General features: G+C 41.6%; 2 protein-coding genes, 1 non-coding gene and 1 pseudogene across 3 annotated transcripts; all 4 read right to left on the bottom strand.

Moving 5' to 3' along the window:
* Positions 1-33,876: 33,876 nt before the first annotated feature.
* Positions 33,877-192,521, bottom strand: RNF17 (ring finger protein 17). The gene is made up of 37 exons (XM_066254842.1): positions 192,391-192,521; positions 171,102-171,196; positions 147,258-147,349; positions 137,518-137,614; positions 136,084-136,164; positions 134,388-134,488; positions 131,882-132,053; positions 128,123-128,199; positions 122,777-122,848; positions 119,868-120,172; positions 118,987-119,079; positions 117,003-117,161; positions 105,422-105,605; positions 104,410-104,578; positions 102,899-103,089; positions 100,842-100,980; positions 89,645-89,795; positions 86,442-86,557; positions 84,839-84,959; positions 80,215-80,335; positions 78,158-78,385; positions 77,323-77,473; positions 77,049-77,167; positions 71,718-71,808; positions 69,985-70,100; positions 67,007-67,293; positions 65,307-65,470; positions 62,251-62,370; positions 60,752-60,832; positions 55,569-55,694; positions 50,381-50,437; positions 45,372-45,488; positions 42,792-42,960; positions 39,516-39,651; positions 36,272-36,461; positions 34,481-34,580; positions 33,877-33,990 (listed from the first exon to the last, which is right to left on the bottom strand). Exons 1-36 carry the CDS (start codon positions 192,518-192,520, stop codon positions 34,482-34,484), a joined length of 4,917 nt encoding a protein of 1,638 aa, XP_066110939.1. The 5' UTR covers position 192,521; the 3' UTR covers positions 33,877-33,990; position 34,481.
* Positions 192,522-199,662: 7,141 nt separating this feature from the next.
* On the bottom strand, positions 199,663-227,859 carry ATP12A (ATPase H+/K+ transporting non-gastric alpha2 subunit). Its single transcript, XM_066254841.1, has 23 exons — positions 227,736-227,859; positions 226,940-227,095; positions 224,565-224,624; positions 220,409-220,612; positions 219,494-219,607; positions 218,094-218,228; positions 217,848-217,965; positions 217,333-217,601; positions 215,284-215,482; positions 215,011-215,120; positions 213,126-213,260; positions 209,980-210,172; positions 208,881-209,056; positions 208,033-208,169; positions 204,369-204,519; positions 202,958-203,126; positions 202,716-202,870; positions 202,222-202,345; positions 201,909-202,054; positions 200,894-201,027; positions 200,638-200,739; positions 200,124-200,215; positions 199,663-200,044 (listed from the first exon to the last, which is right to left on the bottom strand). Exons 1-23 carry the CDS (start codon positions 227,742-227,744, stop codon positions 200,016-200,018), a joined length of 3,117 nt encoding a protein of 1,038 aa, XP_066110938.1. The 5' UTR covers positions 227,745-227,859; the 3' UTR covers positions 199,663-200,015.
* Positions 227,860-255,344: 27,485 nt separating this feature from the next.
* On the bottom strand, positions 255,345-255,446 carry LOC136327372 (U6 spliceosomal RNA). Its single transcript, XR_010729607.1, has one exon. It is a non-coding gene; the product is annotated as a U6 spliceosomal RNA (small nuclear RNA).
* A 14,835-nt stretch (positions 255,447-270,281) lies between these two features.
* Positions 270,282-270,348, bottom strand: LOC136327783 (small nucleolar RNA U3; annotated as a pseudogene).
* Between the last annotated feature and the right edge of the window lie 6,828 nt (positions 270,349-277,176).

Below are 277,176 nucleotides of genomic sequence, written 5' to 3'. Positions count from 1 at the left end.
TTCTCATATGTGCCTTGACGGGGGACTCCCGCTGAATCAATGACCTCTTGCTCAAGCCAGTGACCTTAGGCTCAAGCCAGCAACCATGGGGTCATGTTTATGATCCCCCACTCAAGCTGGGGACCTCGAGGTTTCGACCCTGGGTCCTCAGCTTTGCAGGCCGATGCTCTATCCATCCACTGCACCACCACCTGGTCAGGCAGAATGTGCCTTTCAATTCATCATTATTGCCCAGGTATTTTAGAATGCCATGGATATGATAATGCCTCATTATTTACACTCACAGGTTCCCATGATCTTCGGCAGGTCCAATGCACCAACAATAACTTTTTTTTTTTACAGAGTTAGAGAAAGAGTCAGAGAGAGGGACAGAAAGGGGCAGATAGACAGGAAGGGAGAGAGATGAGAAGCATCAATAGTTAGTTGCAGCACCTTAGTTGTTCACTAATTGCTTTCTCATATGTGCCTTGACTGGGGGGCTACAGCAGACTGAGTGACCCCTTGCTCAAGTTAGCAACAATAATTTTATCTATTTGAAATTATGGGATTTAAAAAATGTCTTTTAGCCTTCAAAATTGTTAACAACTTTTGTACTGAGCTAAAATTCTAGAGATCTGAGGTTTGGGGCCTTGGGGAAGAATTCCTTCTCAGCCCTGGCTGGATAGCTCCTTTGATTAGAGTATTGTCCCCATACATCAAGGTTGCAGGTTTGATCCCTGGCCAAAGCACGTACAAAAATTGAACAATGAGTGCATAAATAAGTGGAACAATAAATCAATGTTTCTCTCTCTCCTTTCCTCTCTCTCTAAAATTATTTTTAAAAATTCCTTATTTTCTCTACAGGTGAAGTGGGCTGTGAGTTTTGCTTCCTTTTTCCTAGAGATCGAGGACTTGCATCTCTGAGTGATCTCCCTACCCTGCTAGAGTGAGCCTTTCTAGATGATGATACAGGCATGAGGATTATCCATCTGCAAGGTCTGAATTCTGTCCGTTCTTGACAGAGTAACCACTGATATCACTAGTCCAGCAGTGAACAGCCCTAAACCCTCTGAATAACATCTATACCAGGTTAACGTTTTAAAATAACAACATTACTAAGTAATCTGAGACTAATATCATATTATTTTGTATCTTGCAAAAGCATTTGACATGACCTCTAGAGCTGGGCATTGGCAGACAAAATGAGTTCATCAACAGCTGAAGTCTTGATAAAGATGAAAGCAACTTGATAGGTATGTTTATGGTGTACATTGGTGCTGAGACCAGCTGGGCAATGGGTGTGCATGAAAGGAAGGCGCTGCAGGACTTAAGAAAAACATACACGACACAACCTACAGAAAAGATGAGTACAGGGGACTCCCAGCCTCTACGACTGAGAGCCCAGATCTCTGCAGCCTCATCATATTTATTGGTCTCTGCTCATCAAGCAAATTAGCAGAGCCTGGGTTCAGGTGCAGAGGAGAGTAATTAACTAATACATTTCAGGTATGTAGGGAAAAGGCCATAGGGATCAGCTGTTTGCTTTTTTGTATTTTTCTGAAGCTGGAAACACGGAGGCAGTCATTCAGACTCCCACATGTGCCCGACCGGGATCCACCTGGCATGCCCACCAAGGGGCGATGCTCTGCCCATCTGGGGCGTTGCTCTGTTGCATCCAGAGCCATTCTAGCACCTGAGGCAGAGCCCATAGAGCCATACTCAGCGCCCGGGCCAACTCTGCTCCAATGGAGCCTTGGCTGCGAGAGGGGAAGAGAGAGACAGAGAGGAAGGAGAGGGGGAGGGGTGGAGAAGCAGATGGGCGCTTCTCCTGTGTGCCCTGGCCAGGAATTGAACCTGGGACTCCAACATGCCAGGCCGCTGCTCTACCACTGAGCCAACTGGCCAGGGCCAAGCTGTTTTCTTTCAACAATCTTTTTTTTTTTTTTAGACTTTATTTATTCATTTTAGACAGGAGAGAGAGAGAGAGAGAGAGAGAGAGAGAGAGAGAAAGGGAGGAGCAGGAAGCATCAACTCCCATATGTGCCTTGACCAGACAAGCCCAGGGTTTTGAACCGGTGACCTCAGTATTCCAGGTCGACGCTTTATCCACTGTGCCACCACAGGTCAGGCTTCTTTCAACAATCTTATCAGTGCTTGCAGGGACAGCGTTCTGCCCCCACACGACTTGGCGTTCCAAAGTCCACACCAAAGACTTGTCTCAGGACCACAGTCTAATTCCAGCCCCTTTCCTACAAAAGAATAACTCAGAAGATGGTTTAGCTACCATAGTTTTAGGTCAGCTGATCTAGCACTTCTATAAAATCATCAGAAGGATTAGGTCAGAAGGGAACTTAGGTGTTTGATCCACTTAATTTGGATATTTAAGACTAAATAAAATGACTCATAGTCATCAAAGGTGTGTTAAAAGGGGAATTATTTTGGTGATGAGATTATAAATCGAAATTTGAAAAGTTATTTGGAGTTATGAATTCAAGTACTACATTGGTTAGTATATTCATTTCTTTTTTTTTTTTCATTTTTCTGAAGCTGGAAACAGGGAGAGACAGTCAGACAGACTCCCGCATGCGCCCGACCGGGATCCACCCGGCATGCCCACCAGGGGCGACGCTCTGCCCACCAGGGGGCGATGCTCTGCCCATCCTGGGCGTCGCCATGTTGCGACCAGAGCCACTCTAGCGCCTGGGGCAGAGGCCACAGAGCCATCCCCAGCGCCTGGGCCATCTTTGCTCCAATGGAGCCTTGGCTGCGGGAGGGGAAGAGAGAGACAGAGAGGAAAGCGCGGCAGAGGCGTGGAGAAGCAAATGGGCGCTTCTCCTGTGTGCCCTGGCCGGGAATCGAACCTGGGTCCTCCGCAGTATATTCATTTCTTAGGCCTGCTGTAATTACGTACACACAGGTCCTGGTTGAGGTTGATCAGTGTGTCATTCAATATGCCAGTGTTGTGGGTTTGATTCCCGGTCAGGGCACATACAGAATCAACTAATGATGATTTATGAATGGGTGGAAGAGCAAATCAATATTTCTCTCCCCCTCTCTCTCTCCCCCTTCCCTCTCTCTAAAAATTAATAAATAAAAAACCTTAAAAAGAAAAGTACATACAAACTGGGTGGCTTAAAACAGCACGAATTTATTCTCTCATGGTGTTAGCAGAGCCATGCTTTTTCTCCAATCTTCTAGTGGTTGCTGGCAATTCAGCATTCCTTAGCTTGCAGCTGGCATTTGGGTTGTTTTTACCTTTTGGTTATTGTGAATAATACTGTTATCATTGGTGTACAAATATTTATTCAAGTTTCTGCTTTTAATTCTTTTGAATATATACACAGTATGGAATTGCTGGGTCCTATGGTAATTACTGTTTTGAGGAACGGCATACTGTTTTCCACAGTGGCTACACCAGTTTACATCAGAGAAAATGATTTACATATGTTGAGCCAACCTTGCATTTGAATGATGCATGCCACTTGGTCATCCTATATAATCCTTCTAATGTGCTGATGAATTTGCTTTGCTATTATTTATGGAGAGTTTTTACATCTGTGTTCATCAGGGGTGTTGGCTTGTGTTTTTCCTTTAATGTGGTGTCTTTGGTATTGGTATCAGTGATGTTAGTTTCATTAAATTAGTTTGGAAGTGCTTCTTATTTTTTTTTTTTGTAATAATTGGTATTAGTTCTTTGAATGTTTGGTAGAATTTAACTGTAAAACCAACTGGTCCTAGACTTTTCTTTGTTGGGAGATTTTTACTGATTCAGTATATATATTGTTGGTCAGTTTGGGCTTTCTATTTCTTCTAGATTCAGTTTTGGTTGGTTGTATGTTTCTAGAAATTCATCCTTTCTAGGTTATCCAATTTTTTTGGATTATAATTGTTCATAACATGATCTTTTTTATTTGAGTCATCTGTTGTAGTGTCTCCTTTCATTTATGATATTTATTTGAGTCTTACCTCTTTTTTCTTAGTCTAGCTAAGGGTTTATTTTGTGTGTTGTGTTTTTCCTCCTGAGACTCAACCATTCTTTAGTGTTCCATAAATCCTGTAGGCTTTCTTCATCCTTTATTCCCCTCTGACTCTAACTTCAAATTATCTGTCTTCGGTTTACAGATTTTTTTGTCTTCTCCTTGATTGAGACTTCTGTTGAAGGTTTCTGTTTTTTTGTTTGTTTGTTTGTTTTTTTACTTCATCCATGTATTCTCAGCTCTTGAATTGCTGTTTGGTTCTTTTCTGTGGTTTTTTCTTTGTTGAACTTTTCATTTTGTTTCATCTGTTGTTCTGATTTTGTTGGGTTGTGCATCTGTGTTATGTTGTAGCTTGGTGAGCTTCCTTAAACAATTGTTTTAATTTCTTTCTCATGCAATTTGTAGAGTTCTAATTTTGAGGGGATCGTAACTGGAGCTTTATTAGTTTCTTTTGGTGATGTCATGTTTGCCTGATTTTTCATGATCCGTATAGCCTTGGTTGATGTCCTTGCCTTTAAAAGAGCAAATACCGGCCTGACCTGTGGTGGTGCAGTGGATAAAGAGTCGACCTGGAAATGCTGAGGTCGCCAGTTCGAAACCCTGGGCTTGCCTGGTCAAGGCACATATGGGAGTTGATGCTTCCAGCTCCTCCCCCCCTTCTCTCTCTCTGTCTCTCCCTCTCCTCTATAAAATGAATAAATAAATTAAAAAAAATAAAAAAAAATAAAAGAGCAAATACCTCTTCCTATTTTTTTTTGATTTTTTTTAAATTAAATTTAATGCAGTGACATTGATAAATCAGGGTACATACGTTGAGAGAAAATATCTCTAGATTATTTTGACATTTGATTGTGCTATATACCCCTCCCGCAAAGTTAAATTGTCTTCTGTCACCTTCTATCTGGTTTTCTTTGTGCCCCTCCCCTCCCCTAACCCCTTTCTCCTTCTTCACCCCATCCCCCTCTCCCAACCCCCCGCCCCTGTTGCCATCACATTCTTTTTTTTTTTTTTAATATTAATATTTTTTTATTAAATTTAATGCAGTGACATTGATAAATCAGGGTACATATGTTGAGAGAAAATATCTCTAGATTATTTTGACATTTGATTGTGCTGTATACCCCTCCCGCAAAGTTAAATTGTCTTCTGTCACCTTCTATCTGGTTTTCTTTGTGCCCCTCCCCTCCCCTAACCCCTCTCTCCTTCTTCACCCCCTCCCCCCTCCCCCAACCCCCTCGCCCCTGTTGCCATCACATTCTTGTTCATGTCTCTGAGTCTCATTTTTATGTCCCTTCTATGTATGGATTCATCTTAGTTTTTTTTCTGATTTACATATTTCACTCCGTATAATGTTGTCAAGGTCCATCCATGTTATTGTAAATGATCCGATGTCATCATTTCTTATGGCTGAGTAGTATTCCATAGTATATATGTACCAAAGCTTTTTAATCCACTCGTCCTCTGACGGACACTTGGGCTGTTTCCAGATCTTCGCTATTGTGAACAATGCTGCCACAAACATGCGGGTGCATTTCTCCTTTTCCAGCCGTTCTATGGTGTCCTTGGGGTATATTCCTAAAAGTGGGATAGCTGGGTCAAAAGGCAGTTCGATTTTCAGTTTTTTGAGGAATCTCCATACTGTTTTCCACAGTGGCTGCACCAGTCTGCATTCCCACCAGCAGTGCAGGAGGGTTCCCTTTTCTCCACATCCTCGCCAGCACTTATTCTGTGTTGTTTTGTTGATAAGTGCCATTCTGACTGGTATAAGGTGATATCTCATTGTGGTTTTAATTTGCATTTCTCTAATGATTAGTGATGTTGAGCATTTTTTCATATGCCTATTGGCCATCTGTATGTCCTCTTTGGAGAAGTGTCTATTCATCTCTTTTGCCCATTTTTGGATTGGGTTGTTTGTCTTCCTGGTGTTGAGTTTTACAAGTTCTTTATAAATTTTTGTTATTAACCCCTTATCAGACGTATTGTCAAATATGTTCTCCCATTGTGTAGTTTGTCTTTTTATTCTGTTCTTGTTGTCTTTAGCTGTGCAAAAGCTTTTTAGTTTGATATAGTCCCATTTGTTTATCCTGTCTTTTATTTCACTTCCCCGTGGAGATAAATCAGCAAATATATTGCTCCGAGAGATGTCGGAGAGCTTACTGCCTATGTTTTCTTCTAAGATGCTTATAGTTTCACGGCCTACATTCAAGTCTTTTATCCATTTTGAGTTTATTTTTGTGAGTGGTGTAAGCTGGTGATCTAGTTTCATTTTTTTGCAGGTAGCTGTCCAATTTTCCCAACACCATTTGTTAAAGAGGCTGTCTTTACTCCATTGTATTTCCTTACCTCCTTTGTCAAATATCAGTTGTCCATAGAACTGTGGGTTTATTTCTGGGTTCTCTGTTCTGTTCCATTGATCTATATGCCTGTTCTTATGCCAGTACCAGGCTGTTTTGAGTACAATGGCCTTGTAGTATAACTTGATATCAGGAAGTGTGATACCTCCCACTTTATTCTTCTTTTTTAAGATTGCTGAGGCTATTCCTGTCCTCTTTTGGTTCCATATAAATTTTTGGAATATGTGTTCTATATCTTTGAAGTATGTCATTGGTATTTTAATCGGTATTGCATTGAATTTATAGATTGCTTTGGGTAATATAGACATTTTAATGATGTTTATTCTTCCTAACCATGAGCACGGTATATGCTTCCACTTGTTTGTATCTTCCTTGATTTCTTTTATCAATGTTTTGTAATTTTCCGAGTACAAGTCTTTAGTCTCCTTGGTTAAGTTTACTCCTAGGTACTTTATTTGTTTGGTTGTAATTGTGAAGGGGATTGTTTCCTTAATTTCTCTTTCTGACTGTTCATTGTTGGTGTATAAAAATGCTTCTGATTTCTGAGTATTGATTTTATATCCTGCCACTTTGCTGAATTTATTTATCAGGTCCAGTAGTTTTTTGACTGAGACTTTAGGGTTTTCTATATACAATATCATATCATCTGCAAATAATGATAGTTTTACTTCTTCTTTTCCAACTTGAATGCCTTTTATTTCTTCTTCTTGTCTGATTGCTGTGGCTAGGACTTCCAGGACTATGTTAAATAAGAGTGGTGAAAGGGGGCACCCCTGCCTTGTTCCTGATCTTAAGGGGATTGCTTTTAATTTTTGCCCATTGAGTATGATGTTGGCTGTGGGTTTCTCATAGATGGCTTTTATCATGTTGAGGTATGTTCCCTGTATTCCCACTTTGCTGAGAGTTTTGATCATGAATGGGTGCTGGATTTTATCAAATGCTTTTTCTGCATCTATTGAAATTATCATATGGTTTTTCTCCTTCTTTTTGTTTATGTGATGAATCACATTGATTGATTTACGAATATTGTACCAGCCTTGCCTCCCCAGAATAAATCCCACTTGATCATGGTGTATGATTTTTTTCATATATTGTTGGATCCGGTTTGCTAATATTTTGTTGAGGATTTTAGCATCTATATTCATCAGAGATATTGGCCTATAATTTTCTTTCTTTGTGTTGTCTTTGCCTGGTTTTGGAATCAGAATTATGCTCGCCTCATAAAAGGAGCTTGGAAGTCTTCCTTCCTCTTGAATTTTTTGAAATAGTTTGAGAAGGATAGGAGTTAGTTCTTCTTTGAATATTTGGTAGAATTCCGTTGTGAAGCCATCGGGCCCCGGACTTTTCTTTGTTGGGAGTTTTTTGATAACTGTTTCGATCTCATTTGTTGTAATTGGTCTGTTTAGGTTTTCTGATTCTTCCAGATTGATTTTTGGAAGATTGTATGTTTCAAGGAATTTGTCCATTTCATCTAGGTTGTCTAGTTTTTTGGCATACAGTTCTTCATAGTATTTTCTTACAATATTTTGTATTTCTGTTGTGTCAGTTGTTATTTCTCCTCTCTCATTTCTAATTTTATTTATTTGAGTCCTCTCTCTCTTTTTCTTGGTGAGTCTACTTAAAGGTTCATCAATCTTGTTTACCTTTTCAAAGAACCAGCTCCTAGTTTCATTCATCCTCTGTATTGTTTCTTTAGCCTCTATGTCATTTATTTCTGCTCTGATCTTTATTATTTCCTTCCTTCTACTACATTTGGGCTTTACTTGCTGTTTTTTTTCTAATTCTTTTAGAGGCAGGGTTAAGTTGTTTATTTGATCTTTTTCTAGCTTCTGAAAGTGTGCCTGTAGTGCTATGAACTTCCCTCTCAGCACTGCTTTTGCTGTGTCCCATAAATTTTGAGTTGTTGTATGCTCATTGTCATTCGTTTCTAGGAATTTTTTTATTTCTTCTTTGATCTCATTCTTAATCCATTCATTATTTAACAGCCTGCTATTTAGTTTCCATGTGTTTGAGAATTTTTGAGCTTTTCTGCTGTGATTCATTTCTAGTTTCAGATCGGAGAAAGTGCTTGATATGATTTCAGTCTTCTTAAATTTGTTGAGAGCATTTTTGTGCCCTAACATGTGGTCTATCCTAGAGAATGTACCACGAGCACTTGAAAAGAATGTATATTCTGCTGCTTTAGGGTGAAAGGTTCTGAAGATATCTATTAAATCGAGTTGATCTAGTGTTTCCAATAAGTCTGCTGTTTCTTTGTTAATTTTCTTTCTTGAGGATCTATCTAGTGATGTTAGTGGGGTATTGAAATCCCCTACTATTATAGTATTGCTGTTGATATCGCCCTTTAAATCCATCAAAGTCTGTTTTATATATTTGGGTGCTCCTATATTTGGTGCATAGATATTTATAATAGTTATATCTTCCTGTTGGATTACTCCCTTTATCATTATGTAGTGGCCTTCTTTATCTCTTACTATATCCTTTGGTTTAAAGTCCAATTTGTCTGATATAAGTATTGCTACCCCAGCTTTTTTTTCATTTCCGTTTGCATGAAACGTTTTTTTCCATCCTTTTACCTTCAATCTGTGTGTGTCTTTTGTTCTAAGGTGTGTCTCTTGTAGACAACATATGTATGGGTCCTGTTTTCTTATCCACGCAGCTACCCTATGTCTTTTGATTGGATCATTTAATCCATTTACATTTAAGGTTATTATTGATATGTAGTTGTTTATTGCCGTTTTCTTCTTTAAAGGTGTATTCCTTTTTTTTTTTTTTTCTGTATTCTTTTCCCACTTTATCTGTTTACACCAGGCCCCTTAATATTTCCTGCAGCATTGGTTTGGTTGTAATGAATTCCTTGAGTTGTTTTTTGTCTGGGAAGCTTTTTATTTCTTCTTCGAATTTAAACGATAGCCTTGCTGGATAAAGTAGTCTTGGTTGTAGGTTCTTGTTCTGCATTACTTTGAATATTTCTTGCCATTCCCTTCTGGCCTCAAGTGTTTCTGTTGAGAAGTCAGATGTCATCCTTATGGGGTGATAACTCCTTTGTAGGTGATAACTTTTTTTTCTCTTGCAGCTTTTAATATTTTCTCTTTATCGCTTAGCTTTGGTATTTTAATTATGATGTGTCTTGGTGTAGGTTTCTTTGGGTTTCTCTTTAATGGAGTCCTCTGTGCTTCTTGGATTTGTGAGAGTTTCTCTTGCATTAATTTAGGGAAGTTTTCAGCTATGATATGATTGAACAAAGTCTCTATCCCTTGTTCTTTTTCTTCTTCTTCAGGAACCCCTATGATGCGGATGTTATTTCTCTTCATGTTGTCACAGAGCTCTCTAAGAGTTTCCTCTGACTTTTTGAGTCTTTTTTCTCTTTTCTTCTCTGCTTTCATGCCTTCATTCCAGTTGTCCTCTAACTCGCTGATTCGATCCTCTGCTCTATCTATCCTGTTTTTAATTCCTTCCATTGTGGTCTTTATTTCTGATATTGTATTTGTCGTCTCCAACTGATTCTTTTTTATACTTGCTATTTCTTTGTTTAGGTTTTCAAACTGTCCCTCCATTGTTGTTCTAAGATCCCTAAGCATCCTTACAATCATTATTTTGAACTCCGCATCTGGAAGTTTGATTATTTCCATATCACTCAGTTCATCTCTTGAAGTTGTCTCTTGTGGTTTCATTTGGATTGCACTTCTTTGTCTTCTCATTTTCTTTTTTTTTCTTTTTTATTTTTTTATTTTATTTGTAGAGTTGGTTGAGTCTAGGCTTGGTGTTGTCTGCCTCCTGTTTTCAGTTGTGTTATTTTTAGGTCTTCGTGGGTTGGTATCAGCTATTACTTGTAATCCACTTTCGGATTTGGGCAGCTTTGAAGTCTTGATTTGTTTGTTTTCTTAACAGGTGATAGTCTTGTTAACTGATCTCAGCAGGGGGCTTCCTTGAAACTGTAACCAGGAATGCTGTGGGTGTAACCTGAGACGCTGAAGGTCTCTTCCTCCAACTAATCTCACTGGGGGCAGGGTTTTTTCTCAGCTTCAGTAGGGGGAGGTGTATCTCAGATCTCCATGGAGACCTGAGTTACTGCCCCTCCTCCCCACTTCTTGTTTTCAGCTGTGTCTTGTTGCGCTGATTGGAGCTGGATAGATGTCCGGAGATCTCTGATCCGGAAGCACTTCAGCTCTGTTTTGTGAAAGGTTCAGTCCCTCCCCCAGCTATGGCCGCCTCCAGCATGAATGAGTCAGCTTTTTTATTTCGTTTCTTGCATACCTTAGCCCCTCACAGTCTGTCCCTCTCCCTGTCCTTTCCACTTGGGAGATAAGCTGGTCTTTTCAACCCACCTTGCTCCCTGGTCGCCAGGTAAGTGGCTGTGAGCAGTAGTTTCTGCTCTTTTTCCTCTGTGAAATCCTCTCTGGGCTCTCAGCCTCACCCCCCCCTTCCGTTCCTGTAAGCAGAGGAGATTCAGGCACTCCTTACCAGGATTATTGTGGCTTCCTCTTTGCTCCTTGGTTTTTGAGAGCTGTTCTTGCAGTTCAGTGTTGGTTTTTCATGCTGATTTTTTCTAAATTGATTTGTATTCCAGTTTGGTGTTGAGAGCTGGGCGTCTCTGCGTCCACCTACTCCGCTGCCATCTCCATCCTAAAGCACTTTTCTATGAAAAATAAAAATGCTGGTTCAAAGAGTGATGTACAACTGACTGAGAAGCTCAGCCCCAGCCATGGCATGCAAGCTGCAGTGCAGATGCTGGCCACACCCCTCTTCCTATTTTTACGGATTGGATTTGGCAGGTCTTCACCTTGCCCTGCTGAATCCTTGGACTGATGAGTCTGCCTCCAGGATCATAGTTGAGTGAGGTTATAGCCAGATCATGTGGCTGCTTCTGGGTCCACAGTGGAGTCCACGGTTGAAAGGCCTGTTATCTGGGGTGCAGGGGCCATGATTCCTGCCAGATCTCTGCTTGGACAGGATTGCTTTTGGATCCCCAGTCAAGTGGGGCTGCAGTTTGGTCACGGGGCAACTTCTGAGTCCACTGTTGAGTCTGCAGGCAGGGATCTGTTCCCAGGGGTAAGGATGGGTGTGGCTCCCTCTGGATTTCTGGGTATCTTCCTGCTGGGTCCCTGGGTGGGCAGGACTGCCTCCAGTACCACAGATTGCAGGCTGGCGCCATGCTGCAGGACTATTTCAGGGTCTGTAGCTGGGACTGAAGACTGTGGCCTGTTATTGGGGTGCACAGATAGGTGTGGCTCTTCCTGAGTCCTTTGGCGGATGGAGCTGGGACTGAGTTTAGAGGGCCTAGGCTGATTTCATTCTGGATCAAGGACCATGTTTGGTAAGTCTTCCACTGGGGCATGGGCCTGCCTTCTCTAAGTGGCTCTCCTGATCTTAAGGCTTCACCAGGGTTTCCCAGCCTCCTATCTGAAGCCTATCGCTTCCCCAAACGCACTTGTATTCATGGATGGCTGTCAGATTGGTGTGTTGTGGGATGATGTGACCCAGCGCCTCTATTTTACCATTTTGCTGATGTCCCTCTTCTTCCGTCCTTAACACAGAATGGAGAATGTACCTGGGTTGTGACTGTCCCTCTGATCAGCGTCCTCCACAGCTAAACACCAAAGTCCTCCAGTGGTCTGTAAGACCCTAATTATCTGGCCCTTGGTTTACTTTTCTCTTTCCTGTCTCTTGCTCACTGTTTTAGCCCCACTGGCTGTTCGGTGTTCTGTGAACATATCAGGCATGTTTCTACCTCAGGGTTTTTGCGTGTGGTGTGTTCCCTCTGCCTGAACTGCTTTGTCCAAATATCCTCATGGCTATTCTCTCACTTTCTTCAGGTTTTACTTCAAATATTGTTTAAGCCAGATGACCCCATCCATAATTTATTTCCCTATCCTGATATTCCCTAATCTCATTCCTTGTTAATTTTCTTTCTTAATACATCTAATGTTCCATGTATTTTACTTATTTGTTCTATTATTGCCTGTCCCTCCGATTAGATGTAGGAAGCTTCATGGCAGTAAGGGTGTTTGGTTTTTTATCTGGGGTTCATCTAGTGTAGTGCCTGACTTACAGTAGGTACACAGTGGGTGCTTGTTGAGGAGTGCTTTACTGAATGAACTGGCTCTTACTTCATTGCCATGGATTGAGGACAGACTCACCAAGACTAGCCGCTCCTCAATCTTGGCATATCGGAACGATGTTCTAACCAAGTGAGCTAATCCACCAGGGCCCGCTCCACATTTTAAATACCAGTATTTTTGAGTTCCATCCTTTGCTTTTTTCTTTCTGTAGTATACCATCTTTGAACAATCTCATCTATACCATCGTGGTTCTCAAACTTTTTGAAGTTGGGCACATTTAAAATCCTATAAATAATTGTCGGTGCACTATATACAAATTTCTGAGAAATATGTTATAATAATTAAGTCAGATATTAAAGAAAAAATATAAAGTCCAAGTTGCTTTTATGGTAATTAAACAAAATAAATACAACAACGTTAAATTTATTCTGACATTAAAAATATTTTGTTACATTTTTTTGAGTTATACCTTTTAGAATTCATAAAAAAGAGGGGTTAAAAAATAAAAAAACCAAAAAAAAGTTAACTTTTTATATATAGATCCATTTTTAGTAAGATTTAGTAAATTCGGCAGGTCCTGGCATAAATGTGTTAAGTTTTTTATTCTTGTGTTTATGAGAAACATGAGCCTGATGTGTCCTAGTGATTTCTTCAATGTTTGGGCATATATTTGAAAGGCAAACTCTCATTTCCTCATCAATACATTGAAGAATTCCTCTCTTTTTACTCTTAATTGTGTTGGTGAGAAAAACCCCAATTCACATAAATAGGATGTTGAAAATTGTAGTAAAATGTTCAATACTTTTTTAGATATTGCTACATGTTCTTCTTTTATAGAAATCCAAAATGCTTCAAGAGACAATTCCTTATGTTTAATCATCAATTCAAAACCCCCACCATACATATCATCATAACTTTACACCAAACAAAGGATAGAAGAAACTTGCCTCCAGTCTTTCCAGAGAACATGGTGGGTAGTGTAAACAATTCAGCACCACAGCTTAACAGACTTTTGCAACCTAATCAGGCAAGTGAGGTGGGGAGTTGGGCAGACTGTCAGCTTACAGACAATTCCCCACACCTCTGTCCCCCAAAAATCTAAACTCCAAAAACCCTGTTTATTGTTTTGGTCCCCAACAGGCACATATTTCTCTGGAATGCCACAGGGAGCACCTGGAAATCTTCTAGGGAGCACCAGTGCACCCTCGTGCACACTTTGAGAACCACTGGCTTATGCTATCATATGCTATGTTATTTAGGGCTTTAATTTTTTTTTTATTTACTTTTGTTGGGAGAAACATATTACATGTTTTGGTTTATTAAATCTCTTAGATTTTAACAATCTACTAAAATTTTTATTTCAAAAAGAGAATGTGCGGTAAAATCTCTCCCTGTCACCTCTGCTCTGGTACCCAATTTTCCTCTCTTGTTACAACCAGTGTTGCCAACTCTTGTATCTTTCTGGAGAAATTCTAAATAAATCCATATATAGTCCTAATTTAAAAAAATTAATGATAGTTTACCAAAATCATTACATATCTTAATATAAAGAGCTTCTTTCTTCTTTATTTTACCATTGAATAGAATTGCATTATATACCATTGACATAGAATTTACTGAACTAAACATTTATGTTGTTTCTGTTCTTTTTCTCTCTATAAAGAGTTCTGTCCTGAATAGTCTTGTACAAACATTACTTCACAATCATTCTTCTACATAGTCATTCAACATGTGGTTATCAAATACCTGTGATGTAGCAGGCATGTGCTGAGAGTACAGGAGTGAACAAAACAAATTCATCCTTGTCCCTGTGCAGCTTACATATTCAAGTATATATGTAGGATAAATCCCTGGAATTGAAATTTCTAGGTTGAAGGGGCTGGTATGTACATTCATAGATACTGCCAGATTATCCCTTCATAAATATCATTTCAGTTTTTAATTCTACTAGCAGTTATAATAATGTTTTTGGCTTTTTCCCGGTAAAAGATTAAAAATTGATATTAAACTTAGTTGAATTTCTTATTATAATCTATAATATAAATTTAGCATGACTTTTTTGTGACTACCTCAAATACTTTTAACCGTAGTTAAAATCAAATTCAGCTATAATAAACTTTTCACTAAATTTAAAACCATAACCTATTCTAAAATATCTGAATAATGGGCTTGTCATTTCATTTTTATTGTTCCTGAGTCTCCTAGAAGTAGACCAATACTTGATTTAATACTTTGCTATGTTATGAAAATGTTACAGGCCCTGGCCAGTTGGCTGAGTGGTAGAGTGTTGGCCTAGTGTGTGGATGTCCCAGGTTTGATTCCCGGTCAGGGCACACAGGAGAAACGCCCATCTGTTTCTCTACCCCTCCCCCTCCCACTTCTCTCTTTCTCTCTCTCCGTCTCTCTCCTTCTCTTTCTTCTCCTTCCCTCCTACAGCCATGGCTTGATTAGAGCAAGTTTGCCCTGGGTGCTGAGGATGGCTCCATGGCCTCTGCATCAGGTGGTAAAAAATTGCTCTGGTTGCAACGGAGCAAGGGCCCCAGATGGGACAAGCATCGCCCCCTAGTGGGCTTGCCAGGTGGATCCGGTTGAGGGTCATGCGGGAGTCTTTCTGCCTCCCCTCCTCTCACTACAATAAAATTAAAAAAATATATAAAATAAAACCTTACAGTACCTAGCAGGAAAGAAAACCAACCTTCTTAGATTACCCAAGATTGTAAGTTTGATTTCCCTCACTTTCCTTTCTCTGTCATAGCTGAAATTCTTCCAGTGTGATTTAAACCATAGTAGACCAGCTTTCTTATTGTAGTTCTACTTAACTTTGATGAGTATAACATGTAGATTTACTTGATTGCAACATCTTGTGCCTTTCAAACCGTGTATCTTCTTATTCTCTAAGCCTGTCCTTTCAAGTCAGCTAGTCATTAGCCACGTGTGTCTATTTAAATCTAAGTTAATTGAAATTAAATAAAACAAAAAATTCAGTTTCTCAGTGGCATTAACCACATTTCAAGTGCTCAGTAGCTATTGTGTGACTGGTAGCTGTCACACTGGACAGTGCAGGTCCAGGACACATTTATTGTTGCAGAAAGTTCTAGACAGTGTTGATGCACAGGGCTCATCTCCTGGAGAGTTGATTTTAGCTTTCCTTTTTAGGACTTGAGACTTTCATAATTTTCCAAGTTTTTCTTGAACCCTCTTTCTGTTTTTTTAGTGTTGATTTAGGTATTGGATCCTTTTCTAATTATGTGGTGTTGAGTGTAATCATGGATGTTCATTATTTCTTTCTGTTCTTGGTATAATTCCTTCTCTTTCTTAAATTACATGGCTTATTCATAGTTTCCTGTATTTCCTTCTTTCTACCTCTACTATGCAGATACATACTTTAAAAACAGGTATATATTTAATTGTAAAGAACCTTTTTTTATTTATACACTTCCACTTTTAAAATCATTAAAAGATTGAAGAGATGGCCTGACCAGGTATTGGCACAGCAGTGGAGAGAGCATCGACCTGGGACTTGGAAGACCCAGGTTCGAGAACTCAAGGCCGCTGGGTTGAGTGTGGGCTCACCAACCTGAGCACGGGGGAGGCTGGCTTGACATGAGCCCAAGGTTGCTGGCTTGAGCAAGGGATCACTGGGTCCTCTGCATCCCAGTCAATGCTCTATCCACTGCACCACGCTTGGTCAGGCATCAGCTTTTCTTCCTTTAGTTAAGTAATTCCTATTGATTTTTTTCTTCATAGATATCCCCCATTTATCTCTTCTATTTCAATTAATATCTTAGTTTAAACCTTTATTATCTCATGGCCATGTTATTTCAGTGAACTCCTAAGTGGTGTCTGCCTCCTGCTCCTGATTCTTGGAGTTAGTTTTGCTAATGGTATGAAGGGAGACTCTCACCTGAAGCTCTATTCCCTTTTCTGAAAATCCCATTGTTATCGAAATGTGACTGAGCCTTCCCTTTTTGGTTCGCTGTGCTAGGCTAGCTGTTCTGTCTCCTCCCATTGCATTGTTTTAATTCTAGTAATTTTTTTTTTTTTTTTGGTGGGAGGGCAGGCTTTGAAACAGCAGGTAGCAGATTTACAGGAAGATTTGAAACGAAAGGAAGCAAAATGGTCAAGTACACATGGCCGTCTTAGAAGCCAGATAGAAATGTTGATCAGAGAGAACACAGACCTCCGGGACGAAATAAAAGTGATGGAAAGATTCCGACTCGATGCTTGGAAGAAAGTGGAAGCCGCTGAGGGCAGCACCAAGATGGGTCCCTGTGGGACCACCATGAAGAACGAGGGGCCGCAGTAGGTGTGGAGACCAGTGGCTTTGTCGACTTATGGGGAGATGTTAAATATTTGAGCAGTCAGATTTGTAGAGACAGAAGGTAGAGGGTGGTTGCTAGGGCTGCGGGGAGGGGAGAATGAGAGGTTAGTGTTTAATGGGGATAGAGTTGCTGTTTTGCAAGTTGAAGAAGAGTTCTGTGGATGAATGGTGGTGATGTTTGCATGACAGTATGAATGTACTTAATACTACTGATTTGTGCACTTTAACCTGGTTAAGATGGTAAATGTTGTTTTATATATTTTATCGCAATTAAAAACATTTTTTGAGTATTGCTATACAAAAAGTTTTCAAATGCATCTCTATATTCTTATACAGGGATTACTATAAACAGCAGGCAGATAATCTCAGTTAAAACAGGCTAAGGGAAGTGTTTGCAGAGAGTCGTGTGTGTGACCCATCTGAATTAAGTAATTGGTGTTTCATTCACCTCTGATTACAACTCGGATTAGCCAGGCACTGCTTTTAGGCACTGCAGATAAAGCAATAAACAAAACTGGGAAATGCCCTTAGCCTCTTAGAACTTAATATTCCAAGGATGGGAGAAAGACTATAAATAAGATAGGTAAGTAAAGTTTATGGTGTGTGACACAGTGGTGGAAACTAAGAAACAGCAAGGAGGGGGAAAGTGGGGTGCTGTAGTTTTAGGTAGGATGTCCAGGGAAGGCCTTAACTGAGCAAGTGACATTTGAATAACAGCTGAAGAAGAGAGCTAAGCCAGGCGAGACCTGGGTGAGGAGCAGAGCGGGCACAGGAGCCCTGGGCCTAGAGGCTGTCTGCTTGGAAGGCCTGAGGCTGAACAAGGTCAGGGACTGGTACAGCAGATCCTCGGATACTATAATTTTGTTATAAAGTTGATGCTTAGGAACTTATGTCAATTAGCCTGATAAAATTGCTCTCATCATACATCATTTCACTTAAAGCTGCAGAACTTACCAAGTAGGACTTACTATAAAGCTGGAGCAGAGTGAGTGGGGAGTGCTGTAGGAGATAAAATCAGAGATACGACAAAGGGTGCAGATTTCTTAAGGCTTTAATAGTTTCTGTGAGCGATTGGGCTTTTTTTCTGAGTGCAATGGGGAACCCTTGGGTTGGCCTAATCCTTTGTTTTGGTGAACTTACTCTCTCTTCTGTAGACTTAAGAATAGATTTGAGGCCTGGCCGGATAGCTCAGTTGGTTAGAGTGTCATCTGAAGGACAGAGGTTGCTGGTTTGAACCCTGGTCAGGGCACATAACAGGAATAGATCTGTGTTCCCGACTCTCTCTCCCTCCCTTCCTCTCTCGCTAAAATCAATTTAAAAGAGAAAAATAATAGACGTGAGAGGTAGTATAGGCCCATTCAGAAACACCAGGGGGTATTGTTTCAGTAATTCAGACCACAGATGATAGTGGCTTAGACTGGGGGAGTGGCATTGAGAGGTGAGAAGTAAGGGGGACTTACTGATGAACTAGATAGGGAGTGTGACAGCAAGAAAGGAGTCAGGAATGGCTTCCCAGTTTAGTGCAGGTTTTTTTGCTTAATATGAGAGTTTCCATTTGTTATGAGAGTCCACAAGAAGACACCACATATTGCTCGGGACCATGGGCCTTAGGAGCTCAGGTGCAGACAAGGTGAACTTGAAATGCCTTGACATCAGGTGGAGATGTTCACTGGGCAGTTATGCATATATCAGGAGAAATCAGGTAGGAGCTGGAAGTTTTGGGTCATCAGAATGTGTGGTGATGCCTTGGGGTGGGAGATTTGACCGAGGCTATAAGTGAAGAGGTCCAGCTACTGAGCCAGAGTGTGAGAAGCTGGGGGGCAGGAACAAACAACCAGGGAGTAGGAAGGAATGGAGACCAGCGTGGAGTCCCGAGCGCCACGTTGCGAAAGGACCTCAAGGAGCAGAGTGTGGCCAACAGCATGAAAGGCTGCTGCTAAGTCAGTCGAGGACTGCAGTTGGTTATTGGATTTACCAAGTAGAGACATGTCCAAGATAAAAGCCCAGCTGGAGAAGAGAGAATGGGGAGAAGTTTCAGACAGAATATGAGAGCTCTGTGGAAAAGTTTTGCTGTAAACGTAAAGAGAAGGGAGAATGGCTGTAGAAGTTCTTTTTGTTTTTGAGATGCAAAATTAACAAGTGATAGTATATTGGTAGAATTGATTCAGTCAAGAGGAAAAAGGTCCAGGAGAAAGGGGGAGAGGAGAGATGTTGAATAATTGTTCATAAGTGAGGGGAGGTGGGATTTAGGGAATGAATAGAGGGCTGGCCTTGTCCAGGGCATGAGCAGTTTGAGTCCAACAACAGGTCTGAGGTCTGGACCCAGGCTGAGAGCTAGGTGTGTGGTACCACTTGGTAGGAAGGTCCCCAACCCCTCGACACTTTCACTTTCTCAGGAAAGCAGGAAGCACAGCCCTTGGCTGAGAATGGGGACAGAGAACATGGGCGCAAGCGTGAAATGGTTGTCTGAGAGAGGAAAACCAAGCGACTGGGAAGTGTAGTCTGAGTCCTGGGCTGTGTTGAGGGTCCAGGTAGGTCAAAGAGCATTACTTTCAGTAAGAATGGCTTACATTATTTACATTATTTTGTTCTTGTTTGGCTTTTTGGGTGTCGGTTGGTGGACAGATTGTTTTAGGAGAGGTGTGGTCATCGGTGGGGAATACCACAAAGAGAGTTGGAAGTGGACAAGGTCAGTGACCTATGAACTTAACCTGTTTAAGAAGGGCATAGCCTGCAAGGTTGATCAGGACATAGATCACAGGGATCAATGACTTGGACCCTGTATGCTATAAGCATTGCTGGAGTTAGGGTGTCAGAGGAATGAGTTGAAGGGTAAGGTATGGCAGTCAGAAAGTGGAATCCTCCCCACCTCCTCAAACATTTTATTACAGAAGCTTCTCAGACAGAGGCATTTAAAAGAAGTCTGATGAACATGGGAATACTTGCCTAGATTGAACCATTAACATTTTGTCTATTGAGTGTATGTATTTTGCTGGACCATTTGAAGGTAATCGCAGAAATCATGGCATCTTGTTCCTAATTACTTGCACTACATGCCACTGGCTTTTTGAATAGAGCAGGCTCATTATTTTGTAGAACCTCACATTCTGGATTTAAACATTTTGAAATGGAACAGTTATTGATAGTTGCAGTATGATAACGACTAGCTCTAGAATTTGAGATTGGAGGGAGAGTAGGTCAGGAAGCCGAAGCTATGGCATTGGAGTATCATATGGCAAGGAGGGGTACATGGTGGGTGAGTACAGGCCGTGAGACTCGGAGCTGGGTGGGGTGGGTAGGGAGGAGAGAAAAATTTACTCGGAAGCAGTGATGGGGAGCAAGGAGGACATAATATGCCCTATCTCTAAATGTAGGGTAGTGAACTCTAAGGGTGAGAAACCTCCATCCTTGCAAGGGACATTGGTGGACAGTCTTCCCAGTAGGAGCTAGGGCTTAGTTAGGGCAAGATGTTGAGGGGAAGCGTTCACTGGAGAGACAAGGAAAGGGGTTTTGCTGATAGTGACCATGAGTTTCTGCCCTCTCCTCTGGGTAATCTGGTCATAGTCACAGAAGACTTTTTACATTGTCGGTTATGCCCTTACCTTGAGGAATGAATCTATTTCCAGAGGTAGAGAGAGACAGAGAGAGTGTGTATGTTATTTACTAATCTACAGTGATAAATGAAAAAATCTTAAATGAACAAACTTAAAACATTCTAATTGCAAGCTGAGTTCTGTTAGTTTCATTCGATATACTAATAGGTAGACTAACATTAATTTTATATTTGATTCCTACTATAGAATCCGTTAGTTCGAATTCAAAAGATTCAAAATTCTTCAGGAACCTACATAGAAAAATACAAGAAAAATAATTTGCCCACACAAGGTAAGAACTTGTACAATCTTTTTGCTTTTATTTATTTTGGGCACGCCATTTATTCCTGAAATTGCCAACATCATCAAAAAGGATTCACCGAGGGTGTGTGGGATGGAGGAAGCTCCAACATTGATTGAGGGGCTAGAAGTCGGAGGAGGGGTACTGGGGCACAGGGCACAGCTGACCCTTCCTTTCTAATGCCCAGGAAGGCTCCTCCTCTGGCGGGCAGCCTCCCCTCCCCCACATCCAGTTTCTCCTTGGGAGGCCGTGGGGGAGGTGGGAAGAGGTGCAGTGTGAGTGGCCCCAGGAGGGAGAGTGCTGGGGCCCACTTCACGTGCACTCACAACACTGCTGTCCCTGGGAGCAGAGGGGAACCGGCAGGCCAAGCGCCCTCGCCCCTGGCTGATAAGAGTAAGGGGGTTAGTGTTGGGTGCCAGAGGGCCTGGGGACATCAACAGGAGCAGCTTGGACCCCCACCCAGGGGAGAGATGTATGTTGGTGGCACCCTGGGCCCAGAGGCCCAGAGCTGAGCTGGAGCTCTTTCCAGTTGAGTGTAGCAGGGGTTGTGGGATGGAAAGCGTTGGTGGCAGAGGAGCCAGTGGCCAAGGCTACCTACCCCGAGCAGGAAGGGGTTGGAGGCCTTGGCTCCTGGCAGTGTGGGGTCCAGCCAAGTTAGCAGAGCCCAGGCCAACAAGAGCTGCATTGGTCCCTAGAAATGACTCTGGTGTCTTCTGTGTGGGCAGTGTGGGGTCAGGGCAGCCACAGGCTAGGGGCGTCTCCACAGCATTGGCCAGAGAGCCCTGGACCCTGCTTGCATGACTCTGGTTGTGTGACCCTGCTTATATCGAGTGCCCTGGAGCGTCAGGCAGGCACCTTCCCAGCAAGCAGCTGCAGCTCCCCTGTGGCGCTCCCATGTCAGCAGGGCCATGCACCGTTGGTTACAGTCAGAAAACTCATCAGGCTTTGTGTGATCCCCGACCACTGTGGTGCCATTGGTGTTGGGCTTGGCGGGTGACCCGCCCTACTCCCCAGGGGTCTGAGAAGGCTGAGACCCAGGCCCAGAGATTGGGCTCTGGGGGATTCACTGACTGGGGTCCCATCATCTGAGCTTCCCTGTGGGTCAGGTGTGGGCCCCTCCAGGTGCAGGCGCCTGAGTCCCACGCCAAGGGTCATTTAAAGGCCTTGCAGGGACAGCACCCTTCTTTTTGGTGCTCTCTAATTTGGTGGACTGTCGGGAGCCGATCCACAACTGCTGGCTGACAAGATCACAGCAGAGAAGACCAATGGCTGCGGGTTGATGAAGTCACCCAAAGGAGAGACACAACGATACTTCCCCCTTTGACTTTTTGAATTAATCTGGCCTTATATCCCCCCTTTTCTGGGTGTGTGCTATTATTTATGGCACAGGGATAATAGTACCGTGCTTTCCCTGTAGATTCGTAGTGATTTCTTTGGAAATGAGACAGAGGGTGTGAGTTCCACAGAAAAGCCTGTAAGCCCCTTGAACTGGGCTCATAGACATAAGAGTCTGGCTATGATATCCCTTGTAAAGGGTTAAGTCTGTAGGAGAATTCCTTCTTAATCATGTTAGAAAGAATAGATTGTGACTTGTGAATGGGTAGGAGGCAGTGGCTGTGCACAGAGCACCCTTCGGCCTTCACTTAATTCAACATTTTTCCTCCCTAGCCTTTTCATGTGATAGAGTAGAGAAACATTCCTTTCTTCTTATTTGATCTGCAGATAGTGGTACACTCTGAGAAGAATAGAGTTAGAACTTAACTAGTGTTTAAATATAATAAATAAGTAATATTTGACTAGACAATAGTATCTTAGGTAAGGTATAGTAGAATGGCCCATTGTGTGGCCTAGGATGAGAGCGTAGTCAGCAAGAAAAGAATATTTTACTAAGAGAATTGTCTTTTAACTAAAGGCAATTGCTAGGCTTTCTCAATGAGATGTTCTCATGAGATTTACATACTTTCCAAAATTCTGTAATAATGAGAAAAATGTAGGGAAATCCATGGAAGTAATAACAGTTAATGTCTTGTGTTGCTGCTGGGCTATCTTGCAAGTGCACTCTGCATATCTTTGGGTGAAAGCTATTTTTAATGTTATGTTAATTTCTTTAGAGGCAAGCCTTTTAGAATCTTGTGAGAAAAAATAGGACACTGCATAAACTCAAAGCCATTTACCTGAGCAAGTGGTGGTCCATTGTTAGTCGTCCATTGTTAGTCGTCTGCTAAAACTCTTTCTGCCCCTTAACTCACAACAGCAGTAAAGTTAGTTAACTATTAGTACTAATACTTTAAAAGCTTTTACTGATGTTGTTATCACTATTCAAGTTATTTTGTATTTTGAATGATTTGCTACCTGCTTTGTGATTCATAGATGTAAATTAACTGTTATCTGGAAACATGCAAACATAGTGAAACAAAGGGAGCTATACTAGCATTTGGCAGAGATGCCTGGCAGTAAATGCTAACCAGAGAATAAAGAGAACGAAAAGAACCCGTCTCTCTCTCTCTCTCTCTCTCTCTCTCTCTCTCTCGATTTCGCCGACGCCGTCTCCTCCTGTGGGACCCCTGGATCCCCCCCGGGGCTGGACCCCGGCATTTGGCACCTGAAACAGGGACCTACAGGTAATCCCCCCTCGTTGTCTTGGGATGGCTAGGACTCCACTCAGGGTGCTGCAGACCCCCCTGTAAGAAAGACAGGGTGAGATAGGTGGAGAATTTCAGAACTTAAGATTTTGAGAAGTCATGGGCCATACTGAGTCTAAAGAAAGAAGACTCTTTATAAAAGTCATTAAGTATACACTTTCCCTAAAAGGAATTAGTGTTTCCACTAAACAAGTAGCTCGTTTTATGAAATTCGTACAAAAATGTTCTCCATGGTTTCCAGATGAGGGAACGCTTAGTTTTGAGAAATGGGTTAAAGTTGGAGAAGATTTAAAATGTTATTATGAGCTACACGGACCAGAAAAGGTCCCAGTTGATGCATTTGCTTTATGGAGCTTGATTAAAGATGCCTTAAATCCAGAACATGAGATGCATAAATTCCCTAAGGCAACTGCTCCTCCAAAAGAAGAGACTCCGTTAATTAGAAATAGAAGGCAGTCTCAAGATAGTACAAATCATGCTATGGCCTCTTTAAAATTAAGTAAACATCAGAATGATAGTGAAGATCATTTATCATTTAAAGATGAGGCTGAATTAGAAGATGCTAAATATAATAGGAATAATGAGAATTGGAAGTCAAAAACAGTCTTGCCCATATTATATCCCTCCAAGACTGACAAAAAGGATAAAAATAAGGTTATTAGAATGTCTTTGCCTCTACCAGTATAATCACCAGATGTTAATGAAAAGAAAAAATCATCAGGGTTAACAGGGTTGCAGAAGGCAATTCAAGCTTCTTGCGACCAAGGGGAAACTGATTTGGCATTATGTTTTCCTGTGACTGTGGCTGGTGAATTTGATGATGAGGAGAATCCTACATGGGAGCCGCTTTCTTATAAATTATTGAAAGAGTTGAAAATGGCTTACAGTCAATATGGACCCACCTCTCCTTATACTATGTCTTTAATAGAAACAGTTTCTCATAATTGGATGACTCCTTATGATTGGGAACAAGTGGCTAAAGCTTGTTTATCTGGAGGAAATTATCTCCTTTGGAAAGCTGAATATGAGGAGCAAGCTAAACAACAGGCAGTTAGAAATCAGAGAATGCATAATCCTCTGCCCATCCTGGGCGTCGCCATGTTGCAACCAGAGCCACTCTAGCGCCTGAGGCAGAGGCCACAGAGCCATCCCCAGCACCCGGGCCATCTTTGCTCCAATGGAGCCTTGGCTGCGGGAGGGGAAGAGAGAGACAGAGAGGAAGGCGCGGCGGAGGGGTGGAGAAGCAAATGGGCGCTTCTCCTGTGTGCCCTGGCCGGGAATCGAACCCGGGTCCTCCGCACGCTAGGCCGACGCTCTACCGCTGAGCCAACCGGCCAGGGCTCTTTATATTTTTATATATTCAAATGTATTATAGATGACTCAGGTTTAAATAAAGTAACTTACATAAGTTTCTAATAAGGTTTTTTACTTAGAATTGTATATATCTTTTCTATATAACACCAGACACTAGCCATAGATCCTATACAATAATAGTAGAAACTGTCTATTGAAAGTACATTTCCTCATGTATAAGACGCTCTCATGGATAAGATGCACCTTAATTTTGGGGCCTGAAATTTGAAAAAAATGTATTACATAAAAGTTATTGAATTCAAGTTTTTATTCATAAAATTTATACAACTCATCACTGCCAAAATTCCTAACCATTAGCTTGTCCTTATCTGTGTCTGATGACAAATCACTATCTTCAATGAGTGCAAAAATAAGCACAAAAAAGGATGAAATGTAAGTAAAAAACCCTACAATCACTGTATAAGACGCACCCAGTTATAAATCCCCGAATTTTTCAGAAAAAGTTGCATCTTATACATGGGGAAATATAGTAAGTTTAAATTTTAGTGGCCTGAATGTTATTACATGTCCTTCAGGACAGCTGATACCCCCTTGTCTTTACAGACCGCCTCACCCAGGGAGCACCCTGTATCAGTGGATTTCCCAGATCCTGAATATAAAGAGGAAGATGAAAAAGAGGAAAAAGAAATTCAGGGAGAAAGCAGTCATCCGATGGAAAGGTTAGAATAAAAAATATAAAGAGAACAGTATAAAAAATAAACATGGATTAAAATAGAGTTGAAACAGATTCTAAAATAATTGATCTTTAAGACTGTTGATGGGGCTTAAGAATGTGAGTACTTTGGGGCATAACCTTGGCTTGAATCTTTGAACTCCTCTAAAAATGCTCAATATACAACATGCATTAGTTTCCATTTCTAGTTTAGAGGTGCAGCAAAAGGAAGAATACTGTCCCTTTGTCCAAACCTTTCCTTTTCTTCCATACACAGCTGCAAGCCTCACGTGGTGAGGAAAGCCTTACCCCCCAGCCGCCCGCAGCCTTTCCGAGTACAGGGTCCGGAGCAGGTGCCTGTCCCTGGGTCAGCCTGCAGGGTCTCCCCATCCCTAGGGAAGGCTTTGAGCGTGAAAGCTGCTGCCTGCTGGGTGTTCCAGCTCAAAGGGGGAATTGAGAAGGGCAGGGACATAAATAGGGTTTGTTACTAGGGAGATGATCAGGGAATTTTTTCCTCGGGTTTATAGAAAACTTATTTTTCCAAGTATCCTAATCTCATCCATTTTAATTGAAATTAGAAGGCCATAGTCCATTCTTGAGGAACGAGGAAGGGACAAAGAGAAAGTCAAAAGGAAGTAGTAGGTAGACTTTTCCTATGCAAACTCTGGTTTAGGGAAACATACTGTTGACGAGGAAAGATTTTCTGTTGTGGGACAATTCCAGCTGAGACAGAAAGGGAGTGAGAAAACAAGGACCCATCAGACCGCAGCCTCTAGTGAAGGAAAGGATTTAGGCAGCAGTCATCAGCCCTTGCTGAAACCCTAGGTCAGGGGTTGGGAACCTTTTGACTGAGAGAGCCATGAACACCACATATTTTAAAATGTAGTTCCATGAGAGCCATACAACGACCTGTGTACGTTACACATTATCCAATAAAAATTTGGTGTTGTCCCGGAGGACAGCTGTGATTGGCTCCAGCCACCCTCAACCATGAACATGAGCAGTAGAAAATGAATGGATTGTAATACATGAGAATGTTTTATATTTTTAACATTATTTTTTTTAATTAAAGATTTGTCTGCAAGCCAGATGCAGCCATCAAAAGAGCCACACCTGGCTCGCAAGCCATAGGTTCCTGACCCCAGCCCTAGTTGAAAGGTTGATGGGTTCCTGGTAGAACTGACTGGTGTGAGCCAGTCAGTCCTGTGGCCAGAGGCACTGCATACTGAACTTCTGAACAGGTGGCCATGGGAAGCTCACAGCAGCACCTACAATGTCTTCTTGTCAGAATAACTCAACTGGAAGTTGATCAAGCTTCTAGATCTCACTACTAGTTTTTGTAAGAAATATAGGGGTTATGAGATCTGTTAGATGATATCATCATGGGAAAGCAATCTGCCAGTCCTGGAACATGGTTTTTTTTTATATGGTCAGTGACATAGTTCCTTCAACAGTTGATATTAAAAAGGGGGAACAGGACATGACTGTTAAAAATTGAGATTTAAGAGACATATCAACTAAGTGTGTGTGGACCTGGTTTTGATCCTGATTAAAATGAACTGTAAAAATCCTTTTTTTGTGAATTTAGGGAAAACTGGATGGTTACGATATGATGAAGGAATGATAGGGGTAAGAATGATTTGGTTATGTTAATAAAAATTTTTTAATTATAGATATCTGTTGAAGTGTTGTTTATACATGGTGTCTGCAGTTTGCTTTAAAGAACTCCATCAAAAGGTTTGTTTGGGGGAAAAGTGACAGAAGGATGGTGATGTGTTGATACTTGAAGTTGATTGTTATGTGTTTATTAATTTTCTCTCCTGAGAGAATGTTTTACGTTTATTACAAAAAACTTCAAGGTAGGCAATCAGGAAGAGAAGAGAATGAGGGATATTTTTGTCATGTGGTCTCAGGGAGAGATCTTATATTCTGATATTTTCTTTTTTGTAGATAGAAAAGGTTAATAAGGATGGGTGCTGTGTTATATTGTTTCCAAATGGAACTCAAAAAGAAGTGAGTGCAGATGGGAAGACTGTCACTGTCACATTCTTCAATGGTGATGTGAAGCGGGTCATGCCAGATGAGAGAGTGGTAGGTTTCCTTGGGGCCGGTTTTCTCCGTAGAATAAGCGTCTCTGAAACAAAGCCCCAGTGACTCTGTCTTTACAGATCTACTACTACACAGCTGCCCAGACCACTCACACCACTTACCCCGAGGGACTAGAAGTCCTGCACTTCTCAAGTGGACAGAGAGGTAAAAACTTGCCCCACCCTCTTATTAAATTCTGCCCTTCCTTTAAAAATAAAATAATTTTTAAATAAATTTTTATTAATGGTAATGGGATGACATTAATAAATCAGGGTACATATATTCAAAGAAAACATGTCTAGGTTATTTTGTCATTAAATTATGTTGCATACCCCTCGCCCAAAGTCAGATTGTCCTCCGCCACCCTCTATCTAGTTCTCTGTGCCCCTCCCCTCCCCCTAACCCTCTCCCTCCCTCCCTCCCATGTCCTCCCTCCCCCCACCCCTGGTAACCACCACTCTTGTCCATGTCTCTTAGTCTCGTTTTTATGTTCCACCAATGTATGGAATCATGTAGTTCTTGTTTTTTTCTGATTTACTTATTTCACTCCGTATAATGTTATCAAGATCCCACCATTTTGCTGTAAATGATCTGATGTCATCATTTCTTATGGCTGAGTAGTATTCCATAGTGTATATGTGCCACATCTTCTTTATCCAGTCTTCTATTGAAGGGCTTTTTGGTTGTTTCCATGTCTTGGCCACTGTGAACAGTGCTGCAATGAACATGGGGCTACATGTGTCTTCACGTATCAATGTTTCTGAGGTTTTAGGGTATATACCCAGTAGAGGGATTGCTGGGTCATAAGGTAGTTCTATTTGCAGTTTTTTGAGGAACCACCATACTTTCCTCCATAATGGTTGTACTACTTTACAGTCCCACCAACAGTGAATGAGGGTTCCTTTTTCTCCACAGCCTCTCCAACATTTGCTATTACCCGTCTTGTTGATAATAGCTAATCTAACAGGGGTGAGGTGGTATCTCATTGTAGTTTTGATTTGCATTTCTCTAATAACTAATGAAGCTGAGCATCTTTTCATATATCTGTTGGCCATTTGTATCTCTTCCTGGGAGAAGTGTCTGTTCATGTCCTCTTCCCATTTTTTTATGGGATTGTTTGTTTGTTTGTTGTTGAGTTTTATGAGTTCTTTGTAAATTTTGGATATTAGGCCCTTATCTGAGCTGTTGTTTGAAAATATCATTTCCCATTTAGTTGGCTGTCTGTTTATTTTGATATCAGTTTCTCTTGCTGAGCAAAAACTTTTTATTCTGATGTAGTCCCATTCATTTATCTTTGCCTTCACTTCTCTTGCCATTGGAGTCAAGTTCATAAAATGTTCTTTAAAACCCAGGTCCATGATTTTAGTACCTATGTCTTCTTCTATGTACTTTATTGTTTCAGGTCTTATATTTAGGTCTTTGATCCATTTTGAATTAATTATAGTACACGGGGACAGGCTGTAGTCGAGTTTCATTCTTTTGAATGTGGCTTTCCAGTTTTCCCAACACCATTTGTTGAAGAGGCTTTCTTTTCTCCATTGTGTGTTGTTGGCCCCTTTATCAAAGATTATTTGACCATATATATGTGGTTTTATTTCTGGACTTTCTATTCTGTTCCATTGGTCTGAGTGTCTATTTTTCTGCCAATACCATGCTGTTTTGATTATCGTGGCCCTATAATATAGTTTAAAGTCAGGTATTGTAATGCCCCCAGCTTCATTCTTTTTCCTTAGGATTGTTTTGGCTATTCGGGGTTTTTTATAGTTCCATATAAACCTGATGATTTTTTGTTCCATTTCTTTAAAAAATCTCATAGGAATTTTGATGGGAATTGCATTAAATTTGTATATTGCTTTGGGTAATATGGCCATTTTGATTATATTTATTCTTCCCATCCAAGAACAAGGAATATTTTTCCATCTCATTGTATCTTTTTCGATTTCCCTTAACAATGCTTTGTAATTTTCATTATATAGGTCCTTTACGTTCTTTGTTATGTTTATTCCTAGGTATTTTATTTTTTTTGTTGCAATCGTGAAGGGGATTATTTTTTTGAGTTTTCTAATATTTCATTGTTGGCATATAGAAAGGCTATGGACTTTTGTATGTTAATTTTGTATCCTGCGACCTTACTGTATTGGTTTATTGTTTCTAATAATCTTTTTGTGGAGTCCTTCGGGTTTTCAATGTATAGGATCATATCATCAGCAAAAAGTGATACCTTTACTTCTTCTTTTCCGATATGGATGCCTTTTATTTCTTTGTCTTGTCTGATTGCTCTGGCCAGAACTTCTAGCACCACATTAAATAAGAGTGGAGAGAGTGGACAACCCTGTCTTGTTCCTGATTTAAGGTAGAAAGTCCTCAGTTTTATGCCGTTTAATATGATGTTGGCTGATGGTTTATCATATATGGCCTTTATCATGTTGAGATATAAAAATAAAATATTTATAGTAACCATTTTAAAACAGAAAAACATTTCCCAGATGGAAGGAAAGAAATCACATTTCCTGACCAGACTGTCAAAATTTATTTGCTGATAGACAAGAAGAAAGCATTTTTCCAGACGGCACCATTGTGAGAGTACAACGGTATGACACCTGTTCAATTTGCTTCTAGGTTTTCCAGTTTTCATGGTTCATTATCTGAATTTTTAAAGTCTTAAAATGTTTGCACAAATCACTGAAAATTTCAGTGAGTTTAGAAATGAGCAAAGAAAGAGCAACTGAGAGTGCGCTCAGCATTTTGGAGTTAGAACTATTGGTAGTCTGAGAGAAACAGGTCCTAAAATACAGTCTTTCGCTTTGAGATATGAAAGGAATCTATAGAGCGCTGCAGAAAAGGAGAATGGCAAGGACTTAGAAACTTGGTGAAATTTGAAAATAGTGAATGAGACACAGAAGGAAAAGCTGCCTTGTCACTTTTAAGGATAATCGAACAATGGCCGCTGTGTTTGAGTTGGACTCTCTCTCTTGTTTATGCTTTCATTTTCTTGACCTTCCTGTCTAGCTTGTAAGAACTCTTTGGCCACCCTGACCCCCCTTTAAAATCAACAACCTTCTTTATTCTTGAGTGTCCTTCTTCAAGTGACTTCTTCAGTCCACAGTGATGAGCATCTTCTGTCAACCATTTTAATTCAAACCATGGTGAAGGTCTGTCACCCTTCCTGTCCTAGAGTGATAGTTAAGCACCCAGTAACTTGGCTTCTGTGATATAAACTTGGCCACAATGAATAAGTAGAGACACTAACTCAAATAATGTAGGAACTTCTTATGGCGATGATGATGTTTTCCCCTTAATGTGTCTGGTACTTTATCTGATACTTATTCAATACACAGCATTTTGTTCTCAAACTGGAGAGAAATCTTATGTGTACATTATACTTTGAATGTTTGAAGTTTTCCACAGAAGTAGAGAAAACAAGAATAGGAACTCCATGGATTTCTCTATCTCCAGGTGCTGCTCACTCCTGGCCAGTTTTGCTTCATCTGCACTCACAGCCCTGTGTTTTGGGTCCAGTGTGGATGTCCCAGACACATAAACACTCTTAGTTTATATGGTATTAAATGTTTCTCATATTTGGCTCCTAACTGGCCTCGAGTCTGATCATGCTTTCCCTTCTCCAGCCTGATGCAAATAAGCACTCAGGTGGGTTTTAACTTTATGACAAGAATAACTGAAAGCCATATTTTAATACAGTGACTAAGTTTTTTAGAGGCAGAACACACGTACATTTAGAAAAACAAAGAAACCTGTGCATTTTGTGGTGAAAGCATCAACTTATTTAAAAAAAACAACACTGTTTTATGGGTAAATGTAAGTGCTAATCTGATCATTGGGCTTACCCATCGATAGCAGGAACATTGAGAGAATTTGCAAAGAAGATTTTGTGCAGAGAAAAGGACAGGAAATTAAATTCTATTTTAAATTTACAGAGATGGCAGCAAAATCATCGAGTTTACTAACGGACAGAGAGAACTGCACACTGCGCAGTTCAAGAGACGGGAGTATCCAGATGGCACTGTGAAAACTGTCTATGCAAACGGTCATCAAGAAACAAAATACACATTTGGTCAAGTAAGAGTTAAAGACAAGGATGGCAATGTTCTAATGGATACAAAATTGTAATGATCCTGTATGTGACTAATCATGAAATAACACTAACTTGACTTGATTTTCTTGCTTAAAAAATATACCTTTCTTGTGGATTCTGTGGTTTAATTTATACGTTGTGTGTGTGTCTGTAAATGGACAAGATTATGTTTGGAATATAAAATGAAATTTATAACTTTTTATAATGTTCAAAATACACAAGGACAGCTTTCATTTTTAATTCACCTACTCTGTCTTTTATAGTTAAACACGTAAAGAAAGTATTACTTAAAGACATTAAACTTAAAGACATTAAAAATAAGTGGGTACATTATTGGTTGGAGATCCTTATAAAAAGCAGGATGTCCCAGTTCAATTCCCAGTCTGCACCCCTCTCCCTCCAACCCCCCTCCCCTGCAGCCATGGCTCTATTGGTTTGAGTGAGTTGGCCTCAGGCACTGAGGATGGCTCTGTCGCTTCTGTCTCAGGAGCTAAAAAAGTGGCTGTTGCCGAGCAATGGAGCAACAGCCCCAGATGGGCAGAGCATCACTCCCTACTGGGCTTGCAGGATGGATTGCGGTCGGGGGGCATGTGGAAGTCTGTCTCTGCCTCCCCTCCTCTCACTAAAACAAAAACACCACCAACAAAAAACTAGTATAAGAAATATAATCTGGCATAACTTTTCCATCAGACATCAGCCATAGAACAAGAACTTGCACAGAAATTTTATTCAAGGAGTAAGAATTTTATCAGTCAAAATATTAGTCGGCTTAAGTAGTATTAAAATTAAAGCATTTTGGGCCCTGGCCGGTTAGCTCAGTGGTGGAGCATCGGCCTGGCATGCAGGAGTCCCGGGTTCGATTCCTGGCCAGGGCACACAGGAGAAGCGCCCATCTGCTTCTCCACCCCTCCCCCTCTCCTTCCTCTCTGTCTCTTTCTTCCCCTCCCACAGTCAAGGCTCCATTGGCGCTGAGGATGGCTCTGTGGCCTCTGCCTCAAGTGCTAGAATGGCTCTGGTTGCAACAGAGCAACGCCCCAGATGGGCAGAGCATTGCCCCCTGATGGGCGTGCCGGGTAGATCCCGGTTGGGCGCCTGCGGGAGTCTGTCTGACTGCCTCCATGTTTCCAACTTCAGGAAAAAAAAAATTAAAGCATTTTATCTATTACAGAAGTTCTTTAATTGTAATGGAATGGGAAGGTAAAACAGGTAGAATTCATTCTACGAAGACAGATACTCACAGTGAGAAGATAGCAGTTACAAATTAAGGTGACGCTGTCACCTGGTGAAAATGAGACACTTGAGAATGAAGGGGGCATAGCTGATCAGCCACAGGTACCTGGAGGTTATGACCTAGGAGACGGCCGGCTGACAGAAGCAAGATGTCCTTGAAGGAAGGGCAAGCCACCCATGAGTGTGGCATGACAATAGTGTTGGCAATGACTCCATTTTTTAAAAACTTAAGTTTTAATTTCAGGTGATTTAAGAACTGAGTATAAAGTTTAAAACTTTTTAAAGAAAATAAGGTTATATATATTACCTCAGGATAGAGAAGGATTTTAAAATGAGACATGAAAGCACAGACCTTAAAAGGTTAATAAATGAGTGAAGTTTGTTTGTCTAAAGGTGCCACAAAAATGAGTGATAAGCCACATGCTAGGAAAAGATACATATACCTACAAAGGGTTAATATCTGAACACAGAGTCCTACAAATCAGTAAGATGACTGCAAACAACTGCACAGAGAAATGGAAAGGGATGTGAATAAACAAGTGATTATAACGGGCTACCTTTTTATACCTAGTCGTATATACGGCAAATAATGGTTTGGCCACAAGCAAATACTGGTGATGGAGCAAACTGGTAAAACCCTTTTCAGAAAGGAATGGCCCATCACCTTGTACTACAAGGTATATACACCGGAAAAGCTCTCACATGGACACAAGGGTTCCTACAGAAGAATACTTGTAACTGAGAAAAAATTGTCAACAAGCTAAAAATATCTAGAAATAGAATAAATTACGTGCACAGATGGTGTAACAGTGAAAGTAAAGAAAACAACTGTTTACCAGTACGGGTCAACAGTGGAAATAAGATACGAAAAGTATAATTGTGAACTGCGCACATGAAAAAGTTACACAGAGCAACACTGTCTTGTTTATGGGTGCATCATAGACAGTAAAAATTATTAAGACCTACATAAGAATGGTAAACACCGATTCATGGTAGTGTTCACTTCTACAGGGAAGAGAATGATTGGGGAAGTGATACTAAAGTGCCTATAACTACTGATAATATCTTATTTCTTAAGCTGATATACATTCATTACAAATGAACTAAAATGGTTTTTCCCCCCATGGGTCTAAAATATTTTAAAATTATAGGAAGGCAAAAAAATTTAAAAGCAAATATTTATTAACTATTTTTCAAACAATTTCTAACAGTTCAACATGTAACGGGAAAAGAAAAAAGGACTAGCATTATTGCAGAACAAGTCAAGAAAAACAAGCCTGAAACAGTCGACATACAACAGAAAACTTTCTTCTGGGCAGTAAACCTGAAAAACAAAATGTGTATTAATTAAACCTTAATGTTCAAATCTAATGTAGTTCCTGAATCACTTGTTACAGTATGTGACTGGACAAAGACAGTTAGCTGGATACCCAAGTACGTGGATACCCAAGTTACTGGGACTATTATCCCGCAGTGCAGACGCATCCCATACCGTTGTGTGCTTCAGTTATCTAGAGTGCCTGTTGCTTCTGCTTTCCTTACCCCAGAACTAGCTGGCACGGGGATGGTCGGGGTGGTCGTGCGAGACACTCCGAGCCCTCTTACACTTAGGGAACCCCTGCTGCTGGCACTCAGTGGTGAGCAGGCTTATGAAGAAGAAATCGAGCAGAGATTCTTGTTGAGCTCTGTTGTCATTCTTTTGAGAAACTGAGCAAAGTCCAAAGCTGTTTTTATGGGTGACTTAGCATTAATCTCGGCTATCTTAGTCACCTGCTTTATGCCAACTACACAGGTAAACAAGAAGTCACACTTACATCATTCATCTAGGTCTGCAAGCCCCATTTCTACTAATGACATATGAACTGGATAATGTTCATCTTCATATAATGTCACTGTTTGTTCTGGTGCCCGAGCCTAAAATTAAGATACTGTTGTCAGGAAAATGCAATAATGTCTTTCCTGTCTATATCTGGTGGGACGGAAAAGGCATTCACAAGCTTATTTATAATTTATACTCTACTTTCAAAGGGTATGTGATGGTTTCCTGCTAACCCACATTCTTTACACCCTCCTACTTTAGTTAAAATGAACTCTTCTCCAAAGTTTTCCTGGAGAGAGCCAGCAGGCTTTAAATACTACTATCCCTGTTAAAATTCATTTCCATTCTACACATCAAGCAGAAACTGACTAAATATTGAATGTTTGTTCCTCACAGAGTTGAATAAATGTGTGTCTCTAAGAACACTTATTTGCCCTGTCTGTATTTCCTGTCAGAGGCTTGAGTGAAACTGGGCACAGCTATTTATACCATTCTGCACACACAGGAACCGGCACTTACCCAGGTTTTCAAAAGGCTCTCGTAACAGCACTGTTTTCATTCAAAGCTCATTCTTGTCACAGCCAACACATCAAGAATCCCAAAATCTTGGGCTCCCAAATCAGGACAGGCTGTACTGAGACAGCAGTGTGAGGGTTGGGATAAGCAAAGAGAATTTGTCATCTGAAGGGGCTGCCACACCTCTCCAGCTGACTGCCATTTGGAAGGGAGGGCGAGGGACCTTAGATTTTATAATAATCAGAAGTACAGAATTTTTTTTGGTCAAGTTTCCCAATATTAATTCACTGCACTATATAACGCATGGGTGCAGGCTGGGTTCTGCCTGTGGCTCCCCTTCGTGAGATGCTGAGCTCTGAAGGAGAAAGCACGTTTATATCACAGATCCCTAGTCTTGTTAGGATGTAGGTTCTGCTGCATCACGTATGCTGCACCAAATCAGTATAGCTATGACATTAGTGTCATCGCAGCCTTTCTATGACTGACCTTTCCTACTCATCTGCTAGGGGACAGCACAAAGGCCCCTCTCCTGCCCGTCACTGTAAGTACTGGAGTGCCTACTAAGGGGACCTAACACTGTACCCCCATCATTCCTGCTTCTGGCACTGCTCCAAAGTTACCTATCCCTTTCATAGGACTGACTTCATTCCACCTCACGAATTAGTGGTTGACATGTTTCCCTCATTGACAAAGTTCTCTGATTACAGGAGACTAACTTCATTACTTTTATCTCAGTTGTGACATCACTAAGATGTTTTAACAAGTCTAGAAATTAATCCTCTAGTATTTACAACTTTATATACTTTAGTTAAGGCATTTTTGCACCTGGAGTTGTATAGATAGCACTTTAGAAAGTTAATCGGGACCCTAGCCTGACTGGTGGTTGTGCAGATAGAATGTCAGTTGTGGATAGAACGTCGACTTGGCATGTTGAGGTCCGAGGTTCGAAACCCCGAGGTCACCGGCTTGGGTGCAGGGTCGCTGACTTGAGCATGAGATCACAGACATGACCCCATTGTTGTTGACTTGAAGCCCAAGGTCACTGGCTTGAGCAAGGGGTTGCTGGCTTGGTTGGAGTCCCCAGTCAAGGCACATATGAGAAGCAATCAATGAACAACTAGAGTGATGCAACCATGAGTTGATGCTTTCCATCTCCCTTCCTGACTGACGGGCTGCCTGCCTGTCTCTCTCTCTCGCTTAAAAAAAAAAAAGTTAATAGGGACCCTAGAAATAGCTTCAAACGGATTTTGGCAAATTAAGACATATTTACCATGGAAGAAGCATAGAGTTGTTTTCCTTGAAGACAGTCTATCATAGTCCATAATGCTTCCATGCTCCATTTAGGACAGTATGGTATTCTTGTCTTTCTGGAATCTTTTACGGGAGGTTTAAACCCTGCCAATAGAACCTTTATGGCTTGGGCCGGATACTGCATAAATTGAAGAGGGATCTGACGTAGTCTGTCAAAAAAGAAATCCTTAAATTGTTCTGAATGTTACAATTAAATTTCTCTAGTAACTAGAACTGTAAAATGGGAAATTTGGATTTGGCAATGATTTCTGGGCTATGACACCAAAAGCACGGGCAATGAGAAAAAAATAAACTGAACTACATCAAATTAAAAGCAGCTAAGGACACAAAGGAGTGAAAAGATAACCTACAGAATGAGAAATTACACATTAAAAAGTAGATATTTTGGGCCCTGGCCGATTGGCTCAGTGGTAGAGTGTCGGCCTGGCGTGCAGGAGTCCTGGATTTGATTCCCGGCCAGGGCACACAGGAGAAGCGCCCATCTGCCTCTCCACCCCTCCCCCTCTCCTTCCTCTCTGTCTCTCTCTTCCCCTCCCGCTGCAGCCAAGGCTCCATTGACGCTGAGGATGGCTCTGTGGCTTCTGCCTCAGGCGCTAGAATGGCTCTGGTTGCAACAGAGCAACGCCCCAGATGGGCAGAGCATCGCCCCCTGGTGGGCGTGCTGGGTGGATCTCGGTCGAGCACATGCAGGAGTCTGTTGACTGCCTTCCCGTTTCCAACTTCAGAAAAATACAAAAAAAAAAAAAAAGTAGACATTTCGTTTGATCCCTGGTCAGGGCACAGTTCAATGTGCCTGTGTCTGTCTCTCCCTGCCTCTCTCTCTCTCTAAGAAGATATATGAATGGCCAACAAGCACATGAAAAGATTCCCAGCATCACTAATCAGTAGGGAAATGCAAATCAAAGCCACAATGAGATGCCACCTCACATCCATTAGGATGGCCACTATCACACAGAAAATAAGTGTTGGTGAGGACGTGGAGAGAAACTGGAACCCTTGGACACTTTGGGAGTTTTAAATGATACAGCTCCTCTGGAAACCAGTTTGGTGGGTCCTCCAAATACTAAAAATAGGATGAGCATATGATCCAGCAATTGCACTTCTTGGGTACATACCCAAAAGAACTGAAAGCATGGTCTTAAAGAGATGTCTGTACTGTGCCTGAAGCCTGCATAATTTTTTTTTTTTAATTTCTGAAGCTGGAAACGGGGAGAGACAGTCAGACAGACTCCCGCATGCGCCCGACCGGGATCTACCCAGCACGCCCACCAGGGGCGAAGCTCTGCCCACCAGGGGGCAATGCTCTGCCCCTCCAGGGCGTCGCTCTGCCGCGACCAGAGCCACTCTAGCGCCTGGGGCAGAGGCCAAGGAGCCATCCCCAGCGCCTGGGCCATCTTTGCTCCAATGGAGCCTTGGCTGCGGGAGGGGAAGAGAGAGACAGAGAGGAAGGAGGGGGGGGATGGAGAAGCAAATGGGCGCTTCTCCTATGTGCCCTGGCCAGAAATCGAACCCGGGTCCCCCGCACTCCAGGCCGACGCTCTACCGCTGAGCCAACCGGCCAGGGCCTGAAGCCTGTATAATTTTATTAATCAGTGTCATCCCAATAAAAAAATTTTGTCTAAAAATGTGTTTTCTGTACACCTACAACAGCATTATTAACAACAGCCAAAAGGTGGAATCAACCCAAGTAACCACCTAGTGATGAGTGAATACGTTAACTGTAGTAGTATATATACACTTCAGCCTTTAAAAGGAACAAATTCTGACACATGCTACAACTTGGATGAACCTTGAGAACATGCTCAGTAAAACACGCCAGTTACAAATGTCCAATACTCAGATACCTATGACAGTCAAATTCATAACACGGGAGAATGCTGGCTGTTTGGGGGCTGGATGAAGGAGGGATGGGAATTTTTTTGTAATGGGTACAGAGTTTCAGTTTTGCAAAATAAAAAGATCTCTGGAGATTGGTTGCAGAACAATGGAAGTGAGTTAATACCATGTAACTTCGTTTTTTTTTTTTTTTTTTTACAGAGGCAGAGATAGACAGGGACAGACAGACAGGAATGGAGAGAGATGAGAAGCATCAATCATCAGTTTCTCGTTGCGCATTGCGACTTCTTAGTTGTTCATTGATTGCTTTCTCACATGTGCCTTGACCGCGGGCCTTCAGCAGACCGAGTAACCCCCTGCTGGAGCCAGGAACCTTGGGTCTAAGCTGGTGAGCTCTTTGCTCAAGCCAGATGAGCCCGCACTCAAGCTGGCGACCTCGGGGTCTCGAACCTGGGTCCTTCCGCATCCCAGTCCGACGCTCTATCCACTGCGCCACCGCCTGGTCAGGCTAACTTCGTATTTTAAAATGGTTAAGAGTAAATTTGTGATGCATGTATTTTACTTCAATTTAAAAATATTTTACAAACAACAACAACAACATGCCCTTACACCCCCAAAAAAGCGTTGGCAAGGAAGTGGAGAAACTGGAACCTTGTGCATTTCTGTGGGGATGTAAAATGATGTGTCTGCTAAGGAAGTTTGGCAATCCTCAAAAAGTTAGACAGAATTACCGTATGATGCAGCAGTCCCACTTCTAAGCATACACCTAAAACAACGGAGAGCAGGGACTCCAAGAGCATGTTCAGTGCAGCAGTATTCACAACAGTTAACAGATGAAAATAACCCAAGTGTCCATCAACAGATGAATGAACAAAATGTGGTGTATACACACAATGGCATACTATCCAGAAAAATAATGAAATTCTGATACATGCAACAACTGGATGAACCCTGAAAACATTAAGTAAACTAATTCAGACAATAAAGCACAACTGTCGTATGGTTATGCTAATACGAGCTCGAGTCCTGTGTCAGGAGCTGAGGGATGAGACTGGAATGCTGCTCTTTAATGGGCACAGTTTCTGTTGGGGATTTATGAGAAGTCCTGAAAGTGGACAGTGGCAGTGGTTACACAACACTGTAAATATATTCAATGCCAATTAACTGTATACTTAAAAATGGCTAGAATGGTTAAGCTTTATGTTTAGGTTTGTATATTTTACCACAATAAAAAACCTACATTAAAAAATTCCCAGTATACGAACAGCTTTAAAATATTTTAAGAGGCAAAATCTTCGCATTAATTAGTATAAACCAATCAAAAGAAAACTAAAAATCTTAATTCAAATAAGTTGACTTTTTTGAACCTCTTTGTTGACAGCTTTTTAGTTGATCCGTAATCCACAAACTGAACCAGGATAGCCAGAGGATTAAATTCTTTAATGGAGACAATCTTTGCTCTATACCATAAGCCGTCATCATATTCTGCAAGGCAAGGCATTTCTGGAAAGACAAAAAGGGAAAAATTAATTACTTTTTTTTTTTTAATTTTTTTAAAATTTATATATTTTATTTTATTTATTCATTTTAGAAAGGAGAGAAAGAGAGAGAGAAGAGAGATAGAGAAGGGGGAGGAGCAGGAAGCATCAACTCCCATATGTGCCTTGACCAGGCAAGCCCAGTTTCGAACCGGCGACCTCAGCATTTCCAGGTCAACGCTTTTTCCACTGCGCCACCACAGGTCAGGCTATATTACCTTTTATTTTATTATTTTTTTTTTTTCATTTTTCTGAAGCTGGAAACAGGGAGAGACAGTCAGACAGACTCCCGCATGCGCCCGACCGGGATCCACCCGGCACGCCCACCAGGGGGCGACGCTCTGCCCACCAGGGGGCGATGCTCTGCCCATCCTGGGCGTCGCCATGTTGCGACCCTCCTGGGTGTTGCCATATTGCGACCAGAGCCACTCTAGCACCTGGGGCAGAGGCCACAGAGCCATCCCCAGCGCCCGGGCCATCTTTTGCTCCAATGGAGCCTTGGCTGCGGGAGGGGAAGAGAGAGACAGAGAGGAAGGCGCGGCGGAGGGGTGGAGAAGCAAATGGGCGCTTCTCCTATGTGCCCTGGCCGGGAATCGAACCCGGGTCCTCCGCACGCTAGGCTGACGCTCTACCGCTGAGCCAACCGGCCAGGGCCTATATTACCTTTTAAAGAGAACGTAATCATCGTGTGTCCACTATACAGAATTAAACACTCAACCACATTCTGTATGTTGGCTTGTGCTCTTTTCTGTTTAGAAGTTATACACCTTGCGGAAGGGCCTTCTCCCGTGCCCACGGTTCCAGCCCTGCTGTTGCATAGGGCTTGGGTCACCCTTCCATGGCCCCCACCTCTATATTCCCCAAATCTCTTCTCATTTGGGTCATCATTTTCTGCAATGCATCATAAAACCGTTTCTGATATTCCTGCTTTCAAGTTTGTCCTTCACAAACACAGTCTCTAGAAAATCAACAGAAGTAAATAAAAAATTCAATTACATTGCTTTCTTGTTTAAAATTCTTCAGTGGCGCTTTAATCACGTGCAGTATTGAGTTCTGAGAAGTGTGGTTTCCCACGTCCCTCCCAGCCCACTCCCAGCCCGTCCAACCCAGGTCCTCTATATGCTACCTACGCAGGATCACTTCTGAAGCTCATGGCTATCCCCCTTCCAGACTGTGCCCCTGTGCCCTATTGTTACGATAAACCTCTCTTCTTTCAAAGATCAGCTCCAACACGACTTCATAAAGCAGACTCCCATCATGGTCATTTGACATGATGACATCAGACACACGGCTTTCGTATGAGCTGTTCTCGCAGTGGACTTGCTCACATGTTCTCTCGCAGGCATTCCCACCTTGTCCCTGCACAAGCCTTTGCCCACATGCCAGTCTTGAGCAAAGCTGAGAAACAATGAGTATAATACTACGTGCCTTCAATTCTCCGTACACTTTGGATTTCAGAGCAGACAGAATACACCTTGGTTTCTATCTTGCTCTTCTTCCACCCTCCCTTTCTTTTTCTTTTTAATTTTTTAAAATTCATTTTAGAGAAGAGACAGAGAGGGAGAGAGAGAGATAGAGAAGGTGGGGAGGAGCTGGAAGCATCAACTCCCATATGTGCCTTGACCAAGCAAACCCAGGGTTTTGAACCGGCGACCTCAGCATTTCCAGGTCGACGCTTTATCCACTGCACGACCACAGGTCAGGCTCCACCCTCCCTTTCTTTATCCTACTCTCTTCTTCAAAGTGCCCTCCCCAAGGTAGTTGTGGGCAAGTGGCATTTAAATACTACATGACTCTAATGTTATAATGTTTAAAGAAACTATTTTTCCCATAGTACTATGTAATTTGAGTACAAAGAGACTGTCAATAGAACAGTAAGAATCTCTTCTACGGAGCTGTCTGCACAGTAAAACAACTGACTGAATCATGGTTGTGGTTACAGTCCCCTCCAACCTTTACTATTTCCAGCCTCAAAAACACGGCTGAAGTTGCATCTCAAAATAGCACTGAAAACTCCCCCACTTAGTTGTCACGTTATTTTAAGTCCACAAAGAACTCCTTCAGCATAGATTTCTTACTGAAGTATACGCTTGCCTATGAATGAGGCGACACACGTGCCCTAAAGAACAAAGGACCCACAGAAGAATGCAACAAGGAGGAACAGTTTCTTCCAGACTACAAATCTGAGTTTACAAAAAGAAAAAAATCACAGTGAATTAATTCTTTCATTCAACAGATATTTCTGAGCATCTACTTAGGCCAGGTGACACAGCAGTACCGGAGTCCTTATTTAACAGGAGGGAGTCGAAGGCATGGAGTGTGAAGGGGCAGGAGGATGGCCGGCAGTGCCCCTCAGACAGGGGTCAGGCAAGACCTGTAACAGGGAGAGTTGGGCAGGGACCTAAACTGCTCACAGTCTGGGAGAAGAACATTCCAGGCAGAGGGGACCGCACGGGCTGTTTATCAGCCAAACATGGGTCACAGTTGATGAAAATCTCAATGAGTAAACTAAGGTACGTGAGGCTGACGTTTTCCCTTGCTCTAGCACGTCTTCTCTATATGTAAAAAACACCCAGAATAAACCCATCTCTCTGTTACCACACAGACAGGCCACTCAGGTGCCAGGGTTGTTGACAGCAGTAACCAGGGTACGTCCTCACTGGAGGACCACATGTGCTTCTAAATACAGGTAAGAAGAAATTCTAAAGAGAAAAGAGAGCAGGGTTTGACCTGACCTGAGAGGACAGGACACAATCTGAGCTCCCATGCGCCAACTCTAAAATCATCAGTTTAGGTGGCTTGCAATTAAAATGACTGCCATTTGGGTCTGAATATCAACTCACACAATTTGAGTGAGTGGCAAAACCGCAAGCTTAAACATCTTCATGTGATTTTCCCGATGAGCTCAAGTGCTGGAAAATGAACGTGCCCGAGGCAGTAATTACCTTCCCTAGATCACTTAGAGAACTGGGAAGGTCAGCTACAGCATCTTGGGGATTCCGATGAGCACATCCAGGGAGTGTGGTAACATTAGAAAGCACCCCCCCCCATCAGACAGAACAAGCACCAGGGAAAGCCCCACTGTACTCACAAAGTGTGGGCTACCTGCTCTGAAGTCCGTCAGATGCCGCAACGCCTCCACATTAGCACTGAGCCTCTGCAAAGCTTCCCCGAGGCTCTCAGACTCCGAGTTCCAGCTGACTCCACTGTCACCTGTGTCACTATGTTGGTTACAGAGATGGTAACTGTCTATAGGATCAAGGCAAATATACACCTGAGTGGAGGGAAGGGAAGAAGAAAACTTTCAAATTCTTTAACTTTTTTTTTATATAAATAAATTTTTATTTTAATGGGGTGACATCAATAAATCAGGGTACATATATTCAAAGAAAACATTTCCAGGTTATCTTGTCATTCAGTTCTGCTGTATACCCATCACCAAAAGAGAGATCGTCCTCCGTCACCCTCTATCCAGTTTTTTTTTGTACCCCTCCCCCTTCCCTTCCCCCTCTCCCTCCTTCCCTCCCCCCCCCCCAACCACCACACTCCTGTCCCTGTCTCTTAGTCTCGCTTTTATGTCCCACCAATGTATGGAATCCTGCAAAATTCTTTAACTTTTACTATTCATTTATACAGACAAAACCACCATAGCAGACAGTCTCCAACAATGGCCCCAATGACCCCTTGTACAGTTCCTCACCCATCATATTGGAGTGGACCTCTGTGAGCAAAGGATCATGACAAAAGGGAGGGTGAGTGACTGCCGAGATCAGATTACAAAGGACAGGAGACTTGTCCTGGTGGTGCTCACTGAGTGCTCGCTCAGGGAGGCTTCTGCTGGCAGCCAGCCAACGAAGAGGCCCACGGGCACAGTCACCCCCTCCACCCCTCGCAGCAGCATCACATCTTTTGGGAAGTGAATCCTGTCATGCCCTCCCACACTGCCAACATCTTGATTGTGACCGAGAACTCCTGATTCCTGACTCTCACATGTGCTGTTTTCAGCTGCTCAATTTGGGTTATCTGTTATGCATCAATAAGCAATACAAACCCCCCCATAAAAACCAACAGCAGTTGCCACCCCTATGCTCTCTGATGGGACTGCAGAGCAAGTCCTTTCCTCGCCAGTGAAGAAAGGTTATTGTGTCAACTGGAGGAAGGGACTCTGTGTTACTGCACTGTCTTTGCTTTCTTTTCTGTTGGCCTCCTGTGTATAAGGTAGTAGTGTAGTTTCTGGGGACACACCCTGTCTTTGTGGAGTAACATTCTAGCTGGGACAGCACATTGTAAGAAGGTAGAGAGTGCATCAGAAGGTGATGAATGGCCCTGGCCAGTGACTCAGTGGATAGAGCAATGGCTCGGCATATGGACATCCTGGATTTGATTCCCAGTCAGGGCATAGAGAAGTGACCGTCTGCTTCTCCCCCTTCACTCCCTCTACCCCTCCTGCAGGCAGTGGCTTGATTGGTTCAAGCATGGCTCCAGACACTGAGGATATCTCTGTTTGAGTGCATAAACATTGGGTGCTAAAAATAGCTCAGAACTTGAGCATCGGCCCCTGATGGGGTTGCTGCATGGATTCCAGTCAGGGTGCATGCCGGAATCTGCCTCACTATCTCCCTGCTGTTTACCAAAAAAAATAAAAATAAGGTGATGACTGGTACGAAACATCCAGAACAGCATGAAATGTTTAGATTTCACAAAGGAAGAGGACAGGGGAGTGAGATGTCTAAGATTTCACAGGTGGAAATGGTGCAGTTTAAAACTCTACATATTTGATAAAAAATATAACTACAACAACACAACACTAGGAAAACCAGCCAGTGCTTAAGAAATACTTGCTTTATTAACAAATGTTTGACGAGGAAATTACAGGGCGGGCAAACTAGAGGTCAACAAGTTTTGAGGGTGGGCACACTGGAGGTTAACAAGTTTCCAGGGTGGGCACACACTGGAGGTCAACAAGTTTCTTTTTTTTTTTTTTTTTTTTTTCATTTTTCTGAAGCTGGAAACGGGGAGAGACAGTCAGACAGACTCCCGCATGTGCCCGACCGGGATCCACCCGGCACGCCCACCAGGGGCGACGCTCTGCCCACCAGGGGGCGATGCTCTGCCCATCCTGGGCATCGCCATGTTGTGACCAGAGCCACTCTAGCGCCTGAGGTAGAGGCCACAGAGCCATCCCCAGCGCCCGGGCCATCTTTGCTCCAATGGAGCCTTGGCTGCGGGAGGGGAAGAGAGAGACAGAGAGGAAAGCGTGGTGGAGGGGTGGAGAAGCAAATGGGCGCTTCTCCTGTGTGCCCTGGCCGGGAATCGAACCCGGGTCCTCCGCACGCTAGGCCGACGCTCTACCGCTGAGCCAACCGGCCAGGGCCAACAAGTTTCAATGATTTATTTATTTCTAGAGGGGGGGGGGGAGAATGAGAGAGAGAGAGTGGGGAGAAGAGGGCAGCATCAACTCATAGTAGTTGTTTCCTGTATGTGCCCTGACCAGCCGGCCTGGGGTTTCAAACCAGCGACCTCAGCATTCCAGGTCAATGCTTTATCCACTGTGCCACCACAGGTCAGGCAAGTTTCAACTATTTAAAGTCAGATAGATGGAAACATGAGAATCCTCGAGTTTAAGACCAAGATTACATGATATGTGTTTGACCAACAACTGATCATGTAAATTAAATCACACACCTCATTAGGCGAGACCACGTGCTTGACTTGAACCTCATAGAGTTCTTCTGGGGGAGGCAGAGATGAAGGCAGATATGGTGGTAAAATAGGGGTCTGTGTTTCAGACAAAAGCAAATCCTAAAACATCACAAATAAATTCAGAATCAGAATGACTACTACAGAATCTACAACATCAAAATTCATGACAGTGCATCTTACTTGCAATAGCAGAAAGCAAGACTCTGACACACTGCATACCACAGTTTCCCTGTAGCAGGACCAAAAGGTGATGAGGAAACAAAAGGTTTCAAATTCCCTTACCCACCCCCCCAATTATAAAAACTTTGTGTAAAACAACCCCACATGAATGTTTATTTATACATACATATTTGCACATACACAATGTCTGGAAAAATGGTTAACAGTTAACAGCGCCTGACCTGCGGTGGCACAGTGGGTAAAGTGTCGACCTGGAACACTCAGGTCACCGGTTCAAAACCCGGGGCTTGCCTGGTCATGGCACATATGAGAGTTCATGCTTTCTGCCCCACCCCCCCCTTTTCTCTCTCTGCCTCTCTCTCTGTGTCCCCTTTCACTAAAATGAATAAATAAAATCTAAAAACAAATAAATTAAATTAAATTAAAACAAAACAAACAGTTAACAGCAATGCCACTGCCTAATAGGACTGGGGGGTTTGGACTTTTTCCCTTTTCCCATTTCTATAATATTTATTTTTAGAATGAGTATGTATTTTATAATAAAAACTAAAATAATACAGAAAATCCCAAAAGGTATAACTAAGTTAATTAAAAAAAAAAGGAGTGCTTTCTTTTTTTAGTTCAAAAGTATTATGGAATAATAAACAGTTACATGACACCCAAAGGATCATAGTAGTTAGCAATTGTTAAAAGCAAATATATATGAAAATGTGGGTGGTTTCTCTTTTAGAAAGTTTTAAAACAGCCTGACTGGCGGTTGCGCAGTGGATAGAGCATCAAACTGGGATGCAGAGGACCCAGGTTTGAGACCCCGAGGTTGCCAGCATTGAGCATGGGCTCATCTGGTTTGAGCAAAGCTTACTAGCTTGTACCTAAGGTCGCTGGCTCGAGCAAGGGGTTGCTTGGTCTGCTGAAGGCCCATGGTCAAGGCACATATGAGAAAGCAATCAATGAACAACTATGTAAGGTGTCAAAATAAAAAACTGATGATTGATGCTTCTTAGCTCTCTTTGTTCCTGCCTGTCTGTCCCTATCTGTCTGTGTAAAAAAAAAATATATATATATATATATATATATATATATATATATAAAATTATTTTTTTTAATCTATCCTTCTCTCTGACTCTCTCTCTGTCTCTGTTAAAAAAAAATTTACACAGACAGGGACAGACAGACAGGAATGGAGAGGGATGAGAAGCATCAATCATTAGTTTTTCATTGTGACACCTTAGTTGTTCATTGATTGCTTTCTCATATGTGCCTTGACCGTGGGGCTACAGCAGACCAAGTAACCCCTTGCTCGAGCCAGCGACCTTGGGTACAAGCTGGTGAGCCTTGCTCAAACCAGGTGAGCTGTGCTCAAGCTGGTGACCTCGGCGTCTCGAACCTGGGTCCTCCACATCCCAGTCCGATGCTCCATCCACTGCGCCACCGCCTGGTCAGGCAAAACATTCTTGAATATAGTAATTAGCATAAGAAGTAAAATCATCCCATTAAAATTTGTAGATTAATGTATTACTATTCAACATTTCCAAATTGGTGACAAAACATGTCTGAAGCATTTAGCAGAGCTGAGCAAAAGTGACTCCCTTACTGCTGAATTTTACTGAATTGTTACAAATTACACCAACCACATGATATTTTTATCATAAGGGGATCAAGTTCTACATATAAATGAGAAAACTTTTATTTATTAAAACTCTTTATTTCTTGCACCAAAAAGCACAAGTGACAAACTAAAAAACATAAATTGGACTCATTACAACTAAAAACTCTAGTGTTTCCATAAACACCATCAAGAAAGTGAAAAGACAACCCCAGAATGGGAGAAAATATTTGCAAAGCCCATATCTGTTAAGGAACTTGTATATAGACTATATAGAGAACTCTTACACAATAAAAACACAAGACATTATAGGGTCGACAAACTGGAGGTCACCAGCTAAAATGGCAAGGAGGATGTTCTTTCATTCTTTTTAAATCTCTCCCCCAGTTTTACTGATATAATTGATATTAACCTTGTATTAGTCCAAGGTATATAACATAAGGAATTGATATAGGTGCATACTCTGAAATGCTCACCACAATGTCAACTGCCTCACATAGTTAGAAAAACTATTTTTTCCAGTGAGACATTTAAAATTTATTCCCTTGGCAACTATCAAATATACAAATATAGCATTGTTAACTAGTCACCACGCTGCACATTACAGCCCCAGGAAATTAACTATCTTATGACTGTTTGTACATTTTGACCATCTTCACCAAATTTCCTGACCTCTAACCCCCCATTTCTGGCAACAGCCAATCTTTTCTCCATAGCTATGAGCTCAGTTTCTTTATTTTCCTTTTTTAGTGTGTGCACCCCGAGGGAGAGAGATGGGGGTGGGAGGAGAGAAAGGGAGAGGGAGATGAGAAGCTTCAACTTGTAGTTGTCACTTTAGTTGTTCATTGATTGCTTCTCATACGTGCCTTGACAGCGGTGGAAGAGAGGCTCCAGCCGAGCCAGTGATCCTGGACTCAAGCCAGCGGTCTTGGGCTTCAAGCCGGTGACCTCAGGGTTTTGAACCTGGCACATCAAGCATGCCAGGCCTATGCTCTTCCCACTGCACCACCACTGGTCAGGCTGAACTCAGTTGTTTAGATTCCATGTACAAGTGAGATAGTGTGGTATTTGTCTTCCTCTGACTTATTTCACAGCATAATGACTTCAAGGTCTGTCCATGTTGTCACCAATGGTAGGCTTTCCTTTTTATGTTTGAAGAATATCCCACAGTGTGTATGTGTGTGATATTTTCTATATCCCATTATCTATCAATGGACACTCAAGTTCTTCCCATGTCTTGGTTATTGCCAATAATGCTGTGGTAAACAGTGGTACAGGTATCTTTTCAAGGTAATGATTTTGTTTCCTTTGGATATAGACTCAGAAGGGCAGTTAGTTGCTGGACCATAAGGTAGTTGTATTTGTAATTTTTTGAGGAACCTCCCTACTGGTTTCCATAGTAGCTGTACCAATTTTCAGTCCCATCAACAGTGCATGAGGGTTCCCTTTTCTACACATCCTCACCAACACTTGTCCCTTGTCTTTTTGGTAACAGCCATTCTAACAGGTGTGAGATGATATTTCATTGGGGTTTTGATTTGCATTTTCCTGATGATTAGTACTGCTGAGGGTCTTTTCATATACCTGTGACATACTTTGTATGTCTCTTTTTGAAAAACAGTCTATTCAGGTCCTCTGCCCATTCTTAATTGGAATTTTGTTTTTGGCTATAGAGTTATATGAACTCTTTTATATTTTGGATATTAGCCACTTATCAGACATATGATCTGCAAATATGTTCTCCAATTCAGTAGGCTGCCTTTTAATTTTGTTGTTTTCTTCGGCAGTGCAAAAGTTTTTTAGTTTGACGTAGTCCCTGTTGTTTAATTTTGTTTTTGTTGCCTTTGTTCTTGGTGTTAAATCATAAGCAGAGGATTTGAACAGAAATTTCTCCAAAGAAAATATACAAGTGGCCAAAGAACACATGGAAAGATGCTCACCATTACCTATCATCAGGTAAACAGAGATCAAAGTCACAATGAGACTCCACACTTCGCAGCTACCCTAGGACGACTAGGAAAAAGGCAGGAAACAAAGTGCCGGTAAGGGTATGGAAAGAATGAAACTCTTGTCCATTCCACTCCTGGTAAAAAAGGAAAATGGTACAGCCCCTTTGCAAAAGGGGGAAAAGTCTCATAGAGTTCCTTAAAATGGTAAACAGAGTCACCATATGACTCAGTAATTCCACTCTTAAGTCCATACCCAGAAGAAGTGAAAATAAGACAGACATCCACCAAAAAGCTTGTACACAAATGTTCATAGTAGCTTTATTCACAATTGCAAATACTGTAGGTGGAAACGACCCAAGTGTCCATCAACAGCTTAATGGGAAAACAAAATGTGCCTATGAACACAATGAAATATTATTCAGACATTTGGCACATAGGAGAAGTGCCCATTTTGCTTCTCCACCCCCCCCTCCTTCCTCTCTGTCTCTCTCTTCCCCTCCCGCAGCCAAGGCTCCATTGGAGCCAAGATGGCCTGGGCGCTGGGGATGGCTCCTTGGCCTCTGCCCCAGTCGCTAGAGTGGCTCTGGTCGCTGCAGAGTGACGCCCCGGAGGGGCAGAGCATCGCCCCCTGGTGGGCAGAGCATCAGCCCCTGGTGGGCGTGCCGGGTGGATCCCGGTCGGGCGCATGCGGGAGTCTGTCTGACTGTCTCTCCCCATTTCCAGCTTCAGAAAAATACAAAGAAAAAAAAAATGAATCTTCAAATGAAGATGTTGGTGAGGTTTCTTTTTGGGGTGATGAAATATGGAATTAGTCATGATGACTGCAGAACTCTGTGTATATATTAAAAATTACTGAATTATACACCAGAAGCTGAGTTATGGCCCTGGCCAGTTGGCTCAGAAGATAGAGCATTGGCCTGCCACGCAGACATCCTGGGTTTGATTCCTGGTCAGGGCACACAAGAGAAGTGACTGATTCTCCCCCCTTCTCTCCCTCTTCCCTTCCCACAGTCAGTGACTTGGTTGGTTCAGGCATTGACCCCAGACAAGAATTGCCATGTGGATCCCAGTTGGGGCACATTTGGGAGTCTGTCTCACTATCTCCCTTCCTCTCACCTTAAAAAAGAAGTTGAATTATATATGTAAATTATTTCTCAATGTGGCTGATACTAAAGAAAATACTTCCTAACTTTGTATCATATCCTTTGTATTGATAAAGTGTCTGAAGATTCCAAAATATTTGGATTGAAACTTACCTCAAACCTTATTTCCCATATTTCCTCTTCATACTTTTTACTGTAATCTGTTGGTTTCTGAAATACAGTATTATTAATGAATAAAACCATCTTTAATTATGTATTACCATTTTCAGTCATTTTCATATTTCATTCCCATAAAAACTGGGTGCATGTTCTTGTTGGTATTTACAATAGTTATTTCAGAATAACTATGGGAAAATCTAATGTTCTGAGTAATCTGAATATTGCAACAGTAAAAATCCTCAAGTTATGCTAAAGACATGTCAACTGTAATTAGTTTATCGTAAGAGTGTGGGAGGTCTTACCTTTCCTTTTAAATGTTAACATTGAGGAGCAATACGAGACTAAATAATCTTTATAAAACCTGTTTAGCACATGAAACACCTTTTACACAAACACACAGGGATCACAAACATGCAGTGTAAACACCTGTCTCCTGAGAAAAAGCTGGCAGTGAGGATTACATGTCTAAAGTTAAGCAGGATTACAGTCTGTACATATTTGAGAAGCAGTTTTCTTTATTAAACTGAACATTCGAAAAAACTAATGAGTGAACTCTTAAGTCTAGAAATAAAAATATCTTGCCATATAAAATGTTATTTATGATGAATATCCTATTTCTAGAAAGTACTTAATGGCAGCTTGAATGTGAAACCATATCTATAACAGGCTAATCACTTTTTTTTTTATATATTAAAAACAGAAGCAGCAAGCAACTAGACTGGGCTATTATTGAAGCTAAGCATGAAACTGGCTCTGAGCTTCCTGTAAGCAGGTAAAATGGGGGAAATGGTATGATGCCAAATGAAAGGAAAACATTTTACCTGGGATCCCCTTATAGTAGTGAATTCTATTCAGATTTTATTACTTACATCTGTATCACCAAACAACACTGGCTAACACATGGGCTTCTCACTAGGTGAGAAGGTACAGAAACATTAAATGAATCTTTAAAAAATATTTTATTGATTGATTTTACAGATAGAGGAGGGGGCAGTGAGAAGTATCAACTCATTGTGGCTTCACTTTAGTTGTTCATTGCTTGCTTGTTTTATGTGCCTCGAAAGGGCAAGCCCAGGGTTTTGAACTGGTGACCTCAGAGCTCCAGATCGATGCTCCATCCACTGTACCACCATAGGCCAGTCATATTAACTGAATATTAATGCAATTAGTCTTTTGTAGGACACACATATAAGCATGATAGAGAGCAGTGTTTTCCAACTGCCCTCTGTGGACTGGTGATCTGCCAGAAATTTTGTGCTGGTCCGTGAAAGAATTAACCACCCTGATGTTGTATGAAGATTATAGATCCAATAAACTTAGTCTAATTCTTTTATGCTCAGGGTGACTGCCACTTATCAGCCTGTATCACTGATGAAAACTACTACTGATATTGTCTTATGTATCTTTGGAACTTGTAGGCTTACTGCAACAACCTTTTGCATCATGCAAAGCATTTACAAATCATGCCCAATAGACAGTATTTGGACAAACTTATGTAATATTCAGTACATCATACATATGGAGATTTGGAAATCAACCACCAGCTCGTACCATGCTGCAGTTATGAGCTTCAAGATACAACTTTATTTGTGTGTTTCCATTTCCGGCCAGCTAGGTTATGCACAGGCTCTCACTCCCACACTCTCTCTGTAATTCATTTTTTTCATGCTTGTACAAATAGTGTTTGGACAAACTTACGAAGTGTACTAATGCATCGTATGTGTGGCGTTCGGAAATCAATTATTGGCCTTGGCCCATTGGCTCAGTGGTAGAGCGTTGGCCCGATGTGTGAATGTCCGGTGTTCAATTTCCAGTCAGGGCACACAGCAGAAGTGACCATCTGCTTTTCCACCCCTCCCACTGTCACTTCTCTCTCACTCCCCTCCTCGATTGGAGTGTTGTTGGTCCCAGGCACTGAGGATGGATCCATGGCCTCCGCCTTAGGTGCCAAGAAGAGCTTGTTTGCTAAGAAATGGAGCAAGTCCCGGATGGGCAGAGCATCACCCTCTCATGGGCTTGCTGGGTGGATCCCAGTTGGGGTCTGTGTGGGAATCTGTCTCCGCCTCCCCTCCTCATTGAATAAAAAAAAAAAGAAAATCAAGTACCAGCTTGTACCATAATGCACTATCATGTGCAGTATGATAAAACTTTTATCTGTTGTGTGTTCCCATTTCTGGCCCCATCCCTAGTCAGTAGTACATTTTTATCAATATTTCATACTTGTGCAAATAGTCATGCACGTACTCGCCTGTTCAGAATATGTCCATACTGTTTGCAAGGAAATTATTGTGTGTTTTAGTGTCATTGTACTGTAAATTTTAACCCCTACAAAATGGAAAGAAAAACAAACAAACATTTTTTAATTTTTCAAAAGCAAAAACAATGGTCAAAGGAAAAGTAGTGATGACACTGAAAATAAACCAAGTGTTAGTGCTTCAAGTTTAAAAGAAACAGTGAAAATAAAATGTGCTGATGACTTGGAAGGTGCAACAGAAACCAAAAATAGAAAGGGAAACTTTGTTAGGCAGTACAATAAGGAGTACTTAAAACTTAGTTTCACTATAGCACCTGGTAGTGAATTATTGCCATAGCCCAGTGGTCGGCAAACTCATTAGTCAACAGAGCCAAATATCAACAGTACAACGATTGAAATTTCTTTTGAGAGCCAAATTTTTTAAACTTAAACTATATAGGTAGGTACATTCCTTACTGAGGTGGCGCCTGCACGTGGTATTTTGTGAAAAAGCCATGCTCAAGGGGCCAAAGAACCACATGTAGTTCATTAGCCGTGGTTTGCCAACTACTGCCATAGCCCATGTGTGGAGTGTTATGAAATTCTGTCAAATGATGCAACAAAACCTTCCAATCTTATTGTCATTTGCATTTGAAGCACAGCGATCTTACTGAGAAGCCACTGGTTTTTTTTGAAAGATTACACAACCAAATGAAAAGCCAGAAATTTCAAATGAAGAAAATGATGACTAGTGACAAATCGTTGCTTCCAGTGTCTTATTTAGCTGCCCTTTGAATATAAAAAATGAAAAAAAAATGTTCACTACTGGTAAAGAATTAGTAAAGCTTTGCATCTTAGATGTCACTTGGGAAATTTTGGGTCCTCAAGCCATACAAAAACTTGAGGCTATACTGCTTTTGGACAATACTGTTCAGGAAGAATTGTTGATATGGCCAACGATATTGAAGAGCAAGTTGTAGAGGGGAAATCAAAATGTTCTGTCATTCAACTTGATGAGTCAACTGATGTAACCATGCTATTCTACTTTGCTTTGTGAGGTATATTGATGACAAAGACTTTAGGGAAGAACTACTCTGTTTTCTTGATCTACCTGGTCAGATCACTAGTTCAGAGATATTCAATACTCTTAATGAGTACTTTCAAGCCGAGGGCTCAGATTAGGGAAAGTGCATTGGAGTGTGTGCGGATGGTGCTGTGAGCATGGCTGAACATCACTCAAGGGTTAATTGTGAAAATAAAGGATGGTGCACACCCAGAAATGTCCATACACTGTATGATTTACTGGCAGTATTTAGTTGCAGTCACTTTCCCCTGAATTGAACACAGTGATGAAGGACGCAGTGAAGATTGTTAATGATATTTAGTCGAGGTTAAAACTCCAGACTGTTCACGACACTGTATGAAAGCACAAATTCACAACACCATCTCCTTATCTGTATGGAAATGAGTTGGTTCTCAAGAGGAAGAGTTTTCTCAAGCTGAGAGAAGTGAAACAGTTTGTGCAAGAGCAAAACTCTGCATCAGTAGAGCTTTTGTTGGATGAAGAATGGATGGCTAAACTTGCATATATGGTGAATATATTTAGCCTCTTCAACAAACTAAATTTTTCTCTTCAGGGGTTTAATGCAAATATTTCTACATTAAGAAATAAGGTGGATGGCCTGACCAGGAGGTGGTAAAGTGGATAGAGTGTCGGACTGAGATGTGGAGGACCCAGGTTCAAAACCCCAAGGTCACCAGCTTTGTGCTCATCTGGTTTGAGCAAAGCTCACCAGCTTGAACCCCAGGTTGCTGGCTTGAGCAAGGGGTCACTCAGTCTGCTGTAGCTCACGGTCAAGGCACATATGAGAAAGCAATCAATGAACAACTAAGGTGCTGCAACAAAGAATTGGTGCTTATCTCTCTCCCTTCCTGTCTGTCCCTATCTGTCCCTCTCTCTGTCTCTGACATACACACACACACCAAAAAAGAAATAAGGTAGATGCATTCAAAAGGAAATTTGTTCTTTGGGAAGGTCATATACAGGAAGAAGGTACAGAAATGTTTCCACTTTTCCAAGACTTTTTGAATGTTGCAGACATCAAATGGAAATTGATATTTAATATAATAAATACATTTAAGAGTGTTAGTTCAAAACTTTGACCATTATTACCCTGAAAATGAGGATCTCACAAAGGTAACCTCTGGATTGACCTACTCATGGAAGGTATCAACTCCTGCTCACTTAATCATTCTGATAAAGGAAAATAGATTTATCTTTTGATGTAACTCTGGTGTCCAAACATAAAATGCAATCATTGCCACAGTTTTGAATATCACTGAAGAAGACTGTCCATTTTTTAGTTACAAAGCTATCAAATATTCAGTCATATCTTCTACTGCCTACTTAAGTGAGGAGACTTTCTCAGCCCCATTACTAATAAAAACCAAACAGAGAAATGGGATGGAAGTCACTGCAGCGCTTCGTCTCTCAGAAACAAAACTGCAGGCTCGGGTGCCAAGTGTTGTTGCAAAGAAGCAACAGCGGGTTTCACACTAGCTTTACTTGAATTAAATATTGCTCTCTAGAAATTTCAGTAGTATTGTATTAAAAAAAAAAATATATTTTACTGTTTGGTTATTCTAGAGCCTTTTTATTTTATAGTATTATAATTAAAAGATAATGCACAAAATATTAATAATGGTTTTTATCTCTGCCTTAGTGGTCCCTGAAATAATTCTATTTTTACTGGTCCTCAAGTGTAAAAAAGGTTGAAAGCCACTGATGTACAGTATTACTTTCTCAATAAAAAATTTACAAATTCTCTAATCTCTCAACGTATCATGTAGAACCATACTGAAGACTTGAGGCACAAGACAATAAAGAACATTTTAACCAGAAATTGTTTTTCTATAATTTAGATTTTTATAGAAAAGTAGTTCACTTACTTCTTTCACTATCTCCTCAGAGTGTTCAAAAGTACAATATTTGTGGTGTGCCATAAAATAAGAAAGTGACATTCCATCAAAATAGAGATGAACAGATAATTTTTCCCATGGATTTTCAGGTAATTCCTATTTAAATTCAATAAAAAAGATCGTTACTATAAAAATAAAGTTGGCTGGAAGATTAAAATTTTATAGTCAACAAAAATGAAATTAGATTTCTGAAAATCATAGCATTATCAGTTTGACTAATGACTCATCTCATAAAATTTTCTTCATGGCATTTTGGCAGGTTATGAGGCCGTTAATTATATTATTTTATTTTTTGTAAAATATACTTACATGCCAACAAGGTAAAGAGTTTTATACTTACTAGAAAATAGCTTACTATATATAATTTACTACATCTTATCTTTAGATAACACTAGTAATTATACCAAGCAGAAGAAGAAAGAAAAGTGATTTTTAGGAGTAAAAAAAAATGAAGTTTAGTTAAAAATTCAAGAATGGCAGAAAAGGGCCCTGGCTGGTTGGCTCAGTGGTAAGAGCATTGACCAGCTTGTGGTTGGCTCAGCTTGTGGATGTCCCAGGTTCGATTCCTGGTAAGGGTACACAGGAGAAGTGCCCATTTGCTTTTCCACCCCTCCCCCCCTCGCTTTTCTCTCTCTCTTCCCCTCCTGCAGACATGGCTGGATTGGAGCTAGTTGGCCCCGGGCGCTGAGGATGGATCCATGGCCCCTGCCTTATGTGTTTAAGGAGAGCTCGTTGCTGAGCAATGAAGCAATGCCCCAGATGGGCAGAACATCACCCCATAGTGGGCTTGCTGGGTGGATCCTGGTCTGGGTGCATGTGGGAGTCTGTCTCTCTGCCTCCCCTCCTCTCACTGAATGAAAGAAAAAGAAAAAAGAGTGGCAGAAATGGAAGAGATTAACAGTAGTCTAGAAGGTGTCACGATAGGGGTTCTTCAAGTCCCTGGCTATGACCAGGTACTGAGCACCAGGTTCTGTCTCATCCATTCCCCTTTACTACCCGAGTTGAAACTCAGGTCTCTACCAAGTTTCTGTTACTGCCTGCCAGCAGAGCTCCCTGCTTCTTTTCCTCCTATCCAGTTTCTGTCAGGGCAGAGTGAAAACAGCAGAATGGAAGTTCAGATCATGTCATTCCCTTACTCAAGCCCTCATATGGTCCTCAGGTCAGCCTGGCACCAAAGCTCTCATAAGACTCCTCCTGCTCAAGTCATGAAGGCTCCTTGGCGGCCCTTGAACATTCCAGGTATGCTCCTGCCTTAGAGTCCTTTGCACAATTCATCCAGTGTCTGTATGGTTGTCCTCTCACCATTCTGAAGTTTTTACTGCAATCTTTTCTTTGCAGTGATGTCTTACCTGACCACTACATTTAAAATGTGACTTCCTCCCTGGCCTCAGCCCTCTGTCAGCCTTTCCTGCTTTATTTTTCTTCCCAGTACTGTCACTACCTAACATACCTTTTATTCTACATTTTTGGTTTTGTTTCCCACCACTAAACAGAAACTCCATGAAAGCAGGAATTTCTGACTACTCAGACCATCAATGTATCTCCAGGCCTAGGGAAGGTTTGATAGGCAGTATGTGGTACATAGCAGATCCTTTAGTTAAAACACTGATATGATGCCTATGGCCTTGGCCAGTTGGCTCACAGGATAGATCATTGGCCCAGTATGCAGACATCTGGGATTTGATTCTTGGTCAGGGCACACAAGAGAAGTGATCATCTGCTTTTCTTCCCCTCCATCTCCCCCTTCTTTCCCTCTTCCTCTCCCATAGCCAGTGCTCAACTGGTTTGAGCGTAGCCCCAGGCTCTGAGGATAGCTTGGATGGTCAGAGCTTGTCAGCCTCAGGTGCTAAAAATAGCTTGGTTGACTAAAGCATCGGCCCCAGATGGGGCTTTCTGGGTGGGTCACAGTGGGAGTCTATCTCTCCTCCTTTCACTTAAAAAAAAAACCCAAAAGGTACCACCTGACCAGACAGGGACACAGAGGACCCAGGTTTGAAACCCCGAGGTCACCAGCTTGAGTCCAAGGTTGCTGGCTTGAGCAAGGGGTCACTAAGTCTGCTGTAGCCCGTTGGCCAAGGCACATATGAGAAAGCAATCAATGAACTAACTGCAACAACAAAGAACTGATGTTTCTGATTTCTCTCCCTTCCTGTCTGTCTGTCCCTATCTGTCCCTCTCTCTGTCACAGAAACAAAAAAACAAAAAAACAAAAGGTACCTAAGAAAGTAACTTTTCATTTTGCTTAAAGTTACAGAACTTATCAGTAGTGTGAAGTGAGGAATTACTGTATGTACTACAAGTTGTTCTCCTAGGTTAAGCTAAACAGCAAGGAAAATTACCTTGATAAACTAAACAATCTGAATCTCCATACTTCTTCGCAGACCTTACTTCTGCAACATCCCATAGTGGCTATGAAAAATCAGAGGGGCCCTGGATAGTAACACAAGCAGCATTAAAAGCTTCTCTAGGCCCTGGCCAGTTGGATCAGTGGAGAGAACATTGACCCAGCATGCAGATGTACTCAGAGGTGGATTTAACAGCGGGAGCACCAGGCGCACGCCCTGGGTCCCAACTTCTGAAGGGCTCCGCAAAATCCCAACTTGACATTTTTTTCTAATGACACCAAGTTTTGTTTCATATGTGCAATTTTAACATTAATAGTACATAATATTTTTTATTTATTTAAAAATATGGTTAACATGCATTTTTATTTTCCCTCTTTTCTTGGGGGGCCCAAAATTTTCTTCTGTGCCTGAGGCCTCAATCAACCTTAATCTGCCTCTGGACGTACTGGGTTTGTGCTCCGGTCACAGCACTCATGAGAAGCAACCATCTGCTTCTCTTCCCCTCCCTCTCCCCCTTCTTTCTCTCTTCCCCTCTCGCAGACAGTGAGTAACTCAATTGGTTTAAGCATTGGCCTGGGCACTGATGATAGCTCAGCTGGTCCAAGCAGCCACCTCAGACACTGAGGATAGCTCAGCAGATGTGAGCATAAGCTACAGATGGGGGTTGCTGGGTGGATCCCAGTCAGGGTGCATGTGGGAGTCAGTCTCACTATCTCCCCTTCTTTCACTTAAAAAAAAGTTAAAATAAAAGCTTCTCTACTTTCTCATTCAAGGGAGTTTGTGGCTCTTATTAGGTCTTTATTAGTGTGTTATCACAGCTTTCATACAGAAATACATACTTTCATTCCAGTTTTGTATCTTTCTACTGGAATCCTCAAACACAGCTACAGGTTAATCTTACTTCACTGCTCAGAAACTTCCAATAGGGCTGCACCAACTGACCTCCACCTTTCTTTCTTAAATCCTATTCACCACTACTTTTTCTCACAAAACCTCTATTCTTCTAGCCAAACAATTATATTATTTCTTAAAAATGTGGCATGCCCATTTGTCTCTTGGTGCCTGCCGGTACACGCCATTCCCCTAATCAGGAGAACTTTCCTAAATCTTCCTTAAGAACTACCTCAGCTCTCACAGTCACTAAGTCCCTACATACTGAGCCAGTGAACAGGCGCTGGCTCTCTGCACATGACTCTACAGTTGTGCAGCATTTAGGCTTATGCCCGGCTCTAGAGGTCTTCAAGCATAGGATTTTACCTGCACCCAGCATAGTATTCCATGTGCAGAACCATCCTGGAAACAACCACCAGCATTTTTACCAACTTCTCATTCTTTGATATTGCTCCTTGTTATCAAAATAAGTTGTTGGCCTGACCTGTGGTGGTGCAGTGAATAAAAGTGTCAACTTGGAATGCTGAGGTCGCCGGTTCAAAACCCTGGGGTTGCCTTGTCAAAGCACATATGGGAGTTGATGTTCCTGCTCCTTCCTTCTCTCTCTCTCTCTCTCTCTCTCTTTCTCTCCTCTCTAAAATGAATAAAGTCTTAAAAAAAGTAAGTTGTTAATAAAGAATCTTCCATATTACTCACTTTAATGCTGATAAAAGTTCCTAAAAAGTTGCTCACACTTAGGTTTATTTAAAATAAGCCTATGAACCAAAGTGGTAACTTTATATATATATATGTATGTGTGTGTGTGTATATATATATATATATATTTTTTTTTTCTTTGTGACATAGGCAGAGACAGACAGAGAGAGAGAGAGAGACAGGGACAGACAGAAAGGGAGAGAGATAAGCAGCATCAGGTCTTTGTTGTGGCACTTTAGTTGTTCATTGATTGCTTTCTCGTATATGCAGTGACGCCCTGCTCAAGCCAGTGACCTTGGGCTTAGGCCAGTGACCATGGGGTCATGCCTATGATCCCATCTTCAAGTCAGAGACCCCGCACTGAAGCCGGTGAGCCTGTGCTCAAGCCAGATGAGCTCACGCTCAAGCTGGTGACCTTGGGGTTTTGAACCTGGGCGCTCCATGTCCCAGTCTGACGTTCTATCCACTGCACCACCACCTGGTCAGGCAGTAACTTTACATTAATGAGTAATTTATATTCACAAAGGAACATCCTTCACTATAAAAACTGTCACTTGCGGCCTGACCTGTGGTAGCACAGTGGATAAAGCATCGACCTGGAAATGCTGAGGTCGCTAGTTTGAAACCCTGGGCTTGCCTGGTCAAGGTACATATGGGAGTTGATGCTTCCAGCTCCTCTCTCTCTGTCTCTCTCTGTCCCTCTCTGTCTCCTCTCTAAAATGAATAAATAAAATAAAAAATTAAAAAAAAAAACAACAAAACAAAACAAAAAAAAAACTGTCACTTGCCCTGGCCGGCTGGCTCAGTGGTAGAGTGTTGGCCTGGTGTGCAAGAGTCCTGGGTTCGATTCCCAGCTGGGGCACACAGGAGAAGCGCCCATCTGCTTCTCCACCCTTCCCCCTCTCCTTCCTCTCTGTCTCTCTCTTCCCCTCCCGCAGCCAGGGCTCCATTGGAGCAAAGTTGGCCCGGGCGCTGAGGATGGCTCTGTGGCCTCTGCCTCAGGCGCTAGAATGGCTCTGGTCGCAACAGAGTGATGCCCTAGATGGGCAGAGCATCGCCCCCTGGTGGGCGTGCTGGGTCGGGCGCATGCGGGAGTCTGTCTGACTGCCTCCCCGTTTCCAACTTCAGAAAAATACAAAAACTATCACTCAAATTATGTTACCTTTAACATTTTATGGCAAACAATTTAAATCAACAATATATACTTTAAGTACAAATTACCATAATGTGAATTTCCACCTCTCTCTTTGAAAGCAGTTCCTGAAGGAGTTCTACTGCATCTCGTTGCCAGACATTCCCAACCTATTTGGGAGAAATGAACTCAGATTCTTTCACATTTCACAAAATAATTTAGGAAGCAAATGAAGATACACAAATGTAGCCATTAAACACATGCCATAGAGAGCAGTACAAAATTCACAAGCAGCTTTCAGACACTATCATAGGTATATGATAGAAATGATCTTAAGACACTAGTGCAGGGGTCGGGAACCTTTTTGGCTGAGAGAGCCATGAACGCCACATATTTTAAAATGTAATTCTGTGAGAGCCATACAATGACCCGTGTATGTTACACATTATCCAATAAAAATTTGATGTTGTCCCGGAAGACAGCTGTGATTGGCTCCAGCCACCCACAACTATGAACATGAGTGGTAGAAAATGAATGGATTGTAATACATGAGAAGGTTTTATATTTTTAACATTATTTTTTTATTAAAGATTTGTCTGCAAGCCAGATGCAGCCATCAAAAGAGCCACATCTGGCTCGCGAACCATAGGTTCCCGACCCCTGCACTAGTGTCTGAGCTTCCTGACCTCATACCCTCTTAAAGTACTTTATGCTTTAAAAATAAAGACCTACATTAAAAACAAAGCATCATAACACTTTTTTGAAAAGGTCAATATGCCAATGTGGTGCTTGAACAATATGTATTATAATGCCTACAATGTGTGGTTGTTAGGGAGCAGTGCTTGTTATGTTTCACATGTTAAGAGCAAGGAACTGGGGACTGGGGCCCCTGCTCCCTGCTGAGCCACGCCAGGAAGTCACTGTCCCTGGGACTAATGAACCTCTGGTGGCATCCTGACTGTAGAACTACTGGAAGCCCTGAGCCAAACAACCAAGAAATAGCTCCTAACCCCGGACCACAGAAACTGTATGAGAGTGAAGAAGTTTCGGCTTATTGGTTACTCAGCAGAGATAATTAACATACATTCCTTTACCTTATTCCCAGCTTCACATCTATTACAATTTAATTTGGTGAAAGAATACTATTTTTATAAGCTTATGCCTTCACATCTACGAAGACATGTTTGTTCATTTATTCAGATGTTTTTTATATCCTTCAGTGTAATTCTGTTGTTTTCATCATAAAGGCCCTTCAGCTATTATATTAAACTTATTTCTAAGTATCTTATTATTTTTTTTTTATTTTATTTTTATTTATTCATTTTTAGAGAGGAGAGAGACAGGAGAGAGAAGGGGGAGGAGCTGGAAGCATCAACTCCCATATGTGCCTTGACCAGGCAAGCCCAGGGTTTCGAACCGGCGACCTCAGCATTTCCAGGTCGATGCTTTATCCACTGCGCCACCACAGGTCATCTTATTATTTTTGTTGCAACTGAAAGGGATTTCATTTTGCATTCTAATCCTAAAAAATAATTGTTAATAAAAAGCTATTTAAAATTAATCATTCTACGAATTACTGTTTACTCACAGGTATGGTATGATAGAGCTGACAAGGAATACAAAACTGGGGTGTGTCAGGATACAGCAAAATAGGGTAGAGATGACACTGCAGGATCTCCTCAGTGAGCCCATGATCTAAATATTGTACCTGAAGCAGGACAAATGCAATTTATAATTAAAATTTACTATTAAAAACTAAGGGACTGCATAAAGAAGATGTGGTACATATACACTATGGAATACTACTCAGCCATAAGAAATGATGACATCGGATCATTTACAACATGGATGGACCTTGATAACATTATACTGAGTGGAATAAGTAAATCAGAAAAAACTAAGAACTATATGATTCCATGCATAGGTGGGACATAAAAATGAGACTCAGAGACATGAATAAGAGTGTGGTGGTTACTGAGGGTGGGGGAGGAAGGAGAGAGAGGGGGTTGGGGAGGAGAGAAGCACAAAGAAAACCAGATAGAAGGTGACAGAAGACAATTTGACTTTGGGTGATGGGCATGCAATATAATCAAATGTCAAAATAACCTGGTGATGTTTTCTCTAAACATATGTACCCTGATTTATCAATGTCACCCCATTTAAATTAATAAAAAAAGAAGGCATAATAATAAAAGGAAAAAAACAAACAACCCCCCCCCCCCCCAAATAAACCAACTAAGAGACAAGAAATTCCTGGGTCTCAAAAATAAAAAAGGGGACATCTTTAAAAGATATCTAAATCTGGATTTGAAAGATCTTCAGAATAAAGAAACATCATATTCCCCTATCCTGTAGTGTATTAAACATTGTCAAAAGGTTTTCTTACACATAAACCAGAGCTTTAAAATAACAACAATTGGATCTTATTAGATTTATAAATTTCTTGAGAATAACCCATTTTTAGGATAATTTTAAAATTTTGTTTTGTTTTTTTAAAATATCTTAGGAATACTGATTTACATTAGTACTGGAGTATCTCTCAAACAGTCTCAAAGTCTGGGAACCTCTCTATGCCATGCTTTTTTCCTGGGCTGTCTGGAAACCAGCATTTTAAAAATGGAACAGATCACAGGGATGGCAGTACAGGGAATGTAGTCAATAACACTGTAATAACCGAGTTATTGGTGGGTACTAGGCTTATCAGGAGGAACACTTTGTAGATTATATAAATATCTTGCTACTATGTGGTACATCTGAAACTAATATAATATTGTATGTCAACTGCAATTAAAAATTTTTTGTAAGGATGAAATAGAGTTGAATACCAAATATGAGTATATTACATGCAATAAGGACAATGTGGTGATTGCCGGGGCGGGGGTGCTGGGTAAAGGCGGGGGGGGATTAATGATGATGGAAGGAGACTTGACTTGAGATGGGGAATGCACAATACAGTGTACAGAGATGCGCTGTAGAACTGTGCACCTAATACCTGTATAATTTTGTTAACCAGGGTCACCCCAACAAATTCAATAAAAAGGTTTAAAAAAAGTATGGTTTCATGTAATGTTTATTTCTTAATGTTGATCACAGTATAAACTTTGAAGGTATCAGGTTAAGGAATGAAAAGTTTATTGTGTATACTTGAAATGTAAAATGACCACAGGAAAATAAAAGTGGTGATTAAAGTATTAAAATACTTTGAAATAAATTAAACAAAAATAAAAAAAGAGATAGATATTAGTTCACCACCATTCCATATATGTACAGTTCATGACTTATGATAACCTAGTGAAAGTAAATTTCAGTTCACTTTTGTATTAAAAGGAGGTTGTCTAAATAATTCAAATGTATGTAGAAATTGACTCATTTACATAGAAACACATGAATCTGTAAAGTATCCATATGTGTAAACACTCAGGCTAAATTTGAAACCACTTTACTTCTACTGAAACCCTAAAGCGGTAGTCTAATAGAAAAAGCTCAAGACTGAGATCAGAAATTTAGGAATCAGATGCTAAATTTCAATTTTATTAGTAAAATGGAAATAACCTACATCTATGAAAGTTGGAAACAAGTAGTGAAACATGAATGCACATATGTAAAAAAAAAACCTTAAAAACTAGAAGTGCTATGTAATTGTTAGATATCATCATCAAATAGATAATATACCCTGTGCAAGTAAAACAAAAGGCTTTTTCCTCCTCTCCTAAAATTGAAATTTCCAAGTGCTGAATGGCCTATGATTTAGTTGCTTTATTTAATAAATATATTATTAAAAATGGAGGTATTTTTCTGTGTATTTTTATATGCACATTATTTCAAAGTATACAGCTCTTTCTAAAGATATCACATGAAACTCAAGGACTCTCAGTATTCTGAAGGTAACCATTATCCTCACAGGGCAAATATTAGCTGGGCTATAAAAAAATTTGCTAAGGAAATATGTAATGTACAGGAAAACAAGCTGTTTTTACTTAATATCATGTATACAAACACGGTTTCCAATGATGAATAAGTGGTACCATTAAAGTACCAGTGGCCAATCTCTACCTGGAAATAGTGATTTGGTTATTCAGGTTAGTAAATACACTTAAAAATAAAAACAAAAACTCCTATTACAAAAAATATGTAATTAAATCTGACTGATATTTCTACAGGACTGAATTCATTAAAAGATACATATTTTAGGCCCTGGCCAGTTGGCTCAGCGGTAGAGCGTTGGCCAGTGTGTGGAAGTCCCAGGTTCGATTCCTGGTCAGGGCACACAGGAGAGGCAACCATCTGCTTCTCCATTCATCCCTCTCCCTCCCCTGTTATTCTATCTCCCCGTCTCCCCCCTCCTACAGCCATGGCTCAAATGGTTTGAGCTAAGTTGGCCCCAGGCACTGAGGATGGTTCTATGGCTTCACCTCAGGCGCTAAAATAGCTCAGTTGCTGAGCAATGGAGCAATGGCCTAGACAGACAGAGCATTGCCTGGTAGGGGGCTTGCTGGGTGGATCCCAGTCAGGAGCATGTGGGAGTCTGTCTCTGCCTCTCACTTAAAAAAGTATTTTAATCAAACTTTCATGCATTTAGATTCAAAGACCACTTAATGTTAACACATTTAGTCTTAAAATAGTCACAAAAAATAGGAGACTCACCCTGACGGTGCTGCCAATAACTTCGATTACCTTGCCTCTGTACCACAGAGCATCTGATCCTCTCACTGCACACACATCTCCCCTTTTCCAGGAATAAGGCTCCAAAAGACCAAGGCATTTTAAATTACTTTGAATTTCATTCGTCATTTTTTTTAGCTCTAATTCTGAAATTAATTAAAACAGAAAGTATTTAAGAAAAATTCCCTACCCTTTTCAAATAGTCATCACTAACCTTTAATATCACTTAGATATTATAGAGTTAAAAATCAGCCCTCACATAGAGCATTAATAAAAATGTAATTCAGTCAGAAGCTTCTTCTATATGTTTCAAAATATACAACTGACTAACAGCATGTAAATAATTATTCTGATCTCTAGTTGTAAATGCAGGCATTCTTTTGGGAGTGCAGGCATCATGAAAAGCTCTAATTATGTACCAGATAGCCTAATCTACTACCACTTTAAGCTGTCATTTTGTTAGCACACCTAAGTAAAATAGAACACAAGTAATGTGTTACTTGATGCTTAGATACAGCATTATGCTGGGATGTAAAATTAAAATTCTAATGTTGCTACTTACTGCTAATTGGCCCACTAGTTCCACAGTAAATAAATATCCCCATAACTGGTGGCATAGAACACAAGCTCTGGAGTTAGTTCCCATAATAGTTCTACCACTTTAGTTGAGCAATCTTTAGACCCATAAACCTCAGTTTGTTCCTTCTGTGAAATGGGTATATAACACCAACCCACATGATCAGTATTGCAGTGCATTATTAGTCAGGTGTGTACCACTCTGCCTGGCACATAACAGTCAAGCAGTGTAGCTATGACTATTTATACATGTCTGGATTAAGTACTAGTGCTAGACAAACACTACTCATGTCTTCTGCAGGCGTCCCCAAACTTCTGCGGCCCCCTGAGGCTATTTATCCGCCCCGGCCACACTTCCGGAAGGGGCACCTCCTCATTGATGGTCAATGAGAGGAGCACTGTATGTGGTGGCCCTCCAACCGTCTGAGGGACAGTGAACTGGCCTCCTGTGTAAAAAGTTTGGGGACCCCTGTTAGAGGGTTTCTTAGTTCAGCCAACTACACAAATTTGGTTTTGCAAATTAAAAAATAATATTTAGGAGATCAACAAATGAGACAAAAATTTCAGCAAATTCATAGCTACTATCCCCTCATCCATAGGTGGACCTATTATGGAGCTAAGGGAGCTTAGTTCTCTGAGTACTAGAGCTGCCGGGAGATACAGAATATTCTAGACACACTCAGGTTGCAGAAAGGAAGAATTTGTAAGTCTGATGAGACCTCAGAATATTTTCAAAGGATTCTGGACCTCAGTCATTTGTAGTGATTTCTTTTCTCATTCTAAATAAATATAAACTTTTGTATTCTTTTTTCTTAGAGAGGCTCCCAACTTGTTTAAGTGCCTAATACAAAAGAAGTACTGCCTATAACATGTGGAAACCCCATGCTTATCTTAGGCCTAACGTCTATTTCCAAAGTCTCAATAAATGGTGTTACGTGCTAGGCACTGTGAAAAGCACTTTGCTTGCATTATTTCATTTAACCCTCACAAGGTTGGAAGAGGATAAATATTGTCCAAAGTATTTCAATCCACATCTTATCTTACTGGAGAGTGAGCTGTTAGCTAGGCCTTATACTGACTCATCCTACATACGTAAAAGATCTTACCTGACAATTTAGGCACTACAAATATAGTTCCATCATCACCAATGAAGCTGACTACTGCCTCAAATACTTTCATCTTAGGAATAACTGGTGGTTTATAGCATCCAGGGGTTCTTGGTTCTAGAATTTTCTCCTTAAATTCAGACACCTTGTGTTTACTGATAATAGCAGCTTTTTTGTCAGGGTCAAAGTTAATTTTAATACATTTAGTAAGCAGTGAATCTTCTTGCTTCAGGGGGATTTCCAGAGACTTCTCAGATAACGAATGGCTGTCATCTGACTTATTAATTCTGTAACATCCAAAAAAGAATACATCTAAATATGAGCAATAAAAAATTCTGGAGAAAACAATATAAACAGAATCCTTTTAATATACTTGACATTTAAAATACTTGCTATAGTCTAGGACGGTGTTTTCAACTGTTGGTCTGCGGACCAGTGCCAGTCTGCCAGAAATTTTATGCCTGTCCATGAAAAAGTGAATCACCCAATGTTGTAGGACGATTACAGACCCAATGATCTCAGTCGAATTCATTTAGGCTCAGGATGACTGCCACTTACCAGTCTGTATCATCGATGAAAATACTACTGAGGTTGTCTTAGATTTCCCTAGAACTTGTAGTCTTGTTCGAACAATCTTTTGCATCATGCAGAGCGTTTACAAATCATGTGCAATACACAAAAAGCATTCAAACAAACTATGTTGTATTCAGTCATCTGTGCATCGTACATGTGGAGTTCCGAAATTAAGCACTAGCTTGTACTGTGTTGCACTTGTTATATGCAGTAAGATAAAACTATCTGTTGTGTGCTTCCATTTCTGGCTGGCTAAGTTACCAGTCCTCATGTGTAGAAAGGTTGAAAATCACTGGTTTAGATACACTAATCTAATTTGTTATATGAAAAGGAGCATAATTTAAGTTATAATAAAAATTATTTTAAATTGTGAATGAGCTTGATAAAAAAGGAATATGATTTCAATTAAATGTTTTATAATATCATATTTACATGTGATTCTCTTAAAATCTCATATCTCAAGTATACTACAATCAACTAGATGTCATTGGGAAATACAACACCTTCACATTGATTATAATTTAGTCCACATATACATGTGGCAAGTTATCGCTATTCATGAAATAACACAAAGATACTCCGAGTCCCTTAAAAAATATGGTACTACTCAGATATTAAATGTTAGTAGTAACATGCTATAATCACTCATAATTTTATTTCCTGCCAATTATAAAAAATGTATGCCTACAAAAAAAAAAAAAAAGAAAAAGAAAACTAGAAGGAAATATTAGCATTGCTTATTTTAGCAGAATTACAGCATATTTTTATTTCTTCAATTTTCCTGATTTTCTTTTATTTCTCACCTCCCATGGCTCCCTCATAGTCCCCAGCCTGGAGAACAGCTGGTACTTTCCGTGACATAAAAGCAGTGGTATTAGCTTGCCTGACATTATTCAATTAAACATTTCTTTGCTCAGGAATTGCTCTGACTTTGGGTGATGGGTATGCAACATAATTGAATGACAAGATAACCTGGACATGTTTTCTTTGAACATATGTACTCTGATTTATTTATGTCACCCCATTAAAATTAATAAAAATTAAAGCCAATGAACTGGAAGAGAGACACACAGGGGACTACAGATGCAGATGCAGAGGCAGCAGCAGGCCACTGCCCAGCATTAGCTCAGCACCCACTAGGTCTGGCTAACCAGCTCATGACCCATTTTGTTTCTGATTTCTCATTCTCCTTCTACTTCATCAGGACTGGGGTCCAGGTCCAAATAAAGAAGATATAATAATGTAAGATTTAAAAAAAATAGAGAGAGAGAGAGAGGGAGATATGGCCGCACATGGTAAAAGGTGGCTACTTAAAACCTGTGTCAGTGATGCCCATGGTCCTCTACATCTAGCAGAAGAGAAGGAGGAAGCTAGGGTTACTGCCACATCCTGATCCTTCTCCCTATGGACCAAAAGTACTCAACACCCTGAAAATAGTACCTGAAAGGATCTTAACATGTAAATATCATTCAATTTTGTTTCACAAAAACACATTTTTGGTGTATACCTACCAGAATTGTCAACATAGAGTCAAAACACTTCTGTCTAAGCAAATGAGGCCAAAGGGCACTGATCTGGTACCCACTATACCAACCTCCCCCCATCTCCTTTCCTTTGGTTTGGAGTGTAAATGCTAAAGCAAAAGGAAAAGTAGAGAAGCAAGCATGTCAGTTAGTTTAAAGAGGGGTTTAAATATGCAAGAGCTGATGGGACTGAATAAAGCAGGGGTCCCCAAACTAAGGCCCGGCCCCCGGCCCCCTTGAGGCCATTTATCCGGCTCCCGCCGCACTTCCGGAAGGGGTACCTCTTTCATTGGTGGTCAGTGAGAGACGCAAAGCATGGCATCGCTCACATACAGTACTACTTCCAGTGACGTGGGATGCACGTCTCACGACTCTGGAAGCACGTCATATCACTTGTTACATCTAGCAGTGACAAATATGGAACCTGACATTGACCATCTCATTAGCCAAAAGCAGGCCCGTAGTTCCCATTGAAATACTGGTCAGTTTATTGATTTAAATTTACTTGTTCTTTACTTTAAATATTGTATTTGTTCCTGTTTTGTTTTTTTACTTTAAAATAAGATATGTGCAGTGTGCATAGGGATTTGTTCATAGTTTTTTTTATAGTCTGGCCCTCCAATGGTCTGAGGGACAGTGAACTGGCCCCCTGTGTAAAAAGTTTGGGGACCCCTGGAATAAAGGAATCGGCAACCCTGAAGGAATTTGTTTCTGAGCTGGCTCCTGAGGATTAGTTTGTAAATCATTTTTAAGAGCAAACAAGATGCAATTCAGGTTTGAAAGCACACAGGCAAATAAGAAGCCTCCAACACAAACTAATGTGTGTGTATCTATGTGTGTGTGTACGTGTATACATATAAATATAAATTAGAAAGTCCATACCTCCTTTCTCTCAAAGCCAAACCCTTTTTAATCAAATATTTAGAGACATCAACATGCTCTCCTTTTTCATCTCTGCAGAAAATTTTCACAGGTAATGGCCATGTCGTGTTGTTTTCCTGGTGGTTTAAGAGCAGGGTATATGTGAGACACAAAAATAAAACCTTCTACACCAGTGGTTTTTAACTGCTAGGACTGCTGCCGGTCTGCAAGAGTTAACCACCTTGATGTTGTATGAAGATTATAGAATCTATAATCTCACAATATATGTTTCAAGGGCATTTCCTCCACACATCTCCAAACCAAAAAAAAAAAAAAAAATTCCCAGCCAAGTAATTTTTGGTCTATGACCTTATCAGAGAGAAAACAACCCGGAAGAGAGCCAACAGGGATAGACAGTAGCCTGTGAGATGTGGCAGGGAGGCCTCACTGTCAAGGTGAAACTTACAAAGTAGAGTGGAGTAAGCAGATTTAAAAACTTTTATTTTTCACGCCAGAAAGAGGGGAGGGAGGGATACACCATCAGTTACAAGTTCTCTACTCTTCTAAACTCGGCAAATTATATATCAAAATATATTTTTCCAAGTGTGCCTTTTGTCCTACAAAAATCAAAAGAAAGAACTATGAAACATATTGTTTCATACAAATTATAAAAGTGAAGAAAGTACAAATAGGAAGACAAAAGTAACATGGAAATATTACTTATACAAAAAAAATCCTAATTGGCTCTGGCCAGTTAGCTCAGTTGGTTAAAAGCGTTGTCCCAAAACGACAAGGTTGTGGGTTCAATTCCCCATTAGGGCACACACAGGAAGCAACCAAAGAATGTGTGACTAAGTGGAACAATAGATAGATGCTTTCCTTCCCCCTTCTGTCTTTCTCCCTTCCTCTCTCTGTCTCTGTAAAAATCAATAAAAATTATGTCCTGGCTGGATAGCTTGGTTGGTTTAGAGCATCATCCCGGAGCACAAAGGTTGCCGGTTTGATTCCCTGATCAGGACACATACAGGAACAGCTTGATGTTCCTGTCTCTCTCTCTTTCCCCCAGCCTCTCTCTCTAAAAAAAAAAAAAAAAGAGAGAGAGAGAGAAAATGAAAATTCTAATTATTAATGAGATAAAATATATTATAATGACAAAAGTGGGGAATAAGGGAAGTGGAGAAGGGTGTAAGGGAATAAATGTTGATGGATGGAGACTTAACTTGGGATGGTGAACACACAATACAGTGGACAGATGATGTGTTGTAGAATCGCGCACCTGAAACTTGTATAATTTTGTTAACCAGTGTCAGCAAATTTAATAAATAGAAAAGATTAAGAAATGAAAAAAGGGAAAAAATACTTTTAAATGTTTTGAAAGATATATCCTATATATATTCTCCTCTCAAATCCATACTCACACACACACTTTTATGACACAGTTAATATGACTTCGTTAGAAGCCCAACTAGGGTTCCAGTCTGAAAGATATCAAAAGGCTTCAGAAATGCACCCTAGCATTCATGATTTGTTTTATGCAAATGATCAACTCAAGAATATTACTTCAGAAAGTTTTGATTCATTCCTAAGATTATTTATGTTATTACTGTTATCAAACAGGTGTTATAACTTGAAATAAGACCAAACAAGTTTGCAAAACAATCATTTTGATATTATTTTGTCAACAAGAAAATAATGGAATTGTAAAAAAATCAATGAAAAAATTAGTATATATCTATGAAAACCCCACTGCAAACCTGTAAGACTATAGTTGCTACAGCTCCAGTTAAGTACAATGAAAGACAGTCACAAGCTGTTGCTGTCCATTTGTTACTTCCACCAGTTGGTCTAAAACAAAGACAATGACAATTTGTTTTATAACAAACAGCAAAGGACATGGAAAAATAAAATAATCACCATACACATACATATTTGAATCAACTACATAAAGAGGCTGGATAAACCTATAACTTGAAATGGTTCATTAAGGTTTTTATAATAATGTTGAAGGGGTCTTTTAACTTTATTTGTCAAAAGATTTGTATTATTCCTACTTGTGCTCATATCTGAAAAATGTACATATATATGTGTGTATGTATATATCTTTCAGCCAAATAACAGCACCTGGTTAGATGAATTTACTTCCCACGAGGAAGAAAATATGAGACAATCTCAAACTATAAACTTCTCTGCATGATAGATAACTGCAGGTAGACACCAAAGCAACAGGAAATCATCTACCCACAGGCTTAATTAAAGATGGAGCTGCTTCCCTATGTGAGATTACATTTCATATCCCATGGTGAATAGTAACTAAGACTTAGCTAGCAATACCTAATGATTCTTTTGAACCTCTCAAGGGAAAGTCAATTAGTTTTTGGCAACCCTGTTACTCCAGTGACTACATATTCTGATTTTTGTCAATAGAAGATTTTTGTCAAATGTCTATGTGACACCTAATGGGTTTTAGGAAAACGTTAATGGTTCAAAATTTAAAAAACTTTCTGTAGGCCAGATACATGGTGCATGTTACTTGAATTTGGCCCACAACTGTAAATTACACACTCTGACAGAGACATGCTTCTACATTGCAAAACTGATTAGATGAAATCTAACAGGAATAAATGTAGCATTCTGTATTTTGGTGGGGAAAAAATTCAACGATGTAAGTGTATAAAAAGCTATAGTTGCCTAATAAGTTCCAGCAAAGAAGAGCAAGTGTAACACCTATGGAAGCCCTTCTAAGTGGAAAGCCCATGTAAGGACAGTAAGGCCTGTCCTGTCCTCCAGGTCAGTGCTGGGTCTTTGGCTATAAACTCTGACTTGTTTTAGCAGACACCAGCTCCTTCTTCATGGTAGATGAAGCATAATTCTGATAGAGTCAACAAATGGATAGAGATTGAAGTACCATCATTGTATAGTAAAACAAAGTTGAATGGAATTACAGCTCAGATCACTGGGCTTTTGACTAATCAGAAGCTCAATGCAAATTCAATGAAAACTGCTTAAGAAATTCAACCCAACTCACCTCCACAAAATACAAATATAAACACACAGAAGTAATGAAGAGAATTACATTTATAGTTCTGGTGAGATATGCTCAGACTATAACAAATAATTCTTCCAACTTAAACTGAAAAACATTTAGAGAAGACAAGCAGGGGGGATAAAAGCTAGAAATCATGTTATTTTAGGATTGATAAAACTGTAGTAGCCTAAATAATAAATAAATCCTAGTGGAACGTGATATCGACTTTTCTATACCTGATGGTTAGAAGAGTCGGACGTTTGTGCTGAGGCAAAATGAAGATGTGTGAAACACATGAGACCAACTCAAGGAAGTGTGATGTGATACTAGCCACGGGAGCTACCTAATAGACAAGCTCCCTTGAGGAATATGCTTGACAGCCCCAAGGTTTTCAAGCAGGTCTTAAATATCCATTTACTAGGACTGGTACAAAAGAAATTACTGTCATGATGCCTCTAAGACTTGAATTCCAAGTCTAAGCTTCTATAATTTTTGATACAAATGCACTATGGCTTTATTGCTATGGATTTATCAATGGAGGAAGGTCTCCTAGTATCAGGAATTTGCCACTTCTTTACTTTTCAAAAAGAAGTGTGAGGATAATATAAACCAATGCTAAGTGCTCCTGTGACTCTTTTCTAGCCTGGGAAAATCATATAATGCAGGTCAACATTGAGATGTATGAAGAGCTATAATGAGTTTTATAAAACATTTTCCTCTAAAATTATCTATTCAGAACAGACTCCATTTTTTTGTATTTCTTTAAGCCAAATCTTATTTACAGATTTTTAATAGGTAAAGATTATCTGAATATTTTCTTTAAAATCTGGTGAATTCACCTTAAAAAGTTATTATGGTAATTTTCAAACAAATTTAAAAGCACAGAGACTATAAAAGAAAAAAGCTCTGAAGAGTGTGGTGATTGCAGTGGGGGTGGGTGTATGGGAGACGGTACAAGAGGGTATGGGATGGATAAATGGTGATGGATGGAGATTTGACTTGGAGGAGCGAACACACAACATGGTGAAAGAAAGATGCGTTGTCGAATTGTACACCTGAAACTCATATTTTTTTTTAACCAGGGCCAGTCCAATACATTCAATTAAAAAGACCCCACACCTATAAGTTGAAATACAGATTGTACAGGAAAAGCTAGACAAGAGCTCATTTCCTTTATTCAGCAGTTCTCAGAATAATGAAGTGGTTCCCTAAAATTCTCTAAGAGTAACCAGTGATTTAAAAAAAAAACACAACTTCATAAGCTTAGGGATTTAAACATATCAAACACTTTAACACATTATAATTATCCTACTGATACTCAAATTGTCCCCTCCTTGGTCAGTGGAAGTTTATTCATGTTGGCTGAGTCCTCTTGTCATAATCCCCATAATCTTCTCTACAGCTTTCTTGCTTTTTGCTATGACAAGATATTCTAGGCTCATATTGTACATTTCCTGCCCCAGACCCAGAATCAGACATCTTCCCAAAGAGCACGAATTTATGTTATGGGAAATGGCATTTGGAGGCACAATTTGCACATTAGCATGGCTCACTTCATGTTAAAAGGCTAAAAAAGATTTTTTTTATAGTGAAAATACCTCAAGAGTTTCTATTGATACTTCTCACAATCAGGTGTACACAATAAATTAACTTAATTTTACACCTTTATTATCTGTCTACCACACCACTTCTTAATATGTACATAATTACTATTTGATTTACTCACAATACAGTTCCCACTTTGAGATTAATGAAAACAACTGATGACTGGGGGGAGGGGAGTTACTTTTTTGTCCTTAGGACACATTCTGGTAAGAATGTACAATCACCTTACTGTGTGTTAAGTCTTTTGAAGACATTCGTCTCTGAAAGGCTATGCCACCACTACAAACGAGTAGTGAATTTCATTTTCCTTACCATTTTACTGATTTGTTTATATAAAATATTAATATAGTTCCAATATTATATCAGTATTATCTGCAACCTCTTCTCACTTTTTCCCAACATTTCTTTGAAGTACTTACTCCTAGTTAATACCAAATGAGACAAATAGCAAATTTATTCAAGTTTTCGTATATACTCTCCTTTCTTTCCCCATTTTTGAAATTGTGCCATATCTACTTTGCATGCTATACTGTTTCTCTAATATTGATCATTTAATCATAGTTCTGAGGTAAAATGAATGTCATGCTCACTACCAGTCCTTACTTCAAAACTTCTCATGCCTTGTTATCTAAAGTTTGTTCCCTTACAGATCTCTCAGAAACAATCCTACCTCAGTGGTCACATAAGTTTGTCTGTGGTCTTTATCCTAAAGGTCAGTTTGGCTGGACGTAATACTCATAGCTTGCCATTTTCTTTTAAGTAGTTTAAAAATGTTACTGCATTATCTCCTGGCATAAAGTGTTGGTGATGACTGCGTCATTTGATTCCTCTTAAAAATTAATCATTTTAGTAGATAATCTTTCAGTGTAAACATTCCTTGTTTTCCAATATATGTGCGTGCCCTCTCAATATATAGTTTTAAGTAGACTTTTATTTTAGAAACACTCTCTTGAATTGGGTTTTTAGTATTTAATTCTATGTATTTTATTTTTCTTCTTTGAAATTCCTATTACATGTATGTTGAGTCTTTTTTTGGTCTATTTTAGGTATCTTTTGTTTTCCAATGAATCCTTTGGATTTTTATTTTTTTATTTTAAATATCTGTCCTTATCTTGTATTTCTATTAAGGCACTGTTTATCGTGTATTTGCTTTTGTATTTTTTCTAGTTTAGTCTACATTTCTGATTGGATTTTCTTTTATTTTTAATTCTTTCCTGAGTGTTATTTCTTTTTTCAAATCTTCCTTTTTCTTTAATAAATCTTATTTCTGATTTTTCCTAATTGTGTTATGTTGCTCTTCCAAGTGTCTATCATTTTCAGAAATATTTAGTTTGTTTTGAAATATCATATTCTAGTTTATTGTATTGTGATCATTGTCTTTTTGGTGGGTCTTCACTGTCTCTAGGGATAGTATTTGGTTCCTTATTCTTCTTCTCATTGTAATTTACATGGAATTCAATTATAACCCTTGCTTTTGCTCATGTTTTAAGTGAAATAAAATTTCCTGTGCTTTTAGGAAAAAGGAGTGGATCACATTGCTTTTCTGGCTGTATGGCTCTCTTGTGCTGTTTTCCCAAAATGACAGAATATCGGGCCTCACACTTGATATGCTATTCCTCTCCCCTGCTTTTATCTGTATCTTTTCTTTGCCAAACTATCCGGTTCACATGGGAAAGAGCTGAGATGGCTGAGGGCTTACACGGCTAGAAAAGCAGCAGCACCATAGGACTGGCACATTCCAGTTCTGTCACGTTCAGCCATGATGTTTCCTGCATGACTGCCTTCTCTGTTTGGGTTGCTGTTGTTATGCTGGCCTGTCTGCTCAGTGAGATGCTTTTGCCAAATCCTGTTCTCAGAGCTGTCAGCAGCCCAGTCAGCCCCCCACCCCACCCCACCCCGCTCCCATACAACTGCTGGCAGCATGCTGGTTGGTTGGGTCCTGGGTACCACACCTGCTCTTATTTGGGGACTCACAGGGGTAGCCTGTTGCCTACTTTTGTTGTAGATATGGATTTTACAGTTTTCAGTTTTTCTATCAAAGTTGCTCGGTGTTTAAAGTAGTACTCTAGTAGACTCAAAAACTATGCCATGCCATTTTCTCAGAATCGCAACTCAGTCATTTTGGTAATTTACACATTTTTCGCTTTCCATGCAATCCTAAGCTTATGAAATACATTTTATTTCTATCTGCCTTTGTTCCTCATGTTTTTTTGTGCTTAACACTTTGAATTCTATGTAGATACTTGTCATACTCACCTCTCTCTATTTCCTTAATGCCCCCAAAATTTGTGCTCCAAATATTTATCTTTCCCTCTTCATAAAACCTTAAAATTAACTAGATTTTGTAAAAATTTCAAAATGTTAGCAAAATTAAGACTAACAAGAACCCACACCCAAAATAAAAATATTTAAAATCACATTCAATAATGAGAAAATTTACTCAGCTAAAAACTACCTTATATCAACAAGAGAGCATTCCAAAGATAATCTTCCCATTGTCTTTAGGTTTTCTTGAAGTTTTCTTAAACAGTAAATATTCACTACCAGTTCAACACCCACATCATACAGGAAGACCTATGAGAACAAGAACTATAAGTCTATGGAAAGACAACACTTCAAAATAATATTTTGCAAACTGAAAAGCTTAGTAAAAATTGGATTCCATATAACTCCAGGATAAAAACAGAAAATGCATTCACTTTCATGACTATAACTTTAACTGTATTTACCTCTACCAATGTGTCTGTAACAGTTCTGATGATCTGGCCTCTTCGCCACTGACTGTTATCTGGAACCTTAACAGCACAGTGCATATCATTTTCCCATTTAATAGGTTCCCATTTTGAATTTCCATAAGCAGCTACCATCGTTTCTTCTAAACTATGTAAAGAAAAATTATTTTAACTTTCTAAACCTTTTCTCATAACATAAAATTCTCTAACCACACATGTTCTGCCCTCCCTTACTCATTCTACTCCAGCCCAACTGAATACCCTGTTTTCCTTGACCATCCAGCCTATTTCCACTGTAGGGTCTTCGAAATACCTCTTCCCTCTGTCTGAGATGAACTTTTCCCAGATGTCCTCATGGCTTACTCCCTCCCTCTCCTCCTTCAGGATCCATCTCAAATGTCACTGTCTCTGTTAAGTCTTCCTTGAGCAGCCTAAAACTGTCTTCCTCTCCAGATCCTTTATTTTTCTCTGATGTCCTTATCACTATCTGCTAACACTAAATATTTTATTTGTTCATTGTCTCCCCCTCTACAAGACTTTAAACTCCATAACAGCAAAGACTTGTCTATGTTTTTACTACTGTATCCCAACACCTAGAACACTGAGTGTCAAATAAAAGGTGCTTGATTAGCATCTGTGGAATCAGTGAATTCTAATATAGTAAAAATAACCAGTAAAGATACTATTTGTATACTTTGAACTAGTTAAAAGTAGACTATTTAACAAATAATTTTGCTACTTTTAAAATTCCACATTTATCTAGGTCTTTTAAACAACATACAGAAAAAAGAATAAAACAATTTGCAAAATATATTTTCTTTATATCTTATACCTATTAAGTAAGTTTTCTGTTAATAACCACTGAACATAAATCTTTCCAGGAGATACTACATTACAGATATGCACAGGCAGTTCCTTATTGTAAAGTGACTGAAGATACTCATTAGGTAGAGATTTTGCAGTCACAGAATCTAAACTGTTCACTTCATTTGAAATAATTTCTTCTGGAGAAGGATCCCACACTTCAATATGCTTTTTGGAATTATCTTTGATGGTGCATCTGAAAAATAACAAAACCCATTAGCAACTTAATAATAATAAAAAAATTAAAAACCCCAATTAGCAAAAAGAGTACTTTGAAAAACTATTGTTTTTATTTGTTTGCATTTGCTTAGATCTAGTGAGGAATGAGTTTCAGCTGTGACTCACTGCTTCCCAGTTTTGATAGGAACAGCAACTTGAATCTAGAAGAGTTCTTAGCTACCACCAAAGCAAGCACAAAAATAGAAATCTAAAAGCCAAACTTTTTATCTTAAAAACACAGTTTAAATAACAACTTTGCTCATAATTTCACCATCTCCCACTGATAATTTGTACTAACAAAGGAGAAGAACTATTCAGCTATTTTGGTAACATGAATAATTCTCCTTGGCTCAAAAGTATCAATGTTTGCTGATGAGGATACAGTGGAAAAGTATTGCTATTAAAGGGTGTTTAGGAGCAAAATTATTAAAGAGTTCAGAATATTTAAAAAGTCGTATTAGTTCAGACTTAACCACAGATAATTAGATGTCATTTTCTATTTCTATAATGAAAAAACTTAGTATCTTTTCTCTTAAACTTACCAGGATGACTAATTTTTGCTGTTAAATCTAATGTCTTTACTTGAGGCTAAGCACTAGCCAGCAGCATAACTCAAAGAAATACAAGGTTCCATGGCCTAGAAAGAACTGTATCTCTAACTTTTGGCTACAACAGAAGCAACGAAGTAATTTGATTACCTGACTTACATGTCCATGTAACTATTAATATTGATGAGTAACTGAGGGCATGTTCACAGCTTGATACATAAATGTTATCACCTCCTGTGTGCTAACCATACTTTATGACAAGAAGGACAATTAAAAATTTTTTCAGCTTTTCTGAGGTATAGCTGATAAATGAATTTGTAACACATTTAAAGTATACATGCATGTTTTATCAAAATCCGTAACTGTGGACCTTAAAAGGGGTGAATTTTTATTGTATGTGTTAACATCTCAATAACTTTGACTTAAAAACTCAGTCTAATATATTTGTTTCCTCTCACCTTTCTCTCCCTCACTTAAGACCCACAATGGCCCTCTCTCTTCTGCTGCTACTGGCTCTCTCTTCTGTTAGGGAAGGGAGAGGAAGCAAGACCAGTGCACCACACGTGATTACAGGCTTCTGCTGGTCAGTGCTTCTCTGGCTCACCCTGACTGGTGTTGTGTACGGCTGTTATCAAATACTGGCTTGCTTGAGGGTTATATGTGGGAGTTCTTCAGAAGACCCCTCAAGGTCCCTAGAATGAATGAATTGCTTTGTCTTGAGTCCAGACCCTCCCAACCTCTCCTTATCACCACTCTGCCCTTATGCTTCTGGGGTCATCTCAACCACTGGCCTGTCCTGGGTTTTAGCACAATGGCTCAAGCCTGGTTCTCCTTCTAAGTATGCACTTGAACCCAGGAAAAATTAACATTTCTCCAAATGGGATTGTGGGGTACTCTACCAGTACACTTACTCTGTGTCCTGCCATTTCTCTTCCTAACTCTCTTCTCATGCAGCTACAAGAGGCTGCCTAAGCAGACGTTATGTCTAGAAATAAGATGCCAGAATCCTTTTCTAACATACAGCTTCAATCTCTAAGAGTTATTCTCATGGTTTCTGGGTATCTTAGGGATGGAGGGAAAAGCCACTTTACTCTCCATTAGACTAATGACTTCAATTATTGCTCCCCAACCCATTAAGAGGGAAAATCTCCCACCTATGACCCAAGTGATACCCGAAGAGCAATGACATGCCAGTTCTCCTTCTTGTGAGTAAAACGTTACCTATGAAATATAAATGGAAGTTTACAGGTCTACTTACCCTACTTCATAAGATGCTAGGCCCTCTTTGACTAGCTGATCATTAATACTAGTAGGAGTCATTCCAGCAGCACCAAGAGAATCGAAAAGCTCAACTAAGAGCACATTGTCTTCCAGAATTTCTGTAAAACCATTAAGACTAGTTTGGGAAAAGAAACAGGCCACAAAAGATACTAAATGAGAAATTTAAAAAATTGGAATGGAAACCTAATTTTATTCATTTTGTATACATGAAATTTTTTGCTAAATAATATAGTCTCTCTCTAGGCATAAAAGTAGCATTTTGCAGACATAAAAGAATTGCCCATGTTATCTATTAATCAAATGTTCATTTTAGGTCGTGTGCTATCCTATAATGAACAAAAAGCTTAAAGCTCTTAGATTCAGAATAATATAAATTGACATGATTAATTGAAAAATGCTTCTTTTGTTGTTTTTATACTGTTTGTATCACATTCAAAAGGACAAAAACATCGATAAAAATTAATTCAGGCCAGTGGTTATTTGCAAACGTTTAAGGTTTTTATAAAAATGGCACAAAATTTAAAACAACAAAAACTCAATCTAGAGCCCTTAATCAACTGGATTTAGGACATACCATCTAAATTTCTTTTAGAAAACAAGGTTGGTGGATTGGGCATTAGATCTATTTCTTAAACTAAACTAGGGAGTTGGCTGAGGGTAAAGTTTCCATCTCCTAGGCCTACTTATTTATTTACAGTATATAGCACAGAGAATCTGCTCAATGAGTACCTGAAGAAGTGACAGGCATTTTTTTAGGCAATACATAATTCTATGCACGGAGATCTGTTTATACCTATAGCTTCTACACAGTAGTAGCTGGTACCTGCTAGTCAGAGTAATGATTCCAAATAAAAAAAATAACTGTTACTAGAAGTAACATCCTTTATCATATATTCATAAGAACACATATTAGAAAATGTTTTTCAAGAATTTAAAAATCATTCCTAACTACTTTTCAGTGGATTAGATATATTATCTAAAAACAAAAGGCTGAGAGCCTCAATGAGCTTTGATCTCCTTACTTTCTGCCTCTCTGTTCCCTTTAGTTCTCTGATTTCCTACTTCCCATGCAATGAGTTCTTTATTCCGATAGGCTTTCCCTGTGTTCTGTACCTTCACCACCTCCCTGTTCTGCTCCTAATTAAAATTTAAATGCCTCTTGCTTTATAAGGTAACAATGAATATTAATGGGAGGCTCTCATTCTCATCTGTGGTAGTTCACTTTCTTATGTCTTGAACTTTCAATTTCATCGTTGCCCAAGGTAGTGGGGAAAATTATTCTATTGAGCAAGGCTTTCTGGCACTCTTTAAATCAAAATGATCTAGGTTAGTATATAGTAAACAAGTATTTGGATGCTGTTAGTATAACAAATAATCAAGTGAGAAAGAAAAAGAAGGAGTCAAGAAAGAAATCCAGGGCCTGACCAGGCAGTGGCACAGTGGATAGTGTTGGTCTGGGATGCTGAGGACCCAGGTTCAAAACCCCAAGGTTGCTGGCTTGAGTGCAGGCTCACCAGTTTGAGCATGGGGTCGCTGGCTTTAGGATGAGATCATAGACATGACCCCATAGTCGCAGGCATGAGCCCAAAGGTCACTGGCTTGGAGCCCAAGGTCGTTAGCTTGAGCCCAAGGTCACTGGCTTGAGTAAGGGGTCACTCGCTCTGCTGTAGGTCCACCCCTCCACTAAAGGCACATATGAAAAAGTAATCAATGAACAACTAAGATGCTGTGATGAAGAATTCATCTCTCTTTCTCCAATCTGCCCCTGTCTGTCTGTCTCTCTCACTGGAAGGAAGAAAGGAACGAAGGGAGGGAGGGAGGGAGGGAAGGAGGGAGGGAGGAGGGAGGGAGGGAGGGAGGGAGGGAGGGAGGGAGGAAGGGAGGGAGGGAGGGAGGGAGGAAGGAAGGAAGGAAGGAAGGAAGGAAGGAAGGAAGGAAGGAAGGAAGGGGAAGTAGAAAGGGAAGTGGAAGGGGAAGGAAGGAAAAGAAAGAAGAAACAAACAAACAAACCCAGTAAGTAAGGTCTTGATGGGCTGTCCATGGGAGGAAACATTCATGCAAGGAGCTAAAAATCAAGGGAATAAATACCAAAAGGGAAGATGAGAAGAAGAATCATCTAGTTTAGTCAGCTCAAAATCAGTGGAGGTTACTCAAGGACTAAGAGTCCTTAATTTATTGCTCATATCAGAGAAACCAGATATAAAAATTCTACAGACTAAGTATGCAACTTCTATAATCATATTCCCCTCAACAGAACTATTTCTTCAGGACACTTTCTTATATCAAAGTAAATAAATGATCATATATGCCACCATTTCTAGTCTACGTGACCTTGAGCAGTTGATCTTTATGCTGCAACTGCCTCATTATAAAACAAGCTAATAATCTTATGATGGTTGGGTTCATTTACTGATAGTATGATAAAAGTGAAAAAATGGATATAGAAAAATTTCTCTTAAAAACCCCATAAAATGCCTGACCAGTGGTGGCGCAGTGGATAAAGCGTCAACCTGGAAACGCTGAGGTTGCTGGTTCAAAAAACCCTGGGCTTGCCTAGTCAAGGCACATAGAAGAGTTGATGCTTCCTGCTCCTCCCCCCTTCTCCTTCTCTCTCTCCATTCTATATAATGAATAAATAAAATCTTTTTAAAAAACCCATAAATCAACCTAAGCAAATATGGCCTTGAGTATCTTGCACATTTAAACCAACACAGCCAATGTCAGTCACAACTTTGGAACATATCAAAACCTCAGATAAATAACAGATTCCCAAAGCTCTATATTCCATTCCATTGGCCAGACATGTAGAACTCTTCAAATTAGAAAAGTTGAAGATTTTTAATACCTCCAGCAGATTCTGAGGCAGCATCCTACAAACAGCATTACTATCCTGAAGTGGAAGATACACAGGTCCTCAAATAACATCATTTTATTAAACTCTGAAGAGATGTCATAGGAATTTAACTCTTGTTTATATCAATTAGCCTATGGTAAAATTAGTTTCATTACATGTTCTTTTGCTTAAAGTCTCAGAATCTGTCGATGATATTAAATGAGGACTGACTGTGATTATTCATTGTAAAGGAGACAGATACTATCTATATACCATATAGTATATCTATCTATCTATCTATCTATCTATCTATCTATCTATCTATCTATCATCACAGTGGTAGTCAACCTGGGCATTCCAGCTTTCATGGTGGGCGGTATGCAGAGCAACCAAAGTATAAATAAAAAGATAGATTTAACTACAGTAAGTTGTTTTATAAAGATTTATTCTGCCAAACTTAGCAAAAATTCGACATAAAGTACTTGGTAAGTAGGTATTATTATATGCTTTAACTTGCTGTAACTCTGCTTTATAAATTTTATAAAGTAAAGTTACTTCCCTACTTTATAAAGCACCATTACTGTGGAACTGATGGGCGGTTAGAAAATTTTACTACTAACAGAGATACAAAAGTGGGCGGTAGGTATAAAAAGGTTGACTACTCTTGATCTATCATCTAACTCATGTCAATTCAGACCAAGTTTTGCCATTAAACTTTTGATTTTCACTTGTTGGGTTACAAAATTGTTGGATACTGTCAGCCTATGTCTTGGACCCAAACTACTTAAAAAAAAGTAACTTTTCAAAATATGCAGAAAGGCCTGACCTGTGGTGGCGCAGTGGATAAAGCGTCAACCTGGAAACACTGAGGTTGCTGGTTCAAAACCCTGGGCTTGCCTGGTCAAGGCACATATGGGAGTTGATGTTTCCTGCTCCTCCCCCCTTCTCTCTCTCTCTCTCACTCTCTCTCCTCTCTCTATAATGAATAAAAAAATCTTAAAAAAAATATGCAGAGAGCCTACTGTTCAGTTCACTTAAGTCGAATAAAATAAAAAACAAACAAAAACTATTTACCAGTTATGGCTCATTTCCCCTCACTTTTCTGCAAATTAAATGTTGACAACTATCACTGTGAAATGAGTGTCAAGAGTCCTAGCAAAAAGGCAAACAGAAAGAAGAAAAGCTAATTCCTAGCTTTAGGGCTTTCAAGAGGCCGTGTTAAGGGTGACTTGACCTTTAATGCTAATTTTTGCCTCATGTGCTGATTTAAGACTCTAGAACAGGGGTTGGGAACCTATGGCTCGCGAGCCAGATGTGGCTCTTTTGATGGCTGCATCTGGCTCACAGACAAATCTTTAATAAAAAAATAATAACGTTAAAAATATAAAACATTCTCATGTATTACAATCCATTCATTTCCTACCGCTCATGTTCATGGTTGTGGGTGGCTGGAGCCAATCACAGTTGTCCTCTGGGACAACACCAAATTTTTATTAGATAATACGTAACGTACATGGGTTGTTGTATGGCTCTCATGGAATTACATTTTAAAATATGTGGTGTTCATGGCTCTCTCAGCCAAAAAGGTTCTCGACCCCTCTCTAGAACCTGTAGAAGGTATTACTCCATTTTACTTAATTTCAATAAAAGTTACCTTGCAATACTCCTATTGATAACACACTGAACTTATTATAAGATCTAGTGAATGTTATTCTCATTTAATATATGTATGATCACAGAGCAAAAATTAAAAATAAAAATAGCTTACTAATGACTGAACATGTCATAAATTTATCTTGAGTTTTTTCTTCAAATTTTTCTTTCACTGTTTTGGACCACTGCAACGTCCCTTTACATGGTTCAATATAGGCCAACTTACATTTAATTGCCTGTGTCAAACAAAATTGCACCATTAGGAAAGTAAACTTAATTTCTAGTTATTTTAGAATTAAAGTTTTAATAAAGTGTATTCAAACTAAACTTTTTGTTTGAATTTAATATTCAGAAAATAAATAAATGTGCAAGACATCCATAAATGTATTTTAAAAATGCAAATAATCAGAATCAACAGTTCATGTGGTTGAATGAGTTACTGTACACTCACAACAACAAGCATCCATTAAGAATTACTGATCCTGTCCTGGCCGGTTGGCTCAGTGGTATAGCATCGGCCTGGCGTGCAGAAGTCCCGGGTTCGATTCCGGCCAGGGTACACAGGAGAAGCACCCATCTGCTTCTCCACCCCTCCCCCTCTCCTTCCTCCCTGTCTCTCTTTTCCCCTCCCGCAGCCGAGACTCCATTGGAGCAAAGATGGCCTGGGCACTGGGGATGGCTCCTAGGCCTCTGCCCCAGGCGCTAGAGTGGCTCTGGTCATGGCAGAGCAACGCCCCGGAGGGGCAGAGCATCGCTCCCTGGTGGGCGTGCCGGGTGGATCCCAGTCGGGCGCATGCAAGGAGTCTGTCTGACTGTCTCTCCCTGTTTCCAGCTTCAGAAAAATACAAAAAAAAAAAAAAAAAAAAAAAAGAAAAAAGAATTACTGATCCTTATGTTATGTTGTTAAGTGAGAAAATCAGATGATAGGACTACCTATAGTCTAATCACATAATTGTTAAAAGCATGATAATGCATTTTAGAAGTACTTTTAAAAAAATATTGAATAATTCTAAGTGATTACTTTCATTTTGCTTATTGATATTTTCAAGTTTTTCCTATAGCATTCTACCCATTTTTAAAATGAAAAACATTGCTCAATAGCAATTCAGGGGATTCCAGGAGGAGAAGTTATTTTTCTCATTCTCCTCGACATCTCTCCTCTTAAACATTGGTTATATACACTTAAACATAAATAGGGTCACAATAAAGTACTTCTGTAATGAGCTTTTTGTTTTTTTCACGTAATCTGTCAAGACTCTTACCATGTTTTATAGATATTTCAAAATAACATTAAAAGCTGCACATCAGAAAGGTCTTATTAAGACACAAACATATATACATATATACATTAATAAAAATGTTTATTTGCTAAGATACATATATTATTTCTTTTTTAAACTGTTATGAGAGAGAGAGATACATCCATTTGTTGTTCCATTGATGCTATATGTGCTCTGACCCTTTATATAAAGATTGAACCTGCAAACTTGGTATATTGGGACGATACTCTAACCATCTCAATGGTTATCTGGCCTGGGCCATATGTTATTTCTTAAATAGCAGCTATAGCAACTCTTTTCTATAGTCAATGTAATAGAAATTGTTTATAGACAAAAATAGTAGTTACTAGAATATTTCTATGGTAAAAATGACTTTGAAAAAATACTTTCATATATGTGTTAAAATGCTAACCCACTGATTCAAAATAAGTAGATTACCTTCTCTGGGGGGTTCAGAAACTCATCTTTTATTTTACGCATTTCTTTAAATGTAATTTTTGCAGTGTTGCCAAAGTCCACATATTTAACTTCAACTTCACGATGTCCAGGCAATCCTTTAGAATTTATGAAATTAGAAATCACAAACTTGAAAAAAGAAAACAATCTAGCAAAATTCAGACTGATTTATAGTCAACTAAGTTAGAATACTGCTATGTTCAACATACAATTCTAATATTCTTTAAAATGTAAAAACGTTTTTCTAATATGTGAACTTCAAAAAATCAAACATAATACATAGTTATTCAGACTTGGTGAATGAGAAACTAACAAGATATCGAAAGGACAACCAAAATCAGGATAACAAAATAACTATCAAGTGCTCAGGGTTATGGCCTACATCAGGGGTCGGGAACCTATGGCTTGTGAGCCAGATGTGGCTCTTTTGATGGCTGCATCTGGCTCTCACAGACAAATCTTTAATAAAAAAATAATAACGTTAAAAATATAAAACATTCTCATGTATTACAATCCATTCATTTCCTACCACTCATGTTCATGGTTGCAGGTGGCTGGAGCCAATCACAGCTGTCCTCCAGGACACCACCAAATTTTTATTGGATAATGTGTAATGTACACAGGTCATTGTGAGGTCAGGAAATAAACTTTAATCAAGTAGTCAGCTAGCTAATTGCAGAAACCCTTTTGACGAAGAAGATGGCTAAAAGAAAAAAGGATGAGGAGTATGGTACTTTTCAGCAGGAATGGACAGAGGAATTCACCTTTGTGGAGAGAGCAGGTTTTGCAGTATGTCTAATATGCAATGATAAAATTGAATCTATGAAACAGTAAAAAATAAAGTGGCACTTTGACACATGCCATACTACATTTGCATCAAAATATCCAGCGGGGGACAGCAGGAAGAAAGCATGTCAAGAGCTACTGTGCAGAGTACAAGCTAGTCAGCAGCAACTCTGTGTTTGGATCCAACAAGGTGACTGAAATTCGGCTAGCTTTGCTGGTGCTATGTGACTGAATGCTATGTGACTCTAAGAAAACTAATAACTCCAAGATATTACCCTGAGCAAGTTAATGCTTCTCTCCTACCCTCATTATTTTATCTGTAAAATAGGTACACCAAAAGAATCAAATTTTGTACAAGTATTTTTTGGGGGGAATTTACATATTTAAAATATTTTTACAAAGTACCAGGCACAAAGCAAGTAGTTAAGTGTTGACTATCAACACAGGTGATTGAATAAGATTTAATAATCAAACTAAAGCTTTGTTCATAGAATGATAATTAACTAAAAAATATTTTAAAACTTATTTTAGGGCCCTGGCTGATTGGCTTAGCAGTAGAACTTAGACCCAGTGTGTGGAAGTCCTGGGTTCAATTCCCAGCCAGGGTACACAGGAAAAGTGACCATCTGCTTCTCCACCCCACGTCCTTCCCTCTCTCTTTTCCTCCTACAGCTACGGCTCGAATGATTTGAGCAAGTTGGCCCCAGGTGCTGAGGAAGGCTCTCTGGCCTTGCCTCAGGTGCTGAAATAGCTCAGTTGCTGAGCAACAGAGCAGTGGCCCCAGAGGGGCAGAGCATCACACTTTAGGGGACTTTCCCAGTAGAATCCCGTCGGGGCACATGCAGGAGTCTGTCTCTCTGCCTCCCTGCCTCTCACTTAAAAGTAAATACATAAATAAAAACTTATTTTGGGGGCTATTGTAAAAAAACAAGCAGACGGACCTCTATGTCAATCTAGTCTCTATATTTGGTATAATTTCTATATACAAAAGAAACTTCTGAAAGATGAAAACACCAATAAATTTGAATGAAGACCTAACACAAACTGACCTTTTTTATAAAAACTCAAAATACATAGTTTTAGTTTCTCTCAACACATGTATCCAATGCTTCCAAACTTGTTACCATCATTTTCAAATTTAAGGACTGATACTTTATATACTTTCAATATGGCACAAGTACAGGCACTCTCTGCTCCTTAGGAGAGTAGAAACAGGTGGAACAATATAGGTACTCAAAATGACACTTCAAACTTATGCCCTACAGTAACTGAGGTGACTCAGAGGTTTCTTGTCCCTATAAGGTAAGAAGGTGAGGGAAACTCTTCTTACCTCCATGGACTCTTCATCTAGAAGGATATTCTCAACTGTACCAATACCATTAGAGCTTTATCATTCATTCCTTAAATCTCCGAATGAAGATGCTTTTTTAAACAAAATAAACTAACAGATAAGGGATGAAATTAAAGAGCACTTTTCCACCCAAATTATCAATCACGCATGAATGGGGAGTCAGGAGACATGAAAGGTCTCAAACTTTATTCTCTCTGAGGAACAATCAGAAGATGTTCTACCAAAATGAGAAAACTGAACAGGTAAACACCAGATCCAGAAAACAAGAGATCCCACACAGAGAACAATGAAGTGTATGGCCAAGTGAAATAAATTCCCAGAATAACAAAAGTGTAAGCCTAGAGGACAAGCAGTTCAACTGGAGCAGGAGACAGAAGAATATTTTCACAGTTAAAAAAAAAAAAATCAAACTAATATGACCTGAAAATCTAATCACATGAAAAGTTGTTTTGAAGTATTAAAAAAATGTCAACATAAGTTAAAAGAAAAAAGTGAAAAATTGATGCAATTATTAACTCAGAATTAAACAAAGTATACTTTATGGCTTACCAGTGAAAATATTTACATAGAATATTAATGTAACCAAAAACTGTCAAATAACTATAGGGGCTAAGAAGGGGACAAAAGAGCTATAAGAGATCTAAAACTTATCTAACAAAATAGATAATGCCTAAGACTGAAGTATCAACAAAGTATTATATATTATTTAGAAGAAATAACACAGGGAAATGTCAAAAGAAATTGCGAAAAGAATTAAAAGTATTTGCTTTTTAGGAGGACAGTGAAGTATAAGTTGTTTAGCACTATTTAACTTTTTTAAAAAAGTAAACAAAGCAGACTTTAGAAAACAAAAAAATGGTCAAATTAAATAAAATGTAAGGAGCCAGAGATTCATTCCCCAACATTATCACTAGCTTTCTAAAGATACATGACAGAGAAAAATGATAAGATCAAATAATATCATGCCCAAGATTCAATTTGTACCAACTCAATGGGATCAGTTTTTAAGCATAACAATTCACTGTAGAAATAGTGTGCAATTGCCTACCAATGACTTTTGCTCGGTACCAAATTCCATCTTCAAATTTGGCTATACAAGCTTGATCTTGAACTGGACAGAGGATTTTCAGATCTTCCCCATCTTCGCTGTTATAGAAATCTTCAACTGTTTTCAGAAATAAAAATTCCAGGTCCTCTAGCTAAGAAATAGAGAGATTAAAACACTCTGGCTTCACAGAAACTTAAAATTTGAATGCTGCATGTATTACAGGCACTGCTCATAAAATTATGAAATGTTAGAATTCAAATTAGATATAAATTGTTATCTAATTTAAATTTGAAATAATTTATTTCAGAAGAAGCATATAATATTAGCATAGGCCAAAAATTTTAATATCACATTCCTCCAGATATCTTATTTGTATATCCTTCTAGATATTTTCTACACTTCCCATACTTTTACTTTAATAAAAAATGAGACCATACCATGATATGATAACCTGCATTTTTTTTATCAATTCCCACCTTTTCTACTTCAGTAAGTGTTCCTACTAGTTCTTTTTTAGTTCAATAAGTGTACTTCCAGACTGTATTTAGATGTACCAAACTGACCAAAACAAGTATCTAATACAAGACTATGCCCTGTATCTGTTTATCTCAGTAAGTCTCATGTAGTAGTGTTCCTTTTTTTTTTTTTTTTTTTTTTTTTTTTACAGGGACAGAGAGAGAGTCAGAGAGAGGGATAGATAGGGACAGACAGACAGGAACGGAGAGAGATGAGAAGCATCAATCATCAGTTTTTCGTTGTGACATCTTAGTTGTTCATTGATTACTTTCTCATATATGCCTTGACCGCGGGCCTTCAGCAGACCGAGTAACCCCTTGCTCTAGCCAGAGACCTTGGGTCCAAGCTGGCAAGCTTTTTGCTCAAGCCAGATGAGCCCGAACTCAAGCTGGCGACCTTGGGGTCTTGAACCTGGATCTTTGGCATCCCAGTCCGATGCTCTATCCACTGCGCCACCGCCTGGTCAGGCAGCAGTAGTGTTCCTTTTTAAATGACCCTGTCATACTGAAGAGTCTGCTATTTTTCTGTAGAATATCCTAACTTTTGGATCTACATAGTTATGTCTTTATGCTTTTATTTGGCTTATTGCTTTACTGAATTAGAGCTATCCCCTGAACTTCCCAAAAGCTGAAAGTTAAATCTACAGGTGTGATGGATTTAACCCAACCCTTTTTGGCTAGTATATATAACTAAAACCATTGCTACATCAAAACACATATTGTTACTGAACCACTATGACTGTGCTAACTTGCATCTATGGATTGGAATGATGATACTGACTCCTCCATTGCAGTTACGTTCCCCTGTTGGCCACCAAGTCAGTCACGCAGTGCTACTTTGGCATCATGTCCAGTTTTCTATCAACCATCCATCTACTGGTTTTCAAGTAAACTGATAAAATATTTAAGTCAATAATTTTAGTAGGGTTTACAAAATTACCACTTTATTGAATAAAATGAGCTTTCTATTATTAAATGAAACTATTTAGTTATTTTATTTTGAGAGAGAGGAAGGAAGGGATGGGGGGGACCAGATAAATGGCCTCAGGGGGGCCGCATGTGGCCGCGGGCCATAGTTTGGGGATGCCTGCCCTATCCACTGTGTCACTGGCCATGGCCTATTTGACTACTTTAAATCTTAGTTCCTAAAGTTCATATAGTACCTAAAACATAGTTCTTGAAACAAAACAAAGTCAAAGATAAATGTTTGATTACTTCTCCAAATACCAATTCTTTATTATTATTATTATTATATAATTATTAAGTGAGAGTCAGGGAGGCAGAGACAAACTCCCACATGAACTCTGACCAGTATCCATCTGGCAAGCCCCCTATGGGGTGATGCTCTGCCCATCTGAGGCTGCTGCATGTGAGAAGAGACCATGGAGCCATCCTCAGAGCCTGGGACCAACTTGCTCAAACTGTTTGAACTATGGGTGTGGGAGGGGAGGAGAGAGAAAGAGGAGAGAGAGAAAGAGAGAGTGGAGAAGCAGATGGTCACTTCTCCTGTGTGCCCTGACCAGGAGTTGAACCTGGGACTTGCACACGTTGGGCTGATGCTCTATGGCTGATTTAACCACTGAGGACCTCCAAATACCAATTCTTAAGGTTAAAAAATCCATCTCAACTGGCAAAAATATTAGATTTTTCTCTTTTGTGAGTATAATAATGCTGTTGGAAATTTTCTGAATCTTTCATTTTCTGTCTTATTTAAAACTACTTTAAAAACTACTTTAAATGTTCTTATCTTTTATTTTGAAATACTTATTATTCATATTCTTCCATTAACAGGTTATCCAAAGTGAACACTGAAATATTCAACAGAGGATGGCAATCAACTGAAATAATAAACCATGAAGCTCCAAGCTATCATTCTCCCACAGAGACACTGAAAATTCTAGAAATCATTTGAACAAACTTTGTCAGAGTCTGGAAAACAGCCAAAGGTCTACAGCAACCAAGCAAACACTCAATCAAGCTCTTGGCATTCAAGGAAATCTCCATAAAACATTTGCTGAACACAAGCTAAAGGAACAGAGTCTGATCATACACAGGAATAGTCTTTGCAAAAACAGTCTGGAAAAGTCTCAAAACAAACCAACAACCATAGTCTTCAACAATTTAAAAAAATCCAGCAAACCTGCGGGAAATCTGATTTTCAGAAAACACAAAATAAACGAACAAAAACTGCCCCTAAGGAAGCCCAGATAGTGGACTTACTAGATCAAGACTTAAGAACAGATGTCTTAAATGTGCTCAAAGAGCTAGAGGAAAACATGAGCAAATAACTAGAAGAAACTAGGAAAATTATTAACAAAGGACCAAAATGAAAATATCAACAGAGACAGATATTATAAAAAGGAATCAAATTGTGGAGTACAATAGCCAAAATAAAAAGTATAATAGAAGATTCAAGAACAGAGTTGAACAGGCATAAGAAAGAATCAATGACTATGAAGACAGGGCAATTGAAATCATTCAGAAGGGAACAGAAAGAAAATTAAATGAAGTGAACAAGAGATTAGGATACTTGGGGTACACTAGTAAACACACTGATATCTACATTATAGGAGTCCCAGAAGGAGAAGAGAGAAATATTATTTGAAGAAATAATGCCCCAAACTTCTCAAATTTGATTAAAGACATGAATCTATACAGTGGTCCCTTATCTATCACAGGGGTTAGGTTCCAGACCCCCCGTGATAGGCAAAAATCTACAAAGTAGCAACCTTATATTTTATTTCATTTTAATATTCTTTTAATATGTTAGTATTTTTATATTGTTTTCAATTCTTTAGGCTAGAATTTATTTTACCACAAAATAATTAAAATATTAAATATATAAAAAATACCTATATACTGCAAAATCCACGATATAGCAAAAAATCTGTGATACAAAATTAGATATATACAATTTAAAAATCCACGACACAGTGAGACCGTGAAAAGTGGACTGTGATACAGCAAGAGACAACGGTAAATCCAAGAATTTCAATATGCTTTAATCATGCCACTCCAAAGAATATATGTTGAAGTCATAACCCCATAGCTCAGAATGTGGCCTTATTTAGATAGGGTCTTAACAGAGATAATCTAGTCAAAATGAGGTGATGGGATAGGTCTTAATCCAATACAATTGGTGTCCTTATTAAAAGGATTAAATTTTGGTGGCAAAGAGACAAAAACACAGGAAAATGCATGTGAAGATGAAGGCAGAGACTAAGGTGAAACAGATGCCATGGAGCACCAAAAATTTTCTGCTAAACACCATAAGCTAATACAAAGGCATGGAATAGATTCTCGCACACAGCCCTCAGAAGGAACCAACCTTACTGATAACTTGATCCTGAACTTGTAGATCCAGAACTGTGAGACAGTAAACTTATGTTTAAGTCACTTAATTTGTGGAACTTATGGCAGTCCTAGGAAATGAATGCAGATTTTGGTTCTGGAAAGTAAGATATTGCTGCAACAAATACCTAAAATGTGGGAGTGGCTTTGGAACTGGGTAATGGGTAGAGAATGAAGAGTTATGAGGTGACTAAATGAAACAGTACAGATTACCCTGAAAAGACTGTTGGTAGATATATGAACATTCAAGGTGCTTCTGGTGAGATCTCAAAGTGAGGAACATGTTATTGGAAGTGAGAGGAAAGGTAATCCTTGTTATAAAGTGGTAGAGAACTAAACTGAATTGTGGTCTGTTTGATGGAAAGTAGAACTTGGAGAGGAGAACTCTAAGCAAAGTGTTGAAGTACAGCCTGCTTTCTCCTTGTTTCTTCCAATGAAATGTGAGAGGACACGGATAAATTGAAGAAGAAATATAGTTAACTTAAAGGAACCAGAACTTGAAGCATTTAGAAAATTATCAAACTATCCATACTGCAAACTATGAAAGCATGTTGGAGAAAACACCAAAGGTACGGCTAGGCACTACTGGCTCAAGAGATTGCAGGTGTGTTAAGTGTAGATACAATCAACCATCTCAGCAGAAATACTGCCAGCTTCAACTGCAAGGGACAGAGATGGAAATAAATGAAAAAGGAAGAAAGTGAGCTGATAAAAGCTATTGGCCATGAATGTGTATTATCTTTCAAGAAATGGGAAGAATACCCTGAAGGTGGTTCAGAGACTGAGGGGCATGGCTGTGTCTTCCTCTATTCTGGATTTGGGGTCTTGCCCTGGGTTTCAGAAGGTGAGGACTACTCCTCAATTCCAATGGATGAGGCTGCTGCCAGGGCTGAGGGGGCCTAGCCACCATCTCAGTGAGACTAAAGAACATAGCATCTAGTCAAAAAGGATTATTTTCCAGTCATAAGAATCTGTTAGAATTTCCCCTCCCAATTTTTAGACGTGTCTGGTCTCATAGACTCAGAGATGAAAAGAAATTCTGCTCTAGTTTTAGTGATACCCAATTCTTACTTATAGCTGATTTATATGGGGAAGATTTGAGATTTTCACCTGAGTAGATGCTGGAATGGTTAAGATTTTTTGGAATGCTGGGATGGGGTAAAAGTATTTTGCATGTGGGAAGGAAATTAATTTTTGATAGAGCAAAAGGTGAACTATTATGAGTTGAATTGTACCCTCCCCTCAAAATACCCTAGAGCTCTAACCCTCTCAGTGCTTCAGAATGTGACTATAGACACTTATTTGGAGGCAAGGTTTTTTACAGAAATTATCAAGTTAAAATAAGGTTCTATGTGGGATCTAATTCAATATGACTGGTGTCCATTTAAAAATAAATGAAGGATATAGTGGAGATGATATCAAAGTAATGGCGGCCTGAGAGGTACTCTTGATACCTCCTCCCCTTGAAATTCCAACAAATTTATAACACAGTGAAGGAATCCTAGTTGGGCTCACAGATGTTCCTGAAAGATCCACACACCTAATGATGGAACTAGTTGAAAAGGGGGGTGGAATATAAAACACAACTGCGGTCTGCCCCAAAGGGAATCTTGGGCTGCCAGGGTGTGTTTGTTTTTTGTGACAGAGACAGAGAGAGACCAAGAGAGGGACAGATAGGGACAGACAGACAGAAAGGGAGATGAGAAGCATCAATTCTTCACTGCAGCATCTTAGTTGTTCATTGATTACTTTCTCATATGTGCCTTGACTGGGGGGCTACAGTAGACTGAGTGACCCCTTGCTCAAGCCAGCGACCTTGGGCTCAAGCTGGTGAGTCTTGCTCAAACCAGATGAGCCCATGCTCAAGCCAGCAACCTCGGGGTTTCAAACCTAGGTCCTCCATGTCCCACTTCAACGCTCTATCCACTGCACCACTGCCCAGTCAGGTATGCCTGGATTTTGTCTGTCAGGAAATGGAGAGGAAATCCTGGAGCAACTGGGCCACCTTCTGTTTAGAGGAACAGAGAGATTAAGGAGCACAGGGGGTGATACTAAACCAAAGGGGTGGCAGAACAAGGGGTCATGGCAAGTGTTCCCGTGGTTGGCCCACAGCCTGCAATTGGCGCAGAGACAGAGAAACCAAAGTGTGGCACTAAGGCCTCCCAAATCCCACCTCCCTCACCATGTGGGGTACAGAGTGGCAGAGACAGACCTCACAACTAACTCTCCAGAGATACTTTTTTCCCTAAAGAACAGAAATGCTCTGTGTCTGGTCCCCTGCTGTTGAGACATAGGGAGGTGCACCAGGAGGTCGGAGATTACCATTGCTAAAGCCATAAAGCCCCACCCATCAATGTGACTGCAGCCCTGCCTACATCACTGCAACAGCAACATCTCAGCAGAGGACAGCCCAGGAATTTCACAGAGCTAAATTTTGTAATACAGTTACACTTACCGGAATAAAAGAGTAAGCTCTCAAAATTGAAATTTATTTTTCCTTTTCTTCTTTTGAATTTCATTTTTTAAAATTTTTATATTTTTTATTCTTATTTTCTTGTGGGTGTTTTCTTTGTTTATGATTTTTTGGAGGTTTTCTATCTTTTTTGTGGTTATCCTTTTTTACTTGCTATCATATTTTAAAATTTTATATATATATATATATATATATATATTTTTTTTTTTTTTCACACTTTTGTCCATGTCTCCGAATCTCATTTTTATGTCCCACCTATGTATGGAATCATATAGTTCTTACTTTTTTCTGATTTACTTATTTCACTTCGTATAATGTTATCAAGGTCCATCCATGTTGTTGTAAATGATCCAATGTCATCATTTCTTATGGCTGAGTAGTATTCCGTAGTGTATATGTATCAAAGCTTTTCAATCCACTCATCCACTGACGGACACTTGAACTGTTTCCAGATCTTCGCTATTGTGAACAATGCTGCCATAAACATGGGGGTGCATTTCTTCTTTTGAAATAGTGCTATGGTGTTCTTGGGGTACATTACTAAAAGTAAGATAGCTGGGTCAAAAGGCAGTTCGATTTTTAATTTTTTAAAATTTATTTATTAAATTTAATGCAGTGACATTGATAAATCAGGGTACATATGTTGAGAGAAAACATCTCTAGATTATTTTGACATTTGATTGTGCTGTTGTACCACTCCCCCAAAGTTAAATTGTCTTCTGTCACCTTCTATCTGGTTTTCTTTGTGCCCCTCCCCTCCCCCAACCCCTCTCTCCTTCTTCACCCCCTCCCCCCTCCCCCCACCTCTGTTGCCATCACATTCTTGTTCATGTCTCTGAGTCTCATTTTTATGTCCCTTCTATGTATGGATTCATATAGTTCTTAGTTTTTTTTCTGATTTACTTATTTCACTTCGTATAATGTTATCAAGGTTCATCCATGTTATTGTAAATGATCCGATGTCATCATTTCTTATGGCTGAGTAGTATTCCATAGTATATATGTACCAAAGCTTTTTAATCCACTCGTCCTCTGACGGACACTTGGGCTGTTTCCAGATCTTCGCTATTGTGAACAATGCTGCCGCAAACATGGGGGTGCATTTCTCCTTTTCGAGCCATTCTATGGTGTCCTTGGGGTATATCCCTAAAAGTGGGATAGCTGGGTCAAAAGGCAGTTCGATTTTCAGTTTTTTGAGGAATCTCCATACTTTTTTCCACAGTGAAAATTTTATATTTTTATTGTATTTTTTCAATTCTTATTTTTCATATTTTTAGTTGTTTTTTGTTAAGCATTCTTAACAATACCACTGTCAAATGGCATCAAGAGAAGAAATCAAATAATATGGCACCACAAGACAGAGATGTAGTTCATAAATACAGTAAAAATCTCAAGAAAAAAATTTCAATCACATGTAAACTTTGGAGTTAAACAATAGAGAATTAAAAATGAGAGTTCTGAAAATACTCAGCGAGACGTGGGAAAACACCAACAGGCAATTTAATGAGCTCTGAAAACAAAACGAGTACCTCACCAAGAATATTGAAACTTTAAAAACAGTGATGAAGAACTCAATATATGAACTGAAAACTGAGTTAGCAAATTTAGCTAATAGAACCAGCTAGATAGAGGAGAAAATCAGTGACATCGAAGACAGACAACTATAGATGATAGAGGAGAGAGACTGACGATATAAAAAAACTGAACAAGCTCTATAAGAACTGTCAGACTCCATCAGAAAGAGCAATATAAGAATAATGGGTATATCAGAAGGAGAAAGGGAGAAGGAAATGGAAAGCCTATTCAAACAAATAACTGATGAGACCTTCCCAAGCCTATGGAAAGAGAGCTCTAAATCTAAGAAGCAAACAGAATGCCGAGTTACCTCAACCCAAATACATCTTCTCCAAGGCACATCATAATAAAACTGTCGGCCTGACCCGTGGTGGTGCAGTGGTTAGAGCGTTGACCTGGAAACGCGGAGGTTGCTGGTTCGAAACCCTGGGCTTGCCTGGTCAAGGTACAAATGGGAGTTGATGCTACCTGCTTCTCCCCCCCCCCTTCTCTCTCTCCCCTCTCTATAATGAATAAATAAAGTCTTTAAAAAAATAATAATAATAATAAAATTGTCAAAAATCAATGAAAAAGAAAAAATTAAGGCAGCTAGGGAAAAGATGATCATAACAGATAAAAGAAGATGCATTAGGTTATCATCAGACTTCTCAGCAGAAGCTCTACAAGACCAGAAGAGAGAACTGAAACATTCAAAGTCTGAAAGAGTGGAATTACCAGCCAAGAATACTATATCCATCAAAGTTAGCCTTCAAATGTGAAGGAGAAATAAAAACTTTTACAGAGAAAGAGAAGCTGAGGGAATATATCACCAGAAAACCGCCACTGCAGGAACTACTAAAGGGAGTTATCCGACCATATACAAAAAACAAAACAAAACTACAAGTAAAAGCTCCAACAAGGACATAATAAGAATAAGGATAATCTGTGACAACAATAACATAAAACAAGAGAGGATAAAGATCTGCAATATAAAGGAGGATTAAGTGCAGAAGCACTCATAGGATAAAAAGACTCTTCTACATGACAATTTTTCTCTTAAAAACCTAATGGTAACCACTCACAAAAAGGTCAATACTGAAATGCACAGCATAAAAAAAGAAGACAAGAAAAAAAGTGTGGAATACAAAAAAAAAAAAAAGTTTGCTGGAATACCAGCAAACAAAAACGACGGACAGAAACACAAAAGAGAAGAACCAAATGAGACACAAAACTACTAGAAAGCAAAACATAAAAAGGCTATGGGATATCCTCAAATGTTAATAATTACCCTAAACCTAAATAGAGTGAAATCACAAATAAAGAGGCACAGAATAACAGATTGGATCAAAAAGCAAAACCCAACCATATGCTGCCCTCAAGAGACACATCTAAGATGCAAGAACAAAAGTAGACTCAAAGTGAAAGGTTGGAAAACAATTCTCCAAGCAAATAATATCCAAAGAAAAGTATGTGTAGCCATGCTCATATCTGATAACACTGAATTCGAGACAACAAAGGTAACCAAACCAAAGATGGACATTTTATAATGATAAAGGGGACACTGTTATCAAGAAGACATAACATTTACTATATATACGCCCAATCAGGGAGCACCAAAATATATAAAACATCTACTAACTGACCTAAAAATAGAAAAAGACAAAAACACAATTGTACTTGGAGATCTCAACACACCACTGACAGCTATAAATAGATCATCCAAACAGAAAATAAATGAAGAAATGTTGGCTTTAAATGACACACTGGACCAAATGGACATAATAGACATTTACAAGGCATTTCATTGCAGTACATCAGATTATAAATTCTTTTCCAGTGTGCATGGAACATTCTCAAGAATACATTGGGCCACAAAATTAACATCAACCAATTTAGAAAGATTGAAATTATACCAAGCATATTTTCTGACCATAAGGCCTTGAAATTAGAATTAATGGCAAAAAGTAAGTAAATCCACAAAAATGTGGAAATTAAATAAAAGTGACTTGGTCAAAGAAGAAATAAAAGCCGAGATCAAAAGATATATACAGGCCTGACCTGTGGTGGCGCAGTGGATAAAGCGACAACCTAGAATGCTGAGGTTGCTGGTTCAAAATCCCTGGGCTTGCCTGGTCAAGGCACATATGGGAGTTGATGCTTCCTGCTCCTCCCCCTGTTCTCTCTCTCTCTCTCCCCTCTCTCTCTAATAAAAATGAATAAATAAAATCTAAAAAAAAAAAAGATTGTAAATAAATAAATTAAAAAAAAAAGATATATACAGACAAATGGGAATGACAACATGACACACCAAAACTTTTGGGATTCAGTAAAAGCAGTAATAAGAGGGAAGTTTATATCATTGCAGGCTTATATCAAGAAAGAAGAGGGATTCCAAGTAAACAGCCTAACATCACATCTTAAGAAACTAGAAAAAGAACAAAGGCATGCCAAAGTCTGCAGGAGAAAGGAAATAGTAAAAATCAGAGCAGAACTAAATGAAATAGAGAACAGAACAACTACAGAAAAAATTAATACAACAAAAAGATGGTTCTTCAAAAAGATCAATAAAATTGACAAACTGCTGACTAGCCTCACTAAGGAAAAAGGAGGAAGGACTCATATAAACAAAATCTGAAATGAAAGAGAAATTACCAGAGACATCATAGATATACAAAGGACCATACTAGAATACCATGGAAGATCATATGCCACCAAATTCAACAACCTAGAGGAAATGGATAAATTCCTACACCAATACAATCTTCCCATACTGAATTACGAAGTGGAAAACCTAAATAGACCCATAAGCTGGGAGGAAGTAGAAACAATCAACAAAAACCTTGAGACAAATGAAAATAAAAACACAACAACCCTAAATCTATGGAACACAGCAAAAGCAGTCCTAACAACAACAACAAAAAATCCTAGCATTACAGGCCTACCTCAAGAAATAAGAGAAATCTCAAACAATCTAACCTTATATCTAAATGAACTAGAAAAAGAAGAGCAGAACCAAAAGTGAGTAAAAGAAAAGAAATAATAAAGATCATAGCAGAAAGAAATGAAAGAGAGTCTAAAACAAAACAACACAAAAGGTCAATGAAACCAAGAGCTGGTTCTTTAAAAAGAGAAAGAAGACTGATAAAACTTAACCAGACTAATCAAGAAAAAAAGAGAAATGATCCAAATAAATAAAATCAGAAATGCAAGAGGAAAGTAACACCACAGAAATACAAAGAATTATAAGGAAACCATACAATTATATACCAACACATATTTTGTCTCAAAGCAGCACTATACTTACCAACTGAAGATAGAAATCAGTAGGACTATTTATATGACAAACCATAACTGAAACATCTGTCATTTCTTTAGGCAAAATAGGTGGATGGTAGTATAAAGTCATATTTTTTTCACAATGACTTCTTGAGTGTGACCTAAACCTAGTTAAAAAAATAATTAAAAGCATTAAAAAATTTCTCCATTGATTTGAAAGAGATAGACAGAGAGAGAGAAGAGGGGGAGAGATGGAGAGGGGGAGGGGGAGGAGAAAGAAAGGGGGGGTGGAAAGGAGAGAGAGAAACATCAACTTGTTTTACTTAGTTGTTCCACTTTAGTTGTGTACTCATTGATTGCTTCTTGTACATGCCCTGATTGGGGGTTGAACCCACAACCTCTGGCACGGTGGCTTGATGCTTTATCCACTTAGCCATCTAGCCAGGGCCAGGAGCCATTTTCTTTTTCTTTCTTTTTTCTTTTAGGTGAGAGGAGGAGAGATAGTGAGGCAGCCTCCCACATGTGCCCCAACTGGGATCCACCCAGCTGGGGTGAATGCTCAAGTACTGAACTATTTTTAGTGCCTGAGGCCCATCCATTCCAATAGAGCTATCCCCATTTTCTGGAGCCACATTTGAACCAATCAAGCCACTGGCTGTGGGAGGGGAGGAAGGAGAGAAGAGAAAGAGGGAGAGAAGGGGTGAAGGAGATGGGGAGAAGGAGATGGTCACTTCTCCTGTGTGCCTTGACTGGGAATCAAACCTGGGACATCCATATGCCAAGCTGATGCTCTAACTAACCACTGAGAAACTGGCCAGGTACAGAAGCCATTTTCTTGAAGTCTCTCTTCTCTCAGTGACTTGTTCTGAAGAAAGGACTTGTACATACACTAAATTATGTCTCAAGAGTATGCCCCTTCCAATTCCTCTCTTCCAACTTATAACACTTCTAGGTATTGTCTCCAATGATCAAACCAGGTCAAATAAAATACCAAGTCCTAAAACGCAATAATTAACCTTCAGATTGGTGTTGGAGCATCTTCAAGGGGGACCTGTAATTCCACTCAGAGTCTTTCAAGTTTCTGCTCTTCAAGTTGACCTGGTAACCAGTTTGTAGTAGTAGTCAGTGAGGACACTGGAGGGCTCTCATTGCTCCTTCCAGCTCCTACAACTCTTATTTTTATTTTTCCAGAATGGAACCTATTTGTTTCATTTCTATAGTCGTGTAATTGCTCAGGAAAGAAAGTTAGTGCCTTGCACTAACTAACTGTGGTAACTAGTCATCTTTATTCATCAGAGGTGAGGGAGGAAAGGAATTTTCAGTACTCATCCTAGATTCATATATTAAACATAGAGGGGTTAGGAAATTTAAGTCAGGACCTATTAAATTATAATTCTTTTTTTTTTTTTTTCTTTTCTGAAGCTGGAAACAGGGACAGTCAGACAGACTCCCGCATGCGCCCGACTGGGATCCACCCGGCACGCCTACCAGGGGCGATGCTCTGCCCACCAGGGGGCGATGCTCTGCCCCTCCGGGGCGTCGCTCTGCCGCGACCAGAGCCACTCTAGCGCCTGGGGCAGAGGCCAAGGAGCCATCCCCAGCGCCCGGGCCATCTTTGCTCCAATGGAGCCTTGGCTGCGGGAGGGGAAGAGAGAGAGAGGAAGGAGGGGGGGGGCGGGGGTGGAGAAGCAAATGGGCGCTTCTCCTATGTGCCCTGGCCGGGAATCGAACCCGGGTCCCCTGCACGCCAGGCCGACGCTCTACTGCTGAGCAAATCTGCCAGGGCCTTAAATTATAATTCTTGAAACCTTAGTGCAGTTGCTTATGAAGTTATCAGGAGTATAAAAAGTGTTCAGTATCTACAAATAGTTTCTACTTTGAGGTATCTTACTTTCTTTGTTCCCTTAAATCAAATGATCTAAATTTAGTTTTCACAGACAACTGTAACTAAACAGCAATATTTTTAACCTCGTATAGAGTGTGATGAAGTTCACTTTGGAGCCCCTAGTTTTTAAAGGTAAAATGTGTTCTTGCAATATGTAGCTATAATCTCAAAAAGTATGTAAGGTGTAATAAATTACCTACCTAGCCAGTTCCATAAAAATTAATGCATCCCTAAGAGACACAGGCATGTCACTTCTTATTTTATTTGTTGGTGGTTTCTGCAGATCCACAATAAGCATACCATCTTCTTCTCGAAAAACCTTCATTAAAACAGCCTTGTTATTTACCATTTTCAAGAATTCTACTTTAGCTTCTTCTCCCCATACTTCATTCTGTGGAAAAGTTAAATTCCAATGTACTTAGTAATTATAATTAGCTCTGAGGTTACAATGCTCTGGACTTAGCTTTATACCAATCAAAGTCTGCAAACCCAAGTAGAGGCACTGAGCCAACCACAGACACGAAGCAGCAGCTGGGGCCACAGACCTTGGGACAGTCTTAGGGATGCACCAGTCTTAGGGATGTACAGTACATGGGTCATACTTTGATTTTTATATATTGTGTCTCAGGTTTCAGTTATTGCACATTAGGACATAGTTTCACTTCTAAATATTAACATGAAGATTATGAATGTTTTGAAATAAAACAAATATTAGATGTGAATTTTACACTTAAATGATGAAAATTCAAAAGATAATTTAGGAAGTATAATAGAAGATAAATACAATCAAGATGTTCATAATTATCATCAATTAACTTAGTTCCCATTACTAGCAATATATGAGATATACGTTACTTAACTAATAAAGAAAAATATTGTATTCACCCTTTGGAAAAAGATTTTTTAAGTTGATCTTTGAAATTTTAAGTCCCTAAACCTAAAGTAAATTTCAACAATTGGCTACACATTCTTAAAAACAGAAAATAAAACAGCTTTCTAAAGATTTTGAGTATAAAAGCCTTAAAAAAAAGTAAGGTCTTCTCAGACTAAAAGAATTTAAAAAGAAACAGTTTTACCATTTTGAGGAAAACATCAGTCTACTATGTTTTCTCTTAGCTTTCATTCATTTTTTTCATGCTTTCAAATATCGGCAGAATGCCTACCATGTGTGCTATCTGGTCTGTGAGTGACTGGCGTACAATGATGAGCAAAGACACAGACTTTTGCTTTGGTAGATTTCATAAAAATAGAACAGCTTGACATACACCCTTACAAACAATCCCTACCTCTTTGGAGTTTGCCATCTTGCTGGAGAATACCCAGATACTCATAAATAATACACAGCAGAAAGCTGCATGGGTACAAGGAGAGTAACGAACAAGTGCCACACAAACAGTAAAGAAATGCACAGAAACAAACCACGTCGTATTTTATTTTTCCATACTTATTTGACTCCAAAACTTACTGGTTTACCTGGATAGTTCCCCTATTACGACCATGTTCATATATGCTATTCAGCTCAATTTCCCACTAAGAACGCTTCAGTTGTGGAAACTGAAGTTTGTCTCCTTTTCCATTGGCACCTATCGCATTATTATGCAAAATGTATTTCGCAGAAGAACTGTGCCTTAAACCTACACTCAGTAATCTCATTGGCAATACTTAGCTAAAACTGGAATACTTAGCCCCCAAAGATTTCACCTTCACTTACTGAATTCTGTGGAATAATGTCCTTCAGTGAGCATGGCTGTGCTAATGGCTGGAAGTCTTTCAGCAGCTCTTCAATATATGGTCCGGACTTCCTTAGGACCGGACATAAGTCATTTAGTACGATGTGTTGTGCAGCAATGTGCTCTGATTTCACATGGGTATCGCCAGCTCTAAGAAGAAGTCCAGTAACATTTTTTTAAAATAATGCTTCAAACCCAAACTTGTCGCCCCGCCCTCATAAAAGTTATGCATTTCTAAGGATACTCTCCTTACACTAAATCTTCTAGAAAGTTAGACTCTACTTCATACTTTCTTACAATATAGATTTAGTCTAGCTTTAATAAGTATACACAGTAGAATCTATCAGTAGAATGAAATCTCAGTTGCCTTTATCTAAATTGTCTTTTATATATCTATATATCTATTCAGTTAAAACTTAAGGAGATAATGATGCCCCTAAAGAAATGACTATTAAGTCATTATTTCCTTGGAGATAATGTAGTTAAAACTGGTCCTTATTACAAAAACATTTTCAGTTTATTTTCCAAGAACACTAAGGGAAACATTTTTGAATATTTAGAATGAGCCACTTTAATATGTATTAATAAAATTAACATGCCACTTCAACATGCATTAATAAAATTATAGAAGTCTGATTAAAATTTTTTACTCAATCATCCTGCAGCTAACTATAACATTTTAAAGGAACTATTTTTACTCATCATCCCCTGCTCTGAAGCAACAAAAAGAGTACTTAAGTTCAGATACATCAAAAAGCTCCTTTTCCATACTTCCCATTTAGTAACACTAAATGATAATACTTTACTAATTTAGTAATTAGTAAGACAAATTATAGAACAAAATATAAAGTATATACCTTAGAAGTGAAGCAATATAAATTATACCTCTCTACCCTTTCCCAACTTCCTTTTTTCTTTAGTATCCACCCCTGCCCCCAATCACAAATGGTTCCAAGCAGGCCAGGACCACACAATAATTATAAAATACCATACCCTGCAACAATTAGGACTTTGGAATTTCCAAAATCTACCAAGAATATTTGTATTAGTGCAACTTCACAGACAAAGAATTTGGTTGGATGTTTTCTAGTATTTTTATTTTCTATTGGTGTTAATTCAGTGATAATTCCTCGATACCACTTTCCATTTTCAATACTGCTTACAAATATTGCTGCACCTAAATAATGAGGGAGACAAATAATTATCAATGTTTATGGAGAAAGAATACCTAATAAGCTCTAATTTACAAACATATACATTAGTTCCACCAAGAAGTCTTAATTCCTTTATCTCCTGATGATATAAATACTACACCAAGAGCTGTGAGAAAGATGAAGGTAGTGTATTATGACAGTTTCTGTTATACAGAACCTTATGAGCTAAATGGGGAGATAAAAACAAAGAATATTCAGTGGTCACCTTTCGAGGACCTATGTTTTATGAACTGTAACAAAGGTGAATGAGAGCATGCTGCCACCTAGACATTTAGGACAGGCAAATAAATGACTCTCATACATTGTACTTGTAACAATACAGGCCTTCTTTCTATCCTTATGCATGTACACATATTCATGGACAGATGTACATATACTAAAATTTATAAAATACTGTGGTGACATAAAAGAAGAATCAATTACCTCCCTTGGTTAAGCAGAGAGAATAAAGAAACAATAAAAGGCAGAATGTGAAATGTCAAAATTAAATTAATACACAATGAAGTTCAGAGAAGGGGAAGATGAACCAAGGACCTAGCAGCAGAAGAGGATCTTATGGAGGGATCAGATGAATTACAAATTAATAACCAGAAAAAAAAAAAGAGCAATGAAGAAGAGACCCGAATTTGAATGCTTACTATGAGTTCACCAATAGTCTCAGTATTTTATGTTTGAATTCACTTACTCTGTCAACAAACCTTTGGAGATGATGATTCCATCACATAGGTGAGTAAACCAGGCAAAGAGAGGTTGAATAGCTAGCCCAAGCCACACTGTACTTAAAAGGAGGAGGAGAATGCAGGTAGTTGTAGAGCCCATTCTCTTAAAAACCAAGTTATGCATTGCCCTGGCTGGTTAGTTCAGTTGGTTAGTGTCATTCTGAAAAACTAAGGTTGTTGGTTTGACTCCCAGTCAGGGCACATATGGGAAGCAACCAATGAGTGTACAACTAAGTGGAACAATAAATGAATACCTCCCTCTCTCTCTAAAAAAAGAAAAAAAATCAATCAATAAAAATAAATAAATCTGTTTAAAAAACCAACTAAATTGCACATTGCAGAGAAATTTGGTGAGACTTGGTAACTGATAATCCATTGTGCATGCTAATAAAAGCAGCAGAGTTTAGAGGCACAACAGGGCAGCCTTTTAATATTTTCAGTTCCACCAAAATATTCGTTTGGCCTTCAGATTGTCATGGACCTTTTATTCTTATGTTTTCATATACCACATAACCAATATTATTAGTTTTAAACTACATGCTATTAAATCATTCTTTCTTAAAACAAATAAGAAGAAAGTCTGTTAAAGGCATTTATTGTTCCATATAATGAAGAACAGGTAGGAAAAGAGAACAAGAAGATACTCTTCGAAAGCATCACATAACCTTACTCCCTTTATAACTTATTTCTAAAAATATAAATGAGTACTTAAATCATGTATACTTATGATATCAGAGTAATGGCGATGTGAGAGATACTCCTGATCTCCCCCCTTGAAATGTCAACAAATTGAACAATTAAAATGCAGCAAAGGAACCACATCTGGGCTCACAGGCGTGCCTGAAAGATCCACACACTGAATGGACTAAAGGTAGGATGGGTTGAAAAGGGAGTTAGAAGATAAAACACATCTGTGGTGGGCTTTGGAGAGGAGACAAACCTGGAGTGACTGATTTTTGTTCTTTTTTCTCTGCTGGACTATGGAGACAAGGGAAACTAAGGCTGTTTGGGATTTGTCTGAGGGGTACAAAGAGGGAAACCTGGAGTGATGGTCTCCTTCTGCCAGGAGGAGCAGTGAGAGAGAGGGGCAGAGAAGCAGATAAACCAAAGCTGCCAAGCGAGGAGTCATGGTCAATGTTCCCGTGGTCTGCCTGAGCCTGCACTAGGCAGAGACAGAGAAAACTAAAGTGCAGCCCCCTCAGCCTCCCAGATTCCACCTCCCTCACCTCATGGTAAAGCCATGAAGCTGAAGTCATAAAGCCTTCAAAACACACCCCACCCACCAGTGCGACTGCAGCCCCACCTACATCATTGTGACAGCAATATGTCATTGGCAGACAATTCAGGAACTTCACAGAGCTAAAAGTTATAATACAGTGACACCTACTGGAAGAAACCTCTCAAACTGAAATTTATTTTTCCTTTTTTCCTTTCTTTCCTTCTTTTTTTCTTTTCCTTCTAAATGTCATTTTCTTTAATTTTGATATTTTTTATTCTTATTCTTTTTTGGGTGTTTTGTTTTTGATTTTTTTGTTTGTTTTCTATCTCTGTGGTTCTTGTCATAATTTTTAAAATTTTTGTATTTTTATTGTATTTTTTTTAATTTTTTTTTTTTTTTTACAGAGACAGATTCAGAGAGAGGGATAGATAGAGACAGACAGACAAGAAGGGAGAGAGATGAGAAGTATCAATTCTTCATTGTGGCACTTTAGTTGTTCATTGATTGCTTTCTCATATGTGCCTTGACTGAGGGGCTACAGCAGACTGAGTGACCCCTCGGCTCAAGCCAGCACCTTTGGGCTCAAGCTGGCGAGCCTTGCTCAAATCAGATGAGCCCATACTCAAGCTGGTGACTTCAGGGTTTCGAACTTGCGTGTCCCAGTCCGATGCTCTATCCACTGTGCCACCACCTGGTCAGGCTATTTCCATTTCTTTTTAGTTCTTATTTTTTTGCTAAGGTTCTTAATCATACCATACTCATATGCCATCAAGGAAGAAGAAATCGAACACCATGGCTACATAAAACAGTGACAGAGTTCAGAAAAAAAAATGACACATCTCCAGAAGCCTGACCAGGCAGTGGCACAGTGGATAGAGCGTTGGACTGGGATGCCGAGGACCCAGGTTCAAGACCCCAAGGTCGCCAGCTTGAGCAAAATAAAAAATGCTCACCAGCTTAGACCCAAGGTCGCTGGCTCAAGTAAGGGTTTACTCAGTCTGCTGAAGGCCCGCGGTCAAGGCACATATGAGAAAGCAAGCAATGAACAACTAAGGTGTCACAACGAAAAACTGATGATTGATGCTTCTCATCTCTCGCCGTTCCTGTCTGTCTGTCCCTATTTATCCCTCTCTCTCTCTCTCTCTGTCCCTGTAAAGAAAAAAAAATGACACATCTCCAGAAAAAAATCTAAATCACATGGGAACCTTGGAGTTAAACAATAGAGAATTCAAAATTGAAATTCTGAAAATACTCAAGGTGTGACAAAACACCAATAGGTAACTTAATGAGTTCAGAAACAAATTAATGAACAAAATGAATACCTCACCAAAGAGACTGAAACTTTAAAAAGGGATGAAGAACTCAATACATGAGTTGAAGACTGAGGTAGCAAGTTTAGCTAACAGAACAAGCCAAAGAGAAGAAAGAATCAGTGACACCAAAAACAGACAATAAGAGATGCTACAGAGAAAAGGAGAGAGACTCACGAATTTAAAAAACTCAGAGAGCTCTAGAACAGCAGTTCTCAACCTGTGGGCTTTAGGCGACCCCTGTGTTTTGGTCGTTCGACCCCCACCAGGGTCGCAACCCACAGGTTGAGAACCGCTGCTCTAGAAGAATTGTCTGACTCCATCAGAAAGAGCAATATAAGAATAATGGTTATATCATAAGAAGAGAGGGAGAAGAAAATGGAGAGCTTATTCAAACAAGTAATTGATGAGAATTTCCCAAGCCTTTGGAAAGAGTTAAATCCTCGACTCCAAGAGGCGAACAGAATACCTAGTTACCACAACCCAAACAGACCAATTCCAATGCACAAAGTAATAAAATTGTCAAAAATCAATGACAAAGAAAGAATCCTCAAGGTAGGTAGGGAAAAGAAGAACGTAACATACAAAGCAAAGTCCATTAGGTTATCATCAGACTTATCAGCAGGAACTCTACAAGCCAGAAGAGAGTGGACCCAAACATTCAAAGTACTGAAAGAGAGGACTTACCAGCCAAGTATACTATATCCAGCAGTTATCCTTCAAATATGAAAAAGAAATAAAATCTTTTACAAACACACAGAAGCTGAGGAAATTTATCACCAGAAAACCCCTATTGTAGAAAAATACTACAGGTGGTTATTGGACCAGACACAAAGAAAAAAAATCAAAACTACAAGTAAAAGCTCCAACATTGTCACAATAAAAACAAGGATAATCTGTGACAATAACACAAAAGGGGGGAGGATAAAGATCTGCAGTAGCAAAGGAGGATGGAGTGTAGGAACACTCAAAAGACAAAAAACTCCCATACATACGAACATTTTTGTCTTAATTATCTAATGGCAACCACCCACGAAAAAGCCACTACTGAAATACACAGCTTAAAAAAAAGAAACAGGGGAAAGAAGTATAAAATCCCAGCAACAAAAATAGCCAACAGAAATGTTTAGAAAAGAGAAGAACCAAACAAGACACATAGCTACTGGAAAACAAAACATTAAATGGCTATAGGACCGTGATGGCGAATCTTTTTATAAAAACCACGCATTTTTGCAGTGTTGGTCAACCTGGTCCCTCCCGCCCACTAGTGGGTGTACCAGCTTTCATGGTGGGCCAATCGCAGCACCGTTTGGTTGCTCCACTAAGCCACCATGAAAGCTGGAACACCCACTAGTGGGCGGGAGGGACCAGGTTGACCAGCACTGCAAAAGTAGGCAGTTTTTATAAAAAGGTTCGCCATCACCGCTATAGGAAATCCTCAAGTGTCAATAATTACCCTAAATGTAAATGAACTGAATTCACCAATAAAGAGGCACAGAGTAGCAGATTGGGTCAGAAAGCAAAACCCAACTGTATGGTGCCTTCAAGAGACACAACTAAGCTGCAAGGACAAAAGTAGACTCAAAGTGAAAGGTTGGAAGACGATTCTCCAAGCAAATAATATCCAAAGAAAAGCAGGTGTAGCCATACTCATATCTGACAATGCTGACTTCAGGACAAAAAAGGAAATCAGAGACAAAGATGAATATTTCAAAATGATAAAGGGAATATTGTATCAAAAAGACATAGCACTTCTTAATATATAGGCACCAGGGAGTACCAAAGTACATAGGACATTTATGAACTGAACTAAAAATAAAAACAGACAAAAACACAATCATACTTGGAGATTTCAACACACCATTGACAGCTTTAGATAGATCATCCAAACAGAAAATCAATAAAGAAATATCAGCCTTAAGTGACACATTGGACCAAATGGACATAATAGACATTTACAGGGCATTTCATCCCAGAACATCAGATCATACATTGTGCTCCAATATGCAAGTAACTTTCCCATATGTTGGGCCACAGAACTAACATCAACCAATTCAGTATGAAAGAAATTATACCAAGAATATTTTCTGACCATAAGGCTTTGAAATTAGAATTCAACTTCAAAAAGGAAAAAGAGAAACCCACAAAAATGTAGAAATTAAACATATTTCTAAAAAATGATTGGGTCAAAGAAGAAATAAAAGCCAAGATCAAAAGATATATACAGACAAATGAAAATGACAACATGACATTTCAAAATTTCTGAGATACAGTGAAAGCAGTAATAACAAAGAAGTTTATATCATTACAGGCTTAAATCAAGAAACGAGATATCCCAAGTAAACAACTTAACATCACATCTTAAGGAACTAGAGAGAGAAGAACAAAGGCTACCCAAAGTGAAAAGAAAGGAAAAAGTAGAAATTAGAGCAGAACTAAATGAATTAGAGAACAAAAAATATACAGAATAAATTAATACAACAAAGAGCTGGTCCTTCCAAAAGATCAATAAAATTGAAAAACCACAGGCTAGACTCATTAAGGAAATATAAGGACTCATATAAACAAAATTTGAAATGAAAGAGGGAAAATTACCACAGACATTATAGGTATACAAAGGATCATAGTAGAATACTATGAAAGGTTATATGCCAACAAATTCAACAATGTAGAGGAAACAAATAATTCCTAGACTGAGTCACAAAGAACTGGAAAACCTAAATAGACATATAAGCAGGGAGGAAATAGAAACCACTACCAAAATCCTCCCCGCAAACAAAATTCCAGGAACAGATGACTACACTAGTAAATTCTACCATACGTTCAAAGAAGATATGGTAGTTATCCTTCTTAAAGTCTCTCAAAAAATAGAAGCAGCCTGACCTGTGGTGGCGCAGTGGATAAAGTGTCTACCTGGAAATGCTGAGATCGCCAGTTCAAAACCCTGGGCTTGCCTGGTCAAGGCACATAGGGGAGTTGATGCTTCCAGCTCCTCCCCCTTCTCTCTCTCTGTCTCTCTCTCCTCTCTCTCCCTCTCTGTTTCTCCTCTCTAATAATGAATAAATAAATTAATTAATTTTAAAAAAAACCTTTAAAAAAAAAAATAGAAGCAGCAGAAATACACCCCAACACATTTTATGAGGCCTTATACCAAAACCTGGCAAGGATAACACAAAAAAGAAAACTACAGACCAATACCTCTAATGAATACAAATGCAAAAATCCTCAACAAAATTCTAACATCAAATACAACAACACATCAAAACAATAATACACCATGATCAAGTGCAGGGGTCCCCAAACTTTTTACACAGGGGGCCAGTTCACTGTCCCTCAGACCGTTGGAGGGCCAGACTATAAAAAAAACTATGAACAAATCCCTATGCACACTGCACATCTTATTTTAAAGTAAAAAAACAAAACGGGAACAAATACAATATTTAAAATAAAGAACAAGTAAATTTAAATCAACAAACTGACTAGTATTTCAATAGGTACTATGCTCCTCTCACTGACCACCAATGAAAGAGGTACCCCTTCCAGAAGTGCGGCGGGAGCCGGATAAATGGCCTCAGGGGGCCGCATGTGGCCCACGGGCCGTAGTTTGGGGACCCCTGATCAAGTGTAATTCATTCCAGGAGTACAAGGATTGTTCAATATATGGAAATCGATCAATATAATACACCACATCAACAAAACAAAGAACAAAACTCATATGATCCAATCAATATATTCAGAAAAGGCATTCAATAAGATACAACATCTCTTTATGTTTAAAACACTCAATAAAATTGAAATAGAAGTACCTCAACATAATAAAAGCCATTTATGACAAACCATCAGCTAATATCATACTGAATGGTAAAAAAATGAAGGCTTTTCTTCTAAAATCAGAAACAAGACAAGGCTGCCCACTCTCATCACTCTTGTTCAATATAGTTCTGAAGTTTTAGCCAGAGCAATCAGGTAAGAGAAAGAAAAAAAAGGCATCCATATTGGGAAACAAGAAGTAAAGGTATTACTTTATGCAGAATATATGATCCTGTATCTAGAAAACCCCAAAGACTCCACCAAAAAACTATTAGAAACAATAAACCAACATAGTCAAGTCTCAGGATACAAACTCAATATACAAAGGTCAACTGCTTTTTATTTTATTTTATTGATTTTAATTTATTGTGTTCACATAGATTCAAGTGTCCCACCAAATACATCCTACCCACTCCCGTATTCCCCTCAACACCCCCCCTTCCCCCCTCTCCCTCACGCTCTCCCCCCTTCCCTCCAGGATTTGCTTTTCTGCTCTCTATAACGCTGGTGTTATGTGTATATAATTTCACCAATCTCTTTCCCTTCTCTGATCCCATCTCATCCCCTTTCCCTCTGTCCACTTTCCCTCTGGTCTTTTTGATCCCACCTCTGCCTCTATTCCATTCCTCAGTTCACATTGTTCATTAGATTCCTCAAATGAGTGAGGTCATATGATATTTTTCTTTCTCTGACTGGCTTATTCTACTGCTTTTTTATACGCCAACAATGAAATATCAGAACATAAACTGAGAAATAATTCCTTTTACAATTGCAACAACAATAAATACCAAGGAGTAAACTTAAAAAATATGAAGGACCTATATACTGAAAATTATAAAACATTATTGAAAGAAATTGAAAAGGACAATAAATGAAAAATTATTCCATGTTTCTGGATTGGAAGAATCAACATAATTAAAATGGCCATATTACCCAAAGCAATATAAAACTTTAATGCAATCTGCATCAAAATCCCAAAGTCAATTTTTTAAAGCAACAGAACAACAACAAAAAAATTTACCAGGTTTGTATGGAATCATAAAAAACCCTGAATAGCAAAAACAATCCTGAGAAAAAAGAATGAAGTCGGAGTTATCACACTATTTGATTTCAATAGAGCCAGAATAATCAAGACATCATAGTATTGGCAAAAAAAATAGACACACAGACCAACGGAACAGAATTGAGACCAGAAATAAAATCACATGTATATGGACAAATCATCTTCGACAAAGGAGCCAAAAACACACAATGGAGAAAAGAGAGCCTCTTCAATAAATGGTGCTGGGAAAACTGGAAAGCCACATGCAAAAGAATGAAACTGGACTACAGTTTGTTCCCCTGCACAAAAACTAATTCAAAATGGGTCAAATACCTTAAATATAAGATCTGAAACAATAAATTACATAGAAAAAAACATAGGTACTAAGCTCATGGACCTTGGCTGTAGAAAACAGTCTACAAATTTGACCACAAAGGCAAAATAAATAAATAAATAAATAAGACTATATCAAACTAAACAGCTTCTGCACAGTAAAAGAAACTGACAACAAAACAAATAGGCAGTCAACTCAATGGGTGATGATATCTGCAAACACCTTCAATAAAGGGTCAATATCTAAAATATATAAAGAATTCACAAAGCTCAGCAACAAACAAATAAACAATATAATTAAAAAATGAGGAGAGGACCCGAACAGACACTTTTCCCAAGAGGACATATAAATGGCCAATAGATATATGAAAAGATGCTCATTTTCACTAGCTATTTGAGAAATGCAAATCAAAACGACAATGAGATACCACCTCACACCTGTTAAGATTGGCTATTATCAACAAGACAGGTAATAAACAAGTGTTAGAGAGGCTGTGGAGAAAAAGGAATCCTCATTCACTGCTGGTGGACATGCAAATTAGTATAACAATTATGGAAGAAAGTATGGTGCTTCCTCAAAAAATTAAGAATAGAATGACCACATGACCCAGCAATCCTTCTACTGGGTATCTACGCCCAAAACTCGAAAACATTGGTACAAAAAGACACATGCAGCCCCATGTTAATCGTAGCATTATTCACAGTGGCCAAGACATGAAAACAACCAAAGTGTCCCTTGATAGAGGACTGGATAAAGAAGATATGGTACATATATACCATGGAATACTACTCACCGATAAGAAATGATGACAGTGACATTTACGACAACATGATGGACTTCGAGAACATTATACTGAGTGAAATAAGTAAATCAGAAAAAGCTAAGAACCTTATGATTTCACACATAGGTGGGATATAAAACAGACTCTTAGACATAGATAAAAGTCAAGTAGTTACCAGGGGGAAGGGGACTTGAGAGAAAGTGGTGGCGGACTGGGTGGTAGGAAGCATGTAAAGAGGGACAAATATAAGGTGACGGAAAATGATTTGACTTTAGGTGATGGGCATACAACATAATAGTTCAAATGCTATAGAAATATTTAACTGAAAGCTATGTACTCTTACTAATAAATTTCACCTTGTTAATTTTCTAAATAAAATTAAAAAATAAATCATGTATACTTAACGGTAAAATAATAATTTTTCTTAACTTAAAACAAAGGGTGACTTTGCTTTTCTTAGGACATTTTCTGAATGTAAGCTGAGCTCTTTGGAGAATTATTTGCAGCCATAAAAACTAAGTTTAATATTACACTTACCTCCTCTTAGATACTCATGATTTAAGTGTTATTTTTGGTATTAAAATTATTAATACTTTTTGTCAAAAGTATATGATGATCCTAGGCTTCTAATATTCTGTTAAACTACACAGCTGAGAGTTAACCACACTTTTAAAGAACTACTATACAATGCTAAACAGATAATACTTTCTTTTTTTTTTGTATTTTTCTGAAGCTGGAAACGGGGAGAGACAGTCAGACAGACTCCCGCATGCGCCTGACCGGAATCCACCCGGCACGCCCACCAGGGGGTGATGCTCTGCCCACCAGGGAGCGATGCTCTGCCCCTCCCGGGGCGTCGCTCTGTCGCGACCAGAGCCACTCTAGTGCCTGGGGCAGAGGCCATAGAGCCATCCCCAGCGCCCGGGCCATCTTTGCTCCAATGGAGCCTTGCTGCAGGAGGGGAAGAGAGAGATAGAGAGGAAGGAGAGGGGGAGGGGTGGAGAAGCAGATGGGCGCTTCTCCTGTGTGCCCTGGCCGGGAATCGAACCCAAGACCTCTGCACGCCAGGCCGACGCTCTACCACTGAGCAAACCGGCCAGGGCCAGATAATACTTTTTGGTATTAGTTATATAATAAGAAAAACGCTCTCTTAGTAAGTCAAACAAATAGTTTCATCTTAATACAGAGAGTATAATCAAATTTAGTCAATAGGATTATAAGAAAAATACATGTAATCAAAGCTTCAATTCTGGCAAATTACACATACTCTCAGATCCCGTGATCAAGCTGGTGACCCTGCGCTCAAGCCAGCTTAAGGATGGGCTGATTAAATTTCCCAACTATGCTCCACGAGGCCCAGAAAATGGATGTTGCCATCTTCCTGCATCTCATCAAGTGTTCAACAATATCCTCAACAATCGCGTGTGGATGGCAAGGGGCTGTCAGCACACTATGAGGAATCATCTTAGAGGAACAATTTCCCCAGGAGACAAGGGGGCAAACTACATAACTCTTCTGTCCTGGGTTTCGTCACTTAAACAAAACTCATTTTCCTCCATAATGGAGTTTTTGTGCATATCTCATTGTGTTAAATTTTTTTTTTTTTGTATTCTTCTGAAGTTGGAAATGGGGAAGCAGTCAGACAGACTCCCGTATGCACCTGACCGGGATCCACCTGGCATGCCCACCAGGGGGCGATGCTCTGCCCATCTGGGGCGTTGCTCTGTTGCAACCAGAGTCATTCTAGCGCTGGAGGCAGAGGCTATGGAGCCATCCTCAGCACCCGGGCCAACTTTTTGCTCCAATGGAGCCTTGGCTGTGGGAGGGGAAGAGGGAGACAGAGAGGAAGGAGAGGGGAAGGGGTGGAGAAGCAGATGGGCACTTCTCCTGTGTGCCCTGGCCAGGAATCGAACCCAGGACTCCTGAACGCCAGGCCAACGCTCTATCACTGAGCCAACTGGCCAGGGCCTCACTGTGTTCAATTTTAATATTTAGCTAACTTACCTAACAAAATTTGACTTATATTAATTCCAAAACTGGATGTTTAGAGGAAAAATCTGTATTATAATAAATTTATATGGGTTGGCCAAATATTACAATATCTGCATAAATTTGACAGTTTGACTTGAAGTAATATTTCATTACCTAGTTCCAAAATGTCTGAAGGGTCAAGGTGTAAACTCTTATTGCAAAATTGATTCACCATCTGTTCCAATACTGCTGCATCATTTACTTGTGAATACTTCCGAATGTAGAAGTGGCAAGGATGTATTACATGAGTTACAAAAACTAGCTCTGGAGAACCTGGATAAGAATATTTAAACCACTTTAATAAACCATAAGTTAAGAAAAAATTCACAAAAACTGAGTATGCAATAGCCTCTAAAACAGTGTTTTTCAACCACTGGTCTGAGAAAGAGTTAACCACCAGGATGTTGTATGATATGTAATACTTATATCCAACCTGACCAGGCAGTGGCACAGTGGATTGAGCGTCGACCTGGGTCGCTGAGGATGCAGATTTCAAATCTCAAGGAAGCTGGCTTGAGCGCAGGGTCACCAGCTAGATCACGGGATCAGAGACATGACCCCATGGTCACTGGCTTGAGCCCAAAAGTCGTTGGTTTGAGCCCAAAGGTGGTTGGCTTGAAGCCCAAGGTCACTGGCTTGAACAAGGGGTCACTGACTCAGCTGAACCCCCTCTCAAGGCACATACGAGAACGCGATCAGTGAACAACTAAGGTGCCACAACTATGAATTGATGCTTCTCATCTCTCTCCTTTCCTGTCTATCACTCTCTCTCTCACTAAAACAAAATATATACATATGCAAATATATACACACTTACATATATACACATATATATGTGTATGTGTGTCTATATATCATGTTGTGTGTCTATATATCATACATGATATATAGACATACATACAACCTCAGGGTGGTTAACTCTTTCATGGACTGGCACAAAATTTTTGGCAGACCAGCAGTTGGGAAAAACTGCTCTAAAAGCAGAGTGTTTTGTGGCACTGCAAACTCTCGAATACTTAGGTCCCACAAGAGGCCAAACAAAAATAGTAACTAGTCTGTTAAAAGAACTAGATCATACCTTCGACAAAGAATTCTTTAGCTGCCTGAACTGCAAATATTTTATTTTACTTACAAAACATATTAACTAAGTAGAATTGCAGTCATGTGGTAGATTCTAAAGTAAGTTGTATGCCATAATACCCTTGTATTGCAACAAAGCTTCCAAGTTAATTTATGAACATATTTGGAACTCAGAAACCCATTGCTGGATTAGGTTTCTACTACAACCCACAAAATCCTGTTTAATTTATACTATACCCAAAGAACCAATAATTAGCTCACAGTCACTCTGAATCCCAAATCTTACCAGGTCAGAGAGGTGTAGAAAAAAAATGGGCAAAGTCAACATAATGAGCAGCATTTAGGGGAAGACGTGTGTGTTGATGGACGTAGGGGTCAGAAAGAGTAAAACAGAGGAATTTCTTGTATGAAACAGTAATCAAGCTAAATGTTGCTACTGATATGAAAAGATCTCCAGAGTATAAAGCTAAGAACCTTCTTTTTTCTTTTCATTTCTTTCTTCTAGGTATTAATAGGTATGCTATGTTTTGTGTAAAATAATAAAAAACCCCAAAAGTTAGAAAAATGATATATATATTTCTGTTTGTATATGCATAAAGAAACTCTGAAAGTTTAGGGGGAAAGTTTCACAGGGTATCTTAATACAAACATTTAATTTTTATACAATGTAGATGTTTTATCTAGTAAAAATGTTAAAAAGGAAAGACCAAAAGGACTGGAATTGGATATACCCAAGTATAGATAAAAAATGAGTGAATGAATCATTTTAATTATCCAATACAGATTAGAAAAAATATTTATATTGAGGATGGGTAAAGAAATATGTGTAACTGTGAAGACAGTTGAGAGAAGTACTATAAATTTCAGAACTATTTTGCCAATAACTGTATCTTTTAACATGAAAAGGAAGAAGTTTTAGTTATCAGTAAAATTCATTTTACTCATTGCCTTACGCTACGTAAGACTTACTATACATACAGCAAACTCCACAACATCAATTTCAGAGTAGTTAAAATACCTAATTTTGATCCAAAAGGAATAGATAGTTTTTTCTGAAGAGGCTTCTTTGGATAGCTGGGTGTCTCCATAAGATCATCTGTGATGCTTGCTTCTTGAAAATAGGAAATAAAGGCAATTGTACTAATTTTTTTTAAAGCTGACAAGGGCACGTACTATTGTTTAAAAAGCTGTACTTGAATTGGAAAATACTGGAATAGCAAGACCCCTTTATCAGTAGGTAAAGTCAGGAAAGCCTGTTAACTCACTGAGACATGAGATGATAATACAGTAGAAATGAGAAAAAACGGCATGTTCTTTTTCTGTACCCAAATGTCATTCAGGAGAGTCAACCAATGAAGAATGGATGAGTGTTGCGGGAAAGAGAATGAGTTATATCTTAAAAATGGTCCTCAAAAAGACTGGTAGAGTAACTACACACAGTAGTATCTCACTCTCATGTTAGTGGAGAGGATACCAACACTGGAAACCTAAGCAAATAATTACAATACAGTTAAGTGTTACAGAAGAAATGCTATTATATTCATGATAGTTCATTTTATAACAGATTATATCAAAGATTTAAGAGAAGTTGTTCTTAAATTTAAGGATAGTCATGATACTGCTTCTACAAATGTTATTTATATTTTCATCTTTTATACAAGGTTTATTATATGAAACACTAGAAAGTCAAATACTCTACATAAGTCAAATAATATTAAATTTACATCTCAGAGTTTAACTATTGTATTAAAAATAAAAATTATCCTAAGAAAACTGAAAGTAGGACAGTGTTGTAAACTAACTGCATTTCCTTTCTGTAAAGTTGAGGGACAGAATGTACGAACTTTGTTTCTAATTAAAGACACGATGTAGTTTCCCTGCTTTTGTACTGTCACTCACTTTCCAGGTTTTCTTCAATAATTTCTTCAATGATCACATCAGGGCTAGATTCCATCTGAGGTAGAGCAGCAATGGTTTTAGGGGATGTTGTTGTAACAACTTCTTTCTGTGGCTGTATGTTTTTTGCTTCCAAATGTGCATCATAGGTTTCTGGTTGCAAAGCAGGTGACAAGGTTTCATTACTCAGGACAGACATGGCAACCATTTTATTTGCTGGTGATGGAAATGTATGACAAGAAAATTCCTTTTCAAGGTTACATTTCTTTTGAACATTTTGGCCAATTCCATTTTCTTGGGGATCACATCTGTTGAAAACACAGAGGCACATGGCTACTTTAAATCACTTTATAAAGTCTCTAAGTCCAATCTCAAGCCATTTGCTTGCCACAGACAGTTAATACTTGTGACCCATACAAAGGGGTCAAGCTGCACAAGTGCCCAGGGTACTTTTTAAACAGCTTTGTTATATAATTTACACACAAAAAAAAATTCACTAGTTTTTATTAAATTCACAGAATTGTGCAACCATCACCACAATCTACTAGAACATTTCTATTACTCCCGCCTCCCAAAACTGGCCCATTCTCAGCCAAAGGGTTGTAAAAGGGCAACAAGAGGTGTAATCAATGCAAAGCTGAAGAAAAAGCTTGACAGTCACACCACAGTGATAAGGTCCTAAAAGAGCAGCAGACACAGGTTTTCAAAAGAAGTCATTCTGACTCGGCTTAGGTCAGTGGTCGACAAACTCATTAGTCAACAGAGCCAAATATCAGCTGTACAATGACTGAAATTTCTTTTGAGAGTCAAATTTTTTAAACTTAAACTACATAGGTAGGTATATTCCTTATCGAGGTAGTGCCCACACGTGGTATTTTGTAGAAGAGCCACACTCAAAGGGCCAAAGAGCTGCATGTGGCTCACGAGCCGCGGTTTGCCAATCAGGGGCTTAGGTGTTTCACTTTAAATTATGCTAAGATTATTTCTTCTTTTAATTCACTGGCTGAAAAACAAAGTAGACGAAGCCCTGGCTGGTTGGTTTAGTGAATAGAGCATTGGCGCAGCATATGGATGTCTTGGGTTCAATTCCTGGTCAAGGCATACAAGAAAAGTGACCATTTGCTTCTCTCTAAAAGAATGCACTGATTGACAGGATGATGATTATCCATGGATGCACAAAAGTCACAGAGGAAAAAATAGAGCAGGAATCCATACTGGAGAAAGTTGACTTGAGCCAATGTCCTCTGGGAAGGTCTTCTCTATGGTAGCCAAGAATGCAATAGGCTATCTAGACCTAATGCTATTAAACCAATTAATTAATCTCATTCCCTTTATTCCAAACAAGAATAAACAAAGCAACTTCTAATAATCTGACTTCTTGTATTTGTCTGGATTTTAGAAAAGAAGGCCAACACTAGGTATTCTGGTCTCTGCCCATTAAGTTGATAAACTGGCATTCTGACTCTATGTCAGCTTCTCTGAGTTCTTCTGGCTTAGTTCATCTGTTTCTGAGCTTGCAAGACCATGGGTTAGACTCTATTTAGTTCCCCATGGTAATGAATGTTATCCTTCTTGGGGGGGCGATTTCCCTAGAGACACCACCTATGAATGAATAAATTTATTTCCTTGTGGGGTTTATAAACCATCTATATTCTGACTATTCCTAAACCCAGAATCAAGTCTAAGAACTCGCCTTCAGATTCTGCACAAATAGCCAAATGCCATCTGGACATTTCTCCCCAATATCTGGTAGACAACAGTAACTCAACAGACCTACTCTCTTCCCCTCCCAACTTTTATTCCTTATTCCCAATCTTGGTGAGTAACACCACATCCATTAATTTAGTCACCAAAGCCAAACCTGTAAATCACTGAGGGTGCTTCCCTCTTCCTCACTGCTTACACTCAATTATCAAGTTTTATCCATTTTCTACTTAGCATTTGTCATATCTATTACACCCCAGTGTTATTTGTTTCCTCATCATTTGCTGATATTGATAAAATAGCCCAACTGATCCTTTAGCTTTCAACCTCATCCTCTTCCAAATAATCCTCTAAATGACAACAGAGTTAACTTTTAAATTTTAATTACTTTTACTTTCATGCTGAAAATCTTTCAGTGGTTTGTCTACCACTGTGCTGCCCAACAGAACTTTTGTGATCATAAAAATGTGCTGTGCTGTCCAATATGGGAGACATGAACCACATGTGGCTACTAAGACTTGAAATGCGAGGAGCTGAATTTCTCAATTCACTTAGTTTTAATTCACCTGTGCTTAAATTTAAATGGCCACATGTGGTAAGCTCAAACAACTCTGTATAGCATATAAAGTTTTTAGAATTTATCTTTTATGTACTCTCTGCAAATGCAGTTTCCTGAATGTAGTATGTTATCTCACTGCACTCACGTCTTTCTGCTAAGATGCCTGCCTCCCTTTTGTCCTCCTTTCCAATTGCTACTCATTTTTCATGGATGAGGGAAAAGAAAATCTCCTTTTCCCAGGTCCCTTGTTATCCCCAGAAGAACTGACAATCCCCTTCTTTTGCATCTCCACTAAACTCTGCATTTATTACCATTATAGCAATTATGCACTTTATTTCTTACATGTGTCATCCTCTACTTCTTGTAACTTCTCTGACATATATCTCAACAGCCAGGGTGTTAATGCCCAGCACAAAATCAGTGTTCAATGCTGGCTGAACGAATGAATGTCAAGAAATAACAATGACACTTTATCATTGAATACTGATCCCTTCTAGGTCTTTCTATTCTATTTTACATAGAATATAACTGATAAAAACTATTCTGTTATTTTTCATCTTTTGAATCATACACACTGTATGACGTATCAAATTTCTTATCTCTTAGGCCCTGTCATTAATAGTATATTGTCATTCTTATAAATACATACTTTGTTGAGTCTTCAAAGTCCATTTTTATATTTTTCAACATAGAGATGATCTCACTGCAATGCATATTCAGCCTACAATAAACATCAGTATATAAGTAAATGTTCTAATACACATTTATTAATGTCTCTGAATAAAAATCAGTGCTGACATTAAAAACTCGAAAAGACAATACTCCAAGGTTGTGGATTCAATTTCTGCTGAGGGCATATACTAGAATCAACCAATGAATGCATGAGTAAGTGGAACAACATATCAATATTCCTTTCTCTCTCCCTCTCTCTCTAAAATAAACAAACACTAAAACTCTAAAAGACAGAACACTGAAATAACTTTCTACTTTTTTAAAAAATGTTTTATTTTGAAATTAAATTTAATGAGATGACACTGATCAACAAGAGTACACAGGGTTTTGGTGACCATCTCTATAGCCTTTAAGCTGCTGACTGTTCTACATGCTCACCACCTGAGTCAAATCATTTTCTGTGACTGTATATTTGTCCCTCTTTTTTCCCCTCTCCTTGCACTTTCCCCTAGCTAACCATTTCACTTTTATTTATGTCCATGAATCTCAGTTTTATATCCCACCCATGCGAGACATATATTTGTCCCTCTTCATTACCCTACTCTCAGACCCCCTCCCCTGGTAACTACTTCACACTTTTATCTATGTCCATGTGTCTCAGTTTTACATCCCACCTATGTGTGGAATCATACAGTTTTTAGCTTTTTCCTGATTTACTTATTTCACTCAGTATAATGTTCTCAAGGTCCATCATGTTGTTGTAAATGGCAATATGTCATCATTTTTTATGGCTGAATAATATTCCATTGTATATATGATATATGTACCATTTCTTCTTTATCTAATCCCCTGTTGAGGGACACTTTAGTTGTTTCCATGCCTTGGCCACAGTGAATAACGCTGCGATGAACATGGGAGTGCATGTGTCTTTACATATCAATGTTTTCAAGTTTTGGGCATAGATACCCAGTAGAAGGATTGCTGGGTCATATGGCAATTCTATTCTTAAGTTTTTAAGAAACTACTATACTTTTTTCCATAATGGTTATACCAGTTTACATTCCTACTGGCACTGAATTCAGGGTCCTTTTTCTACACAGCCTCTCCAACACCTGTTACTACCTGTCTTGTTGATAATGGCCAGTCTGACAGGTGTGAGGTGGTATCATTTTGATTTGCATTTCTCAAATAGCTAGTGAAGTTGAGCATCTTTTCATATATATATATATATGTATATATATATATGATGGCCATTTGTATGTCTTTTTTGGGAGAAGTGTCTGTTCAGATCCTCTCCCCATTTATTTTTTTGTATTTTTCTGAAGCTGGAAACGGGGAGGCAGCCAGATAGACTCCTGCATGCACCTGACTGGGATCCACCCAGCACGCCCACCAGGGGGCAATGCTCTGCCCATCTGGGGCGTCGCTCTGTTGCAACCAGAGCCATTCTAGTGCCTGAGGCAGAGGCCATAGAGCCATCCTCAGTACCCGGGCCAACCCTGCTCCAATGGAGCCCTGGCTGTGAGAGGGGAAGAGAGAGACAGAGATGAAGGAGAGGAGGAGGGGCAGAGAAGCAGATGGGCACCTCTCCTGTGTGCCCTGGCCAGGAATCGAACCTGGGACTCCTGCACACCAGGCCGACTCTCTACCACTGAGCCACCACATAGTCAGGCTGCGGGTTTCTTTACTTCCTTTTTTTGCAGTTGAATTCTAATTTCAAAATCTTATGGTCAAAGAATATGCTTCGTATATTCTTAAATTTGTTGAGGTTGGTTTTGTGGCCCAACATAGGATTTTCCCTGAGAATGTTCCATGCACACTGGAAAAGAAGGTATAATCTGATGTTCTGGGATAAAATGTTCTATAAATGTCTATTATGTCTGTTTTGTTTAATGTGTCATTTAAGGCTATTTCCATATTGATTTTGTTTTCATTATCTATCTAATGCCATCAACAGTGTGTTAAGATCTACCCACTCAGTGGATAGGTCCCCTTTGAGTATGACTACATTTCTATCTCTTTCTATTTTTAGATCTGTTAGTAGATGCTGTATATATTTTGGTGCTCCCTGATTTGGTGCATATATATTAAGAAGTATTGTATCTTCCTGATATAGTGTCCCTTTTATCATTATGAAATATCCATCTTTGCCTCAGTACCTTTGCTGCCTTGAAGTTCAAATTGCCAGATATAAATATGGCTACACCTGCTTTTCCCAGAATTGTTTTCAAACTTTTTCTTTGAGTCTACTTTTGTCCCTGAGGCTTAGATGTATCTCCTGAAGGCAGTTCATGGTTGGGTTTTGCTTTTTGATACAACCTGCTTCTCTGTCTTTTTTATTGATGAGTTTGGTCTATTTATATTTAGGGTAATTATTGAAATATGTGGATTTCCTGTAGCCATTGTATGTTTTGTTTTCTGGTAGCTCTGTGTCTCCTTTTGTTCTTTTCTTTTGTGTTTGTAGAGTTTCTGCTGAGAAGTCTGATGATAACCTAATAGCCCTTTCTTTATAAGTTCTTATTTTCCCTAGAAGCCTTGAGGATTCTTTCTTTGTCAATGATTTTTGACATTTTTATTACAATGTACCTTGGAGAAGGCTTGTTTTGATTGAGGTAACTAGGTGTTCTATTTGCTTCTTAGGTTCAAGAACCTAACTCTTTCCATAGGGTTTGGAAACTCACATCAATTATTTGTTTCAATGGTCTCTATCCCCTTTTCCCTCTCTTCTTCTTCTTAACTATCCATTATTCCTATAATGTTCTAATGGAGTTAGACAATTCTTGTAGAGCTCGCTCAGATTTTTAAATTCTTGAGTCTCTCTCTTCTTCCCTCTATATCATCTCTAGTTGTGACATTTTTTAAAATTATTTATTTATTTTTTTTTTACAGAGACTGAGAGTGAGTCAGAGAGAGGGACAGACAGGGACAGACAGACAGGAACGGAGAGAGATGAGAAGCATCAATCATTAGTTCCTCACTGCGTGTTGCAACACCCTAGTTGCCTATTGATTGCTTTCTCATATGTGCCCTGACTGCGGGCCTTCAGCAGACCGAGCAACTCTTTGCTGGAGCCAGCGACCTTGGGTCTAAGCTGGTGGGCTTTTTGCTCAAACCAGATGAGTCCACGCTCAAGCTGGTGACCTCGGGGTCTCAAACCTGGGTCCCCTGCATCCCAGTCCAACACTCTATCCATTGCGCCACCGCCTGGTCAGGCTAGTTGTGACATCTTTGATGTCACTGATTCTCTCCTCTATTTGGCTTGTTGTATTAGCTAAACTTGGTAGGTCATTTTTCAATTCATATATTGAGTTCTTCATCTTTGTCTTTAAAGTTTCTATCTCCTTGGTTAGGTATTTATTTTCTGAGTTCATTAAGTAGCCTATTGGTGTGTTCCTGCATCTCCTTAAGGATTTTCAGAACTTTTACTTTGAATTCTCTGTCATTTAACTCCAAGATTTCCATGTGACTGAGATTGCTTTCTGGAGATTTTTTATTTTCTTTCTGAACTATGTCTCTTTCTTGGGTAGTCCTAGTATTCTTTTTTTTCTGCCTTGAGGGCATTTGAGAGTGATATTGTTTAAAAATCAAGCAAAGCCTGACCAAGTGGTGGCACAGTAAATAGAGCATAGGACTGGGATGCAGAAGACCAAGGATCGAAACCCCAAGGTCGCCAGCACGAATGCTAGCTCATCTGGTTTGAGCAAAGCTCACCAGCTCGGACCCAAGGTTGCTGGCTTGACCAATGGTTCACTTGGTCTGCTGTAGCCCCCTGGTCAAGGCACATATGAGAAAGCAATCAATGAACAACTAAGGTGCTGCAACAAAGAATTGATGCTTCTCATCTCTCTCCCTTCCTGTCTGTCTGTCCCTATCTGTTCTTCTCTCTCTGTCTCTGTCACAAAAAGGAAAAATCAAGCAAAGAACAACAAAAACATGTAAAAATAAAAATGAATTTAGCCTGACCGCACAGGGCGCAGTGGATAGAGCGTCGAACTGGGATGAAGAGGACCCAGGTTCGAGACCCTGAGGTCGCCAGCTTGAGCGCAGGCTCATCTGGTTTGAGCAAAAGCTCACTAGCTTGGACCCAAGGTCGCTGGCTCCAGCAAGAAGTTACTTGGTCTGCTGCAGCCCCATGGTCAAGACACATGAGAAAGCAATCAATGAACAACTAAGGTGTCACAACGAAAAACTAATGATTGATGCTTCTCATCTCTCTCCGTTCCTATCTGTCCCTAACTATCCCTCTCTCTGACTCTGTCACTGTAAATAAAATAAATTTAGAAATTTAAAAAATGACTGCACAAAACAAAAACCAAAAAAGCAATAATCAAATACAAATGATAAAACAACCACAAAAAGAACTAAAGAAAAACAAAAAAGTAGAAGAAAGTATTTCTGAGAGGGTTTTTATCTTTTTCTAGTAGGTGGCTCTGCAAAATACCAGGCTGAACTCTGCTGAGAAGCTGCTGTCGCAAAGGTGAAGGCGAGGCTGCAGTGATTATAGGTGGGTCTTATGAGGGCTTTATGGCTGCAGCAATGGCAATCTCAGGCTTCCAGGTTCCTCCCTGCATATGAAAAGAGCAGGGAACCAGACACAGAGAACCTCTGTTTTTCAGCTGTGTGGTATGTCTCTGTCGATTTCCTTACCAGTGAGGGGAGGGAGGCCATATCTGGGAGGCTGAGGGGCCACACTTTGTATTTTTGCGTCTCTGTCCGAGTGTGGGCTGTGGGTCAATTGTGGGAACATGGTTGGTGTCCCACACTCTGCTGCTTTAGTTCAGTGTCACATCACATACCCCTCAATCTCTTCGCTCCTCCCAGTGGAAGAAAATGCAGTCACTCTGGGCCTCTCCCTTCTCCAGAGCCCTTGCAGACAGAAACCCAGTCACTACGCATTTCTCCCCCTCTCCAGAGGCCTGGATGACTAAAGCCAGACTAGTCTGGGCCTCTCCCCTCTCTGGAGCCAACCATCAGGGCATCTTACCTTCCACCCCCATTTTTAACCCTTCCCACCTTTAGTCGATTGGGTGTGTGGATCTTTCAGGCAAGACTGCAAGCCCAGCTGGGATTCCTTTGCTGAGTTATAGCTGTTCAATTTTTTGAAATTTCAAGGGGAGAGAGCAAGGGTACCTCTCATACCACCATTACTCTGACGTTATCTAACAACTTTCTTACTTACCATAAATTAATTTTAATTTAGTTACTAACTTGGGAAACATCTATGATTCAAATTTTAAATTTATAATTGCTTGCTATTTTAATAAATGTCAATTCTAATACATTTTTATACTTGTTATGTTTTCCAAAATTATGCCATATTTACCTTGGTGAGTTCCTTAGCTTTAGAGTGCTAACTTGTGACAGTTCACTCTCAAATGATAACTTCAAAGTCTGGATAACCTAGAATCAAGAGAAGTATCACTCATATGTGAATATTCTTTTACTATTGTTGAAGCACAGTAAGATTTTAGAAGAAAAACTTACCCTTTAGGTATTTCACTAATTAACATATTCAAGGTTTGATTTTAGGCACTTGAAGGAAGAAATACAAACAAGTGTTTATGAGTTTTTACCCTAAAAAGAATTTAAAGCCTTTTGGAGCTATGTATTAATAGATAATGACAACAAAAGACACTGGTTAATAAATGAGATATAGCTACATGACCACAGTAAATTCTGACCAGATTCATTCTGCATCTGCATTGTTGTCCTCAAATGTTTCAATCTCTTTTTCTTTTGCCCTACTCCCTAATGAGGCTAACTAAAGACCAAATATTATCTTTTTTTTTTTTTTTTTTTTTTTTTCCATTTTTCTGAAGCTGGAAACAGGGAGAGACAGTCAGACAGACTCCCGCATGCGCCCGACCGGGATCCACCCGGCACGCCCACCAGGGGCGAAGCTCTGCCCACCAGGGGGCGATGCTCTGCCCATCCTGGGCGTCGCCATGTTGCGACCAGAGCCACTCTAGCGCCTGAGGCAGAGGCCACAGAGCCATCCCCAGCGCCCGGGCCATCTTTGCTCCAATGGAGCCTTGGCTGCGGGAGGGGAAGAGAGAGACAGAGAGGAAAGCGCGGCGGAGGGGTGGAGAAGCAAATGGGCGCTTCTCCTGTGTGCCCTGGCCGGGAATCGAACCCGGGTCCTCCGCACGCTAGGCCGACGCTCTACCGCTGAGCCAACCGGCCAGGGCAAATATTATCTTTTTTTAACGTCCTAATGTATCACATGTAATACTCAGAAAATAACTATTATTATTTTTAGAACTACCACTGGAAAGAGACCTGGCCAAGTAAGACAGTGGCAAACTATTCTCCTTTTATTTAAAGTTAGAGACCTTGGAGACAGATAAATGAATGGTTTCTGGTTTATACCTCAGCTCAGTCCAAACATCTAATTGGGAAATGAGGCCCTGAGGATTCAAAGATAGAGTACAATCTATTCCCCAAGGAAGCAAGATAGAAATTAGCAGAAAGTATTGATGGTTAACTCTATTCCTGTCAAATGATCTCATAAGAAACATGTTTCTACATTTTTGCCCAGCTTTGTCCCATGGCATATGATTAGATGATAGGACATAGCTGAAACACCTTGTTTCTTCACCTGCACATTTGGGGGGCAAGAGGTGAAGGAAAAAAAAACTAAGTTGAATCTTGAAATAAATTTTTAAGTCAAGGGTTGACAGTCATAATGTATGCAAAAAGAAAATAAAGTCCCATTTAGTTTGCTACCCTTATTTGTCCTGATTATTTATGCAAATGTTCTAGAAACAACGTTCAACTCAATGTCATCCTGCTTGCTCTCATATCATGTGCTATCACCTCACCATTTATCTAAGTGATAAGTAAAAATAAAAGACTAAACAAATTTATCCATGTTTGTCTCAGAACTCAAATAACTAATAATTCTAAATTGATTCCAATCTAAATTGATTACCTGAAATATATATTCTTATTAATCCTTAAGTATTGTATTTGAAAACATGTAAAATAAGCTACCTCAGAAATAATTCACATCAAGTCACAGCAATCTTGAAGAAAGAATGAAATCGAAAGTATTACGCTACCTGGTATTTCAAACTATACTACAAGGCTCTAGTAATCAAAACAGCGATGTATTTGCATAAAAATACACGCAGAACTATGGAACAGAATAGAGTACCCAGAAATAAACCCACACGAATACAGTAAATTAGTATTTGACAAAGGAGGCAAGAACATATAATGGGGTAAAGACAGTCTATTCAACAAATGGTGTATGAAAAATTGGACAGATATATGAAAAAAAAAAAAAAAACTAGACCACCTTCTCACAGCATATATAAGAATAACCTCAAAATGGATTAAAGAGTTAAATATAAGACTTGAAATCATAAAACTCCTAGAAGAAAGCACAGGCAGTAAAACATCTCTTAGTTATAGTAAAACTTCTCTTAGCCCTGGCCGGTTGGCTCAGCGGTAGAGCGTCGGCCTAGCGTGCGGAGGACCCGGGTTCGATTCCCGGCCAGGGCACACAGGAGAAGCGCCCATTTGCTTCTCCACCCCTCCGCCTCGCTTTCCTCTCTGTCTCTCTCTTCCCCTCCCGCAGCCAAGGCTTCATTGGAGCAAAGATGGCCCGGGCGCTGGGGATGGCTCTGTGGCCTCTGCCTCAGGCACTAGAGTGGCTCTGGTCGCAACATGGCGACGCCCAGGATGGGCAGAGCATCGCCCCCTGGTGGGCAGAGCGTCGCCCCTGGTGGGCGTGCCGGGTGGATCCCGGTCGGGCGCATGCGGGAGTCTGTCTGACTGTCTCTCCCTGTTTCCAGCTTCAGAAAAATGAAAAAAAAAAAAAAAAAAAAAAAAAAAAAAAAAAAACTCTTAGCAGTATTTTTCTGGTACATCTCTGCAAACAAGGGAAACACTAAAATAAAATGGGACTACATCAAACTAGTAAGTTTTTGCATAGCAAAGAATACCAACAACAAAACAAAAAGACAACCTCATTAATGGCTCCCACGCTCACTAACGAATGTCACATTGACAAAGGGTTAACATCCAAAATTTATGAAGAACTCATACAACCCAACATTAAAAAAAATCTAAAAAATCCAATTAAAAAATGGGCAGAAAATCTGAATAGACATTTCTTCAAAAAGGACATAGAGATGGCCAATACACATATGAAAAGGTGCTCAATGTCACTAATCATCAGAGAAATGCAAATTAAAACCACTATGAAATATTACCTCAAACCTGTCAGAATGGCTATCATTAATAAATCAACAAACAATGTGTTGATGTGAAGAAAAGGGAACCCACATGCAATGTTGGTGGGAATGCAGACTGGTGCAGTCACTGTGGAAAACAGTATGGAGGGTCCTCAAAAATTAAAAATGGAACTGTCTTATGACCCAGCAATTCCACTTTTGGGTATGTATCTGAAGAAACTCAAAACAGCAATTTAAAAGAATATTTGCACTGCTATGTTCATTACAGCTTTATTTACCATAGCCAAGCTATGAAAGCAACCTAAGTGTCTATCAATAGGCAAGTGAATAAATAGATGTGGTACTTATATATAATAAAATATTACTTGGCCATAAAAAAGAATAAAATCTTACCATTTGCAACAGCATAAATGCACCTAGATGGTGTTATGCTAAGTGAAATAAGTGAGACAAAGAAAGACAAATATCATATGATTGCACTTATATGTGTAACCTAAATAACAAAATAAATGAACAAACAAAATAGAAACAGACTCATAGATACAGAGAACAGACTGACGGTTCCAGCTGGGAGAGGGGGGTTGGGAGCTGGGTGAAAAAGGTGAAGGAATTAAGAAGTAAAAATCGGTAGTTACAAAACAATCATAGGGATGTAAAGGGCAACATTGGTAATATAGTTAATAATACTGTAAAAACTATGTACGGTGCCAGGTGGGTATTTGAAATGTCAGGGGACCACTCTGTAAAATATATGAATGCCTAAGTACTATGCTGCACATGTGAGCTAATACAAAATAATATTGAATGTAAACTGTAACTGGAAGATCAAAATTTAAAAAAAGGAGAAAATAATAATTTACATCACAAACTATTAAAATTACCTGATTAAGGTCACAATAAGTCCTGAGTGAAGGTGTTACCTTCAACTCTCTTGCTATCTTCATTGCTGCATCCAAATCATTTTTTTTCTCTTCAATGCAGTTTTTAGCCATTATTACATTTGATAAATAATCACTTGTATTTCTCACTATTTCTTCATTCAAGATCTTTTTCCTTCATATAAGATACCAAAGTTATTTGAAGAATTTTATAACATTTATATAAAAGTAAATTATAGTAACTGAACAGTATCAAAGGGTAATTTCATTAGTTTACAAACTTAGCATGGTTAAATGAATCATTCAATTGAACTGAAAGCTATGTATGCATAACTAGAGAAAAAGTAGTCTATAACTTATAGAAATGTCGCAAATCAGCTGTCACAGAATAACAAGGTTAAGACAGACTCTAGATTATTCCCCTTAAAATAGATATCCTCACTATCTTGTAGTCACTAGTGCATTTTCTTTCTTTTTTTTTGTATTTTTCTGAAGCTGGAAACGGGGAGAGACAGTCAGATAGACTCCCACATGCGCCCGACCGGGATCCACCCGGCACGCCCACCAGGGGGCGATGCTCTGCCCCTTCGGAGCGTCGCTCTGCTGCGACCAGAGCCACTCTAGCGCCTGGGGCAGAGGCCAAGGAGCCATCCCCAGTGCCCGGGCCATCTTTGCTCCAATGGAACCTTGGCTGCGGGAGGGGAAGAGACAGAGGGGGGTGGGGGTGGAGAAGCAAATGGGCGCTTCTCCTATGTGCCCTGGCCGGGAATCGAACCTGGGTCCCCCACACGCCAGGCCGATGCTCTACTGCTGAGCCAACCGGCCAGGGCCACTAGTGCCATTTCAAAGACACATCTATACTCTCTCTCATCTCTCAATGGGATCTACCTACACATTTAAAAATTTCCATCAATAGGCACATATTACATTTTAAAAAAGACTTCACCAAACCTGAACTTAGGCATCAATTAACTATAATCTTCAAAGTACTCACTTAGGAAGGCTAATAATATATTTATTTATTACTTGCACATCATTACTAAAAATATTTTCTGGGCTTATGGTGGAATTACTTTATTATGGCAATTAAAATTTCCTTAAAAAACCCCACCAAACAAACAAACAAACAAAAATATGACCCTTGTTGGGGGATCAGTGGATAGAGCATCAGCCTGATGTATAGGCATCCCGGGTTTGATCCTGGTCCGGGCATACAGGAGAAGTGACCATTTGCTCCTCCCCCACTCCCTCTTCCCTTTTTCTCCCTCTTCCCTTTCCACAGCAAGCGGCTTGACCCAGGTGCTGAGGATAGCTCTGTTGAAGTGTATCAGCCTCAGGCGCTAAAAAGAGCTCAGTACTCAAGCACTGGCCCTAGATGGAGTTGCTGGGTGAATCCTGGTGGGGCACATGTGGGAGTCTGCCTCACTATCTCCCCGTCTATCACCTAAAAAAAAACAAAATAAACAACCCCCCCCAAAAAAAACAAAGAAAAAAAGAATATGAGCTTATTCACTGATAGTGTACTGAGCCTATGTTCTAGGTATTTTAATGATATTAAAGAATAAAAGAACTAAGAGTCAAAAGAACAAGTACCATTATTAATATATTTCTTTGTACATGTCACAACTTTAGGATCCTGTTTCTTCAAATGTAAAGTCTCAATTAGATTACTGAAGATCATACATATCAAAGAGTTTCCAAAAATTGATAGATATATAACTGTATATTTGTTTAGAAATGAGCATTTGAAAGTACTAGAGCATTATTTGCTGTTGCAAATTAACACACATACAAAAATGATGAAACTATATACAAGAAAATGTTTGCATGAAAATACATGTAAGCTGAATTTTACAACACAGATTTAGATTTTGTAAATAGTTTTCTTTACTGCTTTAAGAAAGAAACTTGTGCCTGACCAGGCAGTGACGCAGTGGATAGAGTCAGAATGGGATGCAGAGGACGCAGGTTCGAGACCTCAAGGTCGCCAGCTTGAGCACGAGCTCATCTGCTTTGAGCAAAAGCCCAACAGCTTGAACCCAAGGTCGCTGGCTCCAGCAAGGGGTTACTCGGTCTGCTGAAGGCCCACAGTCAAGGCATATGTGGGAAAGCAATCTATGAACAACTAAGGTGTTGCAACGCACAATGAAAAACTAATGATTGATGCTTCTCATCTCTCTCCATTCCTGTCTGTCTGTCCCTGTCTATCCCTCTCTCTGACTCACTCTGTCTCTGTAAAATAAATAAATAAATAAATAAATAAATAGAAAGAAACTTATTTATTTTAACAGTTAGCTTTGGAACCAGAAGACAAATAGCCCAAATAATTTTAAAAGTGCACAAATTTTCTTCATCTTGAATTTAAATTGTAATAATCAGCCTATGGAGACTACCTCCTACCTTCTAAACCTTTTTAAAAATTATGCATTACTTCAATCTTACACATAAAAAAATGAAATGACAAGTTAATGTAAAGACTTCAGTTTCATTGAGTCTATATTTTTACTACCTGGAATCAAGAGAAGTGAAAAGCTGATCAAACTGTTTCTGCAGATCCTCTAAAAGACTGACTGTCTCCTCTTCTGTTTTGTTGTGTATGTATTCAAGCATCTGGGAGAAACATAATACAAAGACCTCATTTGGTATTTTTATTTTGTAGAAATTTTACTGTTCAACATAATTTTGAAAATAAGAGGTGCTTTCAAGACTTTACAAAAGAACAGAATGAGATGATAAAAATGGAGTAAGTCACACAGTTCCACTTCAAATCCAGATACTTGCCACATCTCTGTTAGCATTGTATTAACTGGCCTAAAGGCCTAGAAAATTCACTAAATATGTTTTTAAAACATATTTCTTGTTCTTTTTTGTCATTATATGAAACTAGTCATGTTAAACAGCTGAATTTCTCTCTGGAACCATTCATTAAACTAAAAAGGTAGCATTTTAATCCAAGTAGTTTTAAAATATTAACTATTCCACATACTGCATTTCATTTTTTTATTTTTTGTATTTTTCTGAAGCTGGAAACGGGGATAGACAGACAGACTCCCGCATGCGCCCGACCGGGATCCACCCGGCACGCCCACCAGGGGCCATGCTCTGCCCACCAGGGGGTGATGCTCTGCCCCTCCAGGGGGTCGCTCTGCCGCGACCAGAGCCACTCTAGCGCCTGGGACAGAGGCCAAGGAGCCATCCCCAGCACCCGGGCCATCTTTGCTCCAATGGAGCCTTGGCTGCAGGAGGGGAAGAGAGAGACAGAGAGGAAGGAGGGGGGGGGGGGGTAGAGAAGCAAATGGGCGCTTCTCCTGTGTGCCCTGGCCAGGAATCGAACCCGGGTCCCCCGCACACCAGGCCGACGCTCTACCACTGAGCCAACTGGCCAAGGCCCACATACTGCATTTTAAAACAAAGAATTGTTCCTTGAGATCTGTGACCCTTATTTTCCTTCCAATTTCTCCCTTTTGGAATGAGAATATCTATCCTATGCCTTTTCAATTAATGTATTTTAGAAGCAAATATTTTATTAGCTACTTTCACAGATTCACCATTAAGAGGAATCTGGCCCCTGAGTGTCAACCCATACCTGATTAGAAAATATTCAGATGAGATTTTGGACTCAGAGCTGACACTGAAATAGGTCAAGACTAAGTTGGGATGGGATAAATATATTTTGCATGTAAGAAGGAAATGAATTGGTGGGTGCAGGCAGAGTAGAGGGAAGACTGTTATGAGTTGAATTGTACCCCCTCCCAAATTTGTAAGTTGAAGCCTTAATTCCCATATTAGTTACAACCTATTGACTTGGTTGTAAATTTGTTGTTGCTTGTTCTTTGTCAACAAATGAGTGAGCTTCTCTTTTGAGGGAATAGGGTAAGGGAGAAAAGAAATTAAGACCCTTTGTGTAGAAGTCTATAGCCAAGTAATGACCAGTGTTAGAAAGTTGATCTGCAATGCTCTGAAACAAGAAGTCATGGTTCCTTGATAGAGCTTCCACATCAGTGGGCTGCTAGCACTATGCTACAAAACCAATGCTAGCAGGCCCTGGGAGTTTCCCATTCTTCTGTATGTTTCTCTGTTATCAGATTATCATGCTTAATAATTCAGTACTAAGTTCTAACTAGACTGATAGTATATTCAAATATATACATTTAAAAAGACCATGCCCAAATTCATGATAGAATTTAATTATTCAAAATGCTTACTTTTACAGTAGTACTTAATTGTTCAAAATTACTGCCTGCTATCTTTAGTGCTTCATCAATTTCTTCTGCCATTTCAGTCTCCTGAGATGGGGAAGGGGAACCATATACAAATATAAAATAAAAAAATAGATGCTTAGATACATTATATTAGTCCCAAAATCATCAAGCTACGATTTTGGTTACAAAAGCAAGACAGACTCACTAGAGAAATCTGAAAACAAGCAAGAAAATTAACACTCAATCCTAAAAATTACCTAAAAATTAAAAATAATTAACATTGTATAGTTTTAGTTATAGCATTATAGATTTTATTTTTTGAAAACTTTCTGAAAAAATAAGATTATGTCCCGTAACCATTTGGAAACTTAAAACCATGTCAAAAAATTTATCATGGTAATATATGTACACATGTAAAAATAAACAGTTTGAGGAAAAAATGGTAATTTGGCTATGTTAAAATTTAAATTCAAGTAAAAGATAGCAAAGATTAACTGCTTTCTTTCTTCCCCAGCACACTAAAGATCTCCTTAACAAAAAGACTTAGCACTTTATTCAACAGCATTTTGGACTTTCTTCTTTTTCTAATCGTAAATTTAAAAAACATTATTTAAAGTTATCAGGTGTAGTAAAAGGTAAAACTCAACCTTCCAACAATCATCTTTATCATCATCAACAATATATGCCCTCAGGCTTTTTGAATGCCAATAAAATAACTGGAAAAAACACACTTAGAATTTAGAAACGTCTACTTAATACAAGTTTCACAGAGTATAAACTCAGTAAGTTCAAAGGGGAGGAGCTACACACAGGTAAACGTCAAAAACACTAACAGAGTTGTCTAAAGTGGAATGGGCTGCCTTGGAAAGGAAAAAAAATGTTCAAGCATAGTTTTTTTTTTTTTTTTTTTTTTTTTTTTTTCCATTTTTCTGAAGCTGGAAACAGGGAGAGACAGTCAGACAGACTCCCGCATGCGCCCGACCGGGATCCACCTGGCACGCCCACCAGGGGCGACGCTCTGCCCACCAGGGGGCGATGCTCTGCCCATCCTGGGCGTCGCCATGTTGCGACCAGAGCCACTCTAGCGCCTGAGGCAGAGGCCACAGAGCCATCCCCAGCGCCCGGGCCATCTTTGCTCCAATGGAGCCTTGGCTGCGGGAGGGGAAGAGAGAGACAGAGAGGAAAGCGGGGCGGAGGGGTGGAGAAGCAAATGGGCGCTTCTCCTGTGTGCCCTGGCCGGGAATCGAACCAATGTTCAAGCATAGTTAAGAGTAAAACAAGAGGTTCAAGTAAGACATATAGGTTTGCCTCTTACCTTTAAGCTTCCAAAATAATTTATAATTATAGGAACCCTGAGAGGAAAGGAAAGTTAAGCTACCAGAAACAAAGTAGAAACATCTGGCTTCATCTTACTTCATAAATAACATTTTTTCATACCGCCATTACAGCTGATGAATTTAAAACAGTCCTGTGTGTGGATGGTGAATATAGCTGATTAGCAGTCTTTTTAAAGTCTTGAGAACAATTCTTTATCCTGAAAAATGTCAAAGTACGATATTTTATTATGGCACCTTAGTTGTTCATTGATTGCTTTCTCATATGTGCTTTGGCGGGGGGACTACAGCAGACTGCGTAATCCCTTGCTCAAACCAGTGACTCTGGGCTCAAGCTGGTGAGCTTTGCTCAAACCAGATGAGCCCACGCTCAAGCTGGCCACCTCGGAGCCTCAAACCTGGGTCTTCCACGTCCCAGTCTGACACTCAATCCACTGTGCCACCGCTGGTCAGGCAAGTACGATATTTTAAATACCAACATTAATATAACAGTTTTAACCTCCTATTCTGATTTTTACCCTCTATCAAAAATAATTCATGTGATGACACATACATTGGGTTCTCAATCATCTAATAATAAGCAAAGAGAGAAAAGCACATAAAACTTAATTTTAATAGAGAATCCAACCTCTTAAAATCAGCTCTAAACATAATAGCTCACAGTATAAATTGTGCTTTAATTTCCTAACCACCCCTCCTCCCTGATATTTAGTAGAGATGTTGATAATCATTAAACTGCCTTAAGCTTAATTAAAGTGAATGTCTAAACACATAAATGCCAGATATTAAAAAAATGTACTTCTATAGGCTGGAAAAATTTACTACAGAAGTTAATTTTCAAGAAAAAAGTTCTATTTATTATTTATTTTTATCTTTATATCCCTATATTGGTAGCACACAGTAAGCACTTAGTGTTTGCTAAATAATCAAAAGCCTGTAATTTACAGTAGAAAGTATGATGTTTAAATGTTACTTTGAAAAGTGAACATTCTAAAACTGAGACTCAAGGACACAGGTAAAAGTGAAGTGGTTACCTGGGATAAATATACGGTGACATAAAATGATTTGACTTTGGGTGATGGGTATACAACACAATCAGCAGTTCAAATGCTGTAGAGATGTTCACCTGAAACCTGTGTACTCTTATTGATCAATGTCACCTCATTAAGTTTAATTTCAAAGTAAAAATTTAAAAAAAAAGAAAAATAAGCGAACATTCATGTTCTTAGGGAGTGGATTAACCCCCTAAGTAGTCCATACTCACTTCCTGTTTCAAAACAGTAAAAATAGATTATGAAGGAAATAGATCAGATATCAAGGGATACTTCTATTTAAAATACATAACTATTTAACAAAACTCTGCTGATATTAGGGAATAGGAATTCCTAACATAAATATACTTGAAACAGAGAATTTAATTTGAAAAATGGTAATTTGGGGGAAAATGGTAATTTGGAAAAAATCAGGTTACTTAAAATGGACTCACTTACTTGTGAAATTGAAATTTCACTCGGTAGCTATACCAGATATTATATATATTTAGACAAGAACACAAATCAGAGTTTACTTGCATGATGTTTTAAAAGTCAGAAAATTTCAAGTCTAAATCTCTATTTTTCTCTTGGGGGAAAAAAGAAGCTGGAGCTGAGCAGGAGCTACCTCCTTTGGAAGGGTGAACCTTCTTTTGTTTGCCACAGTCCTTATCACTCATTGTTTAAACTCAGTCTATCTCACCCAATATGTTGCCTGCTGGACTCAAATCGGTGTTCAAATCTGCATGGCCACTGACTCACATTGGACCTGAAACATTTTAAAGATCTATCTTAACCACCTCTGTAAAGCCAGAATCCACGGACACTATCAAAGCAGCCTGGCCCATGCAGGTTCGCACTGGATTCGGACAGTCGGTAAAGAAACAACGGAGCCAAAAACTGATAGGCCATTTTCTTTAATTCTAGCTTGCACCCAGCGGGCAAGTAAAAATACACACTGGGCTCCCAAACCCACTCACATTCTGTGCTCACAAAGCTACTGACTTACCCGAGTTTCCTAGAATCAAAGGTTTCTAGCTCACCAGACTTATTCACCTCTGTTCCCCATCTCCTTCCTTCTCTCTGTACAAACTCTGCACTAACTCTCTTGTTACTCAGCACTCCGCCATCTTGGCTGCTTCTCCTGGCCTACTCCACATGGCCTCCTTCTGCTCTCTGCTATGCTCTCTCCTCTAATGATAATCTCAGGAACCTAGAGAGCGCAAGCTCCTGTTCTGCCCCTATTTTATAGTGTAGAAATCCAAACCTTTAATCCAATATACAAAATAGGGAAGTCTCTAATACAAAGTCACTTTTCTGAGGCATGATTGGATTGTACCGCCCCACATGAAAAAGGGTGGGAAAGGTTTAATCCCAAAACCAAGCCTCAGGCTACAAGGATTCTCAACACACATTAATATCACCTGGGCGACGGCCTCACGTGGGCAGCGCCATTTTTAACAAAGTGAGCATAATACATTTTATCTGCCCAACAACCTCACACAGAATTTGTTGAGAAAATGACTTGTAGAACACAAATACAGGAGTTGGAAGTACTGGCTGGCATTCAATAAACCTGACTTTGACTTCTGGCTCTGTCAATGACCAGCTGCCAGACTTTAGCCAAGTGGTTTTACCATCCAAAGAAGTAACTAACTATTCTTCAGCTTTCTGTCTAAGTGCACATTCAAGTCTGGACAGAAAAGCTGCAGGAGTAATGTGAAAAACCATGAATACTTAAAAATTTTCTATTTTATTTGGATAGGCAATGAAGAACTATAGAGCAGGAAAGGGTCTGGAAGTGCTAAGGAGGTGGGAAAAGGAGATTTAAATGAGGTAGTAAAAAGGGGAACTAAATTATGGATATGGGAGATGCTGTGAAAGTTAGAATCTGAGGAAGTAAAATGAATGAGAGATGAGGAACTGGATAAAATGCTTTGGCGTCATAAACAACACTGAAAAGTTCCAAATGAGATTGTTTCTTGAGAGTATCCTACGTTTCTTTTAATTCCTACATAATTTACTATCATATTAAGTATTTTTAAAAGTTAAATGTTATAAAAAAATTAGAATTGCCATCTGAGTAGGGTCCCAGTGAATAAGAAGGTTCTTTAACCCCTAAGAAGTTAGATACAGAAAGCAAACTTTACTACTTTTCACCATGATCCATCCCAAGTCGCCCGTAAATATAAACATACCTAAGATCAAAAAATGACTCCAGAAAACCTATAACAAATATCAAAATATCATGGTTCTTCATCTAACAACATTTATCAAATGCTTACCCTGTGCCTAGCACCAAGGATGTACAAAGCACTAAAATGTTGTTCATGCCCTTAACAGGGCTTATAGACTCACAAAGGGAGAGGTACAAATAAATAAATAGGTGCAATAAAAATGACAATAGTTTCGATTCCCGGCCAGGGCACACAGGAGAAGCGCCCATTTGCTTCTCTACCCCTCCGCCGCGCTTTCCTCTCTGTCTCTCTCTTCCCCTCCCGCAGCCAAGGCTCCATTGGAGCAAAGATGGCCTGGGCGCTGGGGATGGCTCCTTGGCCTCTGCCCCAGGGGCTAGAGTGGCTCTGGTCGCAATATGGCGACGCCCAGGATGGGCAGAGCATCGCCCCCTGGTGGGCAGAGTGTGGCCCCTGGTGGGCGTGCCGGGTGGATCCCGGTCGGGCACGTGCGGGAGTCTGTCTGACTGTCTCTCCCTGTTTCCAGCTTCAGAAAAATGAAAAAAAAAAATGACAATAGTGCTTGTCTCTAGATGGGCTATATTAAAAAAAAACTCTGCATCACTAATTCAAAAAGAGGATTTTCTAATATGCAAAGTCTTATGGAAGAAAGAAAAAATGAATAAACCCCAAAATTATTAGTTTTCCTTTTATAAATCACCTTTTAATCTTCTTCCCAAAGTCCTCCACTGTCTTGTTCTCATGCTCAACAGTCAACAGAGAAATTCTTACTCTTTCTCCTTGTCTTTATTCTCAACCAGCACCAACAGCTTCTGCTAGAATCATACCTCAGCTAGCCTTGATCTGCTGTAGTAATCTTGCTTTCCTTTTTTTTGTTCACTTCAAATAAAAACAAACTAATACTTCTTCCTTAGGAGCTGGAGACACCAATTCATTAAGAGTGAGATAAATTGAGACCTAGAAATAACACAACTGAAAACTGGAGGCAGACAACACCAAGCCTAGACTCAACCAACTTTACAAATAAAACACCATGATGAGAATACAAAGGAGTGCAACCCAAATGAAACCACAAGAGACACCTTTGAGAGATGAGCTGAGTGATATGGAAATAATCAAACTTCCAGATGCAGAGTTCAAAATAATGATTGTAAGGATACTTAGGGATCTTAGAACAACAATGGAGGGGCAGTTTGAAAACCTAAATAAAGAAATAGCAAGTATAAAAAAGAACCAGTCGGAGATGACAAATACAATATCAGAAAAAAAGACTACAATGGAAGGAATTAAAAACAGGATAGATAGAGCAGAGGATCGAATCAGCGAGTTAGAGGACAACTGGAATGAAGGCATGAAAGCAGAGAAGAAAAGAGAAAAGAGACTCAAAAAGTCAGAGGAAACTCTTAGAGAGCTCTGTGACAACATGAAGAGAAATAACATCTGCATCATAGGGGTTCCTGAAGAAGAAGAAAAGGAACAAGAAATAGAGATGTTGTTCAATCATATCATAGCTGAAAATTTCCCTAAATTAATGCAAGAGAAACTCTCACAAGTCCAAGAAGCACAGAGGACTCCATTAAAGAGAAACCCAAAGAAACCTACACCAAGACACATCATAATTAAAATACCAAAGCTAAGCGATAAAGAGAAAATATTAAAAGCTGCAAGAGAAAAAAAAGTTATCACCTACAAAGGAGCCCCAATAAGGATGACATCCGACTTCTCAACAGAAACACTTGAGGCCAGAAGGGAATGGCAAGAAATATTCAAAGTAATGCAGAACAAGAACCTACAACCAAGACTACTTTATCCAGCAAGGCTATCGTTTAAAATCGAAGGAAAAATAAAAAGCTTCCCAGACAAAAAACAACTCAAGGAATTCATTACAACCAAACCAATGTTGCAGGAAATGTTAAGGGGCCTGTTGTAAACAGATCAAAGTGGGAAAAGAATATAGCAAAAAAAGGAATACACCTCTAAAGAAGAAAATGGCAATAAACAACTACATATCAATAATAACCTTAAATGTAAATGGATTAAATGATCTGATCAAAAGACATAGGGTAGCTGCGTGGATAAGAAAACAGGACCCATACATATGTTGTCTACAAGAGACACACCTTAGAACAAAAGACACACATAGACTGAAGGTAAAAGGATGAAAAAAAACATTTCATGCAAACGGAAATGAAAAAAAAGCTGGGGTAGCAATACTTATATCAGACAAATTGGACTTTAAACCAAAGGATATAGTAAGAGATAAAGAAGGCCACTACATAATGATAAAGGGAGTAATCCAACAGGAAGATATAACTATTATAAATATCTATGCACCTAATATAGGAGCACCCAAATATATAAAACAGACTTTGATGGATTTAAAGGGCGAGATCAACAGCAATACTATAATAGTAGGGGATTTCAATACCCCACTAACATCACTAGATAGATCCTCAAGAAAGAAAATTAATAAAGAAACAGCAGCCTGACCAGGTGGTGGCGCAGTGGATAGAGCGTCGGACTGGGATGCGGAAGGACCCAGGTTCGAGACCCCGAGGTGGCCAGCTTGAGCGCGGGCTCATATGGCTTGAGCAAAGAGCTCACCAGCTTGGACCCAAGGTCGCTGGCTCCAGCAGGGGGTTACTCGGTCTGCTGAAGGCCCGCGGTCAAGGCACATGTGAGAAAGCAATCAATGAACAACTAAGAAGTCGCAACGCGCAACGAGAAACTGATGATTGATGCTTCTCATCTCTCTCCGTTCCTGTCTGTCTGTCCCTGTCTATCTCTGCCTCTGTAAAAAAATAAAAAAATTTAAAAAATTAAAAAAATAAAAAAAAAAAAAAAAAAAAAAAAGAAACAGCAGACTTATTGGAAACACTAGATCAACTTGATTTAATAGATATCTTCAGAACCTTTCACCCTAAAGCAGCAGAATATACATTCTTTTCAAGTGCTCATGGTACATTCTCTAGGATAGACCACATGTTAGGGCACAAAAGTGCTCTCAACAAATTTAAGAAGATTGAAATCATAGCAAGCACTTTCTCCGATCACAACGGCATGAAACTAGAAATGAATCACAGCAGAAAAGCTCAAAAATTCTCAAACACATGGAAACTAAATAGCAGGGTGTTAAATAATGAATGGATTAAGAATGAGATCAAAGAAGAAATAAAAAAATTCCTAGAAACGAATGACAATGGGCATAGAACAACTCAAAATTTATGGGACACAGCAAAAGCAGTTGCTGAGAGGGAAGTTCATAGCACTACAGGCACACTTTCAGAAGCTAGAAAAAGCTCAAATAAACAACTTAACCCTGCATCTAAAAGAATTAGAAAAAGAACAGCAAGTAAAGCCCAAATGTAGTAGAAGGAAGGAAATAATAAAGATCAGAGCAGAAATAAATGACATAGAGGCTAAAGAAACAATACAGAGGATGAATGAAACTAGGAGCTGGTTCTTTGAAAAGGTAAACAAGATTGATGAACCTTTAAGTAGACTCACCAAGAAAAAGAGAGAGAGGACTCAAATAAATAAAATTAGAAATGAGAGAGGAGAAATAACAACTGACACAACAGAAATACAAAATATTGTAAGAAAATACTATGAAGAACTGTATGCCAAAAAACTAGACAACCTAGATGAAATGGACAAATTCCTTGAAACATACAATCTTCCAAAAATCAATCTGGAAGAATCAGAAAACCTAAACAGACCGATTACAACAAATGAGATCGAAACAGTTATCAAAAAACTCCCAACAAAGAAAAGTCCGGGGCCCGATGGCTTCACAACGGAATTCTACCAAATATTCAAAGAAGAACTAACTCCTATCCTTCTCAAACTATTTCAAAAAATTCAAGAAGAAGGAAGACTTCCAAGCTCCTTTTATGAGGCGAGCATAATTCTGATTCCAAAACCAGGCAAAGACAACACAAAGAAAGAAAATTATAGGCCAATATCTCTGATGAATATAGATGCTAAAATCCTCAACAAAATATTAGCAAACCGGATCCAACAATATATGAAAAAAATCATACACCATGATCAAGTGGGATTTATTCTGGGGAGGCAAGGCTGGTACAATATTCGTAAATCAATCAATGTGATTCATCACATAAACAAAAAGAAGAAGAAAAACCATATGATAATTTCAATAGATGCAGAAAAAGCATTTGATAAAATCCAGCACCCATTCATGATCAAAACTCTCAGCAAAGTGGGAATACAGGGAACATACCTCAACATGATAAAAGCCATCTATGAGAAACCCACAGCCAACATCATACTCAATGGGCAAAAATTAAAAGCAATCCCCTTAAGATCAGGAACAAGGCAGGGGTGCCCCCTTTCACCACTCTTATTTAACATAGTCCTGGAAGTCCTAGCCACAGCAATCAGACAAGAAGAAGAAATAAAAGGCATTCAAGCTGGAAAAGAAGAAGTAAAACTATCATTATTTGCAGATGATATGATATTGTATATAGAAAACCCTAAAGTCTCAGTCAAAAAACTACTGGACCTGATAAATAAATTCAGCAAAGTGGCAGGATATAAAATCAATACTCAGAAATCAGAAGCATTTTTATACACCAACAATGAACAGTCAGAAAGAGAAATTAAGGAAACAATCCCCTTCACAATCACAACCAAACAAATAAAGTACCTAGGAGTAAACTTAACCAAGGAGACTAAAGACTTGTACTCGGAAAATTACAAAACATTGATAAAAGAAATCAAGGAAGATACAAACAAGTGGAAGCATATACCGTGCTCATGGTTAGGAAGAATAAACATCATTAAAATGTCTATATTACCCAAAGCAATCTATAAATTCAATGCAATACCGATTGAAATACCAATGACATACTTCAAAGATATAGAACACATATTCCAAAAATTTATATGGAACCAAAAGAGGACACGAATAGCCTCAGCAATCTTAAAAAAGAAGAATAAAGTGGGAGGTATCACACTTCCTGATATCAAGTTATACTATAAGCCGCTGTACTCAAAACAGCCTGGTACTGGCATAAGAACAGGCATATAGATCAATGGAACAGAACAGAGAACCCAGAAATAAACCCACAGTTCTATGGACAACTGATATTTGACAAAGGAGGTAAGGAAATACAATGGAGTAAAGACAGCCTCTTTAACAAATGGTGTTGGGAAAATTGGACAGCTACCTGCAAAAAAATGAAACTAGATCACCAGCTTACACCACTCACAAAAATAAACTCAAAATGGATAAAAGACTTGAATGTAGGCCGTGAAACCATAAGCATCTTAGAAGAAAACATAGGCAGTAAGCTCTCGGACATCTCTCGGAGCAATATATTTGCTGATTTATCTCCACGGGGAAGTGAAATAAAAGACAGGATAAACAAATGGGACTATATCAAACTAAAAAGCTTTTGCACAGCTAAATACAACAAGAACAGAATAAAAAGACAAACTACACAATGGGAGAACATATTTGACAATACGTCTGATAAGGGGTTAATAACCAAAATTTATAAAGAACTTGTAAAACTCAACACCAGGAAGACAAACAACCCAATCCAAAAATGGGCAAAAGAGATGAATAGACACTTCTCCAAAGAGGACATACAGATGGCCAATAGGCATATGAAAAAATGCTCAACATCACTAATCATTAGAGAAATGCAAATTAAAACCACAATGAGATATCACCTCACACCAGTCAGAATGGCGCTTATCAACAAAAGAACACAGAATAAGTGCTGGCGAGGATGTGGAGAAAAGGGAATCCTCCTGCACTGCTGGTGGGAATGCAGACTGGTGCAGCCACTGTGGAAAACAGTATGGAGATTCTTCAAAAATCCGAAAATCGAACTGCCTTTTGACCCAGCTATCCCACTTTTAGGAATATACCCCAAGGATACCATAGAACGGCTTGAAAAGGAGAAATGCACCCGCATGTTTGTGGCAGCATTGTTCACAATAGCGAAGATCTGAAAACAGCCCAAGTGTCCGTCAGAGGACGAGTGGATTAAAAAGCTTTGGTACATATATACTATGGAATACTACTCAGCCATAAGAAATGATGACATCGGATCATTTACGATAACATGGATGGACCTTGACAACATTATACGGAGTGAAATAAGTAAATCAGAAAAAAACTAAGATGAATCCATACATAGAAGGGACATAAAAATGAGACTCAGAGACATGAACAAGAATGTGATGGCAACAGGGGCGGGGGGTTGGGGGAGGGGGGATGGGGTGAAGAAGGAGAGAGGGGTTAGGGGAGGGGAGGGGCACAAAGAAAACCAGATAGAAGGTGACAGAAGACAATTTAACTTTGGGGGAGTGGTATACAGCACAATCAAATGTCAAAATAATCTAGAGATATTTTCTCTCAACATATGTACCCTGATTTATCAATGTCACTGCATTAAATTTAATTAAAAAAAATTGAAGAAAAAAAAAGTGAGATAAATTATAAACTTTATTGAAGAGCACTCTATAAAAACAATGGGTTAGAAACATTGACCTAACAAGGACATTTTATTAGTAATGCTAAAATTACTCTTTCAGAAATATATAAAACTTTAAATACTAAAATAAGTGCACAAAGAACATACGTTTTAAGCTGTGATTTGTCCATAAAAGAATCTTCTTTAACATATCCATCTATTGGGTAGTCCCCTGGTCTTGTAGTTATAGTTGTAGCAACCTTAGGACATAATAAGAAAAACCAAAACCAGAAAGCCATTCAATAAATTCTGTTTATCCAGAATTCAAACAACTAGGGTGCCATTCCCAGATAAATTTGATAATAGCCTCAAGGATCCTTAAATCCTCATTAATTCAAAGAAAAAATTGTATATCTATAATGTCTTTACCCTATCTTAATTGGTAATTTGGCAATTATGAATTAAATATAACATTAAATTAACAAAAACATTTTATTCTACCACAATTCTAAAGGAAAGAATTTGCAACAATACTATATATTTTTTGGCAGACACAAAGAGAGAGAGAGTTAGTGAGAGGGACAGACAAAAAGGTAGAAAGATGAAAGGCATCAACTCTTCGCTGTGGCTCCTTAGTTATTCATTTATTGCTTTCTAATATGTGCCTTGAGCAGGGGGCTACAGCAGAGCAAGTGACCCCTTGCTCAAACCAGCAACCTTGGCCTCAAGCCAGCAACTGTAGACTTCAAGCCAGTGACCATAGGGTCATATCTACTGTATGATCCCACGCTCAAGTCAGAGACCCCATGCTCAAGCCGGATGAGCCTGCACTCAAGCTGGCAACCTCGGGATTTCAAACCTAGGTCCTCTGTATCCCAGTCAGATGTTCTATTCACTGTGCCACCACCTGGTCAGGTTGCAACAGTACTTTAAAAATTTACTGTAGTCCCTGGCTGGTTGGCTCAGTGGTAGAGTCTTGGCCTGGCATGTGGAAGTCCTAGGTTTGATTCCCCGCCAAGGCACACAGGAAAAGTGCCCATTTGCTTCTCCACCCCTCCCCCTCTCTTTTCTCTCTGTCTCTCTCTTCCTCTCCTGCAGCCACGGCTCCACTGGAGAAAAGTTGGCCCAGGCGCTGAGGATGGCTCCATGGCTTCCATCTCAGGTGCTAGAATGGCTCTGGTTGCAATGGAGCAATGCCCCAGATGGGCAGAGCATCGCCTCCTAGTGGGCTTGTCAGGTGGAATCTGGTCAGTTGGTCAGGCGCATATGGGAGTCTGTCTCTCTGCTTCCCTGCTTCTTACTTCAGAAAAATTTAAAAAAAAATTTACTGTAAAAGTTTTAGAATGATATCTTAAGGTATGTTAATGATATCTTAAGATACATAAGAACTTAATACAGAATACAAGTGATGTTTCAATTAAATAGGGGAAGAATTATTCAATAAATATTCTAGGGAAGTCAGCTAATCATTCTGAAGAATAAAGTTGACACCCACTCACATCATATATGAATATTATAAAAGATCAAGTATATACTTTTTAAAAATTATATAATCATTTAAAAATATATACAACTTTGAGATGAAAAGGACGGTCTTATCAAAGAAAACCTAGAGGCCACGAAGGAGGGGAAATAGACTAAAGAGAAAACATTTCTGAAAGGCTAAATGTAATTAAAAAAATTAAAAGTGGAAGATTGGGAGAAAACAAATACATAGGACAAAGTGTTAACAATCACATGAAGTATTTCTGTAAGTTAGAAAAAAGACGATTCAAAAGGAAAAGGTGCAATGCCTCTGAAAGGGTCTGTTGAAGACATCTGAAAAATTGCTCAATTTCACTAGTTGCCAGGGAATTTCAATTTAAACAAGGAGATACCATTTTTGCCCATCAAACTGCCAAATAGTAACGCAAATATGACAAATATCTTTTGGAGCTAGAAAGAAACCGAAGTTGCTAGTGAAAATTTTTTGGTAGAGGTAGATTTGAGGAACTGTGTAAAGACAGTGAAAACCACCTAAATGTTAACAAAGGGATTAGTTAAGGATTACAACACTTAAGTACAAAGTACAATGGTTTATTATGCAGCCATTAAAAGTGATGCAGGAGACTCTCATGAGAGTAAGTTAATGTTGCTAAGAGAAAGAAAGCAGATGATTAAATGTTATGGTCTTCTATTAAAATATACATCTTTGGTGGGGAAGATGGTATTCCATCAAGGTTTTGTTGTAAGGTACCAAAAAGCTGCAAATTAATACTGATATTCTAGGACAGTGGTAGTCAACCTGGTCCCTACCGCCCCCTAGTAGGCGTTCCAGCTTTCATGGTGGGCAGTAGCAGAGTAACCCAAGTATAAATAAAAAGATTTAACTATAGTAAGTTGTTTTATAAAGATTTATTCTGCCAAACTTAGCGAAAATCTGACATAAAGTACTTGGTAAGTAATTATTATTATATGCTTTAACTTGCTGTAACTCTGCTTTATAAATTTTATAAAGTAAAGTTCCCTACTTTATAAATCATCATTACTGTGGAACCGGTGGGCAGTTAGAAAATTTTACTACTAACAGAGATACAAAAGTGGGCAATAGGTATAAAAAGGTTGACTACCCCTGCCCTAGACAAATGTTATAATCTTGTTAATGATTGTGCCATAATGTCATGATCTCCCCCGCCCGTGTGTGATCAGGGTATATAAGCAGCCCCTGAATTATGTTTGGGACTGCACGATTTGGGTCTGATGCCCCGTGTCAGCTATATGCGCCTGGCATATTTAATAAATCTCCTCCTCTAATAAAACCTTTCAAAATTTATCTGGATTGGGTGTCTCTACGTGGACTCGATGAAGTGAGGTATGGTGCCTTTCAGAATCTGAGGTGCAATACTTTATAACAGTTTAAAGTGTGATATACCAAAAATAGCCATGTATTATTAGATAATTGGGGAAATGCGTTACCTTTAACAAATCACATTAGACCAAATGTTATTTTTAAGAAACCCTCCCCCTAAAACTGGGGGCTGGGGCTGAAACCTTCATTTCTATGTGCCTCCTCATTTATCTCCTTTTATCTTGACATTTCATAGTAAGAGGTAGGTTACTACTATCAACAGATCTATGTTTTTAAGTGAACATATTCTCAAGATTATAATGTCACATAATATGAAGCTTAGAACTGGATCAGTGGATTACTTTTCTTATCTCCTCCCAGTTCAAAACGCTTGCATCTCTTCTAGTCAACATTCTCTTAGAATTGTAATTGGACTCAACACATTCAAGCCTCAACACCAGCTTCTCTGTCGAGTCAGCCTTTTCTCAGAAAATCAGCTTAGTCTGCCCTCCAGTCACTCTGCTTCCTGTCATAACACCGCTTTTCCTGTGCTAACAGAGAATCCTTGCCCTTCTTTTACAGCACAGTATTTCATTGTGGGCTTGATGCTTGCCACACCTCTCACAGCAAGTCCAATGGGTTTTATCAACATTCACCATGTTTGCAAGAGCGCAGCTGGCATGGAAAGACAACTTATCAACAGATTTAATATAGGACATTACATCCAAAAGAATTTTTTTTTTTCAGAGACAGAAAGAGAGAGTCAGAGAGATGGACAGATAGGGACAGACAGATAGGAACGGAGAGAGATGAGAAGCATCAATCATCAGTTTTTCGTTGCGACACCTTAGCTGTTCATCGATTGCTTTCTCAAGTGCCTTGACCGTGGGCCTTCAGCAGACCGAGTGACCCCTTGCTCAAGCCAGCAACCTTGGGTCCAAGCTGGTGAGCTTTGCTCAAACCAGATGAGCCTGTGCTCAAGCTGGCGACCTCAGAATCTCGAACCTGGGTCCTCCACATCCCAGTCTGACGCTCCATCCACTGCACCACCGCCTGGTCAGGCCCAAAAGAATTTAAATAAAATATTAATACAGCTGATTTAAAAGATGTCAGTTAAAACAGTACAAAAACATTTTATTTTGTTTTTCTGGTACAAAAAGTTTTAAATTGCAATATATGTATAATAAAAGCTTTCCTCCCCTCACCACCTGACTTGTCATTTAAATTTTATTTATTTTATTTGTTTTGTTACTTGTAAATAAAAATTGGGGTCAAATATAACCAGAATTTCTTTGGTTTCTGATTTCAGCAACAAGTTTAACAAGGCTCACCCATCTAAGATGAAATGATCTATATTTCCTTCCACTTTACCTTTTCAATTTGTAGGTTATAGCACTTACAATCCACATGGGATTTTAGTATATATTAAGTATCTATTCAATGGATAATTTATCCTTTCCTCATGCACAATGTATTTTTGGAGTCAGGTCCAAAGGATCAATTAAATGCCAGCATCTCTGGAATGATACTGTAAAGCCAGTAGCCACGGCCACCATCACAGCCGCCTGGCCCATGCAGGTTCACATTTGATTCAGATGGATGGTAATGAAACAATGGAGCCAAGAAATGGTGGGTCATCATCTTTAATCCTAGCTTGTACCCAGTGGCCAAGTAAAAACACACACTGGGCTCCAAAACCCACTCATTCAGCGCTCACAAAGTGTAAAGCCAGTAGCCATGGCCACTATCACAGCCACCTGGCCAGTACAGGTTCGCATTGGATTCGGACAGTCAGTAAAGAAACAATGGAGCCAAAAACTGGTGGGCCAGTCTTTAATCCTAGCTTGCACCCAGCGGGCAAGAAATACACACACTGGGCTCCAAAACCCACTCATTCAGTGCTCACAAAGCTACTGACTTATCCGAGTTTCCTAGAATCAAAGGTTTCTAGCTCACCAGACTTATTCACCTCTGTTCCCCATCTCCTTCCTTCTCCCTGCACAAACTCTGCACAAACTGGCTTCTCACTCAACACTCCGCCATCTTGGCTGCTTCTCCTGGCCTCCTCCACATGGCCTTTCTCTGCTCTCTCCTCTCTGCTAATCTCAGGAACCAAGAGAGTAAGCTCCCGTTCTGCCTCCATTTTATAGTGTAGAAATCCAAACCTTTAATCCAATATACAAAATAGGGAAGTCTCTAATACAAAGTCACTTATCAGAGACATGATGGGATTGTACCACTCCACATCAAAAAGGGTGGGAAAGGCTTAATCCCAAAACCAAGCCCCAGGCTACAAAGATCCTGCCTGCCCACAGAGACACACATTAATATCACCTGGGCAACAGCCTCCACGTGGGCAGCGCCATCTTTAACAAAGTGAGCATAATATATTTTATCTGCCCAACACAAAGCTACTGACTTATCCGAGTTTCCTAGAATCAGTTTCTAGCTCACCAGCCCCATTCACCTCTGTTCCCCATCTCCTCCTCTCTGCACAAACTGGCTTCTCCTTCAGCACTCCACCATCTTGGCTGCTTCTCCTCTCCTCCACATGGCCTTACTCTGCTCTCCTACAGCATGGGCTCCTCCTAGAACGTAATCACACTTATGTTAATCTCAGGAACCGAGAGAGAGAGTAAGCTCCTGGTCTGCCCCCGTTTTATAGTGTAGAAATCAAAACCTTTAATCCAATATACAAATAAGGAAGTCTCTGATACAAAGTCACTTATCTGAGGCATGGTGGGATTCCTCATGAGAGTGCACCACCCCACATCATACAATCAGTCAAGGGTGTGGGGAAAAGCTTAGTCTTAAAACTAAGCCTTAGGCTATAACAACCTGGCCGACTTACAGCTTGTCCCGCACACCCAATACAAACTATAAGTGAGCAAACTTATTTGACCAACAGATACCTAAGAATGATCCTATTTGAAACAAAATCTTCCATCTTGCTGCGTAAAATTACAGAATGATTATTATTAAATAGACATTAATATCAATCAAAGGCAGAGAAAAGATGTGATAGATACATGAATTACAACTGCCCTTTTGCTGTTCCACTTGGCTGCCTGACCCCACCCTTAATTACTGGACAATCGCCCCTGGGACAAAGGAATTCCAAGAAGCTGGTCAATCACCCCAAAGAGGAGTATTCCAGAAAGCTGAAGAACATACCAGCACACCTTTGCTCAAGGCTATCCCCAACCCTATAAAGTTTTACCTCAGTCTGTTTTGGGGGCCCTTTTGGAGAAGTGCCCCGCCAGGTCTTTCTCTTCTAATAAAGCCTGCACACCTGGAGTTCGAGTGCTGTCTCATTCTTATGTTATAAAAAAAACACACACCACAGGCCCTGGCCGGCTGGCTCAGCGGTAGAGTGTTGGCCTGGCATGTGGAAGCCCTGGGTTCGATTCCCAGTCAGGGCACACAGGAGAAGCGCCCATCTGCTTCTCCACTGTTGGTCAAAGAGAAAGGCCACACAGAGGGGAGGAGAAGCAGCCAGGAATCCCATTTATGCCTCAGATAAGTGACTTTGTATCAGAGACTTCCCTGTTTGTATATTGGATTAAAAGTTTTGATTTCTACACTATAAAACAGGGCAGGGGAGCCCATGCTGAAAGAGGTCAGAAAAAGGGCATGTGGAGGAGAGGAGAGGCAGCCAAGATGGCGGAGTGCTGAGGGAGAAGCCAGTTTGTGCAGAGAGAAGATGAGGAACAGAGGTGAATAAAGCTGGTGTTATAAGGTGCCAAAAGCTACAGAATATGAATATTTTAGGAAGTTTAAAAACATTTTATTGGTTTGGGCTAAGCATGAAAAGAGAAATTTTGAAAATAATCCTTATATTTGTGTGATTAGCATTAAGACCAAGATGGCATTGTGTTGTAAATGCAGAAAGAGGAAGGAGATTTGGATTTCCTGACCTTCCCCTATACCTATGGGGGAAGGGTCAATGGCTAGCCAGGTTTAGGGAGAAAAGAATTAAATCTTTTCTTGGGCTGATGGACTATTTGCAGGCAGTTGTTCCCATGGAAACCACCCCTCTCTCCCTGAAAGCATGTAATTAATGTATGTATCTCTAAACAAAGGTATAAACTTATGCTGTGATGTCAGGTTTTCTCCCTCCCATGTATAATTAGGAGTATATAAACAGCCCCTGAACTGTTTTTGGGGGCTGCACAATTTGGGTCTGTTGCCCTGTGTCAGCCATATGCGACCGGCATATTTAATAAATTTCCTCCTTTAAAAACACTTTTCAAAAACTTATTTGGACTACGTGCCTCTACGAACACCTGCGGATTTGTGGATTTAGCTACTTTACAACATTTGGTGCCCACGCCGGGCACACAGTGTTTTGCATCACCAGGTAGAGGCACCCTGAATCGGATGAACTCTACGGGGAGCTGCCCGGGGCCCGCTTGAGAGCCAAGGAGAGGCACGCCACCTGAGACTTCCAGGGCTCCCAGTCCTCCTGTGGGGTTTGGACAATTCTCTGGTAGACACCCCCAGTTCCCAAATTCGTCAATTTGGACTTTGGCAGAGAAATAAAGGAGGTAAGAAAAACAACTCTTTCTGCTTTGCTGAATTTTTCTGGCTTTCCTCGGAATACTTGCTTTTGCTTTTTGTCTGAGGCTGGTATTGGTCAAATTTGTTTGGGACTAGAATGTAGGTAAAGTGGATTTGGGGGCTTTGCTGATTTGGGACTCCGGGGATGTGGAACCCCGGTGGAGTAAGTAAGGCTTTCAAGACTATTTTGCAGTCTGTAACTGGTCTATAGTCTTTATGTTTTTGATCTGTGGGAAACAGATCAGATGTGGTCGTAAATTCGCGCAGGCTTTTCAAGACCGAGATGTCAATGGAAAGTTTTTAGGTCCTGCCTTGAACTCTGGGGGATATCTGCTCGTACTGTGGAAAAGACAATTAGTAGGAGCTGAAAGTGACCAGGTCCATCAGTTTTTTTTTAATTTTTTTTAATTTTATTTATTCATCTTACAGAGGAGAGAGAGAGACAGAGAGAGAAGAGACAGAGAGAGAGAAGGGGAAGGAGCTGGAAGCATCAACTCCCATATGTGCCTTGACCAGGCAAGCCCAGGGTTTCGAACCAGTGACCTCAGCATTTCCAGGTTGACACTTTATCCACTGTGCCATCACAGGTCAGGCGGTTCATTAGCTTCTATCGCGGTTTTGTGTTTGCATATTTGGTCATTATTAGGAGTGGACTGAGTGGACTAGGTCTACCAATTCTGCCTCGGGCCTTCAGAGACATTGGGTTCTCTAGAGAAAGAGAAATGTAAGTGGGGACAATGTATCTATCTCTAGAAAGGCTAATGGAGATTAAGTCTGTCCAGGATTAGTCAGTCTCACATCGCACTGAATGAGTGGAGGCTGGGCTAACCTGGATTGATTAATCTCGACCCAAGATTTCCAAGAGACGTCTCTGTGTTTGTCGAGATCTCATTCTTCTTTGTTCTCCTTACTCTTTTTTTTTTTTTATAGGGACAGAGAGAGAGTCAGAGAGAGATAGATAGGGACAGACAGGAACTCAGAGAGATGAGAAGCATCAATCATCAGTTTTTCGTTGCGACACCTTAGCTGTTCATCGATTGCGTTCTCATATATGCCTTGACTGTGGGCCTTCAGCAGACCCAGTAACCCCTTGCTGGAGGCAGCGACCTTGGGTCCAAGCTGGTGAGCTTTTTGCTCAAGCCAGATGAGCCCGCACTCAAGCTGGCGACCTCAAGGTCTCGAACCTGGGTCCTCTGCATCCCAGTCCTACACTCTATCCACTGCGCCACCGCCTGGTCAGGCTGTTTTCCTTACTCTTAAATTCTAAAATTCCTGGGTTTAAAGTTTAAAGTCCCTGCAGAATGCAGCCTGCGTGCACCTGAGTGGCCAGGAGGGGGAGCCCTTCCCTCGTCTCTGAAAGCGCGCTTGTGTGTGTTTGTATATAAGTCCTTTGTTTAATGTTTAGATGTGTCTGATCTTTTGTGTTAAAACGGGAAGCTTCTGACTAAAAAGCAATCTTAAGTAGCAAACTATTATTCTCTTTATTCTCAAATTAGCTTCAGGGCACCCTGCTAGGTTTCTCCCCTTGTCTTGTGTAATAATCTTTATTATATGCGGCTTAAGTGTCTATTTGTCGCTGATAGCTTATTGGTTGCTTGCGTAACTGTACTAGCCAATGGGGTGAAGTTGCCACGGCTGAACACAAATTGAGCGGGTCAGGGGGAAGGTGAACATTTGTTTGCATTGGCAATCATCTGCTTTTGAAACAATTTAAGGCTGAACGCAAATTGAGCATGTCAGGGGGAAGGTGAACATTTGTTTGCATTGGCAATCATCTGTTTTACATAAAAACTACGTCTTAATGTAATTTCTTTTAAGAATGCCTCCTAGAAAATACAGCACTAAAGAGGAGAGAAAAGGAGCTAAAGCTGCACAAAAACAGCTTTCTCTACAAAAAGAAACCACTGATCAGAGAAAGACAAGGCTTGCTTCAGTCGCAGAGCAAATGCATCTTTCTTGGCAAAATGAGACTGATGAGCATAGAGAAACAAGGCTTGCCTCAGATGCAAGACAAAAAAGCCTGTCTCGACAAAATGAGTCCCTTGAACAAAGGCAGGAGAGAAATGCAAAAAAATGACAGAGTAATGCTGACCGAAACACAAAAAGGATTAAAACAGTTTCAAACGGAGAAACTTTAATTTTTGAGCATTCCTCTGGTGACATGAATATTAAATGTGAACACTGTCAGTCCTTAAACTTCAAGTTAGAAACTAATCAATTTGACTGTGGCAAGAAAGGATTTTCTCAATGTTGCAAGTACGGAAACATGGAGTTCGTGAAAGAATGGACGTAAAATTAAAAATAATTGATGGTCCTCTGCAAGGCGAGCTTAAAAATGATGGAAAGATCTACACAAGAAATGTTGTGTACAAAGAGATCTTTGACATGTGAATTAACATTTTATTATTTAAATCACCTTTATTTATTGAGCTAGCGGTGGCTCTTAAGAAATGTACCGCCAGTGGTTTCCTTCATTGCACTCTACTTTAAGCAATTAAGCAAGTAGAAGGGGGAAACCCCGTGGGGCACTAAGCAAAGGGGCGTCCTCACCGCCTGCCCTGGGTAATTCAGTTTGAATTAGCAGACACCTTTGCACAAATCATTTAAATTACAATTTATAATATCTAGAACAGTGGTTATTTTGTATGACCGCCTGGCTTTCTAGTATCTCTATAGTCAAACACCTTTCATTTTGGGTGCTAGTTAACTATCTGTCTTATATTTTTGTTTTATTGGTGCACTAATTCTTAAATTCTCCTGAAACAAGTTTCAGTCTTGTAATAAGTAATAGCAACTGGGAATTCTAATCCCTGGATAATAAGGGCAGTCTGGAATATAGTAATTGGGAACCCAGGTTGTCCCAATCAGTTTCCATACATTGATCGGTGGTTAAATTTAATAATGAATCCACTACAGTGGCTTAAAACATGCTCGATACACAGCCGGTGCCACATCTTCTTAGTCATGCAAAATTTGAGTAAAAAACAGGAAAAAAGAGTAACTAAAGCAATAGGAGCAGCATTCCATCTGAAGATAAGGGACCCTCGGGAGGAGGAAGGAGACATAGCTACCCTTGAGAAGGATTATAAAAAGGTTAATGTAGATTCTGTCAAAGGAAAGAGGGAAGAAAAAAATGAGAAAGGAAAAAGAAGGAATTCAAGAAAAAATAGGACTAAGCTAGAAAAAAATCAATGCGCATATTGTAAGGAAAATGGACATTGGAAAATTAAATGTCCCATATTACAAGCAGCCACGGGGAAGAGAGAAGAGCGGAGTCCACAAATTGAAAGTGTTCCTCCATCCTCAAAAGCTGAAGGACTAGCAAATAAGCAGTCTGAGTAAGAGAAAAACCGAGCTGGGCCGCAGCCGAGGAGAGGCAGATGTAGGCATGGTCTCTCCCCTCTCCATGGTTCTCCAGTCTCCACCATCATGCTGCACCCAAGCGGCAGGCAAATAGTAAACAGCCCGCCAGCCCGCTGCCTCCAGGCGCATGGTTAGGCTAGGATTCAGCCAGCTGTGTGTGTGTAGGACAGGAAAGGCAATAAAATAAGGATAAGGTAACTAAAAATATAGAATGGAAACTAGTTTCAAATTTCCACCTACGGACCAAAAGAAGTTTTAACCATTTGGAAAATACAAGAATAGTATTAAGTTGGAACTTTGCTTTAGAAAAATATATAAAAAAGAAAACAAGACCAGGTAAAAAGGATTTAAAAATTAACAAGCTGTAGGTGTGGACCTTGCAAGTTAATTGGTGGTTTCTTAAATTAAATTACTACTCCGGAAGGAGTGAAAAAAGCATGAGTAATAGGATTATAGGGAATAAAATTAAAAATAAGCCCTCTGTGGGTTTAGAATAGTGGCTGTTGCCTTGCACTGATGTATAGGAAATTATATAAGGGTTCTGACTCTATCCCATGGGACCAAAGCGGGTGTAGGGTCCCCTCTAAGTTTCCCCTACCCTTCCCCAGTTTCTTCCTGTGGCATATAGTTGTTATCTAATGTGGGAGGCATGGGATTCATGGGAGAGACCCACTGTTTTAGCCATAATAGTACAAAAAAAGGGGGGGGGGGACTTTTCAGGGAATTACAAGAAAAATTGGAAACCTCATATAGGCTAAAAGCAGCCCATTATTAGAAAGGTAAATTTATAAAAATTATATTTTATTTGCTGCTTTTATTGTTGGAATCCATGGGAGTCCAAAAGACCAGAGTAACAGGCTTTATTGAAAGGAAGAAAGGAACCCTGCCAGGCACTTCTCCGGGGAGAAAAGCACCAGTTACAGACTAGGGAAGAGTTATATAGTGTTTGGGAGAGCCTGAGGGGATACTGAGGCAACAGTCCTGGTATGTCCGGAATGCTCCTCCTTGGAGGGCTTCGAGCATGTGGGTGTTGAATCAAAAGTCCTGGTATGTCCGGAGCCCCTCCTTGGGGTGGCTTGTCAGCTTTTTGGAATTCCTCTGTCTCAGGGGCGATAGTCCAGTAAGGGTGAGGTCTGACATATAAACGGAACATCAAGAGGGTAGTTTGGAATACACATATCTATCAATTATAAGAAATTAAGTTAGACAGATGCCAGGAGAGGGAATAAAAGTCAGCTTAGCTTTTGGAAAGGCAAGGTCCAAAAGCCCGCCCGTCCATGCCACCTCTCCCATGACAACCGTGTCCCTAATTTGGCAACAAAAGAGAAGGAAATGGAAGTCCTGAGAGAATGCTGCTTTGGGACTGAGCCCGTATCCTCACCGCTTGGCCAGGCTGGGGTTCAAGTCAGCCCTCAAGTTGTGCAAAGAGGGACAAACACATTGAATGTCTCTTCCTTTTCCCCTTCCCTAAGAACTCTGGCCGACAAGCTGCCATTCACAAACAGCTTGTGGGCCACAAAAGGCTTTTTTGCCCTCTTAGGTATAGCTCTCCAATGAAATGCCAAGTGTGGGCGATGCCTCAACAGGGAAGGTGCCTACATATATAGTTTAAATCTAAAATTTGATCTTAAAAGAAAATTCAGTTATTGTACTGTTAGTAATTGGCTCTATTAACTAACAGCTTTTCCGACCACTGGGTTAGGAGTAGTGACTTATTGTTTCCCCACTGTTGTGTAAAGAAGGAAAAGAAGAAAAGGGGTAAAAGTGGCCAGCTCTCAGTTCTTGGAGTCTGCTTCCCCCCTCAGGCATCCATCCCGCCCCTCATGATTGATTCAATAGTGTAAATTACTGTAGGTCAAAAGAAAGTTAATATCTCTTTGCCTACTGGGTAGTTTATACCAAGAATTCCTTATTGTATAAAACAGTATTTTCCATGTTAAAATGTATGTGTTATTCTAAAGGCCTTTTTTAAATTCTTTATTTGCTTTTTTATAGCCCTATTAGAATCTTAGTTTAAATATTAGAAATTTTTAATAATGTCTTTTTATGTAATACTTAGTTTATTATTATGTCCTGGAACTCTTGTGAATCTATTTTTATCATGCTTTTGTTGAAATTTATTTTGAATGCTAATGTACTGAACTATTTAGCAGCAAAGAGACTCTGGAATTCTAAAGGAGACACCAAAAACTTGTTTTTGTTAATTTAATCTAGCTACTAATGCTGTTTTTGTCCTTTTCCAAGAGTTTATATAGACAAAAAGGACACTCAAGTCCCTCAGTGAGATCTGAGCATGGCTTTTCTTTTCTTTTCTTTTTTTTTTTTTACCAAGACAGAGTCAGAGAGAGGAATAGACAGGGACAGACAGACAGGAACGGAGAGAGATAAGAAGCATCAATCATTAGTTTTTCATTGTGACACATTAGTTGTTCATTGATTGCTTTCTCATATGTGCCTTGACTGTGGGGCTACAGCAGACTGAGTACCCTTTGCTCAAGCCAGCAACCTTGGGTCCAAGCTGGTGAGCTTTGCTCAAACCAGATGAACCCGCACTCAAGCTGGCGACCTCGGGGTCTCGAACCTGGGTCCTACGCATCCCAGTTCAATGCTGTATCACTGTGTCACCGCCTGGTCAGGCTGAGCATGGCTTTTAAGGTCTATAATGACCAAGGTAATAACAGAAAAAGCAAACAGGCCCAAAAGAGGTCAGGAAATACCAGCTTTTGGCATATGATCTTAAAGGCTCCAGCGTCCCAAAGGGCTTCATAGGATTCCATCAGGGCTCTACTTCAAGAGTGGAAAGAAAGGTCATTGAACTGAGGCCTGCCAGGCTTCTTGGCCCCACTAGAGGACACATCTTTGCTGTGGAAAAAGGGACACGAAAAGGTAAGCTGCTTCCCCCTTTGCTCCACAGAGGGAGGGTTCAGTCTCTTCTAGCCCTTATCCAGCTACCTGTGACCTGACCTTGCCCAGAATACTGGAAATTGCCACTGAAGGCTAAAAGGTGCCCAAGGCCAGCCATTGGCCCCATCTCACAACATCGTTCATGAGTCTAAGGTGTTTCTTCCAAGTAGCAGGTAAACTGATCTCATTTCTTATGAAAACAAGGGCCATTTACTATGCCTTGCCTGAATATTTGAGTTTTATTTATCCCTCGAAGATCTCTACTGTGGGTATTGACAGTCTGATTTTGTTGCTTTATTTAATGTATAGTGTCTCCTTTATTCCTCTTGTCTCAATGCCCCATGCCTACTGTAGGCTAGAACTGGCTCCTAATTCCAACTAGAAGCAATGATCACTAGGACTTTAACTCTAGCCATAAAGTGCAGAATATGACCACAACTCCAATGGATTGTGGACTTTTCCTGAATATGTGTAACTCCTGTTCTTTAGGACATTTCTCAGACTAAAGTGAAATTAAGTTACATTGGCAAATAATATAAAGCAATGAGAATGTCAACATAGACAGTGAAATTATGTTAACATGTTAAGAACATTTGTGACTGTAAGAATTTTATTTTGAATCTTGTTATATTAGTTAGAATTTTATTTTTGTTTAATAATCTAGTAGGCTTTAGTCACTTTATTGTATTAAGATGCTTGTTATAGTATTTGTTAACGTTAGCTATTTGAATTTTATTGTTAATTGTATATTCTTCCAGTCTGCCTCAAAATCAGAACATAGTAATTCAAATGAATAGATGTCTCCCAGAATCAGTGGGGTTTTGGAGCCCTTATTACCAAAGGTTTATTTGAAACCAATTAGAAAAGATTTAAAAACAGGGAAGAAAGGAATTTTCTCAGGTAAACATTTAGAAATAGACTTTAATAAATTAATTGACAATTGTTAGGAAATTGCTATATATGGTTCTTCCAAAGTTAGCTTGTCCATTCTAGTATTGGATCTGCATTCGTGTCTACAGTCTCAAAGCTAGTAGGAAAGAAACTCAGTATTAATCAGAAGCTAATTTGAAGTTACATTGTGCCTACAGGCACCCAAAAGGTTCAGGGAAAATAAAATACATGAATCAAATAATAAAAGAAGCATAACCACTCTTTCCTAAGTACTTGCAGGATTTACAGATTATTCAGCAAACTATTCAAAGGACTGTGGAGAGGTGCTTCTAGCAAATTCAGTACATCACCCACACACTGTGATCCTGATGACTCCCACTAATGCCAAAAAAAGAAGGCATCAACCACAAACAGGAAACTGGTTGGTTTATGTTTGGGAATGCATGAAGAAACTTACTAAGGACTCCCTTTTAATCTAACTTTGGGGAAAGGGAAAAGTAGGGTAAAAAGAAAGCCAACTTAATTGTCATTAAAGGTTAAGAGTTTTAAAATTAAGAGTTCTAACTAAAAGTAAATTGTTATAAAGGCCAATTAGTTTTATGTAAATTGCAAAGGTTTGTGAAGTTTATAAGAAATTAGTAACGTTTCTTTAGTGAACTGTATTGATATTAATGCTGTCTGTTAAATATCTGTTACATGTTATAAGTTAATATTCCTAGACAACAGCCTTATGCTCATCAGTAAATTAAGTCAAAGATTTGACTTAGGAAATAGAATCTGTGGGGAATGTTGTAAGGTGCCAAAAGCTACAGAATTAATATTAATATTTTAGGAAGTTTAAAGAACATTTTATTGGTTTGGGCTAGGCATGCAAAGAGAGATTTTTAAAATAATCCTTACATTTGTGTGATTAGCATAAGACCAAGATGGCATTGTGTTGTAAATGCAGAAAAAGGAAGAAGACTTGGATTCGCTAACTTTCCCCCATACCTATGGAGGAAGGGTCAAGGGCTAGCCAGGTGTAGGGAGAAAAGAATTAAATCTTTTCTTGGGCTGATGGACTATTTGCAGGCATCTGTTCCCATGGAAACCACCCCTCCCCTCCTGAAAGCATGTAATTAATGTATGTATCTCTAAACAAACGATATAAACTTATGCCGTGATGTCAGGTTTTCTCCCTCCCATGTATAATTAGGAGTATATAAATAGCCCCTGAACTATTCTTGGGGGCTGCACAATTTGGGTCTGTTGCCCTGTGTCAGCCATATGCAGCTGGGATATATATATATTTTTTTTTTTTTTTTTTTTTTTTTTTTTTTGCAGCCGGGATATTTAATAAATTTCCTCCTTTAATAAAACTTTTCAAAAACTTATTTGGACTACGTGCCTCTATGAACACCCCCAGATTTGTGGATTTAGCTACTTTACAACACTGGTGAGGTAGAAATCTTTGATTCTAGGAAACTTGGATAAGTCAGTGGCTTTGGGAGCCCTGAATGGAAAGGAAAGTGTTTTCCCACTGTGTGTATTTCTTGCCCGCTGGGTGCAAGCTAAGATTAAAGCTAATGGCCCACCAGTTCCTGGCTCTGTTGTTTCATTACCGTCTGTCCAAATCAAATGTGAATCAGCACAGGCCAGGCGGCTGTGATGGTGGCCATGCCTACTGGCCCTACATCCACCCTTCCCCCTCTCCTTTCTCTCTATTTCTCTCTTCCCCTCCTGCAGCCAAGTCTCCATTGGCAAAGGTGGCCTGGGTGCTGAGGATGGCTCCATGGCCTCCGCCTCAGGCTCTAGAATGGCTCCAGTTGCAATGGAGCAATGCCCCAGATGAGCCGAGCATCGCCCCCTCGGGCATGCCAGGTGGATCCCTGTCGTGTGCATGTGGGAGTCTGTCTGTCTGCCTCTCCCCTGCTTCTAACTTTGAAAAACACAAAAACAAACAAAAATAAAAATAATCTGTATTTGTGTTGAAAAAAAAAAACCCCCACAAAACAAAGATAAAGACTGGTAGATAAATCCAGGATATTCATCCAAACTCAAAAATAAGAATAAATATATTCCCTTAGTCCTAAAGGGAATCATTTTAGGCTTAAGTTTGAAATAATCAGCATGACTTTCTGTAGGGAATCACCCATTTAACCATGAACCCTCTATGCCTTGGATTGGGGAACTTAAAAGCCCTGAATGAATGTCTCTTGGATGCAAACACCATGTGAGTGGGTGACCTTTGTGCAGACACAAAGGAATGCATGTGAACAGGCTTTAGAAAATTAGCCTAGAGGATCTGGATTGCCCCTTCCTTTGTGCTTGTTAATTAGCAAAAGAAAAGAATGTTCTGATCAATTTAGCCCTTTCTCCATATCCGCAAAGGGCCATTAATCATTCTTCCCCTTGTCATCTGATCTCCCTCCCTTGTAATCCTGTTACCTCTGTTCTGCTTCTGATAATAAAAGCTAAGGGAGGAGGAGATTCAGGAGGTCTCTCTCTTGCCTCCCTTGGTATGCCTCCCTCACTCTTCCTCTTGACATAAGTTTGTATCTTGAGTAGGTTTTTTCCACGTGACACCGGTAGTTCCCAGCAGGTTGGAGTACTACAACCTTAAACATTAAAGATAAATTATAAATATAAGTCTAATGCAAATACAGCTACTTAAATCCTTATACAGCACATACTTTTTAAAACATAAACAGAAATAAAAAATAATAAACTTTTCCTTTATTCTATAAATTCATACTTTTCACTAATTTAGACTAGATTCTTCCATTCTCTCTCATTCTAAATAAATACTAGGTATCAGCAAAAGTCTAAACTATAAAAATTAATAAGAATGATAACAATTTCAGAGAGGTTTCTCAAAGGACTCCTTTAAATAGCAATAAGGCCCTAGCCAGTTTGCTCAGTGCATAGAGCGTTGGCCCAGTGTACAGACTTCCTGGGTTTGATCCCCGGTCAGGGCACATAGAAGCAACCCTGTGCTTCTCTTCCTCTCCCACTCTCACTTCTTTCTCTCTTCCCGTCTCCAGCCAGTGGCTCAACTGGTTTGAGAGTCGGCCTCAGGCATTGATTCAAGAATCAGCCCCAGAGGGGATTGCTGGGTGGATCACAGTCAGGGTGCAAGTGGAAGTCTGTCTCACTGACACACAAACACACACACACACTGTATTTCCTCATGTATAAGATGCGCCCTTTTCCAAAAAATTTGAGGTCTAAAACCTGGGTGTGCCTTATACAGTGCTTATAGATTTTTTACTTGCATTTCCTGCCTTTTTTTTTTTTTTTTTTTTACAGAGACAGAGAGTCAGAGAGAGGAATAGATAGGGACGGACAGACAGGAACAAAGAGAGATGAGAAGCATCAATCATCAGTTGTTTTTTGTTGCAACACCTTAGTTGTTCATTGATTGCTTTCTTATATGTGCCTTGACCATGGATGGGCCTTCTGCAGACTGAGTAACCACTTGCTCAAGTCAGCAACCTTGGGTCCAAGCTGGTGAGCTTTGCTCAAACCAGATGAACCTGTGCTCAAGTTGGCGACCTCAGGGTCTCGAACCTGGGTCCTCCGCATCCCAGTCTGATGATCTATCACATTGAGCCATTGCCTGGTCAGGCGTGTTTCCTGATTTTTTTTTTTGTGCTTGTTTTTGCATTCATTGTTGAAGACAGTGATTCGTCATTAGACACAGATGAGGACAAACTAATGGATGGGAGTTTAGACAGTGATGAGGAGTTGTATGAATTTTATGATGAATAAAACTTGAGTTAAGTAACTTTATGTAATACTTTCTTTTTCAAATTTCGGCCCCAAAATTAAGGTACGTCTTATACATGGGGGAATACGGGTATATACATAAATAGCTATCAGCTTAAGTGCATCTAATGAATCTGAATACAGTCCATTGCTAGTAGCATCAGAGAGAGGAGAAAAGGAGGAAAGGATGGAACAAGTCACATGTCTCCTAAAGAAAGTTAGAACTAGTCAAGATGACAGAAAACAGATTTATCACAACACTAAAATTAAAATCAATATTTGCAAACACACCATAAAGATTTGTATAGATGTTATCCAAAGTAATACAATATAGTGATCTAAAACCATTGAACATGAAATCATTTGCCAAAAAAGGCAAAAATTACTGTTCTTGTAAATTTATTTGTCTGTTTACATATTAAAACAGAATGAATGTGACCAGAAACAGTTCCGGCTGCCTGCTCCTTCCCTTTCACATACTCTTTATCCACCACAAGACTGAATCAGTCAGGGATCTTCCATTACAACCACAGGAACTAGTCCATTGTCTTAACTATGTAGCCAGCCATATACAGGGGGCCCTTGGGTTACAACAGTCTTAACATATGACGTGTCAAGTTTACGACCCTCACTCCCATAAACACTTTAAAAAGTTGAGATGGCGAACAAACTTAGTGTGTGGAACAAACTGTGTCCCCAGTTTGTGTATGACTTCCATGGCTTTGAGGAGTCAGTGGAGGCTGTAACACAGACAGTTGTTGCCATGGGTAAACAGCTTAATTTGGAGGTGGAGGCTGAGGATGTCACAGAGCTTCTGGCATCCCATGGAGAGGAACTGTCTGCTGAGGACCTCATTCAGCAGAAGCTGACAAGGAAGAGATAGAAACCTCAGAACCGAAGGCATTAACTACCAAGAATGTATTTCTATGGTAGAAGATGGGTTTGCAAAATTTCAGGCTGAGGACTCCAGCGATGACAGATTTAGTAAGGTCTACAGAGCTGTTATGGATGCCTTTAATGCTATAGGCAGACTTCGGAAGAGAAGTCATCAAACTTCCAGACTGGCCTGAAACAATTCTTTAAGAAGGTAGAGAGGCCTGCATCAGATCCTGTACCCTCTACATCAGCTGCTTCTCAAGATGAAACACCCATAGTACAGGTAGAATCATCTTTCACTGTTTCCTGCCCATCCTGATTCACATGACTCAGTTTCTCTAGCACCTTCTGCAGGTTCTTATGCCTCTCCGGCTTCCTCCTCCCAATCAGTCACTTTCTCCCACCTTGCAATGCCCCTTCCAGTGTGAAAGCCAAACACTGGAATTGTAGGAAAATGGCTGGAGATCGGAATGCTGCCCTGAAATAAGTCTTATGTCCGGACTTTCAAACGCCAAGTCCTGCATGGGTAGACTGCTGGCCTGGCAAGCACTGATATGATTGTTTAAAGGAAGCAGCTGATCCCCTATAGCCGTTTCCTGCATTTCTGAAAGGCTTTAGTTAGTCATCCTCTGCACCTGACCCCATGCTCTGCTAATTTGCTTGTTGATTAAAGAAATGAATAAATACAATGAGGCTGTAGAGATCTGGGCTCAGTCCTAGAAGCTGGGAGTCTCCTGTACCCATCTTTTCTTTATATTGTGTCTTGTGTGTTTTTTCTTAAGTCCTGCAGTGCCTTCCTCTTGTGCACACCCATTGCAAAGCTGGTAAGGATTTTATTTTTTTACACATTTTTTTTTTGTCATTTTTTATGTTACTACACTATAATACAGTATATTTATGTCCTTTTCCTTTTTCTGTGGCTTAGTTGTGTTTTCATGTTCTAGACTAGATTATGATTTTACAACTGTGTTAGGATATGTAAGTAACTTAGGCTAGGGTGTGTTTCAAATTACACCAAAATTCGGGTTACATCACTGTCGTAGGAACAGAACCTGAGGACCCCTTGTATTAGACTCAGACCCTGTAAAGTTGTAACAAAGTTTTGTGTTTTTTTTCTGAATTTGGAAACGGGGAGGCAGTCAGACAGACTCCCGCACGCCGACCGGGATCCACCCGGCATGCCCACCAGGGGGCAATGCTCTGCTCATCTGGAGCGTAGCTCTGCCGCAATCAGAGTCATTCTAGCGCCTGAGGCAGAGCCCATGGAGCCATCCTCAGCACCCGGGTCATCTTTGCTCCAATGGAGCCTTGGCTGCGGGAGGGGAAGAGAGAGACAGAGAGGAAGGAGAGGGGGAGGGGTGGAGAAGCAGATGGGTGCCCTGGCTGGGAATCGTACCTGGGACTCCCACACGCCAGGCCGATGCTCTACCACTGAGCCAACCGGCCAGGGCCATGTAGCAAAGTGTTTTTAATACTTAATCTTAAAACTAACTCATCACACTCATTTAACATGACTTCTTAGTTACCTATTCACCACTTTATTCTTAAAACTTGCACACTATTTATTGGGTAAATAGTGTTGTAATCTTTATAAAACTTTGCCTTTTGCCCTTTCTCTTAATTTTTACAATATTAACTCTTCTATTTTTAAGGTCTCGTATTATACTGAAATTACTCCCAAGAGTGTTATTTTTTTCCCCTCAAATTGATTACATGTTCTTTGAAAGCAAATGTAATTGATTTTTTCCCTTCTAGTTTCCACAGGACACAACATTATCATTAACAAACAGGAAGGATTCCTTAGAGAGCTTTTTTAGGTGGATCACTGAACAAAATGGTATTTAACAAAGCAAATTTTATGAATCAAGATAATTGTAAATAAAATGGTACATACATTGTTAATTATGGAATAAAATGCAGAATTAATAAGAGAAGATAGAAAACATGTATAGCTTAAAGTTTTAGATATAGATAAATAATGGAAAAAATAAACTGAAAGAATAAACCTTTTTAGAATATTTTAAAGTAATATATACAGGCTTTGGACAGGGAAAATCTACCCAACCTCCAATGGAGAAGTTGAAAGAAGGCAAGCACCCCATAAGGGACCCAAAGCTTAAATGCCTGTCACAAACAGAGCATTCATATCTGAACATCATCATCCAGAGAAGCAGTGTCAACTAGCAGAGAGACAGCCATAGGCCTTGCCTGTGAAGAGGAAAAACACTTATCCCTTTTATTTCCTTTCTACAGAAACACACAGCAGATGCTGAACCTTGAAAACCATTCATTCCTCTAACTGCAATGAAGAAAAAGAAGACAGGTCATATCTTAAGCAGATTAAACATAGATGTCTCTCCTATTCTCCCTCCATTCAATATGGCCATTATCTCATATTCTTAGACTCATCCTCTTAATGGACAGGTCACCCCTCTACTTGTTTTTATTTCTTTATTCATGACAAGTTCATCACTCAAGAAGCTCTGCATGCATTTTTACTGATCTTTTAAAGGAACAGAGTAATTCAATAAGCTTGTTATAAAGAAATAGAAAGATTAAAATTGTCGGTAATGTGACTTATTTTACTTTCCTTCATAAGGAACCTACCATGAAGAAAGGAAAGGGAATAAGAATCTCCCACAATGAAGGCCTTAATTTGTAAAGTATGTAATTCCAAAATAGATGTCTTCTAATATTATAGGTTTCTGCTACAATTAAAACTTTCACAAATTTGTGTATGTGTGTGTGTTTTACCATGTTAAACCTGCAAACCAGTTGGTCCACACCTAAGCAACCAAGGGTTTACTAGAACACTTATTTTAATGGTGTTGAAGCTTCTAAAAACTTTTACGTACTTCAGATTTGACTCTTACAATCCTATAAGATAAAAGCAGGTATTACTTCCATCAGGTGAATAAGAAAATTAGGGCATAGTGTGATAGAACTAGGATTGTATTCTAGGTCTTCTGCCTCCATAGTAATTGCCAGCCATGCTGCCATAGAAAACAGTAAATATAAACCCTCATCATCTGATCTCTCAACTGGAACAGTAAGAATTTAGAGATTAACACAACTCTTGAGAAACATACTACACTGCTCACAAAAATTAGGGGATCAAGGAATGTGCAGATACTCCAGTACTTTCAGCCTTTTGTATAGTGCATTTTCACTAATGAAATAGAAGTTGTTTTTGCATCTCATTTGCATAATCAATCTTTGTTTGGCTTGTCATTTGCTTTTCTGATGCTCTTGTTTAAGAAAAAAAATCAAATGCTTTTTTATTGCTTTATATTCATTTTGAAATATCCTCTAATTTTTGTGAGCAGTATGTATACAACAAGCCACATCTGTATTTGTAGCAGTGCAAACAACATTCACTAAATTTTATTTAAAATCCTTGATTTGTTCTCATTATTATGGGTCCACAGATTTTAGTCCTAGTGCAATTATCCTATTTTTAGTGCTTCTGAAGTTAGGCCACGGTTCTGTTTCTCTTTTAATACTGTGGCATCTCTACAATAATAAATTTGATGGCACACAAAGGTTGAGGGGCAGGTGGTGTTCAAAATGTGCTCACATGATAATGGTATGGGAAAGGAGGGTAAAGATTTGTATACTTCACTAAAATAAAAATAAATAGAGCTGATTATCCACAGAGTCAAAATATGTATGCTGATTAATGTATGACCTTAACTTTGTATTCTTCTTGATCACTTTGAACAATTATAGACTGGATGGGAAAAGCTCTATATTTTGCTGGCTTCTTGGCTTAAAGACTCAGCAGTAAAAATGCAAGTAAAGTTTCTAATCAGAAGTATGTTTGCCTGACCAGGCGGTGGCGCAGTGGATAGAGCGTCAGACTGGGATGCAGAGGACTCGGGTTCGAGACCCAGAAGTTGCCAGCTTGAGCACGGGCTCATCTGGTTTGAGCAAAAAGTTCACCAGCTTGAACCCAAGATTGCTGGCTCCAGCAAGGGGTTACTCGGTCTGCTGAAGGCCCGTGGTCAAGGCACATCTGAGAAAGCAATCAATAAACAACTAAGGTGCTGCAATGCGCAATGAAAAACTAATGATGCTTCTCATCTCCCTCGGTTCCTGTCTGTCTATCCCTCTCTCTGACTCACTCTCCGTCTCTGTAAAAAAAAAAAAAAAAAGTATGTTTTATTTCTCTAACATGTTTACATTTAACATTAGGTTGTAATGTATTCAGTATGAAAGATGAATACAACCATTATGGAAGAAAGTAAAACTTTCTTCCTCAAAAAACTAAAAATAGAACTACCATATGACCCAGCAATCCCTCTACTGGGTATATACCCCCCAAACTCAGAGACATTGGTACATAAAGACACATGCAGCCCCATATTCACTGCAGCATTGTTCACAGTGGCCAAGACATGGAAACAACCAAAAAGCCCTTCAATAGATGACTGGATAAAGAAGATGTGGTACATATATACTATGGAATACTACTCAGCCATAAGAAATGATAATATCGGATCATTTACAACAAAATAGATGGATCTTGATAACATTATACTGAGTGAAATAAGTAAATCAGAAAAAACTAAGAACTGCATGATTCCATACATAGGTGGGACATAAAAACGAGACTAAGAGACATGGACAAGAGTGTGGTGGTTATGGGGGGGGGGGGAGAGAGAGAGGGGGGAAGGGAGGGGAGGGAGGGGCACAAAGAAAACTAGATAGAAGGTGACGAAGGACAATTTGACTTTGGGTGATGTTTTCTTTGAACATATTTACGCATTATCAATGGGTACATAGATTTATTAATGTCACCCCATTAAAATTAATAAAATTGTAAAAAAAATGATAAAACTTACCTCACAAGCAGGGCATATAATTGTTTTGTATTCTTCAGTTACTAATAAGCATAGTTCACAAAAAGCATGTCCACACTGAAGTTCATGGAGGTGACCTATTGATGACATTATGAATTAATCTTTTCACAGTTTGTTAACAGTATGCAGTATTAATCAGAGGGGGAAGTTAAAGGGGATTCTCTTGTATAGGAAAAGATAACAAAGTTAGTTAGAAATGAACAACTTACTAAACAAAACTCAGGAGAACCTATACAAGTCAGGAGAAGAGAGAAACATCAGAAGAAAAACCAGGTAGAGCTAGGTAATATTCGTTGCATTAATTTAAGTAGTTTTTGGCACCTATGAAACTTTCAATTTGCCATATCTTATAATAATCATACAAAGTGCTCTGACATATCTCATTGGCTGGGTGTAAACATCATGGCTAAGTACACTGGGAATGTTATAGTCAATCTGAAGATTGAAAAATATTTTGGTGATATGGCTAACTAAATGGTATAATCCAGATTCAGCCTAGTTCTGTTTCCAAGTGCAATGTTCTTTCTACTTGATCATTCTGCCCTCTACTAATTTATATTTCCTATCCTGGGAAATATAAGCAGACTGGGAGGGCAGATATGAGATACTGACAAGACCCTGCTCTTACAATGATCTAAACAGTAGTCTTCAACCTTTTTACACTGAGGATTGGTGAAAATAGGATTTATTTTGGGGACCAATAAGGCAGAAATTGTAAGGAGTTAAATTACAATAATTTATTGTAAGGACCGAGTCACAGAATTTCCTATAAGGAGTTAAGGCACTATAGATAACTAAAGGCTTAGTTCACAAAACTTAATCTTTAGTTTGTTGCCTAAGAAATACAGGGAGTTTTCCTGCAGAAGGCTCCCAGAGGTGCCAGACCCCAGACATCCTGGAGCATTGCCAAGGACACCAGATAGACCTGTAGCAGTGTCAGAAGGACGTTTCAGGGAGGCACTCCAGCAGACCCATCTCCCACCTCCCTCTTGTCTGTGTGACTAACTGCATGGACTGTGTCTTACACCATTACTAATAGCCCCTGAAACCTACAAAAACAAAACCTGGAGTGTGGAGGCAGTTCTTTTGGACATGGGTCTCCTGTCTTCTCGAGTTGCTGGCATTTTGAATAAAAGATACTTTTTATAACACTTGGACCCTGGTTCTGTGACTCAGTGGCAATGGGCAACTCAAACACCAGCTTGTTCTGTAACAAAATCACCCTGAGCATAAGCAAATTAAACTAAAATCATTGTGTCTATAATCTTCATACAACATCAGGATAGTTAACTCTTTCACAGACTGGCATGAAATTTCTGGTGGACCAGTCTGTGGGCTGGCAGTTAGAAAACACTGAATAAGACGCTGGCAAGGACAGAAGTCAGATGCTACCACTTGTTACACGCACAAGCATAAAGATCATTTTCACAAGCCTAGTATTTGTGAGTGGAAATACCAAAATCTTAGTAGAAAACTTATTAACATTTTAACACTATATAGAATATGAAATTTATCATAACAAGCATCCTTTAAGCTACGTAACTTCAAAAGGATGTCATTTAAAAAAGACTGAAAGACAAAAAGGGAAAGAGAAACTAGATAAAATCAGTCATCTTTTATTAGCAAAATAGGGTTCTTGGTGATAAATAATGACATTTTTTACTAAAAAGCCTTTAATTTTTAAGCCAACTGATGTATCTAAGACTTGCTTAGAACTAAGCTAACTTTTTTTTATTCATTTTATTTTATTTTATTATTTTTTTTTTTTTCATTTTTCTGAAGCTGGAAACAGGGAGAGACAGTCAGACAGACTCCCGCATGCGCCTGACCGGGATCCACCCGGCACGCCCACCATGGGGCGACGCTCTGTCCACCAGGGGGCGATGCTCTGCCCATCCTGGGCATCGCCATGTTGCGACCAGAGCCACTCTAGAGCCTGAGGCAGAGGCCACAGAGCCATCCCCAGCGCCCGGGCCATCTTTGCTCCAATGGAGCCTTGGCTGCGGGAGGGGAAGAGAGAGACAGAGAGGAAAGCGCGGCGGAGGGGTGGAGAAGCAAATGGGCGCTTCTCCTGTGTGCCCTGGCCGGGAATCGAACCCGGGTCCTCTGCACGCTAGGCCGACGCTCTACCGCTGAGCCAACCCACCAGGGCCTTTTTATTCATTTTAGAAAGGAGAAAGAGAGAAGAGAGGAGAGAGAGAGAGAGAGAGAGAGAGAGAGAGAGAGAGAGAGAGAGAAGGGGGGAGGAGCAGGAAGCATCCCATATGTACCTTGAGCAGGCAAGCCCAGGGTTTCGAACCAGCGACCTCAGCATTTCCAGGTCGATGCTTTATCCACTGCGCCACCACAGGTCAGGCCCTAAGCTAACTTTTAAAACACTATTTGAATTCCAGAGACACTACTAAAGAAATCAAAACTGTTTAACTTTTTGTCTTTATAAAATTCTTTATATTGTACAAGTCAACACTTGTGGGAAAATTAAAAATGGGAAATTGCACAATTATGAATGCATGACCACCACCTTTCCAACTGAGTATTACCAAGCATACACAATGCATAGAAGAACCAGTGATTTCTTTTAAAAGACTGTGTTCTAAGACTTTATTTTGTAACACTTATTTCCTTCAAACAGTAGAGATTTTCTATGAACAGTCACAATCAAAACCCAGATTAGGAGAAAGGTGGTCTCTACCAGGAAACACAACCACTAACTCTCCACACAAGTTTATGTCTCCCAACTGGAGGGATTAGGAAAACCAGTGGCATGACTTACTTTGAAAGTACAGATATTAAACAGTTACACAGGGTCACAACAAGACTTTTCAAAAATTTCAGGAGTTGAAACTCAATCACTCATCCCTATCAGAGACAGAGCACTCAACATTCTAAATTACATGAAAGTAATTTGAGTCCCTGGCTGGTTTGCTCAGTGGATACTCAGCCTGGTATGCAGACGTCCTGGGTTCAAAACCCTGTCGAGGCACACATGAGAAGCGACTACTTGCATTTCTTCCCACCCTCCCCTCTTCTCTCCCACTTCCCCTCTCGTAACCAGTAGCTCAACTGTCAAGTGTCAGCCCCGGGAGCTGAGGATAGCTTGGTTGGTCTGAGCATTTGCCTCAGGCACTGAGGATGGCTCGGTTGATTCAAGCATCAGCCCAAGGCTGGTTTGCAAGGTAGATCTCGGTTGGGGCACATGTGGGAGTCTATCTCCCTTCCTCTCATTTAAAAAAAAAATGAACTTGTTTTCACTTTATTAAAATCTAAATTAGTAGATCAACGTGAACCTAAAACTGCTGTAAAATATAGCCTAACACACATAAAATTAGTATCTTGCAGGCCCTGGCCAGTTGGCTCAGCGGTAGAGCGTCGACCTAGCATGCGGAGGACCCGGGTTCGATTCCCGGCCAGGACACACAGGAGAAGCGCCCATTTGCTTCTCCACCCCTCCGCCGCGCCTTCCTCTCTGTCTCTCTCCTCCCCTCCCGCAGCCAAGGCTCCATTGGAGCAAAGATGGCCTGGGCACTGGGGATGGCTCTGTGGCCTCTGCCTCAGGTGCTAGAGTGGCTCTAGTCACAACATGGCGACGCCCAGGATGGGCAGAGCATCGCCCCCTGGTGGGCAGAGCATTGCCCCATGGTGGGCGTGCTGGGTGGATCCCGGTCGGGCGCATGCGGGAGTCTGTCTGACTGTCTCTCCCTGTTTCCAGCTTCAGAAAAATGCAAAAAAAAAAAAATTAGTATCTTGCATTCAGAAAAAATAAGAAGATGGTGACAGAGTAGGTAGATGAACATTCCACTGTCTCCTCCCAGGACCAAACAGCAGTTATAACTAAATTTAAGAACAATCAGATGATGTCAGAATAGTGATGGCACGAGAGATACTCCTGATCTCTCCTCTTGAAACTTCAATAAATTGAACAACTATAAACCAGCAAAGAAATCCCAGCTGGGCTCACAGGCATACCTGAAAGATCCATGCACTCAATGGACTGAAGGTGGATGGGGTAAAAAGGGGATAGAAGATATAACACATTCATGGTATGCTCTGGAGAGGAGACGAACCTGGAGGTGACTGGATTTCTTTTTCTTTGCTGTACTATGGGAAGCTAAGGCTGTTTGGATTTTGTCTGAGGGGTGTGGAGAGGGAAACCTGGAGTGACTGGGTCTCCTTCTGCAGGGAAGAGCAGTAAAATATAGGGATAGAGGGAGTGATAAACCAAAGCTGCCAGAACGCAAGGTTACGGCAAGTGTTCCCATGGTCTGCCTGCAGCCTGGACTCAGCAGACACACAGAAAACTTAAGTGCAGCCCCAGCCTCCCAGATCCTGCCTTCCTAACCTCCCACAGCTAGCTCTCCAGAACCGCTCACTCCCCTAAAGAACAGAGGTTCTCCACACCTGGTTCCCAGGTCTGTTGAGACATGGGGAGGAGTGCTTGGAAGCCTGAGGTTGCGGATGCTAGAACTGGAAAGCTGGAGAACCCCACCCACCACCGAATCTGCAGCCCCGCCCTACATCATAGCAACAGCAACATCTTAGTGGAGGATAACCCAGGAACTTCACATAGCTAAAAATTGTATTACAATGACACCTACTGGAAGAAACCTCTCAAAACCAAAACTTATGTTTCCTTTTTTTTCTTCACATTTTCCTTTTTTTTCTTATTCTTTTTATCTCTTTTTCTCCTCTGAATGTCATTTTCTTTAATTTTTATATATTTTATTCTTATTTTTCCTGGGTGTTTTAACTTTTACTTTTGTTTTTGATCTTTTTATTGTGGTTTTTCTCCTTGCCATAACTTTTAAACTTTTATATTTTTATGGTATTTTCTTAAATTTTTCATTCTTCAGGGTTTTTTTTGTTAGGGTTCTTAACAACACCATTCTAAAATGCCATCAAGGAAGAAGAAATTGAATACCACGGCTACACAAGACAGTGATGTTAAGAAGATAAAAAATCACCAAAAAAAAAAAAATCCCAATGAAATGGAAACCTAGGAGTTAAATGATAAGAATTCAAAATAGAAGGTCTGAAAATACTAAATGAGACGCAAGAAGACACCAATAGGCAACTCTGGGCTCAGAAAACAAAACGAACACCTCACCATGGAGATTGAAACTTTAAAAACAGAGAAGAAAAACTCAATACATGAATTGAAAACTGAGGTAGCAAGATTAGCTAATAGAACAAGTCAGATATACAAGAAAATCATTAGCATCAAAGAAAGGCAACTATAGATACAGAGAGAAGAGGAGAGAGACTTATAAAAAAAAGCAGAGAGCTCTATAAGAATTGTCTTATTCTATCAGAAAAAGCAATATAAGAATAATAGGTATATCAGAAGAAGAGAGGGAGAATGGAGAGCCTATTCAAGTAAGTAATTGATGAGAAATTTCCCAAGCCTATGGAAAGTTAGAGCCTTGAATCCAAGAAGCAAACAGAATGCCAAGTTACTTCAACCCAAAAAAACAACTCCAAGGCACATTGTAATAAAATTGTAAAAGGCACATTGTAATAAAATTGTAAAAATCAATGACAAAAAAAGAATCCTCAGGGCTACTAGGGAAAAAAGAACTTGACATATAAAGAAAAGCCCATTAGCTTATCATCAGACTTCTCAGTAGAAACTTTACAAGCTAAAGGAGGTTAGGCCCAAACATTCAAAGTATTGAAAGAGATGACTTACCAGCCAAGCATACTATATCCAGCAATGTTATCCTTCAATTATGAAGAAGAAATAAAAACTTTTACAGACATACAGAAGCTGAGGGAATTTATCACCATAAAACTCCCACTGCAGAAAATACTCAAGGGGGTTATTTGAACAGATACAAAGAACAAAACAAATCAAAACCACAAGTAAAAGCTCCAACATGGTCACAACAAAAACAAGGATAATTACTGACAAAAAAAAGTTGGTGGAGGGGGATAAAGATTTACAGTGGCAAAGAAGAATGGAGTGCAGAAACACTCAAAAGACAAAGAACTCGGCCCTGGCCGGTTGGCTCAGTGGTAGAGCGTCGGCCTAGCGTGCAGAGGTCCCGGGTTTGATTCCCGGCCAGGGCACACAGGAGAAGTGCCCATCTGCTTCTCCACCCCTCCTCCTCTCCTTCCTCTCTGTCTCTCTCTTCCCCTCCCGCAGCCGAGGCTCCATTGGAGCAAAGATGGCCCAGGCGCTAGGGATTGCTCCTTGGCCTCTGCCCCAGGCGCTAGAGTGGCTCTGGTCGCAACAGAGCGACACCCTGGTGGGGCAGAGCATCGCCCCCTGGTGAGCAGAGCATTGCCCCCTGGTGGGCATGCTGGGTGGATCCCGGTCGGGCGCATGCGGGAGTCTGTCTGACTGTCTCTCCCTGTTTCCAGCTTCAGAAAAATACAAAATAAAAAATAAAATAAAATAAAAAAAAAGACAAAGAACTCTTGTACACATGAACATTTTTCTCTTAAAAACCTAATGTTGGCCCTGGCCGGTTGGCTTAGCGGTAGAGCGTCGGCCTGGCGTGCGGGGGAACCGGGTTCGATTCCTGGCCAGGGCACATAGGAGAAGCACCCATTTGCTTCTCCCCCCCCTCCTTCCTCTCTGTCTCTCTCTTCCCCTCCCGCAGCCAAGGCTCCATTGGAGCAAAGATGGCCCGGGCGCTGGGGATGGCTCCTTGGCCTCTGCCCCAGGTGCTAGAGTGGCTCTGGTCGTGGCAGAGCGACACCCCGGAGGGACAGAGCATCGCCCCCTGGTGGGCAGAGCGTCGCCCCTGGTGGGCGTGCCGGGTGGATTCCGGTCGAGCGCATGCGGGAGTCTGTCTGACTGTCTCTCCCTGTTTCCAGCTTCAGAAAAATACAAAAACAAACAAACAAACAAACAAAAAAACCCCAAAAACCTAATGTTAACCACCCACGAAAAAGCCACTACAGAAACACACAGTGTAAAAAATAGAGGAAACAGGAAAGAAGTATGGAATATCACCAAACAAAAAAACTGACAGAAACACAAAAGAGAAGAACCAAACAAGACACTGAGCTATCAGAAGACAAAAAATAAAATGGCTATCGGAAATCCTCAAGTGTCAATAATTACTCTATAAATATAAATGGACTGAACTCACCGATAAAGAGGCACAGAGGAGCAGATTGGATCAAAAAGCAAAACCCAACCATATGCTGCCTTCAAGAGACACATCTAAGCTACAAAAACAAAATCAGACTCAAAGTTGGAAGTTGACTCTCCAAGCAAATAAAATCTAAAGAAAAGCAGGTATGGCCATACTCATATCTGATAACACTGACTTTAAGACAACAAAAGTAACCAGAGACGAAAATGTACATTTCATAATGATAAAGGGGACATTGTATCAAGAAGACATTACACTTCTTAATATATATGCACCAAACCAGGGAGCACCAAAATATACAAGACATCTACTAACTGATCTAAAATTAGAAGCAGACAAAATTACAATCATACTTGAAGACTTCAACAAACCATTGACAGCTTTAGGTAGATGATTTAAAAAGAAAATCAAGGCCTGACCTGCAGTGGCGCAGTGGATAAAGCGTCGACCTGGAAACGCTGAGGTCGCTGGTTTGAAACCCTGGGCATGCTTGGTCAAGGCATATAATGGAGTTGATACTTCCAGCTCCCCCTTCTCTCTGTGTCTCTCCTCTCTCTCTCTCTCTCTCTCTCTCTCTCTCTCTCGGTCTCTCCCTCTCCTCTCTAATATGAAAAAAAAAAAAGAAAATCAATACAGAAAAATCAGCCTTAAATGACACACTAGACCAAACTGACATAATAAGAGACTTATAGGACACTTTACCTCAAAGTCAGATTATACATTCTTCTCCAGTGTGCATGGACTATTCTCAAGGATAGATCTTATGTTGGGCCACAAAACTAACATCAACAAATTGAGGAAGACTGAAATTATAACAAGCATGTGTTCTGACCATAAGGCCTTGAAATTAAAATTCAACTGTAAAAAAGAAGTAGAGAAACTCACAAAATACGGAAGTTAATCAATATACTTCTAAAAAATTACTGAGTCAAAGAAGAAATAAAAGCAGAGATCAAAAGATATATACAGATGAATGAAAATGACAATACTATATATCAAAATTCCTGAGGTAAAGCAAAAGCAGTAACAGGGATGTTTATGTTGTTACAGGCTTTTATCAAGAAACAAGAGAGATCTCAAGTAAACAACCTAACATCACATCTGAAGGAACTAGAAAAAGAAGAGCAAAGGCAACACTAAGTCAGCAGAAGAAAGAAAATAGTAAAAATTAAAGCAAAACTAAATAAAATAGAGAAAAAAGTATAAAAATAATTAATACAACAATGATCAATCAAATCAAGAAACAACTGGCTAGACACACTAAGGAAAAAAGAGGAAGGATTCATATAAACAAAATCTGAAATGAAAGAGCAGAAATTATCACAGACATCATAGATATACAAAGGATGATTGTAGAATATTTTGAAAGGTTATATGGCACCAAAATCAACAATCTAAAGGAAATGGAGAAATTCCTAGAACTATACAATCTTCCTAGACTGAGTTACAAAGAAGTGGAAAACCTAAATAGACCTGTGAGGTCGGTTGGCAATGGGGGAAGGTCATGTGAGAAACCACCCATGCCCAGGACCACAAAAAGAAATGGCTCAGGAGCATTTTGAAAGAACAACTATCTGTCAGCCAATGAAATTTCACCATGACCTATCACCCCACCACCAACCTATCAACACTATAAATCACCCCTGACTGGGAGAAGCTGCGCGACTTCCCTGGCCCCTGTCTTGCAGACCAGTGAACCTTGCCTGGGAGTGCTTTAAATAAAGCTTTTGCTTATCCACACTTGGTGGCTACATCCTTCTTTCTACCTTACATTTGGTGCCAAAACCCAGGAGGAGATTGAGCCCGCAAGGGCTGCTCCTCTCCCCTTCCCTTCCTAAGAATACCAGGGACCTCCGACCTCCCACCCACATCGGCACATGGTGAGGTAAGTCCCCTCAATTCTTTCTGACTCCAAGCCTCCCTGTCTATAATCACAGCTGCATCAGGGACCTCCTACCCTTTCCAAGTGCATGTGTGCCTGTGGAGATGTCCCGGACACTCATTCTGCCTGACTGTCTGGTGGCCAGAGATGGAGTTGCGGGATGCCAATTCTCATCTCTGATCACCCCAAGGCTGAGGGAGGCCATGGGGCACAGGAATCTAAACCTGGCTCAAAAACATCCCTGGGGTGCTTTTGAATCTCTCAAACATAGATCCCTCCCTAAAGAAGAAGAAACTGATCTTCTTCTCCAGTGTGGCCTGGCCATAGTACCCACTGGATAACAAGACCAGGTGGCCTCCTGAAGGGACTTTTTTTTTTTTTTTTTTTTTTTTTTTTTTTACAGAGACAAGAGAGTGAGTCAGAGAGAGGGATAGACAGGGAAGACAGACAGGAACGGAGAGAGATGAGAAGCATCAATCATTAGTTTTTCATTGCACCTTGCAACACCTTAGTTGTTCATTGATTGCTTTCTCATATGTGCCTTGACCGCAGGCCTTCAGCAGACCGAGTAACACCTTGCTGGAGCCAGCGACCTTGGGTTCAAGCTGGTGACCTCGAGGTCTCGAACCTGGGTCTTCCGCATCCCAGTCCAACGCTCTATCCACTGCGCCACCGCCTGGTCAGGCCTGAAGGGACTTTTGACTTTAACACTCTCACCAATTTACAGAACTATTGCCAGAAAACTGGGAAATGGTCGGAGATCCCTTACATTCAGGGCTTCTGGTATTTGCGCTCCCGTCCTAATCTCTGTGCTGCCTGCTCCACAGCTAAATCCTCAGCTCCTGATCTTTCCTCCTTCGCTGACCCCCTTGAGGAACTCTCTCCCCCTCCTGCACAACCCCCTCTGCCCTATCAGGATCCTCCTCTCCCTTTGCCGGATCCTGTTTTTCATTTGTCTGCAGATACCTATCCCTCTCTCTCCTCCTGTCAGTGCTCACACCAGATCTTGCTCCAAGCCACCAGAAGGAGACAACCTTCTCTGCCCTTTCTGCAAGGTGGCTGGAGCAAAAGGAGTTGTTTGGGTTCATGTTCCTTTTTCCCTCTCTGATCTGTCTGCAATCGAAAAGCATTTAGGCTCCTACTCTTCCAATCCTACCGCCTATACCAAGGAATTCCAATATCTCACTCAGGCACATGACCTCACTTGGCATTACTCTATGTTATCATGTCTTCTACCCTTACCCCTGACGAATGGGACCAAATCCAGACACTGGCACGGACTCATGCCGATCAGTTTCACCTCACAAATGACCAAATGCCAGTTGGGGTACAGGCGGTCCCCGACACAGACTCCAACTAGGATTACCAGATGGGACAAACAGGAGGCAACGAGACCAAATGATTGAATGTCTTACAGCTGGTATTCAGAGCACAGTCCAAAAGGTAGTTAACTATGACAAACTGAGAGAAATCATTCAAGGACCTGAGGAAAACCCAGCCCTCTTTTTGAACCGCCTCACTGACGCTATGGTCCTCCATACTTGTTTAGACCCTACCTCCAATGCCGGGGCCACTGTATTAGCCACCCACTTTATTTCCCAATTGGCCCCAGACATTAGGAAGAAACTAAAAAGGTGGAAGAGGGCCCCCAAACCCCTATCCGAGACCTGATGAACATGGCATGTAAAGTTTTTAATGGTTGGGAGGAAAAGGCTGAGGCTGTTTGCCAGGCCCGCATACAGCAAAAGGTAATGCTCCCAACCCAGGCTCTTGTGGCAGCCATGAGGCCGGCAGAGCAACAGGGACAAGGCAAAGGAGGTGCCCGACCCAAGTCCGGGCTGCAATGAGGAACACTGCCAGGAGCTTGCTTTAAATGTGGCAAAGAGGGTCACTGGGCCCAGCAGTGCTCTTGCCTGAGGTCACCCACTAAACCCTGCCCTGACTGCAAGCAGCCTGGCCACTGGTGAAGCAATTGCCCCCTTCGGGTAACAGGCTCTTCCTCGGTGCCTCCAAGAGGAGGACAAGCCACCCAAATGGGAGGCCAAACCAGCCAGGTGGGCCCATCACTTGAACTTCTCGGTCTCATGGACAACTAATGGAGCCCGGACTCAAAGACCCCCATCACCCTCGCTGAGCCCAGGGTAATGCTGCAGGAACGGGTAAGTCCATCTCATTTCTTGTGGACATGGTGGCTACCTTCTGTTTTGCCATCACACTCTGGACCTTTAATTTCCTCACAGGTCTCCGTTATGGGGGTGGATGGGACCCCTTCATTTCCTCTTTGCACGCTACTCCTGTCATACAGTTTGGACAGAATCCCCTTTTTGCACTCCTTCTTAGTTATGCCCTCATTCCCTGTACCCCTTCTGGGTCGGGACATTCTAAAGTCTTGGAACCACTATCCAGGTGACAACATCTTCCCATCTACTCCTACCACTCCTGGCTGAAGGCTCCTCCAAAACTACAGATCACCCTAAACCGATCACACCCCCTATTCCACCAGACGTTGTCAACCCCCAAATTTGGGACATCTCGACCCCAGTAGTAGCAACCCACCACCCACCTGTACACATCCGCTTGAAGAATCCCTCCCAATTCACATCTAGACCCACTTCCCCATTTCAGGGAATCATCGACAGGGCCTTAAACCCATAATTACCTGCCTCTTAAATCAAGGCTTACTCATCCCTATGGAATCCCCCTGTAATACCCTCATCCTTCCTGTTCGAAAACCCACAGGGGCCTACCGCCTCGTACAAGACATATGCCTAATTAACAAGGCGGTTGCCCCCCTCCATCTGGTGGTCCCTAATCCATACACGTTACTTACACACATTCCCCCTGATACCACTCACTTCACGGTCTTAGACCTCAAGGATGCCTTCTTTACTGTTCCTCTACAACCTGCCTCTTACTTTCTGTTTGCCTTCAACTGGATGGACCCAGACATTAACACAGCCCAGCAACTTACATGGACTGTCCTGCCCCAGGGATTTAGGGACAGCCCACACCTGTTTGGGCAGGCGCTAGCTCGGGATCTAGCTGCATGCAATCTTTTTTTTTTTTTTTTTTTTTTTACAGAGGCAGAAATAGACAGGGACAGACAGACAGGAACGGAGAGAGACGAGAAGCATCAATCATCAGTTTCTCGTTGCGCGTTGAGACTTCTTAGTTGTTCATTGATTGCTTTCTCACACGTGCCCTGACTGTGGGCCTTCAGCAGACCGAGTAACCCCCTGCTGGAGCCAGGGACCTTGGGTCCAAGCTGGTGAGCTCTTTGCTCAAGCCAGATGAGCCCGCGCTCAAGTTGGCGACCTCGGGGTCTTGAACCTGGGTCCTTCCGCATCCCAGTCCGATGCTCTATCCACTGCGCCACCACCTGGTCAGGCGCTGCATGCAATCTTGAGACAAGTACCCTCTTGCAATATGTAGATGACCTACTCCTCTGCAGCCCCTCCCTGTCTGCCTCAAGGAAACACATTGCTACCCTTCTTAACTTCCTTGCTGTGAAGGGGTATCGTGTCTCCTCTACTAAGGCTCAACTTCACTCTCAGTCCGTAGTCTGTCTGGGCATCGCCTTAACCCCTACCACTCGAGGTCTCTTCCTAGATGGAACTCAGACCCTCCGCAGTCTCCAGCCACCTACCACCACGGATCAAATTCTTTCTTTCCTTGGTCTGATAGGCTTCTTTAGACACTGGATTCCCAACTTTTCTCTCTTAGCCAAACCCTTCCATGAAGCTGCAAAAGAGAGTCCCAGGGGCCTCTCACATCCCCCAACACTATTAAAAGAGCCTTCTCTACCCTTCGAGATGCCCTCATCTCCTCTCCCCCTCGCTTTACCTGACCCCAGACGCCCCTTTCACCTTTTCTTTTCTTTTTTTTATTCATTCATTTTAGAGAGGAGAGGGAGAAACGAGAGAGAGAGAGAGAGAGAGAGAGAGAGAGAGAGAGAGAGGAGACAGAGAGAGAGAAGGGGGGAGGAGCTGGAAGCATCAACTCCCATATGTGCCTTGACCAGGCAAGCCCAGGGTTTTGAGCCGGCGACCTCAGCATTTCCAGGTCAATGCTTTATCCACTGCGCCACCACAGGTCAGGCCAATGAAAAGCACGGTACTTTTCACTGATGAAAAGCATGGTAATGCAAGTGAAGAACTGACTCAACCTGTGGGGCCTACATACCGTCCTGTGGCATATCTCCCTAAACAATTAGACACCACCATCAAAGGCTGGCAGCCCTGCCTCCGGGCACTGGGCACGGCAGCTGAAATCACCAAGGAAGCTACTAAACTCACCCTTTCCCAACCCATCACTGTCTTCTCCTCCCACAGGCTCACTGACCTTCTTTTGCACAAATCTCTTTCTCTATTGGGTCCTTCCCACCTACAAGAATTTCACCTCCTGTTTATTGAAAACCCTTCAGTCACTCTTTTGCCCTCTCCCTAACTCAACCCAGCCACTCTACTGCCAGCTCCAACGACACTTCTGAAACCCACCGACTCTCTTACAGAGCTAATAAATTTCCTCAACAGACCCCAGATGGATTATCAGATTCTCCTTTAAAAGATCCAGATCTAATACTCTTTGTAGATGGGAACTCTGTACAGGGACCCAATGGACAACAATGGGTAGCCTATGCGGTGGTCACCACCTCCACCACCCTAGACGCCCAACAGCTGCCAGAGGGCACCACCTCCTATAAAGCAGAATTAATTGCCCTCATGCAGACACTCACTCTGACCCAGGGAAGACGCATAACCATATATACTAACTCTAAATATGCTTTTCTTATCACCCACAGCCACTCTGCCCTCTGGAAGAAAAGGGGCTTCCTCACTATCAAGGGCTCCCCCATAATAAATGTTATCCTCATTTCTAAACTTTTGCAGGCATTACAGCTTCCCACTGAGGTGGCTGTGGTACATTGTAGGGGCCATCAAACCTCTCAGGACCCGGTGGCCTTGGGAAATGCTCATGCCGACACGGTGGCTCAAACCTCACTATGGGAGCCTCCCCCTCTCCTCTCATGTTTCTCTCCACCTCCTTGAAACCTTCCTACACTCCTGAGGAAGAACAGACCCTCTTCAAAAAAGGTGAAGATGTGTGCAACCAGGGATGGATATTTCTCGGAAATAGAATCACCTTACCAAAAGGACCGGCTGAAACTCTCCTTTCTGATATCCACTATTCCTTACATATAGGGCCAAAAGCTCTCTGTTGGTTCTTACAACCTCTCTTTTTCTTCCCAGACCTATAGCAAACTGTTGAAAAGGTACACACAGCATGCACTATCTGTTCCAAAACCTCTACACAACGGGGACTCCGCCCCCGCTTCCCTACTCATCAGCTGAGGGGGCATGTGCCAGGCCAGGATTGGCAAATTGACTTCACTCACATGCCCCCTCACAAAAAACTCTGCTATCTTTTAACTTTTGTTGATACCCTTTCAGGGTGGATAGAAACCTTTTTCACCTTTTGAGAGACAGCAGACACCGTTGCCTCCATTCTCATTGAAAACATCATCCCACGGTTTGGATTGCCTACTGCCATCCAGTCAGACAACGGCCCGGCCTTCACTGCCCAAATAGTCCAGCAGGTCGCCATCTCTCGTCAACATCACCTGGAAGGTCCACATACTCTATCACCCTCAATTGTTGGGTAAGGTGGAAAGGGCCCATGGCATCCTGAAGGGTCAGGTCAACTAACTAAACTCTCCATTGAGACCAGACTCTCCTGGCCAAACCTCCTCCCACTGTCTCTCACCAGAATCAGAGCACCCCCACGAAACCCCACTGGACTCAGCCCCTTTGAGCTGGTTTATGGTAGAGCATTCCTAATCAATCACAACTTACCTGTCAACCCCCCTCCTCTTGCCACATACCTCCCCTTTCTGTCTTTACTCTGCCATCTTCTTAGGGAGCACACAGACTGGACTCTCCATTCCGTAGGGGGTCCAAGTGAAGCTCACCCAGCAGTCCCTCTCCAACCAGGAGACAATTTCTAAGGGAACGCCAATCCGGCTCCCTACAGCCCAGGTGGATGGGAGCCCATATGGTAATATTGACTACTCCTACCGCAGCCAAGCTCCTAGGGCAAACACCTTGGTACTATGTTTCCTGCCTCAAAGTTGCCCCTGTACAGAACCACTGGCAATTGGAACCACTGAGCCCCACCTGTGTCTGGCTCACTAAAAAGTTGGGCCCCACAGATCCTCCTGTCATTCCTGTTACTCCTGTCCCTCCCACAGAGAATTTGCCACCACCTTCCGACCTCCCTTCCCCACGATGCTCCTAACCAGCAGGAAGTAGCCAAACAAATAGCAGTGCCCCTAACATAAAGGGTTAGATGTGAGATTAGTTGGCAATGGGGGAAGGTTACGTGAGGAACCACCCATGCCCATGACCGCCAAAAGAAATGGCCCAGGGGCATTCTGAAAAAACAACTGTCTGTCAGCCAATGAAATTTCACCACGACCTATCACCCCACCACCACCCTACCAACACTATAAATCACCCCTGGCCGGGAGAAGCTGCGTGACTTCCCTGGCCTCTGTCTTGCGGAACAGTAAACCTGACCCAGGAGCACTCTAAATAAAGCTTTTGCTTGTCCACACTTGGTGTCTACGTCCTTCTATCTTTCTTGGTGGAAAATACCTTACAAGCAGGGAAGAAATAGAAACAACTAACAAGAACCATCCCTGCGCCAGACCAGGCGATGGTGCAGTGGATAGAGCCTCGGACTGGGATGCGGAGGACCCAGGTTCGAGACCTCGAGGTCGCCAACTTGAGCACAGGCTCATCTGGCTTGATCAAAGCTCACCAGCTTGGACCCAAGGTCGCTGGCTTAAGCAAGGGCTCAGTCTGCTGTAGCCCCACGGTCAAGGCACATATGAGAAAGCAATCAATGAACAACTAAGGTGTCGCAATGAAAAAAACTAATGATTGATGCTTCTCATCTTTCTCCGCTCCTGTCTGTCTGTCCCCATCTGTCCCTCTCTCTGACTCTCTCTGACTCTCTGTAAAAAAAAAAAAAAAAAAAAAAAATTAAAAAAAAAAAAAAAAAAGAGCCTCCCCACAATAAGACTCCAGGAGGCCCTGACCGGTTGGCTCAGCGGTAGAGCGTCGGCCTGGCGTGCGGGGGACCTGGGTTCGATTCCCGGCCAGGGCACACAGGAGAAGCGCCCATTTGCTTCTTCACCCCCACCCCCTCCTTCCTCTCGGTCTCTCTCTTCCCCTCCCGCAGCCAAGGCTCCATTGGAGCAAAGATGGCCCAGACGCTGGGGATGCTCCTTGGCCTCTGCCCCAGGCGCTAGAGTGGCTCTGGTCGCGGCAGAGCGACGCCCCGGAGGGGCAGAGCATCGCCCCCTGGTGGGCAGAGCCTCGCCCCTGGTGGGCATGCCTGGTGGATCCCGGTCAGGCGCATGCGGGAGTCTGTCTGACTGTCTCTCCCCGTTTCCAGCTTCAGAAAAATACAAAAAAAAAAAAAAAAAAAGACTCCAGGACCCGATGGCTATACTAGTGAATACTACCAAACATTTATAGATTTCGTACCTATCCTTCTCAAAGTCTTCCAAAATATAGAAGAAGCAATACTCCCCAACACATTTCATGAGGCCAACATAACATTCAAAGCAAAGCGCAGCAAGGACAACACAAAAAAAGAAAACTACAGAGCAATATCTCTAATGAATACAGATGCAAAAATATTCAACAAAACACTAGCAAATTGAATACAGCAACATATCAAAAAAAAAAATACACCATGATCAAGAGGGATTCAAGGATGCACTTGGATGCACAAGGAGTAAAAGGATGGTTCAACATATGGAAATTGATTAACATAACCACATCAACAAAGAACAAAAATCACATGATCCTATCAACAGATGCGGAAAAAGCAATTGATAAGATACAGCATCGCTTTATGTTTAAAACAGTAAAATCGGAATAGAAGGAATGTACCTCAACATAATAAAGCCCATATGTGACAAACCATCAGCTGATATCATACTAAATGATGAAAAACTGAAAGTTTTTCCTCGAAAATCAGTAACAAGACAAGGCTGCCCACTTTCTCAACTCTTACTCAACATAGTTCAGGAAGTTTTAGCCAGAGCACTCAAGCAAGAGAAAGAAATAAAAGGCATCTGTATCAGGGGAAAAAAGAAGTAAAATTATCACTTTTTGCAGATAACATAATCTGGTAGATAGAAAACCCCAAAGATTCCACTGAAAAACTATTAAAAACAATAAGCCAATACAGTAAAGTCACAGGATACAAAATCGATATACAAAAGTCTATGACTTTTCTATATGCCAACAATGAAACACTGGAAAATGAACTCAAAAACACAATTCCTTTTACAATTGCAACAACAACAACAAAAATACCTAGGAATAAACTTAACAAAGGATGTGAAAGGCCTGTATACTAAACACTAAAAAACATTATTGAAAGTAATTGAAAAAAGACACAATGAAATGGAAAAATATTCCATGGTCATGGAGTGGAAGAATCAACATAGTTTAAATGGCCATATTAGCCAAAGTAATATACAAATTTAATGCAATCCCTATCAAAATCCCAATGTCATTTTTTTAAAAAAATAGAAAAATTACCACATTTATATGGGATCTTAAAAAATCCCGACTAGCCAAAGCAATACTGAGGATAAAGAATAAAGCTGGAGCCTGACCAGGCAGTGGCGCAGTGGATAGAGCGTCGGACTGGGATGCAGAGGACCCAGGTTCGAGACCCCAAGGTCGCCAGCTTGAGCGCGAGCTCATCTGGTTTGAGCAAAAGCCTACCAGCTTGAACCAAAGGTCACTGGGTCCAACAAGGGGTTACTCAGTCTGCTGAAGGCCCGTGGTCAAGGCACATATGAGAAAGCAATCAATGAACAACTAAGGTGTTGCAACGCGCAATGGAAAACTAATGATTGATGCTTCTCATCTCTCTCCGTTCCTGTCTGTCTGTTCCTGTCTATCCCTCTCTCTGACTCACTCTCTCTCTGTAAAATAAATAAATAAATTTACTTGTTCTTTAAGAATAAAGCTGGAGGCCCTGGCCGGTTGGCTCAGCAGTAGAGCATTGGCCTGGCGTGTGGGGGACCCGGGTTCGATTCCCAGCCAGGGCACACAGGAGAAGCGCCCATTTCCTTCTCCACCCCCCCCCCTCCTTCCTCTCTGTCTCTCTCTTCCCCTCCCACAGCCAAGGCTCCATTGGAGCAAAGATGGCCCGGGCGCTGGGGATGGCTCCTTGGCCTCTGCCCCAGGCGCTAGAGTGGCTCTGGTCACGGCAGAGCAATGCCACAGAGGGGCAAAGCATCGCCCCCTGGTGGGCAGAGCGTCGCCCCTGGTGGGCGTGCTGGGTGGATCCCGGGTGCATCCCGGTAGGGCGCATGCGGGAGTCTGTCTGTCTCTCCCCGTTTCCAGCTTCAGAAAAATACAAAAAAAAAAAAAAGAATAAAGCTGGAAAAAAAAAACACGAATAAAGCTGGAGGTATCACACTACCTGCCTTCAAACTGTAATATAAGCCACAACAATCAAAACAGCATAGTACTGGCAGAAAAACATACAGACCAACAGAACAGAATCAAGAGCCCATAAATAAAACCACGAATATATAGTCAAATAATTTTTTACCAAGGACTCAAAAACACACAATGGAGAAAAGAAAGCCTGTTCAATAAATGGTGCTGGAAAAATTAGAAAGCGGCCTGGTGGCGCAGTGGATAAAGCGTTGACCTGGAAATGTTGAGGTCACCGGTTCGAAACCCTGGGCTTGCCTGGTCAAGGCACATATAGGAGTTGATACTTCCAGCTCCTCCCCCCCCTCTCTGTCTCTCCTCTCTCTCTCTCTCTCTACCTCCCTCCCTCCCTCTCCTCTCTAAAATGAATAAAAAAAATTAGAAAAATTAGAAAGCTACATGCAAAGAATAAAACTTGACTGCAGTTTGTCCCCCTACACAAAAATTAATTCAAAATGGATCAAAGACCCAAATATAAGATGTGAAACAATAAATTACATAGAAGAAAACACAGGTACTAAGCTCAGGGTCCTTGGCCATAAAGAACTATTTATGAATTTGTCCCCAAAGGCAAGGGAAGTAAAAGCAAAAATAAATGAAACTACAGCAAACTAAAAAAGCTTCTGCACAGCAAAAGAAACCTACAACAAAACAAATAGGCAGCTAACTAAATGGGAGATGATATTCGCAAACATAGCTCTGATAAGGGGTTAATAAACAAAATGAATAAAGAACTCACAAAGCTCAGCAACAAACAAGCAAACAATCCAATTTTAAAAATGGGGAGCCTGACCTGTGGTGGCACAGGGGATAAAGCGTCAACCTGGAACGCTGAGGTCCCTGGTTCAAAACCCTGGGCTTGCCCGGTCAAGGCACATATGGGAGTTGATGCTTCCTGCTCCTCCCCCTTCTCTCTCTCTGTCTCTTTCTCTCTCACTCTCTCTCCTATCTAAAATGAATAAATTTAAAAAAACCAAAAACTTAAAATTAAAAAATAAAATAAAATAATGGGGAGCCTGACCAGGCGGTGGCACAGTGGATAGAGCGTTGGACTGGGATGTGGAGGACCCAGGTTCAAGACCCCAAGGTCACCAGCTTGAGCGCAGGATTATCTGGTTTGAGCAAAGCTCACCAGCTTGAGCCCAAGGTCGCTTGGCTGGAGCAAGGGGTCACTCAGTCTGCTGTAGCCCCCCGGGTCAAGGCATATATGAGAAATCAATGAACAACTAAGGAGCCGCAATGAAGAATTGATGTTTCTAATCTCTCTCCCTTCCTGTCTGTCTGTCCCTATCTGTTTCTCTCTGACACTCTCTGTCTCTGCCACACACACACACACAAAAAAAAGTGGGGAGAAGACCTGAACAGACACTTCTCCCAAGAAGAAATACAAATGGCCAACAGATATATGAAATAATGCTCATCTTCACCAGCTATTTGAGAAATGCATATCAAAACGACAATGAGATACCACCTCACACCTGTTAGATTGGCTACTATCAACAAGACAGGTGGTAAGAAGTATTGGAGAGGCTGTGGAGAAAAGGAAACCCTTATTCACTGTTCATGGGAATGTAAACTGGAACAGCCAGTATGGAAGAAATTATGGTGGTACCTCAAAAAAATTAAGAATATAACTACCATATGACCCAACAATACCTCTACTGGGTGTCTAACCCCAAAACTCAAAAACATTGGTACATAAATATTCATTGCACCAGTATTCATAGTGGCCAAGACATGGAAACAACCAGAGTGTCCCTTGATAAGAGGATTAAAGAGGAAGTGGTACATATAGACAATGGAATACTACTCAGCCATAAGAAATGACGCTATAGTGACTTTTACAACAACATGGATGGACTTTGAGGACGTTATACTGCATGAAATAAGTAAATCAGAAAAAGTAAGAACTGTGTGATTTCACACATAGGTGGGATATAAAACAGATTCACGGACATAGATAAAAGTGAAGCGGTTACCAGGGGAAGGGGGAACATAGAAGATTGGGGTGGGGGAAGGATGTAAAGAGGGACAAATACAAGGTTATGGAAAATGTTGTGGCTTTAGGTGATGGGTATACAACATAATCAACAGTTCAAATGCTATAGAAATGTTTACCTGAAACCTAGGTACTCTTATTGAGCCATGTCGCCATGTTTAATTCTCTAAACAAAATTTAAAAATTAAAAAGAAGTCTGTTGCATTTTTATGTTAGTAATAAGCAAAAAGAAAAAGAAAAAAAAGTAATTAGTGGATCAATAGGAGAGGAGTGGGTTTTTTCCCTCTTGGGCTACAAAAAAACACAAGATGCATAAAAGGAATGCTTCATGGCAAACCAAACAGTATTTTCCCTTTCCCACCAAAAAAAATCTCTATTATCTGTTCAGTTCAGAACATTTCATAATGGTCTGTCACTTTTGCAACTAAAGTACACAAGAAATTCAAGTTTCATTACTTGTTGACCACAAGGCAACGGGTTAAATTCTTCCATGGACTCTTTCCCGCATCTGGGACCGTTTCCAAACCGCGCTCGGGAGAGCTCCTCTGGGCCTGTCCCAGCGCAGGGAGAAGCGGCGGCGGGAGGCGCGACGCCCCTCAGCCAGCCTTGGGCGTCTGTGGCCCTCGCGTGGGCGACCATGTCCACGGTCCCGCGGCCCGCCAGCCCAGCTGCTCCCAGCCTCGTCGGCCTCTCCATCCCGGTGCCGGTGCTTGGAGCCCGCCGGCCCGCCCACGACGCTGGCCCTTCAGCTGCTCACCGGAAGCTCTGGTCACCCTCCTTTCACACCGAGAGCACCGGACCTCAGCAGCTGCCCAGGGCTGACCTTTCCTTTCCATCTGCCCAGAGGCAGACAGGAGGAGCCGAGCCTTCGAAGCGGCCACCGCCATCGCTGCCACCTTCTCGTCCTGAAGACCGTTGGTGACCGCGTGCCGCTCCCAGCGTTCCTCGCGCCCGCCCGCCCGCGCTCGCGACCAATCACTGACGACGTCTCTGCAGGCAGCCAGTCAGCGGACTGAGATCAAAGCCCGCCCCCCCCAGTCACTTGACATCACCCCTCCCCTCTTCCCGCCCCGGCCGAGTGCTGGCGGGGGTGGGGAGGCAGTTTTCAGTTTTATCCCAGCGGCTTCATGCCAAGGAAGGATGCAGGGTGTTTTTGAAGGACCATTTACTTTCAAACCTCTACCAAAAGCATCATCCCCTGAGCACGTAGTGCACTCAAATTCAGATTTCATGTATTATTACTTGTAGACCTCAAAGACAGCAAACCCTACTTGGAATGAGTTCCTCTTTCCCTAGTATCTATCGGAGCCAGAAATCCTAAACCTACAAAAAATGTACCGTATTTTAATTCCATATTTGAATCATCTGCTATGGATTTGAGGGTTTGACTACTAGTAGTCTCCGTGGAGAACCTATTAGTGGCTACTGGTGGGGAAATTCAATTAACCATTTCAAACTAAGGGGTGATCATCATCACTACAGTTATTGAGCTAGGAGTGGTTCCGGAGACTAAGAATTTGTAAAGAACCGGCTGATAGCCTCTATTTAACATAGTAACTTCTGCTATGGTAGCTAAGTGCCAGAAGATAACTAGACAATAAAAATTACTGCACACTAAAAAAAAAAAAATTACTGCACACTAGAAAGTGATGTAGTATGAAGAGCCTTCCTAGAGGGCACAGGGCTAGGTAGGACTTACAGGAGTAAACAGAGGGAAGGAAGCATTCTAGGGAAAAGGAACAGCATAAACAAGGAGAAGTAGATAGGAGATGCAGTGGCCTCTTTAGAAATTAATTTATAGACCATTTGGCCAGAGTACTAATTTCCTTAAAGTGAGTTTTTTTGGAGAGGTATGTTGAGGTAGAATTTTGGACAGTCTTGAATGTTGAGCTAAGGAGTTTGCATGTGACCGTTCAAGCGGTAGAAAGCTGGCTAAGTGTGTGACCAAGGGATGAAGTCGTCTGGTGGCAATGTGGCAGGTATATTGTGGAAGAAGTACCTGGAGATAATGGCAGGGTGCCTTCGGCAGATAAGAATAAAAGCCTGCAGATATTCCTTATTTCTCCTCTACAATTATAAAAGAAATATAAATAGAGTTCAAAAGCTCACCCCTTATCAAAAAACCTTTATATATTGATACTCTTGGGATAAAATACCAATCTTAACCCATCCACATGTTACCTATTCAACAGATTCTCTACTACTAATCCATAATAAAACTTATACTACTAACAGCACCAATATCCCCACGTAACATACCTAATTTTTTACAGTTTTGTGAATGGTTTTCCCTGTTCCCCTATCCAGAATGCCCACTCCTTCCTTTTTGTCAATTTGTATTCTCATCCTTCATGGCTCAGCATTTGAACCACCGACTCCTCCTTGACACCTTTACGTTTCTCTCTGTATTCACTACTGCTCTAGTAAGTAACCAGAATCTGTGTCTATTTCATTTGTTAGTTTATTTTCATTAGATTCCATATATGAGTGAAATCATATGGTACTTGTCTTTCTTTGCCTGGCTTATTTCATTTCACTTAGCATAATACTCTCCAGGTCCATCCATGCTGTTGCAAAGGGTAATAGTTCCTTCCTTTTTTACAGCTGAATAGCATTCCATTGTGTAAATATACCACAGCTTTTTTATCTACGTATCTACTGATGAGTACTTGGGCTGCTTCCAGATCTTGGCTATCGTAAGTAACACCAGATTGAATTTTCTTAAAGGTGGCCATCCTGCAATATGCTATTGGCACTCTTTCTGGTAGTGGTGGTGGGTGAAAAAGACAGTGGGCCAAAAATGAAGCTGGAGCAATGGGCAAAGGCAGATTATAGAGAGCACTGTGGGCTCTTTTTTTTTTTTTTTCAGAGACAGAGAGAGGGATAGATAGGGGCAGACAGACAGGAAGGGAGAGAGATGAGAAGCATCAATCATTAGTCTTTTGTTGTGACACCTTTGTTGTTCATTGATTGCTTTCCCATATGTGCCTTGACCATGGGGCTACAGCAGACCAAGCAACCCCTTGCTCAAGCCAGTGACCCTGGGTCCAAGCTGGTGAACTTTGCTCAAACCAGATGAGCCCGTGCTCAAGCTGGTGACCTCGGGGACTCGAACCTGGGTCCTCCGCATCCCAGTCCGACGCTCTATCCACTGCGCCACCACCTGGTCAGGCCACTGTGGGCTCTTTGATAAAACTTTAGATTTTATAAAGCAGAGGAATGACATGACCCAACTGCTTTCTCTCTTTTATATAGGTAGCAGTAGGTGGAAGAATTTTAGCCATTTTTAGGTTATTGTTTTTGTTATTAGCTCCCAGAATAAGGAGATATTATCCCCATGGCTGGGGGACTTTCTTACCCAGGATGCTGCTTACCAAGGAGATGAAGAAGGATGTGGGGCCTGCCTACCACAGCAGCAGGGCAGTGTAGTTGAACAAGTCTTAGATTGAACAAACTTGGGTCTTGAAGCTGGCCAATGTCTAACTGTGCTAAGAGTGCCCCTGAAAGGAGTGAATGGTGGGTTTCTTCTGAAAGGACAATTTTCTTTTTAAAAAAGAATTATTGATTTAGAGAGTGACAGAGAAAGAGAAAGAGAGAGAGAGAGAGCATTGATTTGTTATTCCATTTATTTATGCATTCATTGGTTGATTTTTGTATGTTCCCTGACCAGGGACCAAACCCATAAGCTTGGGGTATTGGGATAATGCTTTAACCAACTGAGCTATCCAGTCAGGACTGAAAAGACTATTTTCAAAGAAAAGGAAAAATCATGTTCTCCAACATAGAGTAAAATGAACAAGTGTTAAAGAATGCATGTAGCTCACTATTTATACAATGGTGTAACTAGGCAGGAATTAGATCCTGGTTAAAGGATCAAAGCAGTGGGCATTTATCTGGATTCCAGGAATGTTAGAAGATTGTGTAAATGAAACAGGACTGGCTTTTCCAGAGGAAGGAGGAACAGCCCTCACCAGGCAAGATCATGTGCTTATCTGTAGACAGAATTATTTCGAATTGCTGTCAGTTTTCAATAAACTTAGAGCTGGAGTGCACCCCTGAAGGATGAGCTCTGGATAGCATGTAGTTTTTCCATGGAAGCATAAATTCTCCCCACACCACCCTAAAGATTCTAGAGTTGAGCCACTTAATGGAAGAGAAGAAATGCACAGTGCTGGGCAAGTCACTTAACCTCTAAGCCTTTTTCTACTTGTAATACAAGACTAAGGCTATTAACTGATGGGGTTGTGGGTGTTAACCTGAAAAGAAAAGACGCAAGGGAGAGGCAAGAAGCATTTATTTGATATCCAGAAGCATGGCTATTTGGGAAGCACTGATTCAGGCAGAAGTCCAAATAGTGTTCAGATGAGGGGTGAATGCAAGGGCTTTTATGAAAAGAGAAGGGGAATAATTACATGAATAGAAGGAACGAACTTCCACTGATGTTAATAAGTCAAGAGAAATTTCTACAGGTTCACAAAAGCTAAATTATCCTTTAGCTATACATGGTGGTACTAATTATAAACAATGTCTTTAATTTTCAGACCTACTCAGAATGTTGGCTTTCCTGTTAGCTCTGTGCACACTTGTTTGAAAGACAGTGCTGTTGCAGGCCCAGTTCAAAGGTTATTTTGCCCAATTTAAAACTTTTTAAAAAGTTTGGGGAGTAAGATGTATAGGGCAGTTCCTCTGGGATGGCAGCTCTGACTCCATTTTGAAATGGATCCATTTGACCAAACCCATAAGCTTGGGGTATTGGGATAATGCTTTAACCAACTGAGCTATCCAATCAGGACTGAAAAGACTATTTTCAAAGAAAAGGAAAAATCATGTTCTCCAACGTAGAGTAAAATGAACAAGTGTTAAAGAATGCATGTAGCTCACTATTTATACAATGGTGTAACTAGGCACTATTTATACAATGGTGTAACACAAGCATTAATGAGATAGATGCTTTTAGGAGGTTATCAGAGTGCCCAGGACACAACAGATGTTAAATATCAGCTCTTGTTATTATCCTGTTAAGAGACATTAAATTCTAGTGAATGAATGTGGAGCCTTGACAGTCTTTGAATGTGTACAGTCAGAGGAAGCAGCATGTGTGCGTTCCGACGGACATCATATTGTGGTTGGTTTTTTTTTTTGTTTTTTTTTTCAGAGACAGAGTCAGAGAGAGGGATAGCCAGGGACAGACAGTCAGGAACGGAGAGAAACATCAAACATTAGTTTTTCATTGCGCGTCGCAACACCTTAGTTGTTCATTGGTTGCTTTCTCATATGTGCCTTGACCGCAGGCCTTCAGCAGACCAAGTAACCCCTTGCTCGAGCCAGCGACCTTGGCTCAAGCTGGTGAGCTTCTGCTCAAACCCGATGAGCCTGCACTCAAGCTGGCAACCTTGGGGTCTCGAACTTGCTTGGGTCTTCTGCATCCCAATCCGACGCTCTACCCACTGCGCCACTGCCTGGTCAGGCGATATTCTGTTTTAAAAGTCCTTGATTCAGTACCTTCTCTTTCCCCATCTTGAGGAAACAGGGTGGCTTTTCCACAGGCCCGATCTGAACATATCCTAGTCTGGATCTCTGCAGGTAACTTCCCTTACAGACACCTCCAGGGGAGTCTATTTACTCAGAAAGGCATGCACACGTGCGTGCACACACACACACATACACACTCTCACACACGAGCCTAGTGCTTCACATGCTGGAATTAACTGCCTTGTCAAGACTGGGATGAGAGGCCATTATGATGCTACTCCAAAAAGAGCCCAGTTCACTGGAACTACTGATGAAAGATTAGTTCTGGGATAACTGTGTGATAATTGTGGTTGAAAATACAGATTAAAAACAAACAGGATGGGCCCTGGCCGGTTGGCTCAGTGGTAGAGCGTCGGCCTGGCGTGCAGAAGTCCCGGGTTCGATTCCTGGCCAGGGCACACAGGAGAGGCCCCATCTGCTTCTCCACCCCTCCCCCTCTCCTTCCTCTCTGTCTCTCTCTTCCCCTCCCGCAGCGAGGCTCCATTGGAGTAAAGATGGCCCAGGCGCTGGGGATGGCTCCTTGGCCTCTGCCCCAGGTGCTAGGGTGGCTCTGGTCACGACAGAGCGACGCCCCAGAGGGGCAGAGCGTCGTCCCCTGGTGGGCGTGCTGGGTGGATCCCAGTCGGGCGCGTGCGGGAGTCTGTCTGACTGTCTCTCCCCCGTTTCCAGCTTCAGAAAAATACAAAAAGACAAAACAAAACAAACAAACAAACAAAACAAACCAAAAAAAGAAAACCAGGATGGCAACATTATTTTAACTTAAAGATACACATACACTGACCTGTGGTGGTGCAGTGGATAAAGCGTCGACCTGGAAATGCTGAGGTTGCTGGTTCGAAACCCTGGGCTTGCCTGGTCAAGGCATATATGGGAGTTGGTACTTCCAGCTCCTCCCCCCTGTCTCTCTCTCCTCTCTCTCTCTCTCTCTCTCTCTCTCTCTCTCTCTCCCTCTCTCTCTCCTCTCTAAAATGAATAAATAAAAAAATTAAAAAAAAATAAAAATAAAACTTAAAAAAAAAAAAGATACACATACAATACACATTGCACATTATATCTATTTATACGAAGTTACCATGTTGGCTCCCTGATCTCTTTCATGCTTCTAAATGTGACCCGTGAGAACATGGTAGAGAACCATGGCTCTAAGTCACCCTTTTCCTGTCCAGAGATTCAACCTAGACACAGCACCAGCAGAATGTCTTTGATAAAATGAATAATAGAGGAGAGGCGATAGGGTGGAAGCCACTGAATGGAAAATGGGGGTGCCATTTTTGGAAAGTCTGTGAACACTACTCTCCCTGGGGTACTGCTGAGAAGAGCTTGTCCTCCCATAGAATCCTAACTTTAAAATGTGCGCCCATCAGAGACCCAGCATACAGGCAGGGATGCTAGTGAGTGAGGTCAGAGTTCAGAAGGAAAATCATATGTTTTCAGACCTTCCACTGAAAAGTAAATTACTGGAGAAATCAACAGCAAAAAAATTGAAATCATATCTCCCTTGTTTGGTGTGTGACTTATGCTTTGCATTCCAGAAAAACTTGAATTAATTAGAATACCACAATGAAACCTGGTTTTATAAAATACCTGTTACTTAAAAAATGAGGCCTCTCGGCCCTGGTCAGTTGGCTTAGTGGTAGAGCATTGGCCTGGCGTGCAGGAGTCCCGGGTTCAATTCCTGGCCAGGGCACACAGGAGAAGCGCCATCTGCTTCTCCACCCCTCCCCCTCTCCTTCCTCTCTGTCTCTCTCTTCCCCTGCCGCAGCCAAGGCTCCATTGGAGCAAAGTTGGCCCTGGCGCTGAGGATGGCTCTATGGCCTCTGCCTCAGGCGCTAGAATGGCTCCGGTTGCAACAGAGCATCGCCCCCTGGTGGGCATGCCGGGTGGATACTGGTCGGGTGCATGCGGGAGTCTGTCTGACTGCCTCCCCGTTTCCAACTTCAGAAAAATACAAAAAAAAAAAAAAAAAAAAATGAGGCCTCTCTTGGGGCTGTCAACAGGGATGTATGTCTCTTGCATGAATTAACCTAAGTTAAGGGATGATACATGGCAGACATAAAATGAGTGCTGGAAGGTGCTTTGCAGCTGTTTTACAAGAAAGAAGTATCACTGTTTCAAATGACAGCTCTCTACTGAGGCTGAATCCTGGGAAATAAAACGCCTTTGGGTCAGGGGAGCATCTGGAACAAGATGTGTATGATGGACTGGAAGCTCATTTTGGAGCAGCAGGAAGTAGGGGTGGAGGGCTGTGGGAGGGGAAGAGGGGTCACATTAGTAGGAGGGAGAGCACCAAGGACGGTTGAGGTGGTGCAACTAGGTGGCTGAGGACCTTTAAGAAGGACCTCTCAAAGTCAAAACTGAGGTTGTCTGTGTTGCGGTAATGTAAACCTACCGTCACTTCCATCTCTTACAAACCTGCAGCTGCACTGGCCTCTATGAGCAAGGTCACTGTGAAAATATAAGTTCTCCAGAAATTCACAGAAATGTTTGGGAAGTTGTTGGACCTTTTAACAGGGTGTGGAAAGGAGGTATGAGCAGTCCTGTGAGAGCTTAGGGATCAGGGAGACTCCAGCTGATGTCTGGATTACCCAAGGCTATTTCAGGTGAGTGAGCTTTATATACATAGAAATACATCTGTTTGCCCTGAAATTCACATCTTTTCCAATAAGGAGGTGTATATGGAGATGAAAAATCACACATAAACAGTTGAATCTCTGCATTAAAGTATAAAACATGTGGAGGGGTCTTTCCTTTGCCTTCTGCTTTCTGTGCGCATTCTGAGGGCCCTGCTGCAGCCTGGAGATGGAGGGGACGGCCCCATGTGCTGGCAGGAGGCTCGGGAAGTGGGTGGTCTTAATAATACATGTTCTTATCCCACCAGCCTGCAGAGGAAGAAAGTGAGTTAGAAATGGGCAGTCTTTTGAAGTGGATAGGCAGTTTCAAAATCATCCTACCACTTACTTCCAGGGTAGAGTCTGATGAAGAGTTTGCGCACCTCGTCGTACACCCAGATGAGAATGGCGTGGGGCACGGCCACAAACCAGTACTGAGGCCTGCAGGCAGAAGCGGAAGGTGAACTGAATGCACCTGAGGGAAAGGAGGGCCCAGCCCCGGCCAAGAGGGCTCCCTTTCATTTTTCTGCCTCACTGGGAAGATCAACAGATCCACTGGGTCACACAATGTGAAACTAGAAAGTTTCTTATTTAACCTGGATTCTGACCACTAGAAGTAGCATCTGCCTTTGAGGTGAACTGTTGGGTGAGGGTAGAGATGGGATGGTGAGGTGTGGGAAACCCATTTCTTCTTCAAGAAAATTAGTAGGTCAAAGCCTCTGGTTCAAATGGAATGGACTCGGTTTTATCTCTTTTGAAAGACTGGAGGGGAACCCCCCTCCCCCCAAGTCCTAATGTTGATTTAGGCGAGGACAGCTCAGAGCAGGGCTGGCCCTTTCCTCCCCACCATTGAAGGGACTCACCGGAGCATGGTGAAATTCAGGGCTGTGATGCTTCCGAGGCCGTAGGAGAGGATCAGAGCGATGATAATCTGGGAGGCAATTCCCACCCAGATGACTTTATTTCTACAAGAAACATTACAGCATGGAGATTCGGAATTCTCATGGCCCAGGACCACACTCCCTGCGCTCCCCAGAGTCAACGCCTTGCATGCTCTGCTGCCTCATCACCGGGAAGCTGAGGCCCAGGGGGACCTCTGAGGTGGGATGCAGGCAGTACCTGAAGAGACCCTGCTGGAAGATGGAATTCCTTCGGGTTTTCCTGATGATCAGATCTGCTATTTGCTGGACCATGATGCCAACAAAGAAAGCCGTGTAGCCTGTCCACTCTAGGTATTTCCTCTGGTAATGGGTCTGTCAGGGGACAGGGAGAGAAGAGACCAAGAGACGCCCCAGGGAAAAACTTCAGGGAGATTTCCACACAGTTCGGTGAAGCTCTACTTTCCCCACCTTCCTGAGACTGAGAGAGGATCACTTCCTTGTGTTTGGAAAGAAACATAGTTTGTTGTATTGGGTTTTTTGTTTTTTGTTAGTTTGTTTTTAAACCACAGGAGCAGGAAAAGATGCTAACCTAATTGATTTGGCCCAGCTATGGGCACTGTTGGACTGGCTACTCTTCCCTTAAAAAAGTGACCTCTAGGGCCCTGGCTGGTTGGCTCAGTGGTAGAGCGTCAGCCTGGCGTGCGGGGGACCCGGGTTCGATTCCCAGCCAGGGCACACAGGAGAAGCGCCCATCTGCTTCTCCACCCCTCCCCCTCTCCTTCCTCTCTGTCTCTCTCTTCCCCTCCCGCAGCCAAGGCTCCATTGGAGCAAAGATGGCCTGGGCGCTGGGGATGGCTCCTTGGCCTCTGCCCCAGGCGCTAGGGTGGCTCTGGTTGCGACAGAGCGACGCCCCGAGGGGCAGAGCGTCGCCCCTGGTGGGCGTGCCGGGTGGATCCCGGTCGGGCGCATGCGGGGAGTCTGTCTGACTGTCTCTCCCCGTTTCCAGCTTCAGAAAAATACAAAAAAAAAAAAAAAAAGTGACCTCTAGGCATCACATTCAAGAGATGAGGCGGGTCCTGGCCAATGAGACAGCAATGTCACCCAGGGCCCAGAATCCTTGTAAACTTAGAAAACTTTCATCTGCTCTGTGTGACTAAGGCCCTCCAGGGAAACATAAGTTCTTTGACAGCCCAGGCAGGACAGTGACAGGAAGGGAGGGGCGGGAGGATGGTGAAGGCAGGGCCCCTCCTTACCCATTCTTGTCCGTAGCTATCTTCCAAGCTGTTCACAGAGTCCTGCTCCCACTCCACCCGGAGGCTAACGAGGGTCCTGGGTCTGAAGCCCTCCTGTGCATACACGGTGAAGTACACAAGAAACGCTCCCAGGGACTGCATGAGCCCTGAGAGAAGAAGGCTAGGATGCAGGTTCCACATGACTGCAAAACTGCCCTGTCCTCACTCTCCTCACGGTTCCTCCTCCCACCCCAGCCCCACCCCACAAGAAAAAACACAGCTTCTGACTGTAACTGGGTGGTCCCCTGGGTGACAGGACATGTCCTCCTCCTACCGATGTGCAGATAAGAATATAGGGCAAGCGGCTTGTTCACCAGTCGATCCTTCTTCTTGTGGCGAGGCTTCCTATTCATAATGTCACTTTCAGCTTTCTCATAAGCCAAGGCAATGGAAGGAACCTGGAGGAGAGAGTCCATAAAGTCCACCCCTTAGACGCTGTGCTCTACCGTGAGAAGACAGCAAGGGTATGGTCCATGGCCTGGAGGCAGGTGGGGTGATGGTGGAAGGTGGTAGTGGGTTACGGAACTGGCCTATCAAGGGTGAAGGCAAGGGTGATACGTTGTCTGCAGAGAATCTAAGAACACTCAGCTTTAAAAATCAATCAGCTTTCCATCACCACCATGTGCTGCCAGTTCTATACAATGTGTTTTAAGTCATCCTGCCCTCAGGGGCAAGTTTATCCTACCATCTCCTCCCCTGTTGGTATGCCCCTGGATCACAGTGCTTCTCTCCCAGGTCCTTGGTCCTATTCCCTGTAGTGCTACTTACAATGTCTGTGCCCAAGTCAATGAACAAGATGGTGATGGTGCCTATGGGTAGGGGCACGCCAATTATGATGTAGATCAAAAAAGGGCACAGCTCAGCAATGTTCTTGGTCAGTGTATATGCGATGGTCTTCTTGAGGTTGTCAAAGATCAGACGACCTAGGCAAAGATGCTTCTCCTTATAAGACAAGGTTACCCCCGGTTACCCCAGTTTTCAGCAAGACCACTTGGAAGTAGACGACACACCTTCTTCCACCCCGGTGACTATGGATGCAAAGTTGTCATCCAGCAAGACCATGTCGGCTGCATTTTTGGCAGCATCTGAACCTGCTATCCCCATGGCAATCCCAATATCTGCCTTCTTTAGAGCTGGAGAGTCATTCACTCCATCCCCAGTCACAGCAACAACTGCATCCTATGCACAGGGACACAAAGAGAAAATGGAAGTGAGCAGAACTGCGGGGTCACAGGTTCGGTGACCACTGTCTCCCTTTTGTCTTGAGGGTGGAAGACAGCTAGAGTGGAGACAAAGAGCCCCGTTTGGGTGTTTTGAGGAAAAGAAAATATGAGAAATCCCAGATGCCAGACAATGAACGCCAAATAAGACGTGTTTAAATAATTAAAATCAATGTGTTGGGAGGTGAGAGGGATAACTTTGGCCCTCTGTATCCACAGGTTTCCCATCTGAAGATTCAACCAAGAATCAAAAGTATTCAGAAAAACAACCCCCAGAAAGTCCCCATAATTGAAACTTGAATTTGCCACATGCCAAGCACTATGTTGATGCCACAGAAATGAGGTGATGTATGGGCACACCCTATTGTAGCCTCTATTCACATGTAGGCTGGGTAAAAATATAGGTTATATGTGAACATAAGTTACAGGTAAATATGGGTTATATGCAGATAACACTATTTTTTATATGGGACTTGAGCATCTGTGGGTTTTGGTACTGGGGAGGGGGGGGTCTCTGAACTAATCCTCTAAGGCAGGGGTCCCCAAACTTTTTACACCAGGGGCCAGTTCACTGTCCCTCAGACCGTTGGAGGGCCAGACTATAAAAAAAACTATGAACAAATCCCTATGCACGCTGCACATATCTTATTTTAAAATAAAAAACAAAACGAGAACAAATACAATATTTAAAATAAAGAACAAGTAAATTTAAATCAACAAACTGACCAGTATTTCAATGGGAACTATGCTCCTCACACTGACCACCAATGAAAGAGGTGCCCCTTCCAGAAGTGCGGCGGGGGCTAGATAAATGGCCTCAGGGGGCCGCATGCGGCCTGCGGGCCGTAGTTTGGGGACCCCTGCTCTAAGGATACTGAGGGATAACTCTATATTTTGTATCTTTTATCTGTACATTTTTGTTCTCTATCTTGCATTTTAAATGTTTCTATACCCACACCTACCATAGTGCCAGATGCTTCCCTGTCCTTTAGAGAGCATGCAGCTGCGTATGGGAGGGACTCTAAAGAGGGCAGAGGATCAGCCCAAGAGGTAGCAATGTGAGGTGATGAGGATAGGCAAGGAACTGTCTCAAGAGGCTGAAAGGCACCAAGCCTAGAGCTGGGATCTGAGTCCCTGACCTGCAGTTCCCTGCAGAATGGCAACAGACTAGGAGGCCCTTTGGGCACTGTTGCCCACGCACCTGCCTCTGACAGCCCTCCACGATGATCAGCTTCTGCTGGGGAGATGTTCGGGCGAAGACAATCTCCGGGAAGCTGGTTAGGACCTCGTCCAGCTGGTCCGCACTCATGTCCTTCAGCTCCATGCCGGTCACCACTGTGGCTTTAGCATCCCTAGAAGGGCCAAAAGGAACTGGGTGAGACCAAAGGTCAGCTGAAACACTGTTCCAGGCAGGACGTAGGCTAAAGCTTCTTTGACTTCACTGGGAACCCAAAGTCCTTGATACCCAATACTCTAGTGGGCTGACAGGGGTTCTGAGTACTGGGGACACTTTGGCCTCCACTTCAAGACAGTAAACCAAGGCTAAAAAGAAGGCCATTTCCCCCATATAGCATTTTCCTGACAGGAATGGGTGAGGGCTGGTACTTCCTGGGCAATGTTTTACTTAACAAGTAAACAGAGGATGAAAAAAAAAATGCCTGTTTGTATGTTTTGGGTGTGTGGATTCAGCTTATACCAAAACATGGGTAACAATTCCTTGTTGTTGTTTATTTCAGATTTATAGAATATCTACTATACAATGAGCTATGTAGGAAAATAAATTTATTGAGGTCTTCTTTGAGGAAGAAGACCTTCTTTTCTGCTTACTCTAAAAGGAAGGTTCTAGAAACTACTGATGATTCAGATCTGGTTGTGTTATCGCTGCTAGAATTCTTTAGAGACTTTCTACTGTGCTCAGAGCAGACTCCAGGTGCAGCCCATGCTGTTGAGCCTCGGGCCCCTGTGGCCCTCCTCCCAGCCCACTAGACCACTCAGTTCCCAGCCGACATGCCCTCCCTGGCCCAAAGGCCTTCACAGGTCTTCCGACCTCACCTTTCCTTGACTAACTTTCCACATTTCACTCTTTAAATCTCAGCTTAAACACACTGTACAAAATATTGAATGCCTTTTTCTTTATATTTTTTAAGTTTTGAGCTTTTTTTTTAAGTCTGTTTTTTTCCTGCTGGTGCTAAATATTGAAATTCTACTGCCTGACTCAAATCACAAGTCTTCCTAAGTTCTGGTAAGAAAATATAAAAGATAAAAAGGAAAGGATGGTTCTGCCCTTCACCCCACCCCCACAGCTGCAAATATTCACTTATTATATGAGCATGAAGTGAGAGCTGATAAGGTAGATAACTGATAACATTCAAAAAAGGACCTACCCCACTTTCCTGTTCAGTGTGGTGACTTGTATGAAAATGCATAAAACTATTATTTTAAAAAACAAAACAGCCTGACCAGGTGGTGGTGCAGTGGATAGAGCGTCAGACTGGGATGCTGAGAACCCAGGTTCGAGACCCCGAGGTCGCCAGCTTGAGCGCGGGCTCATCTGGTTTGAGCAAAAACTCACCAGCTTGAGCCCAAGGTCGCAGGCTCGAGCAAGGGGTTACTCGGTTTGTTGAAGCTCCCCCGTCAAGGCATATATGAGAAATCAATCAATGAACAACTAAGGAGCCGCAATGAAGAATTCATGTTTCCTCATCTCTCTCCCTTCCTCACTGTCTGTCCCTATCAGTCCCTCTCTCTGACGCTCTCTGTCTCTGCCACAAAACAAACTAACAAAAAAGAAAAAAACCCAGAAAAATCCAAATAAACAAAAGCTCTAAACTACTTTCAGTAGATGACTGTTATTTCTACAAAGGAGAAGACACAACAGTTCACACACTGTTGTTGTGCCCAGGGGCTATAACTCTGGTTGGTTGTTTTAATTAGTAATATGTTCACCAGGAGATAATTTATTACCTACCAGCTAACTCTGTATTCCTAAAACGTGGGAATGCTTGGGTATATTAGAAGAGGTTCACTGGTCTTTCCCTGTTTCTCCCACATGCATGAAAGTATAAAAAGCCAATGACCTTTATTTTCACACTGATACCTGCCATCTTTAATCATTTAAATTATCAGCTAACTCTCCACACACTGCCAGTTCCTCTAACCAGTGTGTCTCCTTCATTGTACTGATCATAACACAATCAGTTTTGAGTTTTCTGCCCCTCTGGTTAGATAGAAAGGAAGAAACTCCCACAGGGTGGGGATAGTGTCTAGTCTGTTTGTTACTGTACTTCCACTGTGTAGCAAGGTGCCTGGTATATAGTTGGTGCTCAACAATTAGTTGGGAAAAGAATTAACACCAGGAAAAACTGAGTTTTTCCTTGGGAAGCTTTCATTATATTTACTACCAAAAAGAATGAAAAGAAGGAAGGGAGGAAGGAAGGGAGAAAAGGAAGAGAGGTAGGGAGGAAGGGAAGGAGGGAAGTAGGGAGGGAGGAAGAAAGGAAAGAAGGAAGGAAGGACAGAAGGAAGGAAGGAAGAGAGGAAGGGAGGGAGGGAGGGAGGAAGGAAGGAAGGAAAGAAGGAAGGAAGAAGGACAGAAGGAAGGAAGAAAGGGAGGGAGGGAGGGAGGGAGGGAGGGAGGGAGGGAGGGAGGGAGGGAGGGAGGGAGGGAGGGAGGGAGGAAGGAAGGAAACCTAAAGGGTTCTTAATATTCCAGGTTATATGGCTGCATCACTGGGAAGTCGTTTCATATCAACTTTTTGTTTCAGTTTTTCTCACTATAAATTGAGTACTTAAGTTTTTTGTTTGTTTGTTTGTTTGTTTGATGGGTTTTTTTGGTTTTGTTTTGTTTTTTGTATTTTTCTGAAGTTGGAAACGGGGAGGCAGTGAGACAGACTCCCGCATGCGTCCAACCAGGATCCACCCGGCATGCCCACCAGGGGGTGATGCTCTGCCCATCTGGGGCGTCGCTCTGTTGCAACCAGAGCCATTCTAGCACCTGAGGCAGAGGCCACAGAGCCATCCTCAGTGCTCGGGCCGACTTTGCTCCAATGGAGCCTCGGCTGTGGGAGGGGAAGAAAGAGACAGAGAGGAAGGAGAGGAGGAGGGATGGAGAAGCAGATGGGCGCTTCTCCTGTGTGCCCTGGCCAGGAATCGAACCCAGGACTCCTGCATGCCAGGCCGACACTCTACCATTGAGCCAACCGGCCAGGGCCTAAATTGAGTTCTTAAGTTTTTAGATCTAGTTTATTGGGGTTTGAAAAATTCCATACAAGGAATACATAAAGGATAATTTTTGTGGTATTAATATAGTGCCTGGCACATAGTAAGTGCTCAATAAAATTATGAGTGAATGGGCCCTGGCAGGTGTGCTCAGCAGTAGAGCATCAGCTTGGTGTGTGGAAGTACCAGGTTTGATTCCTGGTCAGGGAACACAGGAGAAGCACCCATCTGCTTCTCCACCCCTCCACACCTTCCCTCTTCTCCTTCCACAGCCACAGCTTGAATTGTTCAAGCAAGTTGGCCCTGTGCGCTGAGGGTAGTACCATGGCCTCCTCGCAGGTGCTAAGATAGCTCAGTTGCTGAGCAATGGAGCAGCAGCCCCAGATGGGCAGAGCATCACCCCATAGGGGGCTTGCTGGGTGGATCCCAGTTGGGGTGCATGCAGGAGCCTGTCTCTCTGTGTCCCTGCCTCTTAATAATAATAATAATAATAGTAATAAATTATTAGTGAATGAATGATATATGAACTATATCACCCTAAGAATATTTGGCAAAAGGGTGATTAGCTCCGAACAGCACAGCTCTTTAGAGTTAACAGAGTCCCACCGAACTTGAGTTTCTGCCATGTGGGTTCTGTGCTTACTTACCGTTTGTTAACTTGTTCCACGGCAATGTTGAGGCGTTTTGCAATGTCTTCCACAGTCTCACTGTTGGCTGAAATGATACCTACACTTTTGGCAATAGCTTTGGCTGTAATTGGATGATCGCCTGTAACCATGATAACCTGGAACACAAACATGGAGAAAGGCATGGGGATGATGAGGAACTGGCTGACCAGAGTAGGGGCAGTTCAGTATTGCTTACTCTACTATGACTTAGTAGAGCATGGTTAGTGACAACTGTGGTCTGCCCATACATGTAATTCTTGATCTTTAGATAAAAAATACAACTGCTTTTGAAGGACACACTGATCCCACTGGGTTTGTCCTTGCTCCTAGCTTCCTGCACTTCCTCGTCTGATTAGAGGAAAGCCTTTCCCTTTGATGTTGCTTTATTTGTGAAAGGGCTGGCAGCCATCTACCTGGGACAGCCTCATGTGGCTTCAACAGTCTTGATATTAATATGGTAAAGGAATGCAGATTTTGGCTTCAGTATCATGAAGGCAAATGGATTACAGAGGCTGAACCTCAAGATATAGTAATAAAACATTTTATTGTCTATCATAGTTTTGGGCAAAATATGGCTACTTGGTGGCACAGGGAGTTAGCTTTCTTTTCACTGCTATGACAATTGTGGTTTATTCTACACAGACATAATCATTTTGCTTTTATTGCACAGTTACTGATATCTTAGTATGGTAAAAGTAGAAATTTTTAAAAAGGGAATTATATTTACTTGAAGAGACCTCACCACTGACTATCTCTTTTAACAAATGTTCTTAGGAAGAGAAACAATATACTTGGAGGACTTTTTAAGTCAGGAAGATAACTCCCACCTTGATCCCTGCACTCCGGCATTTGGTGACTGCATCAGGGACAGTGGACCGAGGAGGATCGATCATTGACAAGAGCCCCACAAAACAGAGATTGGACATGGGAAAATTCATGGCATCAACATCAAATGAATAGGTTTTTGGAAACTTGTCTGCTGGCAGGTAGAGATGACAGAAACCTGGAATGCCCGTGAATTTGGAAGTCAGTGAAACTAGGCTATGAAATGACACAAGAAAGGGAGGAACATTTTCATACACACTCAGTCCTTTACTCTTTTATCAACAGAGTCTACAAGAATTTTATTCTTTCAATTCCACAATGCATGGTTGTTTTTAGCAAAGGCATAGTTTATCCAAAAATAATTCACATACCAATTAGATTCTCTGTTATGTTCTAGGGCTATGAAGACCAAGACTAGACAGCCTTTACTTCTGAGGATGTCCCCGTGGAGTGTGGAGACAGAGACATAAAGAGATAAGCGTAATAGAGCATGGCGAGTGTTACTGAGGAGAGCTACATTCCAACCACCCGGGGAGTCAAGAAAGAGTTCACCAAGGAGGTTGTATGTGAGTCAAGTCTTGGGAGAGGCATTATGGATGACTGGGGTGGTGGACAGATAAAACAGCATGTGCTACTGCACACACAGAAGAAAGAATCTGGGGCACTAGGGATAAGGAGCTCAGTCCTTAATCAAGACAAGTAAGAGAAAGGCCACCAGGAGCAGAGTAGAAGCAGTTTTTACTCAGACAGCATCTGGCTCTCACAGGTTGAGGTGAAAAGATCCCCGTGTCTGGTGGGACTTCCCAGTTCTTGTGACTTCCTCATTAGCTTTCAGATCAAATTTATTCTCATCATGGCCCACTGTGCTACATGATTCAGAAAAGCACAGGCTCTAAGTGGTCAAATGTGAGGTTTCTAGAGCGACTCTAGTTAGATGGGTATCAGGCTTGCCCTGAAAAGACTACCTGTGCTGTGCTGTTCTTCTTCTTGTGAGTCTAGCTACTGTGCTATATGGTCAGCCTGTCTCATCTTGTGCCCTGACTCGGCACAGAGCCTGGCACTGAACAGGTAACACATAAGGGTCTGCCACCAAGAGCTCACCCAGCACGCGCTCCCCTAGACCTCCCAGCTCCATGTAGGCAGTGTTGAAGGCCTCGGCCATGCTCCTGTCCAGAGGTTGCTCCTGGCCATTGACCATGATGGTGCTGCACTTCTCTAAGACCTTCTCGGGGGCCCCCTTCATCACCATGAGGAAGCGCTTGTCGACGGGGTCCTCTGTCTCGTGTATGGAGAGCTGGGAGGAAAGGAAGTGAGCATAAGTACACCATGCTAGCGTATCGTGACACTGTCTCCGTTCCACGAGGCCTGAACTGTGCAGACCTTTTCATTAGCAGCTTGACAGGATGGAAAGCAACCCTTCCTGTCACTGGGCTGCTTATCCTTGAAATGTAAAGAAGGAATTCTATAGGCAGGTTTCCTCCTTTCCATTTTCTGACTAAGGGATGTGCAAGAGATGTGGACTTAGCCACGTAGTCCCAGCCCAGCAAGGCACGTTGAGGTTGAGTCCAAACTTAGTGACTGTGTTAGGGAGAATAGGTGTGGCTTGTGACATCCTCTGCCTTGAACAAGAACTTCAGGGGTGCCTGTGGGGATCAGGGGCTGTTAGCTACCTCATTTCTCCTCCCATCTCTCCCTCCCTGTCGTGAGCAACAGCATTTCAGAGCCGAGCTGTTCTGGGCTCAGGCAGGTGCGAAGGCAGCAGGCTTTCCTGTGCCTCTTCAGCTCCACATGCATCCAGATTTCCTGCCTGTATATGACAGGAAGTGGTAAAGGTATGAAGGAGTGGGCAGGCTATGTCTGAGCTTTCAGGAGGACAGCTGAGGAACACGTATCACAATTCTAACACCAATACCCTTTGACCTAATAATTCTCCTTCTAGATTCATCCTAATAAGATAATTGGGAAAAGTGTGAAAAAAATGTGTAGACAATAGTGAATGGCTAAGTCTTACGTAGCCCTTATTATATACCAGGTATTCTTCTAAGCCCTCGAAAGGAATTTCAGGAAGCTGGAGCATATGAGAGAGAATGACTAAGTTTTAAAGAAATATCGTACCGTTTTGGGTCTATCAGTTGATTCTAAATCGGTAGTTCTTAGATTTCAAGTATCAGAGATGAGTACAATAAAAAAAAATAAAGGACAAGCATAGGTTTGTTAGCTTTTTTTTTTTTTAATGGCCAAATGAAGACATTAAAAAGCAACTAACAATCAAAACTAAAAGCAAACCAAACAGAAAAGCTCCCATCTACTATCACTATCATTTTCTCAAAGAGAGCATTTTAACACTTAAAAAGTAGAAATAATAAACACATATATTGTGTGTTGTTCTAAGTGCTCACATAGTTACTCATGTAATTCTCAAAACTGCCCTAAGTCTGTGAGTACTCGAACCATGTTTTACAAGGAAGGAAACTCAGTAGAAAGGATAAATGACTCGTATGAGGTCACACACTAACAGGTGGCTGACCTGGGGTTTAATTCAGGTTGGCAGGTGCAAGCCCCCATCCTGATCACACCAGATATAAGGATAATCGTGAAACACATTCATCTTCACCTAAACCTTTACAAAATATTGTTCTAGAAATCCAATTTGCCATAAACTACTGAAAATTTCTTCACGGACCGATCTCAGTTTGGGAATTTGCTGTTCTAAGGCCAATAAGACATGGACTTTCTGCTCTGTTTCCCTCAGGGGAACAAATGCCCCAAACCTTCCAAGGTCATGACCTCTAATGCTCTTTGTTCAGGGCTGAGTGTTGCTCAAGTGTAGAGTTAAAATGGCACCAACAACATCCAAAGAGGCCTCTTCAGCAAGGACACACACAGGCCTCTCTCTTTTCTAACTCTCTCTCTGTAGCCCATATTCTCCCTCCACTTTTTGTACCCGAGGCCTCATGGGACCTGCTTTTTCTTATTTCTCATGTGCCGAGGGAAGCCCCCAACTTCGAGGCCACCCAGCCTCATCTGAACAAACACAGACTGCCTGGCTCTGGTGAGTGTTGGCTCAGGCCTCACCAGCTGTTGAGAAAGCTCTGTACTTCACTTTCTGCCTTACAGAGCTGTGAGGAGAATCAAGTGATTTAGCACACATGGAAACTAGCACACAGACCATGGTAACTATGGATATTTTAGGATTGTGACTCATTCTATTTTCACTTAAGTTTTAAATGAGAGATCTGCTTTCCTAGCTGTAACATTTGACATCACACACTTTTGTTGGTTGTCTATTTGGCTAACTGCAACCATAGAGGCCAACTTCACTGGCCCATTATCCACAAAGATACTTGCAACAAACAGTTCTTTTCAAGCCAAACAAAATGGCAGGGTTGTCACTGGAAACTCTGACACAAACATGGCTATCCTATTTATACACTTTCTTGTTAATGAAAGAACAAATCATAATGCCCACTCTCAGCTCTGGAGTCTACTGGAAAGTCCTTTGGCAGCAGGACCTTGGGCTACACTGTCATTTATCTAAACACCGGGAGGATGAGGGTGTTTGTTTGTTCGCCACCCCAAAATGAAGGGAGACAACCAAGCAAGAGCTGCCATTTTCTTCCTGAGAAATGAGCGGAAAGAAGACCCCTACGGGGCAGAAATGGAATTCAGCTGTTTCATGAAGGGCAAGGCTTTCCTCACATGGCCTGCACACAGGAGTCAGACAGATGTGAAAATTGGTTGTTCCACTTAGATGCTGGTGTGAGTCTGGTGACAGCAACACACTCAGGGGCCTGTTTTGTTATCTATAAACTGGGAGTAATCAGTCCTGTTTCATACCCTTATAGTGAGGATCGATGAGACAACGTATGTGAAGCACCTCACACAGACTGAAGGCACAGTCAGTGTCCCCCTTCCCCCTTTGTCCTTGGCTACTGCCCCTCACTTGTGCAAGTCACACCACGGGACATGTGTGCATGAGTGAAGGTGTGTGTGAGTGTGTCTCTAATAGAGATAGATTGTTCTAGGAGCAGCCAGCAGACAAGATTCTTCTTCTCTACCTGCCTCAGGCAGAGGAAGAAGGCCAGCAAGGGAATCCTGTCCTGGGTTTACCAGATGCTTAGGCCGTCCACCTAGGAGGACTAGTTCTGAAGTGAAGTGTCATTCAAAATCTGAACTAATCTAAAGGTATTACAGGTAGAAATGTAATTCTCGTGATAACACAGATTCAGTTGTGAGCAGCAACTCACCTGAAATTTGTTGGTCGAGTTAAAAGGGATTTCTGCTACTTTGTGGTTTCTTTTTCTAATTTCCATCACGTCACCCAAAATCACCTCTGAGAATTTCAAAAGAGCAGTTTCTGAGGCATCTCCTACAACAACTCTCTGGGAATCAAAAGAGATTTAAAAAATATATATTTGCAGCACATAATCTGGTTCTTTTGAGGTTATTTTTAAAATCTTTTTTTTTTATGTGCCTTGACCATGGGCCTTCAGCAGACCAAGTAACCCCTTACTTGAGCCAATGACGTTGGGCTCAAGCTGATGAGCTTTTGCTCAAACCAGATGAGCCTGTGCTCAAGCTGGCGACCTCAGGGTCTCGAACCTGGGTCTTCTGCATCCCAGTCTGACTCTCTATCCACTGTGCCACTGCCTGGTCAGGCTGAGGTTACTTTTAGTAAACCAGCATGTCACCTAACTAAGCTTACCATTTATTCTTTTTTTTTTTTTTTCTGTATTTTTCTGAAGCCGGAAACGGGGAGAGACAGTCAGACAGACTCCCGCATGCGCCCGACCAGGATCCACCCGGCACGCCCACCAGGGGGCGACACTCTGTCCACCAGGGGGCGATACTCTGCCCCTCCAGGACGTGGTAAAGTGTTAAAATGAGTGATGCCACCTACTGGTATTAACCAAGCTATGCTATTATTAGCAAACAATTTCATGAAAAAAAAAAGAGTTATAGGTCCTGGCTGGTGGTTCAATGGATAGAGTGTCAGTCCCAGTTAAGGCATACAAGAGAAGCGAGTAATTGCTTCTCCATCCCTCCTTCTCTCCCTCATCTCTCTTTCCGTCCTGGAGCCAGTGGCTTGAATGGTTCAAGTGTTGGCCCCAGGCACTGAGGATAGCTTGGCTGGTCTGAGTGCACTGGCCTCAGGCACTAAAAATAGCTTGGTACTAGAGTATTGGGCCCAGATGGGGGTTGCCGGGTAGATCCCAGTCAGGGTGCATGTGGGAGTCTGCCTCACTATCTCCCCTCCTCTCACCTAAAAAAAAAAAAAATCAGTTATGAACTAGATCTTGAAAGATGGTTACAAAGAGAGGAGAAGAAAGTCTTCTGGAAGCCAGAATGCCACAAATGAAGGAGGTGAGACATGGAAGCCTTTGTCGTGAGTGCTGGCAACACAGATGGACATGGAGGGCCCTGAAATGCAGACTGAACTCTAGATTCAGGAAGCAGAAAACAGGCCCTGGCCTGCTGGCTCAGTGGATAGAGAGTCAGCCCAGTGTGCACACATCCTGGGTTTGATCTCTGGCCAGGGCACACATGAGAAGCAACCATCTACTTCTCCTCCTCTCCCCATATCCCTTATTTCTCTTTCTTCTTCTCCCGCAGCCATGGTTCAATTGGATTGAGCACATTGGCTCTGGGTGCTAAGGATGGCTCTGTGGATCCTCTGCCTGAGGTGCTAAAAATAGCTCAGTTGCAAGCATCAGCCCCAGATGGGCAGAGCATTGACCCCAGAGGGGGGTGGCCAGGTGGATCCCAGTTCAGGCACATGCGGGAGTCTCTATCTCCCCTTCTCTCTCTTAAGTTAAAAAAACAAATAAACAAACAAAAACACTTTGATTATATCTACTTATCTGATCAAGAAGTTAGGAAAGTAACTTTAGGGCACATTCATTTTCTGAAATGAGAAAATTTTCAGACGACTGTGATCAATGTGAGACCTTTACAGATCTGTGATGTTGCAAAGCTAGTTAGAATGAAGATCTGTAGATCTTGGGAGCCAGACCTGCTCTTACTACTGTAAGCTTTCCTATGGTGGGGAGATTAAACCTAGCACCAAATAAGAACAGGGAAAGCAACTTCAAACTGGCTCTGGTTTAAGACCAAATGATGCAGATGCTTTACCTTCATGATGGGGACGCTTTCCTGTCCTGGTCTGAACTCAGCTCGGTTGCACAATGCGATGATCTTTGAGAAGGAGGCCCAGGTTCCAGAGCTTTGATCAAAAGTTTGCTCTGGAAAACAGAAAGCACAGAGGTGCTGTGGGTGTGGGCCAGCTTGCCATGAACCATACTATTCACCCAAGTCTGAGACTGCACACCAACCCTGCCACGTTTGCCGGCACTCCTCTGCTCAAGTCCACAGCTTTGGGCCAGAATGATTGCTCTTAAGACTTACTTGAATGGTCTTCACTGGTGTCCGCCATAAAGATGTGATTGTCGAACCACAGATGGGCTACCGTCATCCTGTTCTGGGTCAGAGTCCCTGTCTTGTCTGAACAGATGATAGAAGTAGAGCCCAGTGTCTCCACTGCCTCCAGGTTCTTCACCAGGCAGTTCTTCTTGGCCATTCGTTTTGCTGTCAGTGAGAGAGTCACCTGGATCGAAGAGAGAGAAAAAAAACCACCTGAATGCAAGTACAATAACATAAAAGTAGCTAGAGCTGGACTAGTTTCAGGACAGGGCTGTAGTCACAGAGGCAGTGGCTGATAAACCCTATATGCCATGATCCTGTGTGTGTGTGTGTGTGTGTGTGTGTGTGTGTATTAAATATAGGATACTTCTTTTGACGCCTCACCCCTTGAAGAAAATGATCTTGAGGAACCAACCCACAGGTTACAAAGCTAAGCAAGCTTGCTATGGCCCATACTCATGTGTAATTAGAGAAGGAGCTTTGGCCACCCAGCTCCTGTCAGGTAGAAGAGTGAATGCATAAGGTTTGTGCCAAAAATCTTGTCTCAAAGGCTCACTTGTGGATTTGGTGAATCAAGAAGTGTCTATTGACCCTGGCCAGGTAGCTCAGTGGATAAAGTGTCATCCGGGGGCACCAGGGTCGTGGTCTCAATCCCCAGTCAGGGCACATCTGAAAAGCAGTCAATGAGTGCTCAACTAAATGGAAAAACTAAGTGGAACACTGAGTTGATGCCCCCCCTTTCTCCCTCTCTCTCTCTCTCCCCCCTTCTCTCTCTCTCTTTCCCTTCTCTTCTCTCTCTCCCTTCTCTTCTCTCTCCCTCTCAAATCAATGAAAACATTAAAAAAATAAAAAGAAACATTTGTGTTTCATTATAAGAGGCTCAGATTTTAATGGTAAAAACCATTAAAAAAAGAGAGCTAAAAAGCTCTCTCTTTTAAACCCCCTGATCTTGAAGGGGTCTTTGGGCTCAATCTCTTCAAATTACTTCCTGCTGGAATCAAAAGGGACTAGAGTTTAAACATTTCTTTTCTTTCTTTCTATTTTCTACAGAGACAGAAAGTCAGAGAGAGGGACATACAGAAACAAAGAAAGATGAAAAGCATCAATCATTAGTTTTTCATTGCGATACCTTAGTTGTTCATCGATCGCTCTCTCACATGTGCCCTGACCATGGGCCTTCAGCAAACCAAGCAACCCCTTGCTCAAGCCAGCGACCCTGGGTCCAAGTTGGTGAGGTTTTTTTGTTTTTTTTTGCTCAAGCCAGATGAACCCGCGCTCAAGCCGGTGACCCTGGGGTCTCGAACCTGGGTCCTCCGTATCCCAGTCTGACACTCTATTCACTGCGCCACCACCTGGTCAGGCTGGAGTTCAAACATTTCTGTTTGTCTTTGCTGAGGACCAAAGCAGACCAATGCTCTGAGACCCCCCTTTACGTGTTCACTGGAACTGCAAGTCCCTGTCCCTCCTCCCCTCCCCCATGGGTTGGGAGGTGGTTTAAGGATGAATTAAATGGGCTCTACAAAGGGAGACCTGAAGCTGAATTTTGGGAAAAATGCAGGAAAGGGCTGAATCTCTCTGCAGAAAGAAGGCAAAGAATTTGTGTGTCTGTGTGTGTCTACGGGGAAAGAAGTCTGGTAAATAATGTGCCCAAGTTCCTTAGTTGTAGAAGCTGCCAAGGAAGTTGTAGAAATGTGGGGAAGTCATGCAGCTGCTCAAAAGTCTGTGAGTGGTGGTTAGAGTCTGTGTTCTCTAGATCTCAAGGGGCAAAGTTACATCTGTGATTGGCAGCTAGCTCTCCTGAATGAAAACATAGCTTTCAAGGACATGCATTCAAATACGAACAACCTCACAATCCCTTCTGTCCCTCACAGAAACATTCAATTCAGAATATCTCCTGATTGCCCCTGATAGGGAGGGGTGTTGCTCTGAGCCAGAGGAGACCTGCAGTTTTTGGTGGAAGATCCTGCAGCATAGCAGGTGGCATGTATTAACAGGGTCAGGGGACAGACAGGCCACCTAGAAGCATGGACTCACAGTGACAGTGGCCAAGAGGCCCTCAGGCACATTGGCCACAATGATACCAATGAGGAAAATGATGGAGTCCAGGACATGGTACTTCATAGACACTGCAATGATGAAGAAAAGGACGCCGATGGAGATGGCCACTCCTGCCACAATGTGAACAAAGTGCTCGATCTCTGTGGCAATGGGCGTCTTCTCATTCCCGACTCCTGAAGCCAGTGAAGCGATCTGACCAATGATGGTGCGGTCACCCGTGTTGACGACCATGCCGGTCGCTGTGCCTACAGGTGAAAAGAACATTTTATTCCAGGAGTCCTCAGCTGGGAGAAGACCACAGCCAGCTCACCTGTCTCTCTTTGGTGGCTTAGGATATCAATTAACATTACAAAGGCTAACTTCAGTTCTGAGGGCCCTGTAATTCCAGGTTTTCTCTTGGGCAAGCTTGTACAAGAGATGGAAAGAAATACACACACAGAGCCTGAGGGGGCCCAGTGGTGTGCGTGGTCCTGGGAGCCAGCCAGACTTACCTTCCAGACAGGTTGTGGAATAGAAGGCAATGTTCTTCGTCTCCAGGGGGTTGTCATGGGTAAACTCACAGGAGCGGGGTTGGGGCTCAGATTCCCCAGTGAGAGATGAGTTGTCGACCTGGAAGAAATTGTGAGGAAGTCCAAGATGAGGCACCATGTCTCTTGTTCTAGGTATGCCAAGAACTGGAGGACCACAGAGTGCCAACCAATTACCAGCTTGACCCTTGGGGTGCCCGTGACACTTACTTTGCACCCAGAGGTGATCAGCAGCCTGATGTCTGCAGGGATCTGGTCTCCTCCTTTAATCTCCACTATGTCCCCCACCACCAGCTGTTCTGCAGGGATTATCTTCTTCTCTGAGTCCCTAATGACAAGTGCTTGCTGCAAAAGAAAACGTGGCAGAGGCTTCAGATCCTGCAATGATGCTGACACTCCTCTGTCTACCCCTTTCCAAAACCCAGACAACTGGAAGGGTGAAAGGGGAAACAAAGGGCTTCACTTGGGTCTGGGGAGGACCTAGCAATATCCTGGGACCCAGAAAATGTTCTGTGGGCAGATATCGCAAAGGGACAGCCCTGGGCCTGACAGAGAGAAGACTTCTTCTGGCTGGGATGTCAGAGAAGCCTGAAGGCTGACCCAAAGGGCTTCATGATCCTGTCCAGGTCATGAAAGCTTTATGGGGGGCGAGGTGGATCTCCTGTTCATTAGCACAAAAGATCCCCAGAGTTCCCTCTAGCAGGATGCTCTGAGGCTCAGAGACAATGTGGTTTTCACACTGTGCTGACAGTGGTGCATGATGTCCCTGGAGGACACCTACCAGGGGTCCCTGTGGGGACACGGGAGCAGGGGGCCCTCACATTGGGAGCATTCTGGGGCAACATGCCATAAAACTGAGCAGTGGCAGCCAAGATGGTCACAGATAAAAGTCATGGGGTGATGTCCTTGGCTACCAGGCCACCTAAATGACTTGTCTGAACAGCTTACCAACACTTCCAAGCAGTAACAGAAGGCATTGTGCAATGACTAATCTTTCCATCCTACTATTACTTTTTTCTTCTCCCTTTTCCAAGAGAGAAGAGGGGAAATAGAGACAGATTCTCACATACACCCCAATCAGGATGCATCCAGTGAACCCCATCTGGGGCAGAGACTCTGCCCATCTGGGGCCATGCTTGCAACTGAGCCATTTTTAGCTCCTGAGGTGGAGCCTCCGCTGGCCATTCGGGGCTGATGCACTCAAACCAATCAAGCCATGGCTGTGGGAGGGGAAGAGAGACAGAGAGAGAGAGAGAGAGAGAGAGAGAGAGACGAGGAAGGGGAGAGGTGGAGAAGTAGATAGTTGCTTCTCCTGTGTGCCCTGACTGGGAATTGAACCCAGGGTATCCACACACTGGACAACACTCTACCACTGAACCAACAGGCCAGGGCCTACTACTACTCTTGATTAAGTGTTTTCCTGTCTCTTACCTCACCAATCATCTCAAACCCCTATGGAAATGGACATTCAAAGTGATTAGGTCACTTGCCTAAGACTTCTTAGACAGCAAAGGATGGGTCCAGGCCTCAGCATGGACCCTGGACCTCCAAGGCCCCACTATCCTCACGTGAAGTCATGCAGAGACAGGTGGGGGACAGCTGTCACTCACCTGTGGAATCATCTTGCTGAAGCTGGCCATGATGTTGGTGCTCTTAGCCTCTTGGTAATAAGCAAAGATCCCCGTTAAAATGACGACCAGGGCAAGTACAGTGCCCAAGTACACCTGGGTCAGGAGGAGAGGCATAGGTCAGAAAAGCCAGCCAGAGTGAGCCAGACCCTAAGGCTAGATAGAGCTCTCCATGGGATGGCCAGAGAGATGGCAGTAGTATCCTGGTGTAATTTACAGGCCATAAAATATACCCATTTTAAGTCCGTAATTCAATGATTTTCAAAACATTTACAGTTGTTCACTGAAGTGCCAACAATCACCACAATCCAGGTTGGAGCATTTTCATCATCCCAGTAAGACCCCTTCTGCCTACTGGCAGTCTCCCTGCTCCTGCTCCAATCTTTAGCAACCATTGATCTGTTTTGTCTTTAAAATGGGCCTGTTCTATGCATTTCATACCAATGGAATCTTATGGGATGTGGCCCTTTGCAGCCACCTTTCTCTCAGCCTAGTGCTGGCCAGTGTGGTTTGTGGTTTTGGTGCTCAGTTGTTAGCAGGCACACGGGTTCCCATGTGAAAGGAAGACAATCAGCTTTCAAGAGAGAGCCCCTAAATACTTCACATGCATGTACCTTGTTTTTCACTTAGGAAGTTACAATGTTCTCTCTCTCCTCTATCTCCCTCTCTCTCTTTAATATTGTTTTAGACTGCCTCTGATACATCAGGAAGTCATATATAATTTCTATTTTACAACTAGGAAATGATTGATTTTTCCAAAACCCGTGCAGCGATTGGTCAACAGGAGACTCCTGATTCCACCCATGGCTCTGCCCATGAAAAGCCTTGCTTGTAAGTCTGTTCTTCTCTGTCACTAATTCATCAAAACCAGGCCAGAGACGTCAGTGCCTTCCTTACATTGTCTAGAGACGAGGATTTATCATTAGAGTACTGGATCCCGTATGCAATCCAGCAGAGGATGGCTCCCACCCAGAGGAGGATGGAGAAGCCCCCCACCATCTGCTTCAGGAACTTGATTATCTCAGGTGTTTCCTTGGGAGGGGAGAGGGCATTGGGCCCATCTCGAACCAGGAGCTCAGCAGCCCGGGCACTGGAGAGACCCTGAGAAAGTTGAACAAAACAAATTAGAATTGAGAAGTACCAATTGGCAGTTACAAAATAGTCACAGGGATGTAGAGTACAGCATAAGGGATATAGTCAGTAATATTGTAATGACTATGTAGAATGCCAGGTGGCACGAGGCTTATTGGGGGGAATCACTTGGTAAATTATATAAATGTCTAACCACTATGCTGTATACCTAAAACTAATATAATATTGAATGTCAACTGTAACTGAAAAAAATTAAAACTAAAACAATAAAAAACAAAGACAGAAAGAAACAAAAAACCCTAAACAGAACTATACATTTCTCCTGCCTTGGGCTAGATGTCATACTTTGCAGGTTGTAAGGAGGAGTTACCATGCCCAGGAGGGCATAGGGAAAGTGGGTGACTCTTCATCTCCCCTTATTAAATTTACTGATTTTAGAGGAAGAGGAAGGAGAGACAGAGAGACATCAATTTGTTGTTCCATTTATTTATGTGGAAGTTATTTATGACGCTCATTGGTTGATACCTGTATGTGCCCTGATTGGAGACTGAACCTGCGACCTTGGCAAATCAGGACAACACTAACCAACTGATCTACTCGGCCAGGGCTGCCCCACCGTTTTAAAAGCAGTATTTAATGCTTAATGTCAGCTGGGCAGTGTTCTCCATATATTTACTCATTTTATTTTACAGAATAGCCCTCTGAGGAAGGGACTATTATTATCCTCTCATCTTACAGACATGAAATTTGAGTCACTAGGATCCAACCAAGCATCCCGACCCAGTGCTGCTATATTCTGTCTGCTAAGGCAGTTCAGTTTTTGAGTTCAGAGACAGCAGCAACCTGGCTAGGGAGGATTTGAAATACAGAAGCTTGTCACCAGGGTTAAGGGCAATCCAGAAAATACTCTCTCTTCTGGAACTTCGATATGGCACATGGCTGATTTCTCATCCTTAAACCTGGTGCTTTTCTAGATATTGGCCCTAAGTTCTAAGTTGTTCATCCTAAAGAGTTACAAGTCCTACTAACCTTAGGCCAGTCAATTCTTGCCAGAAGCTCTCTATCCACAGGTGCTTAGAATTCCTCTTGAAATCCTGAACTATTATCCATAGTTTATTTCCCCCAAAATACCTTTTATAGAGAAAGCCTTTTACATGCCTTCTCTCCCTAATTATGTTGTAAGCCAGTTAAAGAACCCTGTCCTTGTTCATTTTTGTATCCTACTGCTTTTTCTGTAGTGGAGACTCTTGTTGAATGAATAAACTTGGAGTCGCCAACTGGATATCATCACCACCCCCTTTTGCACTTCTTTTTCCCCGAACCTGAGACTCACCATCATGGCTCCCTCCCACTGCCTTCTCTAATCTCTTACCCCACCCCCACTGAGGCCTAGCCCACTGCCTGACCCCTGCCCACATCTCCTCCTCCCACTTGATTAGGAATTTGCTCAAAACCCTCAGTGTCTCCTAATCTGCCCCCTCCCTTGTCTCTTCCAGCTGCTGCTCTGGTTCCCGTGCTCACCTCAGTCTTGCATTCTTTTGGGCCCTCCCATCCCCCACTAAAAATGAAATCATGTGTAGTATGTGCTTGTGTGTGTACCTCTATATCTCTCTATATCTGTCTTCTTCCAGAAGTGCCTCTTTTTCCTTTTCTTCCTTTTTTTTGTGACAGAGACAGAGAGAGACAGAAAAAGAAACAGATAACGATAAACAGACAGGAAGGAGAGATATAAGAAAAATCAATTCTTTGTTGTGGCACCTTAGCTGTTCACTGATTGCTTTCTTATATGTGCCTTGACCCGGGGGGTGGGGGGTGTTGCAGAGCAAGTGACCCCTTGCTCAAGCCAGTGACCTTTGGGTTTAAGCCAGCGACTATGGGATCATGTCTATGATCCCACGCTCAAGCCAGCGACCCCACACTCAAGCTGGCGACCTCAAGGTTTCAAACATGGGTCCTCCGCGTCCCAGTCTGATGCTCTATCCCAGGGGTCGGGAACCTATGGCTCACGAGCCAGATGTGGCTCTTTTGATGGCTGCATCTGGCTCACAGACAAATCTTTACTAAAAAGAATAATAATGTTAAAAATACAGTGTGTCTGTAAAGTCACGGTGCACTTTTGACTGGTCACAGAAAAGCAACAAAAGACGATAGAAATGTGAAATCTGTACCAAATAAAAAGAAAACCCTCCCAGTTTCTGTAGGATGAAGTGGCAGCATGTGCGCATGCGCAGATGATGATGTAACACCATATATACAGCGGAGCAGCCCACGGCCATGCCAGTCGAGATGTGGATGGTACAGAGGAAAGTTCAGTGTGTTCCGTGGCTCACTAAATTAGAATCTGTGACCAAAGTGCAACGTGAATATCGGCGTGTTTATAACAAAGCGCCACCACATAGGAATAATATTACTCGGTGGGATAAGCAGTTGAAGGAAACTGGCAGTTTAGTGGAGAAACCCCGTTCTGGTAGGCCATCAGTCAGTGACGAGTCTGTAGAGGCTATACGGGATAGCTACCTAAGGAGCCCTAAAAAATCTGTGTGTGAGCCCACATCGAACTACACTGAATAGGTATGAAACTGGGAGAGTTTTCCTTTTATTTGGTGCAGATTTCACATTTCTATCATCTTTTGTTGCTTTCCTGTGACTGGTCAAAAGTGCACCATGACTTTACGGACACACTGTATAAAACATTCTCATGTATTACAATCCATTCATTTCCTACCACTCATGTTCATGGTTGCAGGTGGCTGGAGCCAATCACAGCTGTCCTCCGGGACAACACCAAATTTTTATTGGATAATGCATAACATACACGGGTTGTTGTATGGCTCTCACGGAATTATATTTTAAAATATATGGCGTTCATGGCTCTCTCAGCCAAAAAGGTTCCTGACCCCTGCTCTATCCACTGTTCCACTACCTGGTCAGGCCTCCCAGAAGTACCTTTTGAAAACCAATCATACCAAATTGTTTCCTTGTTTAGAAATTATGCTCCCTATACCCTTAATATAGTCTATATTCCCTAGTTTAATATGAGAATGCTGAGCAGTTCTACTGGAATTACCAGTCCCCCACCCTGGTGCCTCATTTTCTACTTTACCTTCTCTCCCTACTCCCTTTCTCCACCATCCATTCCATGCACTCTGTCCTTCCTTCCTCCTGGGTACTCCGGCAACTTAAATCCAACCCATCATCCTATGTCCCAATTCTAACATATCCACTGGTCAGAATCCATCGCTCAGCGTGTCATGCAGACCTCTCGATTGCCCTCTAAGTGGAACAGAGTGGATGATATACTTCTTTACACAACTGGCTTCCTCGCTGACCTGCTTGCTCCATAAGTTTGGGGAGCCTGTTCCTCTTCCCTGATCACTGCTGGTCCAGAGCATCACACACAGTGAGCATTTTTGTTGACTTGAACAGATGTAGCCAAATCTCCTGATGTCAAAGCTTTTGAAATCTGAGCTGAGTCTGAATTCACAGAAGGAAGCAGTACCTCTGTGGTGGGAGAGTTGGGAGCCTCCCGGGACCACCGTTCCTTCTCGGAGGAGGAAGAGGCGGACAAGCAGAGTCTAAAGGGTGAATCTCCAGACCCTGGATTCTTAACACTGGCTCTCCCCATTCTTTGATAAGACTATCATACTTTCTGGACACAACAATTAAAACAAACTCTCACCATGACAATGAGCAAGCATTTGAACCTTTTCAGGAGATCATAGCTTTCTGGGGTCAGAGTCAAAAGAACTGTAGCGTCAGCATACAGTTTAGCTGAGGAGCTTGACTGCAGCCTTGGTTTGGAACACCAGCTCCTGATGTCAGTCAGCCCTCTGTTACCAGCCAGGGCATTCTCAACATTGGTGCTATGACACTCCTAAAGATGCCATCTACTTTCCCACACACCCTTCTCCTTTGTAGTCAGAGGGCTGCTCCTCCCAGTCTAAGTTCCTTTGTGACTTACCATAATGATGTTTGTATGATATTTATTTTCCAGTTCCTTATTGTTGAGCTTATGGTCATCCTGAAGTCCATGAAAAGAACAGAGTGAATTAGATAATTCCAAGACTCATGCCCGAAGCGCTGAGGAGCCCATGGGACTTGGGAGTAGCACAGGTGATGGGAGAAGGCCAGAAAGGGTGGGAGTGAGGACAGAGTCCTGGGTGCCGGGTGGCCATTGCAGAAACAGGGGTGAGGGTCCTGCTGCAGGAGAGGCTCCTCTTGACTCAGTGCACTTTCTGGCCACCCAGGAAGAGTTCAGACTTGCTATTTACCACATAGTTTTTATGAACAAAGCAATGCATTTCATCTCAGTCTGAGCTCCAGCACATGCAAATCCACTCTGTGTCTAGGTGCTAATTCAGATGTGAATGTGGGGTCAGTGGAGGGTGACAAGCAATACCAAACAGCCCATTTCACATATCCTGACAACTCGGGAGCCATGCAGCCCTCTCTGGAAAAGTAGTTTCTGGGAGAAGGAAACATGACTTTCCTTATTCAACCACCTGAGACTCAGGTAGGGCACTGGTTATAGAAACTCTGCACTCTGAAAACCTGCCATATAATACCAGTATGCCTGCACTTACTAACTGTGCCCCGAAACCACTAGGTTTAAACAGTGTTTCTCAACCTGGGCATCATTGACTAGGGATGATAACTCTTTGGAAGGACTTCTACTCACCAGCACCTTCCCTCAGACCCAAGGCAATCTTTATGCTCTGGGGTCCACAACAAAGTTTATACAGTGACTGGGAACAGAGCCACCTCTTTTCTTATGTACATGCAAAAATGTCACGTTAAGAAATTAGACTTCAGGATTGAATAACTTTTTTTTTTCTTGTCTTTTTCTCAGCCAGAATCTGCTTTGCTCATTCTTTCATCAGCTGAAAATGACATTGCCAAGGATTTAAAGGGTTAAGACACACTTCCGTGCACTGTGAAGTTCTGGGAAGGTATGAGGAATGGGGAACAGATGAGCAGAGCCACTGTTTGCATGGATGGACCTGGTTTAACAGGCTGCAGTGGGAAGCCTGCTCCACAGCGCCTGCTCCTCTCCTTGGCCATGGCTGTGGGGAGGAAGATGAAGGGCAAGGAAGGGATGGGGGCTGGGAGCCCTCTGCTGGTCAGAACAAAATTGCAAGGGCAGCACCCTGAGCTGGGCTTGGATTTATTCAGAAGCAGGCATGCTTCCACTCTCATCAAGGTTCTGAATTGCGGGAGAGGTTCTGAATTGTGGGTGCAAAAGTATTGGAAGCACATTGCCCAATTTACAAGATTCTTGGGAATCAGTGGAACACTGACTAATAACATGGAAATTATTTTTCAGTATTACACATCTTCACAAAATGCTCAAGAAGGGAGATTTTCATCTTAATAAACAGGCAAATGACAGAACGGAGACATTTTGACGTTGTACGTAGAAATTTCAAGGAAGACTAGATACACTTTCCACCCTGAGTGTTAGAGACACGTATGAAATGAGAATGACTATAGGAAATGAGAATGACTATGTATTGTCTGGTGCTGTTCTAAGTCTTTCTCCTGCTGCATTTTATTGAAACCTCTTAGCTATGTAGGTATCATTTTTCACTCCCATTTTTCAAAATAGGAAACTGAACTTCAGTCAAAGTGGCATTTGAGTTCAGGTCAGTTCAATTTCAGGGCTGTGCTCTTAAATGTGTATCAGAACATATGCAAATTCCTAGTGTGCTGTTCGAAGGTTCACAATTCTCCTGAAGACACAGAAAGCCCTCATGTGTACCTTCTGACCATTTCTCACCACATCCAAAATTCATGCTACTAACTTGATGTAGAGATGGTGGAGAGCTTGTCAAATTCCTGAATATTTAGCCACTGGCTCTATAGCCCCCAGGAGCTTATACCATTAGCATCTGCTGAAACAATCACAGAACTTTTAAAGTCTGCAATAAACTTGAGTGTAGAAGCTCCCACAGTCATATCACTTCTCATGGTGCATATATGCCCAGTAACCTAGTAAATCTAAAATAGTTTCACCTTATCAACTAGAAACTGGAACCTGGTTACTTATATCTCAGTGAAGCTGCCGGAAGGAGAGCAATCTGGGCCAAGCCTGTAGGAAGCCCAGACCTGTGCCTGGGTCCCCCTGGGCGTGCTGACAAGCAGAATGCAGAAATCCTGCAGGTGCCTGACCCCTGGGCAGATATTATCACACCTTTCTCTTTTTCCTTTTTTCGCTTTTTTTTTTTTTTCTAAACAAGTGGATGTTTAAACCGTTGAGACAGCAAGCTCCCTATAAGCCTCCCAGGGGAAGGGCAGCACTCAGTGGGCCCCTTTGGCTTCAGGGACTGATTCACTGACCAGATCAATTTCCTTCTTGGGGGCCTCTTTGTGGTGATTCTTTCTGAGTCCCAAGCAGTTGTCCAGCAGGCCCCTGTACTTCTTGCCATCCCCCTTGTCAGTTTGCTCCAGGTCTTTAGCTCCATTGAGCTCCACAGAGTAAATCTGGGGTGTTTTCTGAAGGAGAAGCAGAAGTGCAATATTAGCCCCAGATGGGTTTTCTGACCTCCTCTGAGTGTCAGGACCACCCTCCCCCTGTCATCCCATCTCTTAGGGAGAAGAAGGAGCACGACTGTGGGGAGGTCCCCCCACCTTTAAACAGCAACTTCCTAGCCCTCTCCCCTCTCCCTCCTTCTTCCCTGTGTGGAGAGCAGGCTGGGGTACCGCCCCCCCCCCCCAAGCCCGGGAGGGGGTAGGTGGAATGTGGTTTCCCCACCTGGAAAGAGAACCTCTCCAAGGAGCCCTGAGATCCCCTGAGTACCCTGTTCTCCATTTCTTGGGTGGAGAAGTCCCACTCTCTTCTGTTTCTTGGGGGGGGGGGTGTGCCCAGTGCTACCCCATTTCTTGGGTTGGGAGGTGCCCGGTGAGCTCGCCGAACCTTAGCTCCAGACAGAGCGCGCATTACGCACCATGATGCATCCGTTTAAGCCCAGCCCGGGCCGCCCTCGGGACAGGGGCTGCCCGGGGACCCCACCTCTGACTAAGAGCTTTGAGCGGGGTGGGTAGAGGAACTGCGCCGAGGCCGAAGAGCGCGGGATGCAAGCAGCCCTCCACATCCCGGCCCCTCCCGACCCGCCTGGGCCCGGGATGCACGCACCTGGCCCATGATGCAGCGGGCGGGCCGGGGTCCCAAGGGCAGCTGGCACCGGTAGAGGCGCGTGAGACGGCGGAGGGGGTCCCGTCAGGCGGCGGCGGCTGAGCGGCCCTGCGCACCTGGGCAGACGGCACAGCCGCTGGCAGAGAAGGCTGTGGCGCCTTAAATACCGAACGTCCCGCCCCCGCCTTCCCCGCGCCCTGGCTTGGGGGACCCACGCCCGTCGCCGTCTGAATGTGCGACTTGGTTACCAATAAAAGAGCTGATACAATTACGCCGTCAGTGCCGTTCTGGCGACACCGGCGCTCTGAGGCTGCTCTCCGACAGTAGGCACGGCTACTCTTGGAGGGAATTTGGGGACCACCGAGAGAGAGAGCATCTGGGGAGCAGCTGATTTACTGTGTGTGACAGGGGCCTAGTGTTGTGTATGGGACCTCAGTATTGTGTATAGAGAGTTGGACATAAAGAGGAACTTTAAACTTGCTTTTGGTAGCTGCTTAGAGTAGAAAATCCCCAATAGCCTGTATAAGGAAGTTAAGCATTAAATGGAGCTTGCCTGTGGCAGTAGCTTAGAGCGAAAAGTTTTTACAAGCCCACCTAGTTGGATATCTTGACTTAAATCTTGCCTACAGAAGCAGGGTATGATTTTATGCTTTAGCCTTGCAGCAATTACAGGAAGAACTGTAATCAGCTTTAGAACAAAGAACGCTTTCTACCGAAATGTCAAGAATGTTGTGCATACCTGTTGTAATAGCTATGACTTTGTGATTTATCCTCTTAAATACTACTCTCTCCCTAGGCTTGGGGCTGTTAGCTGTTTTTCAGCTAGTAGTTGCTGGCTGGCTAATAAAGGCTCTTTAAATTTATAATCAATTTGGGCTCTGATCAATAATCACTCACGTTCGGTCCAAAACACTGTGTAGGATCCAGAGAGGAATTTGGAGTCTGAACAATTCGGGAGGGAGAGAGCAGAGAGGAGACTTGACTTCAGCGCCAGCCGAGGGTCTGTGTGTTCTGAGGACATGGACCAGGCTCTGGGGCGCAGAACTTAAGTTGTAGACTGGGCATCCACACACACCGAGATGGGGACCAAGCGCTCGGGCACCCAGAAACCACACACCTTCCAGCCTTCTAGCCTCGTGCTTCCTTCCCGCCTCTCTCCTTTCTTCCCTCCTTCCCTTAATTCTTTTCTTTCCAGAATGACAGAATGTAAAGCCTAACCATCCTTCTGCCTAGCACAGCAGAGCAACACCAATGAGTCACTCCTTATGTAAACTAAATCAGAAGGATCAGGATGGAGTGACACCTGGTTACAAATACACATCGCAAGCTCTTTAGAGTGTGTGGGAGGGTTAAATTCTAGTCCAAACTCAAGCAGTAATGGCCTTCTGGGGAGATCTGTGCTGTGTCCTTCCTCTCTCCTCCCTGCAGAATGCTCTTGAAGGAAGAAAAGGGGAAGGAGATAGGAGATTCATGTGAAACTGATGTTGCTACTGTTGGCTAGGAGTCTGGGAGAAGAGGTTTTGCAGGCACCAGGGGCTGCTGCTCACTTTCCCTGGTTCCAGCCCCTGCTCTGCATTTTTGGACAGGTGTGAAACAGACAAGCAGGATTTGGGATAGATGCCCCTGACCCCGAGTTGAGTCGAGTCCAAGGTTCAACAGAAAACTCCTACTCATACTGAGTTGATTGGGAGAGGAGGTTAAACATTAGAAAATTGTACAGTTCCTCTGGAGAAGATTGCTATTTATTCTTGTTGGTATCAAGTCTGGAAAAGTGTTCACTATGACCAAACTGGACAAAAGTGAACATTGCCTGGTCCTCTAGCACCTCTTAGCTCCTGCAGGGTGCCAGTCTCAGCCACTGTGAGTGTGGCCCATGTGGCAGCCTCTGACACTGTCAGGTGTCCTGGAGTGCAACCTCTACCAAAAAGGACAAATGGGACCTCTCTCCCTGTGTTCACCTTGACTGCAGAGTCATTGCTTTGCTGTCTCCCATCTTCCTGCCCCAGTATGCAGGCATCCCATTATTCCTTAAGGGGAATGGCCTCCATGTGTCTGTGAAGCAAGCATCTGGAGTAGTCCTTGCCTGACAGAACCATAACTGGATTTCCCCTGAGGCACACAAACTCACCTCTTTTTGGCTCTGGGGGCTATCATCATGCAGTTCCGGGCAATGGACACTGGTCTCCACCCAATTCTCTCTCTTGAACTGCCCATAAAACCCAGGGCACAGCTTGGGACACCTCTTCAGTCCTCATACTCTAGTAGTGACTTGTGCAGGCTGGGTTTTCCTGTCTTTCAAAAGAAGCCTATTCATGCCAAGAGTCTCTTCTAGAACTGCTCTGATCAACAAATATTACATATTTGGGACAGTCTGTCATATTCCTAGCTCATTTTAATAAACTCAGAGTTAATACACTTAATGAAATCAAAACTGAACTAAACATAAGAAGTGTTGGGGAGAAATGGCACTAAACTTGTGTCATTCTCTGACTTCAAGAAAGTTACACTTGATCCGTTAGAGGGGAAAAAAGAAGTGACCCAAGATAGAAAGTAACTTATTCTTTAAGTGGATGAGGGGAAATAGTGAGACAGACTCCCGCATGTGCCCCAACCAGGATCTACCTGGCAACCCTTTCTGGGGCTGATGCTCAGGTCAACCAAGCTATTTTTAGTGCCTGAGACTAATACACTCAAACCAAAGAGCTATCCCCAGTGCCCGGGGCTGATGTTCAGACCAATTGAGCCACTGGCTGCAGGAGGGGAAGAGGGAGAGAAGAGAGTCAGAGGAGAAGCAAATTGTTGCTTCTCTTGTGTACTGTGACTGCAAGTTGAACTCAAGATGTCCATATACTGGGCTGATGCTCTATCCACTGAGCCAACTGGCCAGGTCCACAGAAAAGAATTGAATACTAAATGGTATAGGCTCTAAGGCAGGGGTTGGAAACCTATGGCTCATGGGCCAGATGTGGCTCTTTTGATGGCTGCATCTGGCTCACAGACAAATCTTTAATAAAAAAAAATAATAACATTAAAAATATAAAACATTCTCATGTATTACAATCCATTCATTTCCTACCACTCATGTTCATGGTGATGGGTGGCTGGAGCCAATCACAGCTATCCTCCGGGACAACACCAAATTTTTATTGGATAATGCCTAACGTACACGGGTCGTTGTACGGCTCTCATGGAATTACATTTTAAAATATGTGGCGTTCATGGCTCTCTCAGCAAAAAGTTTCCCAGTCCCTGCTCTAAGGGCTTTAAGAGTTGGAAGGAAAGATGGTGGGAGAGATGGCAAGACTTTTACTCCTTAGAATTAGTTATTCAGTTTGACCAGGTGGTGGCGCAGTGGATAGAGCATTGGACTGGGACGCAGGGGACCCAGGTTTGAAACCTCGAGGTTGCTGGCTTGAGTGTGGGCTCATCCGGCTTGAGCATGGGCTCACCAGCTTGAGTGAAGGGTCACTGGCTTGAGCATGGGATCACAGACATGACCCCATGGTCGCTGGCTTGAGCCCAAAGGCCACTGGCTTGAAGCCCAAGGTCGCTGGCTTGAGCAAGGGGTCACTCCACTCTGCTGTAGCCCCCCGGTCAAGGCACATATGAGAAAGCAACCAATTTACAACTAAGGTACCGTAACAAAGAATTGATGCTTCTCATCTCTGTCCCTTCCTGCCTGTCTGTCCCTATCTGTCCTTCTCTCTGACTCTCTGTCTCTGTCAAAAAAAGAAAATGTTATTCAGATTTTTTTCTATTCCTTTGTACCCCCCATGAAAGGTGGGAGAGAGGCAGAAAGAGGGGATGAGTTGGGGCCAGGTGTCCATTGCTTCTGGTGCCTGCTGCAGAGTCCTGGGTAAAGGGATGTCCACCAGTTGGCTTATAGGTGGGAATGAGAGGGTTCACGTACAGAGAATGAAGAGGGTTCAGGTGACAATGGGAATAGGAAGATCCCCTTCTGGCCTTCCATCTGGCTTAGCCGGTGCCTCTGCCCACTGTTCTCTTCCTCTCCCAGATTCCTCTCCCACGCAAACGGGCAGTCCCTACACACCTGTGTCCACTTGTTGTGCCTGGCTATGACTAGGCAGTGTTTCTTCATGGACGAGTGCTGCCTGGAGGTGGAGCCAGAATGGAAAAACAAAAACAAAGCTTCAACCAGGCACATTTCTACACTGTTTCCTTGTTGCCTAACTTGGCAGAAACCCTGAGACTGGGGTAGGAATATCCTGCAGAGGGGACAACCTGCTTTCAGACATAGCACAGGTGCTGGGGTGTTGGCCCTGCCTGGGCCTCTTTGTGACCATGATCAGATAGCCGGTGCTGCTCTCGGAGCAGGTAAAGGCCCACAGGGGTTCACAGGGGCATGGGGGCAAATACGGGCCTCTTTTCTCCTTGTGTGGTTAAAGCTCCCAAAATGTTAGCTCACCACAGAGTTCATTCTTTGTGACTCATTTTGCATAATAAGATGGTTTTTTAGAAAATTACTATTTCTCTTTTAATAGGTGATTGAAAGAAATTGACTGCATTCTGAAGTTTTTTTTGTATCTTTGATTTTAATTTTTAGATGATTTTTGTTTTCTGATCTCAGAGTTTTCCCATCTGACTGACTTTCACCTTAGATACATATGTAATGTATATGGCATATAACCTGTATGACATGAAGTCTGTTATTCACACAAATGCATGTGGTTAACTTTGCAGGGATTTTTCTCTTCTGGTGAGCAAGGGGACACTCTCTGGGTCTCAGCTCCCCCCTTCTCCAGTCAGGGAGCCCAAGGCAGACACTTTGATATTTAACCTTGAAATATGTATCAAAAACTTGTTTATACAGAGCACCACACCAGGTCTTTCCTCTGAAGGAGCTCTCAACTCACTTAAGGACATCAACCAGGTCACGGGGTTAGAGTATTAACATAAGATGCATCAACGGCCACTCATGGTCCAGCACTGGGTGGGGACAGACTCCAGGGTTCCAGAGGCACCAAGGGAGGGAAAAGCTCTGTGCAATGGTTTGATGGATGCTTCTCAAAGTGGATCAATGCATGTGGAGTTGAAGGCTGGGTAGCCTGCGTCAAGTGGGGAGGAGGAGGGAGAGGAAGACGCTGGCTCCTGCAAAGACACAACCGGTAGGAATGACAGTGGTGGTGTAGCAGGGAGAGCAAGGGGACTGGGGGCCAGAAAGGACAGGCTCTCTCAGGGAGGGGCAGGAGGTCTGATTGTCAAGGTGGGACTATGCAGACACTGGGCCCTGCTCCAGGTCTTGGGAGCCCTTGAGAACAGCAGGAGAGTACGGAAACATTTGGGAAAGATGAGAGGTTCTCTAGCAAAACCGGAGAGCCTTCTTGACTCTGAAATTGTGGGCTTGTAGCTGTCCCAATGTAAGACTTGAACCCAGTTTCCTGTGTTCTAGGTTCCTGTCATTGACAGCTTGTCAACGAGGTGCTTGCAGCTTTTTTCATCAATACCTTAACACTCCAATGCTCGGAGCACGTCTAGTCTACAAGCAACTGTTACTTCAGATATCATTGATTTGTTCTATCAAGTACCTTTGATAGGAAACCAGGGGAAGGGCAAATGATACTTCCCTCAGTTAGATAGTCATAGTCTAAGTGAGAGAATTTATAGGATTCTCCCCTCCTTACACTCCAATAAATATATATTTGTCCTGTGTTTCTGGGGTGAATTGAGCTGTTCTAAGAGCTACATGGGTAAGGGGAGCTAGGAAATGGAAGAATATCCCTAAAGGACAAGGTCCGTCTCATCCACGAAGGTCAACTTACATCTTGTAATGGGGGGGAGAGTGCAGTCATTCTTTATGATGATTTGAGTTAACACTAAAGGAAGTAGAGTTTAATCTTTTCCCAGGGATGTTAATAAAGCTGTGCTCACCTGCCTGTTTTCATGCCTGATATGCCCTTGTGAGATGCCAGGCTTTGAGATACATGAGAGAAATGACTTTATCCTTATAGGGTCAGTGTTCACATAAGCCAGAAGAAAACCATCACTCCATTATCTTGGTCGTCACTCTTTCTCTCAGATGTACTTTTAATAATTGTCTGGGGTAACACAACATCTTAAGTCAACATACAATAAGGTGGTCTAACTGCATGAGCATATCCATCCTGGGTCAACACTTCAAAATAGCACAAATTCACTCTGGTAATAAATGGGGGAAGACAGGGAAGGAACACAGTTTGAGCTCCTGGTCTCCGTCACACTGGAGGCACTTAGCTCTTGCTGAACCAGAAAGGTACACAAGACTGGATCATGCCACAGCCCAGGTCAAGAGTTCAAAACACCGCTAGAGACTTGCGGAAATAAGAAGCAAGGAAAGGAAATGAGAAACTGCTTACCAGGGACAATCGCCAGAAAACCGGCAGCTGCTTGGCTGCAAATCTTACTGGGAAGTTTCCCTCAGAGCAGTGAGAGGAGGCCTTGAAGTTCTGCCTGCTGTTCTGTCATGCAGGGGTCAGCCCTGCTCCTAGAGGGCATCAGGAAGGGGAGGCAGCAGGAAACTCTCGGCGCCTTTAGAGGGGATCTTATTGTGGCTGCCAAAGCCCGGGGGTCATTGAGTTATGAAAGTCTCAACGTATGATGTTTTGAATTTACGACGCTCACTCCCATAAAAACTTTTAAAAAATTGATACATGAGCCTTTTGGCTTACACCATTAGTGTTGTACTTTTGGACTGTGTGGGCAAACTAGTTTGGTTGCTGTGGCCCTTAATGTAACTGAGAAGGACAAGAACCTGACACTCCAAGACTTTTGGAAGTCTTACAACATTTACAATGCTGTACAAAACATTGCTTTTGCTTGGGATGAAATGAGGTGAACAAACTTAAAAGTGTGTGGAACAAACTGTGTCCCCAGTTTGTGTATGACTTCCAGGGCTTTGAGGAGTCAGTGGAGGCTGTAACACAGACAGTTGTTGCCACAGGTAAACAGCTTAACTTGGAGGTAGAGGCTAAGGATGTCACAGAGCTTCTGGCATCCCACAGAGAGGAGCTGTCCGCTGAGGACCTCACTCAGTAGAAGTAGCTGACTGAAGAGGAAGAGATAGAAACCCCAGAAACCAAAAGATTTACTACCAAGGGTTGGGCAGAAGGTTTTTCTATGGTAGAGAATGGGTTTGCAAAATTTCAGGCTGAGGACCCTGGTGATGACAGTTCAGTAAAGTCTACAGGACTGTTATGGATGCTTGCAATGCTATAGGCAGTCTTTGGAAGAGAGGGAATCATCGACCTCCAGACTGGCCTGGAACAGTTTTTTTTTTTTCTTCATTTTTCTGAAGCTGGAAACAGGGAGAGACAGTCAGACAGACTCCCGCATGCGCCCGACCGGGATCCACCCGGCACGCCCACCATGGGGCGACGCTCTGCCCACCAGGGGGCGATGCTCTGCCCATCCTGGGCGTTGCCATGTTGCGACCAGAGCCACTCTAGCGCCTGAGGCAGAGGCCACAGAGCCATCCCCAGCGCCCGGGGCCATCTTTGCTCCAATGGAGCCTTGGCTGCGGGAGGGGAAGAGAGAGACAGAGAGGAAAGCGCGTTGGAAGGGTGGAGAAGCAAATGGGCGCTTCTCCTGTGTGCCCTGGCCGGGAATTGAACCCGGGTCCTCCGCACGCTAGGCCGACGCTCTACCTCTGAGCCAACCGGCCAGGGCCTGGAACAATTTTTTAAGACAGTAGAGAGGCCTGCAACAGATCCTATAGCCTCTACATCAGCTGCTTCTCAAGAAGAAATACCTGTAGTACAGGTAGAATCATCTTCCAGAATCTCCTCCTATATATTCCTTAGGCAATCCTGATTCACCTGACCCAGTATCTCCAGCACCTTCTGCAGGTTCTCCTGCCTCTTTAGCTTCCTCCTCCCAATAGGTCACTCTCTCCCACCTTGCAACACTCCTTCCAGTGTGCAAGCCAACCAGAGGAGAAAAGGTAAGGGATTTTTTTTACACTAATTTTTTGGTCATTTTTTTCTGTTATGTAGTACAGTGTACAGTACAGTATATTTCTGTCCTTTTCCTTTTTCTGTGGCTTAGTTGTGTTTTTACATTCTAAATTATGATTTTACAACTGTGTTAGGATAGGTAAGTGACTTAGGTTGGGGTGTGTTTCGAATTACACCAAAATTCGGGTTATGTCACTGTTGTAAGAATGGAACTATGTCGTAATACGAGGACCCCTGTATTCCCTTAGGAAATAAAGCCACCAGCTGCTGAAGCACAAGATGTCTTAACAGCAGCCTGGGAATCAGGGTCTCTGTGGGGTTGGTTGTTGGCTCACGCGTAATGGGTCAGTTGCTACTGGTTTCCAGCCACTACCCCATTTGAAGAGTATTCATCCAAGAGCCTTCTTATACTCTGGATTGACCTTTCTCCTCACTCCAGTTTCCCTTTCCTCCCTCTGAGGCCAACCAGGTAAAACTCAGGGCTCCTGTTAGAGTTGCATTTCAGCTAAACAATGAAAAAGTTTTTAGTATGTCTCAAAGATTGCATGAGACATACACAAACTAAAAAAAATACTCATTATTAGCTGAAATGCAAATTTAACAGGATGTTTTTGTTTGCTAACTCTGGCAATACCACTCCTCTAGATGTCTTGGGAGTCAGCCATTTACTGCTGGTCAACAGGCACATCTGGAGACATTGATCTAAGCTCTACTGGTCTTCTCATTGCTAAGCCAAACATGAAAATAAAAGCATATTCAGATTTCCCCTTTTTTGGTGTGCCAGTGTCTCCCAAGAGCCATATGAGTTAGAGAGATTTGCCTTAAGACAATCAACTTGAATGATTGTGAGAGTACAATATTTTTTTAATCAATTAGCTCTTCAGCCAGAAAATTGTTACTACTGTGCAGAGGTCACGTCCTCGGGTCTGAGAAGAGCCTGTGGGAATTCAGTGCTGTCTCAAAAGCAATATTCAGTTTTACAGGGAACCAGCAGAGGGGGCACAGTCTACAACCACATTGGCTTCAGGTATCAGGGTGACATCATCACTGCCAAGGCTATTTCAAATCACTCAGGCACCAAGAATTTGCAGTATGCTTGTGCGCTTTGCAACTCTGTGCCAAAGACTTTATTTCTGACAACTTGAATAAAAGACAAACCAACCAGAAAAACAAAAACAAAAACAAAAAACGATAAGAGGGGAAAAAGCAACCCCAAAACTCCAGTGCTAGTTAGCACAAAGAAACAGTGAAGTACAAGGTTATAGGAAAAGACAAATTGTGAATATTTTCCTGCTCCTAGAGCAGGATGGCATTGAGAAACGTCAAGTTCAGTCTTTTAAGATGTGCTTCTTCCACAGAGAGTTCCAAAGGGCCGAGGTGTTTGTTCACAGACTTGGCCTTACAGCCCCCATTGCTTCCTGTCACTTGTCTCCTCCTCACCAAGGTAATATGCTCTTTGATCCCAGGTCTTGTACTTTTTTTTTAAAAACGAGAGAGAGAGAGACAGACAGACAGACAGGAAGGAGGAGAGATGAGAAGCATCAACCCATAGTTGTGGCACCTTAGTTGTTCATTGCTTGCTTTCTCATATGTGCCTTGCCCGGCAGGCGCTGACCAGTTGGCTCAGTGGTAGAGAATCAGCCAGGTGTATGGATGTCCTAGGTTTGATTCCCAGTTGGGGCACACAGAAGGAGTGACCATCTGCTTCTCCATTCCTTCATCTCTTGCTTCTCCCTCTCTTCTTCTCCTGCAGCCATGGCTCAACTGGACAAGTTGGCCCCAGGTGGTGAGGAGTGCTCTGTGGCTTCTCCCTGGGGTACTTAGAATAGCCTGTTTCCAACCAACAGAGCAATACCCCAGATAGGCAGAGCATCACACCATAGGGTACTGCTGGGTTTGTCCCTCGTCGGTGCATGCAGGAGTCTGTCTGCCTCCCCTTCTCTCACTTAAAATAATAAGAAAAAGAAAAAAAAGAAGATCCCTCTGATTTCTAACATTATGGTTTAAGAACATTTACCTTCCTTTATAAATACTTTCGTGGTAGTTTAATTGCATTTAATTAGAATGGGAGACTACTCTTGGCAGCTCAAATCTGTGGACTAAAGGGGAGATCTCCCATAGCCATCTCGGGACAAAGGGCCACAGAAGGATGAGATGTGTGGGTGTATGTGAGTCAGCACAAGCCAATTAGTTACACTGGGCTTGTGCTGGGACAAAACCTGAAGTGCACATCTACCAATAGCAAATTGTGTGTTCCAGCCATGCGCTGGCCTCTGGTTATGTGTCAGAATTAATTGATATTTGTACAGAGCTTTTCATAAATGGACATAAATTCATTTTACAACATCATATTGAATTGTGATGACACCAAAGTAATTACATTTCAAATTATTTTTATATTTTATATTTTTAATGTAACACAAGGGCAGAAGAACACATTGCAAGCATGACACGGCTTCCAGCTTGCACCCAAATGGGGTCTAACGCCCAGTAACTGGCAGGAAAGAGCAAAGGGAAGAGGTGAGGTGGAGGCACCTGGCTGCTTGAAAGTAGGGGCCAGGTGTTTTTGGTCCAGTACAAAAACCTGAGGCAGTGGAAGCACAGTTGTAGTGTGCTGTCATTCTGATTTGTCTCATGGCTCCGCTCATGGATGAACCTCCAGCTGGTGGAAGAAAGAAGACACATGATAAGTGCTCAGCAGCCTTTCGCAGAGCTTCGTAAATGCTGAGCTTTTGGCATTTGCAGGCTCTGGGCCTCGACAGTGGCAATGCCTCAGGAACTTGCAGGAAGTGGTGATGAAACTTGGTGTCTGGTCCATGGGAAGTTAGTTAGCAGTGGACTGTGGCCAGGGGTGGAGTAGAAGAAGGGATGGAGGGAGATTGACCTCTCCTGTCATCCCAGGGCTGCAGCAGGCCCTCTGTAGACGACAGTGATCTGGATTAGCAGACACCCATGTTGTCAGCTCCAGTTCCCAGAAGGCTGCCCTGGGACCTACGCCCCCATGATCTCTTCAGGACATTTTTCAGTTCAGTTCAGCAGACCGCCGGGCTTTGTCGCTTGTTCTCCTCTCCTCTGTGATGAGTGTGTGGTCTTGGTGCTAGCACACACAGTGTGCAAGAGTTGGGTGGTCTGCAAGGACAGTGGCATTGCTCCCGCGGTCAGCCAGTGACTGGAAATCCCACTGTGGCATCTCTAATGCCAGCCGGCTCTTCTTGCAGGACGCCGAGGGAAGCTCCTCCGCACCTGCGCGGTGACTGAGAGGCATCCTTCTTCTCCTCTTTCCCTTCTTGCGAGCGCGCCCGCGGGCGCGGGAAAAGAGCCAGCGGCAACCGGTCTCAGAGGAGAGGCGCCAGACAGTGCGCGGTGCCCTGGAGCCCCGCCTCCGCCAGGGGCTGGGCCTGCCTGGCTGGGCGCCAGAGCCTCTGATTCACGTTGTCCGTCTCGTCCGTCGTCCGCAAGCAATGAAAAGCATGCCACAGGGTAGCAAAAGAGCTAGTCCTAGTTCAGTCATGCTATCTTACTTTTGATATAACCTTTCAGCTTCTAGAAAATTCTGGAGCTTGCTGTTGACACTCTATGTGTCAATGTGGCTAAGCCATGCTACCGAGTTGTTGGTCAAACACCAATCTAGATGCTGCTGTGAAGGTATTTTTAAAAAGTGATTAATGGTTAAATCAATAGACAATGTAGGTGGGCCTCATCCAGTTAGTGAGGGACTTTAGGAGAAAACAGATTGCAGCCCCCCAGGGAAGAGGGAATTCTGCCTCCAGACCACCTTTGGACTCCAGCTGGAACAGCAAGTCTTCCTTGGGTCTCCTGCCTGCCAACTGGCTCTGCAAATCTCGGACGTGGCAGCCTTCACAATTCCTTTAAAATAAGTCGTTATTCTTCATCCCTAAATCCTAATTCCTTAACTTTCTCTACTGAAACATCTTATTGGCTCCCTGTCTGGAGCATCCTGACCTGACACAAACTCTTTGTGTTTATCAGCCCAGAAAACCACACAGAAGGCTTCTAATATATAGAAACCAAATATCAAAGGCAGTTTTCAGTCACTCAGTCTGCCACCTAAAGGAGACCTTTGTCATCAGTGGCCTTTTTTTTTTTTTTTTTTTTTAAATTTTTATTTTTCTGAAGTTGGAAACGGGGAGGCAGTCAGACTCCCACATGCGCCCGACCGGGATCCACCCGGCATGCCCACCAGGGGGCAATGCTCTGCCCATCTGGGGCATTGCTCTACCGCAACCAGAGCCATTCTAGCGCCTGAGGCAGAGGCCACAGAGCCATCCTCAGCACCCGGGCCAACTTTGCTCCAATGGAGCCTTGGCTGCAGGAGGGGAAGAGAGAGACAGAGAGGAAGGAAAGGGGGAGGGGTGGAGAAGCAGATGGGTGCTTCTCCTGTGTGCCCTGTCCGGGAATCAAACCCGGGACTCCCGCACGCCAGGCTGATGCTCTACCACTGAGCCAACCGGCCAGGGCCATCAGTGGCCTTTTAAGACAGGATTTATAGGAAAGAACTCTTGATATTATCATAACTAGATACTATCATTCACTGCTAAATTTCCATGAGCATTATTTTAAAACCAGGTTTCCTTGTGCTTTGTTCCAAAGCCCTTTTTCTCACCTTGGGGTGTCTGGGTAGCAAGCAGTGTGTGTGTGTGTGTGTGGGGGGGGGTACACAGTGAACACTCAGCTCCAGTGGAGAGAAGCATGGAGCAGAGCCTCTGGTTTTGAATTATTTCAGAAGCTGCAAGGAAGTGACTTGATTCTCATTTTTTTAGGAATTCAGAGAGGCCAAGCTACTTCTGCTAAAAGTACTTTTTTTTTTTTTTTTTACATTCCAATGAATAGTGAATGAACATGCAGGCAACTAGATATTGTCATTTCTTCCAGAGAGTGGTTAGAAATTAAATATACATTTTGGAGTCATCAGTTTTTAGGTAGTATTTAATTAAAGCCATGGAACCAGATGAAATTACTGAGGGAACATAGGAATGCACAGATATTATTTCGTTACAATTGATCTTTTAAAAAACTGAACGGTCCTTCTGGCTGCAGACTTTAAGCTTGAGTGGATGTCCCTGAGCTGCAGGAAAGCTTAATAAATGCTGGTGTTTGTACTAGGGAGATGCATAGCACCATCAATTAATTACTTCTCTCACAGTCTGGGCATGAAGCACCTTCTCCTTCACCTTTGCTGGGTTCTCACGTGGAGAGGGAATCTTTGTTTCCTCAAGGGCCATCCACTTGTTTCCACTTGGACAGCTTGTCAAGGAACAGTGATAATTCCCAGAGCGTGCCTTCTCACAACCAAGGTGAGCCAAGTGAAAAGTTGGTTTCATTTCCCCAGTGTGTAACAGTCTGTTTAATTCCAGCAATAAACTATATTCCAGGGGAAAGGGACCAGTTGAAAGGTCTATGTCAATTATATGATGATTTTGAAATTCATGATATAATTCATCCAATGGCTAAACCTATGGTTATTTGACTTAACCAAGATTATCTAGGGGCACTGATCGGTGGCTCAGTTGGTTAGTGTTGTCCCAATACACCAGGATTGTGGATTCAATTCCCTGGTCAGGGCATATGCAAGAATCAACCAATGAGTGCATAAGTAAGTGGAACAACAAATTGATGTTCCTCTCACTGTTCCTTACTCTAGCTCTAAAATCAGTAAATAAAAAAATTAAAAATATACAAGGTAACAGGTTCTTTGCTTCTCTTTGTTAGAAAGAATTTAGTCTGTGTCTGTGTCACACTGCAGGTGAATTTTCGCCTTTCCTGCATCTCCTCTCTCTATAAAAGAGAATTGACATCTGTTAATTCAAATCGTTGTTTAATTCAAATCATTTTTGAATTAAACTCCATGTCCTAGAAGCTGTACAGGCTATTTTCCACGAACAGCTCAAGGTTTAGAAATTCCAGTGTGCTTCTCTATATAATTTGAAGTACTATAAAGGCCTTTGACCCTGAAGACTTTCCTTTAGTAATTTGCATGTCCTTGTCAATACTTAGCACCTGAGATGAAAGGACAGGCCACCAGGACATGCCTGCAACTTCCTGAAGCATTCTTATTTCATTATTTTTGGACATTTTACAATTTCTTTTCTCTTAGGAAACCTTTGTAAATGGTAACTAAAGTCTATCTGTAACAAACACCTATAAACATCCAGTTTTAAAAGTCAGGAAACAAAAAATTATTTTCCAAACTCTGAGCTCAGTGAAGTCTAACAATCTCTGAACGCTTGTCACCTACTGGCCCCTTTCAGAGAAAAATGTCTGTTTTAAAATACATTTTTATTTAATTTATTCAAATTAAAAAAAAAATTCACTGATTTCTTCTATGCCCCATTCCCTGCCTCTTACAACCCCTAATCTATTCTCTGTATCTAGGAGGTTGGTATTTTGTTTCTATTCCACATATAAATAAAATCATATTTGTCTTTCTTTGACTGGCTTATTTCACTTAGCATAATACTCTCCAAATTAATCCATGCTGTGCAAAGGGTAAGATTTCATTCTTTTTTTTATGGCTGACTAATATTCCATTGTATGTGTATGTGTACCACTTCTTCTTTATTCATTTATCCATTGGTGGACACTTGGGTGGCTTTCATAGCTTGGCTGTTGTAAATAATGTTGCAGTGAACATGAGGGTGCATCATCACACACATCTGGGACTTGGCAGAGACAAACATCCAGATGAAGTTCAGTTTGATATGTCCACTAAGGGGGCTGCATTCTCAGTTACAATCAAACACTCATCTAAGTGTTGTGCGATTTTTTGAAGATATGACTAACTTTAAGCCAGAGATATTATCCTGGATATTGTAGGTGGGCTTAATCCAAAAAGATAAAAGGTCTTAAGAGCAGGGGTGAGGCTTCCTTAAAGATAAAATTCTGCCTGTGGACAGCGGCCTCAGTACGCAGCCTGGAGTTCCAGCCTCCCTTCCTGACAGTCTTCAGACTCGCCCTACCAGCCCCCACAATTTTGTCAGCCAGTCTTCGCTATCAGCCTCTTACTATCTATCTCCTATTGATTTTGTTTCACTGATGGAACTCACACTGATACAGCTGCTATAGGCACTTTATACATGGACAAATGGAAATTCAGTGGGAATAAGCGGCTTTCACAGCATCGCAGAGTAAGTAAGTGACAGCCAAAGACCAATTCCAGGCCTGTAACCTGGAGTTCTTTCTGCTGTGTACCTCTTCGTCATTTTTCTGAGTCTGGGCTAAAGGGAGGGGAAGATTTGTTAAATCTTCTCTGTAAAGTTCCCCAGGAAGTCTTATGGGAGCTGATGAGTTTTATGAAAGTCAAGAAGCCTTCCTTTGAAACACTAGAAACTATTTTCCCAGCCCTCTTCCTTCTCTTCACACTCTAAGAATAGCACAGCCTCTTTAAGAACTTGGGAGATGAGCCCACTTGACTGCTGCTCACCTTCAAAGTGCTGCTACTGGAGAGCTGACATTGGCAGGGCAGCCGCATGGAGGGGTCATGGGCAGTGGTGGGATTCAAATAATTTAACAACTGGTCTCAGCCCTAATGACCGTTTTAAGTATAAAAAAATGATATACTGAGAGGTAGTTTATTATTTCATGCATTCAATACTTAAGAACAATAAGAGAGGTATACAAAACTAGATTATGTTGTATTAAAGTTTTAAAATATTAATAAAAAAGTATTAAAGGATACCTGACAAAAACAATAAAACTGCTATTTAAGATATTTCCATATCGCTTCTTGATTGGCGTCCTCACTTGCAATTTTTTCACCTATGGATGAAATGAATATTACTGTGGGCGCTTAGAATACGCTGTTCTGCAGATGAATGTTAAAAAAGAGTAAAGAGTGTAAATTTGTGAATTCTACATTGGGCAGCTGCCCAGTTGTCCAATTAGAGAGAACTCTGATTACAAGTGCCATTTTAACAACCAGTTTGCTGAGCTCAACCAAAAATTAGGTATCGGTTCTGCCGAACCAGTGCAAAGCAACCACATTCCACCACTGGTCATGGGAGACTTGACAGGCAGCATCACAAGAATAGGCAGCAAGAAGGGCCTCCAGAGTGAACTCACTTCCCATCTCATAGACAAAAATGATAGCCCACAGTTTACGTACTTGACTGGATTGAAGACAGCAAATGTAGGACAAAGGGAAGGATGACTCAGAACACTTGCTCACAGGAAACATGGAGGATCCTTTTTCTTGGAAATGCAGAAAAACTCATTAACTCTAGAGACAGGGAGATACATAAGAAGGTCTTGGAATATTTCTCCCTGGAAAAATATGTTTGTACATAATGAGCTACAAAATTTATCCTCCCACTTCAGAAGAATGACTCCTCCCAAACTAGATAAAACTGGGCATCAAAAGAAAGACAATGCTCCTCAAATATACTTACTTAGAATTAAACTTTGTAGTTTCCTTATGAGCTCATCTGATCCTTAAAATAAAATTTCCATTTGTGTTCTCATAAAGGCTGTGTAAATATAGATTGTAACAGTGGTCTCTCGTTTATCACAGGTGTTAGGTTCCAAAATCTCTCAGGATAGGTGAAAATCCGCAAAGTAGCGACTTTATATTTATTTTATTATTTATATATTTTTTAAGGCTTTACAAACCCTCCCCACACTCTTATAAACCTATCCCACACTTTTTAAAATCTTTCCCACACTCTTATAAACACTTCCTATACTCTTAAATATTTCTACACTCTTAAACCTACGTAAAATCCCTCGATATAGCGAAAAAAACCACGATGCAAAATTAGATATATACAACTTAAGAATCCGTGATACAGGCCCTGGCCGGTTGGCTCAGTGGTAGAGCGTCAGCCTGGCGTGCAGGAGTCCCGGGTTTGATTCCCGGCCAGGGCACACAAGAGAAGCGCCCATCTGCTTCTCCACCCCTCCCCCTCTCTTTCCCCTCTCTCCCTCTTCCCCTCCCACAGCCAAGGCTCCATTGGAACAAAGTTGGCCCAGGCGCTGAGGATGGCTCTATGGCTTCTGCCTCAAGTGCTAGAATGGCTCTGGTTGCAACAGAGCAATGCCCCAGATGGGAAGAGCATTGCCCCCTGGTGGGCATGCCGGGTGGATCCTGGTCGGGCGTATGTGGGAGTCTGTCTGCCTGCCTCCCAGTTTCCAACTTCAGAAAAAAGAAAAAAAAAGAATCTGTGATACAGTGAGACTGTGAAAAGGGAACCGCGATATGGTGAGGGATGACTACATAGGTTGGCAAATTACAGCTTTAAGGCCAGATGTGTGATTCACACAGCTGATTGTTTCTTCAAGTAACCCTCTCACTTGGGCAAAGAGGAACCAGAAAGGATGACAAAAAGTTCTTTTTTTTTTGAAGTGCTAATTATAGTAACAGCAGAAACTGAGTTGCTTTTGTTTTATCAGTGATATAAGGGAAGCCTGTGCAGGTCAATACATTGAGACTATAATATAACTTTTATTTGTTTGCTTATTTGTTTATTTATTTATTTTTGATAGAAAGAGAGAGAGAGACAAGAAGGGAGAGAGATGAGAAGCATGAACTTGTAATTGGGGCACCTTAGTTGTTCATTGATTGCATCTCATATGTGCCTGGACTGGCAGCTCCAGCTGAGCCAGTTACCCCTTGCTCAACCCAGCAACCTGGGGCTTCAAACCAGCAACCTTTGGGCTACAGCCAGCAATGCTGGGCTTTAAGTCAGTGATCACAGGATCCTGTCAATGATCCCACAGTCAATCTGGCAACCCTGCACTCAAACTGGTAAGCCTGCACTCAAGCTGTCAACCTTAGGGATTTTTAAAAATTATTTTTATTTATTTATTTATTTATTTTAGAGAAGAGAGAGAGAGAGAGAGAGAGCGCAAAGGGGGGCTGAGCAGGAAGCCTCAGCTCCCATATGTGCCTCAACCAGATAAGCCCAGGGTTTTGAACCGGCGACCTCAGAGTTCCAGGTCGACGCTTGATCCACTGCACCACCACAGGTCAGGCAACCTTAGGGTTTTGAACCTGAGGCCTCAGCGTCCTAGGTGAACATTCTATCCACTGCACCACCACTGGTCAGGCTATGATGTAACTTTAAGGTAAAACCTAGCTAAGCAACAGTTTAAGTGGTGTTACTTTTCTGAATGGTCGAGGACAGTGGTCGGCAAACTCATTAGTCAACAGAGCCAAATATCAACAGTACAATGATTGAAATTTCTTTTGAGAGCCAAATGTTTTAAACTTAAACTATATAGGTAGGTACATTCCTTATCGAGGTAGCGCCCACACGTGATATTTTGTGGAAGAGCCACACTCAAGGGGCCAAAGAGCATGAGCCACAGTTTGCAGACCAGGGGTCTAAGAGCAACTTTTTAGGTATTCCGTGATTCTGCATCTATTTTATAGCATGAGAGTTGGTATCGTCATTCTCCCTGTAAAAAGAAATTTTAGTTTTATAATGAATATGACTTTTTCCCTCTATTTTGTCAAGTATATGAAAATGAATCTGCATCATTGCCAAGGAAAGTCAGGAATCAAGTTATAGGACTCTTTGTTGTGACCGCTTAATCTGAGGAAGATAGAGAATATCACTTAACAGGGAGTTGTTGGGGATGACATCACTACCTCCATCATCATTGGTCTGTGACTAGAGAGGAATAACGTGAACAAATTGGTTTGGATGTGGAGGAAAGGATGCCCAGAGGCAGAAGAAAATACAGCCAGGAGGTCAGTTGAAAGGCAAGAGAATTTCTCTGACTTCAAGTACTTAAGCTTCTAGTAGGATTTATTAGATTATTAATCTCATAAAATTTAATACATGAGAGTATACAAATATTAAATGAATGGTACAGCATGCAATAGATATTTTTTAAAAAGAGAGATTATTATAGGCTGTGAGACCAAGGAAGAGGAAAGTCTTTACAGAAGAGTGGGGATATGAGGTAGGAAATCTAGAAAGAGAGGAAGAGGAAAGTGGGCCTTCTGAGTGGAAGGTTAATGTGCATAAAGGTTTTGAGGCCAGAAAATTGTGTTAGACGAGTTTGTCTGAAGAGGAGTATTGGGGAAAGGCATATATCCAGGGGGCGAGATTTCAGAGACAGAGGACACCCACAGAATCTCAAATGCCATTAAATACCTTTCAATTTTATCTTGAAACCTTGCTATTACAAAGTAATACTGGCACATTTGCAACAATTTAGATGCCTATCAATCAGAGAAGAGTTAAATAAGTTACCATTTTTCCAGTCTATGGCACACCATCTCCCACTTACAAAGAGAGAGTTGGACGTCTGTGTTTTCATTGGAAAGAACTCCAAGGCATTGTAAGCAAAAACACCCAGGATAACGAATGCTACCCACTCCATGTTCCTGACCGTACAAATGTCGGACATGCGCAGGTGTTTGTGAAACTCATTTTTGCTCCGGAAAGATACACTCTAACTGATGACAGTGGCTACATCTGGGCAAAGGCCCTGGGACTGGCCATAGTGCTGCCTGCTCTGAAGGATCAAAGCCCTGTCCTTGGAGAGTGTTTGAGAGACCAGCCCCTAACCAGATTACCTCACAGTGACCTGAGCCTGTTTCTTTCCCCAGCCCAGCTCAGACTGCTTTCTAACCCTGGTTATAATGTAGGTCAGGGGTCGGGAAACTTTTTGGCTGAGAGAGCCATGAACACCACATATTTTAAAATGTAATTCCATGAGAGCCATACAACAACCCATGTACATTAGGCATTATCCAATAAAAATTTGATATTGTCCCAGAGGACAGCTGTGATTAGCTCCAGCCACCTGCAACCATGAACATGAGCAGCAGGAAATGAATGGATTGTAATACATGAGAATGTTTTATATTTTTAACTTTTTTTTTATTAAAGATTGGTCTGCGAGCCAGATGCAGCTATCAAAAGGGCCACATCTGGCTCACGAGCCATAGGTTCCCGACCCCTGATATAGTTGGACCAGATTGGATTTGCCTATCACCACATCAGTTAAAATGAATTTATGGTAGCAGAAGGTAGTAAATACCCTAGCAAAGCTAAGCAGACCTCCCTTTCATCTAAAATTATTTTTTAATGGGTAAAGATGTTTCTGGCCAAGAAACCCTTTTGAGAGTGATTATTTTTAAGCTTTAAAAAAATTGGTACTACCCTCATTCGAGTGTGCAAAAACTTTATAAAATCAGTTACAAAGTCTTACAGAAAGACACAGAAGATCCAAATAAGTAGAGAAATGGACCAGGTTTTATGATGGTGCAGAGAAAAATCAAAGAGAAGTAAATTCTACAGAAATTGATCTCTGAATCCAATGCAATTCCAATAAAAATTCCAACAAAATTTCTGGTGGGATGTCACAAATTGTCCCTAAAATCATATAAAAGAATAAAAGATCCAAGAATAGTTACAATATTTCTGAAAAAAAAAAAAGAAAGACTTGAACTATTGGATATAAAAAATTATCATGCAGCTATAGCATTTAAAACATAGTGGTATTGAATAAAAAAATTAAAAAATGACATTGAAATCAAATACATGTTTATATGAGAACCTAATGTAAAATAGCAGAGGTATTACAAATGAGTGGAGAAATGATATGTAGAAAACTGAGATTAGGGTCTTACTTCATACCATATACAAACAAGGAAATGAAAAAATAGGAAATATAGTGATCTTGAGATAGGGAAGGATAGAAGCAATAGAAGAAACCACAAAGAGAACATTAATAGATTTGTTTATAAAAAAATTTTAAACTTCTAATATCAAACAAATGAAAATATATGCACAATAGTGAAAGAGAAAGTATTAAAATTATTTATATTTAAGTAACTTTTTTTAAGTAACTTTTAAATCAATAAAATAAACAAACCCTTTGATGTAGGAAATAGACTGAGCATAGAAAAAAATACAAATTGGAAATTAACAAATGAAGAAATGTATTATTTAATTAGCAATCGAGTTTATGCAAATTAAAATGAGATACTATTTTTCTTTTATCTACCAAAGTAAACCCTCTATATTGTTTAATACTGGTGAGGGTGTGTTGATATATTTTCATCTATTGCTGGTAAGAGTATATATTGACAAAAGTTTCTGGAAAACAATTTGGCAATGTATATCATGACTTAAAAAAATTCTTATATTATTGCATAATAGTTAAAATTAAAAAGTTAAATGTCTAACAATATTAAACCAATAAACGTATACATAGTATAGACTATTATGCAGCTAGTAGAAATCATATTTTGAAGATATATTTAGTTGTTTTGAAGAAATGTTCAGTGGAAAAAGCAGCCTATAAGTTCTTATAAAATATAATTCCAATTCCTTAAACAAACAAAATATATGCACCCTCTAAAAACAAAATTGAAAGTTAACAAAATTTTACCAGTGATTATCTGTTAGTGCTAAAATTATGGAATATTTATATTTTCTTCTCTATATTTTCTTAAACTTCCAACTTTTCTACAAGAAACATGTATTAATTTTGTCAATAGAAAACATCACTCAACATGATAAAGGCCATATATGATAAACCATCAGCCAACATCATATTAAACGGCATAAAACTGAGGACTTTCTACCTTAAATCAGGAACAAGACAGGGTTGTCCACTCTCTCCACTCTTATTTAATGTGGTGCTAGAAGTTCTGGCCAGAGCAATCAGACAAGACAAAGAAATAAAAGGCATCCATATCGGAAAAGAAGAAGTAAAGGTATCACTTTTTGCTGATGATATGATCCTATACATCGAAAACCCGAAGGACTCCACAAAAAGATTATTAGAAACAATAAACCAATACAGTAAGGTCGCAGGATACAAAATTAACATACAAAAGTCCATAGCCTTTCTATATGCCAACAATGAAATATTAGAAAACGAACTCAAAAAAATAATCCCCTTCACGATTGCAACAAAAAAAATAAAATACCTAGGAATAAACATAACAAAGAACGTAAAGGACCTATATAATGAAAATTACAAAGCATTGTTAAGGGAAATCGAAAAAGATACAATGAGATGGAAAAATATTCCTTGTTCTTGGATAGGAAGAATAAATATAATCAAAATGGCCATATTACCCAAAGCAATATACAAATTTAATGCAATTCCCATCAAAATTCCTATGAGATTTTTTAAAGAAATGGAACAAAAAATCATCAGATTTATATGGAACTATAAAAAACCCCGAATAGCCAAAACAATCCTAAGGAAAAAGAATGAAGCTGGGGGCATTACAATACCTGACTTTAAACTATATTATAGGGCCACGATAATCAAAACAGCATGGTATTGGCAGAAAAATAGACACTCACACCAATGGAACAGAATAGAAAGCCCAGAAATAAAACCACATATATATGGTCAAATAATCTTTGATAAAGGGGCCAACAACATACAATGGAGAAAAGAAAGCCTCTTCAACAAATGGTGTTGGGAAAACTGGAAAGCCACATGCAAAAGAATGAAACTCGACTATAGCCTGTCCCCGTGTACTAAAATTAATTCAAAATGGATCAAAGACCAAAATATAAGACCTGAAACAATAAAGTACATAGAAGAAGACATAGGTACTAAAATCATGGACCTGGGTTTTAAAGAACATTTTATGAACTTGACTCCAATGGCAAGAGAAGTGAAGGCAAAGATAAATGAATGGGACTACATCAGAATAAAAAGTTTTTGCTCAGCAAGAGAAACTGATATCAAAATAAACAGACAGCCAACTAAATGGGAAATGATATTTTCAAACAACAGCTCAGATAAGGGCCTAATATCCAAAATTTACAAAGAACTCATAAAACTCAACAACAAACAAACAAACAATCCCATAAAAAAATGGGAAGAGGACATGAACAGACACTTCTCCCAGGAAGAGATACAAACGGCCAACAGATATATGAAAAGATGCTCAGCTTCATTAGTTATTAGAGAAATGCAAATCAAAACTACAATGAGATACCACCTCACCCCTGTTAGATTAGCTATTATCAACAAGACGGGTAATAGCAAATGTTGGAGAGGCTGTGGAGAAAAAGGAACCCTCATTCACTGTTGGTGGGACTGTAAAGTAGTACAACCATTATGGAGGAAAGTATGGTGGTTCCTCAAAAAACTGCAAATAGAACTACCTTATGACCCAGCAATCCCTCTACTGGGTATATACCCCAAAACCTCAGAAACATTGATACGTGAAGACACATGTAGCCCCATGTTCATTGCAGCACTGTTCACAGTGGCCAAGACATGGAAACAACCAAAAAGCCCTTCAATAGAAGACTGGATAAAGAAGATGTGGCACATATACACTATGGAATACTACTCAGCCATAAGAAATGATGACATCAGATCATTTACAGCAAAATGGTGGGATCTTGATAACATTATAAGGAGTGAAATAAGTAAATCAGAAAAAAACAAGAACTACATGATTCCATACATTGGTGGAACATAAAAATGAGACTAAGAGACAGGGACAAGAGTGTGGTGGTTACCAGGGGTGGGGGGAGGGAGGACATGGGAGGGAGGGAGGAAGAGAGTTAGGGGGAGGGGGAGGGGCACAGAGAACTAGATAGAGGGTGGCGGAGGACAATCTGACTTTGGGCGAGGGGTACGCAACATAATTTAATGACAAAATAACCTAGACATGTTTTCTTTGAATATATGTACCCTGATTTATTAATGTCATCCCATTACCATTAATAAAAATTTATTAAAAAAAAAAAAAAAGAAAACATCTTTATAAACATTAGAAAGAACAAAGAGACATGTATGGGGCGTCTCAAATAAATAACTTATTGAGAATTTAAAATAAATGGGTGGTTATTTAGTCTTGTCCATTTAAGGACCTGGAAGCCCAAATAAAAGGAAAACATTAGATTATAGGGTCCATGTAGATGAAGCAATTTGATCTGGAACAGCATTTACCAAAGCGTGGTCTGTGGACTTCAGTGCTATTAATATTATTACTCGTTACATAATATTAGGAAGAATTATGAAATGATGGAAGGAAGGTGTAAGGTATTTTCCCTGCTGAGGAAGAAAGAAGGGCATAGCCACCAAGTGTGGAACAGCAAAAGCTTTATTTAGTAGAGCACTTCCCAGACGAGGTTTGCTGGTCCATGAGATGGGGGTCAGAGAAGTCGTGTGGATTCTTCCACTGGGGGTTAATTTATAGGGTCGATAGGGTGATGGCAAGTTGATATGATGTGGTGAAATTTCATTGACTGACAGATGGTCGTTCTTTTTCAAAGGACTCCTGAGAAGTTTCTTTTTGGCAAGCGTGGGTGTGGGCAGTTCCAGCCAAAGTTCCAGCGCCTGGTTCTTCATGTTACCTTCCCCCATTGCCAACCTACTCACATTCCGGCCTTTTATGTTAGATAGGGGCACCACTATTTGTCTGGCTACTTCCTGCTGGTTAGGGGTGTCGTGGGGAAGGGGAGGTCGGAAGGTGGTGGCTCTGAGGGGAGTTGCGTATATGGGTGTAGGAACACCTGGTTGACTGTGATTCGAGAAACCTCATGGATGCGGTCCTGTAAGGATTTAAAAAAGAGGAGTAAATATGAGTAATATGTTGATAATTAGAAGAGGACCTAGGATAGGGGCAGCCCAGGTGAGGATGGGTGGCTGTCATCAGGAGTTAAGCGGGTTGGAGGAGAGATCCTTGCATAGTTTCTCTTGCAGATGGTTGAGGACCTTGATGTTTTCTTCCATCAGGCCAGTCTCATTGAACAGCATTGCTTCTCGCATTAACTCACTCTGGTTACAGGTTCCTGGTGGGAGGGTCAGGAGCAACAGGGGGATCTGCAGGGCCCAACCTTTTGGTGAACCGGAGACAAGTGGGGCCCAGTAGTTCCGACTGCCAGCAGTCCTGTATGGGGGCAAGCTTGAAGCGAGAGACATGGTATTAAGGTGTTTGTCCTAGGAGCTTGGCTGCAGTAGGAGTAGTCAATATTACCTGTCCAAACTGCCTGTCAGGAGTGGTGTGCAAAGGGTCAAAGAAGGGGTCCCATCCACTCCCGTAACGAGACCTGTGAGGGAGATAGAGGCCAAGAGTGTGATGGCAAAACAGAGAAGGTAGCCCCTGTGTCCACAATAAATGGGATGGGTTACCCACTACCTGCAGTATTACCCTGGGCTCGGCGAGGGTGATGGGGGTCTTTGAGTCCAGACCACGTCAGTCGTCTATGAGGCCTAGGAGTTTGAGTGATAGGACCACCTGGCTGGTTTGACCTCCCATTTCAGTGGCTTGTAAGAGCCTGTTGCCCAAAAGGGGCAATCGCTCCACCAGTGATCGGGCTGCTTGCAGTTAGGGTAGGGCTCAGTGGGTGGCTGTGGGCAGGGGCACTGCTGGGACCAGTGACCCTCCCTGTGGTCCGGACTTGGGTCGGGTACCTTCTATGCCTTGCCCCTGTTGCTCTGCTGGCCTCAGGGCTGCCACAAGAGGCTGGGTTTGGAGTGTTACCTTCTGCTGCATGTGGGCCTGGTGAATAGCCTCGGCTTTTTTCTACTAGCTGTGACCATTAAAAACTTTAAATGCCATGTTCATCAGGTCTTGGATAGGAGTTTGAGGGTTAAGAATAAGAGGATAGGGGCTCCTGGAAAGCCCAGCACCCAAATCCAGCTGGAAACACTGGAGCCAGAGGCAGGACAGGGCCCGGTCTTCCTGCAAAGAAGATCGGGGTTGGGCCATGGAGTCAGGAGCCCTGCAAACCCTCATGAGGGCCAATGGCCAGCTGAGGAGGGCCTGAGAGGGGTGGGGCTTAAGAACACAGCAGAGAAGGGAGGGGCTCTGGGCCAGCAGGGGAGGGGGCTTCCTGGAGGGAAGAGACCCTATTGGAAGAGGTCCACAGAGGGACCAGAGAGGGGTCCCAAGAGAGGGGTGCCCCCAGGGGTTGGACAGGAGGGGGAGAGAGCTGGGATTGGTGAAGGAGGAAAGATCAGGAGTGGAGAGTTTAGCTGAGGTTTCTCTGGCCAAAAAGGGCCTGTGCTGTGGAGCAGGTGGCACAGAGATTAGGACGGGAGCGCAAATACTAGAAGCCCTGAATGTAAGGGATCTCCAACCATTTCCCAGTTCTTTTGGCAATAGTTAAATTGGTGAGGGTGTTAAAACTAAAAGTTCCTTCACGAGGCCACCTGGTTCGGTTATCTAGTGGGTTCTGTGGCCAGGCCACAGCAGAGAAGAAGAACAGTTTCTTCTTCTTTAGGGAGGGAAGGATTCTGGAAAAGACTATTCCAGAAGTGTTTTTGAGTCAGATTTAGATTCCCGTGCCCCCCATGGCCATCCTCAGCCCTTGGAGTGGTCAGAGATGAGAATTGGTGTCCCACAACTCAAGCTCTGGCCACCGGATGGTCATGTAGAGTGGGAGTGTCCGGGATGTCTCCACAGGCACACACACACTAGGAACGGATAAGATCTCCTTGATGCAGCTGCAATTACAGACAGGGAGTCTTGGCAGAAAGAACTGAGGGGAGGCTGGAGGCAGGGGACTTACCGCACCATGTGCTGAAGTGGGTGGGAGGTCGGAGGTCCTGGTTCTTCCTTAGAAGGGAAGGGGAGAGGAGCGGCCCCAGCGGGCTTCAAACTCCTCCCAGGCTTTAGCACCAAATGTAAGGTATTTTCCCTGCCGAGGAAGAAAGAAGGGCATAGCCACCAAATGTGGAACAGCAAAAACTTTATTTAGTAGAGCGCTTCCCGGACGAGGTTCTCTGGTCCACAAGATGGGGGCCAGAGAAATTATGCAAATTCTTCTGCTGGGGGGTAATTTATAGGATTGATAGGGTGATGGCGAGTTGATATGATGTGGCAAAATTTAATTGGCTGACAGATGGTTGTTCTTTTTCAAAGGGCTCCTGGGAAGTTTCTTTTGGCGCACGTGGGTGTGAGTGGTTCCAGCTAAAGTTCCTGGGCCTGGTTCCTCACGTGATCTTCTCCATTGCCAACTGACCTCACAGAAGGGTTCCCTGGTTACTAGTTTGGGAACAAAAGTAAAAATTTCTCTGCTTTTCTTAAATCTTTGTTAAGCTAAGCACCTGCAATGCTGTCATATTGAGCTGTAATACATGCTTTAGATTCTGAACTGTAGGCTTTGGAATAAACATTCTGTTTGTAAATTCAGGAACCTGATCTATGTTTTAGCTTAAATAGAAGCTCATTATGATCATGCCTATAGGGAGGGTAAATTTTTCAATAAGGGCTTGGAATCTGCTGAAGCTCTTAAATATTCGACTGGTCTCCATGGTTCTGTGCTGTCAGCATGGAAGAGTCTATTTTAGTCTATAAATATTAGGGTGAATGTTACAATTTACCCCCTTAATGGTAATCATGAAAACCTGGTCCCCAAGGTAGATCTGGTTTTGTTTAGTGTCTTCATGTATAACTTAGTTGTATACATTCTCATGGTTTAAATTCCCTAAGTCATATAGAGTGTTAGTTTTCTCCATTCGTATTTGGAGAAGGTTTGCTCTGTACATGGATTGCTATTCTTTTTATTTGCAATTTTATATCATTTATTTATTTTTTCACTTGTCAATTACAACTGACATTCAATATTATTTTATACTGATTTCAGCATACAGCATAGTGGTTAGACATTTATAATTTATGAAATGATTTGCCCGATAAGTCTAGTACACACCTGGCACCATACAGTTATTACAATGCTTTTTGTTTTAATAGACAAAAAATATGAAACACTTCACAAATTTGTGTGCAGTCCTTGCACAAGGGCCATGCAAATCTCTGCGTCTTTCCAGTTTTTATGCACATGCTCTTGATGAGAGCACTGTGCACTTCTGACTCAGCTCACTTGGCACCTGGCTCTTCTTTGTAGTGATAAGCAACAGATTCCATTCAGGCTGTTCCAAGTCTGAGTAAAAAGGGAGGCTATGCAGCTAACTCAGTGAGGAAGCTTAGCTTAGCAGGTTACTGAAATGTCAGTGACAAATCTGTCTGCTTGCCACTGTTTAGAATTGGACTCTGATTCTTTAAAAGCAGTTTTTAATTATTTTGATGGTGGTGGAAGCATTCTGATGCAGATTTTGAAGAGGCAGTGAGCATAGGTACAGGGGAGATTACAATTTTCATCTTCAGGGGTTTATGGAGCAAATAGACTCCCCATGGCCTCACACAGTTATCAGTACCAGAGTTTTGTGCACAGACCACAACATATGTATATTATTTATTAATAATAGGCAAGCGGTATAGGACTAATATGTCAGGTAAGCTGTAAATACATAAAGTAAAATTAAATAAGTTGAAGATAAATAGAAAGTAACTTCTAATTTTGAATATTATTACTAATAATATCCTCGGGTATCTATTAGCGAGTATGTCAAGACAATGCATAGGGTCCTAGTCATCCTTCAGGAGGGTGCATGTACAGCCACATTTGAAATGTCTTTTCTTAGATAATTCCAAGCTTTTGTTGTTGCCTGATCTCATTAGAACTGCCATTGCTTTGACTTCATGTATGCCTTACAGAGCCTGCCCTGGGTTAGAGTCAGCAGCTTGCCTGTTTTCCTCCTGCTGGCTTCTGCTTGCATCGTTAGTGTCTTCTGCAGTCAGGCGTCTTCATGGAAACTTGGAAAGCCATTTGTTAACTACAGTAGATAATAATAAGTCTTTTAAAAAGGAAATGTGTCTGGAGGGGCTGAGTTCGTCAGAAGTAGAAAGCCCGTCACCTTCGAGGCCTGAGAAACCTGTCAGTTATTTGGAGGACAGAATATTTGCCCTTCTCAGTTCAGAGCATTTTAAACCCCACTGTTGTTTGGTGCAGAAACCAGGCTCATGAGCACAAGAGAAGCATGGGTGGAAAGTCTGTCTGAATGTCTCTCCTTGACTGAGTTGGAGGACCTGGAATAAACCTAGGCACAGTGTCCCTCTCATTGTACACTGGGAGGAAAGATCGCCAGATGTGTGATGCCAGTCTCAGGGATCTGAAACTGCTCTTGTTCTCTAGGTTGAATGAGTGTCTAGAAGGAAGTCTGCTTTTCCACCTTAAGAAGGATGAATGCGGCCCTGGCTGGTTGGCTTAGTGGTAGAGCGTCGGCCTGACATGCAGAAGTCCCGGGTTCGATTCCCGGCCAGGGAACACAGGAGAAGTGCCCATCTGCTTCTCCACCCCTCCCCCTCTCCTTCCTCTCTGTCTCTCTCTTCCTCTCCCGCAGCTGAGGCTTCACTGGAGCAAAGATGGCCCGGGCTCTGAGGATGGCTCTGTGGCCTCTGCTTCAGGCACTAGAATGGCTCTGGATGCAACAGAGCGACGCCCCAGATGGGCAGAGCATCGTCCCCTGGTGGGCATGCCAGATGGATCCCGGTCAGGCACATGTGGGAGTCTGTCTGAGTGCCTCCCCGTTTCCAGCTTCGGAAAAATGCAAAAAAGAGAGAAAAAAAAAAAGAAAGATGAATGCCAGGGCACCAGGACTGGGCCAGAGGAACCTGGGCCTCGTGGTCAAAGCAGGATGGATTTCTTGGGAGGAAAAACAGTGGTTAGTCTGGGGCAGGCAGATGTTGCTCAGGAACACAGCTTTGGGTGTGAGGAGATCAGGGCTGAGCAGCAGGGCAGGACAGGAGGGACACTTGGTGTAGGGAACAGGAGGGACTTGATCATCAGAGGCTCTATCTGTTGGTGGCTGGTGCTGCTGTGGGACCACCTTCCCCTCTGCAGGGACCATGGGTGGTACTCAGGTCTCATGCAAACTATGTGGCAGCACAAGAGTGATGCCAACCAACCCGATGAGATGGAAGCAGTGCACTGTCAGCAGTGAGTTCCACTGAGCAACAGTGCTGGGGACCTTGCTAACCACTCTCCCCGCCACTGCCCTCTAGTGGTCAAAGGCATGAGTTTGCAAAGGTACTGACTAGCATGCTTGCTACCTACCCATTCAGTTCCAAATCACTGAGCATTGACTCTAAGAAGAAAAAAGAAAGCAGCTTTATTAGAACTCGCTAGTTTAGGTACAGGGAGAGTCCATGTTGACCAACAATAAGGTGACTAATCATCCTCCTTTAGGGAGGACAGTCCTTCTTTTGTAAGTTCTGTCCTCCCTTGAAAAGTGTCGTCTTTCACGTCATCCTTTTTGGTACTGGAAGACTAATCTGTAAATGTCTGTATTGGATCAGTGCAGAGTATATCCATTGTGTGTGATGTGCCGTATTTGTATTTTACATGATGATTTGTCAAGGATCAGTGCAGTGCGGCAAGACGCGATTATGAGATGCATGCACTCTGCCCGGGAGACCTTGAGAGAGCATGCGATATACCGAGCATGCAAATGTCTTTGTGCACTTCTTACTGAAACATGACATGGCACCTACGACATTGTAGACTCACAATTATTTCTTTCTCAGTGAATAGTCAATCACAGACAGGTAAGCACAATTCATGTTTTATTAATTCATTATTTATTTAATAGTTTCCAAATACATATAATTTTATTTACAAGTATTTTCCCAAAATTCTAATTTTAAAGTGAAAATCTAACCTCAACCCATATCTACTAATAACGCATTTTAATTAAATAGTTGCATAAAACAGACATTTTTTAATTAGAAAATGATAAATACACCGAATATTACTCCAAATTAGTGGTTTTGTTTGCTATTTAGTTTTGTAAATTTAGCTTCTGGAAAATTCACCTACCATGATGTTTTCCACTCCTAATGTGCTTGTGTTATTCATTTGGCTCTCTATTCTATTTTTAATTTTAAATTTTATTTAAGGGATGGAAAAATCAAAAAAGTGAAAATGCCATTTCAACAATAAATTGAAAAAGGAATTTCCATTCCTCATAACAAAGAAAGATACCATTGTTTTCTGCAATATTTGCAGTGGAGAATTTTGTATTGCAGTTGGGGGCAGAGCAGTGATAACAAAACACTTGACCACCAACAAACATAAGCAATCATTAGATGCATCAATTTCCAGTTGTAAAGTAACAAGTTTTTTTAAAACTTCAAATTATTCTAAAGATGAAAAACGATTGCAATGGAGAGAACATTTGAATTTCATACCATAATTCACAATCAAAGTTTTCGTAGTATGGTTTGTACAACTAAATTATTGAAAAAGTTTCACAACGCAAGATTTTCATGTGCCAGGACAAAATGCAAGGCTATTTTGAAATCAGTATTTAAAAATTACTGTGACAAAATACTTACAGAGGACTAGGAAACTGCAGCATTTGTAATAATTTTATCTGATGTATCAAATCATAAAGAAATTAAGTTGTATCCAATAATAGTAAAATATTTTAATGTTATCAAGGGCATTCAAGTAAAAATTTTAAATTTAGAATCCATTGAGGGTGAAACTTCTGAAATTTTGTCAAACCATCTATACAGAGTAATAAATGAAAACAATTTGAAATCCAAAGTTGTTGCACTAATGGCTAATAATACAAATACAAATTTTGGTGGGTGAAGACGCAAAGGGGTGAATAATGTGTATGTAAAGTTACAAGAGACCTGTTGTGGTGCAGTGGATAAAGCATTGACCTGGAATGCTGAAGTTGCTGATTCATAAAATTACAAGAGTTACTCCAAAAGAAAATGCTAGAAATAGGTTGTAATGCACATATTTTGTCAAATGCAGTCAACACAGTGTCATGTGCCATGCTAATTGATGTAGAAGTAATAATAAATACAATTTATTTGCATTTTAGTCATTTTACCATTTGTGTTGCTACTTTAAAACAATTTTGTGAAGAAGCAAATGTTGAATACAAAAAACTGTTAGGATATTCAAAAGTTAGATGGCTTGCTCTAACATCTACTATAGAGCATGTTCTACAATTATTTGAGCCTTTCTATTCATATTTTTTAAGTTTAGACAAATATCCTAAAATTCTGGAATTATTTTTCAATAACAAAATATCTGAGATATTAATATATTTTGTAAATAATCAAGCATCTATTTCTCACAAAACGATTCAAAAGATTGAAGGTGAACACATTTCAGCTACAGAAGTTAGTCTTATTTATTTATTTATTTATTTATTTCTGAAGCTGGAAATGGGGAGAGACAGTCAGACAGACTCCCGCATGCGCCCGACCGGGATCCACCCGGCACGCCCACCAGGGGCAACGCTCTGCCCACCAGGGGGCGATACTCTGCCCCTCGGGGGGGGGGGGGTGTCGCTCTGCTGCGACCAGAGCCACTCTAGTGCCTGGGGCAGAGGCCAAGGAGCCATCCCCAGCGCCCGGGCCATCTTTGCTCCAATGGAGCCTTGGCTGTGGGAGGGGAAGAGAGAGACAGAGAGGAAGGAGGGGGTGGGGGTGGAGAAGCAAATGGGCGCTTCTCCTATGTGCCCTGGCCGGGAATCGAACCCGGGTCCCCCGCATGCCAGGCTGACGCTCTACCGCTGAGCCAACCGGCCAGGGCCATTAGTCTTATTTTGAATGACTTTATTCTTCAATATAAATCTTGTTTTGAAGAAAAATTTCTTCCTTTAATTATGAAAGAAAAAATTGTCAGACTTAAAGGAATCAAATCTGGGCATAACAGAAAAGTTTATCAAAGAAGTACAGAATTTTTACCCTACATATTTTCAATATATTGAAGAATGGTCTGAAACAAACATCATGGGAAATAACAGTTTTCAATGGTGCTTTTTGACTTCATCACAAGTATATTGGACAGATTTTGAATCTTATCTTGAGGTTTTTTTTTTTGTTTTTTTTTTTCATTTTTCTGAAGCTGGAAACAGGGAGAGACAGTCAGACAGACTCCCGCATGCGCCCGACCGGGATCCACCCGGCACGCCCACCAGGGGCGACGCTCTGCCCACCAGGGGGCGATGCTCTGCCCATCCTGGGCATCGCCATGTTGCAACCAGAGCCACTCTAGTGCCTGAGGCAGAGGCCAAGGAGCCATCCCCAGCGCCTGGGCCATTTTTGCTCCAATGGAGCCTTGGCTGCGGGAGGGGAAGAGAGAGACAGAGAGGAAAGCGCGTTGGAAGGGTGGAGAAGCAAATGTGCGCTTCTCCTGTGTGCCCTGGCCGGGAATCGAACCAGGGTCCTCCGCATGCTAGGCCAACGCTCTACCGCTGAGCCAACCGGCCAGGGCTTATCTTGAGTTTTTATTTAAAGAAATGCCAGACATCAAAATAGACAACAATTGTCTCTTTGAAGAAATTAGAAGACTGAACGTATATTTAAATTCTGAAAAATTAATACAGTGGGAAAATGAACATGTTGAAATTGATAAAAGATGGGTGAAAATATTCAGCCATTTAAAAAAATGAACATATTTCATGTGAAAATTTATTTTTTCTTGTTCAATTTACATTGTGCTTCCTGGAACTAATGCAGCAATTGAAAAAGTTTTCTCAATTGCTAATGATTTTTGGAGAAGTGAGAAATCGAGATAGAACGTTGATTCTCTAGCTGCAGCACTTGCCATAAAATTCAATATGAAGGATATTTCTTGTTCAGATATTTCCAATATATTGTTACAAGGTGATGCATTGACAAAAAAATATCCATTGAATGGAAAAGTACTTATTTACATAATATTATCTAAATGAGTACTTTTCCTTACAATTTTTATTAAAAATTAATAGGTATATAAGCATAATTATAATATAAAATATTAAAAATGTTTTATTATGCATTTATCATATTATAGTATATTATTGTTGCAATGAATAAAATGTTTCTTTTATTTACAATATTGTTTTCTTCAATTTATTTTTGTCCTCCTTTTTATTGTAAAACAGTTGATCACCTTACCAACAATCCACAGGGATATGCCTCCTAGAACCTACCCTTGGGCACGCCCACACCCACCCCAGCTCCACACCTCAGCACAAACCACAGAGCATTTGTCAGGAGCCCGCCCCCTCACTGTCAGGCTTCTTTCAGCACCTCACCTCTAGGCAACAGCCACATTCACACTGCTTCCCCATTCCACCCCTCTTCAGGTAGCAGGATGAGAGACATTTGCATCGTGTTCCAGAATATTTATTTATCACAGTCTCGCCTACATAAATCCACAGCCAAGAAGACTCTTTTGTGCATTGCTTTACTCTTGAGTTCTATAAAAATAGCTTTAAACCCAAAGAATGGCCAGTGAGTAGAAAACTATTCATATCAGCTTATCTTGACATTGAGCTGACCCAGGTTGCTGAGCAATGCTCACTGCAGGGGAGGCAATTGTATAGAAATCCTGGACTGGACTGCCTAGCCTTTAAGTCAGTTAAATAACTGTGCAATTATTCTTTGTTAAGGGAAGAGAATAGAACGAGTGGATTTCCCATAAAGGTTGCCATGCTTCCTGGCTCTTAGGCTTGACTTAAATAATAGCAATCTCCAGTTTTCAGCACTTTCTTGCTGCCTGTTCTGACGCAGCCAGGTCCACATTACCCATCTCAGTTCAATCTGTTGACCGGCACAGAACTCAGGTGCGTGAGGGAAATGCCTGAGAGACTCTGTTCGCTAGACAGAAAGGGCAAGATATCTCATCATAATCCTTGTCTCAGTGAAATACTGCAGGGTGCAGTGAGATGGGCAGGAGTCCCAGGAACTTTTTAGATCCTTCATATTTTGCTGTATATTAACTCTTTCTAGCCCTGAATAATTCAGATACAGAAATTGAAACAATATTTTCCATGAAATGGGAGCACATATGTGCAGTCATTTAAACATGATTAAAGAACAAAGACAATGGCATAGTTACTGTCTTGTTTTTTGTTTTTTATATTAGGACCAAAACTAGAGGTAATTTGAAATACACATTTTTTGTTAAATGAGCAAAAGTCACTAATGGAAGAGAACATATCAAATCAAAGTCTTGAGTGAAGAGCATATTTCTTTGATTTGTTTTGTTGAACTCTGATTTTCTGTACAGTATTTCCACTGCCTTAAAAGGGAGAATGTATTTGATATTTGAAATGTCAAAAGGGCTATTCAAGTCATTACTGATGATCTGTCCTGAGGGTCTTTTAAAGAGGATTAAAAAAAAAAGTCTATACTGGTTGAGTGATTACATAACAATTACATCCAAGATCCTTCTCAACTCTAATATATGTCAATATTCCTCTGAGACAATATCTAGGACAAACTTGAGTATAACTTTCTAACAGTTTATTTCAGAAATATGAATCTTTGTTACCTTTCAATGCAGACCACTTTTTCACCAGATAGTTGTTCTAAAATTGGAAAATTTGGGGGAAATAAAAGATAAAAAAATTTTGGTAAGGCATGGATAATTTTTTGTGTGTGTGACAGAGACAGATAGTCAGAGAGAGGGACAGATAGGGACAAATAGACAGGAAGGAAGAGAGATGAGAAACATCAATTCTTTGTTGTGGCTCCTTAGTTGTTCATCGATTGCTTTCTTATATGTGCCTTGACCAGGGGGCTACAGCAGACTGAGTGACCCCTTGCTCAAGCCAGCGACTTTGAGCTCAAGCTGGTGAGCCTTGCTCAAACCAGATGAGCCCGTGCTCAAGCTGGCAACCTCGAGGTCTCAAACCTAGCTCCTCACTGTATTATTCCATACGTAGGTGGGACATAAAAGTGAGACTAAGAGACATTGATAAGAGTGTGGTGGTTATGGGGGGAGGGGGGAGAGAGAGAGGGGAAGGAGGAGGGGGAGGGGCATGAAGAAAACTAGATAGAAGGTGACAGAGGACAATCTGACTTTGGGTGATGGGTAAGCAACATAATTGAATGACAAGATAACCTGGACATGTTATCTTTGAATATATGTATCCTGATTTATTGATGTTGCCCCATTAAAAAAATAAAATTATTAAGAAAAGAAAAAAATAAAAACAAAAACAAAAAACCCTAGCTCCTCTACGTCCCAGTCTGGCACTCTATCCACTGCGCCACCACCTGGTCAGGCAAGGCATGGATAATTTGAACGTGAGAATTCACCCTGTGTTCATGGCCCAAACAGGAGAAGTGACATAAAAATGATTGATAATTTTGCCCACGTGTCCTTCCTGTGGGAGATGATGTTGGTTACTTTGAATGGCAAAGGAGGGAATAGAATCCCAAGCCTGGCTTTATTTTTTTTACAGAGACAGAGAGAGAGTTAGAGAGAGGGGTAGATAGGGATAGACAGACAGGAACAGAGAGAGATGAGAAGCATCAATCATCAGTTTTTTCTGACACCTTAGTAGTTCATTGATTGCTTTCTCATATGTGCCTTGGCTGCGGGCCTTCAGCAGACTGAGTAACTCCTTGCTTAAGCCAGGGACCTTGAGTCCAAGCTGGTGAGCTTTTGCTCAAACCAGATGAGCCTGTGCTCAAGCTGGTGACCTTGGGGTCTCGAATCTGGGTCCTCCACATCCCAGTCCAATGCTCTATCCACGCACCACTACCTGGTCAGGCAATTTTGGTTATTTTGGATGGTAATGAAGCTAGAGTAAAAACAGCCACACTTTCTCCAATGTGAGATGGGGTGCAAAGGGAGGATAGGGCAACCACCCAGCCTCTCCTTATGAAAAGGTAAGAATAAAGACCATTAATAACCCAAATAGAAACATAGTGAATATGGCACAGAGGAAAGCCACTTCGCAGTAATAACGATTTGGTAAATGCTAGCCTGACTGGTGGTGGCATAAGTGGATATCATCAACCTAGGATGCTGAGGTTCCAGATTTGAAACATAGAGGTCATTGGCTTGAGAGCTGGTTTATCAGGCTTGAGCCAGGCTCACCAGCTTGAGTGCAGGGTTGCTGGCTTGAGCATGGGGTCATTGACATGATCATAGAATCACTGGCTTGAGCCCAAAGGTTGCTGGCTTGAGCACGGGGTCACTGGCTTGGCTAGAGTCTCCCATCAAGGCACATATAAGAAATAATCAATGGATATGAGGAAGAAAAATGGTGACAGAGTAGGCAGACATTCCAACTGCCACTTCCCAGGACCAAATTGGATTACAACTTAATTTAAGAACAATCATTTTGAAAAACCAACTTTAGACTAAACTAAGAGGACTCTTTAACCAAGGATCACCAAAGAAGCCACACTGAGACTGGTAGGAAGGGTGGAAATGTGGAAAGGGCTGCCCTGCTCCCAGGAATGAGTGGCAGCTGAGGGTCTGGAGGGACTCTCACTGTGTGTGTGTGTGTGGGGGGGCACCCTGAGAGATGTGGATCCTCAGCCCAGGCTCAGAGCCCCAGCCTAGAGCCCCAGAGCCTAGAAGAGGCACCCAGACAGCACTTAGCTGTGAAAAGAGCCAGGTTTTTGTCTGCGAGAAAGAGACATACCTCTCAGACTCAGATTCCGTTTTGAAGGGCCTGTGCAGAAAACCACATTTACAGCCACTTACCCGGGGCTCTGGCAGGGGAGAGCTGAGAGGACTGGAGTTGCAGGAGGAGAGTGTAAAGTCAGAGGCCCAGGAAGAGACACTGTGGGGGACAGCCACCGGAAACCCTGTGCTGAGTCATTCTCCAATACTGCAGCTGCCATCATTCTTTGGCTGAGCAATCCCCTCTGAGTGGCATCAGCCTGGGAAAAAGCAGCTGCTCTGCCCTTGGGAGTCTCTCCTACCCCAGACATGGCAATGGGTAGTTCTGAGAGGCCAGGAAGCAGGGAGCACGTCAGTGACTCAGTTTTCTGGTGTTGAGACTGGAGCTCCTCCCCACACTCTCCTGAGTCTATGCCTGGTGCTTCCACCTCACCAGAGACTCAGTTGAATCTGTCCAGAGAGTGGGCAGACCACACCTCTGAGTCTCAGAGGCCACACCCACCAGACTCCTGGGGCCACACTCTACTGAGGTCTGTGAAAAAAGTCTGGGCAGACTGACACCTGGGGCTGAGGGGTGGAGTCACACCCACCACCCTTTCTAATCCCTGAATTGCTGCAGGCTCTAGACTTTAGCAGATGCTTTTTCAGTGGCTGAGCCTAACAAGCAGCCAGCAGACAGAGGCTGCATGAGGCAGATTCAGGGAAACTTGGGGTTTGAGTGGACTTTCCCCCAGGACCAGAGTGGGTAAAAGTCAGCCTAGGAGTGCAACTAGGTATTTTCCTGTACACCTGGGCCTAGCAGAGGCAGCCACAAACTCTGGTTTGCTTGTAGCTAGAAGAAGGTTGCTGAGGGCCAGTCATGAGCAGTGTCTCCCACTGCTTTGTGCTGGGCTCCTGCTAGGGAGGCCCAGGGCTGGCACATCCAGGGGCCAGCTGCGGAAAGCATCGGTGCAGGACCTAACAACCGTTGATAGAGTGGTATCCTAAGGAAAAGCACCTCACACCTGGCCCAGCTGAGGCAAGTTTCACTCTCTATGATCAGCACCAGCACAGAAGCTCATGTGCATTGGATAGGGTGGAGCTTTATAGACAGTTGGCCTAGGCACTAGATATTCTGTCCAGCTAGGCTAGATTCCATAGGGGAAAGGGAGAGAGTCTTGTAGCATCAACATTTAAAGTGTGGGTCCCTGCGAGTCTATTGTGGGATCTGGTCGAAGGGCTTAGCCACCTTCTGGAGGGGCACAGTCAGCCCCAGGAGAGGACTCTCTCAGTCTTCCTCCCTGAGACTGGGGTCTCAAAAGCTGAAAGAACTTCTGCAGAGGGGACTGTTAGCCACACTTGGTCTTAACCTACTGCTCACCATGTTGGGGAGAAATAAAATTTGAGTATCTAGCAGTGGCTGAGGGATCAAGCTCTGGAGTAGGAGCCACATTCCCTGTACTGAGCTTCTAACCAAGAGACTCTTGAAATAGGGGGTCCCACAAATGTTGTTTTCATAACCTCAGCTGCCCTAAACCACCAAGTGTGCAACCTGTAGAGGGGTTGGTTGAGTGAGGCCACTCTGAGCCCACACCACAGTCTCACTACAGAAGACTCTGTGGGAAGACCAAGCAGCTGCAAGAGGAGAAGGAGAAGCTGAAAAGTGGAGACAAAAATCTTACAGAGCCTGGGGCTTTTATGGAGCTGTTGTCATTTCTAAGCAGGAGGAAACCGATCCTTATGCAAAGGTTGGCCCTTCTCACAGTATCCAGACACAGAAAATTCAGACACAAACAGTGAAAAGTGCAGTAGCTGCAGACTGGTAGCCAACAGAGAGTTACAAACAACAGCTGACGTCAACCTAAGAAGAACTAGAACCAACACTACTGGTAGTGGGTGAGATAGCACCAACCCTAGACTCAACTACTTACACAAGCAGCACACCCAAACATGGAGTATAAAAGGCACCAGACACTATGGTGAATAAATATGCCCAACAGGACAGACATTGCACAGTGTGTAATGCACATAATCAAGGTTGACCTTTAGTGCCAGCCAGCCTGAAAGGATAAACATACTCATGAAAAGACCAGCTGCATCTAATGCATACAACAAAAGGGAAAATAGTACCCTCAAGAAGCATTCCTAGAACAAGGAAAACAAGTGGCCTGGAGGACAGCACCACTGAACCCATTTTCTTCATAAAGACCACACAAAAATTTCAAAGTCACACAGCACTACCTAATACACAGAAAAAATACTCAAACAGAGAAATGCAACCCAAATGAATCAACAAGAGAAATTCCCAGAAAAAAAACTGAATGAGATGGAAGTAACCAAAATACCAGATGCAGAGTTTAAAAAATAATTTTTAGGATGCTCAAGGATCTTAGAGCAATAATGGATGGACATAATGAGCACTTAAATAAAGAGATAACAAGCATCAAAAAGGACATTGAAATCATAAAAAAAGAACCAAACGGAAATGACAAATACAATATCATAAATGAAGACTGCACTAGAAGGAATTAATAGTAGGCTGGATGAAGCAGAGAATCGAATCAGTGATTTAGAGGACAAGATAAATTAAAGCACGGAAACAGAGCAGCAAAAAGAAAAGAGGCTCAAAAAATCTGAGGAAACTCTAAGAGAGCTCTGTGACAGCATGAAGAGAAACAACATTCACATCATAGGAGTTACTGAAGGAGAAGAGAACGAACAAGGAATAGAGAACCTGTTTGAAGAAATCATAGCTGAAAATCCTTAAATTGATGAAGGAAAAAGTCACACAAGTTCAAGAAGCATAGAGAGTTCTATTAAAGAGGAACCCAAGAAGGCCTACATCAAGACACATCATAATTAAAGTGTCAAAGTTAAGAGACAAAAAAAGAACACTAAAAGCTGCAAGAGAAAAGCAGTTAATTACCTACAGAGGAGCCCCGTAAGGATGACATCCAACTTCTCAATAGAAACACTTGAGGTCAGAAGGGATTGGCAAGAAATATCAAAAGTGATGCAAAACAAAATCCTACAAACAAGACTTCTTTATCCAGCAAGGCTATCATTTAAAATTGAAGGAGAAATAAAAAGATTCCTAGACCAAAAAAAACCCTAAAAAACACAAAAATCAAGGAATTCATTACAACCAAACTAGTACTGTAAGAAATGTTAAGTGACCTGCTGTAATAAGAGAAAAGAAAAAAAAATCAAGAAAAAGAATGTAGATTTAAAGAATAAAATGGCAATAAACAACTACATATCAATGATAACCTTAAATGTAAATGGATTAAATGCTCCACTCAAAAGACATAGGGTAGCTGCATGGATAAGAAAACAGGAGTCATACATATGTTGTCTACAAGAGACCCACCTTAGAACAAAAGATATACATAGACTAAAAGTGAAGGGATGGAAAAAAGTATTTCATGCAAATGGAATGAAAAAAAAAAGCTGGGGTAGCAATATTTATATATGACAAAATCAACTTTAAAACAAAGCTATAGTAAGGGATAAAGAAAGTCACTACATAATGATAAAGGCAGCAATCCAACAGGAAGATATAACCATGATAAATACCTATGCACCTAATATTTGAGTACCTAAACATATAAAGCAGACTTTGATGGACATAAAGGGTGAGATCAACAGCAATACTATAATTGTAGGGGATTTTAATACCCAACTAACATCAATGGATAGATCCTCAAGATAGAAAATTAACAAAGAAACAGCGGCCTTAAATGACACATTAGATCCTTGGTCAGCAAACTGCGACTTGCAAGCCACATGCAGCTCTTTGGCCCCTTGAGTGTGGCTCTTCCACAAAACACCATGTGTGGGCGCTACCTTGATAAAGAATGTACCTACCTATATAATTTAAGTTTTAAAAATTAGGCTTTCAAAAGAAATTTCAATTGTTGTACTGTTGATATTTGGCTCTGTTGACTAATGAGTTTGCTGACCACTGCACTATATAAACTGGATTTAATAGATAACTTTAGAATCTTTCACCCCAAAGCAGGAGAATATACATTCTTTCAAGTGCTCATGGTACATTCTCTAGGATAGACCACATATTAGGACACAAACCAAGTCTCAATAAATTTAAGAAGATTTAAATCATATCAAACATCTTCTCTGATCACAATAGCATGAAACTAGAAATCAACTACAATAGAAAAACTGAAAAACATTCAAGCACTTGGAGGCTTAATAGCATGTTATTAAATAATGAATGGGTTAACAATGAGATCAAGGAATAAATTAAAATTTTCCTTGAAACAAATGAAAATGAACATACAACAACTCAAAATTTATTGGATACAGCAAAAGCATTCCTGAGAGGGAAGTACATAGTATAACAGGCATACCTTAAGAAGAAAAAGCTCAAATAAACAACTTAACCCTGCATCTCAAAGAACTAGAAAAAGAACAACAAATAAAACCCAGAGAAAGTAGAAGAAAGGAAATAATAAAGATCAGAGTGGAAATAAATGACACAGAGGCTAAAATAACAATACAGAATATCAATGAAACCAAGAGCTGGTTCTTTGAAAAGGTAAACAAAATTGATGAACCTTTAACCAGACTCATCAAGAAAAAGAGAGGACTCAAATAAATAAAATTAGAAATGAAAGTGGAGAAGTAACAACTGACACCACAGTAATACAAAGGATTGTAAAAAAAAAAAAATAGTATGGGCCTGACCTGTGGCGGTGCAGTGGATAAAGTGTCGACCTGGAAATGCTGAGGTCGCCAGTTCAAAACCCTGGGCTTGCCTGGTCAAGGCACATATGGGAGTTGATGCTTCCAGCTCCTCCCCCCTTCTCTCTCTCTGTCTCTCCTCTCTCTCTCTCTTTCTCTCCCTCTCCTCTCTAAAAAAATGAATAAATAAATTAAAAAAAAAAGTATGAAGATCTGTGTGCCAAAAAATTGGACAACCTAGGTGAAATAGATAAATTCCTAGAAACATATAATCCTCCAAAACTCAATCTGGAAGAATCAGAAAACCTAAACAGACCAATTACAACAAATGAAATTGAAACAGTTATCAAAAAACTCTCAGCAAACAAAAGTCCTGGGCCAGATGGTTTCACAGGCAAATTTTATCAAATATTCAAAAAGAACTAATACCTATCCTTCTCAAGCTATATCAAAAAAATTCAAGAGGAGGGGAGACTCCCGAGCTCCTTTTATGAGGCAAGCATAATTCTCATACCACAACCAGGTAAAGACACTACAAAGAAAGAAAACTATAGGCCAATATCCCTGGTGAACCTAGATGCTAAAATTCTCAACAATATATTAGCAAACTGAATCCAGCAATACATTAAAAAAATCATACATCATGATCAAGTGGGATTTATTCTGGGAAGGCAAGGCTGGTACTATATTCACAAATAAATCAATGTGATTAATAACATAAACAAAAGGAAGAAGAAAAATCACATGATAATATAAATAGATACAAACTATAGAAATGATCCCTGAAAGTATAGTCTTAATATAAATAGATACAGAAAAAGCATTTGATAAAATCCAGCACCCATTTATGATAAAAACTCTCAGCAAAGTGGGAATACAGGGAACAGACCTCAACATGATAAAGGCCATCTATGACAGACCCACAGCTAACATCTCACTCAATGGGAAAAAATTAAAAATAATTCCCTTAAGATCAGGAATAAGGCAGGGGTGCCTCCTTTCCCACCTTCTTCTTCTACCTACCTCCTTCATCCCATCTACCTTCAGAAAGCTTCCCTCCACTCTAATTCCCAGCTCCTTTCAGTTCTGCTCCTCTGAAAATATATCCCATGGAAGGCAGAAAGGAACTCCATCTTCAGTGCACAGCAGAGGAGAAACTTCTTATCCAAACCATGGTCAATGGCGATTTGAGAGTGTGCCAGTTACAACTTAACATGGACTTCCTCTTTTCTTCACTTTTTAGCCCATTAAAAACTGTGGATTTCTATTGATTTATACCATTTAGGACTTCAACTTCGTGAATCTGAAGATGTAAAAATATTACCTGCTCATATCTCTTTGAACGTGGTCCTTGCCCCTTCTCTCCTGAAACACCTGTCAGCGTGATGGATTTTCTGCTGCGTGCATTTGATCTCTTTATTTACCTCAGATGCACCTTTTGGTTCTGCCAAACCTCTTGAGCTGTGTATATTCCTTTATTTCAGCTTTTTGTAGAGCTACCAATTAAAATACTATATATTCTTCATTTCTGAAATTTCTATTTGGTAGTTTTCAACTCTCTCCCCTGACTTTTATTTTTAAATAGGAACTTGTTCCCTTTTAGAAATCTGATTTATTCTTTTGTATTTACCATTTCCTTTCATGTGGCCAATTTATCACCTCAAATACCTAGAGCTCAAATTCCGCTGCTTGTTCTGTTTGTAGACTTTTGCTCACTGTGGGCTGTTTCCTCACGTGTTTTGCCAGTTTGATGACGAGTCTGTGTTTAGTAGGGCTTACTCCATCCGTGAGAATTCCCTGGGGCTTTGTTGTGAAAGTCCTCACAGACCCGTTTCACAGCCAATTTGATGATGATACCATGGCTTGGCAATACAAGGGTGATGTAAACTCAAGCTCCACCTCTACGAAGGGAAGGCCTGGAGTTCTGAATTCTCAGGGAAACTTTTCCCTAAGGCCTAAATCAGATCAACTTTCTTTCCACAACCTGTGCCAGCAGGTGAGTTTTTTCTAACCCACTGGGTTATGTGCAGAGTGGTTTGGAAACTAAGGTTGCATTTAGGCTTGTTCTCCATTCCAATTACCTTTCTTGTGAGAACTCAAAGTCTTGTTTCAGGTTCAAGATCTGGTTAGGGGACTGGGACCACCTTTGTTCAGGGCATTGCTCAAACACAGAGCCAGTGTTCGATCGATTCTCTCTAGTTTATGGCATCTGGCAATTACCTTTTCTCGCCCTGCCCACACTTCCTTCTGTTTATTGATTAGTCTTGCATTAAAAAGTTGTCCTGGCCCTGTCTGGTTTGCTCAGTGGTAGAGCGACGGCCTGGCATGCGGAAGTCCCGGGTTCAATTCCCGGCCGGGGCACACAGGAGAAGCGCCCATCTGCTTCTCCACCCCTCCCCCTCTCCTTCCTCTCTGTCTCTCTCTTCCCTTCCCGCAGCCAAGGCTCCATTGGAGCAAAGATGGCCCGGGTGCTGGGAATGGCTCCATGCTCTCTGCCTCAGGCACTAGAGAGGCTCTGGTCCAAACAGAGCGCCGCCCCGGATGGGCAGAGCATCGCCCCCTGGTGGGCGTGCCGGGTGGATCCCGGTTGGGCGCATGCGGGAGTCTGTCTGACTGCCTCCCCGTTTCCAACTTCAGAAAGAAAAAAAAAAAGTTGTCCTAGTTTATCAATACTGAGGATTTCAGGCAATTGAAATCACCCCCATTGCCAGAGAGAAACAATCGCTGAGGGCATTGAACAAGCTGTTGGTAGGCATGGTTGTTTCTGCTGTCAGTGGGGACTGGACCGATTGGTGCTGCTGACCACGTCTGCATCGCCCTGCGCTGCACACACTGCATACCTGTTCCCACGCTCTTCTTTTCAAGAGTGTGAAGATGCCCGCACCACGGCTGTGGTCGAGCCCACAGTTCAGAGCACAGCTTCCACACTCTCCACACCCGGGTTCAGTCCCCGTTCTGTCACCTATCTTGCTGTGAGATTGTGGGCTGATTGTCTTCTAAGCTTCAGTCTTCCCAGACATAAGACAGGGACAATAACACCTGCCTTACCTGAGCACAAGGAGGATTAAATGAGGTTCTGCACATAAAGTGCTTAGAATCTAGTGCCTGGAACATGGTAACTATCACCAATAAATGGAAAGTGTGCTTGCTATTTTCTCCTGAGAATAGCTATCAAACCATTTCCAATACCTCTGTTTTGAGTCCAGCCTTGTGACTCTGCTCTTTTTTATGTCACCTGAGTCATTCAAGGTGAATGAGTGTGGGAGAACCAGGAGGTCCCAAGGTCTTGGGTCCAATGCCACTCTGCTGCTTGCTGACTGTGGTAGGTGACATATCCTCCAGAACTTATTTGTTGTCCTTGTTGTTGCAAAATGGGGATATGAACAACTTACTCAGGGAGAGATGGTGCAGGATTAATGTGAAAATGCCCAGAGTGACATGCGATGGCTTCAGCTTCCCCCTAGTCCGGGCCTGTGCAGTCTGTTCCGTCAGGCATCTTCTGCTCCCCACACTGTCTGCTCCGTGCATGCTGAACTGAATGGAGTGCCTGCCACCAGGTGTAAGGCCAGTGGCCGTTGCTGTTGTTGTGCAGGTTCCCGTGGATTCCAGCAGGTGGGAAGGGAACAGTGGAGCCAGAAAATGGTGGGCCATTCTGTTTATTAAAGTCTCGTAATGGTGGACGAGCAAACAAGCAGGGAAGACTGCTTCCCTTTCTCTCAGGGCTCCCAAGCCCCAACTCATTCTCCAGACTCGCCTGGACTCACAGGTCCCCACCAGCCTCTGCACTCTCTCTCCCTCTCAGCAAAACAGGCTTGGGGAAAAAACCTTCTCCAGCAAACAAGGGCCCCTCTTAAGCAGGAAGGCAATCGCAATTTGCAGTCTGCCACCCAGAGGCCTTCTGCACCCACAGCCTTCCATAGTCTATACACTCATGGTGCTGCCCGCTGCCCCACGCCAGTGCAACAATTAGGCAAAATATAAGCAAGCAAAGGTTCACACTTGGTTCACACTGGAACACATTGGTTTGCCAAACACCAGGAAATCGAAATGCCACACCCCTGGAGCAGGGCTGGAAACAGCGGCTCCATGTGTGGCCACAGGAAGTCAGAGAGGCTGAGTGCTGCTGTCTCAGCTGAAGGACTTTTGCTATGTGCGTATCTGAGATGGGGACATGTCTCCACCTTTCTTTCTTTCCAGAGTGCCAAGAACCTGCCTGCTAGGGACCTCATCAGGTCAGGAGTGCTGAAGCCTAGACTCAAGACCCACCCCAGATGGATGGAGATGCCCAGAGGGAAGTTGAATCACTCTTGGCTGATAATGAAAGCCAAGGAGCTGTTTCTTCTTGAGGAGCTGGCAAAGGGTGTACAGCCCTTGAAAGACTGACTAGATTCTCTCCCTACTTTGCACAACAATCTTGAACTTGACATTTCTACTTCTATGGCAGGGGGAAATACAGGGAAGTTCGGAGAAATGACACAAATCTCCCTTCTCCAGTGGCTCAACGGTTTCACTAGAGCACTAGATGGAACCAGATCATTCACATAAAGCCAGGACAAGCTCACCAGGACGTTGACTTGGAACTCTAAAAATCCTTTGTAAAATCAAGTGGTTGCTCAGAAGCTGGGCGATGTCTGTGTCCATCTATCACGTTTTCCGTATTTCTGTCTCTTCCTCATAACTGCCGATGTGCACCAGGGTGTGCCAGGCTCTTTGTGTTCCACTCACCCGCCCAGCCTCTGAGCACTATTCAGGATAAAATGCACTTTTGCAGGTGGAAACCTGAGGGTCAGAAAAGCAAAGAGATTTGCCCAAGGGGACAGCAACATGCAGGAGTACCTGGCTCCAAAGATGGCTTCATCCATTGTCTCATGTGTCCACCCCACTGTCCCACCCTGTCCCCTGCTACATGTCATCCTGGAAAACCCCATCTGGAGATCAGTGCTCAGGCTCTCCTCCTCCTCTGACTCACCTTCCTCCGCCAGTGTTTGGTTTCTTCATCTATAAAGTGAAGGGTATAATTAGATGGCCTCTAGGGCTTCAAGGATTCTTCTGAACAAGTTTTAGGAGAACACACATTTCTGCCAGATCATGTCCAGTATTTTTTCACATCACAAGCCCTTGCCTAAAAGTCTCAATATAGAATGCAGAAAACTAGTATTTATTAAGAGCTGACTTTGTACCAGAATTGTGTGGGGTACCATTTGCCAAAGTCTCTGATTTTCACTGGGCCTGATTCTCATTTCCTTTGGATGGATTCTGGTATTTATGAACTCTTCCCCATTTCTGTGACTTGTTACCTTTCTGCTCTTCTGTCTACAATCCTTTTTCCCTGCCTCCTCCCTGCTGTAGAACTTGAGTAAGAACCATTCACTTTGAATGGCACCCCACAAGAGTGTCCTATTGCTTTGATTTTGAGTAAAGATCTGGAGAGAGGAAGACTGGGTGGAAAGGTTGGCTTAATCAGAATGAGACGGATGTTTTTCTTTAAAGGGCTGGATGTGGTATTCTGACTTCTCATAAATCTGGACCATTTGAGGGACCTGCAGGACCATGAAACTTTAATTCCTTTTGTGGACAGCGTTACAAAGATTGCATCTTCTTAGTTCTGTTACTTCCCAGGAACATTTTGTTGTGTGGCAGTGCCTTGCTCGGTCATCACTATTCGTTCAGGGTTGGAATTCATGGCGGACTAGGACCGTGTATGCTTCCGACTTCATATTTTATTGAAATGCGTAACCTGAGAAGCTCCCAGAAACACTCAAGTTTAGGCCCTGCTAGCTAGACCTAAGAACATGTAAAGCTCCTAGAATTCAGTTAAATTCATATTTATTCCACATATTATCAAAACCTTGCTGTTCTCTTTGCTAAGTTTCTGTGGCTTAGCACAACTGAAGTTGGTTTCTTCTGTGACACCCATTAGGAGAGGACAAGAGGGTGGGTGGGAGTGAGGGGATTTCCTCACTGTCCTTCCGGAATCAAGCTGAGGGAAGCTCTGCCATGGCCTTGCCCTGGTGACAACACCCAGCTGAAGGAAGGAGGAAAGAGGTGGGGCAGTCTCTTTGGTGGGCACCATGGGCAGCTGTGCACGCCCACTCTGGGTGGCTCAGACTCGCCCACGTGGCTCCAGCTACTGCAAGGGGACTGGGACACGAAGTTCCCAGCTGGGCAGTGCACTTGTACTGAGTGTATGACATCATGCTCCCAGGGGCTGACAGTACAGGCAGTGAGGACAGTCATTCCCTTCCTCCCTGCCCCCTCACCCCTCCCAAGCACCTTTCCCTCATCTCACCATTCCTTCCAACATTTCTTATCTCCAACACACACATAGTCCCTTATTGCTTCAGGCCTAGTGCGATTTTTCCACAATGTAATTTTCATCAGCCATTGCCTTGACTGGAACTTGAGGGCACTCCCTGCTGCTGCACCAAGTATACACTCCTTTGTCTTTTGCTTTAGACTCCTTGTAATATAGCCCCACTCTCCTGTCCCTACCTATATGAAGCCTCCCAACAACTCTCACCCTCACTGAAACTTCCACATGACTATGGGTAGGCCTGCAGCTTTTACACATTTCTCTCTGAATTTTCTATGCCTGTTTCAGTGTTCTGGGTTAGTCTGTACAGTCCTTCAGCAGCAAGCACAGCCTTGATAGAGACAGCTCGTGCTCCTCCCTGCTCAGTGTCCTGTCGTCCTCCACCTGGACTTGACAACTGCATCTTCAGAAAAGCTGAGTGCAGAAAAGCTAAGGCAGTGTCTTAATTGGGCACCAGTGCCATCTGGCGGTGGAGACAGACACCGTTGGCTCAGAAGAGACATTCCTGACCCAAACAATCAGGACCTGCTTATGAGGATTAATTTTTCCATTGTTAGTGTCTTTTCTTATGGAGAAAGACACCACCAAGAATCCATTTCGGCCAGAGCTGGGGACCAAGGTTTCTCCAGAGCGCCTTTCAATTGTTACAGACTTGCTGGTTAATCTCAAAATTAAAAACAGCTGCTGTCGGCCCTGGCCGGTTGGCTCAGCGGTAGAGCGACGGCCGGGCGTGCGGGGGTCCCGGGTTCGATTTCCAGCCAGGGCACATAGGAGAAGCGCCCATTTGCTTCTCCACCCCCCCACCTCCTTCCTCTCTGTCTCTCTCTTCCCCTCCTGCAGCCAAGGCTCCATTGGAGCAAAGATGGCCAGGGCGCTGGGGATGGCTCCTTGGCCTCTGCCCTAGGCGCTACAGTGGCTCTGGTTGTGGCAGAGCGATGCCCCGGAGGGGTAGAGCATCGCCCCCTGGTGGGCAGAGCGTCGTCCCTGGTGGGCGTGCCGGGTGGATCCCGGTTGGGCGCATGCGGGAGTCTGTCTGACTGTCTCTCCCCGTTTCCAGCTTCAGAAAAATACAAAAAAAAAAAAACCACACACACAAAAAAACAAAAAACAGCTGCTGTCCAAGTTTATTTGGTGTCTATTCTTTAATTTAGTATCCATCATGGACCAGGCTTTTGTTTATTATGCATTCACTTATCTCAAACTCTGAACAGCTCAGTGCCATAGTTATGATCATCCTCATTTTTCTAAGAAAAAACTGGGGCTTCCTAGTAAGTGGGCAGTGAAAATGGCAGGCCAGTGAGAAGAAGAACCAG

Source organism: Saccopteryx bilineata, chromosome 2 (assembly GCF_036850765.1).
Source record: "Saccopteryx bilineata isolate mSacBil1 chromosome 2, mSacBil1_pri_phased_curated, whole genome shotgun sequence".
In the NCBI taxonomy this organism is placed as follows: Eukaryota; Metazoa; Chordata; class Mammalia; order Chiroptera; family Emballonuridae; genus Saccopteryx; species Saccopteryx bilineata.
This window is presented reverse-complemented; position numbering and strand designations above follow the sequence as displayed.

Bases quoted from the DNA above. Each gene is read 5' to 3' on its own strand.
- RNF17 (XM_066254842.1), bottom strand. From the start codon at position 192,520: ATGGCGGTGGCCGCTTCGAAGGCTCGGCTCCTCCTGTCTGCCTCTGGG. The intron at 86,558-89,644 runs GTAGGCAATTGC...TAAATTCTAAAG, and splicing joins GTACCGAGCAAAAGTCATTG to GATTGCCTGGACATCGTGAA. The intron at 77,168-77,322 runs GTAAATACAGTT...TTGTTCTCATAG, and splicing joins TTACAGACACATTGGTAGAG to GTCTTCCTGTATGATGTGGG.
- ATP12A (XM_066254841.1), bottom strand. The intron at 208,170-208,880 runs GTGGGAGTTATC...TTTGTGTTCCAG, and splicing joins GCCGGAGTGCAGGGATCAAG to GTTATCATGGTTACAGGCGA. The intron at 203,127-204,368 runs GTGCGTGGGCAA...CCCTGTGCATAG, and splicing joins TGGAGGGCTGTCAGAGGCAG to GATGCAGTTGTTGCTGTGAC.